This window comes from Chiroxiphia lanceolata, chromosome 10, assembly GCF_009829145.1.
Source record: "Chiroxiphia lanceolata isolate bChiLan1 chromosome 10, bChiLan1.pri, whole genome shotgun sequence".
In the NCBI taxonomy this organism is placed as follows: domain Eukaryota; kingdom Metazoa; phylum Chordata; class Aves; order Passeriformes; family Pipridae; genus Chiroxiphia; species Chiroxiphia lanceolata.
The window spans coordinates 4,623,418-4,911,775 of NC_045646.1; the positions used below are offsets into that span (position 1 = coordinate 4,623,418).

The window sequence follows — 288,358 nt, forward strand, 5'->3', positions numbered from 1 at the left end:
GGGCGTGGCCGCCCCGCCCCACCCCCCGTCCCACGTGCCGGAGGCGCTTCCCCGAGCCCCGCCCGCCCCCCTACGGAGCGCGCACGGGCTCAGGGCGCCGCCTCGCCTCAGCCGCCAGGGGGCGTCGTGCGCCGCCTCCTCCCCTTACCCACACCCCTCACGCCCCGCCGCCATCTTGGGCGGCTGAGGCGGCCCCCGCCCATGAGGGGATGACCGCGCAGTCCGCGGAGTGTTTTTTACACGCATTACAGGGGAAATGTGTGTCCCCAAAACCTCGTGAGGCCTGATTAACTGCCCACACAGCGCTCTGTTGTCCGCCTCTTGTGTCCCCTCTCAGAATAATCAGAAATCTTGGGCTGCTGAGGCGGCCGCAGCCCCCGAGGGGCTGACCGTGTGCACCGCGGGGTGTTACATGAATTACACGGGAAGTGTGTGTCTCCAGAGCCTCCCACACGACGCTCAGTTGTCGGCCTGGTTCTTATGTCACCTCTCAGAGTAATCAGAAATTAGTGTTTTGCAAGCCCAAGGGGCCTGAGACAGGCAAGATCCATAGCAAGGGCTTGTGCTTGTTAATAGACGTGATATGCCATTAATACTGGAATTGTTAGTACTGCACTACTGTGTCCAGCTGTGGGGTTCCCAACATAGGAAAGGCATGGATCTGTTGGAGCAGATCCCAGGGAGTGCCATGAAGGTGATATTCTTCTGCTAAGAAAGGCTGAGAGTTGCAGTTGCTCAGCCTGGAGAAGAAAAGGCTCCAGGGAGACCTTGTTGCAGTATTCTAGTATATAAAGGAGAGTTATAAGAAAGAAAGAGAGAGAGACTTTTTACCAGGGCCTGTAGTGACAGGACAAGGGGCAATGGTTTTAAACTAAAAGAGGGTAGGTTTAGAAAAACTGTCCCCAGAAAAACTTTGAACGCCCCATCATTGGAAGTGTTCAAAGCCAGTGTGGATGGGGTTTAGAGCAATCTGACCTAGTGAAAGCAGGAGTTTAGAGTAGCTGATCTTGAAAAGTGCTTTTAATCTAAACTATTGTAGTGCTTTGTGCCCCCTCCTCAGCAACAATGCCACTGGCACAGCCCTTGGGTCCCACACCCAGCCCTGCACTGCCTCAGGGGGGGTCTCTGGCCATGGAATCCTGAGAAAAACAAAGCCAAATGGCTGTTTTTACTAAAACTCTCCAAGTCAGATTCCACAATACTTTGAGCTATTTGACCAAACTCACCTGCAGAGTGTCCTGTGGAGCAGCTGGCAGATGGGCCCCAGCCCTGTGAGGTCCCATGCAGGTCACCGACAAACACCACAAAAACAGGAAAATGCAGAAATTCCATGGCAGCACTGTCAGCACTGGCCTCTGCTATCACCACCACAGGCTGCTGTGCTGTCCTACGTTTTCTGCCTCAAAATCCTGAATTTGTCATCTGTGTTCCAATGGGGCAGCTAGCCAAGTCACTTTTAACATCACATTTTTAAATGGTTCACCATGGGATATTTTATTTAATCTGTGTTAATCTGCATGACCTGTTTGCCTGTGGTCCCACCCTTGGTTATACAGATCCCACTCCAAATTGTACAGTGTGTACCTAAGAAGAAAGGTTTGGCTCTCATTTACATGGGGCCACTTTATGATGTCCCCGCAGTGGCTCTCTCTGTTACCACAGCTCTCCGTGGATGCTGCTTCACCCAGCCTGCTCTGGAGATGATATCCTTTATCCTGCCCATTTTACTGCTGTCTCAGTTGATAAGGAGAGTCTGGGGCATCCTGTTAAGTGTTTTCACATATACAGTGAGTGTTTGTTTACCTGCAAGTGTGTGACAAATTGCACGTGCTCTAGGGCATTTTTTCTTCTGATAAAATACATCGTGAGAGAACGACCAACTGCTCTGACCCAAACTGCAGCAGGCTGTGGCTCAGCACTACTGATAATTTTTTTTCTCAAGTATCAGTTGATAAATTTGGTTGATTTTCCACAATTAACAGATTCATTTTGTAGTAGTTGAGAGATCTTCTGGGATAAATCAAGTCCTTTTACTAAAGTACAGCTGTAGATGATACTTATTTTTCAGACACAAAACAAATATTCCAAGACGGCCATTATCTGAGATTCAATAAAAAACATTGGAAATCCATCCATCATTCATTGCCTGCAGGCATCTTTCCTTTGTCTGGATCAACATTTATTTTCTAATGTGTGTTTCTTGATAATACTATTGTGATTATCCCCCTTTTCTACACAACAACAGCAATTTGATTGAAAGCACATTTGAAAATAAAATACTGTGGCCTTTCACATTTAAAGGTATTTCCTTTCCAGTGTTGCCCAGCTGGATCACACACACCCCTTTTCTTTCTAGTAGGCTCAGGATGCTATGAAGCTTTGTTTCTCCTAACTGTGTCTTTATATATAAGAAGTGAAGAGGGATTAGAAAACTTTTAGAATGTTTTAAACTGAGTGAGTTATGTCTGTTCTCAGTTATGTTCTGGAGAAATGTCTGACACACATCCTTAAATCCCAGCCTCGAGAATATGCATTTCAGCCAGAGCTGGGCTAATCCCACCTTCTTTCCAGAAACATCCCACCTTGTTTCCAGCCAGCCTGCTGGAAGGCAGGAGGTGGTGTTTACACCCACATGAGCCATGGGTTCAGGTCACACGGTTAGAAATAACAGGTCACGAGCAAAGCAGTGTAAACAGCCCTGTTCCAACCTGAGCCAGCGTCTGCTTCAGCTGCTGGGCTGACTTTGCTGGGATCTCACCTGACTGTTGAGTTGAGTGTTCACAGCGGCTTCTGGGTGCAGCATCGAGCAGGAGGACATGAGAGGCTGGGAGTCGGTGACTCCCCCCTCCACAGGACAGTGCCGTGCTCAGCAGGCCCTCTGAGCTCCTCCAGTGTCTCTGTGGGGCAGGAGCCAGGTCACGGAGCCTCTGCAGTGACCTTGCCACAGGCACCCACCCTGCTCTGGGCACTGCTTTATTCCTGCCGTTCACTGTCAGCTCCCTCTGCTGTGCCTGTGTCCAAATTACCCAGGGAATTACCCTGGGACTGGGGATCAAAGACAAGCAGTGACAGTGCAGGGACACTGAGCTAGTGGGAACTACTGTAACTTCCCCACTGGGAAGAAGGGAAGCACAAAGTAACTCCAGCTGTTCCCTCCTCCTGGGTCTGCAGCAGTGCTCCTGCAGTGATATCCCACTCACGACCTGGGGGGCCCTGGTGCTTTCCACAGTCACAGAGCCGCTTCCCGCTCCTGAACTGAATACAAGGAGGCAAAACCGCAAGACACTACCCAAGTCTCAGGTCTACAGTTGTATCTACAGCCTGTAAAATTTAAGGACTGATGATCCACAGCCAGGATTTATTGCCCCTTTGCTGGGGAGGAGATCCTAACTTTTCAGCACAGCTACTTAGGCTGTGCCTCTGGGTAAAATTTGTCAGTATTGCTTGAGAATTGAGTGAAACACTTGAACACACTCAGCTACCTTAAATTAAATCTCATGCTTACACATTCTGCTGGTGTTCTGCCATGAAATTCCTCGGCTCCCATAGATTTCAGTGAAAGATAAGGACAGTGAACACCTCGGAAAATTCATCTTACCTCAAAGACTTGGTACCTGCGTGCATAGTACTTGGGTTAACTTCATCTTTATCAGCTGTTTGACTCTGGAGATGGAGGGTAGTGCTTTTCAGCGATGAAAAACAAGTTGAAGTGAGGCAGAAAAATCTGTGATAAATTAGTGTGGAGAGTGTTAATGGGGCCAAATGTCCTGAGTTTATTGAATTAGGGAAGTCAAACTAATTTTAAAATTAAGCCCAGAGAGTGGGAGACCAGATATCGTTGGCACAACAGGAAAGTCTTAATGGCTGTCATCTCAGCACATTAGGAAAACACTGTCAAAGCTCTTGCTGACAAGATGCTTTCTCAGGGATTATTAATTATATTGCATTATTAGCCAGGCATGGTATGAGAACATATTTTGCACGTTAACTAAAATGCAACAACCATTTAGCTAATAAGTCTTTTCAATTTTCTTAATGATTAGCGACTTAGTAAAACTGTAACAGTGAGAGGTAAAAAAATGGTTCAACAAGCTGTATCTCAAGAACAAGTTTTAACTGGAACTTGCATGTAGCAAGGACAGATAAAGTGTACAGTTCTAATTACTGGCCTGATGGGACAAGACATAAGTAAACATATCGACTCAAATGACCCCTTCCTGCGTTGTCATACGGTAAAAGTGCTCTTGTGATAGTTCAGCCCAGCTTGATCCTTCCACCACAGCCATAGGGAGGACAGAAGGTCAGCAGTGCCAAGATTTGCTCATCCTGTCCCAGGCTGGAAGGAGAAGACTCCCTTCCCGTCCACACAGCATCTGCTGCAAGGAAGCACAACCTGAAACTCTCTTTTCCTTAAGTGTTTCTGAACCCTCAGGCAGATCTTCTGGGAAGTTCAGGGATATAGCTATGGGTAATGTTAATGTTTCAGGGCTTTGTTAAACTAATTTATGTGCTGCAGTACAGTAATTGAATCAGGCCTTCTATTCTCATTCACCAGTGACATGAGAAAACAAGAACTGGCTGCTCAGTGTTGCTCAATAAATGGCCCTTCACTGCTGAGTTGCTGGCAGTCACTGGTGCCCTGCAGGCATTAGGACAAAGATTAGCAGAAGTTTAGCAAAATAGTTTTGGGCCACCTGTATGATGACTGGGAACCCAGCCTAGCTGGGTCCTCCCTCAGAGCCCTCTCCCCAAATGCTCCTTCTGACAGAGAGGCCCCAGCACCAAGTTTTAAGCTGCAGCAGCACCATGAAGCAGAGGTGCTTCACGGCAGGGTGAAGTGGGAGTGGGGACAGCTGGGGCCAGACACCAGCACACCTCCAGTGAGGGTTGATCCCAACACAGAGCCAGCTCACACCAGCTCCAGGTCTGCCTCCAACCCCAGTCTCACCTCTGTACCATCCATTTAAGGGGGTTTGGCTGAGGGCTTGCACAGCATTCACCACCCATGGAGCAGATGTGTCCTGCCAGGAAAATAGGTCCTGTCTGGCACTGGACACATGTCTGAGATGTACAGAAGGAAAAAACAACAGCACAGGCCAACACACACCATAGATGATGTTCACTGTCACTTTTATCTAACAGACATAGATAACATTACTGAAAGCAAGAACCCATCTCTTTTTTTTCCCCTTCTTTTACATTCAATCAGTTCTAATATTTAACTACCTGTAGTAAACACTGTGGAGAGTTTCTGAGCCTGCTGTGGCAGCTGGTCTCACCTGGGAGGACCTATTTGCAGCACACGGACAGAGGGTTCCACTCAGATCTGTGCCCCAGCTCTGCTGCTCTCTTCTTCACCCTAGCCTGGGCCCTGGTTCCCAGATCCCTGCATGCCCCATGTCAGACCTGGAATCCCCACTGCTGTAGCACATGACAGCACTGACCCAGTTCTTCTCTAGTTAAATCCCAGCAGTCACTCTGGGAGAGCCTTTGGTGCAATCTTACTGCTTCAGTGCACACACTGGGGCCAGACACTTCTCCCAGAGGACCTCATGGCTGCACTTCCAGTCACTTGGAAGGGACTAGAATCTGCTTTAGAGTCATAATACCAAGAAAGTAAAGTCTACAAAGGAAAAATGTTCAGGCACATAGAAAGGAGCATGAACATTCCCTAAAACCAAACCCACAGCAGCAGCATGATCCTCCTTGGCCCATCTGTTCTGTGTTTTCATTATGCTTGATCCTCTGTTACATTTTGGCCACTGCTTCACCATCAGTGTAGTGACCTCACAGCAACCCAGCAATGCTAGTGTTTCATCTCTAAATAAATAATGGGTTTCTATCCTGAGAAAGTTGCTAGAAAGTAACCTGGTATCACAACAAAGAACATGCAAATCTTAAAAGTCAAGCAAACAGAGAGGAGGCTTTTACAGTGGTTCCAAGATATGCCCCCAAAAAAGGAAGAAAAATCCATGGAGTTTGATTCTGTCACATAAAAATGTCTTACAAAGAAGCAAAAGGAGCACAAACAAGGCTATGGAAACAGCATGACCTCCTGCTTGCACTTCTTGGCTGCAGCACATCCAGCCAGCAAAATCCTAAGTGGTGCAAAGTGGGGGTCCCATCAGTGGGCACCTTCCAGTTAACCCTCCAGTACCCATTCCCTCTTTGGGTCATCATTAATTGTTACAGTATGGGCAGCCCAAGCCCTTGACTCAGGCTGGAGCCTGTGGGTCTGAGCATTATACAAAAGGAAGGGAAGGCAAGCTCAGAGGATGGGGAAGGAGGTGACCTGGCAGTAGTCACACCATGGGAGGGGTGGCAGCAGGACTTGTGTCTCCTCACCCTGGGGTCAGGAGCGCCCAGGCCCCTTGTGTGGTCAGTATTGTGCTTGTCTTGTGCTGCAGCAGGGAGAAGGGAGGGAGAAAAGGCTTCCTAGGAGGAAAGAGGGTGCTAAATAGTTTGGCTGAAACATAAGGAAAAAAATGCCCATCAGCCCAGCCACAGTTTCTAAGGTTCTCCTAAAAAATGTTGTGATTGGAAATCCTTACGAGATCAGACAGCATTTCCATAATGCACAGACAGCAAAGCAAGTGAGTTTCAGGTGGGATCCACCTTTTTCCTCTGCACAGGCACGAGTAAGGGGGAGTTCACCCGACCTGTTTTCCTTGGCACCCCATGCGATCAGTGCTGTGTGCTGGGGGCACAACTGCACTAGCAGTTGGCTTCTCAAGGCACCAAGTCACTCACGAGAAGGAAGCGGCAAGCATGGGACAAAAAGGTGAAAACGTGAGGCTGCAGCATCAGCCGACCCCTCTTTCCTTCACTCCAGCTGGGCCATGGCCCTGCTTGGCCATGTGGTAACATCACTGTCCTGCTGGGGTCTTACAGAAGGACATGGAGACACACAGATAACGTACTCCTCCCGTCCTTTCCCTGGCTCTTCCTGCAGTACAGTTGTACCAAGTGTCTCAGACCAAAATGCCAGGTTAGTACCTGGGAGGTGTGAACCACAGCAGCCAGAAGGAATGCAGTGGATGGGTCCTCCTGGTCTGCCAGCTGCAAGGTTTTTGTGAAATGAGACTTTTGCCCACAGTGCCTGAAGGAGGTCCATGCCCAGTCCCTCCTTTCTGGGTGGGTGGGATAGCTACGCCTCCTCAGTGGCTCGCAGGTCCTGCAGCTCAGTCATGGCTTTGGCCGAGAGCTTCTTGCGGCGGAACACAGCTGCGATCTCCTCAAAGGACTTCCCTTTTGTCTCTGGGACTTTGAAGTAGGCAAACAGAAAGAAGAGTAGGAGCAGGGCTGCGAAGATTGCAAACACGTACGGTCCACACAGATCCTGCAGTGGGGCAAGTGGGAACAGGGGATACCACCATGAGCACTGCGGGGATGGCTTCCCCTTCCTACCCTGGGGGACTGAGGTGCCCAGCAGGGCTTGGGGATGGAGATCTGGGAGGCACATCTCCATCCCGCTGGGTTGCTCTGGGAGCCAGCAGCGGGGTCACGTCAGCCATTTATTTGTATGGTTTGAGGGGTTTCTTACCGCTATGTACTGGAAGCACATTCCCACGATGAAGTTGCAGGCCCAGTTGCAGAAGCCGGCGACAGCGATGGCGGCAGGACGTGGGCCTTGGCTGAACAGCTCGGCCACAATAAACCAGGGGATGGGCCCAGGCCCGACTTCAAAGAAGATGACGAAGAGGAAGATCGCAACCATGCTGACATAGCTCATCCAGGCAAACTGGCTCTGCAAAAGGTTGGTGTTATAGTCCCAACACAACTCTCATTAATTATCACCAATTACTTTAATTAAGCTTCTTTTTCAGAAATTTCTTTCCATTCAGACAAGTGGGGACTGGACGTGAATAATTAAGGCTCTCAACTCTTGTGCCAGGTGCTGGCTGGGCGTGTGTTGCCAGTGTTGCTGCTTGCAGGAGTTCACAGCCATCAGCCCTGCTGTTCCTTTGAGCCTTCTCCGTGCCTGCAGCACGGCCAGGACAACAGAGAATGGTTCTGTCATTAATAACTAGGGTGTTCAGTAGAGGAGGTCACCCCTTATTTCGTTTTATAACCCAACAGGGGCTTGCTCCAGTGGTTTGGACTGACTTTGATGGCGTCTTCTCTTGTTTGCAAACAAGGGATTAAAAATGGAGAGAAATCCTTACCAGAAGCGCAAGTCCAACTGTCATGGCCACGGCACTTATTAACATGCCCATCAATCCAGCCAGGAACAGGGACCGCCTGCCCGCCTTCTCCACCAGAAAGACCTGTAGAAACACATGCAGCAGCTCAGTCTCCAGCACTGCTGCTCTCAGGATCAGGTCCATTAGCAATAACCAACCTGTTACCACTGCCACACTACGCTCCTGCTCTTTTAGCTCTTTTGATAGGGATTTATGTGCTGGTTTCCAAGTGTCAGAGGCTCTTAGGGAGTCACCTTGCCAAGGGCAAGGCAAAGCCACATACACTCAGAACTCATGAGTTTCCAAGCTCTCAGGACTTCTCACTTCTCCTACACATGTATTGCTGACTATGAACTTTTACTCTCTCTCTTTTTCTGTTTTTTTCCCCCAGGAAGAAAAAACTCACTAGCTCTGCATTAGTTTGAAATTGGCCTTCAAAATGTAGCATGATTCAGGTCACACCATTGCACCTTGCCTGTCCCAGGGCAGGGATAGTTTTGTAGCAGCAGGATTTTTCCTCCAATTGCTCTCAGACTCCTTTTGTTTCCCTGGCATCTACAAGTCTTAGTTTTCTCCTTCTCAGCTCCTCTTGGTGGACTCCAGTCATCTCACACAGCTTTTTTAAGTCTGTACCAGACACCTCACCCAGTGGGAAGGTGTAGGTACCTCCAGAGGACGGTGCAGATGGCCTGGCCTAACTGTGCATGAGCCTCTGAGGCTGCCCAGTCCTTCCCTTCTGCTCTGAAGGACACCTCTGGCTGGCAGCTCAACCTTTCCTGCCATTACAGCCGTGATTTATGCTTCTAGGAGACCATCTCCTTTACTGGAGGTGGTTCATCCTGCTGACTCGGGAAGTTGCAGAGAACGAGCCTCTGCGTTCCCTTCTCCCCCTGCCAAGGTCCACCCGCTGTCAGCACTTCTGCCTTTTGATCGGGGTCTGTCATTTATTGACAAAGGCAGGTAATTTTTAAGTTCTCACGGCCAAAAGAAGCAAAGAGCAAATGCCCCAGGCTGCGAGTACCAGAGCCTCAGAGTGGGGATGGAACTGCAGGAGACCCTCCGTGCTGGAGAAAGGCTTCTTCCAGCTGCAAACCTCCTAATTTCATTTCACAATAAAGATCACATTTTCTCCTCACTATGGGGCCTGTGATGGACTTCCTCTAAAGAAAGTTCACCCCAAGACCTCCTCTCTCATACATGCTGGAGTAAGAATGGTTTGTGTTGGAAGGGACCTTAAATACCATATTGTTCCAACACCCCTGCCATGGGCAGGGACACCTTCCACTGTTCCAGGTTGCTCCAAGCCTTGTCCAACCTGGTCTTGAACGCTTCATGGATGAGGCATCCACAGCTTCTCCAGGCAACCTGTTCCAGTGCCTCACCACCCTCACAGTCTATTTCTTTCTAATATCTAATCTAAACCTGCCCTCTGCCAGTTTAAAGTGATTCCCTCTTGTCTTAAATCTCTTGGAGCTGTATATTTCTCCCTTTCAGCCAGTCCTGCTTTGTTGGAGGTAAAAGTCCTTTTCTCCCTAAGTCTCTTGAGAGGTGTCAGGGAAATGGGCTTGGCATTTCCTGATCTTATATTAATGGCCACATTAAAAAACTAATTGCCTGCTGATAGGAACTGTGTTAATCCTCTCAGGAGAGAGACAAACGAAGAGAAAGTCTGTGGAAACAAACCCATCCCTTTATTGCTGCAGAGCACTGCCTAGGTAGGATGAGGATAGGTGCTGGATTACTGGATTACTGTGGAATAGCCTTTGGATATCACTCGTGCAGGTGCTATGTACATACACAGAACAGTTTGAAAGATAACAGGTAAAGGAGACTGTGAGCTGCTTGCTCCCCCATCACAGGCCCCAGCCCCTTTTGTTTTGGGGAAATTGCTGAGTTACCAGAGCTTCCCAGAGCACAGTGATGTATTTTCCACTCATAAGGCATTTTAGCAGTGCTGATGTCAGGCTCTGTGTCAAGGCTTAAATTTTCAAAAGAAACTTGCCCAGGGAATGATTTTTCCCTGTAAGGTGTTCAAGGTCAGCCCTGAAAACTGCAAATCCCAGCCTAAGCTCCAGGATAAAATCATGTTTCAAAGCCACATTGTAGCTTACGTGTCTTTGTAGTCTGTGTGGCAGAAGTATTTACTTACAGAGATAACAGTGAAGACTGTGTTCACCACTCCAACACCGATGGTTGCGTAAACTGGTTGGTCAACTCCAGCTCTCTCGAAAATGTTTGTAGAATAGTAAAAGATCTATCAAAATACATCAAGATGAAAGATTAGGCAACAGGGCTGGTGGAACTTTTTGTTCTCTTGAGAGAAAAGTTGCACTTGCTTGGCTGAGATGTGAAGTAATTTAATTATGATTAGTTTTTCAACTTTTAATAGCTTGTTATAGTAATTAAAGCTGAAAATTTCAAAGGAGCCGGAGGGAGTTAAAAATCCTGTTGAAATTCCCCTCCTGAGCTACTGCATTTGCACATTAAAACTGTTTTCTTCCATGTAGTCCATGTTTAATCTTGAAATCCAGCACTGAGCAATGAAGGAAAATATCTTAATATGACTGAGTTGTACATGAATTTTAAAATATTCTCACTGCATTGAAAGGACTCCCATTTCTTCCTTCTCTCCAAGAATAAGGTGATTCTTTCCTGGTAAAAGTTAAAGGCAGTAGGTAAATGGGTGCTGACCCTCAGCTGGGCTCCGTGACATCCTCATCCCAGTTCACCCCCACAAGGCTGGGCACCCCTGCATGCCACTCTGTCTTGGGATGCAGAAATGCTCCCAGAGTTTTGAAAGCTGGTGGAACAGAGGCCTCAAGTTTCACCAGACTTTCAAAAATATGATTTTTAGCAGATTTTGAAAAGGAGGCTCTATGCTTCTGGGTGCAGAATGGTGATTTCTGGTATCCCCAAGAGGTGATGCAAAAAACTGTTTAGTTACAAATAGCTAGAAAATAGTGATTCTGTGGTTTCTGGGGTGAGCACTTAGTCATTAAAGAGAGAAAACTGCTGATGAACTCACTTAGGTGGAGGGTCATGGGAGAGCTCAGCATGCCAGCTAGGTTTGTGCTGAACTCCCTCACACCCTTCTCCCCTCCTGCCCTCCCACAGCCAGCGTGGCAGTGAGATCCACCATCAGCACTGACAGTGGTGGCTGAGGAGCCCACTGCAGCCATGGGAAAGCCACCTTTCCCCCCTGCACGGCTCTGATGGAGCCAGACCTGCCTTTTCATGCTCAGCGTGGATTTCTTTAAAGACAGACATTTTGGGGAGACTCACCGCATTGATTCCTGAGAACTGCTGGGATATTTGCACCATCAGTGCCACGATGACAGCCTGCCTGTACTTGGAAGAGGTGAAAAGCTGTCTTATGGAGACTTTCTTTTCACTAGCAGCTTCTTGCTTTTCTTTTTCCATCTCTGCAATCTCTTTCATCGGGTCACAGTTTCCTCTAAGCCTTTTCAAATCTTATGAAAAAAAAAGAAAGATTGACATTTTATCTTCAGATAAGGCACAGAGTAAGGACAAGAATCTCTCTAGCTAGAACTCAGGGTAGGCCAACCACATGGACAGCCATGTCCTCTTGCTCTGAGGATTCCCATGGCACATCAAGGATCCAAAGTGTGTCTGCTTGGCCAGGGGCAGCAGCACATCAGTCCTGCAACAGCCCTCAGACACTATGCTCAAGCTTCATCTCTCAGCAGTGCTGCTTAGTCCCATGCAAACAGTTTTTGGTCCAGATCTGATTTGTACTTCAGCAGCTCAGAGGGTGGAATGGAGCAACCACACAGTTATATGTGAATCCTCAGCCTTTTTCCTTCTGTGTTTAATACTATGTACAGTATAAAAACAATTCTAGACAAGCCCAGAATGTGTCTTACTTCTTTTAGCTTCCTCCACCTTCCCCAGTTTGATGTAAAGGTATCGGGGGCTCTCGGGGCACAGCAGGAGCAGGAAGAACTGCAGCAGGGCAGCCACGCCAGACAGACCGAGGAGCAGGGGCCACATCTCATCATTGCCCAGGAGAAAGTCTAGTCCAAGGACCTGGAATAATTGAGGCATGTTTGAATGGATTGTTTTGCAGCCTAAGAAAAGAAAGTGATTTATCACTTTGGCATTTTGAAGTGACAACCTGGAAGTAAACTAGAAGCAAATACCAATTCTTTTTCTGGATGTATTTGTTCTTGGTACATTTATGTGCCCACCTGTTGCATAGCTGGAACTCCTACCATGGTATGGAAAAGCTGACTGGGACTTTGGGCTTCCTGCTTCTCTGATGTAGGAGAACCTGATTATTAGGGGTCTTGTGCTCAGGATCCAGCCTGATGCTGATTAGATGCTGAAAATAATTCCTCAGGGAAAGGAGAAATTGCAGAAGCATTTTTTATTTCTTGAGATGTCATCTTTGTTAAGACACCTCCGACTCAAGGCATGAGTTTAACCCCATTAGAGCAGATTGCTTCGTGCACTCCTTCAGTTCTGGGGTGGAATGGTGTGTGACACCCCAGCGTATCATTGGGGTCTCCCTAATCTCCAAACCACCCTCTCTGGACACGTGAGCTTTCCTTCTTACCTGGCTGATGAGGATCCCTGTGACAATGGCGAGCTGGTGCAGCGTCCCCAGCGCTCCCCGAAGGGCCGTGGGAGAGACCTCGCTGACGTACATGGGCACGAGTCCGGAGGAGAGCCCTGCATGGAACACACTCAGGTGTCACCTCCTCTAGACCACAGCTCAGAAACTAGCAGAAACCACTCCCCAAAGGGAAAAGAGGATGGAGCCTGTGTGCTGCAACCCACACCCCACCAAAGCCCTCGTGCCTGGCTGGGAACCACCTGCACCTTGGAAAGGTGCTGGGATATCCCTGCATAGGATATCCCAGAGCCCCAAACTGTGAAGCCTTTATACTTAAACACACACATAAGAGCACAGAGCAGAGATTGTCCACTGGGAGGAGGTATCACAGGGCAAAGAGCTTGCTTAAAACTTGCCTTAAAACCTCAGAGCAGAGTATTGTATTTGCATACCAGTAACAGGGGTAACGAGCCATTATTTCTAAGGTAATTCTACTGTAATTCCATATTATTTGCTGACTGTTGTATCCTCTCCTTGTACAGTGCCCCTGTGCTCTCTGCTAGACAGCACTGCTTCTAGAGAACCCGTTAACCAGCCTGGCTAATGATGTGCTGTTACAGCAGCCACCAGCAAGATCCAGCCTTGAGATAAAGAGGGGCTTGCTCCTTTCTAGCATATGTAAAACAAACCAGTTTCATGACAAAGCCAACCCAGATACTTCTGGGAAAGATCCTGGATCAAGAAGGACAGACAGAGGAAGAAGAAGAAACCTCCCACCTGTGAAACTCCTTCTGATTAAAAAAAGATTAAAAAATATAGGAAACCCTGAAGTGGAGCCTTGGAGCACCCGGCACCCTGCCTGACCCAGGCTGGACTCACCGCAGTACAGCCCCGTGACTGCTCTCCCGGCGATGATGAGGATGTGAGACGGCCCAAATTTCGCCAGCCCCATGAGGAGGTTCCCGGCGATGGAGAGGACGTTCACCACCAGCATGGCTTTCACCCTGCAAGGCAGCAGCACCACAGCTCCTTCTGGCACCTCACTCAGCCAGAGCAGCCGTTGAGACATGCAAGTGGAGCTATTAACTGACATAATCAGCACTACAGAGGGAAAAATGATTGTAAGCACTGCAGAATATAGTGCCCGGGTGCAATCAGAGTAGTTAAAATTATATTATAAATTACATTTTACATCCTGTGCAAACACTGTTCAGATGCCCTTCTCTCCCATTTGCCATGAAAAGAAAAGGGGGAATTCAGAAGTTAATCAAGGCTGCTCATCAGCTGCTGTCTGAAGTGCTAAAGTTGCAATAAAACACCTGATTTATAATTGAGGATTTTAATAAGCACGACCTCTATGATGGTTGGAACAGCATTTTGGAAGTTGGAAGGGTTTTTTTTTCCCCTTTTTTTCCTAAATTGGGGAAAATACTAGAAATTGTATTTCTACAGAGAGGGAACAGAAAGTCTCAGGCTGTGGCACAGAGTCACAGCGCACATGGAGTTCTCACCTGCCGAGCCGGTCGCCGATCCAGCCCACGGTGAAGGAGGAGACCATGCCACCGACGGCAAACACGGAGACAGAGAGGGACCAGTACATGGTGAGGATGTGTGAGGAGGTGGCCAGCTCCTCACTGGTGTCAGCCAGGGGTGCGAGTGTGCCCTTGGTACCAGCCTGGGGGTCTGTGCCATCCTCCCTGGAGGTGTTGGTGGCGTGTCCATCCAGGGGGATGATGCCCAGCACGCGCCCGTAGTGTGCCTCTATCACCTGGGACAGGTGAAGAGGGAGAACCCCATCAGCTCAAATCTATAACCACCCCAAGAGCTGTTTTGGGTTTTTTTTCTGCCCCAGGAAAATCTTTTCTTTGGAGGGTCTGCAGGAGTGAAATCATGGGGTCACCCCCAGCTCCCCAACACCCAGGGACCAGCGAGGAGGGGCCACATGGGCAGGCACAGAGCATCCCCTCCTCCCTGGGCTGAGGTGAGCGTGGTGTCAGCACCAGCAGAGAGCTGCAGTCCCCCGGCCTGGGCACAGGGACTGTGTTGCAGTGGGGATGGCTCCACGACTGCAGAGCCCTGCTCCTTTCCCTGGGGAAGTGACAGAGGGGGGGTCCTGGCCGTGTTCTCACCCCACTGACTTTGTGCTGTGGGAGAAAGCGCCTGGGAAAGGGACAGGGAAGGGACAGACGGGCCCTGAAGCCCTTGTCCCTTGGCTGTGCATGGCCTGGGGGGCTCAGCTTACCTTCTGGGGGGCATTAATGACACCCAGGCTGTAGCCGAACTGGAAGAAGCCCAACACTGCAGTGAAGACAGAGAGGACCAGCGTTCCCGTGAGGTGCTGGGGGAGGAAGCAGAGAACAGCCTCACCCTGTTGTCCTAACCCTGCCCAAATCTGGGGGGCTGCACCCCATCCCTGTCCCAGGGGACTCTGGTGCCCAGCTGGCCAGGACCATGGCATCCAGGGATGCTGCTGCAGAAGCACAGGTGGTTTGGCTTCAAAGGAGAAGGAAAGCCCCTGGAGACAGGCAAGATCAAGGCCCCCAGGGCAGAGTGCTGTTGCCCCACAATGAGCAGTCCAGCTCTCCCTGCTGCACTGCCCATCCTGGCCCTGGAGCTCACAGGAGCCAGAGCTCTGCCTGGTACAGCAGCACAGGCAGCAGCAGCGTGCCCTGTCCCATCCCCATCCTCATCCCCATCCCTGGAGCACAACAGCTGGGAAAAAAGTCACCAAAACTGTGGTTTTCAGCAGTGCTGTTTCAAGCATCGTTTCCTTCCATCACAGTTAAAGTTATCCAATGAGCCAACAGAGCTCTTAAAAATAAAAAACAACCCCTGACCCCTTTGCCCCTGTGCTCAGTACACAGAGATGAGAGAGCAATTAATTAAGGGAGGGGATTTTTTTTTTGGGTTGGTTTTGGTCTTGGCACAGAATTGCTCAGTGCTGGGCTCCTGCAGAAATCCCAGTGCAAAAATACCAGTGAGCCATGGTTACCTTCTCTGTCTGCATTTTGCTTTTCTCTTCCATCCTGCAGCTGTCCTCCCAGGAATGGTCCCTGTCCTGGGCTGTGGAGTGAGGTGAGGGCTTGGGCAGGGAAGGAGGGACAGCCGGGCTGGGAGGGAGGCAGGAAAAGTGGCTGATGCTCCGAGAGATGGGTCTATATGAGCTCTGGAGTTAATGAGAAACCCAAGCCTTCCATGTGTTACTTGGCCACTGCTCGGCTCAGGGCAGCCGCCACCAATCCCCGTGTCTGGGGACAGGCACGAAACAACAGGAGACCCACAAAGGCATAGAGTGGACCTGGGAAATTCAAATGATCCAGCTGCAGGGCTGGTTTGGGGCTGTCTCTCAGTTTAACAGCCGGGAATGTGACATGCCAGGGACTTGGGAACACGCTACAGCCTGTTTTGAGATGCTCAACACTTTCCTCGGCTTCTGTGCTGGTGTATGTGCCACATCACAAACCCCTTTCTGAATTAGGGAGAAGAAATCTCTCCAGCATGTGTTAGCAAAGCAGATAGAAAATGACTAAGTGTTTTATTTAGATAGCACTTAGCACCTGCCTTAAAATATATTTATGTGTGTGTATCACATACACAGCCAAACATATATAAACACAGATGTATAGAGGCCTCTCAGTGTATCCATACATAGACACCTGCACCCCCAGAGCCCCTCAGCACCCAGCTGTAGTGCCAGTACACACCTGTACGTGCAGCCTGAGTGGTCAGAGGAGACATCTGAATGTGCATGTGAACAACATAGTAAAATTACCCAGAATATTACCATAGCAGAGGTTTTCATTAAAAAACCCCGCAGCAGCCTGAACACTGAGCCTTTCAGCACCACCAGCTGATCCCTGCGCTGTCAAATATCGCTGGTTCTGTGAACTATGGCCCATGCTGCAAATACTCCCGCTGCTGCCAAATATCTTTGGCTTGGTTTTCATGAACTTTGCACATCTGCACAAGCTGGTCTGAGCTGGTCTCACTCTGGCTCAGGCTGTGCTGTCCTTGACATGGTCAGTGAGAGGAGCTGCAGGGCTGGGTAGATGGTGGCATCCGAAGGGATGTGCCAAAGTCTGAGTCAGACTGGAGGTGATTAATGCTGATTAAAACCATTACCTTCCAGACCAGCCCCTGATGGGTCCAGCAGCCAAGTTACAGCGACTCATTGGATGATGCTCTCAGCCATCCAGGCTTCACACAGGCACAAAATGTACTCTCTACAGAGGAAGAGCAAGAGATAAAAAAACAAAGATGAGTGTAAGACCACTAATCTTTGCACTGGGCTCCTCCAGTAAAGTAAAACTTTAACTGGAGGAGAAAAGTTCATTGCATTAAGCAGGTGTTGATTCCAGTCTCAGCACCTGCATTCCCCTCTTGGGCTGGCGTAGCTGTGAGGGGAAGGGCCCGAGGCTGAGCTTTTTAGTTTTCCCCAATATTTGTCCTTCCAGCTGAGATCTTTGCCCATGGTGTTTGTTTGCTCGCTGTGTGTGGATACTCAGGCATTTACAAGCACCATTTCTTTGCACTGCAGTTAAATGCCTCCACAATGGGGCTGTCAGGATTCGACAATTAACAGGCTTTTTAAGAAGCTTGAATCAGAAAACAAAAGAGAGCCCTGACCCAAGATCCCAAACGGAAACCCTTGGGCACTGTGAAATCTCTGGCCAGGACTGATGTTCCCCTCCAGGATCCCCATGTACCCGTCTGGGATCCCCATCCTATCCCAGGTGCCTGGCCAAGGGGGGGTGTTACTTCCCCCCTCTACTTTTCCCAGCCTACCAGAGTTAGAGGGGTGAAGGGGCATCCACATGCTGAAATGAGAGAGCAGGGTGGCCTTTCCATGTCTTCCTTGCTGCTGCTTCCACAGCTGAATCCTCCTGTAATTCCACTTCCCAGGGGGAGGGTGTGGAGCAGCGGGGGGTGGTGGGGGGTGGGATGGTGTGGGTGAGCATCAGTCATCTCCCCAGCAGTGGCCTGGCAACTTCCATGGGAACTTTGGATGCCAAAGGCTGGAAGCCCCGCAGCCACATGTATCCCTCGAGCAGATCTGCTGGCAAAAGGGATGAAGTTATCCTGAGATTCTCCCATCCCCTCTTACAGCACCCCCCAGGCTGGATGCTCTGAGCCGGTGCCACCTCTCCCTATGAGCTGATGCCAGCTGGGCTGTGCCACACTGTTCCACAGCCTAGCTCTGGGCAATTCAAGCACATATTTAGCTCTCAGTGGCACCAGGACTCCAGACCCTGTGTTTTTCTGAACAAGGGGCTGGATGTGGATGTGCCAATTAGCTCGAGGCTCATCCTGAGGCTCACAGGTGGAAAAGGGCTGTGTGTAAATCTGCCTCCCACAGTGGTCACTTCCCAAAGGGGCTGACTGATAGCTTGGGAAACAGAACAACAACATTCCTACAGGATAGAGCACCAGGCCAGGCTCCACCAGGATGAATGACCAGTCCAGCAAATCTCTTGCATGTCTGACAGTCGGCTGTGACCACACAAGGTCACAAGGTCACCTGTGACCACACAGGTTGAGCCCTGAGGGTGCAGAGAGCAGCACAGCACAGCTCAGAGCAACACCAACCTGTCCCACAGCTGGTGAGCCTGGCCAGGCACTGGTTCAGTGACTGGCAAACAACAGTGCCTGCATTATTGCTGATGGTTTACTTAAATAATAAAGTGTAAGAACTGTGTATGTTGGTTAGGCAGAATTGCCAGCTTATTGCCTACTCTGTGTTGTGTCCAGTGTAACTGGTGTTGCTGAGAATCTAATGCTCTGTGATAAAAGCAATGGGCTAAAGTTTATGGTTGGGCTTTGCTTTTGAGCAGCTGAACATGCTTGTCACCTCAGTGGAAGGAATTTAAAGACTGCAGGACAGTGAGGCTTTCTGTGTGGCTGGGGTAATTTGCACACCTATTTTACTGCCTCTGGGTCACTCAGAGGTAGCTTTGATGTTAAAAAAAAGTAAAAATATGCCATTAACTGAAACAAAACCAGAAAGAAGAAAAGGAAGATCGAGTCCATAAATTGCTGGCTCTCCAGGTAAGAGCAGACTGATGCAGCACATCAGCTGGCACAGAAAGATGAAGCTACACATCCATTTTTCCTCTCTTTAAGGACAGCATCCAGGGCAGGCACTGGTGCTGGGGCAACTCACAGGATGATGGCTTCAGGTTGATAATACACATTTAGGAGAGAGAATTTGGTGCATTTACAGCACCGCTGTAAAGATACTGGAGTGGTGGCCTTGTACCCTCCCAGCAAAATCAGGTGGCATTAAAACAGGGGAGGTTAATGGGCCCTCTCCCAACTCCCAGCTCTGGGTGGTGCAGCATCACCCAGAACAGAAAAACTGGGAAGCGAACCCAGCAAAGCTGTTCTGCAGCAGGTCATAACAGCCTGGGTGGGAAGTGGGAAGTGGCAGCTCTGCAGGGAACACAGGGCAGGACATGGATACTGCAGGGCAGTGGTGGTTGTGACAGGCATCCTACACCTGGAACCACATCCTTACTTGCTGAGAACATCTCTGCTGGATCTCCTCTGAGGAGCTGTGCCCTGGTGGGTGGCTTATCCTGGACACAGGCAGGGTATGGAATGGAGGTCCACCCCACACCTTCGGGAACAGGCAGGTTCAGTCACTGCCGGCCGACACGATGCTCACAACACTGTCCCCAGTTACGCAGCATCAAATCGTTGCCTGAGCAGAAAAGGACCTTACATGGGCTAAATGTGGAGACAAGGAACTGCAGCACAGCTACTTCAACCTTTTCCAGCAACCAGCCCAGCTCTGGGGCCAGGGTCACCTTGAGCATCCCCCTTCTGTCACAAAGATGTCACAAAATAAGCACTATCAACCTCCAAACCATCTCGCAACAAGAAAAAAATCCCATTTGATAATAATTGTGAAACAGGTTTGAAAACATGCAGTTCCCATGAGTAGCTGCTACAGCCTTACCTCTGAGCATCCTTCACCTGGGAGGGGTACCCAGCGCCTCCCTGGGGTGCTGGGGGTCACCAGGGGCCTCACACAGCCTCGTGTCAGCTCTCGAAGCTTTTATTCTATTTGCCAGGACTCATCCCTGAAGTTCATGCAACATTTCACAGCAACTTTGTAAATAACTGAATCTGCAAGAAGCTCAGGTGACTCCTGCATGCACAGGCTTTTTCCTCCTGCAGCACTGCCCAGCTGAACAAATAAATTTCCTTTCCCAGGTAAAAACTCCCAGAAACAGTTTCAAAAGGAGGCCCAGATGTTATTTCTTTAAACACTAAGTAGTTCCTGAGAGCACTGATCAACCACAAGTGTATTTTACTTAAAGCAAAAGACAATAAAATCAAAGCTAGGAATATCTGAAGGAGAAAGCAGGTCATTATAGTAATCATGGGTTGATTTTGTAGAAGAACCCAAGTTTTCAGGTGGTAGGGGTCTGTCAAAACATCCCTTGGCCACTGCTGAGTGCTGGGCAGCAGCAAAGGGCACACGTCCCATCTCCCTGCACTCATCCTGCTCCAGAATGCTGCTCTCCTGAGAGTCTCCAGGCAAAGAGCATAGTGACTGGGAAGCCTGAAAATCCCCTTTACCTCCATGTCCTCCAACACTCCAGGTTTTATTTAGCCAAACATAAAAGGCATGGTTTAATGGTGAAGTTTTTTGTGTTTTATTGTGGTTGGCACCAGAAAAACCTTTGCTCTGTGGTATCTCCATACACACACACACCGTACACAACACTGTGGTAATACTGGTTTCTCATGATTTTTTGTTTCAAATTATTCTAAGATTTTAAAAAATACATTCACAAACTACCTTATGTTTAAACACAATTACTTCCTTCTATTTCATCACTGTACCCAAAATCCTACATTAAAAAAATAATAATCCAAGGCTGTGTATTTGTCGCTTGAAGGGGGACCAAAAAAAACCCCAAAACTAGTTATCAGTTTGCAACATAATAAAAGCTCTGGGCTTTATTTGATTTATATTTTAACCACAATGAAAATATAAAGAGCTGGTGGCAATCAGTGTCTGTGATGGGACTTGCATGGGGTTTGAATACCAGTATTGTGGTCCTATGGACATCCCTACACTCTGCAGGCTGCACTGGCCCAGCCGGAGGGTGCCTGAAGAAGGCACCCACAAAGCACATCTCACCTATGCTCCTCTGGACTCCATATCCTGCTGCAAGTCCACTGCCAGCAATCCCTGCAATACCAAACCGTGACACCCTTCCCAACGGGATGCTTCAGGTGAGGGTGGCCCATCCCATCCCATCCCATCCCCGCCGCCCCACATCGCCTCTCACCCTTGATAAAGATTCAAGTTTGACCAAGTCCTGTTGATTTAATCATTTTTTAATAAAGCCATCGTTACTGAGTACACCAAGATTGCCAGTTAAGCTCTCTATATGTCGCTGGAGGTAACAGCGCTGTGATCGACAGCGGAACAGAAAAAAAACCCAAACGAAACCAAACCAAAAAACAAACCCCAACCGAAACGAGGTAGGTTAAAACCAGCAACACAGACCTTGTTATGCGACACCCCAACACCACAGGCGGCCATGCTTGCAGCTACTGAGAAAGAAAACCCCAGATACGCACCGAAAACGGAAATCAACTGAGCAGAGTTTATAAGGACACGATTCAACCTGAACTAAACACACACACACGGTTCGGCACAGATGTTGTCTTTCACTGTATGTTGGGTAATTCCTAGGGAGTGGAGGGGGTGGAAAACAAGTAGATTCAGACCCTTGGCCGAAGAAACCACACATATATATATTTTTTTAAGCTCTTTACAAGCCCAATCCAGCAATGTGGGGAGACAGGCAGCTTGTTTCGTGGTCCCCCTCCCTGTGCCGGCTGCTCCCGCACACCAGCGCCCGGCTCCGGGCTGAGGGGCACGAGCGCCCACAGCTTGCGCCGGCTTCGGCATCAGAATCCAGTGCCCATGGCATCCTGGGAGCCGTCTGTGGCCACAAATCCCACCTTGGGGGCGAGCATGGGGCTCCTCTGACCGCTCCGCTGTCTTCTCCTCCTCCGATTCCCCGTCCCGGCGCCCGCGGCCAAGCCCCGGGGCGGGAGGGCACCTCCGGAGCAACAAGAAATGGCACCTCTGTCCCTATCAAGACACACCATTATGTGAAGATCCATATAGAAATATGGATTGACAGACTTGACAAAAATGGTAGCTGATTTTTATTAGTCTAAGGCTAGTAGTTTAGCCATTTAAAATCCATTTCCCAAAAGAGGGGAAAAAAACCTATTACTTTTTCTCTTCTTTAAAAATCCGTTAAGCCGTTGCTGCCAAAAGCAACATGTAAATGTTGGTGAAGGCAAAAGATTTCTAAAATTACCCAGCTATATGGTTATGGCCTTCATCACAAAGATAAAAGGTACATTTATTGTGCTGTCTCTCACCAGATTTAATTGGTAACTTTACAACATACTATATATTTGATGCTAGCAGGCAGACAGAATTAAAAACAGACTTTTTGACACTGTTTTCTCTCCCCGTTCTTACAAAGTAGGGGACAAAGAAAAAGTAAAACTAAAAAACAAAATAAAACAAAATAAAGGAAAACTCATAACCCACTATAACACAGCGTAATCAGGAGACCTCGGGTGGTCCAAGCGTGAAAGTCCATCCCTGGCCGCAGTCCCTGCCCCGGGGCTGGCGGTGCCGGGGGAGTGTGGGGAGGGGGTTCCTCGGCGCCCTCCACACCTGCCTCTACAGTGTTAGTCCACGTGTTTAATGTCCTTTAAATTAGAAATAATGCCATGGCGGTGAGTGCCAAGTGCTCCTCTGTTACCAGTTCATCATGGAGTTTCTGTTGAGGGTCATGAAAAACACTTGGCTGCTTCCTCCGGATCTCACCGATGCAAAAAATACCTGTTTGGAAGGAAGAAGTTATTATTATTTTTATTACTATTATTATTATTAAAAATGTCTGTTGACTCAGTGAGTGAGGAAAGCAGGAGCTGCCCCTCACAATTGGTTTCCTCTGCCTAAACCTCCCTCCCTGCTCCTTTTCTCCAGCTGACAGCACAAATTTTACACAGACACATTGCCTGGTTCTGCAATGTCCATGGAATTGAGAGGCTGGAGCTAACCCATGCAGACTGGGATCAAACTGAACCACTTATTAGTAAATGCAGTAAATAAACCTCCCTCTCTATAACTACCAAAAAGAGCAAAGTTTAGAACACCTTAAAAATACCAGCTTTATCCCGTTTTACTGCCACTGCACCATTTATTATGAGAAATTAATAAAACTGGTCTGGATCTTGCTAAACGTTCACCATGTGGGTCAACACCTGCCTGGCTTTCTTTGGAAAAGTTAGTCCTGGTATTTCAGCTGTTCCTGAAAGTAAAGCTCAGGAAAATGACTTCAGTATGTTCAAAGCACAGAAACATATCAAGACTCTGTATGGAGAACATGAGTTTTGGTGCTTCTGGCAGGATCCACCAACATTTGATCCCAAGGGAAGTCTTAAAAAATAAGAAGTTATAATTTCCAAATACTGAAGGGGACAATCTGAAGCCTCTGTCCTTTTTAAAACTAAAAATTACTTAATCTTACCAGTTTAACCAGTTCTCCAGAAAGACAAACATCTGGTTTTAGTAGTTCAAACCCATCAGTGATCAGTTAGTTCCAGTATTTTAGAAAGACCAAGGTGGTTTTTTTCTAGCTTTTTTAGAATTAAATTACACTTTAATTAAAGTTAAATTCAGCTTCTTGAGCAGCTTGACATACCCATCTGCAAGGTTAGGATACGTTTTCCTGCAGAGTTCCAGTGTAACTCCATGCCACAGGCAGGGCAGTGCTCAAATAACGAGCAGCTGTTTGTGGTGTCAAACCTAATTTACTGCACATTGTTAAACTCTGCTCTGGGGACAGAGCAATTGGTTTCTTCACTGCTTTCGTGATCATGTTCATTATGAAAGATCTCCCGGCTGCATGGTCCTGATTTATCTCGGTGAAACCTTGTGAGATGAGGAAACACCACCAGCAGAAACAGACCTTGGCATTCAACCATCTCTTCCATGCAAATAGGCTTTTTTCTCCAGCAGTTTCTCCTCGTGCCCCCCCTTGCAACATGGCAAGGGTCATCTACATGACAGCCATGGAACTCTGGTGACCCTCCAGAACAGTATTTATCAGTGCTGTCCACAGAAAAACATGAGGCTCCATGGAGAAAATAACTTAAGATACATCAAAATGTTTCCGCATCAGAGTTCAAATCAGGGTCACTTGCACACTGCTACCATTTCTCAACTTTTAGAGTTTACTTGGCAGCATCAGTTTAATGTTCAGATGAAAGAACTGGGAGAAAGTCAAGCCAAGGGAATGCAGATCTCAGCCAGAGGAGAAAGAGATCTTCCAGGCCGAGGTCTCCATCCACTGGAGAAAATAAACCGGGAATAGGTTTATGGGCACTGCTTATTAAACAGGACCTTCAGATTAATTATTAACCTCAAGATAAACCAGACTTAAAGTCTAAAAGCACCCTGCGGCTTAAAGCACGGATACAAGCTTTGAAGTGGACTTACCTTATCATTTCTTTCACATAGAAACTTTAACCTTTGAGCTCGCTTGTGCATAAATACTCCATCCAAATGTCCTGTCTCCACTGACCGGATTTCAATAGCTTTCTCTCCCCAGCCCATTATTTGATTGGAATGAATGTAGGCTGTCAAAAGGAAGCGTTAGGCAGGTGTTACAACTTGTGTTGAGTTAAATATTACGCAGAATAAGCTCTCATCAGTTGTTACTCAAAGCCTATGTGGATCAATGGCAGAGCTCTGATGGCCAAGCAGGTGCCCACAGGGACAGCAGCCTTCTCAGAGCACTTTTCATCCAGAAATTGTTAAGCAATTTGAACAGAAGCAGCATCACTTCTTCAGATTTCAGGGAGCGAGGAGCTGGGCAGTGGTTTGCCTCCATTGGCTGTGGAGCTGAGCAACAGCAGAGCCAGAAGAGCAACCCAAGTGCTCCCAGCTCCACATCCAACCCCTCTTCCACTCAACACAGTATCCCACCAGTGCAATGGCTTGTATTATCTTATACTTATACTCAAGACAAACCAGAGCTCAAATCTTCAAGGAGTCCCTTGCTTTTATTATGGAGGACCAAACTGTAGAAATTAAGCAACTGCATCTCACAGCTGGTGGAGGGAAATCTCCTTTGATAAGCAAAAGCCCAAATGACTCCATCTCAGCATTCTCGACTCCTCATCTTACTTGTCACTTGTATTTTAAGCAGGAGAAGAGGAAGGGTTGACCTACCCACGGAAGTAGGCATTTCTCCCCACTGGAGCACCACATCTTTAGTTATCCGTCCGTAGGTGTTCACATAGACACCTTCATCCTCGTAGCACACGAGCATCTCCATCCCGTCTGTTTTAGGCAGGATGACAATGGCGTGAGGAGTAATATTGCCCTGAATCTGCAGGCAAAATAAACCCTGAAAGTCAGAATTACATTGAATGGAGAAAAGGGGAAGGGGGAAGGGAACAGAGCCTTGGGGAAAAAAAAAGCCCAAACCATCTTGAGAACAAAGCCCTCCCTCCATTCACCAAACAGTCACTGGCTTTCAGAGATAAGCTTGAAGGGGAATAAACTGTCATGTTTACCCTACCATCAGAGCTGTCTGACATGGCAAGGATAAACAGGTTTAGTAATTACAGACAGATCACAACATATACGCCCCCAAGACTGATGGCTGACACTTGGCTGGAACACAAATAAGTGACTGAGTCAATGAATCCATCTCCTGTTCAAATCAAGGTAAATAAACCCAGAATTTTACAGGCAGCCCTAGGGAGGAAATACTCCTATTTTTTAGCAATCAGTCTCTCAAGGGCAGCTGCAGTGACTTTCCACCCATGTCTGGCCTTCCATAGCTAAGACAACACAAAACCATCCCAAACTACCCTGGTATTTCTCCCTATGCTCTTGCCAGATCTCACAGAGGAGGATCTGATGCTTGGATCAGATTCAGCAGTTTCTGGAGTTCTTTAGTGACACAGTTTCTCCTACATCGGTTAATCCTGGGCCAACAGCACGGATACAGCTTCAATAAGCCCTACAAAACCCTAGAGAGAGTTCCATTATTGCTCCATGCAGTGTATAGATTCTCCTTTCTGTGGGACATGGCAACCTTAAACCTGACTGCTTGGGAACAAGGACAGAAATAGACTGTGTAAATAATGAACATGAAGTATGTGATAGCTTTGAGTCCTCTTTAAAAGTGGCTATCAATGAGGACAGCACTGGAGTATGTCACACCCATCACTGGTCACCATTTGTGAGGCACCAAGAGCCTCTCCAAACCTTGCTGGTGACCCACGTTACTCATGCAGCAGCGCTCCCTCGTGTACTCACGTGAGATGGTATATAGATATCATAGGAGTTCCCAGAATCCACATCAATCACATGGAAACCAGTGTGTGATCCAAAGATAACCTTGAGCCTCTGACCCTCTTCTACAGTGAGGTCCACGAGCAACGGCTTGTGCTGGAGATCTGCAAAAGACTTTTATAATCCCTTCCGTGAGTACCACAGAAAACACACCAACCCCCGCAGCAGCAGCCTGATGCGGTTCCCAAATCGTGTTTGTCTGACTGTGTCTCCTGCTAAATATGTGGTTAGTTTTATTCCTGCCCCTCTGTTCCTACGTCAGCTGCCTCAGAGGGTATTACCTGCTCACTCCAGCCATCCCAGCAGATAAGTGCTCACCCTTGCCAAGCACAGCTCCTTCCCACAGGAGCCTGAGGTCCGCACAAGGATTTGATCTCTAAAGGAAAGCGACTGCTCAATTTTATGTGAGTGTGTGTTCAGTCAGCAGAGATCTGTGACCACCCACTTCCCCCCTCTTGGCAGGGATCACCACTCTGGTTTGGGCTGCTGTAATGAGTCAGTTTAGCAAAGACCTGTTTTTCTCTGCTTGATCTAACCTGCTGGATGCAGGCTGGGACCAGCTCCCAGCCATGGATCGATCCAGGGCAGAGTATCTCTCCATGACTTAGGTGCTCGGCAGGAGGGTGAAACACCCCCAGAGAGAGCAAAGAGCTCCTGGCTCTCAGTGCAAGGACCACTTTGACTCCTGATAGGGAAAATCTGTGGGTGGTATTTCACTCTCTCTCAAAAGATCCCTGCCTACAAGGCAAGGAAAGGCTGTTCATCCCCCCAGTCTGCAGAAGCAGCACCAAGAGCACCAGCCAGCATCCTCAGAGCCCACAGAAGCTGGATCCCAGGCCATTTTGATGCTGCTGAGCTCTCCATGTCACTGAGCCCGTTTATTCTGGCTTTTGTTCAGAAAAAGCAAATGTGACCTAATACTGAATAAGCCCATTTGTGTTGGAAGGATGCAAAATGAGATTACTCAGCATGAACATGTCCACAAGGCATCGCCCCTTGTGACTTGTCTTTGCACAGAGTTTAGGATGAAAAGTGCTCTGAAGGACTAAGTACAAAATGCCTGTTGGCAGGTTGTAGAGGAGAAAGGTCTCACTGAGGAAACCAAGGAAAAGGGAGAAAAAAAAGAGAGAGAAAGAGTGGGTCATCCTCCCAAACTTTGTCTTGAAACAGAATCCACACTGCAGAAGGAGAGAGGACCTTGCAAAATAAAAATGGAAAATCATGCCAACCTATTTTTGTCCTGTATGTGAAAAATTAGTCAGAGGTTAAAAAAACAAAACAAAACAACTAAAAAAATCCACAAAAAACCCCCACCAAAAACACCCATCAAAATCTCCAACTCAATTTTACTCATATGCATTTGATCAGCTTTCTGCAAACCCCTCAAATAAAGCCTGCCAGCCTAAGCTAATATTAACACTTCATTGTTAGCTGTAATCAGAATATATCCAATCTCTTCAGCCAACATGGATCCCATCTCTCATGCCTGTCAGGCATTCTGAGGAGCTCAGCTACATAAGCAAGAAGCTTTGCTGCTCTGCAGTGTACAGAAATCTCATGTATTTACAATTACTGAGTGTATTCTGGTTAAAAGACAGACATACCTTAAATGCCATAAACTTGTGATATGGTTTTGGAGCCCAGGCATAGATCTCTACAGCGTTCTTTAAGGCAATCACCAAGAACTTGATCCTTTCATATTTCACTAAAATAAAAATAAAACCCATTTTAAAAACATTCACTTTCTTTCCAAAAAGACTGAACAACTCATCTCCAGGAATTGCTTCTCAGGCCATCTCTCTGTTGGTTCTCATTAAGTAAAGTGTCCACCTAACACAGACAGATGAATTCCAAATTTATCTGTGGCTATGGTCTACTCATACTTTTTAAGATAAAATTGTCAGGTCAGACCTAAAACTAGAGAATAAAAATGCATCTCTTCAGACATTTATTTCCAGAGAGGCCACTCACCGACTTTGTAGTGGATGCATCCTTCCAGGTCCCCGACTGTAATCCAGCCCTGCTTCTTCTCCACCTCAGGGTCATTGTGTAAAATCCTGTTTCTCAGCCAGGACAGGTAATACACACGCAGCTTGTTCTTCTTTCCTGTTGGCACAGGAAACATCCCTGTCAGAGCAGAGCCCATGTGCAGGGGGAGTCTTGAGGTTTCAGTGCTTATTTTCACTCACAAGATGATAAAATTCAAGTTAGTTTTGTGATGAAGTTGAAAATAATAATTCAGCTATTGTGTTAGGTTTTCCTTGGAAAGAAACACATGGAAAGCAAAGCCCAGACCTCTGTCTCCCAGACTGCAGGCGGACACTGGAAAAGCCAGGCTTTTGCTTCCCGTAGGTGGGAAACGTTCCTTTTCCTATAAATCAGTGTTCACGGTGAGATGGTGGGGCACAGCAGGATGCTGACCCCAGCTCTCTTACAGCTCAAGGTTCATCCAACCACTCAGCTACCTGGTTTCTTTCCTTTTCTCTCCTTCATACAACATTAATTCCACCCTGGAGCTGAGACATGAGCTCCTTGGCCTGCGACAGGCACCACTGCTTGCCAACGAGCCCAGAGCTGGGCTCTGCAGTGCTGAGGGGCTGCCAAAGTTCTGCACGTCTGCCTGCTCTTGGATGGCTGTGATCTGGCTGCAAACCTCCCTGTGGCTGCAGAGCCCCTGCTACAGGGACAGGACACAGCTCACATTGAGCCCGGTGGGACAGGATCCAAACCATAAACCAAGGGCTCTTTCTGCTCACGGGTTTCCACAAGTCCCCAGGACTCATTCTCAGCATCATCTTGGGGTTTGGTCCTCCCCCCATTCATCCTCCAGCTGTACTAAACCCCTTATTCCTACAGCTGCATCCCCAAAACCACAGGGGAGCTGCAGACCAAGGTAAATGACGGAGCAGCAGGTCTGGAGTTCTGTCTGAATGGAGGGAGCAGGAATTTGCAGGTGAATGCAGAGTGAGCCCAGGGGTGTTAACAATGTGAAAGTAAACAGAAGGATGATATCAAGCAATTTTCCTAACGAACATTTATCTTGTTGCCCTCCATGAGCTTTGTGGGACAGGTATCAGCAGGAGAAGGCTCTGCCATCCACGTGTTCCAATGGGGCTGCTCTGCAGGGAGATTGCCACGTGCTCTCCGAGGAGACTGGACTACAGAGTTTTTGCTTTATTTGCCAGAAATCACCCCATGAGCCTGACATGAGCACTCTGTAGCTCTTGGCAGAACACAGGGACAGTGACAAGCCCATGGCCCTCACGATGCTTGTGGCACCTCAAGCACAGCCCTGAGCTGGAGCCCTGAAGCTGTGGATATTTTTTCCCCCAGCTAGAGCCAAACAAACTAAAAGCAGAGCTCTCTGCCCTCTCAAGCTGTACCCTGTACCTCCCCTTCCCTGCTGAAGGAGAATGGAGTGCTGCAGGTAAAGTGGAGCCAGCAGGTGAAGGGAGCAAACTACTCTTGGAGGCAATTCTTCCAGATTTAACTCATTTGATTCCGGAATAAACCACCTCCAGCTCCCCTGGGAGCTTCCATCAGACACTGGTGGGCAGGTTTTGTCTGAGCTGGGACTGCTCAGGGCTGAGCAGGGGAGAGCAGGAGAGGAGCACCTGATATTGTCACGAGGACGTTGAGGCCCTCGAGCACATCCATCTGCTGGAATCGCCGTCTGTTGATGAGGTTGTAGACCTTCCCTTGCCCACTTCGGTCCAGCAGCATCAGGCCATTTTCTGTGCCCACCAGCAGATTCACACCTGAGGAGGAGAGGGCAGGCAATGGGCACCAGGAGCTGCAGCTGCTCCCAAGGACGGCACCCCGAGCTCGTCTCTGCTGCCCCACGAGTGTGACCGACCCAGCCAAGGCTGGGGTCTTCCCAAGGACAGGAAAGGGTTACAACACAGGGACTCAGGAACATGAGCCTTGCCTGGGACAGAGAAGGGCCAACCAGAGGCAGGGGCTCAGCTCTGTGATGGCACATTCCCATTTCCCCACCAGCCACAGGCTCCGGGGAGCTCTGCTGAGGGTACAGCATGCTCAGGGCTTACCCCACAAAGCAGCACAGAGTATCTCCGAGTTGAAGCGCTTCTTGTACTTCCGGATCTCCGGGGTGTCGCTGTGGGGACGGATGTTGGTGGGGTTGACGTTCACCACCGAGATCTTACGGGCTTCGTTCAGCTTGGCCTGCTCCTGCCTGAGCAGCTCGCTGGTGAACAGGGCTGGCAAGGAAACACAAGAGGACAGGGGGGTGTGATGGGTTAACTGTTCTGCCACCTCTTTTTTTTGGGATAGAAAGACAATACGGGTTTTATTTCCTGATGGGGGAGTCATCACTTTGTTACAAGATATCAGTTTGCCCAGGCAGATGGGAGTGGGGACTTCTGCTGCTTCCTGTTTTCTCTCAGACCCTTCTGGTGGCATTTAACTGGTGGGGGAAAAGTTGGATGGAAACTGGAGAAGGCAAGGATGCAGACACAAGCAATGTTTGGACAAGACTGAGTGAAATGTGAAACAGGTTCAGTGGGGTTATTCGGGCTCCCAACCTGGTTTCCACAAGACCCTTCTCTCTCAGACTGGCCTCATTGCCTCCTACCAGTAGCAGATGACTCCTCATCCTCATCTTCATCTTCATCAGTAGGTGAGGTCTGATACACTCTGGTGTCCACAAACGGGGTGAAAGAGGCTTTGGTGCTACTTCCCATACCGTACTGGAAAATAAACATCAAAGAGAGAGCTCAGAGCACAGAAATAACAGTAATTTTGTGTGTGAGTGTACATGTAAGACTTTCTAATTAGCAAACACAGTGTCTGCCCCTAAGGTGCCCTTTTCGAGCCCTCTATAAACATCTTCTCCTCCTCCCCATCTAACTAATCAGAGAAAACATTAAATTGGATTTCTGTGTGTCTGTGAGCAACAGAAAACAAGAGGAGCAGGGCCTGGCTCTGCTCTCTCCTCGCAGGCAGAAGCACAGCCATGACACTGGTTAGGGAGAAGCTGCAGGGCCAGAGGCAAAAGCCACCACAGGCAAAAACCAACCAAGAATCACAGAATTGTTTAGGTTGGAACAGACCTTTAAGATCATCAAGTCCAGCTGATAACTTGCCTGCATCAACACACCTGCCTTAAAACCCGCTCTGGGATGTCAGGCAGGTGAGTGTTTGCTTTTCCCACCGTGCAGCCAAGGGTGGTGGGACCCTGGGAAACCTTGGCACAGGGCAGCTGAGATGGTTTTAAACTGCCCAGCATTTCAGGTGGGACTGCAGAAAGAGCCATTTCTAAGCTAACAAATCTCAACCTGAAGGTATTGCAGGGAATGTCAGAGCCAATACTTTGCTGAGGGAATTTGGGGAGGAACAAACTGCAACATCACGTTGCTTTCTTTTTAAAACCACTGCTTTGTTAAGGCAGAAAACGAGGCTAAGACCTTCTTCCTAGCAAAAGGAAATCCTTGCCTTGGGAGTCGAAATGATGTGATTTCCCCCCTCTGTTGAGCAGCTTATCCTTCCTACTCCATTATTTACCAAGGACATGCTTTATGGATGAGCTCCATTTAGAGCTGTAACAGCAGCAAACCCCAAGTCACTCTGCAGCAGCACTACTGCTCACGTTTTTTTTCCCTGGGAAATTGCGCCTTCATTAAATAAATTTCCCTCAGCTTTCATGTCACCCAGTTACTGAGCACAGGCTGATGTGCCATGGGAACACCACTGCCCTGGCACATCCCTATCCCAGCTGGGCTGGGCCTGTGCCTGTCCTCCAGTGCGCCACAAAAAGATTTAGGGGCAAAACCCTATCAGGTGTAGGAGCACCCTCATGGCTTGTGACCTTCCCAAGTATTCTGGGGCTGGCATCCACACCAAAACCACGCTGCACATCCTGCTTCCCTCCCAACTCTACTCTCCTGACAGTCTGGCTGTTTCCATAGGAACAGGATGGATTTCCAAACAGTACACGGTAATCAAGACCCACGGAAGGAGTCGGCAGCCTGCGGCAGGGAAGGCTGCGGGCACAGATACCACATTTACATACGCAGTTCATCCACATTTGTGTGCGCATGTAGGACAGACTTGAGCTACTTCGTGCTTCTCTCAAATCCAAGAAATACACAATTTTTTTCCCTGTGCTGGATGTCTTTTCCAAAACCACTAACAATTCAAAGAGAAGAAAAATTCAGTATTTACAGGGATGCTTTCCAGCTGAGAGCCAAGTGCTTTCCGGCAAATGAATTATGAAGAAACCCCTCATCTCAATGCATTTTTCCTCATTTTCAGTCATTCTCCACAGAAGCTGACATTTTAATAACTTACAAGTCTGCTATTTAAATACTAAGACTTCATCTTCCTCCAGGTCCTGTTCCACTGCCTATAAACCTCCGTGGTGGCTTACAAAGAGCAGCAAGCTGCACGCTGAGGTTGTGCTCGCTCCCTTCTTTTTGCTCACAGCACCATGAGTCACCTGGAAGCCCATGAACTAAATCCCCAAGTTTCCACTCGCACCCACTCCTAGCTCAGTCAACCCTAAAAATGCAGTTTTAGAAATGGAAAAGATCTTTTTGGTCGCTACTTCTATAAATGAATAAATTTAAACCCAATCCCAGCCTGCATTTCAGCAGTCTCAGGATGACTGTGGAAGGTGTTACTTTCAGGATCAACTCTCTCATTGCTGCTTTTAATACCAACGAGGAAACAGAAAAAAATTCGAGGTCAAGTCAGGCACCATCTGTTCTTACGTTTCATCAATGCCCAATTCCAAGCAATTTTTATTTTTATACTGCTAGTAGAAGTACACCATGAGTACATAATTTCTATGAAAGAACATAGTATGGCAGAACTTTTGATGTGTAACCCACAAAATGAAATGAAAACATTACATACAATAGCTTTTTTAGCACCAAATGAGTTGATTTCTCATGGGAAAAGAGAATATTCTTGTGCCTCATTCCCACAGCTGGGGACAGTAAGCAGGGAACAACAATTCCCTTGGTTCATTGTCACATCTTGTACTTTCTAAGACTTTTTACACCTTATACAACATTAATGTTCAATCATGTCTCTGTACAACACCAGGGAAAAATACTTTGCCGTGACACGAAACACACGATTTTAAAGTTGTGCAGATTTTTTTCTAGTCTGAAGAACTATCCAGAATTTTGCTGGCTTTGGTTTTTGCTGACCTTTTGAGTCATGTTAATTATCAGAGATTGCAGAGGAGGAAGCTGGGCCCAATTGAAGTTAATGGCATCACTGGCTCTCATAATTTCCTTTTATATCCAAGAATAAAAAAAAAAAAATAAATGGGGCTTTCGCATCAGTTGGCAGCACTTAAACCATGATCACCAAAATTCCAGCAGGTGGGCTTGAGAGACCTACTGTACATTTCTACCATCAGCCACAGACCCAGATAGCAACAACCCATCCGACTCCCTCGTGTTTCCACTACACTCACCCACGTGGACCAGAAACGGAGAGAGAGAAGAGCCAAGAAAGCCAGGGAGGAAAGCAGGAAAGCCCCTTCGTGGGGCAGAGAGGTTAATACTTGTTTAATGCGATGCAAAGGAGAAAGAGGAGCCCCCCACCACCTACTTCAGGCACCGAGTCCATGTCCTGCGCATGCGTGGAGACTCGCCCCAGGGCCTCCGTCGGCGTGCCCGCCGGCGAGTGGCTTTGCTGCACCAGGTCAGGGAGATTGATGTGACCTGCAAAGCCATTGCTGGCTGCGTGGCCAGAACGCTTTTTTTCACCAGAGGTCTGCAGAGACACAAGGCATGAGGAAGAAACAGAAGGGAAGGGGAGGGGGGAGGGAAGAGAAAAAGAAGAGGAAAAAAAAAACCAAACAAAACTAAGTCGTTGGCTGTCCCCAAGTTCCCAGAGCAAGCGCAGGAGAAGGACCCTCTCTGTTCCATCCCCATGCAGTCTGGCAAGCAGCAAATCAACCCCCCCGCTCCAGGAGAAATAAAGACAGGATTAATCACAAAGTCAATACAGAGTAATTAGCCACGTTACAGCGAGAGAAGCCTGATCACGTTGTTTGGAGACAAGGAACGTAGGGCAGATTCTGCGCTTGCCACCATGGGCACAAACCCCATGGCCAGCTCTCCTCCCCACATGGCCACTGGCCATCAGTGACAGCAGAATCTGAGCCCTTGATCAGCACAGCTATAGCAGCGAGTAGCCTGACTGCAAATGCCAACACAGCCCCGTCCATGTTTCTGTAACCCAAACCAGCAGTGAACAGTGGCAGCAGTGGTGGAAGAGTGACAGAACTGGCAGCTCACTCTGCACACAAAGTTCCTTGGGTTTCCCTGGGGTTCCTCTTCTGCTCCATCCCCTCCCTGTGCAAGGCAGCTGCTGGGAATTTTCTGCCTTCCTTACTTATTTTGCCATTTTGATGAATGTCACCTACCTGGAGCACACCAATGAGATCGGTACAGGGATTTGCCCATTTGCTGGGATTGGCTCACCAAGCTTCTGGCCAGTCCTAACAACATTATCTTTTGATTGCTCATTACCAGCACCTTCAATCACACCTTGCAATCACAACAGGTAGTGAAAAGCCCTTTGCCCAAAGCCCACTGACCTCAGGGAGTCCATCCTCTGATGGCTTTGGTGGGGAGAAAACAGTGAACACCCAGCATAAGGCTTCAGTTTGGGTTTCTGATCATGCTCTCTCCTCAGAAAGGGGTTTTCCAGCTGCTTGTCTTGCCCATGGCTTTTAAACCCTTCTGCATCCCTGGTTTTCTCATACAGCCTTGCTGGCACAGCACCTGTTTTACTGCTGTGATACTGAACACAAGCTTATTTCAGGAATGGCTCCCTGTTAGAGGGATTTGTTCTCCTGCTCAGCCACATCACCCTCCCTGATACAAGGATGTGCAGAGCCGTGGGGATCCCTGCTCTGAACAGCTCCTCCCCAGAGAAGGATGAGGTGGGCTGTGCATTGCTGCTCACCTCCAAAACTGATGGAGAAAGGCAGCAAACGTGTTGTGATTTCTTTTGTTAAATCCTTCCTTTTTCCAAAGTTGCATTCACCTTTTTCCTTCATATGTGAATATTTTATATAAATGGACCTAAGAATTAAAATGCTCCTCAAGTCTAGTTTGCATTTGATCAAACATCCCTCCTTCACAATTGCTGACTCCAAATTCTGTTCCCTCCTTCTCCTCTCCCATCCACCTCCTTTACATGCCAGTAGGAGAGTGACTCCCCTGTTCACTAACCCCCTGAGCCTCCTGCCCTCTCACCAGGAGATCTGCTACCCATCTGTGTTTCCAGCAGCATCACCAGAACATTCCAGGAACTGGGGAACTGAGGAACACTGAGGGAGATCTTCCCCAGCCAACAAAGGTGCCTCCTCTGCCTCATTCCTGCAGTACCATCCATCAGGATTGATCCCACCACAGCTTCACCTCCACAATGCTGGCACTGAGGATGAGGCCTTGCATCCCTGTGGGATGCCCAGTGTCCCCACAGTCAGCTCTGAGCAGGACCAGCCCCTGCCAAAAGCCTCCAAATGCTCTACAGACACTGCAGGGCTCTAACAGTCACATGGTGGCAAAGGCTGGGAAGAAGAGGAGAAACTCTGGGCCAGTTCCAAGCGTGTAACTAAATGCTGTAAATGGAAGGCAACTTCTGCTGCCGGGAGCAATTGTGGGGTTACAGCAGAGCCGTTTGCAGGAGCCTCCTCCCCGCCGTGCCCTGGCACTGCTATTCACTGCTGTTTGTAGTTCTGAGAAACATCTGCACTTGTCACATTTGCTCCGAGAGTAAACTGCATTAACGAGAGCGCTAACGAGCACATTTGACTCCATCATTTTGTGTTCCGGACACACAGCACTGTTAGTTGTTGTGCTTACATGGGCAAAACCTCCTGAAGATGCTCCACGGAAATACTTGTTTTACAACTTACCTCCCTCACCATTAAAGTCCCTTCCCTTGAAATATTGCTAAACGTATCTGCGTGGGAAGTCTCTAGCCCGTGGGTTGTCACCATTCCCAGGTTGTACGGCTCATTGCTTCCAGGAATTCCTGTTGGTCTGAGGACAGAATGGAAAAGCATTAATGATAAATACTTCCTTTGCTAAAATAAATGAAAAAATCCTCTAATACAGTATTATTTCAGTAAAGGTAAGGCTCTGTATCTCTCAGGAAGAAAAATTAGAAAATGTATCCACTTAATCTATAGGGAAATGACTGATGTTGTCTGAAATACAGGACCAGGGTCAGGTTGATAAACTAGAGATACAGCATAGAGACCATAGAGGAGGACCTTTCTCCTCCCAAGGTGTCCCAAGAGGGGCAATGATGAACAGGTAACAAGGAGTGGCAGTCCTGCTCTACGTTACATCATTTTTTCTACTTAAGAAAGTTTAAGAAAATATAATTCACTCCCTTTATTCCCCAATTCAACCACTGAAAAGGGAACAGTGCATCACAACACCTGATGGCAAAAGACAGCAGGGGAGAGGATGGGGTTTGGAGAGGGTATGGGCAGAAGGACAAGTTGTGACTTGTAGCTCTCTGCAGTTTTCCAGGTGAAAATGTAGCCCTAACCCATGGTTTCATCTTGAGCTTATTTCTGTACTCCTATCTTAAAAGAGAGGCTGGAATCTATTCTCACACACTACCATTAGCTTTTCACCATTGCCAAAGGATGAGAAAAAGTAGTTATTCCAGTTATAAAATAAGAAAGCAGAGACAGAGGGGGTTATGTTAATTTAGAGACTGTAAATGCATGGCTGTGGTAGCCCCAAGGTCTCAGATTTCATCAGCTTTCACATCATCCTGAGAGAAATCCCTGGACATGGGCAAGATCTGGCTTGCACAGCTCAGAGAAGAGGAAGGTGAAGGGAGTCATCACAGTCTTCAGATGGAGAAATGATATCTGCAGAGGTGGATGGAGTAAACAGTCCCTCCTATCCATTGGGACACAAAGCGACGGATGGGATTATCCTACAGCAGGAGAGACCTGGATAGAACTGGAATGAAGAGCAGCTAAATGCTCAGGGAGGATGCCCAGGGAAGTTTAAAAACGGGTTATACAAAGATCACTAGGAAAGTGCAGGAGAACATGAGATGATCTCTCTCAGCCTCAGTTTCTAATGACAAACACTGAACACAGAAAAATAAAGCTTTGATAGAAAAATACCCAACTACATCGAGTCTGAACTTAAGGTCCCTTCTGTAAAATAAGGGTGTAACTCAGAGCATTTGCTTTCTTCCCCAGACACAGAACAGTGCAGCCCTGCCTGCAGATAGCCCTACATCTCAGACATTCCTGCATCTCCACCCTCCCATCTCTGGGGCACGCACGTTCATCGACAGGACATTTTGGGACAAGTGGCGTTTGGCTGGCAGCGGGCTGGGATCATCCATCTCACCGCCGTGCCTGTCATCCCACACATCTGGCTGCAAGGCATTCAGTGAGACATTTTATCCACTGAAAAGTGCTGTGTCAAACCCAAGGTGTTTGGAGAAGGATGTCAGCGTGGATTAACCACTCCTGATTAAACTCCTCATCCGAAAGCAGCTTGGGGCCCCTTCTCGCACGCATGACTGCCCATCCGACTGCTTCAGATTCAGAGCCATCCCTCCATCTCCTGACTTGCTCCAACAAATTCCAAGAGCTCTGATTTTAATTCTTCTGGTGGAAGGAAACTCCAACCCAGGAGCTTGGCACTCTGAATAACAAGGACCCCAAGGAGACATTGTCTTTTTACCACCTGGAGGGCTTCTGTGCCACTCCACTATGAGTCAGAGAATCAAAGAATTGCTTAGGTTGAAAAGACCTCTAAATTCATCAAGTCCAACATTATCCCAGCACCATCATGTCACTGCTAACCACGTCCCTAAAGCCAGGTATGCCTATATTGACTAATAATTCATTTATCAGGAAAAATGGAAACGAACTGATTAAAATGCAATTAATCCCCCGAAGATTCCCACAGCTCCTCTGCAAATTCAAGGGGCAGGAGTCAGATCCTGCTGCCAGGCAGAGACCTCCAGAAACCCTCCTGCGAAGTACCAGGAAGGAAGCCCAAGCATGATGACAGCTCGCTGTGCATGTTGAAGCTGTGCTGCCCTCCTCCCTCCCCTAGAGAGACTCAAAAGCACAAGTGGGACACAACAATAAAGTCAGCTGACCTTTTCACTTCAGTGTTTTAGCCCACCATGTTTTGCTGCCAGCACAGTGACTGAGCCAAGGACAGAAATCAAAGACAAAGGTTCAGGATTATTACAATCCTGGCGCTACCAGTTGGCACTGGGCAGGCCACCAAGTACTGCACTTTAGCATAGCTTGATTTGGGGGAAGACCAAGAGCAGGCAGAGCTTGAACAAGCCTGTGCCATGGGCAGGACCCATGGCGGGGATGAGGTCAGCTGCAACCACTCTGCCCGAAAACCTGCCTGGCTCATCAAAAGGAACAGGTCCATCAGCTTTGAGCCAAAGTTCACTGAATGCGCAGTGGAAATAGTTCTCTTTTTTTGTTACTTTTCCATTAAGTATCTCTAGTTTGGACCAGGAGAAAGACTCATCTGAATACATTATCCCTTGCAACCTTGTTCCCAGTGCCAGCCACCAAACATGGATGTGCTTTGGACATGTCCTATACCACAGCTACTGCTCCTCCAGGCCAAGACACACCAGAGTTTCACCTCCAGACCAAGACACACCACAGTTTCATGGTTTGCCCCCCTCAAAAGAAAGAAAGCCCTTCTCACATAAGCCGTGGGATGTCACTGACAGGCACCGTCCCATCATGTGTCTCGTTCTCCCCGTCCTCCTCCTCCTCCTCGCTGCTCTCGGACTCCTCGCTGGAGGAGGAATAGTCTGTCACCTTCTTCAGGGGGCGATTGGTTTCCTCGATGCGCAGCTCCCTCAACTCTTTGGCTAAGGCCGTCAGATCCTAAAGGGGATGGGGGCAAGGAAACAAGAAAGCGATGGCTGTTATATTCAGAGCGAGGAGAACGTCACATACATCTCTCCAAAAGCCAATGCTAACAGCACGAGCAACAAGAAATAGCTTTACAGAGTCGTTACAAACATGAGACAAACGTAAGACAATGTTTGTAGCATGTAGCATTTATTAAACAAAACAAAACTGATTTACGCTCACTGAAAAATCAATAGCCAACCTCTTCTTTTTCTCTTTGGAACGTGTATGTGCATATATATACGCACACTTATATGTATATACACGACAAAATTATATTTGTTGGAAAAGGTGAAGTTCAGTCACCATCATAGTAAACTGGAAAACAACGTCACTTCAAAGATTGGCTCGGAGAATTTCTCCAGCAGGGTTTTCTCTTCTTTCAAACTTCTCAGAGAGACCCCGTAATGGTATTTATTCTGTAATAAATGCATTTGGGAAGGAAGCAATGACAGCATCTCCCATGGAGTGGTGCAATCCCCACGTCAAGAGCTGCTTCCATGGTGAGTCTCCGCTGTCGGGCGGCTGCCGAGAGGCGGTGAGGAGCACGAGGAGAAGCGCCCAGCTCAGCCAGACTTTGGAGTCACAGCTCTGAGTCAGCCACACGATCAAAAAATAATAATAATAATAATAATAAAAAAAAAAAATCCCTCAGCGGGACCCATTAAGCACTTTAATGTGAAATGTGGCAGCCTACAAGCTAAGGGAAAAAGAAAACAAAAAAGAAAGCCTTGAAACAAGAAAAAAGATAGGAGCAGTCCCAAAGCCTAGTCATAATTTTTCAGTTTACCATGACTTTGATGAGGTCTCAGACCCGACAGTCATATAAAATAGACACTGCTATTTCAAAACAAGGAACATGGCAGGCACCGTGTAGAAAAGAGACTTTTTGTTATCTTACATGCTTTTATAGCAATGCAGGGGGAAGCAGTAGGGCAGAAAAGCATGAGAGCTCGAATTAGAATGGGTTAGAGAACTCTGCTGCACAAGACATGCACATGACGAACAAAGCATTGCAATTGTCAGTCTTACCATTTCTCCCTATATTAGTGACCGAGGTAGGCATCAGTGCATTCGGTCAGAGATAAAGGATCAGGGAGAAAGAAACTCATTGAAAAAGACTAAATTCCACAATAGTCTTACGGCCATACTCTCATTTACTGCATTTCCAGTTTACCGTTCCAGCAGGGCGACTACAGCAATATTAATTACGGTTGCAAAGAGAGCTCTTAAAATCTATCCTGTCGACACGTGAAGAAAACGATGGAAAACCTCTATGGCTGAGATGCAAACCCAGTTTGTTTTTTGATTGTGAAGTAGGAATGCTTTGCAAGCAATCTGTGCTTTGGTTCCTGATGACCCACACCTCCCGGCGGGCTCCCACCGGTGACAGCTGCACATTCTGCTCCCAGGTTTGCCCTGCCTGGCCTCTGATGTAGAGGATGGACTCCCATTGATATTGGAGAGCTCTGGATCAGACTAATAAGTACTACTATACCAAAAAAAGCCTAGCTTTTTTTTTTTTTAATGGTCAGTTCCTGTTTCACAGCAGGAACCTGTGATGGGTTTTATATGGGTTGTTCAATGAGGAGACGAAAAGGCTCTGGAGAGACCTTAGCGCATCTTCCAGTACCTAAAGGGACTCTCAGAGATTTGGAGAGGGACTTCTGACAAGAGCCTGGAGTAACAGGACAAGGGGGAATGGCTTCAAACTGCCAGAGAGTAGGTTTATACTAGATATTAGGAAGAAATTCTTCCTTGTGAGGGTGCTGAGGCTCTGGCACAGGGTGCCCAGAGAAGCTGTGGCTGCTCCATCCCTGGAAGTGTTCAAGGCCAGGTTGGACAGGGCTTGGAGCAACCTGGTCTACTGGAAGGTGTCCCTGCCCATGGCAGGGGGGTTGGAATGAGATGAGCTTTAAGGTCCCTTCCAACTCGAACTATTCCGTGATTCTATATCCCTCTCCAAATGCTCTCTGTACCTTTAAAGAAGGCTCTTTGTTGAGATTAAAGAGAGAATGTGGTATTTCAAGAGTTTATTTTCGATGCCAACATGTTTGGGATTGAAATACAGTCAAATCTGCAGTCAAGACAACTAATTATTTTAATTAGAGCTGTAGCAGCTTCTATGGTATGATTGTTTTTTTTCCTAAATAAGAATCAGTGACAACTTCAGCAGCTTAACAATGCTTTCCATTTAGAGTATCAAACATGCTCTTTATTGAGCACTTGCCTTTGAATTGGATTAGAGCCTCTCACTTTAAAAAGGGCTTTAGGGCTGTGTAAGAGCATCTCAAAATTACAGCTGGACTTCTGCAGTGCAGGACTAGGACTGAACTCTTCCCTATCAAAGCGATGGACTGTGAAAATTACCTCTTTTTTGCACCTTCCATTTCTAACGTGCCTCAGGGCACCCTATCAGCCTTCTTTGGTCATCGCTGGAAGATAGTCAAATGTTTTAAAAATCAGCTTAATTAGTTTTAATAACTAATTTGGAAGTTATAACAGCAATAATACTCCCAGACAATATAATCAGATAACTCTTATTTCCTAGTAAAAGCTTTGCCTCGGGATGGTTAATCCTTTGATGATATCGTTTTCTGCAAGTAATGAGCACTTTGTAGGATTAAACGGCTTCACCAAGTTGCTCTTGGACCAAAAACAATCTGACAACTAGAAAGAAAGTGCTCTGTAGTTCCATATGTGTTCCAAGTGTTATTACTGAGGGTGATATAATACATAAGTTAGTAGTGTCAGTGCTCTTTAATTACTTTTAATTACAAAGCCTTCTTTAGATTTAATATTTGCTGGAATCAAATCAACTTGGTTTCCGAAATCACATCGCTCGTTGAACTTGAATTTAGCACACATGCTGCCTCTATTTAGACACTTATTTATGTGCTTTTTTCTTAACAAAGCACCTCATTAAACAAAATGTATTGCTCATATTATACCCAAGAGAACAAGTTAACTAACCAGCACATATTCCTGCTTTCATATCTTCTATTTTTAGAGGAAAGAGGCTGCAGGAGAGGTTGCTGATACTGGTACTTTCCATTACAGCTCTGCAGTTACCAGTATCAGCAGTGTGTGCACAGTAATGCATGTGTGAGGCAAGTTAAATCAGGAATGCTGGATCTTTTCCCATGACTATTTAAACATTCACCATCGCCAGATACAGATTTATTTAAAATACTGTCATATGTGAAAAAGGTAATTCAGGACTTTCATTTTTTTGAGAGGACAGATGAGGACAAGCATTGCCCATCAACATCCAAGATGGGTCTGCTGACTCTGGCTTTGCAGTTGATGCTGGTCCATGAAAATTAATTATTCCACTGCTCTGTTTTCCTTTATTTTCCGAGTGCCTTCATTTGAATTAGGCTTAAAACACACTTCAAATAGCACTTGGTGGCCCCACTGAAATCAGTGGGTGGCCGGGGGCTGTGGCTGAGAGCAGAATGTGGTGAGGGGTGCCCGGACCATCTCCATGTGCACAGGAAACCTTCGCTCTCACTCCTTCTCTTTCCAACACGCCAAACAACAGCACCACCACATGTGGACCTTGGGGTGTCTCTGCCGTGGCCTCCATGCAAGTGGTGTTGCCAGCAGATTCTGGGCAGCCTATGGCTCAACAGAGCACACCAGCAGTGCCACTCCCCTCCCCACAGGCAGGTTCCCAACACAAGAATGTGACCTGTTTGCTCTCCCGTCTGACCCACGATTGCATCACCATCTTTACCAACATCAGCACCAAGAAAACCCGGCTCGGTATTAAGCACTAACTAGTCAACCTTACATAGGCATGACCCACTGAGAAAAGATATCACTAACCTCATCTATAGCTTTCTTATAGCTCTGTGGGTAAAGGAAGAATAATCAGCATCAGAGGAAACAGATCGGGACAGGAAAAAGCCAGAGGAAGGGCAAGCAGGTTAGAAATAAAATTAGAATTGTTAGCTCAACGCTGTGGAGTGTAGAGAAAAAAAACATCATCAACAAAACATTAATACACATTAAAATAGAGAAGCAGTGGAAATTCATTTCATTATTAGGCCGACTCTGCAGTTTTAAGATACAAATGTCAACAGCATTAAACCAGGAGGAAACACTTCGGATGAGATTTTGCTCAGAGTAATACAAAGGGAGTGTACGGAGACCACTACCAGGTTGGGTTTTAAGCTGTGAAGGCTGTCGGGGGGGCTGGTGGCCCAGCCTTCCCGAGCAGAGCATCCCTCCGCCGGGCTGCTGCGGGGGACATGCAGCACGGAACACAACAATGTGCCATCGGCAACCGCCGCGCCCAAGCTAGCGAAGCCCTTAAGCATCTGCTTCACCTGAAAACACAGGCTTAAGTGCTTTCCCCTAGACTTGGGCTCCTGGTAAAAACTCATGCGCTCTCTTAAGCATTCAGACCTCCCAGGGGCTCTCGCCGTACTGCTGCTTTCCAGTCTGTCTGCTGGAGAAGCACCAGTACCAGCCTCGTTTTTGGGGTCCCCGCGGTTATGCTACCGCACCGAAGGGAAACGTGGCCAAGCCGGCTGGCAGCATTCCCACGGGAAATAATTTGAGACTCACAGCGGGTCGGCTCGGTCGTGTCACGTCCCTGTTGTCTTCCTGCTTGACCTTGGGAGGCTCATGGGAGAGCACAGGGGACCCTTCAGGCTTGGCATTCCCTGGGTGAAAGGCAAGTGGAGAGAGCGGGAATTAAAATGCTGCCAAAAACCATCTCTGCATCCTGTCACCTGGGACAGGTGGGTGCAGGAGCTTCATCATCATTTCGCTTCTGTTGCCTTGTAAAACCCTCCTGCTCCTTTCTGCTCGACTGTCACTGCAATTCTCCATCAATAGAGCAAGAGAAGCCATAATCCAGCCCAGCCTCCACAGACAGCCCCCTTGTAGAGTCACTTTTGTACTAAAGAAATGAATTTACCTTGCAGAAGAGCAGTGTATGTGATAAATTAAAAGCTGTGAAGCATCTGACATTGCTAGGACATTATTTGTCACAGGATTCCTCATTAGTAAAAACAAAACCAAACCCAAAATGACAATTGGTGACAAACTCCTTTAATTGACTACCTAGAGGAGTGATGGTTTCAACAACAGACATGTCATCTTATGGCCAAGTCATAAAAAATTCAAAGCATGGAGGCAGCATTTGTTTTAATGCTCTTCAGCTCTGGGGACTGGAACCACAGGGCTGTGCCAGAATGCAGATGTATGGGGTGTATGTGCTTTGGCAACTCCACTGTGATTAAACAGGGGAATGGAATATCTTTAAGAGGGCTTTAGGATGAGAGGAAACAATCTGGCTAGGAATATAAATCCTGTGTCAGCATGGCTGCCTGGCAAGACCACTGGAGAGAAAGCTTCTTCCAGGCTAAGTCACTCCTCTGCTCCAATCTCAGGCTTTGCACAAAGATGAAGCTCTGAAGAAATTATTATATACCATTATATACCATGTCAGAAGAAGTGAGCTTGGGATGATGGAGCTAGGAAGCACACAGGTATTTTTTTCTGTTTACTCCAAAGCATAACCCCCATCTCCTTTTGTACAAGTTACTCAGCACTGCGATGCCAAGCCCAGGAGCAGCACACTCTGCCGTGGGCATCCCACATCAGCCTCCAGGCCAAAGGGAGTGCTGGCATCTCCATTTGCAAGGAGGCCAGCAGCTTACAGAAATGATGGATCCTTTGATTTTTTAAATTTTTTAAAAATCAAACATGAGGTCACAGGCCTCTTGCCCTTCCTGCATATCAGGAAGCTGCAGGGAGAGCGCCCGGTGCCAAGGGATGTTTCCAAGCTCACCTCTGACTCTGTTGCGCTCGCTGGAGCCAGCCTGGGAGCCAGGCTGGGATCCACCCTGGGAGCTGGGCTGGGAGCTGGGAGTGCTGGAACTGGAGGAGCTGCCACTGCTGGTCCTCTGCAGGGGGCTCTCCACAATGGTCTCTGTCCTCCTCAGGTCCGGGTTGCTGCAGGAGGACAAAACAGCAGGGCACCATCAGCTGGTGTCACACACACCCCCGGGGCTCCAGACCCTTCCCACACTTGACAGGGACAGCTGCAAAGGTGAGGAGATCCCTCCTCAGCTGGAGAAGACAGGGCTGAGGCTCATCAATTTTGGGTGCACTACAGCCACAACAAAAAAATTGCCTAGAGAAGCCTTCTACTCTTATTTTGTCAAATTTGGCAACAATTAAAAGATTCTTTACTCAGAACTCCCTTTCGCTCTGTAGATTTGCAATGCTAGAGTTACCCAATGAACCATTAATATTCATCATAAAAGCAGGAATTTGCAAAGTGCTGTTAGACAGAGAAAGATTTCAGTGAACAAAGATCTCCAGTTTGCAACAAGGATGCAGATAATTTGTACCACTTATTCACACTCCCCAATTTTCATGGCTTCGCTTCAAACTTGCATCAGATACCCACTTTTCTTCCTTGATTTCTCTCACCCTTGTGAACATACATAAATCTAGAATAAAAAAGTGCCCTTGATACACAAAGAGTGACTAATATCTCTCTGGGTATCGGATGCCTTTAGGAAATTAATTCTTACTTGGCATTGAAACGACATCAGAAGAGATGTTCACACAGAGTTATGCAATTTGGTTTTATACAATGTTTCTGTAAGTGATCTTATTTAAATTCCAGTTAAAAATGTACGGTAAATATCCCCTCATTTTTTACAACAGGGTGACAAATAAAAGAAAGAATATTTTTGTAATATTTATATTTATGCATGGGCAGAATCGAGAACCAATAGCAGAGGTGGTTAAAAAGGAAAACTGGAGAAATGTTACATTACTCTGAGAGAAATGAAGTATGAAATAATTCCACTGAATATTTAAGTTCAATGGACATAGTAGCAACCTAGTAATTTCCAGTTTTCATCAAACTGAAGGCCTCCAGCTCATCCTGTATGGCTGATGTGTCCTTAGCTAAATTAACTCGCGAAATGTATTTGAAAACTTTGGCAACCAATGTCTTTACCTGAACTGACCAGGTCTGGGATCATGAGGCTGCAGGAAACACTGGGCAACCTTGAACTTGAATCCCAGACTCCCATTATCATTTTACTTCCAATACCATCACTTACAAGGACTACACAGTCCAATATCCCTCTGCATTTTAAACCGTCCTTCAAGCAACAGCTAATTAAAAGAACTACGTTTTCAAGGATTCGAAATGTTTCAGCCTTCAAGCAAAGAAGAGCAACAAACCATGATATATTTTTTCTCTAATTAAAAAAAAAAAAAAGGAACAACAAAAAAATACTCTTCCTCCTACTGCTGGCCCTGCCAGCAACTCGAGGCTGCTGCCTGTGAGTTTGCTGATGCAGGGACGGGGCACTGAGCTGGAAAGGAAGGCGTATGCTCAAACTAGTGACAGCACACGCTATGAACATCCCAGCATTCACTCTTTGACCTCACCCTGAGAGGACACGGCAGGAAGAAGCAGCCAAGGAGCTCCATCACGCAAAGCTAATTGGAACTCCTATTTCCCCCGAGATCTGCCCGTCTGAGGCCTCGCTCTGCAAAAGCAGAGACAAGCTCTCGCATGACTAAGCCGTGTTTTTGCCGTCCAGCTCTGAGCAGAGCCTGTCAGCTTCCCTGCTCGTTTCAAACATGCCCGGGGATAGCTGTGACATGGCAGAGATCAGACTGCAGCAGTGGTGCAGCTCCTTCCTCGGGTGCTCTAGTCCTAGGAAGCCAAAAGGAATTTAATCCTTGATCTACATCTAAAGAATACCTCAGCAAGCTGTGTGTCTGTCCCCAAGCACATTCCTCAGTCTTTATCTGTGAAAAGCTGCTCTGATGCATAGGAAATGTATGGAATGTACCTCTGAGACCTCCCCACTGGCTTATATGGACCCCTTATATGCAAGAGGTGACACTGGGAGAACCAGAATCTAATTCCACTAAAGGGAGTGTCCAAATTCCCACTTGACCTCGCAGCAGCAGGTGCAGCATCCACCTCCAAACCCTGATGTGCAGGAATGTATCAGCCCAGGGAACAAAACCTCCAGGGATCCCAGTGCTCACAGCGTTTGGTGTCGGTACAAAACACTAACGGATGCAAAAATTCATCCATTAGAGGTGAGCAGCCCTGCAAATGTCGTGGTGTTCCAGTCAGCAAAAGCAGGGCTGGTGGGCAAGGCCAGGAGCAGTGTGGCAGTGGCAAACTGGGATCACTCCTGCCTGTCCCCTCCATGTCCATACCTTGCTCGAATGGGCTGGGAGCCCAGCCGGGGTCCCAGGGCGCTGCCATTGCCCGGGGAGTTCTTCCTTGCCAGAGCAGGGGATATGGAAGTGGTTCGTTGAGGCACCTGGAACAGAACAGAGACATCTGCCTTTCAGGGTCTGGCCCACCACCTGAGAGATCATGAGATCACCTTCCAGCACTGCCTTAAGGCTGATTTACAACTGATTTCCCACTGAGAGAAAGGTAATGTTTAGGGCAGTTATAAAACACAAAGCTCCTGGCTTTTAGAAGGAATCGGTGGAGTGTGAGACAGCAGGGAGCTGCAAAGGTGCTGTCAGGAATGCTCCTGGCACAGGAGTCCCCAGCAGCACACAGAGCAGCCCAGCTACCCCCAAACGGGGCACTTGTTCAAAAAGGAATGTATGCACAGACATACACACACACAGAGACAGAGATTTATAAAATGTAAATCTAACAAAACCCCGAAAACTAATTTTTAAGGTAAAATTCACCCTCAAGTGCATTTCAGAAGCCACGTCGGATTTTTTAGCACCTCTAGTTCAGACATGACACAAGTCAGCAGACAGAAGATGTTGACCAGTGGACAAACAAGAGGGTTGACAGTGGGAAGATCCAGACTGACCCACCTAATACTTGGATTAAACACTATGTCCTTTGTTGAGCTTCAGATGCTGCTGCCAAAGCCTTGCTGTTGGCAGGATGGCTCACCACAAACACCCAAAGCCAACTGCAGCCTACAGGTGCTATGACAGGTAACCCTGGAGCCCTGCCCCATCCTGTGGGAGCACAGGCACCTCTACATGGCCACAGGCATGGTGGTCTCATTCCCCAGCAGTGTCTGTGTGGAGAAGCACAATACTCACCATGCACCAGGTAACAGAGGCCAAGGGCTCGGTGGGATTAGCAAAAAAAGGATTAGACTTTTTTTTTTTTTTAAATAAACACACAGTTGTAATCAGGTAAGATAAAAAGATTTAGCGAGTGAGCATGCTTTATGCTCTGCAGCATAGCCAGCTGCAGCTTGTCTCATTACAAAGCACCCTCTGGGTAGGGTACTCTGCAATTTCACCTTCCTCTGAAGCATCCAGCCATAAGCACTGGCAGAAACAAGACCCTGGACCACAGAGACAGCCTCACGGGGCAGTCCTTTCCTTGCTTCCAAACACAGCAAACCCACTTTGGGTAGTTAAATGTGAAGTCAAGACTCCTCACTTGTATCACTAATGGCCCTAAATGTGATCTGGTGCGGACTCCTTCCAGAGCTCATGTTCCCTCAGCCCAGGGGGAGATACTCCATAGTGCTGGAGAACACCTTTTCTCCCAGCAGCAGGTGCCATGGTCTCACCATGTAGGGCATCACGGCAGTGAGATGTCCTTCCCAAAGAACTCATGGCGAAAGCCAACATTAAATTGGAAGGGTTTTTTTCTTAATTAGGTTAAAAGCAGGCAGCAGTCCTCCTGCACTCCAGAGGAGCCAAGCACACAAACAGCTCCAGGAGCTGTTGGCTTGCTGTTCCCCTCAGCTGAGCACTGCTGTCTCCTCTCACTTAGTGAGAGCAAAACCAGGAACATTATTAACACCCATGACACCACCATAGATCCCTTGCACAGGGAGACTTACCTGATAACTGGGATTTTGCTCTTAAAAAGGTAAGTCACTTACTTTGTTAATATATAGAAAAATTGCCTCTCAATCAGGGACAAATACTGCCTCACTGTCACTAATCAATTTATAATCATTTCTTCTCTGTAAAAATCCTCCCAGGCTGAGCACTGATTCACTGTAAGGTGAACTTTAATGGCCAAGTTATAATTCTTCCAAAATGAAGGTGTATAAACAACACGATCGAAACACTGGTCCAGAAGAATCCTAATTAAAGAGGTACTACCAGACACTGCCAAAATGTCAATGAATGTATAAAGCTGCTGGAGCCCTTACAAGTCTTCCATCAAATATTGATTGCAACTGGAGGCACAGTACTGGACTAAAAAGGACCCGTCTTATTGAGTATGACAAATTTTATGTTCCTATAATTCTATTTCAACAGAAGGTTGTTTTTTATCTGAGGGAAAGGGGAAATTAATTTGTTTTGGCCACTGTCCGGGCTCGAGAACTTTCTCTGCTGGAGGGCAGTGCTATTTTGCAGCGCTCTGTGTGCACCCAAGAGCAGCTCCCAGTAACTTGTGCAAAACCTGCTTCAGGAAATGCAGCCCCCGGGCAGGTCGGTACTGGAGAGCCACAGGGATGGGCTCAGTCCTGGCCAGTCTGCTTTGCTGGAGGGACTCAGCTCTGGGATTGCCTCTTTGATGTGCTGAAAGTGAGGAGCGACAGTGTTACCTTTGGTGGAATGTCTTCCTCCTGCCGTAACCAAGAACTTCGGTCAAACTTTTCAATGCGAGGGGGCAGAGGAGGGTTTTCAGAGGTGGGGTCCGAGTTCTGCCTTGGCATCTCAGTGCGGTGAGAGGTCACCGTCAGAGCCTCCTGAAACCCAGCCAGTCCCTTTGCAGGCTGTTCATGCAGTGACTGAGACCCAGACAAGGAGCTTCCTTGGGATTTCACAGTGACCAGATGTGGAATCTAAGCACCAAGTCAAAACAGAACTATCAGTCAAAATAGGAAAACCAAACTCAAAAAGAGAAAGGAATCAAAAAAAATTTTAAAAATTTGATTTAAAAAAAGATAATTTTGATTAGCACTTTGGATGCATTGAAAAGCCCCCTCGGTCTGAGATCAGCACTGCCTTGGTTTCAGGAACTTCTGACTTTAATTGCATCGACGCAAGATCTGTTAAAAATTACACTTGCACAGCTCAGCCTTTTAAAATTGGGGAATTTCATGCTCAGTCCTGCCCACTCTTGCATGTGCAGGGACATGGCTGGCACTGATAGCCCCCCTGCCATTCCGTGGGTGCCATCCTGGCACAGGGACACACTGCTCCCTCCTGCCAGCTCCCGCACACACTGTGCCCACCCCAGGCTCTGCCTACCCCAGGCTCTGCCTGCTGCTGGCAGAAATTCCAGCTCCTAAGCCTGCACCTCTACAGTTGTGCTAATGAGGTTTGTCATGGATTTTCCATGTTAAAAATGAAAAAAAAAAAAAGGAAACGATAGTAAATAATAATTGATTAAGAAAAAAAAATCATCAGGAATTCTCAGGCATAGATGGCTTAAAAAAATATCTTGAGGCATGAGTTTCTATAGGTCCCCTATCCCATGGATCAGCCCTATAGGATACGAGTGAAAGGAATACTGGTATCAGTTGTGGGAAACCTGAGAAAATCACAACTTTACAGTTTGTGAAATCAGAGGTTCTTCCCAGCTCCCTGTGAAGCTGCACTTCTTTGATACAGCGGGGCTGTAGCTTTTATTTGACATTTCTACATTCATGTCTCTGTCCGTGTCTCACAGGTACGTGTGTATGCACACACACATTGTCAAGGGGCTCTGGGCTTCAAGCAACATTGTCATTGCTATTTTACTGCCAAACAAAAGTTTTTGTAGCTGTTGATGATAAGGGTTGCTAAAAAGGTCACTGAAAAATACGTGGTGAAATCAGAGAGATGACAGTGACGTGGGGTTTTTCCCGCTTCCCAAGGCATACAGACCACGTATGTTGGGCAAAAGAGTTGTATGTTTAAGGGCTTTCCTGCATGTTTTTGTTTAAAGCTGGTATGGTACTGGAGGTGCACATAGCACACGTGGATGGCACTAAGTTGGCACGTTTTCCCATAAGAAGCCCAGCTAGACTTGGAGCAAAGGCTTTGTACTTCCCTCTGAAATCCCTGCTGGAGTCTGTGGGAGGCATTCCAGGGGCTAGACCAAAACCAGTACCAACACTCCTACAGCTTTTGGTGGCAGAGCACTTGCAGACCTCATGGCTGGGGGAAACTTTTAAAATAACGATGCCCCTCCTCCGTGACAGTCATAGTGATCTATGCCCTCTGCAGATGTGTTTGTGACTGATGTCAACTCAATGGAAAACCAAAACAAAACCTTGAATCAAAGCGGCAAACAAAGCAAAACCTCTTTCTGATGATCCTCAGCATCAAAGCGTCCTGGGTCATTTGTACCAGGTGCTGTGGTTTTTAGTCCTTTACACAAACCAGACCCAAAGAGGATCAGAGCAACTGCTGCACTGGACCAGAGCAGCAGTTCCTCTCGGTCCTCCTGCTTGTTTCTAGCAGTAACCAGTCCGTGATGCTTCAAAGGAAGGTATAAACCAGTGTGATGTTGCTAACACATGGAGGTGACAGGAGGAATATTCATGGATGTAGATGCTGCTCTTACTCATGAATACGCTTAAGGCTGAGGAACCAGGGAGCGAGACACTATTTCCCTTTAATCCGCTCTTTTTCTCGTTACCTTACCAGCACCCCCAGCATCCTGGCTCCGGGGAAGCACCGTTACCTGCGGGTCCACGGGTCGGAGCAGGGGTGGGGTCCGGGCTGGCTGCACACCACTGATGCTGAAGGACTCTGACCGAGGAGGCAGGTTGGGGTCAGAAATCCTGTTGGCCACCTTATGGGGCATGGCCGGTGAGCTCTGGCGATTGAGCCGGGAGCGCTCCTCCACCTGCAGGGGGATGGGGAGAGCGGGTCAACACCCCACAAAAGGCCATTTCCAATGGAAAATCAAGGCATCCATAAACACACACAGGAAGTTCTTCTCTCTTTAGGTGTATCACAACTAATGTTTGATCAAGGTAGTGATCGGTCAAAGGTTGGACTCGATGGTCTTGGAAGTCTTTTCCAACCTAAACGATTCTGTGATCATGGGATTCCAGTTACCCCGCAGACCGTGCAATAAATGCATTTAGAGGCACCAGAAGCACTATTTGTATTGATGCACTTAATTAATTTATGAACATGGAGTGAAAAAATAAAGAAGCTAAAAAGAAAAAATGAAGAAAAGGCAACATGCCTCAGAGAGGTGCCTCTAGAAGATGACTCCTGAGAAACTCTTGCTTCTTCTCAAATGTACCTTTAAGCAAGGAGACCCTTTTCCTTCACTATTATAAATACCATAATGAGTGGTTTTCTTTGATCTGAATAAAACAATAAACATGGCAGCCAGAAGATGGCTGGTTTTGATCTGGATTTAGTGAGTCTGGCACCTTGTCATGTACGGGAGGGGAAAAACCTCTATTACTGAGAGAAAATACAACTCAAAGCCCACTGCTTTCAGCTACCCTTGATGGGAACATGGTGGTTTCAGCTAACCCAGCCTTATGTGCTATCCTGCAGTTAGACTGTGCATTGATATTCAGGCAGCATATTCTATGCAGAATTTTTGATACCTCAAGATCTGCTGAATATTTTCATTTACGTATCATTAACGTGTTAAATACCCTTAGCATGTCTTGATTCCACCATGGACGATGCCACGCTGAAAGGCAATCTTTAAAACACGTTTGCTTGGAAGCAACCACAGCTCTTCTTTAAGTAAATAAATACTCATCAAACAAAAGAGCCACTATATGAATAAAAATGAATCTTTTTCAGAGACTGAGCAGGAGATAGAGTAAAATAGGTAAGAAATTTGCATTATGGACTCTTTTCAGCTCATGACGGACCACCTGGGCTTCTGCTGAGTCTTAAGAGGTCACCACAACTTCCCCAGGCACTGCCCACCGACCAGCAGAGGCAGAGCTCGGGTCAGCACTGCCCATGGAAGTGGACACAAGGATGGGAAGGAGAACTCCCTCTGAACAAGGGAACAGAAGCAAGTGCTGGGTCACAGGCTGGTCCAGTACATCTCCTTATCAGCCAGGCCTTGGCACGAACAACGACAGGCAGAGACGGTGCCACCGCGTCCTCCGGCTGTTTGCAGGCGCTCTCCGGCACGCTGCCAACCCATAATGTGCAGCTAATTATGGAGGATGTTAAGGCTTCTGTGGAGGAGAAGGCAGGAGAGTGATGAAACAGGGAAGTCTGGGTACTGGGAAGGAGAAAGGTGCTTGGTTTCCCACTGCTGGCATCTCCTTGCTTGCACCTTGTGGCACCAGCAATGCAGAGGATGCTCTTGGGACTCTCCAGCTGTACTTTGAGGGGCCCTACTGACTCCACTATTAGACAGAGAAGGGGAAAAAGCAGCAAAACTCTTCAGGAATTCATCATTGCTCCAGTTCAGGCCATTTATGATTGAATTCAAGACTCCCCTTGAACAGGAAACATCCTCAGCAGCGTCTGTGCAGTCCCAGGGGACGGTTGCTAATGTTTTAATACATCACTTCAAAGTGAGAGGAGGATAAAAGCCACGGGGATTGAAGGAGGAGCTGATGTGGGCGTTGGCTGCTGCAGAGAACAGAACAGCTCGTGATGCGCAGCCAAGCCCTGAGTTCCCAGGAAGCTCTGAGCTGAGGGAAAGCACTGCAGGGGCCAGACACCGTGTGGGAAATGCCTGGTTAAACCTGTCCCCTCCTTTCTGCATGGTTATGTATCACATATATCTGCCCAAACTGATCCTTCAGCTGACCAAGTTTCACCTGGCTACCTGCAACATCTTGCTTGGCAAATACTGGTCCATAACAGAAGAGTCAGTAACAAAGGGAGCTGGTACTTTCAGGACTAGTACTAAGAGTGCTAATGCCACATCCCTGGCTAGATCACCAGAGAGACCCAACATGCTCTCCAAAAAGGCCCAGCTAGTGCCTTGGCAAACAGGGCAGGTCTGGGACAGCACCCAAGCTACAGCCCAAGTTAACTTCCAGTGGACAACCCTCTACTTACTAGAAGATGAGTAGAAGAGGCAGCAGATGGGAATGTGCATCCATGTGTGTTGGCAGGACTATCTGATCAGACTGTTTCGTTCAGAATAAAGAGAAATTCTTGACTGTGCTTGGGGAAGCTCTAAGAGATGCAGCACAGCCTGGTTCCTCACCCAGAGCTCTGTTGTCACCAACGGGCCAGTCCCCAACAAGGCAATGCAGCAAGGTGGGTGGCCACAACCTCACCTTTATGCTTTACCCTTTGTCTGCAGGGTCTTGTAGTCACGATGTGAAGAGAAGTGAGGTGGGAAAATATGTGGACAAAGGAGAAATGTGAAAAGCAAAGAGGGGCACAGCATGAAGAGAGCTCAGCTGTGGTGATCATGCTCCTCAGAGAGAAGACTTCAGACCAGAAAGCATAAAAACAAGGATAGTACAGGATATAATGCAAAATCCTTAGGAAATATCCAAATAAGCTTTGCAAAGCCTCCAGAAATTGTAGGCTGAGCACCAGACTTGTCTTTTCATTGTTCCCAAAGGAAAACAAAGTCTCAATATTTCTGTTAAATTAGCATGCATGGGTTAGATATGGAAATTGCAAAACTATAGCAAGAACCACTGACTAAGTACCAGCACAAATGCATCTGTACAGCCAGAAAGGGTGGGCATTCACTACGTGCAGCAAAGTACCTAAATTGCTAAAAGTGGAACTATGCAGTAGATAAAACAAGGGATGGAGGTGAGAGAAGTCGTTCTGGGAAGTTGCCAAGGGTGCTGTGCCCAGGCAGTACATCAAACCACTCCCAAACCACTGCCTCAGCTGCTTCTTTGAGCATTTAATTAGAAACTGGATAGAGTGACACAGGTGAGGAACAACTGGCTTGGATAGCTAAATGGTAGAAGCTGAAGATGTTCCCCAACAACAGGAAACCTTAAATTCCCTATGATTTCAGCAAAGGGTAAGAGGCCATGTTCTGCTACTCTCATTCACACCGTGCAGTTCCCAAGGTCCTGCTTTCACTGATGGCAACAAAAAGACGCCTCCTCCGTGGAATAGAAGAAATGGGCCTTTGTGTCCAAAAGGGAGAACTAAATCCAGCACTTTTCTCCTTTATCCCAGATAAAGAATAACATTCCTTTTTATATATCTTTGCTAAAGTTTTGAAGACAGTGCCAGAGGTACTTTAGCAACATTCTAGAGGATTTACTCAAAACCAGAAAATGAAAGAGTTTACTCCCTTTTTCCTGCCTGCTACCTACTCTCACAGCACTTCTGCAGAGGATCAGGAGAGACCCAGTTCTGCACAAGGAGGCAGAGGCACCACCCAGGTAGAAAACTCTCCTGTCAGAGGCAGCTCAGCACATCTGGAATGTCTCATCTGCAAATCCCACTTATCAAACCTCTTTTTCCAGTGGAAGGGCTGGAGAATGATGCTGCAACTCCATGAAAATATATCATCTGGTGCTTTGCCACAAAAAGAGAATGAAGACTAAATGGGAAGGCAATGAAGGAGAAACCCAAGGGAGTATATAAAATATATAAAGAGGTGAAAAGAATTTTTGACATCCACATCTATCTCTGTGATGGTTTAGAAAGGCCAAGAACTGTTCGTATCATTGGCCATTGCTTAGCAATGGACAGCTGGATGAATTCCTTGAGCTTGCAGGTACTGTGGGTGCAGCTGAGGATTGTCAAGAGGAAAGATCAAGAGACAGCTACATGTTGGATGCACATCACATCTCTGCCAGGACTAGAGTGCCAGACATCTGGCAGCAGAGCAGAGGTCCTGCTTAGTAGGAAGAATAATCGAGTTATTAAAAGATCTTTCTGCCCAGGAGTAGGGTTACAAATTTAAACCAACTAAACACAAAGAACTTTAGAAAAATTAATAGCAAGAGCAGGCACCAGTCTTACTGGAGCCACCACAAAGACACTAAGGAGAAAGAGTTTGCACATGATCCTGAATCCGCACTGCAGACAATGCACGTCTTCATCTTTTCAAGACTATTCAGCCAGGCAATAATTAATATTCAAGATCTCACAACTGTTACAACAATTCTCTCTTTTTGCTCGAGAGAAAAAAAAAACACAGAAGAGCAATCCCAAGAGATACAGCCCTGAGCCTGGGAGAACAGCTGCCCAATCCCTGACTATGGGGAACTAGGGCTCAGCAAGGCACCCCACAACAACCACACCCCTGCATTCACCCCTGGCCCCCTGTGCCTGTACCAGGAAGGAGAATAAGAAGATGATCTTTAAAGTCCATTCCAACCCCTTAACATTCTATGATTCTGTGCCCACAAGCCCAATAGGGATCCATCTTCCTTCCTTGCATGCCCTTATGGAAAAACCTCCTTCCTCTGCTCCGCTTGCACAAACACAAATGCAGAGACACACGCACAAACTGGGAGTGTTTCCAGCACAGCTGATGGCATCTGCTAGATCTCAACCCTGTGGAGCACAAACTGCAGTGGGTACTTGGGACCAAACCCCACGCCCAGCCCTGTGAAAGCAGTTGGGTCCCACCACACCCCTTGCTCTCCCCTACCTCCTTGGCCCAGGCTGGCTTCTCGCTGGCATTTATCCCTTCTTTGTAATGGTAGAGGGGCTTCTTCTCTGCTGGTCTCTGGTCCTGCCGCTGCTGCTGCTGCTGCTGCTGCAGGGACACCAGGTAGTCCCGCTCCTGCTGGAGCTGCCTCTGCAGCCTCTCCGCCTGCCGCTGCTCCTCCAGCTGCTTGCGCTTGTACTCCTACCCAGGGGAAAACACAGTGACAAAGGTGCCCAGCCAGCCTGCAGACTGCACATTTATCTGTTTGGGTAAAAAATGGGGAATCTGAAAGGCTCTTTTCTGGAAAAGCTTATTGATTTGAAAGACTTTGGGGACTGAGCTGCAAAGCATCTCCGAGGAGAGACTGCTGGGAGGACAGAGCCAACAAATTCAGAGTTGTGACTCTAGCATCGATGCTTTGCAGCTGCTGAACTGCCCTGTCTGATGGGAATGGGGGGTGCTAGTGCTGCCTTGTCAGGGAAACCCTGTGAGATCCCTAAGAGCTGACATTCACTTAGGAGTTACCATTGACTTTGCCAGGATTTTTCTGGACAGGAAGAACAAAGGATCAATCCAGTGAGGTGTCAAACATCACCTGGTCAACATGGGGCTCTGAGTAACCTGCTCCAGTGGAAGGTGTACTTGCCCATGGCAGGGGCATTGGAATGAGATGGGTCTTTAAGGTCCCTTCCAACCCAAACCATTCCATGATTCTGTGGTCAGACAAAACCAAATCAAAAACAACTCCTCTGTAAGATCAATTCACTGATCCTGGGAAGGGCTGCACAGCAGAGCCAATTGTGTGGTCTTTCTGAATCTCTATGGCTCTATGAGGCTTAAGGAGTAAATCACTTTGAAAGGGCCTTTTTAGAAGACAAGGGTTTTTCTTTTTCCTAAATAAAATTAATATCAAGAGCAAAAAAGAATAATCCCTGCAGAGTAAAAGAAAATGCAGTAAGAGTAACAGCTACCAGCACTAAAAAGGATAACTCAAAACCAAATTAAATAAAAAAAAGAGGACATCTACAACACAAACAGCACACGAGTGAATGTACAGCATTTCTGCAAGGAAATTAAAACAAGAGCCTTCACTTGGAACGTGAAGACCAGCATGGCAGGGTGGGTTTGATGGGTGCAGGCACGCGACAGCTCGAACGCACCCCAACATGCTGCAAACAGCCTTCAAAACTACACAGCAGCAACCAGGGCTGCTCCTCTCATGGAGGCATCAGGGCTGCTCCTCTCATGGAGGCACCAGGGCTGCTCCTCCCATGGAGGCACCAGGGCTGCTCCTCCCATGGAGGCACCAGGGCTGCTCCTCCCATGGAGGCACACACATGCCAACGCTGTAGAAGGGATGCAACGAGAGCCGTGCACCGAAGCGGCGTCAGGGAATCAAGGCATGCTGGCAGCCACAGAGCGGGACAGGAGGCTCCAGGCAAGGTGGTGAGTGGTGTCTCCCATGTCTGGGCATGGCAGGAGGCACCTGGGGGACATGGGTGCAGGTGGGCACATGCGGACGCGACACGGGCAGGAAGCGGCAGCGTGGCCGGGGCCTCCCATTTACCAGAAGTAGCGCTTGCTCCTGCAACAACTGCTGCTGCAGGATCTCTAACTGTCTCTGCTCCTCCTCTAACTGTCGCCTGATGTACTCCTGGAGCCATGGGCAGCAAGGATCAAAGGAAAAAGAGAGAGAAGGTAAAAGAGACAGTATTTCCCAAGAGGTAAGAGAATGAGGTGGGCACCCGCATCCACCCCACCCGAGTGCCGGCACTGATCAATCAGCACAGGCACCCTCGGTCCCTGCCCAAAGAGCCCAGGGTGTCCACCACTCTACAAGGAGTGATAAAGAATGGAAACGACTGGGAAATGGCAAACACGTCCAAGGAATACCAAAAAATCTGCCCCCAGGAACAAGTGGGTGGGAAAAACCTGCATCAAGTGTCTCCACACCTGCGGGCCAGCAAGTGGATCCACACGGAAACAAATAACAGCAGTGAAAGCAACACACGCGGTGTTAACAATTAAGCAATTTGCTCTCAAGTAGTAAAAAATGAGTGTTTACAAGAAAATCCCTGATTAGAGGAAGAGGAAGCCACGCTGAAGGCGACTGGCCTGCTCCCACCAGGTTACCTGCTCGTGCTCTGCACGCCGCCGCTCCTCCTCCCGCCGCATCTGCTCCTCATAGTGCCGGCGCTGCTCCCGCTCCTGCTGCTTCCGCAGCTCCTTCTCCCGCCTCTGTTGCTGTGGGGGAGGAGGCATAGGTCAGCACCCCTACTCCTTTCCCTGGGAGCTCAAAGTCCTTTTTCGCATGATTTTTGGGGTGTCACCTCACCCACAGACCCAGAGTGCTCCCACTCACCCAAGGAGATGCCTTGCCAGCTGGCCAGTCCATTTGGGTGATAGAGGGGCTTCCTGATCCCACTCTCTTGATCCCACTCCATCCCCACGCACTCTGATGCCCGGCACTGGCTATGGAGAACCCAGACCATCCTCTGAGCCAGCACCAGAGGATAATTTCTTATTCCACCTGCAGACAAAGCCACGAGGGCAGTGCATGCTCCCCACCAGTCAGTTAATCAGGCCTCAGACACCTGGGAGCTGCATGAGCCCATCACTTATGGGGAACTCGCATCTCAGCCCCAGTGAGGATGAGGGAGGGAGCCAGGGGAGTTACTGCCTGTCGAGAGGGGAACACATCCCTCTTAATATTTGCTGAGATCTGAAACTAATAAAGACGGCCCAAAATCCCAGGGCTTTTCCTTTCTGAAACACAAAATGAGCAGCGTGGGGGCTTTCCTTGCCATCCTTAGGCCACCCTTGCCTGCTGACCCTCCTGGGTCGCATCCCTGCCTGCTCCACTCCTTAGCACCTTTGTTGACAGCAATCTGGGGAATTCTGTGGTAATGACAACTGACCCACTGCCTGCTGTGAATCATCCTGGAGGGCCCTGGGCGACACTTGCAGCCCCCACATCCCCTGCTTTTAACCCAGCCTAACTCCTGCAGCTACCCACACCACCTTAGGAGGGTTTTTTGGGATTCCCCAGGGAGCAGGGGCTCGCAGCAAACTGCTGCAATGCTCGGCACAGCAGCCCCTCACCGCAGCCTCACATCACATCAGCATCAGCAGAGGGCACTCAAATGCCAGTACTGGCTACTGGGGCTCTGCAACCTGCCATGACTCCCATCATCTCCTGCCACACGCTAGCGGGAGGCACCCACTGAAGCAGAAACCTGGCCCTTTTTCCTCCCTTTTTTCCCCTATTTTTCTTTTCCTGTCACTGACATGCAGAGGCTGAGCAGACTGCAGTGGGAATGCCGGCACTGGAGAAGCTGGCAATGCCACTAAATCAAGGGGAGGGCTGGACCAGCAGCTGAGGAGCTGGCTGAGCAATCCAGAGACCAAGATATATCCATTTGAAACTGCTGCTCTGCAGGAACCGGCACTGTGCAGATGGATTTGAGATCTTTATCTATCTAAAGATACTTATATAGATATGTCCTATACAGATATCCATCCCTACTATAAATATCTGTCGAGAGAGATATTATATATATTATGCAGATCTCCAGAATACCCCTCTAATACAGTAGATCTAATATATATATATATTTATAATTGATACCTAATAGATAGATCTGCTCTATTAGATACATATCCATTATCGATATTTTAATTCCATATATATTCTCTGTATTTTATTCTATATTCTATATTTCTGTGTCTCTCTCTCTCTAGAGACAGATATCTGTAGATATCTTTATAGATAGATGCCCATAAAGATAGATCTATGGATACTGTAACAAACATTTAAACACACCCCAGCATTTCAATCTCAGGAGGAGCCACTGCCTCCTCACCCACAGGTAACACCCACAGCCACCCCACGCAGGGACTCCAACAACTTCCTTGGGCTGCAGCTCAGCTTTAGTGCCACCTATAGCCATATTTATCAATTCTGTTCCACTCGCCTCGGGGAAGGAAAAATTGCATCCAACCTGAAATAACCTGCCAGTTCCAGACTCCGGCGTGTCCCACGCCAGGCACAGTCACTCGCGCTGCCCACGTAAGCAGGGGATCCATGTGTTACTCCGAGCGTACGCCCGTCCTCGCAAAGCGCAGGGCAAACGCAGGGATGGCTGTAGTTTTTGGAACTCTGTGCTAGGAATTCAGGAGGATACGCCACTGGGATACAGTCACTCGGCAGCAGTTACAGTGACACATGGGATTTCTTGGCTTCAGCAGCACTCCATGACCTCCTCAGGTGATGGTCACTGCTCCCATGACCTCTGCAGCACAGATCTTTAGACTAACAGGTTGAATAAATGTTACCCTGAGCTTCCACTGACAACTCTATCACACCGGTTTTGGGGTGAGTTTTAACGGTTTGGCTTTTTTAGTTGAACTATCACACAGCTGAATAAAGTACATAATGCTTGTGAAGGCTGGGCTTGGCTGGCAGGAGGCAAGGCCCTGAATGCCACAGCTATTTCTTACATAAAAATCACCCAAATAATCTTTATTCCCAATCTGGTAGGCAAGAAAATCCAAACCCTTCCAAAGAAGGAGGCAAAAGCTTTTTTCACAGGGAGGGAACAGCGCACCACAGCCCTTCCAGGGCACCATGTGCCCAGTGGCCCTAGCAAGCTTGACCCGTTTCTGGCCTCTCTCCTGTAAGGCAGCATCTAACTACCAGCTTCCTCCACACTTAAAAGCCTATTTAACTCCAGGAGCTGGGAATTGAGCCCCACAGGTAGAGTGTTCTTCCAAAGACAGGTTCCTCTGGATATTTAAAGGACCTCTGCACCTGCCACAGCCGGGCTCTTCGGGTCGAGGCTGCGAGCAGGATGCAATACACACATTAATCGAGGCCAGGAGCACAGCACTTCCCTCCAGCTCCACAGCAGATTTGTCAGGTCACATTATGAGCAAGTCATTTGTCACGGTCGCATTACCAGCACCTTCAGTTAAACACTGCAGCCCAGCAGAGCATGGCTGAATCGGCCACGGCGCAGCCGCTCCCAGCACGGCCCCCCTTTGGCAGCTGGCAAACATCTGGAGAGGACCTGGCACTGCAGTGGGAAAAGCCTCCAGCAAGGGATGATGAGGACCCTGTGCTAAGTAAGGACTGAGCTCAGGGAGATGCAGCTGAAGACAACTGCACATAGAAACGGAGAAAAAAAAGGGGGAGAAGATTCAAAGATCTCTCTTTCGTTGCCTCCTTTTCTCCCTGCTTTCTGCCCTCTCTCTCTGACTGCTAGTGCACACTTCCCACATTTCTCCAAGCCTGAAACTACTCTGTGTATTTACACTATCCAGATCCATTATTCATGCAAGGCAAGAGCACCAATTAATTAGGACTGCATTTATATAACTCTGCAGGTAAAGCTATATGTAGCCGCTTGTAAGCCAGAATGGGATCTTATTTGCGCTGTACTAGATATGACAGGTTTTAAATATTGATGAGAGAAGACACACGAAGGCAAAACCTCTGGTGGGAAGGCCCTTGGAGGCCTGGCATGAAACAAGGACTTCAAAGGAGCAAGCTCACTTTACTAGATCAGACACATTCAGGGCTACGAGCCATCGCAGAGCTGCCGCCACCCCACAAACCCAGTGAGCTCCGAGAGGCACCTACACTTGCAAGAAGAGGCTCCTGGAAACCTTGGCTGCTGCTCCCAAACATCAGCACGAGCCAGGAAAGAAGTGGAAGGGGAATTCCAAGTGACAAATGAAAACAAATATTCTAGGTGGTTGCGTTGCTGTGACAGGCTCATTTATCTGAGCCACCAGGGAAAGAGTGACTGTGGCTGGAATAGCATCTTTCCTGACACACCAAGCACTGGAGCATGGAGAGGTGTTTTCCACTGGTAGAGAAACTGGGTCAGAGCTTCCCACCACGGCAAATGGGGATCTGATAAGCTCTGAACCACTGCAGGAGCTTTTAGTCAGGATCATCATGAAAGAATGCTCTGTGCAGGAAAAAGCTCATGCTTCAGAAACTATGAGCTCTACATGTTTCTTAACCAAAGAAAAACCAGAGAGATGCAAGACTTAGAACATACCTGTGCTACAGGAGCTGCTGTAACACAGCTCTCCCTGGAAATGGGTACAGGAATGCTGCTGGGACCATTGCAGTGCCCCGTGTACCATCTTACTGAGAGGGGGCTGTCATCTGAATGACAATGTTCCTACAAGCTGTAGGACACCTGCATATGCAGAAAAAAATAACAACCACCATTTTTGGTAATCTAAATTTATCTATGATTAATTGCTTGATTTTTTTGGCATTGCTTCATAAGAGCTACCAATAGATGGTCTTCTGCTGATTAATATACAGGAACTTCAGCAATTTTTTATCCCTTGAACATCCAGCTCTCTAACTGCACTAAATGAAACCTCACATGCAAAGAGCAAGATGCTTAGATTTGCCTTGTACATTCCCTGTAAAGATCTGACCTTCGTTTTATATGTAGAAAGGAAAAAAAATCCACAACATGGCAGAAAAATGAGGTTATGTAAAGCCCTCCCTGACTCCATCTGCCCACTTCTGCCAAGGGGTCTGCACAGAGATTTGTCTTGCAGGATCCCTAAGGCTCCTGACCCCAAGATGTGTTATTCCTATAGCTCAGCTGGAGTTTCAGTGCTTAAACCAGTGCATCAAGGCTCATTCTGTGCCAGCAACAAATTGAGGGCTGATTAGGGACCTATATATATCTAATATAGGTATATACAGGGAAAAATTAAAATACATTCAAGCCTTATAACCCTTCTGCACTGCACAAGCATTTTCCTTAGTGCTATTTGATCTACTGATATTTAATTCTCTCATTGGAGGGTTAATTCTGCCGCACATTTTAAATTCATGAGACCAACTTCCTGCATGAGGGAACCCAAAACTTCAACTGACTTCCCATGAAGGTCCCAGTTCCAAAGCCAGCTTGGGCATTTTTTATTTCCACCGCAATTAAAGACAGCTGCACATCTAAATCTCTTTGGCTGTCTGGAAGAAGATTCAGCCTCAGAGAAGGAAGCTGGTCAGCTGTTGAAAAAGGAGGCCCAAGTGTCTGACAGATGCAAGGAGACACGTGAAGGATGGCAGCCGGTCTTGGGGGCAGCACCAAAAGACCACCGGAAGATTTCCTCACTTGACTTTTTAATATATGCATTTGATGTGAATGTTGGAACAACATTATGAGATGGTAGGTTTCCCCAAAATGGCCCTAAAATGGGAGGTACTTTGTGATAGGTTCAGAAATCCCAATTTAGGAAGATCTAGGTGACAGAAAAAATGGGATCCCTTCATTTTGAGCTCTACTGGGTGAGGAATGAGAAATGGTAGGAGCTCTACCACTGGCAGTATTTAAAGACAAGACAAGAAAAAACACAAAAAAACCCTCCTGAAGGTCTGTACTGACAGAGGAATGGACCAGCTATCCCACTAGCAGGCCTTTCTCCAGCTCTTCTGCTGTGCATCTCTAGTACAAATTAACTCCAGGCATTTCTGAGCTTAGTATCCTCCTAAGTCAGTCCTTCTGGAGCTGCACTTGGGCCCAAATGCCAACTCACTCCCTCAGCCTGGCAACCTCCAGAGTCTTATGACAAGTCACAGTTCTTTCTATAAACACAGTAACATGCTTGGCAGTACTGGACAGGCTGACTTAGGAGCCCCAAAAGCCACCAGCTCCAAGGGTTTATGTGTCCTGGTTGCTCTACTGGGTTTTAAAGGTCAACTTTATTTTGAAAAAACAGTAATCTGAGTCTTCCACTGGCCTCTCCTCCCAGAGATCTGCTGGTCCAGTGCTGCTGGCTGGAGGCACACCCCATCTTAGTCGGACCATAAAGCAGCATGGAAGAAATGCTGTTCCCATCAACCAAAATAAATCCGTGGCCAAGAGTCATCAATGAAAGTTAGTGCAAAGCTAGTGGAGGAAAAAGCAGAGAGGCCAAACTGCAGCAGCCTGACTGCTGCTGAAGCCTTTGGGTACTGTTTGGATGGGTACAAGTGCTGGAGCAGCACTGCTCTCTGGAGCAAAACTGCAGTGATGTGGTTGGAGTGAGTGTGGCACCTCAGGGCAGTGATATCACAGTCAGCACAGCTGTGACAGTTGCTGTTGGGTACCTCTGCCTGGCCATCAGATGCTTCCTGTCCCAAAATATCTGGGAAGAACAAACACCAAACTATATCCCTGCAGCAGCAATGAAACTTTGTTTGCTGATCCCTGCATCTACTTTTCTGGTTTTCCCACAGCAGCCCACAGCAGATACACAGCACCGTGCAGCTGGCAAAGCCACAGCTGGCCACGCTGGGGAGCAGCACCTCTGCCACAACCCACAGCATTTGCAACAGGAGGTCTACATCTCTTTCAAGGACTCCTGCTTTAAACCTCGCCAAAGCAACTCAGCTGTTTCTTGCTTGCCACGCAAACAGTGTCTAATAGAGAGCAGAGCTCACTTTGTGTCTGGAGATACACATGAAGCTAAACTTGGCCAGATGGACCTGAGAAGATGGGCACTCGAGAAGATGCTGGGGCTACCACAGCTGCCAGCTGGCCCCAGCATCTGCCCTAATCCTGGCTGAGCTCATGGGGCTGGTCACACCAGGGCGGACAGAGGATGCCCTTCAGCTACAGTCTGTCTTTCCCCACTTCTCTGACACGGCAGGAGCATGGAAACACCTCTTTGTCAGCTTTGCTCCAGAACATAACTCCCTTTCAAATTAGGTCTGAAAGGTGTAAGGTAGCTGTTAAGAGCCACTACAAACAAAGGCATTAGTTTTAAATCCTGGCTATGGTGGCATTAGCTTTTAATGACTTGGGGAAAGAACAGGGGGAACTGGCAAAGCTTGGGGGGCTGCACAGAGCCCAGCCCAGCAAGGCAGAGACTCCGTAGCTCAGGGCAGAGCTCACCAGCTTAGCAAGGGGATTAGTCCTCCATTCAAAACCTGCCTGGGAAGCAGCAGAGAGAGAACAATTTTCTTCTATGTGAAGAGAACATATTAATACAGCAGCAAGCATTGTGTTCATTACAGGATTGCAGCTAATCTGGTGTCTGCTTTTATTCTGCTGTTGTTCTGTTCCTGTACCGCTTGCAGCAAGAGGGCTGGGACAAAGGCAGAGCCAGGCTTCCTTAAACAGTCCTCAGATAAACATCCATTGGGGCAGGGGATTTCAGGGTGCATCTATGTGCAAACCTTGTCCTCTCTCAAAGCAGCTCACCAGCCTTGGGAAGGGAGCAAAGCCTGATCTACAAAGTATTGAACATGCTGTGCTCTGTGCTCTGACAGCAGGACAGACCTACATATTTACCAGACTGAAAAAATGCTTTGCCTGGGATTTGCCTGTGTTGATTTTTGCCCTGGAGGGGCTCAGGAGACCACCTCGAAGAGGGGCCATACCATCACCATCATCATCACCATCAGCTGCCTGAAATTCCTTCCTGTCTGTGCCCCTGGCCTGCAGGCATTACCCTGCACAGAGAGAGTCTGGCGACCACAGTAACAGATCTCTGATTCGTGCAAATTAAGGGGGCGGTTGCTCTAGTAGTGCATTTACTGCAAATCCTTTCTTCAGACATATTGGTGACCTCTTTGGAAAGCTAATTTAATGACCCTTAAAGTATGAACCTTTCAATCAGTCTCTTGGAATGAGTTCACTTCGAGGCAATGGGTGTCTTTGTGCAAAACCCCATCAAAACCCCAAGAGATGAGGAAAAGCCTGGGGTTTTTTTTGTGAACTTCTGCAATCCAAAAACCAAGAGCTAAAGCAAAAGCAAGTACTTCCTACAGAGACCATGGCCAGGCTGAGCAGCTCAGGGACACCCAAAGTCACACGGTCAAATCCTGCAGCTGGATTTTAAATGGGGTGGATAATTTTATGACCGATCGCATTTGTAGCTGGTATGTTAAGACAAGGGTAATGAAATCTTATCCTTCGGGGCACATATGGATCATTGCACAAGTCAGGCAGGCATCTGCCCCTCCCCTGCAAGAGAAATTGTAATTGGCAGGGACCACGAGGACTGAAGTTGAAATTAGGGATTAAATGGGACACAAACGGCATATGGATCTAGGGAAAGGGCAAATTCAGCTTTTCAGCCTCTTCTCAACTGTAACAGTCCACAGCAGCAAACAATGATAATGAACTTGACAGGTGCCTGGATCAGTATGCGTTTTGCCCATCTCGACTGAATACAACTGTCACACCAATAACGGGTTAACTCTGCTCAGTAGTTCCAGGGATCCCTTTAAGTTTGGCATTTCAATGGTTTATTTATATCAAACCAGTTCTATTACCTTCACAAGAGCTGGCAGTACTTACTGTAGTGAGGAGAGTGGCTGGAGGTGGGTATGCCACAAGGATGAGCAGGGGGGTTTGACCAGTGTAACAAAAAGGTTTGGCATTACTCACTAGGGAGACCAGGACATGACCTTCTTAAATCAGGCTGAGAACAGTCACTTGGGACCTGCTACCAGAAATCCCACTGTTCCACCCCGAGCCAGCCTTTGCCAGCCCATTGCTCGGCTCCGGCCAGTTACCTCCTCCAGCCTTCGCCTCTGCTCCTTCTGCTCCTCGATCCGCTTCTGCCGCTCGGCCAACAACTGCCGCTTGTGCTCCTCGTTCTCCCGCTGCTGCTGCTCCAGCTGCTGCCGCCGCAGCGCCTCCGAACGCTCCTTGTTGGCCAGCTGCAGCCGCAGGAAATCCCGCCTCAGAGTCGACTCCCCGGGCAGGTTCAGGATGGAGCTGCACAGGACAGAGGCATCAGAGAAGATCCCCTCCTCGCATCCTTAAACCTCTTGCCAAGGGAGGTGATTTTCCAATGTGGCCACTCTCTCCTCCATCCCAACAGCACCAAAAGACCCAACAGAGCGTGGGCAGCAGAAGATGGAGGGATGGGGGGACTGCAAGTGTCAGGGCAGGGTGGCAGACACGGTGCTCTGCCCATGGCCCACCAGTCATTTATTTGCTAAAAGTTTCCCTTACACGAAGTTCCTAACCAAAGCCTCTGGTGCTGCAGTGGCACAACACTATATTTAGCTGTGCACAAAGCACACTTAGCATGAATCACTGCCAGCTATTAAAATACATTATCTCAGTGAAATAATGGAATAACCTGATACTAATTACAACGGCTCTGAAAAATGTCACCAAAGAAAGTTCCAGCCCCACGGTGCTTGCAGTGGCACTGGGGGAGGTTTCATGGTGAAAAGTTACATGGAAATAGGGAGTTACACTTGGATGTAAGGAACCACATTTTAGTCTTCTTTAATTTCATCTCACGTTTTTCCATATCTCAATATCCACATTCCCATGACAGCACCCTGCTGTGATGCAGGTCCCACAGGCAATGGGGTACCCAGGTCGTCTTCCCCAGCTTTTGGCTAAGGTGACTTGGAGCATCAGTTCATACCCACGCACCACCCAGCAGTGAGAATATCCTCTGTTCTGCCAAGGAACAGGACTCAGCGTTCAAAGTGTCCTTTTTCCATTTCCAGTTCATATTAGCCCATAATTCAAGCTGATTTTATACAGAGCTAAAGGGACATAACGGCAGAAATGAAATGCTAATTCTTACCTGGGCTCTCCAGAGTCATTTTCCTCCTCCTCCTCCTCACTTCCACTGTACTCATACTCTGTCTCATCTAGGAACAGAACAGCTCATCAGCCCCTCAATGCAAAGATGGAGGTGTCCTTGAAATTAGAATTTATTCCCATATGACAGCGAGTGACCCCCTTCTTCAGGAGGGTTCTGCAGTGGGAGGTGCCCCACAAGCTATTGAAGCCACAGTCACTGGAGGGTGGGATTTAACCATGTCTCTGAAGGTACCAACTCCTCTTTCCCTAAACATATGCTCTTCCTATGCAAATCCATGTAATTTCCAAGCAATGAAGATATCCACATAAAAGCCCACTGCAATGTTGTGCTACACACTGCAATTTCTGTTGGGATATCATCTTTATCGGATGAAGGGAATTATAGTAAAAGAAAGGCCCACATTTATCCAATTACTCTCCATCTCTAGGGTCCAGCCTTCATTTGCCAGACTAAACACATTTAATACTTCACTGGGATCCCATTTTATTGTTTTGATTGTAGTGAAATCTATTACAAGGGGCTGGAAGGTACGCATGAAAAATTAATTCCGCTACCAATAAGAAGAGAAATAGCGACGTATTAATTTTCCGGATTCTACAAATGAGCTTTCAAATTAAAATTCAGTTCACAAGCTGTTGAATACTTTAACAAGTTTCTTCTGCTATCTGATCTTTCTTGCAGAGGACTTTGATAGGGCTTGGAGACTTCACTGAAAACATTCAGTTTAATAGGCTATTCCTAGTCAGCGGAACTGCTTTGGGGCAAGGGTCTTATCTCGATGTTCATTTGCACAACTCTGCCATCGCTGGTGCAGCGTGGATGTCACGTAGATCAACAGACTGGGCACGAAATACGTGAGCTGGGGAAAATTCAGCTTAGCAGCTTCACCCTCCCACACGCTGGGACGTATCTATGTAAACGTATATTTTATACACACACTTTAATGAATCAAAGCTTAGATGTTCCATGTGGAAATTACCACCTGGACAAAAAAAACAAAAGAAAACCACACACCATTTTTCATTAGGAAAAAAAGAATATTTAAAAACACTGATTAGCTCTAATGACAGTCACCTGTCTGCTTGGTATGAACACCCACTGGTTTGTTATGAGTATTTATTTTCATTTCAGTGACTGAGAGGAATCAAATCAAACACAGCAATCTGACCTCAAAACCGTAGCAAGTGTGGTCACACAAGGGATCACACCACTGAACTCAACCAGACTGCAAACAAACTCAGCCATCTGAATGAGGGAAACTGAGACCACGAGCAACCCAATCCTCTCTGCCTCCCTTCTTCTCCCACACCCTTTGCCCACAGGGATGTGCCTTGGGATTCTACAAAAGGGATCCACAAGCACATGGCAGAGGTCATGGATTGCCCAGATAGGGAGGTCTAAGCACACGGCAGGGGTCAAGGACTGCCCAAGGTGCTGCTTCTCCACTAACCCTCCTCTCTTCTGCACTCACCTTTCTCTCCTCGCTTCTTCTTAGTCCTGTCGATGTGGTCCTTGAGCTGGATGCGGACCTGCCTCTCGTTGGGCTGGTCTCGGATGAAGGGATGCTTCATCAGCTGCTCCGTGGTTGGTCTCTGGCTGTGGTTCTTCACTAGGCAGCTCTCAATGAAGGACTGAAACTTTTTAGACCTGGTCAAGGACAGGAAAGCAAGGTACAGAAAAAAATAGGTAAATATATCGATTCTCCTATTAGAAAATGAAAAACCTCTGGGTATTTGAGGTTTTTTTGGCTGCTACACAGTTCTTGCTCAGATGCAATCCTTCCAAAAGGATTCCCATGATCTCTCAAAGCTGCACCATCACACATACCCTTTATCACTTCATCCTCTCCTGCTCTTCCCATGCATGCTCCTATCTGTAAATTCCTGGTGCAATTAGGAGAAACCACTATTCTGCTGAGTCTGCAGAAAGCTGGGAACCATCAGTAAGACTGTGGAATCACCACAGCCAGATGTGACCAATGGCAACCAAGAAAAAAGCAAGAGAGTGTTCCTCTTCCCTTCCCTCTGACCTGTGAAACTGCAGGTAGAATTGAGAGACAACACATACAGATATAAACATAATTCCTTAATAGACTGTTTCTCATATTTTATGGCCCCAGGCCCCATGAGTGGGACAAGATAAGTTGATTTTCGTTTTAGATTTAACCTCCCAACACTAAATGGCCTGTTAAAGCTCTGGCAACCTCCGGGCAATGCTGCTGCCTGCAGCCCTCCTCTGCTCTCTCAGAAGTATCACTAACCCACCAGATCCAGGGGGCCACCATGCCCTGGACTCCCTGATCATGGATCCAAGTGAATAGGACGTTCCCTTTGGGCAGCATGGCTTCGGCAGAGGGGGGAATGTGGCTGTGAATGGCAGAGCTGTGGCCTCCTCACAGGCTGCCTGCCCATAAAGTTACATTCAATCTCAGCTGAAACAGTTTCAGCCAAATCGTTAATAAACAAATTTCTCTTAGACTCAAGTGTTGCACATCAAAAGTTTTCCTGGAACTAATTTCACCACATTATAAACCCAAGAGAACAGGAATTTACAAGAAAGGAAGATGCTGACAGGCTGCTATAGCCTATGTTGCTTTAGCAAATAAGAAAATGAATATAAATTAATGTCAGAAGCCAACGGATACTACAGAATTGCATTAGAAGTAAAACAATAAGCTTTCAGGGATTTTACTTTTAAGCTGTCGGGCTAAAATTGATTTATCTTTTAAGTGCTAATCCATACAAATTGAGATGCAAAAATAAAATACACTACTGGACCCAATTAAATCCTCCCTCCAGCTTTATTAACAAGCAAATCTTCCTTCCCCACCTTGCCTTGAGAAACCCAGTGTCTCGGTGTATCCAGAAGGGATAATCCATGCGATGCTCAAAAAAAAATCCGCTTCTAAAATATGATTCTCCCTTGTTGGTGTGAAGCTGGAGAGGCTCCAGTCCTGGATGTGTGGTCCAGAGCATGTGCAAATATGGTCAAGGTGAAGTAGCCAAGAAGTTATCCTGCAGTAAGTGATGGGTTTGCCCATCTCTCGAGGATGGGGGTCCCAGTGCCCAGCAATGGCCTAGTACACCTCTGCACCCTTGAGCTGGCTGAGCAGCCACGGACAGGGACCAGCTCAGGCCTCTGGATTTCCCAGAATCTTCCTCTCTAAAAAAAGTAAGCCTGCCCAGTCACATAGTTCAGCCCTCACTGGAGCTGGAGCAGAAGACAAGGGCTTTCTCCCTGGTTCTGATCCAGGAGAACACCATCACATGCCTCATCCCCAGGCCCAGGTCAGCTCACCTTCCTGAAACACTGATCCTCCAGCTCCTGAGGTTTCTAAAGCTTAAATCAATGTTTGCAAAGTCTTTGCAGCTGCTTGGATGAAAAGTGGTCTCATAGTGCAAATATCACCTCATTAACAAAGAGGTTTTGTGTCTCTTACAAGGCAGGTCTAGGGAAGGTTTATGGGAACAAAATCACTAAAGTTCGAGTTCATTTTGCCTGTGAAACATGGGAAGAAGAAAATAAAGCTTTGTTGCTGGCTCTTTTTAATTGGGAAAGAAAGTGATACACCAAAGACTTCAATTTCATAGGAGCAGCACTATTTAAAAAGCCAGTTCAAGTATTTAGTGAGCAACAAAATCATTCTCCTCTCTGCAATTTTCAAGTCGGGGCAGGCTCCCATGCCAGTATTCCCTCCCGGCTTTCCCTGACTTATCCTCAAAGGTGCTGGAGTGCCTTTACTATCTCTTTCAAGTAAGAAAAAAGATGGTTTGCCCACCTGCTGTACTTTAATTTATATGTTGCTGCACACAAAAGCAAGGACAAACTCAAGGTTCAAGTTGAACTTTTCTTCATTTTGCTTTCCTCTTGTGACCTGTGCTTGTGAAAACCAGCTCAGTGACTGCCAGGGACCCACCATGAAAGCCTGGTCAAGCATCTCCACTCTTCTTGGGATGGGCATGCAGAATTCCAGGACCCATCCTGGCAAGGCCCAAAACCTCCAGCTGAGAAATGAGCCAAGGACAGCAAATCTGCCCAGAGTCACATTAAAAATGCTGAAAAAATTTGCTTTGAAGGAATTGGTGGAGTTGGTGGAACTTTATTTGGATGCTTTGGAACTTCCCACTGCAATGAAAGTTTGGAAGATGGATTTGGTTTGAGCTGCCTGAGGTACATGCGTCCCAGCTCTGATGGAGACCAGGGATCCCTGCTTGCTCGTGGAGGGGTAGCAGAGGCCAGGTGAGCACCAGGCTTCCCCTTGAAGCTGGAGTTTCATTACACTATGACTTCCCAGGACATCCTTCTCTCAGAGCAGCCAGGATGCCAATCCCTGGCATGGCACAGCACTAGACTGACCAACTGACCCCGGGCAGACACCACAAGATGTGCAAACCTGAGGAAGCCGTCGGACGTCCACGGGGAAGGTGGTGCCAAGGAACATTCCACCTTGCACAAAGCACTCATGGTATGTCAGGGCAGGGAATAAAACACAACTTCCACCTTTAGGAGAAATGTCCTGCTCAAAACCTGCTTTCATCATCTCCCCTCTGCCTGGAGGCAGAGTGAACCTTTGCTGAATAAACAGCACTTCGGTATGAAAAATAAACTCTGAAGTCTCACAATCCATATCGTGCTGTAGCAGTGAGGATAATGAAAGAGCTGGTGATCTGGCAGAAAACAAACATCTCCGCAGTTTTCTCAGCTGAATAATGGTATCCTCAAAAGGTTGTGCAAGGAGAGCGAGAATCTTTGACACCCTCTGCAGAGCCAGCTGGGAATGGTCCCTCTCTTCCTGCTTTGGTACTGGAGCAGCTGATGCACAGGCTAACAAAATTAAGATGCCTCGTTCCAAAGCCTGAGTGAGTTTTTAGGGGTTGTTCCTAAAACCCCAACAACCATGCACTGGATGCAGAGGACTCCAAGACCCTCTCATTCCTGTCCCAGCAACTAAATACCTGCTGCTGTGGCGCCAAGTGTTTTCCATAGCTACAGCGTGCTCTTCTCCTTTTTCTGCGTGTGTGTGTCTTCAATAAGACAATAAGCAAAATTTCAAGGATTAAGATAAAACTTCCCTCTGGGAGCTCAGCCTATCTGGGAGCACAGGGCTGTCTCTCCAACCTCTGGCAAATCTTTCCTGACCAAACCACTGCTGAACCAGGGGCAGGCAAACAGCACGAACCAAAGACAAGTGTTTTTAAGGACTCCACTTCCATCAATACAGAACATACAGTAACAAAACAACATCTGCTGGGCTTCAGGAATATTTTTCCTGCGGGTTTTTATTGGCATGCCTTGCCTTTTTTTTTTTTTTTTCCAAAACAGTGACGTATCTTTTCCTGCAAAATTTTAAAATAAAGCCCAAACTAAGTACAAATCTCCGCATTCCTGGGCTTTCAAGATAAACTATCCTTTTTTGGCCTGGATACATGTTTCCACTCGAAAACGGAACCTGACTGGAAAGAAACAGGAGCCAAGCAAAGTGTCATCAGCCTTCAGGCTGCACAAACTGCCCTGGAAAAGCTGACACCGCCCTGTGAAATGGCAGTGTGAGAGTCTGGCTCTCTCTGCCTTCCAAGGACGCCCTCCATCCCATGGTGGATCCTTCAGCCCAAATTTCCTCTCCATAGGAGATCAAGACCCAAACCTGCACTCACTGGAGTGATGCTGGAGACCATCAACAACCCCTGAAGCTGCACAAATGTAAACACAAACACCCAGCCTGGGCTGCAGAAACAAGGTGCTCCAGAAACAATTTCACAGTCGCTGAAGATTGAGAAAGAGACTCACCACTTCTTTGATTTCAACCTCGGGGCTGGGTTGCGGGGGATGAGGAAGAGGGCTCTCATGGGATGCATGTCACACAGAGCTGCAATTTGCAAGAAGAGGCATTAAACACGGACATCCAACAGGGGAGACCTGAGTTTCCTCTGAGGCTACAAGACCTGCACGGCAGCTGAGAGCTGACATCCCCATCCAAGCAGTGTGTGTGTCCCCAGCAGTGCCAGGCTCAGTGGGAGGGAATGGCTGGGGACACCCGTGCTCCTGCAGTTCCTGGTCCTCAGCACCCACCCAGGTGCCAACAGCAACAGGCCTGGAGCACGGGGCAGCTGCACCATGTGCCACGATGCTCTGCTCTATTTACCTGCACTTACCAGCGTGCAAGGACAGCCCCAGGGTAATGCTGAGAGCCCTGGCAGGATGGCCTGTGCAGGTGCCCCAGGTGAACCCAGCGTGTCACTGCCGGTGTCACCGCAGAGGTTGGTAAAACAGCAGCTCTGAGGAGCAGTGTTTTACCTGCTTCCAGTCCTCCACCCCTTCTTCATCTGCACTTTATTTGAGGAAATTGAGTCCCAGAGTTCTCAAGTAAGTCACACAGGGCCACGTGCTCACTGCCTATCCTGTCTCCTAGGTCACGCTGCGCTGACAGCTTTGTCCCCGTGGATGCTGCGAGCTCCATCCCAGCGAGCCCAGGTTGCTTGGGAAAACCTTGGAATGGTGTTTCTTGCACAGAACCGAGCTCTGGCTGGTGCTCAGCAAACCCCAGCACATCACACCCCAGGGTCAATGAACACAGAGGGAATGACACTACTTACGTGGAGCACCTTCCGCCATCTCGATGGCTGTTATCCCCAGAGACCACAAGTCGCTCTGTAAAAGAAGGCAGAGGGACATTTGTGACATAAGGGAGCACTGTCCCAGCATCAGGCACCAGGTGAGGGGGAAGCAGGGCTCTTCCCAGCCCTGAGGGCTCAGCCCTGGGAGTCAGGTCCTCTGCAAGCCCCCAGACTCACATCTCAGACATTGCCTCATCCTCCTGCCATGTGCTGGAGCTTTAGAAGAGTCTCCCAATCCTGCTGTTTATGCCAAGATTTATTTCAAAACTTTCAAGGTATTTTTGGTGTGGGACACGGTCACCTTGCTGGCACCACTCCCAGCAGCCCACTCCCAGCACCACTGGCACCACTCCCAGAAGTGGTGGGGACACTGCCCAGGGACACATTGATGACCTGAAGGTCCCCTGGTGGGGGCATTTTAATGAGCCCTAACGAACAAACCCTCAGTTCCTGGATGAGCTGGTCACAAACTGCTCCCTGGATTCATGGTTGGGAGAAGCAGAAAACCTGGCTGCTGGCTCCCTGCTTAAGGCTGGGTGACACATATCCATGGATTTGATACAGCTCCACAGAAAGCAGGCTACCTGGAACTGACGCATGAAGTGTGCTGAGATACCTCAGGAGGCTCATGTATCATGGACTGCTCATTAAATGGAATCCTAAAAGCATCATTTTGCCAGTGGAAGGAGAAACGGGACACTTTTATTTACCCTGTTCCCAAGCCCTGCTCAGCCCACATGGTTGGTGGAGTCTCCTGAAGGATCAGAGCAGAGAGAATGCACCTATTTGGGAAGCTCTTGGATTTCATACCTGTACCACTTTTCCTTCTATCTTCTCCCTTGCAAACAGGGACACCTGTATCCCCAGCTCCCTGCCACAGAGAGCAGTGGTGAGCTCCCCTCCAGTGCTTCCTCCCCATCCCATCATCGCCGTGGCTGCACCTCTGGAAACGAGCCCCAAAAGATGGGTTGGGTCCCCTGGCAGTGGACGAGGCAGAGACAGGATATGCCCAGTGAGAGAAAACGAGCACTTTCCCTAATGACACCGCCACAACTTGTTTTTTTTGGCAGAAGGTGGCTAATTCATTATTCTGGACACCATATATAGGGTTGCTAAAGATTCACAACACAGCACCCGCTGGAATGGGAAATGGACTCTGACCAACTCATCTCAACGTGGAAGGGATGGACTCTGCCTTCCACCCTTCCTCCTGCAACTCCAGCTCTCACATCACGCTCTCCCTTCCCTCTGCTCTGTGCCACGTCCCTGCAGTCCCACTTCAGCTTTCTCCTCTCCAGTTCAAGAGCTGCCCTTTCCAAACTGCCTCAAGCCTTTAAACCTGCCATTTAGCAAGCAAATCCCAGAAAGGTTGTTTTTCCCAGCACAGAGTCCCAAAAGCTCAGCTAGAGCTAAAGAGAGCCTCTAGTAACCACAAGCACCTTTGCACATTCACCCTCCAGGAAAGACAACTTGGATTTTCAATTTGAAGGCACTTTTCCTCATTTTCAACTCAAGTTCTCCCTTAATAAATGCTGCCCTTGCTACACATTTTTGTACCTGCTTAAAAATTCTTTCTCAAATCTTATTTCCATCCCTTTCACAGTACAGTCTCATCCATTCTTTGTTTCTGGTCAGCTGGGATTTCTGCTGCATACTTAATTATCACAGTCTTTCCACATGATTCAGCACACATGACCCCTTCCCTCAGGGTTGCCACTGAACTCCTTCCAAATTCCTAATGTGTCTTTCCATATTGAGGTGCCCAGTATTATATGCAAGATGCCAAGTGATCTTAAAGCTGGAGCAATACAGAAAGGGATTATCACCTCTCTAAGTCTCCCAGAGAAAGCAGAAAACTCAGCGGGAAGCACACATTTTATAATGATCTCAAATTCAGGGGGTTTTTGTGTGGTTTTTATTTTTGAGGCTGAAAAGCTTTTCAGTCCATCCAGCAAAGATATGATGTGCTAATATATTTGCATTGCCTTGAATTGGGAAGAGAAGCAGACTTCTTTCTCCCCCTCCTTTTGATTCTAAGCTTATTGACAAGATATCTCTAAAGAAAAAAGGAGGACTAGCTGGGGAAAAAAATCAACAAATAACCTCAACAATGTGGGGTTTTTATTTGTTCTTTTTAAAAGTGGTTTATTTATGTGAAGAGGTATTTACTGCCTCCTTCCATAGATTACACAGGCATCTCTTTCTGGCTAAGAAAACAGTGAGATCAGAGGCTTTTTGTCCAACAGATTAAGCCTGTGAGGAGTCCTTTTTTCACCCTATAAATCTCATCTTTTGTATTCACTATTTTAAGCCGGTTGGCTAAACCAGAGAGCATCTGATTTGCATCCCTTTTAAAAGAAATAATTATAATTTACATCCTCTCCCCCTCAACTTCAAAGCAAGAGCATCAGGTGCAGGGATGTGATCCGGGGAAGGGACTAATGTCCAGTGGCTCCCACATCCCCAGGAGCTCTGAGAGCACCCTGCAGTGAGCGTGTCGGCAGCAATCAGCCTTCTGTTGCACACCCCCAGCCACAGGAAAATGGTCAATGCCAACTTCAGAGACGCTACGAGCATCTGATCCTGGGGGACAATGGAGGGATTCTGGTCCTGGAGCCTGTGCATCAGTCAACGGCATATTAAGTGCCCTAGTTATTCTGGCAAGAGGAAAATCCTCAGGGATTTCAGAGGGCAGAAAGCAGCCTATGAAGATATCACTCCTTTTTTTTAAAAAATAATAATAAAAAGCTGTGATGAACGAGAGCGTTGCACAGGCAGCTGGCGGTGGAGAAGTGGTGGGAGCAGCTAGAGCAGGGTGCAGCCCTGCCATGAAGCACTGCCATCAGCAGAGCTGAGGAAGTGCCTGTTGTAATTGGTTAATCAAAGAGTAATAAGTAATTGCAGATTAAGATATTTCTACGTGTCCTTATCATTAATGATTTCTGTAACCCTGAGTCTGAACTCAGCCTGGAAAGCTGCTCTCTGGAAAAACATCAGTTCAAAAGTTGACTGATGCACTTAAATAGCATCGCTTGGTTACTTTAAAATCAGTCATCTCTCAAAAATGTCTCTGAATGATTAGTAATTGCACCCCAATAGTCCCGTGATAGTGGACTGTGGCACTGTTACACTGGAGTGTTCTGTTGCTAGAAAGCAGCCCACACCAGGGGATCTGAGAGTCCTTTTTAAACACATCTTGTAAAGACCTTTCAGCACGTGCATGAACACAGGTCCAGTGAGCTTTACATACGTCTGAACTTTCCCCCCAAAGTTCATGTGTCAGTGACCTGCCCTCCTCTCTGGACATACTAAGTGGACCATAGGAGGTTTGGAGCTAGAAATTCAAGTTCTGGACACTTCAAAAAACCAAGGTACAAAAAGTCAAGGGATATTTCTACAGATGTGTGTCCAGAAATTTGTAGTAAGGCAGAAAAAGAATAAAACATATTAAGCTCTCCCTGCTTTAAACATCAGGCCTCACTGTTGTTTGAATGGGCAGGTGGGACTCCTAACACTCCTGCGGACCTGCTGCATGGCACAGGGTTCTGTGCCACATAATAACTCAGCAGTGATGTTGTGCTGCCACTGATCCAAAAATAAACTTCAAACAGACTAGAGAGACATGTAAAAAGTAGGTCAGCCCCCTAAATGTCTGATTGTGTGGCAGCCTTCAGATCTCCCTGCGAATATCAGCCTGCAGGCCAGAAGATATGATTTTGCCCTTTCTAAACCTGACCCGACTTCTCTCCAGAGTAAATAGAGCAAATACAGCATGTTTGACTGGAGTATTTAAAAACACACAGCACCAAAAAGCAGGGTAGCAGGTAGGAAGCCTCAGTCTGACACCTTTCTCAGCATGGGGAAAGACTTCCTCACAGTAAATTTGGATACGTGAACAGCACAACAAATATTCACGTTGGACCTGAACTGGCATCTCCAAATTCCCCAGCCAGAAAGCAGGAGGAGACAGCGCTGCCTGTCAGTGTACTTTTTCAAAGCTGCAAGGATATCCTAAATTCCTGAGCGAGAAGATGCTGCTTTAGGTACCTTGAAGTCGTAAGTGGCATCGGGATTTTCATCGCAGGCGATGACCTCGGGGGCCATCCAGTAAGGCGTTCCAATGAAGGTGTTTCTCCTGCCCACTGTCCTGTCCAGCTGAGCGCTGACACCAAAATCCACTGTGGATCAGAGACACAACGGGGCATTGTAAGGTCAGAGACAAACCTGAGCAACACTCTTCTGCTGAATGTAAAACATTGTGTTCATTCAGAACAACTCTGCACGGCCAGGAAAGGAAGATGTGGCCAGCGACATTCCTGTTTGATCTCTGCTGGGATCAACAGAGGTCAATCAAGGACAAACCTGATCATCTGATGTCCAGGTTTTCTATGAAACCCTGTGCCTTTTCCTCCTTGCCAGGAGGCAATAAAAAGAAATCACAGCTCCTCATACTAATGAGAAACAGGGTTAGCAACATGAATAAGCAACAGCCTTTGTTCTATGCTTGCTCATTTGAATTAAAGCCTGCCAAATATCGGTGGAAGCCTCATTTTTCTACCTAAATTCTTGCTGGAAATGGCAGAAATGCAAAAGACTTAAGGAACTAAGGGCCAAGGACACAGGCCCATAGGGAAATGTCAAGCAGAGAGCTGCAAAATGAAGCAAAAAATGATGAAATCAAACCAACGAGAGAACACTCTATGGTCCACTAAGTACACTTTGCACAACACAATGGTTGGAGATTTGCCCTAGAGAATTTCCCCTTGGAGGAGAATCTTCACCAGCATAAAGCCAAACGAGCTGGTGGTACCATCTGTTAAGCTGGGATTTTATTCTGCTGTAAAGGGAGAGGAAAGGCATGGGAAAACAAGGCTTGCACCACACAGTTCCCAGTGTAAGGGATCTTCCATCACCATCATAAATTAAAAAGTGCAGAACACGGTGCTGAACAACTAAGAATATGAGCCCATCATCTGTGCTGATCCACTGCCTTGCATATGATCTTCACATGAATGCCTGCTCTTCTCCAGGGTGGCTAACACTAAGTATTAAATTCAGAGTAGTTCTTGCAAATTAAGCTCTCTCCATCAGGTTAGTTTAGAAGAGGAGTCTGGATTATGTCACACTAAACTGAATGGATCATGATCCTGCAGGGCACTACTATGCAGCTGTAGCTGTAGGGGAACAGCCTTTGATAATGCTTGGTGATGCACACAGGGCAATTTTCAATCTGGGGCATGAAAAAATGGTCTTGGTTGCTTAACCTGTATCTGATGGCAGAGCTGTCTGAACAGTAACACCACTGCAAGTGCATCTTTGCACACAGAACTCGGCCATCAATCACCAGCAGTTTATGGCACAGCACTTGGTCCAACACCCAAGGTCATGTTAATTGAGGCCAACATGAGAAAAAACACAGAGCAGCTCTTGGTACCCATCCCCTTTCTTCAGGTCATGTACAAGTCAGCTTTGCTACTTCCCTCCAGCCAGCCCACTCGCAGTTTCCAAGAGCTCTTACCCACTCTTACCTAGTTTCACTTCTGCATTTTCTGTCAGCAATACATTCTGTCCCTTGATGTCTCGATGAATTACTTTGTGCTGGTGTAGATGACTCAAGCCCTGGAGAATTCAGAGAAAGGTTAGAGGAATCCAAGTTCAAAGCATGTTATTTTCTGACATTCCTCCTCAACCAATTATGCTCCAGAATCGAAAAGATCACAGTTGGAGTTAAGCACTCGAGAATGCTTTTGTTTATCATGTGCTCCAAACACTGTCCTGTGTCCCATGCTGGGAGGACATGCCCGGCGAGGACGACGGGCTCTACGTCCCTCAGAGGGTGCTCCGCACTACAGGGAACCACTGATCCTACAGGGATTAAACCCAACCTTTCAAGTTTCTGCAGGGACCCATATTAACCCAAATTCCTCCGTAGCTCTAGACATAATTTCCCCCATGTGCTCCCTTGCCTTAGGGAGCCATTTCTGCGGCATAAATAATAGAATGGGTTTGTCTCCTTTCTGTATTTCCATCATCCAGAAACTGAAGGAAACAATTCCCTTGTTATATCGGTCCAATAAACTGGATTTCAATACACTGAGACGCTTGTATTAAAAAAGCTACCATGCAAATACAAACGTTATAACTTGCACATATCCCTAATAGAGACATAGCTCAAATTAAAAGCCTGTCTCAAAGGCTAAAGGTAAACTAGCTTTGTTGTTCTGCTGGTTTATTAGCTCATTAATTTCCTTCTGCAACCTACATCTTTATTTCATTCATTTATTATTTCAGTTTCAAAGTAACATCCACCTATATTGCCAGCTTAGGAAAAATATGGATTACTTCAAAAACTAATTTTGCATTAGGCTTACATTTCACATTAAACATTCATATTTGAGGAAGAAAAGAATCTCTGCTATCACTACTGGTAGTTATTAGTCATTTTACGCTCATTACCTTGGGAAAACACTGTGGAATAGATTATATCTGTATGGGAGTCCTTTTTTAGCCATGTTATACTTGGTTAGAGGCACCTTCGTGCATTGCAGGTAAAGCGAAAATTCCACTGAATTGCAATAAATCCTCTAACAGCGTGAGATTGAGCCTTCTGTTAGAATTACAACTGTCCATCAATGTCTGAACCAAGACTGAACCACCTTCAGCAACATGAAGGTGGGAGCCTTCCATCACCCAAAACCCTAGGGAGGTCACCCACCAACAGCCCCAACGTGTGGCCAAAATCAAGGGATGACACTCGATGGTGGCCCCGGGACATGAATCAGTGGCTGGGTTCTGACTCACTGCCAGGGACTATTTCAAGAAGCGAGATCACGGAGCTCACACATTTAAAATAAGCCCATGTAACTGTGGCCTCCTGGCACTGAAAGCAGTGTCCATACAACAGCTGATTTGTTACAGTGCCAGCATCTTCTGCACACCATGTTGGTGTGGACAGTGGCATTCAGGATCAACAGAGAAGTGCTGTGTCACCTCTGGACACCCATGGCAGCCTAAGTGTCAGTCACATTTTTTCAGAGCAATCATTCTGCCTCATTTTCTTTCATAGAATCATGGAATTGTTTTGGTTGGAAAAGACCTTTAAGACCATCGAATTCAACTGTAACCCTGACACTGCCAAGCCCACCTCTAAACCATGTCCCTAAGTGCCACATCCACACGTTTTAAATCTCTCCAGGGATGGGGATCCATCACTTCCCTGGGCAGCTTGTTCCAATGCTTGACAACTCTTTCAATGAAGAAATTTTTGCTAAAACTTCCCTGGTGCTACTTGAGGCCATTTCCTTTCATCCTATCACGTGAGTGGCTCTGGTTTCTTACACACAAATATTTCTATTTTCTCTTGGACAGATGCTCCGTTCGCAGAGCAATAAGTTTTGATGTCAGGCAACCATTAAAATCCCATCATCTGAGTTCAGCTGTGCAAAATGCAGGCAAGACTTTGCTGAAGCTGCCATCTCCCAGTACATGAAACTCTGGCACGGTACATTTTAAGACATTTCATTCAAACATTTATACTGTGGGTATAAAAGCTGCAGCATCCTCATTAAAGCCAGAGACATGTGGATTTAATAAAACATAGGATGTTTTTTAATAATGAAGGTTCTTTTTTCCACAGACTTTATCAGTCCTCACCTGTTAACAAAAAATCTATTTCTAATGCAAATAAATCTTTGCCCTATTAATACCAAAAGGAAATTATATTTTTGTGGAAGGAAAAGGAGGGTTAAAATTCAGGGAACTAACAGAGCTAAAGGGCATTAAACAGGGCTTATTTATTATGCATCATACAAGCACATGAATCATTCATGCCTGCAGGCACCACACAGGCTCCAGCCCATGGCAGCACAGCATCCACGAAGCCTGTGGAGCCAAAGGCTTTCCGTGTCCCCCAAGCACCAAGTGCCACATTCCAACAACCCCCAGCATTCAGCTCCCTCCAGACACGTACCCGTAAAATCTCTCTGCAGATGTAGGCGATCCACTCCTCCTTCAAGGTGTTCCCCTTCGTGTTCTTGATGAGGTCGGTGACGGAGCCTGCGCCGCAGAACTCCATCACCAGCTGCCAAATGGAACAGAAATGCAATTAATGCAATGACACCAACAGCATCCCCGGGTCTGCCAGACCTCAGGGCAGGACCTCGATGCTGGCACCGCTGCTGTGGGGCCATGGTGGTGCTACGCAGAGCCATTGGGATATCACCTTGAACCTATCAGCTTACAATCCATCTGGGTTGTAAAAGCTAAACAATAAAAGGCTGGCAGGCTTGAAAGGCTTGTTACTCTCCAGAAGGTTGGGAGCAAGAAGCAGGACTGTCCAGTGCTGAAAACCAGTGGAGGAGGCTGGAATCTCAAACCCCACCGCTACACACCCTGCTTTATACTTCTGATCAATATGTGTCAACAATAACAAAACTCTTCCTCTTGCATGTAAGTTCTCTGAAAATGCAAAAGCACCAAGATAATAGTTTGAAACCTTCCTATAACCTTAGAAATCATGCGTACTTTTCAAATTATTTATTTTTTAACCAGAAGATCTTTGATTCTGATCATCTTTTTGAGCAGGAGACCTCCCTTGCAGGGACAGTTGCCATTGCAGCTTCAGGCCTCCCAGGAGAGAGCTGGTGTCCAACTGCTCAGGTTGGTTCAAACTAGACTGACCACCACCACCTGTACCACTTCCAAAGTGTTAGAATATAAAATACAGAAGCACAGTGATCTAACTCAGACCAAACTTAACCTTGTCATTGAGCAACTGTGAAATAACTGTGTTACAAAAATAGCACGGGATGTGAGTCTGTCTCCCAGGGACAGGAGGATCCCCAGGGCGTGCAGGAGCTGCCACTGTGCTCCAGAAAGTGAGCACGGCCTGTGTGTGCAACAAGCCTCCTCCAAGGCCTGTGCAACTGTTTCTCTCAGATGTAAAACCATGTTTTCCAATTAGATCTACATCCTACTGAAAGATAATCCCTTGCAAGTGGTGCCTTGCCAGATTCTTCTATGTGCATGTTTAAAGTTTCTTATCACATGAAGTTTAAATGGCATTTAACGTTCTCCAAGCAAGTGACATCACTTCATTAAAAGCACAAGCCAAGAGAAGAGAAACAGAAGAAGGGTTACTCCTAACCAAATTGCACAAATGCAGTGATTTAAGACTATCATAAATTATAATGATTATAAAATCCAGACACAGCACCGCCATAAACCGTCAGGTTAAATAAAATACTCGAGCAGATTATACCTTAGTTGGCTTTGACCATGCTCCTATCTTTAGTTTTAATGTTAAGTTTCTTTTCTTTTCCTGAACTGACAGCTGAAAAATGCTTGGTACATCCCTGTTCCATCAGGAAACTGGCTTCAAGAAATAGATGGATGACTGGCCAAAGTCTGCTCCGTGCAAAGGCAAGGAACACGCCTACAGCTCTTCCACCCCAGCAGGATCCAAGCCATCCAGATGGGTCACTGGGACACAGCCTAAGTCATGGGTTACTCATTGCTCACCGAATGGGGAATAGTGGAACAACTGGTTTCAAAGTCACTTTTCCTCTCTTTCTTCCCTTTGGGTGATTGACGTATGTTTCTGATTAAATGAACATTTGGGATACCACAGCAGCAAGTTCGGAAAGGAAAACTCTGGAGAGCTGAGCCAGCCACAAACACTTCCCAATCTGAAATGCTGCCCTTTCCAGTCCTCTTCCATGGAAATTCATCCACAGGCTCTCACCAGGGTTTGGAGCAGGAAGAAGAGGCAGGGCATGCTACGATGTGTATGGCAATCATAATACTTAAAAGAAGACAGAAGAAATCCCATTAAGAGTACACAGTGCACCCATTAATTTGGCAGACTATCTTTGTGGAGCTGGCAGTTTGCTCAGCCCTCTACCCTGCCCTTGATTTCAACAGAGCAAAGATTAACTTTGCAGCAGGAGGGGAATAATACGGTCATCTGAGGTATCCCAAATCTGTCACTGTGCAATCTCCTGGAGATTAAAGAAAAAAAACAGAGAGAAGGGGAAAGAGAAACTCCCAGAGGGGGTTGTTTCCAACAGTGCTTTTTAAGAGCTGCATATTCCCATAACATCTGTAGGAAAGTATTCAGCACTGGCAGATCTCTGTCAGCACCAGGAGGCTCCAGGTCCTGGGCAGGGGCCAGGGGGACTGAGCCACGCTCATGAGCACTGCCCAAAAGCTCTGCCACGAGTTCTACAAGAAGACGAGTTGCAGAAAGATGACAAGGCTGTCTGAGTATCCCTGCCCATGATGGAGAGCTGTGAACAACTCCCATTCCCAGAGGGTTTGGGTGGATTGGGAAGAAAGCTGGCTGCCGTGGTGCTCAGCCGCACTGGGATCCCCTCATGCTCTTATGGCTTCCTTTGCTCCTCAGGTGGAAGGATGCTACAGAATTCCCAACAACAGCTCATACAATGCAGCATCCAATAGGAGGAACCACAGATGATGGCTAAGGAGTCACACCAACAGGAGAGACCTGACCCACAGCACTGCGTGTCCTGCTGGGGGATGGTGCCCAAGAACGAAAAATGCACACTGGAGTAGGTACAGGAGGATGATCAGGTCTTCTCAGGGGACCTGAGGGCTTGTTCAGCCATCCAGAGGATGGATGGCTAAGGGATATGAATGTATACTGTCAACAGTATGAACAAATAAGCACCAGAAAGGGAGTCAGATACGGGGATAGCATCAATTTATCAACACTCTATGGGTATATTTAATCTGGAAACCAACACTCTTCCAGGAGAAAAAGAAAAGTGAACAGAAGTTCCAGCTGATTTTATGGCAGAGCTTAATATACTCAGGAAAGGCTTCAAATGGCACTTGGATACTAAGACACTTTCTTGCCAGTCCCACGTCTCTAGGTGAGTGCTTTGCCCTCACACACTTGCATCATTACTGGTCTTCTTAAGGGCTGAAGTCATGATGGAGTAAGACAATAAACTGGAAATGCAGATTGAACTTTTATTAACCATAATTAAAATTATCATCAAGATGGGCTAAAGGTAAGATCATCTTCCAAAATTTAATTTGCAAGGCCATTTATTGAGGAAGTATTTTTAAATACAGTTCATCTAGCATTTACATAGCTCTTCATATCAGAGTGACAGCAAACTTCATAAGCAAGGCAAATTCAGAAGCTGCAGCTGTGTTCTGCTGTCTCATGATTTTTTTGTTTAAAGAGACTTTGCAGCTTTCAAATCAGCCACCACTTTCCCCAGTTTGGGAATGGCCAGTAAGAGCCCTGTTCCCACCACTGCTATGTGTTACCTGGAAGGGCTCAAACCTGAGCACCTCCAGCACAGCAACCCCAATCCAGCTGATGGTGAACTGCTCCAGCTTGTCCAGAGGAACACCTCAAAATTAATCAAACCCTTTATTCCACAAACCAAATCCTTCTGTGTTCCTATTCCTCAGCCCAGGCACAATTGGACTTCTTTTAAGTTACAGAAAATAAGCAGCATCCAAATGCTCTCACACGTTTTCCTCAACAAATGACTTGCCTGCCTGCACTTCCCTGCACATTGAGGCCAGCCAAGCAATCCATGTCCCCTGGGGAGGCAGCAGGCAGCTGCTGCCATGAGCCCTGAGCAGGCTGAAAGCTTTGGGTTAGGGATGGCAGCAAAAGGAGCCAGGCTCGCAGTCTTGCAGTGTTTACAGCACTGACACTGCTTTGAAGAGGAGTAAGAATGAAATAGTGTTGGACTACTTTGCCAGACAGCAGCAGAAAGCTGCTCTGGTAACCCCGGGCTCTCGGTCAGGGGCCGGAGGAGCAGCTCCAATTCCCCCTCACTCCCCTGGGACTCCAGGGCTTGGAGGAGCTACAGAGACATACATACAGCTCAACCAAAAAATGACCCCTCTCAAATGTCTCATGATCTAATGCAAAGTATCAGCAGCTGCCCAAAAATATTCTTCAGTGTATATAAGTCGATTAAGAAGAACACTCCTCCCCGGAGCTGCACAGGTGCAACCCAGTGCTTTGACAGCTCGTGCTCCATTTTCAATATAGCCCTGTTGCCCCCATTTTTTGCTCTTCAGACTCTGTTCACACCACCCCGCTACGATTCAATGGGTCCCTACGACTCCACACAGTGAAAAAGCACATTTCAACTATGCAGTGACAGCCCTGAGCGCTGCACGGCTGCAGAGGTGCCACCCTGACTGAGGGGCTGTTCCTGAATCACCTTAATTCCTTTCTCCCCTCACATTGCCCCAGATTATCTGCTGCAGAGGACACCCTGGAGGCAACACCACTGTGCTGGCCACGAACAGGTATCTGGCAACCTGCCTATCAGCAATTTTCCCCCTCGGTGACAGATGCGGCTGCGGGCACAGGCAGGGTTGCCATGGCAGCCCATCCATCACAGCCAGCGCCGCTGGGACCGTGCCAGCGGGCCCTGCCCCGGGTGGGCTCTGCCCTGGGTGGGCTCTGCCCTGGGTGGGTTCTGCCCTGGGCTGCTGCCAGCCACTCTTCAGCCCCCACATCTGCACACCCCCCTCTGCCTGCTGCCCATGCCTGGCAGGGCTTCTCCAACCATGGTCTCAGTGCACCGTGGACGGCAAGGGCAGATGACAAGTGCGTGGCTGAGTGGCACCTCCATGCTCTTGTGCATGTGCACAGGGTGTTAATGGATGGGGATCAAGCAGAGCGCCTGCAGTTTTCAGCAGTCCTCAGGGCAGGGCAGAGGTCCTTCAGGATGGGGTCACCTCCCCAGTCCAGCTCACATTTCTTAATGAACGCCCCATCTCTCACCACTCAAAACAACCCCATCTCAAAATATCTCAGAACTGCACAGCCTGGTATCCCACAGCTTAGCTCTGAGATGAGCAAGGGGAATTTAATGAGTCTAACTCCAAGAAGCAGCAGTTAGCTGATTAACTGGGTCCTCACAATTTCCCCAGTTTCTGCAGCTTACCCTTGCTCTGTCCCCTTCCTCCAGAGGTGCCCCCAGGCAGGACCCCCTTGTCTCAGCTACAGATGGGCACAATCACCCTTGAAGGTCCACAGCACACCAGAAAGCAACGTTACCCAACATAGCAATAAACCTACCTCCTATTTTTTTACTTCTTTTAAAATGTTCCATAAAGGTTATCCCTATGAGTTTCACTTCCTTTTTTTCCCCCTAATGTATCAGATTTGGAATGCATCTGCTAAAATACCCTTCACGCAGCATTTTATTCCAGGAAAACTGGATTCTTTAGTAACCTCCTCTTTCAGGGCGAGTGGCTGCTGTGGAAAGGAGCAGCAGCACCGACAGACCTGCCCGGCAGAAGCGATGACAATACTTCATGTTGGAAGCCTGCCACGTTTCTGAGAGATCTTAATCTCCACTGAAAGAGTTCCCTATTTTTTATTTCCGTATCAGCCTCCTGGATGTCGATAAAAAGAATTACTTGGGCATTATCAGAAACCGTTTTATTTCAACAAAGGGCCAATGAAAAATAAACAAGCCTTTATCTGTGCAGCAGGACTGATAGAGTTCGAGGGAGTCCTAATTCAATCAGATCCCAAAACAACAGCTATTTAACACAGCAGCACCAGCACACCTCTCCTCCACAGCTGGGGAGCTTTCTCTGGAATACCTCCACAAGACCCAGCACTGGGTATAGACTTAAAAAGCCCCTCACACCTTGGTGCAGGAAAAGCAGCTTTTGCACAATTTTTTTTACTAACCCATTAGAGAAGCCACAAAACTAAGAGGAGAGGTTGGGGTCTGGAAGGGAATTTAGATTATCTAGTCTGCCTTTCCCAGGGGGCAAGAACAAGCAGCACAGCTGGCTGATGAACACCTTCTCCCCTTGCACGATTGGGTGATCCACAGGGAAAACCCCAGGTTCTCCTTCAGACTTGGGGCACCTGAGGGTGATACAGCACGTACAGCCTCCTCTGCTGTGTCATGATGATGGGGATCGATGAAAGCACCATAGAATCACAGAATCATAGAATATCCTGAGTTGGAAGGGACCCACAAGGACCATGAAGTCTAACTCCTGGCACTGCACAGGAAAACCCCAAGAATCCCACCATTTGCCAGAGAGTGTTGTCCAAACGTTCCTTGAACTCTGCCAGGCTTGGTGCTGTGACCACTTCCTGAGGAGCCTGTTCAGTGCCCAACCACCCTCTGGATGAAGAACCTTTTCCTAATATCCAACCTCAACCTCCCCTGATACAGCTTTGGGACGCTACTCTTAATGCCATACCTCTTGATCCAAGGAGTTCTCTACTGAGCTTTTCTTTTTGGAAGCTGGGGCTGTTCCACATAGGCAATTTAAAAAACATTATTTTATTAACACTTGTGTAAGCCAAGAGCCCTTTGTACTGAAGCTGGAGAAAACAATAAAACAATAAAAACAATAAAACAATAAAAAACAAACAAACCCTGTTCTCTGGTCAGAGCACACAAACCCCAGACCCAAGCAGTGTAAAGGCATTGAGCAGAGTCCAGCTCTGGGAGGGCTCCTCTCATTATTGAGGGCTTTGGCACACAGATGGTGGGTTTTTCCCCCCAGGCACTCCTGCAGTACAAGGGGAAATGTTATGGGCTGCTTTATTTTTTTTTCTTCTTTTTTTTTAAAATTATTATAAACCAGCTAAAGCCAAATGGAATTTCACAGGATGAAAAAGCATTTCTCAGCCTGACAGCTCTCTCCTTGCTGAATCCTAGGCCAGCCGCAAGGAACGTGTTCCCACCAAAAATAACCTGAACACCCAAGCAAGAAAAGTCCCCAGAGTCCAAGATCCTAAGTCTTCCCAATAATTCATTGTACCAGAAAGTCTTGGGGAACAAAATGGTACAGAAGTCCATCAATTCAATTTCTGTCCTGGAAGGAATGTCCTCTGAACCCCTACAGTTCCCACCAGATGCTCTGGCAAGTGGATGCAGGGGCAAACAGCTGAAGTCACTGAGTGTTTTGCTAAAATAAAGCCTGTATTGCAGAGAAACTACAGGAAAGAGCATCTCCATGGTCTCCCAGATGAACCATGGATATTTGCTACCCCTGAAAAATTATGCTTCAGCAACCTTACTCAGGCACAGAAAAGCTCTGGAAACCACCCATGGGTAACAGAGAACTGACTGGATTTACAAGACTGTGAGGAAATAAGTGCTATCTAGACCATAGGACAACATCCAGGTCATTGTATTTAGGATCACTCCAACACAGCTTTATCTTCAACACTGCCCCAAGGAAAGTAGGGTCCCAAACTGCTGCTCAGATGCCCATGGGCACTGCAGGCTGTTGCTCCAGAGACTCCGGCCAGCACAGCCAAGCTCAGAACACAGCACAATTAACTTTAATTAATTTTTCATTCCTGGGAAGCCCCGATCTGCAGTGCCACTGCCCTGCCCTGCGAGCACCAGCTGCCAGCAAGGGGTGGGCTCTGATGCTCAAGCTCTCTCTGGAGATAAGACAGCAGCAGATTTAAACTCTATCCTCCATGGTCTGGGAATGCCGAATTAATAACTGGGAAGCCACTGACAAGGGAAGCAGTGGGAGGAGGCAGTCAAGGATTTAGGGAGACACAAAGCAGCTTTTGCTGCCCTTCAGCAACATAAGGCACCTCCACTGAAATGGCTGAACAGCCACAGACCTCCCAGCCCTCCCCTCACCGTCCCCCTCCTCTTTATTCACCTGCACTGGCTCTGTGAAATATGAAGCACAAGAGGCAGCGCTGAGAGCTGGCAGGAATCACGTGTACCCAGCATTCCCCCCAACCTACGTCTTCCCAGCAACTCTCCCGGCTCCCTCCAACTGGTTTTTTTGATGCATTTATTTTCATAGGATGGAATAATTTTCAACTGAATGTTGTAACAAAGACAATGCTAATGACACCTCAGAATAAAAAGGGTTTTATCATCGCTCTGCAAAGGTTTTATGGCAAAATGGAGAAGCGTTTTGCAGTTCAGCAAGAGCCTTTTCAAAGCCACAGCTTCAAAAAAGATGGATGCAAAGTAAGGCTTTTTGTGCAAGACAGGTGCTGTTAAGTGGACAACAGGGAGTAAATAATTTCTGTCAAATGCAAGTTTTTTTAAAGAAAAGAATGCAACTTACCCAGAGCTGATCATCCATTCCTGGTGGGTTCTTTTTAATAAAAGCACCATAATAAGTAGCAATATTTCGGTGGTGAGAATACTTCTTCAGCATGTTAATTTCTTGTTTGATCTCTTCCTCTTCATCCTGGGATGAGGTGAAAAGAAAAGAAAAATAAAACCAGAGGCATTAAGAGACAGCATTACACAAGCTCTCAGTTCTCTTTGTACATGGGTGAACTTCCAAGCACCCCACTCCTGACCGATCTTTTTCAAGCTTCTTTGCACCATTTTTTTACAGTCACTTTTTGCAGCAGAGCCCTGAGAGCTGGACTGAAGACTAATAGATTGCTGCTTGAGCCAAAAGCTAAGGAGAAAACATGTGCTTTGCCACATTCCCTGTCACATTTTTGAACCCTGAATGGGACAGATCTTCAGGAGGTGTGGAAACCAGCTTATTTCCTAAGAGTTCAGATCAGGTCATCTCCTCCAGAGCAGGATCCCAAGAGGATCTCCAGAACAGGGCAGCAGTCCTCTCTCATGGGTCAGTGACCAACTATCCCTGTGTGCTGCTCCAAACTTTGCAGCAGGGAGAGCCCCAGGAAGTCCCAAACAGCTGGGTATGTAAAGGTATAAGAACCCACCAAGGGGCTGGGCAAGCAAAGTAAGGTCTGTCTGGGAATCAAATCCTCACTTGGAGATGTGCTCTCCATCCAGAGGTGCACCAGTGCCAGACTTTGACAACACAGCCAAATCCCATGTTTTCAGCAGTCTAGACATTCCTCCATCTTTTTAAACTAATTTCTTTACAATTCATATCATAATTAACACCAGTCTCATATTGCCCTGAGGCTCAACCATGCCTGCATTACCCCAGCGATGCTCCCAGACACACCAGAGCCCCAGGATGGTTTTGTAGAAACCACTGCATGGCAGAAGTGCTCCTGTGCTGTGCATCCCAGCCCTCCAGCTCATTGCTCCTGACCACCCTGGAAGCAGCACATGGCCTTCGGGGACACCAGGTGTTGCTGGTGGTGCGGTGGCACCACACAGGGAACAGGCAGGTGCTGCCTGTCCACAAACTCTGTCAGACTAACTGAGTCCTGGTGACAACCACCATTCCCGTGGGCTCTCTCAGCCCTTCTCCATCCTGTCTGCAGAACAGCAATAGCTGAAGCAGCTGAGCCAGAGGAGCCGCACCAATACCTGTTTGGATGTCCCACCTCTTTGCTCTCATGACCATCAAATGTGCCCTGGTTGTATTTTAAGTTGACCGAATTCCAGCCTGCTACAGTTCCACAGGCAGCAGTTAGAACCTTGATGTCAATGAGCTTTATTGTAAAGGACCAGAAGGGCTGTTCATTCTCTATTCTCCTTTATTCCTCTCATCTCCCTCACCTGCTTCATCCTGACCTCAGACTTCCAAATGGGCAAAGGCCAAGACACCCCGTGGAACAGCGCAGCTTCTCGAGGAGCCATGCCCCCTGACCAGGTGTCACATAACTCAGACAGAAACACATCTTTTTTCCCCACAGAAAGTGATTTAGTGGCTCCGCTCTTCTAAGAGGATTCAGGGAACAGCAGTGAGGATGAGGATAGGAGGAACAAATGCAAAACGTATCCAGGTGGAGCTTGTATAAACAACCTCCTGTTTTATTTTCAGTAAGAACACGGAGGGTATAAGCACCACAGAAGATGAGGAATGGGCCCAAACGTTACAAGGAAAACCTGGGGACTATTCTGGAAGACCTTTATCCCCTCTCTTCTTCAAGCAGTCAACACAACTTTGCTTGTTTTCATTTGTCCAGGAAACCAGGGGATAGAACACATAGTTTATCACGCCACAGAGGTGGGTTTTTTTAATTGAAGCCCCTTGCAACAACAACAACAAAACAGCAGCTGGATGCTCAACAGTGCTGGGAGCATGGAGCAGCACTCAGGGTAAAATTCCACTAACACTCTGAGCACTACTAGCTGGCTCTTCAGTCATCCCCCACCTCATGCCTGGTTCTCTAGGAAAAATGGAGACAAGCCACAGGAACATGTGGTCTAAGGTTTTATCTTGAGTCCCTCCTTAAGTTGAAGAACTCAAAATGGGGGGAAAAACCCCCTCTAGAGCATCAGAGATGGGGATGGCAACTGAGGGCACGTCTGCATCTGCATGGCCATGCTTGGTGTCTCCAGCCCAACCTCCTGCTCCAAGCAGGGCTACAGCCAGCAATCACCACCAACAAATCCAGCAAGGGAGGGAAGAAAATGGAATTATCATAGCCAGCTGCTGCACCTACTCCAACCCAAAAATGAACAAAACCCACAGGCCAGGCTTTGCTGCCACGCTTTGCCTCCATCAATCGATTCTGTTACATCCATCGCTGGAAGTAGGTCATGCAGCAAACAGCAGGACCAGCCCCCGGAAAATTAATCCAAACTCTTAATTCAGAGATAGTGGCTGCCCAAACCGATGAAGTGCTGTAATTTGAGGGCCTCTATGCTTGCAATCTTCCCTGAGAGATAATTAGCAAGAGCGAAAATGAGTTACACAAAGCATCACTGTCAGGAGCCTTTAGGGGTTTAGTGCAAGGCACGTGGTCAGGATGAGACACTGGCTGGGAGCTCACTGAACACACAATCATAGAATGGTTTGGGTTGGAAGGGACCTTAAAGGACAACTGGTTCCAATTCCCCTGCCACGGACAGGAACACCTTCCACTCCATCAGGTTGCTCAGAGCTCCATCCAACCTGGGCTTTACTCTCCCAAAGCTGCAGAAGGCCATAGTTGGGATGGCCACACCAGTTCTGTTCTCTGTTGACTTCTGAAAGACACACTGTCATCAGGGACATCCAGGAAAAACAGGTGGGATGGAAGGCCTGGATCAAATGAAGCAGCAGCAGCACTGAAACTGGTGTGTGTCAAGAGGAGGTGAAGAACTGAGTTTGGGTTTTCACCAGCAGCCTTTGCACTGAGCCTGGACCAGGTGCCAAACATGGCTGTAGGCACAGTGCAGGGACCAGCTTTAGAAATTACTCCAGAAGCAATTCTCCAGTGGCTGGAGAACATGGCTTTAGATCTGACTTCAGCACCAAAAGCTTTGAAGCACAATCAGTCCCTTACCACAGCACAGGTTTCCACTGTCTTCCCTGTGGTCACTGCCTGTCCTGCCCAAGCCTGGTCTTGCTCTGAACTAGTCTCCTCTGGCTAAAAGCAGCCTAAGGGGAATATAATTAAATATCCCAAAACCACATCCCATGCTAAAATCTCATTTTACTTTGACATTCAAGGTAAATAAATTTGAACCTTGGACATTCAGATGTGAAGCTCAGCTTTGAAAGGTAAAGTTTTAGGTCAGGGACACCAATTTAAAGATGTGGATGAAATTACTATTGGGCAGGATCAAGATTTCAGGTACTTTCCTCCAACATCTTTGCTTGGAAGTGATGATATTTTAAAACCACTGAATTAAGTGTGTATTCAAATTTAAGCCCATGTTTGGCCTCAAAGTAGTATTTTCATTTCTCAGCTTAAATTCATTCTAACATCAGACTTCATCCCATGGGAATCTTGCTGCTATTTATGCCATGGGTTTATGTTTGGTGGGTCTGCCTATTCCCCGAGAGCCTGCTTCCCACGGGAATGAGATAAATGGCACTTGTAGATACTGCAAGTAAACAGGAACAAATCTCACTCACATTTACAGACTCGTTTCCACACATCATTTCACCTGTTAGCACCAAAAATAACCTGGATGGAGGTCCCACAGATATTAATACCACACCATAACATCTAAGGTATTTCAAAACATACTCTCAAGGCCAGCTGCCTGCTTTCACAGCAAGTCATTTCTGTGTGTGCTGAGCTCCCAAAAGCTAATTCAAAATTAAAGTGGGTAGATTGTGATCCTAAATTTTGAAATGTGTTATTCCAGTACAAAAAAAAGAAAAGACAAAACACAACAAAACATATTCTTACTCCCAAGCCTGACACTGTTTCTGTAGGCAGGAACTTTGGGAGGTAGAGTACTCCACTCAGAAAAAAATTATTCAAGAAAAAGCATCCTCAGGTCACCTTCCTAAATTCCTTCCAACACCTGTTGAGGTTTTTAGGGATAATAGCAACTTCACTCTATTTTTCTTTTGTGGCCACTGGGAAGTGGTGAAACCATTCTTTCCCCTAAATTTAATAATTTGTAAATTCTTGGTTCTCTTAATCTGATGCAAGTTTCAAAAGAGCCACATTTATGAGATCAGGGTGGTACATTTTGTTTCTCTTTATCAGTAGGATGCACAGGACTTATTTAACTTGCCTAATGAAGTTATTCATAACAATACTTTTACATAGTTTTGGTGAACAAAAGGCTCTTTAGTGAAAAACATGGATGCAGAGAAACTGAAATGTGTTTATGAATACACGATCCTGTTGCTACTTTTGTCAAGGGCGTGTGTGATAGGAAGAGGGGGAATGGCTTCAAACTGACAAAGGACAGGGTTAGACTGGATATAAGGAAGAAATTCTTCCCTGTGAGGATGGTGGTGCACTGGTGTAGGTTGCCCAGAGAAGCTGTGGCTGCTCCATCCCTGGAAGTGTTCAAGGCCAGGTTGGATGGGGCTCTGAGCAACTTGGTCTTGTAAAAGCTGTCCCTGCCCATGGCAGGGGGTTGGAACTGTGTGGTCTTTAAGGTCCCTATGATTTTCTTCAGATTTTATTAAGGCATTTAAAAGAGCCACTGTTGGAATCGGATGTTGTTGTGTTTCAGCATAAAACTACCTAATCTCCAAAACTCTTGCAGACTTATTTTTCTCTCACATATTCATTAAAACCAAAACATCTTAGTGGCACATATCACATTAACACAAAGGGGATTTACTTCCCAGGAACACCAGTCTTCCACCAACCCCCACATGTTATCCCACCCCATCCCCTTGACCCCCATATATCTGTAATTTAAGGATGCAGAAGGTGAGGATACGTTACCCCGGTGACGTCCATAACCTTAATAGCAGCAAGCTGGCCTGTTTTAACATGACGACCCTGCAAAAGAAAAGGGAGAAGTTTGTTTGGTTTTGCTCAGTGACAATATTTTCCTTGCAGTGAACAATATCCTTAAACAATCTCCTTGTCTTGGTAGCATTTGTTTTTGTTTTTGTTTTTTTTTTAATTTTTTAAGAGCATCTTCACAGCAGCCATGATGGGAAAGCAATTCCCTCCCCTTCCTCCTGCCATTACAATTAATTAGTACAGGGCCTTCAATGCTGTATTTTCCTGGCAAACAAGTGCTGGAAATATCCTTTAATGCTCAGCCATGCAAAAAAAACCCAGCTTGGGGCCTCTCCTGAGCACAGAGCATGACTCGGCTGGAAATGGGCTGCTGGAGCCGTGATGATGGGAATGTGCTGGCACTGCCTTCGGTCCACTCGTGTCCCAGTCCCGGCTCTCACGGATCTGGGGACACACCAGGGAGTCCTGGCCTGCGGGGTACCATATGCACTCTGACCAATAATTAATTTATTTTGGGAAAGTCCTGGTTAACAGGCTAGGGAGGATTTTAAAAGCAGATTTGCTTCTAGGCTGTGGAAGTGATCCCATCCTCAGTGCTGGCACAAGTAGGGAATGTGCATCTAAAGGAGATGATTGAGAACTAGCACAAGAACCGAAGCCCCTGGACAAATACTAGATCCTTTTTTTTACTGAAAAATTAGCAAATCACCGCAATGAACTGCTTGTTGCACAGTGCTCGACTACGTTAATCCTAATGGAAAAACGCCTGGAAGCGATACAGAAAATATAAGAGCTCCAACTATTGATGAGGTCTTAAAACTAACACAACTGCTATCAGGCAAGGCAATTCCCAGGCTTTCCTCCTCTCCCAAGCAGTGGATCACACATCATCATATCAAAATTGCTCATATCAAATCACACACACAAACACCCTTTGAGGGCATGCGCTCTGATTCCAAAGTGGGAAATCTGATGTTTCTCCTTCAGTAAAGCCAGCAAATGCTGATCCTGGCAGAAGAGCTGGGAGGCAAAGGGAAACATCCCTATTTCCCAGTCAGTCCTTACAATGGGAGCTGCCCAAGGCCCCATCATGTGAGATACAGTATGGAGGACACAGAGGGAGTGGCAGCTTCTGACCTACAGCTCTGATAATTAACACTCCAAGGACACAACAAGGACCAGAGGCAGAGAGGGGTCAAACTATAGCACCACAGAAACAGGGAAAAACAGGAGCTTTTCCTAAATTGCAGGCTCCTCCTGCCCCCCCACCAGTGTGCATGTTGATGAGCTGCGGTTTGTACGCAGGTGTCCCAGCCCTCCTGCAGGCTGGAGATGGTCTTCCACACCATCTTGCCTCCAGCAAGAGCCCCAAACTACCAGACACGGGAACCTCTCCCCAGTCCCTCAGGTTTCCAGGCATGGTACTGGGAAGCAAACCCATGCGCCAGCTGCGGAGCAAGGTGGCATCATCCTCTCCAAATTTATGACTTCACCAGGAAGCCAATTCACCCACCAGGGCTCCTCGCTCATTTATTAACAAAATTTATACGTCCTGAGCAACCGCATGTTCTAACAACGCAAAAAGAGCTTTATTTAAAATATGTGCAACATAAAAAGTAATAAAATCAGGCACAGCTCAGCAGCACCGGGCTGTGGATGAAGCATCCCCTGGATGTAGCCTTCGGGAAGGAGGGGCACATGGCTAGACACCATCTATTTAGACAGCTCAACCTGCAGAAACAAATCTTCCTGTTCCTAAATTCATCCTTGTTTGCTTGGCCAGGAAGACCCTGTGTGTTCCGACACTTTAACTAAAGCCAACAGAGCACCAGCAGGGAAAACACTCGGACACAACCATGGCGTGACATACCTGCCATGAAGTGGAGGAGAGAGGGGGAAGCAAGCTGGGGCATTGCAACCCCATGTGTTTGGTAGTTATACCCACCCTCCCCTGATGCATCACCACCTCATCTTGTATTTTAGGGATTGACCAGCCTTGCTGTGGTGAAGTGTTGCTCCCTCCCTTGGCACTGGCCAAGGGGAAGCAGAGCCCTGCATGCCCACAGCATCCTTCTCCCAGGGATCTGCAACCACCTTGTGAGCCACCCAGACATTTACAGATGATAGTAAGGACTTACTATCAAGTAAGCATTTACCAAAACAAAATAAACCACTTGGAAACATATGTTAATGTGAGCCATGAGGGACATTTAGTCACGCAAAAATCAGGCGAAGTAGAACCAATAAGTATTTAGCCTGGGATCTTCTAACAAAGGTTTGCTTTTTCTATAGTTTGTTCATGACAATGGATTACACAGTTTCCTCCTGGCAGATGAAGCCATCCAAGGAAACCACATCTCCTCACCATTCAACTGTCCCTTTTAATTCAACATACCTATTTCTCAGTTTTCAGACTCCCAGTGAAACCACCATAGATAGTTTAGAGAAACCAGCTGATTTTCACCCTACTGCAGGTATTTGTGGATTCACAATACAGATACAGACAGGCTGGAGAAAGACACTGAGAACTGGAAGTGTGAGATGTAATACAGGAGTTAAATCAGCATCTGACCTGTACCCATTAAAAGACGCCACGGTAGCAATAAACCCTTCTGCCACCGTGAGCAACCAACCACCTCCTGCACCTTGGCCACACAGACATAAATGCCCATGCCCAAAGGCTGGAATCAAGACAAGGAGCATCTGTGCCCCTGCACCCTCTCCAACGTATCCAGCTGGATTGGGCAGTGGAGCCATTTCCGCCAAAACCAAGGCAAGATGAAATTGTTAATTAATGAGCTGCAACTGCTAAGTTGTCCACTGTGAATCTGCACTGCTGTGAGGAGGCTACAAATGGGGACTGGGGTAGGAAGGCAAGAAAAACGGAAAAAGAACCCTGTTGTGATGCTTTAACCTCACGCATTTTCTCTACTCATCAAAATTCGTTGGCTTTTTCCTTTAAATCATTGCCACAGCAGGGCCCTCCACTACAAAACCACACAAGGACTAAGCCCTACTCCTGGGATCACCTCTATTCCTTCAACACCAAAGATGTGGGTCAAGACAGGCAAGAAGTATTGAAGTTCAACAGAAAATCTCTACTTTCTTAAACTTCCACCTTTTTGGTGCCCCATGCTTGGGAGCTAACCCTGGGGATGCCGGAGAGGGTGCAAAGCCTTCAGGAGGAGGGGACCCTTCCCAAGTAAGGAAGTCACTTCTGAGCCTACAGATCACACCACCACCAATGTTTTTAGAGGAAACTGGAGCTACTAAAGCATTTTCACGCTCTCCAGATTTGCTGTCAAGGTTCACTTGGATATAAACCCACATTTCAGCCTCAAGATTATTCAAGCATGGCCTTGAAAGCTGCCACAATTTTTAATTAAACACCCATCTGAGCATAAATTCATGCTCCTAATTACTCTCAAAATGTTATATCAACTATCACTAACTTGATAATGTCAAGTATTACGACTAATTTCTGCAAATGAAGCAGGCACCACGAGTTTTTTTCTTCAAAGGTTGTGGTCCTCACACTCCATAAAGTGTAATGGACCAGCACACGATGGGAACATTGGTAAAAGCTTTTAAACATCAATTGATGCATTCAGGCATAATATTTACTAAATAAATAGACCCTGGCCTCAATATCAGCCTTTGTACACAACAACTGCATGTCCTGGCCCAAAATTCAAGTCCACCTTTTAAGGACAGAAAGAGGATGATTGATTGTTGCTTTTTAAAATTTTGCTTGCACAAGCATGGATTTCACCTTTAAGTAAAAACTGCAATTTCAGTACCCAGAAATGTATCCCATCATATTTACTTAACTTCTGCTGTCGGCTCTTATTCACTCAACAAAATAGATGACCCACCACCTGCTGCAGCCAGTGGGACACAACCAGAATTGTCACTCTCTTGAGAAAGGCAGAGCAACATCTCTTACACCTCCCAGCCTGGACACGCAGCATCCACTGCCCCATGCACACACAAACCCCATAGCAGGCATCTAATGGAGCAACTATGTTGTAGGTCTGATACTTTAAAGCAAAACATTCGTGATCCAGCCATTCTGCACTGCCCTTAGTCATTCTGCATGTAAATATTAGTGTGATTAAGGTGCTCTTGCAAGGCACTGTTGAAATTTTGACGTGAATGGTCTTGCTGGGACCAGACCACAACCCTGCTGAGGAATACTCTGTCTCATACAGAAATCTCAGTGAACTGAGACAAGGAACAAAAAGTGTCATAAAAATCCAAATATTACCACTTTGGCAGGAGAGAAGCCTTCCAACTAAGTTTCTTCCATTGCATTTTTGCTGCAGTTGAAATACTGAGCTGGTGCCAGCAACCCAACAACAACCTTTTTTACTGTAACTCCTGGCTCCAAACAGCACATCCTCAACACCACCACCTCCAACATAAGAATTCTTCCTACAACACAAATGGCACAGGACACCAGAGATTCTGCCAGGTTAGAAATCACCAGTTCAGTTTTCTATGTTGACATGTATTTTTTGGTAACTGCTAACTATGACAAACTCTTTGCCCAGCCCTACTTCTGCACACACACCATCAAGGTGTTCACTGGTGAGTCTCATCTCCTCCATGCTCCATTTCTGCATCCAAGTCCTTCTGCAGCAAAGCTCTCCTGGGATGGGCCAGAATTTCACACAGGTCCATGGTCCAGATCCTGCCAGTTCCTTGTTTTCCTGCAGTTTGAGACAATTCAGGGTCTCAATCCAAGATTTTTAGCATGAAGGCACTTTAGCAGTACTGCACTGAAAACTGCATCCAACTTTTCCTGAGAGAAGGAACTTTGCCTTCCAAAGGGAGCTGTGAATCTGAACTGCCATCTTGCAGTACACATTAGACCATTTTATAGCACCTGGTGTGATTTGTTCTCAGCTTTTATAGAGTATAGGCACATTTATGTACTTGGTTTCCCACTGAAAACAATCTTGAGGGTGCCAAAATTCCCTTTCCAACTAGTTTGAGGGGCTAAAATACTTACTGATAGAAAAACCAGGCTTATTCTACTGTGAAAATTCAGCAGTTTCCAAAATAAGCTGTTTTATAAATTATGTACTCGAGCTTTGCACTTGGTTTACACATTTCTTCAAACATATCTGAAATAAATCCACGTCTCCGAGAAGGTAATTAAAACATCGGATACTCTGCGGAGCAGCCCAGTATAAGAAAAAGTGAGTCATATAACAGGATGGGAAAAATGTTTGTTTTAACAAAGAGTAACATATCTGTTTGATTAAAACAAGAGCCAACACGGGCCAAACCTTATTGTTGCTGCCTGCACTTAACCCCAGTACTGGGAGTGAGATTTCAAGCCAGTGGGGACTCAGGACAGCTCTGCAGATGGGACCAGGCCTTCACCCTGGCTGGGGATTCATCCCCTTCTCTCTGCCTTACTGCAGCCAAACTCCTGCCCTCTGCAGCCAGGTGAGGTTCCAGAGTTGCTCCTCTGCTCTCCTGAGCTCTCCCGCAGAACCTTGGTTGCTCACTTGAACATGGCTCTTTACCTCTGGCCAATCTGCTGACAGCCCTTGGGCTGCTTCTGGAGAGCAGACTGCCTTCACTGAGCAGGACAAGCACAAATTTCACTCATAGCCAATCCTCCCCTTACATCTGTCACCTTTTCCAAAGTTTTAAAAAGTAAAATCGTGGAAAACTTTCAAAAAAATTCAAAGAGAAACTAAACAAAGTGGATTTTTTTTCTTTTTGGTTCTCAGCTGGGCATTTTAATACTTCCAGTTGGATCGAACAACCAGAGCTTCCCCTCAGAAAAGCCTAAATCCTCTCCCACCACAGACAGCTCTCTAATTGCCCAAGCTCATGCTCTGTGCTGACCAAACAAAGCTGACCTCAGGACTGAAGTGTTTCTGTATCAATCAAGGTCTGATCAGGGCCAGGCAGCTGGAGAGCTGCAATTCCATTACTGAAGCTCCACAATAGGTCTGACGTTAAAGTAAAGAAGGCAGGATTATTAGATTAACAAACCAAATTGTTAAATTAGCATATTATTCATCTCCAGAAATAACAGGCACTATAGCATATAGATGAGCAAGGCTTTAATCTCATATTCCCTAATATATAAAGGAAAAACATCCCTTCACCAGTGCTTGTACTGGTTCCATCCCCTATCCCTACTGTAGTTCTAAGGAGGTTGGAGACACCCACCTCCAGCTCAGGAAGGATGGAGGTTTCCCTCTTCTATGGATAAAACCACCAGTATAAGAGGTCCTAAACCAGCATCAGAGATCCCAAAACCTTCCAGAAGTTTCTGTACATGGTTCCTCTAGATGTGGCTTGCAACCCTTCTAATTCCCACCCAGAGAAATCCACTGCTCCACACTCACAGCACGGACTGTGACAGATTTTATCCACAAGTGTTTGAAGATGCAGGTTTTGAAGAACTTTTCATGGTCACAGCAAACCCTGCGGCAGAGCAGATTTCAAGATATTTCTGCATCTGGCAGGGCTTTCCCAGAGCCACACATTGCTCTGGGAAAGGGAGGTCAAAGCCTCACCAAGAGCTGGTCTATGCTAGAAGATGAGTGGGCCAAGCACCACAGCATGGAGCAGAGAGAGATGGAGATCATCAACAGACAACAAATGCATCAAAAGCGGGTTCAAGGAGCATCCTACAGGAACCTGAAGCACCAAAGGACTAAGGAGAGAGATTCCTGACAAAGAGTAATGTATGTGTATACATATGTAAAGAAGGACACGCAGTGCCTTAGGCAGTAGGATTCAGTGCACCAGTGGGATGGAGGAGGAATGGGATGCTGCCACTTATCAATGGACCCCCTGCAGGCCCTCTGTGAGCTTTGCTCCTTGTCCCAGCACCCCCAGGTCCAACCTGACAGTTCCCAGCATGGGGCAATCCCCAGGCTCTTTGCCACAAGGAACATCCCAGCCCCTGCAGCCCCGCAGACCCTGGGTGCTCCTTCCCCTCCCTCACAGCCTGCCCTCCCTTTGCCCCAGCTCCTTGGTTTCTCTGCAAGTGCACATTTTTGCAGCTAAAAGGAGGCAGCACAGCCTGTTCCCAACAACATTAGTTCATGACAGCCATGTTATTACCACCCTTTAACACCCCCACTGTGCTTCTGTTTCACGTCGCTGCCTATTCAACACTGCAGTGTTCATAACTAAAATTAAATCTGCGTTTAGGAGACCCATAAGGCACCCTTTCACACAGGCCACGTCTCTGGTAGCAGCACCAGGTTGTTCCTTCCAGTGGGAAGCACTGAGCCATGGAGGGAACAGCACTGCCCACATGCACACAGTCATGGACCACACAGTCCTCTCAAGGGAGACACCTGGCTCCCGAGGGTGGCCCGAGGAAGACCCAGGCCAGGATATCCCACTGGCTGACACCTCCAGAGCCTTGGTGCCTGACAGGTGGCAGGGGGCCACCACAAACTTGGCCAGGTCTGGACTGCAGCAGGGAGCTTCACATCTGCAGAATGCCACGTAGATCCAGATTTCTGCGTCCTTTTGCCGTATGCAACCCACAGCCAACCATTTCTGCATGGTCCCAGGGGTATCTCGGTTTTACCATGGCTAGAACCACATAGTTTTCAGCTTTCAAACCCAAACTCCAGGATGAGCCCATCAGCTTCAGGGCACCAACTCCCATCACAGGTGAAGGTGGCTCTGTGCAGATACAGGAATGGGCATTCCAGAGCATTCCCTGAAATGAGTGGGGATGCTCATGACCTCAGACCATATGCTTCGGATGCAAGTGAGTCCAGGGCTCAGGGGCACCAGAAAGGTCTCCACCATGCAACGTGCTTTGGCAGCTGCTGCTATTTCTTCTGTACTCACAGAAAAACCAAATCCCTTCAAAACAGATTGCTCTTAATGCGCTCCCTGCTGCAGGGCAGACAGGGCTTAATGCCTGCAAAAACGTGTGCTGCTGCCTCCCATGGCAATTCAACCCAGAACACCGAGGCACTCAGGTACCCCTCAGCCTCCTCAGGCTTTTGGTACCTTATTTATCCATGCCACACATTAAACAGCTGCATTTCAGCATGTGAAGTGCCACCTGCTCTCTAAGTCATGCCCCAAATCAGTAAGTGTCTTGCAAACTACAGTTGACTTAAAAAAAAATGACCCTTACAGAAAAAACACAACACAGGCTGATGGAAATGTAGTTTCTGGAAACACCTCTTCAGTGCCATCTACTTGACTCCGGATCTAGTTTCATAGTAGCAAGATCCAATTTTGGAGGTGGCATGTAAAGTGCAAGGTGATTTTTAAACCAACAAACACTGGCGAGAACCCCCTCCCGTGAACCTGAGTGCTCAACACCCTCTCCAGCAGCAGGGACGAACAGCACTGGTGGCAGGAGACAACCACGGGGGAGCCAGGTAACACAGAGGCATCTGTTTCCTAAAGCTGGTTGAGGATTTTTAATATTTTTTTTTTGTCCCTGTGTAAGGAAAACTGAGTATGAAGGAAAGCCCAACTATGTGTGGTGTTTTCCTGACCATTTAATCGAGGAAACTTAACTCTGTGGCTGTCAATGGTTTTCCATTTCATTTCACTGACTTGCAGAAAGGAGCCTGAACACAAACCCACTGGGTTCTTCTGTGCACCAACCCTAACACTCCAAATCTGGGAGAAATTTGGGCTGAACTTCTGAGGTCCTGTTGCTGAACTTGCACAGGACATACATCCAGTTACCTTGAACCACTTTCTAAGCAAGCCATCCTTATAATCCTTTCATTGCCTCCCCCTTTGAGCCTCTCCAGTCCTTCTCACGCTTGGATCAGTACAGATCTAATCACCTTGATTCCTGCCCACGTGGCAAGGCTGACTGGCACCTGAGCCAGTTCGTACATTCAGGCTTCATACATTCATCAATCCTGAGCACAACTCCAAGTCCCTGTCTCAGAGTGGTAGAAATAACAAGAGCAAGCTGATAAAGGTTTATGGGGCTTAGGAGAAAATGCCACAGCTGCCAGAAGCTCTCACATATATCTCGTGGGTGACTTAAGTCGTAGCGTTAGGAAAGTAAGTGTAAGAATGACATAAGTAACCCCAGATGTTGTGCCATGGAGGGCTGAGATGCTTCCCTAATCCCAGTGATTTTGTAACTCAGGATACTGCAGACCCTGTGTTACACGTTTCTATCTATGTCAGCTTAAATATCAATTTTAGACCTCACATACCCAAAGGCAGATGGGCATCACGCTCTCTTTCATCCAGAGCTGCCTCCAGGGTTTTTGTCCACCCTGAGCAGCCTTGACAACTTACTGTCCATCCTATCCTACTCCCCAGTCACTTACTGTCAGGAGTCAATAAACATTTTGCAGTGCCTGTGTTCTACTGATTTAGAAGACTCAGCCATGCCCAGAGCAATACTATGTGATATACATACTAATTTGGCTGCACAGGGATACATCAAAGCTTCCATGTTGTCTGATGCTTTAAGCAAGTCAGGTATTGAGTAGCAAAATTTTAGAACCACTTATTGGAAAAGGGAGCCTGAGAAATGACATGTAGTCCCGTTTATCCTTACATTTGCTTTACGTATGTCACACGTGCACTCGCTGCTTTGTCTGGGATAAAGATGGGATTCTTGACTCTGCTGCAGAACAGCCCCTCTGTGGCTCACCCTCTAAGCCAGCTTTGAGGGTTGGGATCAACAGCGTCAATCAGCAGATTAAACTCCACTGCTTTTATACTTTCTCCATTTCCAAGTCTCCTCTCTCAAGCAGGAATTTCCTACCCTTGCACTGGCGAGCCACAGCTTTTCTGTTAAGCAATAAGGCAGCCAGATCCTTGCCTTTCTCTGCCTTTCCTAAAAATGGACCCAATGGCACTACTGGGTTGCCCTTGCTCGGTAGAGGACCCTCCTCCTGGGACACCCAGAGCTCCTCAAGAGTCCTCATTTCTCTGCAAAATAGAGAAACTGGGGTGTGAGGGATCCTCCAGGAAAAGAAGGAGCCCTAAAAGACCCCACAAAAGACCCTCCCCCAGCCCCACATACAACCCCCATCCAGCCTCACAGCAGGCAGCACAGCCAAGAGGGGCTTTAGCCAGGGATTTGAAAGCAGGGAAGAGAGGAGGACTTGGGATTAGCAGGGGAAGGTTAAACCGGTACCAGGGATTGCATGGGAACAGTACAGCTCAGGAATGAGTGGGAGGAAGCCAGAAAGGACCGAGTGTCCCTGCCACCTTCGGCACTTGAGGACACAGGGGACGAGCCCAGCACTGGCACAGCACGTTGCTATTTGGTAATTGGGGGCTGCAACCACTGCCTGACGTGGTTATCAATGCAGGAGGGCTGCCCGGCCATTATGGGCCCTACTTACAGAGCAATACTGTGGATAGACACAAATCAATGCCGTGCAGTTTGAAGGAATGGACTGAAGGCTATGGATTTTACTCGCTGTTATTTGCAAAGTGAAACAAAGCAGACAAAAAAGCTCTCAAAGCAGCCCGAAAAGCTGCCTGCAGGCAGGGCGCCTGCCGGAACGTGGGCAGCTCACGGAGGCTGCCTGCAGCTTTGCAGGGAGAACACATATGGGCAGGGGGTGATGGCCTTTTATTCCACTGGATAAAGATCTTAGTGGAAATCTGAAAAGCTCGGCGTGAAACCTCATCCACAGCTAATCCACGCGGACTGTGCCATGCTGTAGGCACGTCAGGAAGGAACCAAGGCCAGGCACTGCATCAAATCACACCACAAACCTCCAATCTCAGCTGTACTAAGTGAAAGAAATTGGTAAGATACAGTTTTAGAAGCATCCCTCTGGACCAGCTGCTTCCTGCTCCTTCCTAAAAGGCAGCTCAGGCCACCCACAAGCCCCATACAGCCAGGACAACATGCCACCCTCCTGGGCCACCACAGACTTCAACACTTTCCCAGCAGGATCAGTGCTTGCTAAGCACTAAAAGTCACCAATATGTTACAGGCAGACTCATATTAAAAAGATCTTTCATATTCAAGGTCTTTCCCAGCACCAAGAGCTGGCTGTCAGACAAAACCCCAGTTTGGTTATGCTGCTTGGTATTCAGGGTCTGGTCACCTGTAACAGGGTGGGCAAAGGTGATACATGGAAGTCCCTGAAGGAGCAGGGAAAGACCTCCCTGCATTTTTCTGAGGGAAAATCCCCCAACCTACCAGTTTGCCTGTTCCTTCAAACTCCCACAGCCAGGTGTTCTCTTTACATTACAGCCTTGTTTAAGACAATGTTGATTTTAAAGTACACTGTGGAGTGTACCTTCATAGTCTCCAAGGAAGGAGGGAAAGCACAGCCAGTGATGTGTGGTGTGGGACAATTTCCCGGGATGTGGGGTCAAGGCTGAGCTGATCAGCTGGAAGATATTCCTGGATCCCCACCAAGTGCACTCGACCTTGGTGGAGACTGGGCTCTTTGCTGCTCAGAGTTATCCCCCAGTAAAAGGGGTAAAATAACACTGCAGCTACCCCCTAAAAATGATGCAATGGGTGATGCCATAGTGCAAAAAGCCTCCAAAGCCTTCCTTAAGAGCAGAGACATGTTTGAGAATATAAGGAGTTGTTCCTCACACAGCCATACTCTGCACTAGAGCCCTGATTTGCTCCTTCAAACAAGAGCACTCTATAAATTCCTAATTATTTTTTTTCTATAGCAGAGGGGTTTTGTCTTCCCAGGAGACTTACAAGAAAAAAAAAACAAAACCAAAAGCCAACACAATTTCTTTACATTTTTAATTCAAATGCTTCTATACAGCATTTCCACAAGACTGCTTAAAAAGTGCACCAGAAATTGTAATTAAAAGCTGATCTGCTTTAGGAGAATGACTCAGGCTTCTGCAGCTTCAGCCCTGGCCTCAGCCAGCTCTTCCAGTGCAGCACTGACTGTTTCCAATCGGCACAGAGTGAGCTGCCAGCGTTCATGAGAGATCAAGGGAAGGTTTGCTTAAATATGAAGGGTAAAAGATAAAAATCAGTTACTAACACCTAATGTCTGAGCAGCACAGGAGGCAAAACAAGCAGTCCCTGAGAGCAAACAACCAAACCCCTCTCTAATGCCCATAAAAATAGCATAAAGCCCATCAACAGATGTGTTTTTCTGAATAAATACCATCATAAATGTAACCTGTCCCTTTGCCTTCAGAGCAGAAAACTGAGTTGTCAGATGGCCTGGTATTTCTCATCCCTCCCTCCCACTGCTGTAGCTCAGCAGGACACACTGGCTGCAGAAATACCACCCTGGGATTTAGTTTCTGGTATTTCCACAGACATCACATTTCCCAGAGGGAGCTACAAGATGTGCCTGGTTCTTCTTTGCTATTGTTGTTTCAGTAATGATAGAATTGTTTAGGTTGGAAAAGACCTGTAAGATCAATGAGTCCAGTTGTAAAGCTAACACTGCCAAGGCCAGCACTAAACCATGTCCCTAAGTGCCACATCTACACATCTTTTAAATCCCTCCAGGAGTGGTGACTCAACCACTTCCCCGGGCAGCCCGTTCCAGTGCTTGACAACTCCTGACAACTTCTTTCTGTGAAGAAATTTTTCCTAATATCCAATCTAAACCTCCCCTGCTGCAACTTGGGGCCATTTCCTGTTGTCCTAGTGATGCAGGTGAAGGGCTGAGATGAGGTAGAGATGCTGTGTCCTGGTGTTCCTCACAGCGATGGCTTCCGCAAGTGAACCTCTGACAGGGACTCGCGGGCGGGCGAAGGCAGCTGGGAGACTCCAAGAGGGTAATGAAATGCCAGGGCTGCATTTGCTCCGACAAGAGCAGCGCTGTGAGAAGCAGAGGATGTTTACAGCAAAGGCACTGGCAGGTCGTGAACTTAAACCTCTGGAGGTGTCTCTACAAGGGGTCATTCTTCTCCCGTTGTCCTTGTACAACTTGAGTCCTCTCCAGAGATGAAAGACATTCCTTCCCTCATCTCACAAAAGCACATGCAGATCTCTTTGAAGGAAAAAAACTCCTCAGAGAGGCTTCTTTTGTATCACAAAGAGAAGTCTTGGTTGAATAGGAAGACACATTTTTAACATGAAAAGGGCAGCACAGGCAAATGGGTGGAAGGAGGTTTCTGCCACAAGTACTGCAGAGCTGCACCCAGAGTCAGAGCCAAGGGCTGTTCCAGCACCAGACTTAAGAGAGAGAACCCATGTTCAGGGTACAATAGAGAGGATCCCTGCTCCCCTGAAGTCCATTTCCCATTCAGTCAGTCATACAAAAATGGAAGATTAGACAGTGGATGACACAGACAACAAAACAAATGGGATAGACCATTTTTGTTCCCTCCAATGCCCAACTTGTCTCCATTCAGGTCAGCACCCTCAAGAGGCAAGACACCGGGAGCAAGACTTCTCAATCAAGCATTTCCTGATGGAAATCAGGATAACAGCAAACAGGAAGCATGGGGGATGCGGGGACCAGCCACCCAACCCAGCACTGGGTGTTCACACCTCCTCCTCAGACCAACAGTTCTCAGGTCAGCACAGATTAGATAAACACCACTGCAAAGTTTTGGGCCACTTTCTGCATGGGTGATGTGGCAGCTGTCTCACCTGCAGATGTTTATTGTACCACCATCACTGTCCCTAAACAAAACACTGTTTCAAAGTCTCCCCGAGGTCGATGTAAGTGCTCTTCAACACTTGGCTTTTGAACCTCCTCCCTCCCCTTCCCACTATTTGGGGATTTAAAAGTTGCCTAAACCAGTTCTCACAAATGAAACATGGCAGACAGAAATCTTTTAGCTGAGAAAAAGCACACCTAGGACAGACATTCGCCCCAATTCAGGCCCTCCTTTCCAGCACCCTGCTCCTGCCTTTCACTTGAACATTCTTGCTGACCCCAGCATAACTCCTCTAGATGTTGCCTCCAACCAAGCTCACTCCAGAGAGTATGCAATGCTGTTAAAAATCCGTCCTGGCTACTTAATTATAAGTGAATAATTGTGATTAATGCTCACAGCGGTGATGTGACCGTGGAGTGAAGTCACTGGCAATAGCAGCAGCACCAGCAATGGTACAGGAGATGACTGCAGAAGCCACAACTCATTCTTGCTGCCTACAAGCCATAAGCCTCCAGTGCTTTAAACAAAGAGGAAGATGAGTAATTTCAGACAAAAGAATGAGCCATCATCAAAACTTCTGACACACAAATATCTGAACTGGATTAGGTGCCTGTGCTACAAGTCTCTTTCTTTTTTCTTCTCTTCTTTTTTAAGCTTTTCACATTTTTTGTCCTTCCTCCAGGTTTCCAAATTCCTACCCACCTCTGAAAGAGATGAGCTGAAGTATTCCCTGAAGGCTGCTGTTCCCTGTACCCTCCTGATCAAGAAGAACCAGAGATTTCAATAAATCTAGTCCCTATTCACCCCACACACACCTCTATACATTTCTGTTGCAATATCTTTCCTTGTCTCCTCGGGATCTCAAAGCATTCATATGCTGGATCAGAAAGAAATGGGACTTGGCAAATAAAACCTATCCTGCAGATAAATGTAAATATAGAGGGGATAAACTTCCTTGGTGTAGATGTAGAGCCATCTGAGGAGATCAATCAGCACTAAGTTGACCTGAATGACAGCCAAGCCAGGCTGTCCCCCGATAGGGAGTTGGGTTTCATGGTTGTGGAGGATAATTGTTAAGAAAAGAGACTTCAGCAGCATTTGCAGACTGGGAAAAGCTCCTTACACCTGCTCAGGACATGCCATATGTAGTAGTCTCTTAACACGCTCTGAAATGATGGTCCTGTCCTTCCTGAAAGGGTTTATGCTGATGAAAAATAAATGAAAGTCATCCTTATAGTCCTGTCTTAAATGCTGATGGGCAAACAGTCTTTTAGAAGTGCTCAAAAACCTGCCCAAACTATCAGTAACACACAATGTTGTGATTTAGTGTGAATGTGTCCCAGTTCTGTGAAAAAATAACGCAGAAAGAAGAAGTGAAAAACACGTGATGTGACAACAGAAAAGCAGATCTTGGTCTCCCCTGAAATTCCTGGACAGCTTGAAATTCCTTTGAGGAAATTTCAAATAATTTTTCCTTCTGAAAGCTTAGTGAATCGGTCAAAAATATACCTGTCCATCCAAACACAAGTACCCTGTTTTCCTGAATGATTTTATGCAAATTAGATTATCCAGCCCTTGCTCTTCTGCTCTGCGCCAAGAGCCACTTGAAATGCAAACACTTACTTAGAAACATAAGGGAAAATCTTCTGACACACAGCAAACCTGATCCTGGGTGACAAGAGGTTGCCCATTTGGTAAATCACTATTATACAACTGCCTGGATAAAGTAGATTTCCAGGAGATGGGTTTCTCGTGTGCCACCAGGAAATGCTCCACCGTGCTGGGGCAAGTCCCAGGAGCGATGGGGTGGGAGGATGCCAACACCTCTCGCCCTGCAAATGCCGTTGTTCTGAGGAAGGAAAACAGAAGTGAAACAAAGCCTAGCAGAGCAGGTGGCAGGAAGAGCAGTCATTTCTCTCCTCCTCCTCCAAACCCATTATTTACAGTAAAGTAAAAACCCAAATGTCCCTAAAAATACAAGTTCAGGCTTCCTGTAGTATTGTCTGACAGCAGCTTGTCTCCAGCTTTCCAAGCCCTAAGAGCCCCTACTGCCTCCTCACTGCCTTCCTCCTCTCTCCCCTTATTTTCAGTCTTCCCATTTTCCTCCCTTTCTCACATCCTGCTTTCCCTGTTTCATTTTTCACCACAGTCCTGGTAAGGACAGCATGGTGTCCACCCAACACCAGGTATCCACCTGGTATCCATCCAAAAAGGAGGTTGGAGGACTGTGTCAAATCCACTCACTCCCTGGTTTTCTTGCAAGAGGAGTGTACGGACAGGACTGAGGAGAGGATTTCTCCTTCCCCCACCCATACTTCTCTGATTATGGCACCTGGACACAAAATAAATTAAAGCTAAAAGCACCTAAAAGCATGGAGAATAAAACAGGCTAATTCAGAAAAGCAACAGTACATCTACATTAGTTACTGAGAAATGAATAAATGGCAATTCCAAGGCTGCAAAATTACTCCATTCTGTAGAAGAATTTATACACTTTCAAGAAAGGGCAAAAAAGGTGGGCTGAGAACATTTTCCATTTATGCAATTACTTTTCTAGGACCTGGCTGTGCTGCCATACCAGCAATAAGCAAATCCCCCTCTTGCCATATAGGCAAATATAGATTCAGATGTCTCTGGTAACTCACTTTTCGCTGCAGTCCTAAGGTTGTCTTTTTGCACTCTTATGTTTTGTTTATTTAAAAAAAAAAGTTAAAAAAAGGTTAATTGCTGCCATGTCTTAGGTCAGATCATTATTCACACATGGGTATCTGCCATGCACGGTCTCAATTTCCACATATTTTCTACACCAACAAACCTGACACAGCATTTCACACTGAAGACTGATTTCCAGCAAGAATTCCCATCATTCCATGATTTTTGTAACATGTGGAGGAAGATCTCGTGCCACCTTTCAACCTACTAACTTGCTTTCTCAGACTGGTTACAGGACAAAGCTCCCGCTGTCGTGTCTCGGGCACACCTCTCCCGAAAGCTCTCACAGTGCTGCTTGGGGTAAGGCTCCCAACAGGATCCAGCATGGAGACACCTAGGAGGCTCAGGGTTGTCATGTCACCTCTTCTAAGGTGGTAATGAGGGCAGTGAGCCTTCCAGAGGCGATTCCATGCTATTCATTCCCACCGATGTCTGCGCCGTGGCATTCCCGGAGCAGCAGCTTTGTTTTCCAATAGGCTCAACCATCCCCCACCTGCCCCAAAACCAGTAAGACTTACCCCCACACTCAGGTACACAATTTTCAAGGCACAGCCTGGTTTTCTGGGTACAGATCACATTTGGGAATAGCTGTTGCTTACACAAAAACCCCTCAGTGCTCGCTTGCAAGCCCACTTCCCTCACACACGGTGCGACTACAGCACAAGTGCCTTCCACAGGTGCCAGACCACACTTTGATATGCTGACCATACACATTCCTTACCTTCCAAAGCAAAATCCTCACTGCTTGGCTTGGACTAAAAAGACACCATGCCTTCACCATTTTACCCCAGCCTCCTGAGGAACAAGCCAAACTGGAGATTCGGCTCACGTGGTTGCATGCATGCGTGTGCTTGTGAGCTTTAATGCTATTACCTAACTTCAAAGGCATCAAAGATAATTATTTTCTACCAACTTCATGGAAACAGGCAGCTGGGTGGCAAAGGATGCCGGACACAGCCTTTCACGAGGTTTATCTCCAACAGCTTTTAATCCTGTCGGCCCCTTTCTCCAGTCAATTATAGCAGCCTCTGTGCTGCCAGAAAAGTAATGGCAGTGAGAGACTATAGGTATAAGCAGACATAATAGAATCCTAATTTAATTAGGGAAGTACTCAATCAACCAAGAGACATAAATACAAAGAAAACCAGGTTTATTAGTTCTGGTGCTTGAAGAAATGCCCATTTCATTCCTGATTAGTGGGGGAGGGATAAAACAAATCAGTAATCTTAACAGCACAGTCCTGGTTTGCTCTTTCAGAAAAAGTTAATTACAAACCCAACCAAAACTACAGAGCTTCAAGAAACCTGGTGCTCACGATGGGCAAGTAACTGAGCTCATATGGGGGGAGACAGGTTCTGGCTTAGCTCTGGTTGCAAAATACAAACCACAGCTGGGCCAGCCTCATGGGAAAAAGTTTGTGACCCCAGTTCTCAAGTGAGATTTAGACTGGTCCTTCTCAGTGACTCCAACAACTCGCTTTGCCCAGTGTAAGAGGAAATTCAGGATCACTGGGGTAACAACATACACCAACAGGCTTTGAGGGGGAGAAGGGGAAGGCACCAACACCCCAGGGCAGCACTGAGCCCAACAGGGCTAGAAAGCTCCATCTTTTGCCATCCCATCCTCATTTGGGGTGGGCAGGTTCAGAGCCTGCTTAGTGAAACAGCAGGTGTATGTAACATTTGTGCTTTAATGCTTGAGAGCTTAACAATGCAAAGTGACTAACGAGGGGTTGGGGAACTATTTGGAGATTAACTAACTGATTTCACATTATGAAAGGGCAGGCTGTAATTTTAGGATTAGAAATCTGTATTTTGGATGTCAATACCCTGCACTGAGAAAAGGGCCAGAAGCAGTGGCACGATGACGTTCTAATCCACTCGTGAGGAACCAAGAAGGCAAGCAGAGAATGAGCCATCCATGCCAAGAAACTCCAAAAAATTATAACAAATCCACTGCAAACACCACGTTCTGTGTTCTCTTGTAACAAGAGGTGGGCCAGCACACATCTCCGTGCTGACTCCCACTGCCTTCACTGGGATTATCCAGCTACAGCCACAAGATGTGAGCACCTACCCAGTAATGTGGCAGGGCTCACCCCACCATCAGATGGTGCTGCCCACCGGCCAACCATCCCCATCTCTCCTGCAGCCTCCAGGGTACTGCTGACAGCACTGAGAAGTACTAAAAAAACCACAACTAGATGCCAGAAAGAGAAAAGAAACTATATACGGGAAGCCATGTGGTGAGACTGTCTGAGCATCCCATTCTGGCACCAATTTAGTGAGACCAAGACCACACAACCACACTGCTCTTCTTCCATCCCTGCCTTGGTTTAAACCAGTGGCATTTAAGCAGCCTCAAAGGACTGTGACCTTTCTGACATCCCAAGAAGTTCCAGTTTCACCGTGCCCTTTGGGTTTATTCATCCAGGATAAGGAAACACCCGTCACTACAACACGGCAAAGTCCTCAGCACCCTTCATGGGTGCATTTCCACCAGCTCAGCTCTCCAATAAAAACCAGTGGTTCCCCATTACTCCAGTAAAACTGCAGGGGAGCAGTGGGTCACTCTCAAGACTTACCATGCATATTATATATACACATATATTCATCTATGTACATATATATTTACTCTGAGGATGGTAAGGTACTGAAATGGGTTACCCAGAGAAGCTGTGGCTGCCCCATCCCTGGAAGTGTTCAAGGCAGGTTGGATGGAGCTCTGACCAACCTGGTCTAGGGAAAGGTGTCCCTGCCCACAGCAGGGGATTGGACTGAGATGATCTTTAAGGTCCCTTCCAACCTAAACCATCCTGTGATTCTATGATATACACACACATAAATACACATATATACAATATATGCAAAGTGGTGAATCAGCACTTCTCACCCTACCTGGTTTCCTATTATTGCTGTTGGCTCATCAGAATAACCCCCAGAGGAGTAAGGGATGAAGTTTGATAAAGCCATGACTATTTAAGCAGAAAAACAGTCCTCTTGCAGCCTGCAGTATCCAGGGCCCTGTCTGATGGTACATTAAACACAATATTTATCTTACCAGGCGCTCGGTGTTTTATGTTTTGAGATTTTTCAACTTCCAGTTAGAGGGAATTTTGGAGATGCAAAAAAGAAAAAAAAAAATCACTGTAAGGTGAACATAATTTACCAACACGTTTTTCATTTAATTTGGTTCATTTTTCCTCTTTCCTTCCCATTTTCATCCATTTTTTCCTCTTTGTCCAGTTTACATTACCTAAAATTTATAAAGTTTGAAACAAATAAAGCCAGACTGAAAATACACAGTCGGTCTTGAACGCTGCAGAGGTTAAAAATAGGCTTTAAACCAGCTAATGTCAGCATCAGCATGAAAAAAAAGGACACCCTGACAGCTCTAATTATTACATTCTCTTGTTTTGCACTTCTGAAGAGCAGCAATTAAATCTCTGCTTGGGCTTATAAGGAAAAAGTAAAGTGCTCTGCACCTGCAAAACGGATTCTGTTCCATCAGAGGATTTCAGCTCCCCAAAGCACATTATCCAGGGCAGCCTGCAGAACAGAACCCATCCTCCCCTTTCCAGCGACCGAGGATTTTGCTGCCGGTTCACAGGGAAGAATACTAATAATGGCAACCCCTCCTCTTCTGCCCCTGCTGGATGGATTTATTTAAGAAAAAGCTCACCATTTCTGGACAAAACCGTTGCAGACTATGTATGTGTGCAATGCCTGAAACTGCCATATGGTGATAAGAGTAGTTTTATTCATAATCATTTTTATTGCAGGAGCCTCCGGGGACTTGAACTAGGTCACTTTCCCATCAAGGCTCACTACAAGCCGTTAAATAAGTGGTGCACACAGAGCCCTTTAAGCATCCTGTATAAACGAGTCATTCTCTTCATTAAAAAAAGGAAAAGATAAGCCCCACAGTTTATGAAAACTATTTTCTGCTGCTCACAAATTCTTTGATGCTCAATAATCTGAGTTCAGTGTTCGTAGCTGTTGCCTCAGCAGCATGGAGGGTCTCTTGTTTATTCCAACTACCTGTCTTTGGGACATCTGCTGCTCTTAGAGAACTCGACTCTTGTTAAATCTGGCTGGGATGAGCCAGGAGGTTGGAAATCTCCCTGACTCAGAGACAGAGGGGACTCACTAATAGCCATGCCAGTTGCAGCAGCTTCATTTCTTTAGGACATTCAGCTAAAAAGCATATCATTGCTTTCATGCTCCATTCCAGGCTGGAACCGAGCAAGGATGGCTTAAAAAAAAACCTCCAAAAACTCAAAACAGAAATCACTCAAAAAATCCCAAGAAACTACATGACACCCAGGTCAAGCTTCTCCATGGAAAACAAACGTTTTAATTTGCAGAGAAGTGTATTTTTATTTTCCTAATGCAAACCAGTTTTGAGCAAGAGTGTCTGGGCAGCCCCTCTCAGTGACGAAGGGAGGACTTGGTATGCGCAGGAAGGGCAGGCACCAGCTGGGACGCCAGGAGAAGAAAGGCACAGTGTTTCCATAAAGCCAGTGGAAAAAAAAAATATAGCTGGGAACATTTTTCTGGCAGAAAACGTTCACTCATGGAAGTGAAGCACTGATAGCCAAGGAGAAAGCTGAGCTCGCTGAGCCAGCTCTCCCGCTCCCAGGGACACCTGCAAGTTGTCTTCTGCAGCAGCAGCTGGATGGGGACATAAATAAGGCTGCCTGGGCTCCATCCCCAAACCCAAGTGATCACTAATGCTTTCCAATTGATCCCAATGGATTTTGCATCAGCCATTGACCCAAGGATCTTGGATCTCCTCACAGAAGTAGACAAATCCCATCTATTCTGCATGAAGACGGACTGGCCTTTCCCACCCTAACTGAATTGCCACTCTGGGACCATGATTTAGATCCCACCTAACACGGTCAGCAGTCTGCTTAAAATATTTTCATAGGTTTCCCAGCCTGAGGAAAGGACTGAGCATGCCCCAAAGCTCAGGCAGCTTCTCCAGCTCAGCTGGCTGTTCTAATAAAAGACATTACCTCCTGGTTCAGCATGGCTACAGTGAACACTACTTCCAAACACTTTGCTGATTAAGTATACAAAAGGATTTAAATAAAAAAGCTACATATACTTCAGACATTTTTAATTTGCTCCTAATTCTATAGGTCTTGGAAACTTTTAATGCAACTTATCAGTCTGGGGAAAAAAAAAGAGTTATCCCTATTAAGCTCACTGTGCAATACATATCCCTCCTTGGCTCAGCTATCTATTTTTGTCCTTATAATGGAGCAAAACAACATGATAACGTCCTTGCAAGGTACTTCATCACAGTAATAATGTCACACAAGATAACTCAAGGGTGTGCTTCTGGTGTTTGTCTTTACCCTATAAGTCAGGAGTTTATCTGCTGGTTGCAAGGGCCAAGAATAAAAGAGCATATTTGAAGGTGTGCGTCATGCCCAGCCCTGCTCGCCGGACGCCTCGCATTCCTCCTGTCACACAAACTGCCCTGCAGTTGCTGCTGGGCTGCAGCATGTGGTGGGACAGGCAGCAAACACCTGTGGCTGACACATCCCCCCAGAGCTCCCACTGCTTGGCAGGACCTGGGACCACCCCAGAGCATCGACAGGTCTCAGAAAGCTGAAGAGCATCACTGAACTCATGAAGCAACAGAAGAGTTTAACTCATGAAACTCAGGAAGCACAGATGAAAGAAACCCAACCCCACAAATATAACACCCAGCAGCTCTGTCCTGTCCTTGCACCAGGGCTCTGGCTTTTCCCACTACTTTTCTCATCCAGAGGGCTGTGTGCCTCCCAGCGTGCCATGAGCACTAACAGCCCCAGTGCAAATAGTACTGTCACGATTTGTACCGTAGACTTTCTTAATACTACTAATAAAAATCTAATACTTAGCTTTTTCTGGGTGCAAAACACCTGCTTTATTTTTTAAGCCCAATCCTTATCCTGACAGATTTCCTCCAATAGTCATGTAATACATTTCACACCTCACGGATGCATCACAAAAGCCTTACTGACCCTGCACGGTATCACTTATCAATTCCAGGTACATCGCTCTTGTGTTGACACAGGGATGAAGTTAAAGTGAGTCCTGAAAGATGTTCTTTTTTTGGCAGGTCTTAGGAGCCAGCTCAGCACATTCCCATTTCCTGCTTCGTCTAAAAATAATAAACCCTCCGAAGCAAGCAGTTGGGATGATCTGTGCTGAGCGCAGGCATGCGGTGTGCCAGGTCAGCTCTGCTGCTCCCCCCTCCAGCCCTGCCTGGGAAACACCAGGGACTTGAACCAGGGACAGTGGCTGCCTAGAGCTGCCAGAAAAAGGTCACAGTGCTCGGCATGACATGGAGATCTTCACTTGGCTTCCCAGTGAGTGGCCACTGTTCAGAGGTGAAGGGAACATGCACCACGTCCCACGGTACTGATGGTGCAGAGACTGGATGTTTACCTGGCTGTCCGATTCACCCCCTCTCTGGGTTGGTGGTGGGGATGTCACCTGGTAACCCACCTCAGATGAGGGGGACAATCAGAAAGCAGCAGCTAAGACAAGATTTTCTCTGCTCAGCCAGTTCCTCACACTTGCTGCCTCCACAGACAAAACCAGTACTCTCATTTTTTTCTTTCCCAAACATTCAAGTATATAGGTTGGAAGTGACCTCCATCTGGTCCAAACCCCATGCAAGGCAGGGCCACCATGGACCATAACCACCAAGGTGCCGGAGCCAACTCAGGGGAGGCAGCGGGGCTGCAGTGTAGAGAAACTGGTGGACACTTATCAGCCACCACGGTGACCCTCCACCACCTCCAACAGGTTGGCAGCACACCCCAGTAAGTAGCTGTAAATTCAGACTTCCAGCAAATCCAAGAGCTATCAAAGTTTAATGCTCTATTACTGGCACTATGGTATCTGAATTCCAGGAGGCATTCTCTACGCTAGTAAACCTAATCTTCTACCTGCAACTTTTCAATTTGCTGTAGGTGCATCCTGCTCCTCTGAACAGCAAGTACGAGATTGCTCTCTCCTTCGGTGTGATATAAGAGCACCCATCCCACTTATAATCCCTGCTGCTCATCTATTTCTTGCAAATACACAACTGAACACACCCTGGGATTCTCCTATATCAGAGTGTGAGAACACAGTGGTTCACTAGAGTGATTTTTTCATTACAGTTGTTTGCTCCCTGATCCTACAGCCATTAGAGCAGATGCACAATACTCATAAGAAAAAATGGCCTTAATCTTACAGGAGATTCTTATTCGAACCTTGATCCTGGCATCGATGCCATTCATTCCCAAGATATTAAGAAGAAAATAGATATTAAGGGATTAAGAAGGACAAGGAAACACCACAGACAGGGCTTTACTCCTTGCACAGGGAATGGGCACCAGCAACACACAGGATACATCACCAGGCCCTTCTGTGACGGTCACTTGTCCATCAGAGAAATCACTCAATCATCTCTTCACATCGCTGCTGCCTTTTTGTTCTCAGAGCCCTCGTCTCTGGCTGTTCTCAAAGCAGGCAGGAAAAACAGAGCTGACTGGGTAAAACACTGTTTATTTAGGTGGCACAACTGAACCTTCACGCTACGTTGAGCTCAGCTGACCTGACACATCAAAGCCTCTGACTGCTTTCCAAGCACTGACACCAAGGACCCCGCCGCAGCAATGCTGACAGTACTTGCAGAAGCACCACGACATGCAACACCACTAACAAACCCAGGGTTACAGATGAGAAGGGAAAGAAAACCACAAAAAGTGATGCTTACCAAAGAGAAGGATGGTTTTGGCACAACAGGGGCACTACAAAGCTGTGATGGTCTTCCCTGAGGTCACCATCAGTTCTGCCTGGCCCAAAAAGCAATCAGTTTGCCAGGAAAAGCAGGCGAGCAGGGTATGTAACAGCCAAGGCTTTTGGGGTGACATGTTACCTGGCCATGGCTGAACTCACCCACAGGTTGGGGTCAGAGCATGGGACTCACTGGGGTTTGCTGCCCATTGAGAAAAAGGGATCACGAGTCCTGCTGCTCCTACAGCAAACCCATACCCACCATGTATGCTCTCTCCAGAAAATAACATGCCCTTGGACATTTGGGAGATGAAGGAGCAACAGAATTCAGTCATTCCTTCCAACAGAGGGAATGTGTTTTAAGCAAACAGCCAAGGAAGCAAAGAGGGGGATGAGGGGAGGGAAGCAAAGCAGTTGTCTCACAGAGTTTAGTCTTTAATTAAGAGGGTTGAGCAGAATGTTTCGAACACCACATGGGTATAATTTAGAGAGCAGTTTGTAAGATGAGTTTTCATCTTCAGCGTGGGCTTTCATGTATTAACAATAAATAGAATTTTCATATTATTTCCATGAACTCCAGCTTTCATAAAAATCCCAGCCTTTTTATAGTGGCACAGCCAAGGTTCATATCAAACCTTCTGTACAAAAGTCATTCTGTGAAGATCACAGATAAATCCCGGGTATTCGGTCAGAAAAACAGTGTCTTTTAAAGCCATTCTGACAAAGGACTCTAATTTTATTACTGTAAGGAGCCTGTCACAGAGGTATGGACACAGCAGGACCCAGCCTCATGACACATAATGCCACAAACTCTGGAGGGCTCAGGGAGATCTCTGACCCCACTTGTTCCACTTCATTTGAAACCAGCACAAAGTTTTTCTATCCATATTTTAAAAGGTGTTCCCCAGATCTCCTCCAGCCAAATTCCCCATGCTCCTGGTGCAGTCATCAATCACCGGCTCATCCTCTCCCATGCTCTCCCTGCGGGGCCGCAGCGAGGCTGAACAACGTGGTCCCTAATACAGTATTACATATTGTAATTAGTGCAACACCAGTAACCCAGATCAAGGTGTTTTATCACAGCATACCAACCTCTCCTTTACAGGATGCTTCCCTGAAGAGCACAAGATTGTTCCTGTAACGAAGCACATTCCCAAACAACAAACTGACATGCTTCCCAGGTTTTATAACCTGCTCCCATGGTGGGGCACATGCCATAAATTCATGGGAACAAGAGTAGCCTCTGTTCCCTCCCAAGTAGACTCGCTTGCTTAGACCTGATCCTTCCATTTGCACAGCCAAAAATGGGTCCACCACTGAGTCTTCTCCATGAGGGATGTCATCTCCCCCAGATGCTACGAGAATGCAGCACCAGTTCTCAGAGCTGTCAACAGCCCTGTGAAGGCTGTGAAGCTCCTCCTGAGTTGCAGGCACATCTGCAGGGACTAATGCCTGTGAGCTCTCCTGCAGCAGAGGACCCGGGTCCCCCATGACCCTACATATTACCCTAAGGACCCCTCCAGAGCTTCACAAGGCTGAAAAGCCTATTCAGCAATTCCATGGGGAGTCAGAAGGACTGGCTAAAAAATGTGGTTTTGGCATCAATTACCCAAGAAATGTGAGTGAAGTGAGTAATGTCCCCATTGGGCTGATGGTATCAATGAGCCAAGGGAGGCACAGAAAGGTCAACACCTCAGATCATACTGAAAAACATGTGGCACCGCAGAAACATTCAACTCTTCAGTCCTAGTCCTGTGCTTTGACCACATACATCTGCCCCTTTTCAAGCTGTAGCCCACTGGGCATTATCTGACTAATCCTGCAGCAACGAAACCCCAAAAGTTCCCTTTTCCACAAACAGAAGTTTCTCATCATCACAGTTCAATGACTTAAACAGCAAAAAAAGTCACAAGGAGTCACTGTTGAAAGTCCTTTCAGAAAGATGCCCAGTTAATTACCAAACTACCACAGAGTCTAAAGTCATCCCAAATGCATCAACATGGCAAGAGATGAGTCATCTCAGGAAATGCCAGGAGCTCCTCTGTCACCAGCCACAAGGCAAGGCCAGTTTTTGCTCCAGACAGGAAGAAAAACACTAGATAATCTGAAATGGACCACATCAGTCATTGGACGGGAGGTAGCAGAACATTAGGATGGCCTGCAAAATCTGCTCCTATCCCTGAAAAAGAAGTGGAGATGTTTTTCAATGTGCTGTTGTGCAGGAGAAGCGTCCTACTTCCTTCCTCATCACTGCTCCAGAGAGTGCATAAAGAATGCTCCTCCAAGAGTAAATTATTTAGGGAGTCATCACAGCAAGTTATTTCCGCTCATTTCTGAGGAACAATACAGCTCAACCTGGAATTTAAACCAGCAGCAGTGAAATGGTGCCCAGTTGACTCCATCTCCAGAAAACAAGCAGAGGATGGACAGAGAACACCATGAAACCACCACTAGTAGAGGAGGATGCAGCGTACACCTGACGCAGGTTAAACACAGACATGCAGTCACAGGAGCTGTGGCACTCCATAAAAAACTGCTCCATCTTCACATTCTGTGAAGGAATGAAGGAATACACTTTCCTCCTAGAAGACAGCTGGGTTTTCTACTTTCACATGAATTACTCTAATCTTGTTGTGACAGTGCAGAGCAACCAGAGGATGCTGCGAGTTAAACGTCATCATTTGTCTGTAAGTTTTAAGAGGGAACGGGGCTGCCAAATCAGACCACTGCAAAGCAGGAATGTGACAGCTGTAACTAGGGCAATTTCAGTCAGGGAAAGATCTAAATAAAGAAAGAATGGAAAAAAAAAAAGAAAAACCAGAGAAATTATACATTACAAGAGGGAAGGGAAGCAAGAAATGTAGGTACTACGTAAGACAAAAGTTGGCCATTTGCCTATTTAATGCCCTCCTCAAACCATTATCATGTTCCTCACCTACCTGATGCACAATTGTTTAAGAGCAGCCTGGAACAGACAGAAGAAAAGAAAGAAAACTGAGGTCCCAAGCTCAGCACCTGCTTGCCCAACTGCAGGCTTTTTAAAAGATGCAGAACTCCAGCTAAGACTCGGCCAAAGCCCCCAGCAGCGCTGATGGAAGCACACATATACCTTTCCAATGTTTACTGAGATGGTTTCAAGTCTCAAGCACATGAACCCTGCACAGAAAAAGTCTGTGCTGTGACGTGACAGCCAAGGCAGGCAACAACCTGATACCTTGACCCTGATTCGCTCTGAATTCTAGAGGAATCAAAGAGGTCCTGCAATTAAGGAAACATAGGAAAATTAGATCCACCTGAGCATTCTCCAAAACAAAGGCCAAGTGTCTCTGCTGCCACCAAACTCCCAATGGATTATAAAACATTAAGCCAGAGGAAAAAAAAAAATTTGAAAAATCTCAGAATTGTCAGTAAATTTAGATGTGCAGCCATTAAGAAAAGTTGCAATTCTTTTCAAGGAATATTTTCTCAATAAAGACTCTGAGAATTCAAACTAGATTCAGAGTCCATCTAACTCCTTTATTCTTCAGTCTTTCTCAGCATTAAATCCAGAATCCTGACTCAGGCAGTCACCAAGGCTGGCCCCCATCCACCAGAGGAAACAGCCCCATCACAGAGGACCCTCTTCTTCAAGGTACCCAGCTGAGTGTCCAAGAGGGACTCTCTGCTGCTTCCTAAGAAGAGTATTCAAGAGACTGCATTTCCTATAAATCCTTTCCGGTTTTATGTTCATCTCAGAGGCATCTACATTCAGGAGTTAAAGATGTAGAAAGATTCCATGTTCCGAATATTTTTTTCTTCTGAAAAAAAAAAGAAATCCAGCTTTAAAGTCAGAGAGCTCTTGGTGTACATGGATGGTCTGGAAGCAGAGCTGATGCCTGGTGGCCAATAAGCCAATGCTAAGGAGTGTATTTTTAAAACCTGCACTTCACCAGGTTTTGGCAACAATTATTTTTGCGTTTATGCTCAAGACCAGCTCACCACAATGGTCTTCATCAGGACCTCCATTGTCCTGATCGATCTATGATTTCTAGAGTCAAGATCTCTCATAACCAGCCACCAAATAAACACCATCATGCAGCAGAGCCTCCTCCCTGGGGATCGCTTGGGGAGCAGAGCTGATGCCTCCAGCTGCATATCCTGAATCCAGAGAGACTCCACATTTGCCTTCCAGTAGCATCCACACTGGCCTAATAAAGACATATATCAAAGACAATTCCTGTCTGACCTCCTCATCTGCTGCACACACCAATCCCAGTTGTAGGACAGGCAGTGCCCATCAGGGTTGAACAGGAACAGCAGCTGAACATGACCTTGAGCTGTCTCTGGGCGCTGGGGCTGCACCCACAGGCACATTCCCAATCACAGGCAGCAGCGAAGCCTCCAACCCGCATTCCTGCGCTTCCCCATGACCCAGTTCCACACTGCAGAACTAGATTATGACTCCCATTGATCCACTTGGTTTTCCGCTTCAATTTTGCTGGTGAAGCACTGAAAGAGGTCATCCCTCTCTGCCACTGCTGAGGCAGCTTCCTACCTACCAAAGAGCAGAGCTTATCTCCTTGGAGCTCCTTGCTAGTAACCAAGGGCCAGACAGCAAAAATATCTTGGAACTGTTAAAAAAAGAAAGTGTGAAAAACAAGATGTGTTCCTGGATACACAGAGCACCTTCCCAATCTGTACTCACAGGGCTTAAAAAAGGGCTGCCAGTACACACTACAGACAGTATTTTATATTATCTTTACAGTGTAGTCCACAGCATCCATCACCAAGATGCTGCTGATGTGCTGAAGGACAGACATTTATTGTCAGCAGGGGATACCCATCACAGCTGAAGTTTCTGTAATTACTGTTTCTTAAGAGAAAGTGGAAGATTTATTGTTCACATAATAGTCAATGAAGGTCTTTTCTGGTGTAGAATAGTGGTTTACTTACAGGCCTTCATCTGTGTGTCACATTGTATTATGCAAGATTAAATAATTTAATTTTTTCAAGCTGTGATTTTAGGTAATGTGTGGATTGTCCAGCAGTAATTATGAGGACAGAAGCTACTTGTAGTCTCTGCTGTGCCTCCCAAGGCAGCTGGTACAGGGGCACCAGTGGGGACTCTCTCTTCCTACCCAGATAGTTTCTGGCCGTATTTCTTTAAGTCATGAAACCACAGGTAGAGAAGATTTATATTCTGTCATTAGATAAGGGTCTTCAGTTGAGATCAAAGCAGTTAGCTATAATTGCAGAGAAAAGGTTGCAAAACAAATCCTAATTTATCAGTAGGGATTTTTCACCCCCTAAAGTACATAGCATCTACAGCAGGCAGCAGAGATAGGAAAGCAGGAAACAAAATCATCCATCATTAGAGAAGCTGCCCTCATTCACAGTTTTGCCATTAGCCACAAGAGAAACTCTAAACATGAGACAAAATCTCAGTGCTGTGTTTTATGACATGTCTCCCTTAAAAAATGTTTTTTAAATGAACACTGCATGCACAAATCTCACCACTGCAACATTTCTGCCTTCTCTCCATCTTCCTTCTCCCAGCTTTTTGATAAAGCCAAGACCAGATTGTTTAATTCCTGCAGAAACTTAAAGAGAAATCACAATTCCAGACAGCAGCAGAAAATGGCGAAGACCACGAGAGCCAATGACTCCAAACTGAAGATGGACAAAGACTAATGGGAAATAAAGAGCACCATTTATAAGTGAGAGAGATTAATCACCAGCAGGGATTGATGAACAGTGGAACCGCTGATGCTTGAAGGGTTGACACCAAAATTAAAAGTTTGATCTGAGTAAGCTGCCCAAGCTGCAGTTGTGCCACACTGAATGAATTAACAGGTGGAGTCCATCCTCTGCCATCTGGTAAGATAGGTCCAACCACCTTGAAATCTGGGATTTCTCACCGAAAGAGAGACTGGAAGCTGAGGACCATCCCCTCTCTGTTCTAATCCACACCACACTGTCCTGCTGCCCAGCACCAGGGAGGAGATGCAGCGTAATCCATCTCCTGCAGACAGATACCACCCCATCACTTCAACCCTTCACCAAGTTTCAAGACTAATTTAAGTGTTACACAAACTTTTGGGACCAGGCTGACTTTCCACTCATGGACATACTATGGGAGTTTGATCATCACTTAAGCAGTTCTTCAGTGCAGGAGAACAAAAGAATAAATAAAAAGAGAAAGCACATCCATCGTACACTCAACCACCAGAAACATGCAAGGCAAAAGGGAGGGAATAAAGGACAGTATTCTCTCACCTCAGCCTAGCATTAAAAAGACAAGATACATTCCCAACTATAAGCCTCTATGAATGAAAAACTGGCAGAGTCAATAAAATGTGAAGTAAACCTAACTCATTTTTACTATATGACCTACTTTCAGCAGGTTTTGATTCACATGAGCAGCTAGAGCTTCAAGGTGGTGATTCGGCAAGGTCTGTTCATTAAAGTCATTCTTTTCTTTATGGCTTTCAGCTTCAAGGGATAAGAAAACACATTTCTGTCAGAGGCATTCGCCAAAAAGGTCCCCTCGGCACAAACGCTGCAGCAGCCAGGGAAAAAAATGGATATGAATGTAAATGCTGCTTCAGAACTGAATGATGATGGGAATGAAGAAAAACCTAATTGCTGGAGGTGATGCCTTCTCCACTGCCCTCAAACACCTGATGGGTCCCACTTGGAGCCCTGCAGGGCAGGCAGGGATGCTCTGGGGGGGACCAGGGTGACAGTCCCCGCTCCCTGAGCATCCCCTTGTTGCAGCCATGACTCAGCCCCTGCCCTAGGAAGGAACAACAGCATCAGTGCCTGTTTGCTCTGACAGGCCAGAACGAGGCCCCAGGGTGCAGGACCAGGACCCCAGGAACACCACCCTGGCAGCAGCAAACCCCTTGGGGCTTCCCCACAGTGCTCTCTCCCACTCTCTCATACTTTGATAATTGATACAGCCCTGACAGCTTAAAAATCACTTCCCTTCCTCCCCCGTCCCTAGAGGAAAAAAAAAGGAATTTGAAATAATCTGCTGGCTCTGAGTTCTTCATCACATCCAACTAGTCCTGGAGCAGTAACTGGGACTGGATCTGAGATAAAATGCTGCAGAAAGTAATTTTCCATTTTGACTGGAGCACCCTCTCCCTCTGTGCCGCATTCTCTCTCCCTGGCGCTGAAGGAGGTGGTTTTCTTCTTTGTGGTACATCTATACCTATCTGTCCCTGGCCCCGTGTAGTCTCGTGGAAGAAATATATAATTTTATCTACTGCCCATGAGAGGGCCAGTAAAATAAAGGGGAGCACAATTAAACTGGATCAGGCTCATAGGCACCAAACACTCCCACAATACTCACCCAAGCATTTGATTCCAAAAGGGCTGTTCATATGCTTGGGCTGAGCATGTAAATAACCACATTAGGACTTAACATGGATGAGATTGAGCCAGTCATTGCTAAATAACCACAAAGGTGATCTCTCCTTACTGCCACACCAAGCAAGCTGGGTGCCTCATCTCTACACAGCCCAGATTTTGTAAACCTGTGGGGAGCTAAAGTTAACCAAAAGCAGTTGGTTGCTTTGTAAGCAGATACCTCACTCTGTTGAAAATAATATCTGTTTTTACATTTCCCAGGCTAATCCTGACATCAGGATAGCTATTCCAGAATAGCATCCCTATTACCTGCGCTTCCTGGGGCTGCCAGGGATCTCGGGGCCAGGAAGGATGGATGAACATAAGGATCTCTCCACTGCACTTTTCACTGGCTCTCAGTCCCAGTTTCAAGTACCTCCAACATTACACAAAATAGCAAGAAACAGTATTATGACAAAGGCTGTGAACACTGTACCAGGACAACAAGGCTCTGCAGGTGAGGCTGGAGTGAGCCACCCCTTGCCAAAGTCACCACAGCAGAGATCAGTTACAGACCCTTCAGAAGAATCTGCCAAAATAATAGTAATTAGAAAATAAATAGTTCATTTCTGCACTCCTCTTGGGCCACTGGCTGACACCTTTCCTCCAGCTGAAACTGGGGGCACCATCACCTCGGCAGGGGCTGCCACAAGCTGCTCCCACAAAGGGCACTCCACATTCCTCCAGGAGCAGCCACACTACACCTCGGGCCAGGGCACAAAGGCAGGAAACGGCATGTGGCTGAGAAAGTGGAGCCTTGGAAGACCTGTCATTAATGTCTCCGTGTGGAGTAAGGAGAGCTGACTGGAACAGCAGCAGCTCCCACTGCAGAGACACAGTAAAAACAAAGCAAAATCCCAGAATGGGAACCCAAGCTCAAAAATCCTGCATGTTCCCCAGGCAGGTATTATGTTATACACACATTTTACAGTGAAGGGGGGGGGGAGGAATTTTTTCTACAGGGAAACCATCATTTGAATATGTTGGCTCAGAAGTTTCCTTCCCTCATCACCAAAGCAAAGGATCTGTGAGAAAATGTCCTTCCTCCAAAAAGGGGGAAAATAATTTCTGGCTTGAGCCTAGAGAATGAAGCAATGAACCCTCTAAAGCTCAACTGAATATAATGCCATGAGAGCTTTTAGGCAGAGCTGAGCCTGACCTTAAGCGTGGCCTGGCTAACCCTTGCCTTCTCATGAGGGAGATTAAATAAAAAATCATGCCCTGTGCCTTGGTGTTCTGACAGACACAAAACCCCTCCTGGCATCAGCTCTGGCTTGCCATCAGTCAGTACATTTGAGACTTAACTTACTTCTGTTCACCTTGAAGCAAAACAAGCAGCTATACAAATGAGTATTTTCCATATTTTGAATGTAATTGGGGAATTATTAAAAAATAAGTTGCTCTCAGCCTCCTAGGAGACATGAAAAGGTCACGGAGCAGGCTGCAGAATATTTTCCCAGCCTTCCTCGGAAATATTTAAACTTACATGATTTCTCTATTTTAAGGCCTTCTCTGAGACTTTCCCCAAAAGTTCCAAAAATAATAAAATAAAATGAAAGCGCTCCACAAAAAGAGGACACATAAGGACACCAAGTGTGGGCAGGAAAATAGATTTCGGTACTTCTATGAACTCTGGCAGCAGAGACACGGGCAGATGGGAGCAGCAGCGAGGGAGCTCAGCTCAGCATATCATGTACCCAGCGGGAGGGTGCCCAGGAGTGCCACCCAGCAGCGGGCACCTCGCTCCAGCACCACAATTCCCATTCCTCGATCTCGCTGGAGCAGAGGGCAGGCTCCCTGCAGAGGCAGGGGCTGGGCTGGGCACTGCCCGCGGGCAGAGCCGCAGTGCCCGCGCCGCACGTGGGACACACCGGGCTGGAAACCAGAGCGAAGGAGGGACGAGGGGATGGGGAAAGCAGGGCAGCCCTCCGGCCTCGCTGCCTCCCTGGCTCCCGGGAAGCTGCCAAGCCTGTCAGCGGAGATGCTGCAGTATTGCGTTCGCTTGGCTCCGCACGCGTCGGGAGCAGAGCTGCCGGTGAGTCACAGCTCTGCACCACTCGGCCCTGCTCCCCTCCCCTTCCAACTGGCTTGAGTATTATATGTATTATTATTCCTCTCTCCTTTCTTTGTTTCCCCCCCCCCCTCCTTTTTTGACTCACTGGCTGTTTCACTGCTAGCCAAAATACCTCCTGCTCAAGGGAGGGAGCTGCGGAGAGCGAAAGATGATGGGGAGCCTGCCAGCCCCAGCCCCAGCCAGCCCCCACGGCCTTCTCCAGTGGAGAAGCATGTGGGTTGTGGACTTTTATTTTCCACTCATTCAATCACAGAAACTCCTTGAAGGAGATCTGCTGGTTCACATAAAGCTGCAATAACAAAGCAGGTTTTCGGTGTTTGATTCACGACGCTGACTTGGGCTCTAAAAGCTTCTAATTTTTCTGTGAGCTCCTGGCTAATGGGATATGTCTCCAATATTGCCAGTGGGTTCTTTTGTGCCTCAAGTAACCTCTGGCACAGCCTGAGGACATTCTTCTTCTCTCCTTTCACCTTAAAAAAAATAAAATAAAATCTACAATAATTAATATTGAACTGAGTTTATAAAGCCAGGAAGACTAAGTGCCCCCACTGTAGCACTCCTGCTGATACCTACAGGAATGTTGGATACACCAACGTGCCAGGGTTTGAAAGGGCAAAGGAGTGTAAAATCATCTATGTTCAGTGTTCACCTGTGATCCACCATGTCCCAAGTTATGGAAAGAGCCCATGGGTGGTACCAAATGTTAAGTGATTATTGAGAATGCACCATAAAAAGGACTATTTGAAGCTACTTGAGAAGAGGAGATGCCACGCCTCTTTGAGCAGCTAAGAGAAGCAGCCTAAGCAGGCACATACAAAGCCTTTAGGTCTTACTCCCAGCAGGAAGGCGGTATCTAAAGTCAGCTGGGTAGTTCAGTCTTGTCTCCCCATCTCAGCTGCTGGCAGAGGGGTTGATGAGTTACCTTCAGAAAAAGAGATCTGTGCCATTCCAACAGCTTATAGAGGCCACACAAAGATGCCACCAGCAGAGCAGAGTCAGGCCAGGCTCTGCAGAAAGAGGTTTGCTGCTCTGACTGGCAGCTATGGTTTCCATGATTAAGCTTTCATTCAGAAGACAAAGCTACCCATATGCAAAGTGAAGTAAATCAGTTTAAACAGTGAACCCTGTAGCACTACACAGTCACTCTCCTCTTTAGAAAAAACACTGCTCTTCACAGATGCCTTCTACTTGTTGAGATCTAAGGTGTGTCTGCATCCTCTGTAAGAGACCACAGCCGGTGCCAGGCCCTCGGAATGCACAGATTGTGTGTGACGCCACCAGGAACCATCCTGGGTCCAGGTAATCTGTGTCCACAGCTGCCCTCTCACTCAGCTCCCTTTTATCCATTCTTCAAAGTCTCCCCTGACGCTGCTAAACGTGATGTTGTTCCTGTGCCAAGCCAATCAAACACAATTCACTGCTATCAACTCTGCACTCGTGAAGGCTTTCTCCTCTGCTGCTGAAGACAGACCAGCATCTCTGTAGGACCTCAAGTCCTGCGGGGACCACAGCCAAATCTGCAGCTACCGAAAGAACTCCTTCCTTTGCACTCTTTTCATCAGCAAAGGCTCTTTAGGTGATGGAGGAACTGTAAAGCTCATTCCCTGCAGCAAACAGCCTTCTCTGCACTGAATGTTGAACTGAAGATGTGCTGAGACTCATCTATTTTTTTCTGCATCAGTTTTCCCTCAGTCCTGATCCCAAAGCCAGTTTCTCTTTCCTTGAGGACTCAAGGTCAGTGAGACCTTGGGAGAGGCAGAGGGTATCTGCCATAGGATGGTTTGTGTACACCATATGTACAGGGCACATATCTCAGGTGAAAGGAGTGATCTGGAAACTTCCATAACTGAGCTGTGCTTACCCACACATATCCCACAACCCTCATACCTCAACCTCTTTGCTAAATCCAGTGTTTCCTGCTTCAGTTGCACCTCTGCTTTTCACTCTGGATGAATCCTTTTCTTTCACAGCATCCTCTGCACTTCCATTCCTTTTGCTAAACTCAGTAGTATATCTTGTGGTAGCCTTTAATGGTGAGCATCAATAAAATAGATCAGCCTTCCAAGTCTTTTGTTTTCCAGTCAAATATATATCTGCTTTCTCCCTCTCAGTACCATTTTCCTCTAAGCACTGGCTCAACTGAGGGACTTCTGCATCACTGCTTCTGGGCTGACATCATTTAGATGGATGCTGTGGGGCCAGTCACCCCCAAGAGCTGCCTCACTCCTCCATCATTTGGAAGTGTTCATCTATTACAAACATTTCCCTTCACATTTTCCTTCACCACTCTAACAAAATATTAACACCCCTATCAGACACATTATATTTGCTACACATTTCTAGGTACCTCTGTTCCAAACAGTTTTATTAGAAGCCTTTGTACCCATTAAGGCCTGAAAGAATGAATGCCAGTGGCCTTTTGTAGGTTAATCCAGAAGAGATCAAAAGAGTGCAAGACATTCTGTCTATTCAAATTACTCATTTTACAGTATAATAGTATGAATATTAATATTGTCCATTGAAAAAGTGTGTTAATTAGGATGCTGGCAGTTTTCTGGACCACTGCCACCCAAAGTAATCACTCGAGGGTACGTGACTATTCAAGCTGAGGTCCCAAATCGCCGTTAATGACAGTGGCACACTCAGCTCAAGAGCCAAATAACCAAAATAATTAACAAGGGAACAACCTACAGAGGGTTAATGTTATTTATTTCTCCTCTACTAATTTCAGTTATTCCCCTCCCTAGTAAAACAGTATTTAACCAGACCACAAATAATTTGCATAGCACTCACGTGACAGCTGCTGGGAGGTTTTTCAGCAAACGGAACAAATGCCTCATTAATAACTAAGCACCAAGAAATGCTGAAAGAATTTTGTACCAGACCATCGAAAACCATAGCAGTTTATTCTTCTGATGCTTGCCTTGGATTAAACACTACGCTCCTTTGATAAGACTGGTTTGGACAGAGGAGAAAATGGAGAAGGCAAGGTCTGCATATGTACAAGAAGGACACAAACTTGGGAAGTTCATCATAGTTCAGACATGACTTTTTTATGCAGGTAAAGGTTCCACAAGCCCAGGGAAAGGCCTGATCTCTGGCACATTAATAACACACAGATGATCTTTAGCAGATATGATATTCCCCCCTTTCCAGTTTCCGTGTCTATTTTTATCCTGTAGCATGGGTATGCAACCTTCACTTTAGTCTGCTGATCTCAAGGCTAATCTTAATTTTCTGCCAGCAAAATGAAAGGTCAGCTACTGACCAGACACCAGGAAGGTCTCCCAGATGCCCGAGTATTTACAGACCTGACAATCCTGATGTCAGCAAGCATCTTACCACAGAGGAAGCAAGCAGATCTGCAACTCCGGGTACCACTGACCCCAAGACACCAACACTGTCCCCCAAAATGCTTGAGATTTACAAGCATTTTCCACTTTTTTCCACTAAGGAAATAAACCCTAAAATTTTGGAAATTTTTGCAAAAATAAGATTTTCACCGAGGGGTCTGATTTGAATGAAAAACCCATAGATTTTGTTTGGCTGAGCTGTTTTCTCCGAGGTGGAAGAAAAGCCCATTAGGTCACTTGGACCTTGCTCGTTCTGCTTCAGGGGAGGTATTTTCCTTTGGGATCGCTCTAAGTTGGAAACACGAATCCAGGTTTCCCACCTGTGAACCACTGCCATGGTTATAAAGGGCTAAAGTCCTTCTACTCCTCAAAGATGTTGTAGCCAAAACCTATTTTCACGAACTGGGGTTTCTCAGCATGGTGGGACGGACAAAATTTAGTGCCACACTCTTCAGCATCTCAAGATATGCTAATTTTGGCTCATACCCATCAGTCAAGAGATCCGGTTTCTCCTGCAGGACCTCCAGCAAAACCTCCCAGCCCCATTTATGAAAGTAGAGACTTGAAAACATCTGGCAAGGACATGAGTATTTCATTTTCAGAAGTTCTCAGTGCCCTGACCAGCAACATAAGTCAACAAAAGCCTGAGGTCCACCAGCATATCTGCAGGTCAGGTCCCTTTTTGCCTCGATGTAAACTAAGGCAAATTAAAGCAGACTCCTGCAAGCACAGACGACCAGGGCCTCTGGTTTTTGCATTCCCACCTGACCTATGGGGCTGCAGGGGAGACTTTGGATGTGCACGTACACACCCAGGCTTGGGGTGAGAGAGAGGTTCAAACACAAAGAATTTCTGGCTGCTAAAGACCATTAGTTGGAAGCAGCTGCAGAAACCTTTGATAATTCCCCAGGTTACTGAGCACTGTGCTGCTTAAATCTCTCCCTGGCCAGAGCTATTGCTTGTCACCCACCAAAAGCTAATCCTCTTTTTTCCGATTTTGTCTCTATCTTCTCTTTTCCCCCCCTCTCCATATGAGTGCAAAGAACCTTTAATCTTAATTTCAGATGTACTTTTCATGATGTTGCAGATGTGTTATCTGCCACTGACAGTATTTGCCACCTATTTCTCCTTAAAGGACACTGCTTGACCTTGTAACAGCTTCCATGCCTCCAGCTTTAGAGGCTGAGCCTTTCTATTTGAATGGATCACAAGTAATCACTTTTCTGTATCCATTATTAGCAGTGAACCAGCTACCCAGAGAGCTTCTGCTTTGTTGGGTTTTTTTCCCCCTCCGAATGCAGCATTTTTCCCAGGCAGAGACATATTATGGCAATTCAGACACTGACAACTGTGTAAATCACACCCAGGCAAAAGTTATTGATGACCTCATTCCAGTAAAGCATGAGATGATCAGGCTGCCCCATGGTATTTTGATCATCTGAGAACCCTGAAACTGAAAGTTGCAGGCTCCATTTTGCTTGGAAACCTAACAAAAGGCATTAAGTGTGACAAAAGGCACTTAGAACATCTCTTAAATTATCTCATTTCACACCAGCAGTAACAAATACTCGTTTTCCTCTATTAATACACTCTCCCTGCCCATAACTGTTCTCATTTTTCTAATTTTGAATTAAAATGCTTTCAAGTTATTGATCCCCTCTGCTAGAATCCTTTGCTTCTGTTTTTATTAGTTCTTGTACACGGCCTAATTTGAATGATATGAACAGTGCATCCAACACAACCACCTTTCTAGCAGACCTGTCTCCCAGGAGTCGACGTGATTAATCTCTCCCATGCAAGACAAGTCACGTTCCGCAGCCCCAACTCCTCCACACTGCTGGCATGCTTACATTGGTACTCTCACATCTTTTATTAAATTATGTAATTAGCTTGTTTCTTCTCAAGTGCCTTCCCAAACAGGTTGTAAACGGTCACCAACGAGAGAACAAGAAAACCCAACGCTCACAAGTGTATGCTGGAGCTTTCAAGAGCACTTGCTCTTGCCCATCACTGGATTTCTCCCCGTGCCGACTCATCTGTGAGCTCACACAGCCCAAGAGACATTCCCTAGTATCAGAACAGTGCTGAAGGCAGTAATTAGCAGAGGCTAAGGCACAGACTGCTGTAGCTATGCCAGGAGCTGCAACCCCTCCCATGGGATGTGGGGTGCCCTCGCAGCTGGCTGGGGCTTCTTGGACCCTTACTGGTGGGCACACCCCACTGCTAGGGGCTCAGCCAGCTGAGGGACAGGCCTCACATACTGCCCTGGCACCAGTCTCTTCCCTCACTGTATTTAAATCCAACTGGTGATATGCAGAGTCCTCCCTAAACACCACCCCAGGCACCTTATCACAGGTTTAGGGCTCTTTTTGAAAGAAAGACAGCAGATTTGGAGAAAGGCTCATGGATTAACCCAAAATTGTGCTCTCATTGTCAGCCCTTTGGCTAATCCACGTCACTTGCTACATGCCCTCAGTGGCTGCTGGCATCTGGCTGCTCTGCATGCAAGCACCATCTCCTGCAGCACAGCATGGGAAAGGCACCAATCTTCCTTGGCCATGCCAAGCTTCAGCCAATATAGGCAGATTAAAAAAAAACAAACAAACACCAAAACCCAAACCAAATCCCCAAGTTAGTCACAAGGGAGAAAAAGGCTGTAAGATGGAGGTGGTGCTGTAGTGCTTAACCTGGATAAACAAATGCGTAGTGCACAAACAAACTCTGCACAAAGCTAAATGCCAGTGATTCACAGAGCCCAAGTCAACCCAGGCCAAAGACCCACGAACAGCTTGAGAATAAAAGCTTCTCCCTGCCCCTGTGTCCTTCCTGAAGCAGAAAGCTGTAACCTGGCTCTCCCATGCCTGGACTGTCCAGCACTCCAGCACAGCAGCACATGTGCGAGTCCATTTGCTGTCAAAGGAGTCACATGGCAGCCAGCGTGAAGGAACAATCTGCCCCATCCACACTGGCTTTCAAAGGTTGGATAGTGATAGATCTCAAATCCAGCTGTTCCCGCGGGCAGCGTCACTTCTGGGGAATGGCCATGCTCTGGACCCACCAGCTGAATGACATCTCTGCAGTGCCCACCACTCCCCTAACCCACCAACTCTGTGTGGATGCTAAAGGCTGAGGACCCCAAACTACACCACAACTGCCATGGCTCTTCTATCCCAACAGATGCTGGGTTTTGCCAGTTAAAAAACCATCATACTGGAGGAGCTTTTAGTAGGTGTTTGAGGGCCCAGCTCACTGTTTGGCTGCTACAGGACTTCCAGCTGATGCCGAGTGTTTTCTGTGTGACCAGGAGGACTCACCCACTGGACGATGCCCTTCGGTACCACGGATCAAGACTTTTCTGCATTTTGGGCAGCTTCATGACTACAGCAAACAATGTTTTTGCAAAGTCCAAAAATGTAATTTGATGTTGCATTTCAGAAGCCTGTTCCTCTAACACAAGATTTCCATTTTCTTTGGCAAACCACCTCTCGTGTTAGCCCTATTGGCATTCAGATACACAATTCACAATTCATCTGGAACAGGCTATTTACAGAAATTCTGCTGAACTGGCTGTCTTTCCATTAGTTATGTAGAGAAGAAAAGGTTTGGCCTCGATCCTCGACCTGCTGAATTAAAGTGTGAAAGAGAAAATCTCTGAAGCCCAGGAACGCAAAGGCATTTCCACTGGTGCTGCCCACTGCGGCTACAGCCATAATTGCTCTAAAAAAACCAAGAGACTAATGGCAACTCCAGCGAAATTTGCAATTTTTCCTAAGCCCTGATAGCTGCTTACATGTGAATTTTTACCTCTGTAAAACATAAAGATGCAGAGAGTTCAGCAGCAGAGATTCCCATCCCATCCCATCCCAATCTTGGGGCGACGACCAGATGGAGGAACCACCCTGAAGTTCACACACCAACAGTTATTTCAAGGAAAGCACAATGACAACCTTTGAGGAATGAATCACACCTTTTAAATAATAAGGACATATCCACAAGTTAATTTTTTTTTTTTTTAGTACAGCTGGTTTACCGTACAATCCTGATCTCATTTGCTCTAGATACCATGCAGGCAAACACAAAATACGTTTCTCCACACTGACCCTGTTAATAAGCATTTCTCGAGAGAGCAGAAGAACTGTAAGGAGCTAACACCCATTTTTTATTTGTTTATTACAAGCTAGACTTATTGAAACAACATCCCACCCAGCACTAACTGGGAAAAAAAAAAATAATTACATCAAGCTAAGGCCACATCCCCTGAAAGGAGATGAGATGGGAGCGTGGTGCATCGCCCGTTCCCTGGTGAAGCATCACTTCCAGGACGAGAAGCATGTCACACTAATGGGTCTTGCCCAGGTAAGGTGATCCTGCCTCTCCATCATTAGAGCCCATGGAGAGCTAACAAAGACAGCACAGCTTCCAGACCAGTCTTGTGGGCAGCTTTGTAAAATTAACTGTGGGCACCTGATACCCAATTCTGTCCTTCACACAACTCTCTCCCCCTCCAGCGCTGCCATTTTTAAACACGCTGGGATGGATTACATCCCTGTCCCTTTCTGCCCCTGCACGTCCAGTTCATTTAAAGTATCATTTGCCATCATCAGGTTCAGTGGGTTAAAAAAAAAAAAAAAAAAAAGGATGTGCAGAAGGCTATTCCTTTTGAGAACTCACTGCCACGGATCACAAGCACCCCTGTAAATATCAGAAACCAGAGCAGAGCAGCACTCCTTCCACCCCAGGGTGCTCCTCCTATTCATGCTGCTGAGACCCTTGGTGAAACCCCCAACCACACAACTGAAGTAGCCCAACAACTCAGGAAGTTCCTACAGCTCCCAAGTCCAACCACCACACTAAAGCAGAGATTCACACCAAGAGAAAACCCACCAGCCCCAACCTAGCACTTAAATTGCTCATCCTCATGCTAACAAAGGCTCGGGTTCCCCCACATCCCTCTCCAGCTGATTGCAGTCCTGTCTGCAGCCCAGACTCCTTCCCAGCCACCTACGCAGGAGCCAAAGGAGATGGGCTGGGGGAAGAGCACAGCATGGTGGGGATGCGGGGATGGACTTGGGCTCCTAGCCACGCACTTCCATGTGCACATTCCAAAACAAGAATTTAGAGACCTAAAACACACACAAAAAATTTAAAAGACTTAAACAAAACAGAACAAAAAAAAATTTACACCAATCTGCCATTCTTATGCAAGGAGAGGAAAAAATCCCACAACATTTGGAAGCAGGCTGTGTTTGCTTGGCACTTTCCATCTTTAGGTAATTAGTGTAAAGGGCTTCCCAGGTAAACCTAAGAATAAGCTGCAGATTTCAAGAGAAACACAATTCTCTGCAGTGAGCCTTCAAAGCATAACCAGAAGTTACAGAGCTCCAACTGGCTCCCCGTAGGCATCGCTTGCCTTCAAGTCTTCAGGGTCAGCCACAAGTCAAACTCCATCAAAATTTGGAAAGACATAAAAAAATGACAAGCAAAAAACGTCTCTGAAGACAAACACTACAGCAGTAGAGAATGCCTCAAATCCACAGCCTGGACCAACATTTACAGGCTGCTGCTCCTCCCATCCCCTTCTCTAAATCTTCTAAAAAGCACCCTCCTAGCTGAGAGTGGCACCTTCAGAGCTGGGAGGAACAAAACACCTCTCAGCTCTAAAACCTACTTTTCAGTGCTTCTCTCGGTTCTTTTCCTCAGCTGACCTATCAGCAGCTGCTGTACTTGCTCCTCTGGGAATCAGCCTCACTCCCGGCCTTTTGTTTTCACAATGTTGGTGCAGGGGCACCAAACCCCATCTCCTCATAGATCGCTTTCTAATGCTGGTACCACCCAGCAGCTCCCAGTTCTGCCTCCCCAGACCACCCCAGCATTCCTCTGTTTCTGATTTCATGGGGAAAGGGGTGAGGACAGGGATGGGAAGGAAAGGAGAACAGAGGAGTCATTAAGCAAAGGTCACCAGAGAAGTCCACAGCAATGAGGACCTGGCCCCAGGCTTCCTGTACAGTGCACCAGAGCTCCAGTTCACTAGACTAACCTGTTACTCCTTAAATACTAGAGTTAACAAATACAAAAAACCAGCAGGTACCAGCTTCTACTCGGAGCAAGGAGCTCCTCACCTGCTGCCCTGCAGCCCAGGGTTATCATTAGAGTGACATATCCTAACAGCAAATGCTTTTTGTAACCCACCTGAGCCTTAGACCACCCTTACCGACTGGCCACAACCACACTCTTGTAACATAGTACTGGTAAGATACTGGTACTGGTAAGTACTGGTAAGCAGAGCAATGCAAGCTTCAGCAGGACAAGAAGCCCCTCCTGAGAGTGATGCTTTCACATGCAATAATCCCAATTCTAGAAGTTGCCTGTTTTCTAAACAGCTCCCCCACACTGCACTTCTACCTCTCAGTGTCCTCACACAAGACTTGAGAAAAAGATGGGTCTGAGTTCCCAGTCCAGTCATTCCTATGGGATAGGAGAAGGTGGTATTGGACATGGGGCTTGCTCATATCATCTGCAGAGCAGGTGCTTGCACAGAGCATCTTCTAATCCCCACAAGTCAAGGAGAGAGCTCTCCCTCCATCCCTATCCATGCCTGGCACGCACACGAACAGCACTACAGGACCCACCACCATGTTCCCCATGCTTTTCATTACCACTGACTTTATTTGGCATCTTCAAAGGCAGCTTTTTAACCCTAAGCCATTGCAGATATCTTTTGTGCAATGTTTACAGAATCAGAGCATCCAGCAATGCAGGGGAAACTGGACAAATGTCACTTCACAGACGCAATGGTCTGCTCCTGACCTCCCCCCTGCCCTTTCCCTTCACAAACTCTGCAGGCAGGGAAAGGGAACATAGATTAACAGGGAGGCAACACAGGAACATTTCTAATCACCTTTTATAACCTGCATTCTATAGGACTGAAATGCAAAAAGTACCTTTCCCTTATATTATTGAGAAAGCAGCGAAGCTAATGCGACATATTGGTGCGTAGGTGTGTGTGGGCTGGTTTCTTGGGGGGAGGGAGGGCTGAGGGCTCGCTCTGTGTTTCAGAGAAATGAAGCAGCACAAGATGTACCAGTTGCTCTGGTAACAAAGCTTTTGCCTTTTTTTTTTTCTTTTTGGGTAAGAGTGAAACATCATTTTAAGCGTTTTCCAGTTCAGACTTCCTTGCCTGCATGGCAAAAACAAGTTCTCATTTCAGAAACACACACACACACACACTCCATTTGAGTCAGCAAGGAAAGGACCTTCTCCTCTCAAGATATTATAGCATCGTAGGGAAGCTGATAAATTGAGGTCGCCCGTTTCCCTCCTGATAATGCTCGCAGGCGTTATCACACACCAGAATGCCAGCCCAGCCCCTTCCTGCAACCCAGTACGAGCTGATAAAAGCCCAGCATCTGTGAGCTGGTGCCTACAGAAGCAGGGGAGACACCAGCCCTGGTGAGGACCCTCACACAGCAGCACCACCACCCTCTCTGCTGGCACACGGAGCCACCCCAGCGGAAACAATGGCTTAATATTTAATACTGTGCTTGTAATACGGAAGGATTATAAAGCAGCTTGTCAGGGTTTTAAATCCATTCACACTCACACAGACCATGTGCGACCTTGGAGGTGCTGAGTGGCTGGTGCCCACACACATGGGTCTGCGTCTGGATGGGGGTGTGAGCGCTCCAGCCACCACCAAAACCATCCCAGCAGAAGGAAGAGCCCTGATGGGACAGGATAACTGCTCTGCTGCCCCAGTGGGTCAGAGGCAAGGTGCTTCCCTATCCAAGTCCCATGGAGCAAGCTCTTACTGCAGCACCAAACCCCAGAGAAAGCCAGAGAGCTTCCCAAACCCAAAGGGCCAACCCCTCATCTGCAGCAACCACCAGACCAGAGGAGGGATGGCTACACACATTCACACGTGGTTACACTAAGCCTGCCCTGCCATGCAGCAAAAGCAATCCCTGAAGACAAAGAAGGACCCAAAACCAAGGACTTGATGCTAGAACCACCAGTACAGCTCGATCACACCCAGCCTCACAGCAGGTGAACATCACGGTTCATTTTATAAATAAGGAGGTGGAAAAAGGGAAATGCTTGCAGTGCACCTTCAAATCAAAAGCTGGCTGTCTAGGGTTAGAGCTGCTTCTTTAGACTGCAAGATGATGGAGCTCCGAATTCCTTCAGCAGCCAGCAAAAGCGAGCACCAGGTGTCCTTGGTGTGCTCAAGACCAGCACACAGCAGGCAGCACCACAGGACAGGTGTTTGGACGAGGGTGGGCAGCAGCACAACCTGGTCTGCAGGCACTGCACATGGTGTGCACACATTCAGTCCGGTCTCTCAAGCCAGGCACAGCAGTCAGTCTGCAGCTATAAAAGCTGTGTATGTAAACTAAGATTAATTCTTTACAGCAACAATCCCCAGGAAATATTAATTGTGTGCAGCATGGTAGCTTCTTCCACACGGCTAAAAGCAACAGTGATTAATTATCGAACTATTGACCATCAGCCTTTCAGAAAGGGAGACAATAAACCAACTGATTATTAAAAACAATTACTGTCATTCTTGACTCAGCCTAATTATCTGAGCTGCTAATAATGACCCAGGAACCTGCAGAGTCTCTGTTCTCATCAGGGCTGATGCAAGGGCTCAGTGCTTGATTGGTAGCAGCCACACCTCAGACAGGCTAAATGTGGCACAGATCCCACTTTATATTCTCCTATCCCCCCTCAAAAAATGTAAAAGGAAAAAAAAAATCTTCTAAAAGCCTTTCTTTAGGATATTCACCTGCTACCCCACGAGCCTGCACTTTTGGAATGCCCAAAGATGCCAGGAGGAAGGATGCCACTGTGCAGGGAATGCACAAACAGAACCTAGGAGGGCAGGACACCTCTTCTGTCTTCTTCTCTGGCATGTGCAAACTCTGGGACAACATTATCAGTAACAGGCTTGTGCCTGGGACATTCTCAGGGGTTTGACTCAGGGACCATATTGTCCCAGCAGTCCTGCTCCTCCCAGCCCTCCAGCAACAGGTGACCTTGGATTTCAAATATTTTATTCACTTTCTCATACCCACACATCTCAACATCTCCATCTACTGGGTCAAACCTGGGTGTTTGCCTCCAGGTGGATCAGTCCTGGCTTCTGGCAAATGCCAGGTTGGTAGTAAATAAGTTAAGTCGTGACTAAAGACCTTGGGATGCATTTCTTTACATTTCTCCCCTATGTATTGTACCTCAGACAGACACACACAGTGCAACAAAGAGCAATTGCATAAACAGTGTCCTCTTCAAACAGCTGCCTAACTTGGGCTGGCAGGGGACAGGGACAGCCCATGGGCAGCTACCCTGCCTGGTGGCACCCCAAGCTGGCTCCTGGGATGACCCCATACTCTGCTCCATCCTGTGGTGATGGAGGAGCTCCCTGGAAGGCCACAGCTGAGAGTGGCAGCATGTGGATCCCACACACTCTAAATTAGAACACAGAATACTGCTGCATAATGGCTTAGTGATTATATGGCATTTACCAGATAATTAAACAATCAATAGTTATTGTGCAGTTACAGAGTTGCCCACATACTGTATCTTGTACCCTGTAAAATAAAACCTTGTTGAAGCTGTAAATGGAGAGCCACATCCCCAGGGCACAAGGCAAAGCAGGACTTGGCATTTATGACTGCTGTCCTCCTGGCACGGTTGGGAAGAAGCATGTGAGTACGTAATCTCAACATCATTTATTTCAATGTTGCAAAACTACACAAGATGAGAGGGGCAAAGGTTACCATCTGACCTATTTCCTGAATTTTTGTTTTCCTCTATTGCAAAGGCTTGCGTCAAAATCCTTCTTGGGTGATACCATACACAGGACAGCATGTGATAGTCCATGGCTGAGCCCATAAAAACATCAGATGAGTGCTCTGGTTTTCAACATATTCATTGCACAGTAAGTAGCCCACTGCATGTCTGCCCCAGCCTTGTAACCATCTGTTGGACAGGTATTTGAGTAACACAGTGTACTTTTGCTTTGAAGCTGTGTGTTTATTGGTGCTGGACAGCCCAGCAGTTGTGGCCCTGATTTATCCAGGCAATCTAGGCATACAGAGTATTTTAAGGAGTATTTCTCTGCTCTCATGCAAATTAGAGATAAGCAGTAATAATAATGTTCTGGAACATAAAAGCAGCATTTCCCTACACTTTGGATAATGCTTTGAAGGGTCTTAGTGAGTTTTGTGTCTACAGTTTTGCTTTCAGCCATCAGCCACCTGCTAAAAACCAGTGAGGCAAAAGCTCAATTCCCCAAGTCCAATTCATTGTATTCCTGTTAGTCATTTCTTTAAACACCTTAAATTAAAAAAAAAAATGAAAATCCAAGGACACACTAAAATTCACTACTGCAATAATGTCTGGCACAGAAGCTAGCAAGGTTTCAGTCCTTTATCAAAACCAGTTTACAATCTGTAACATTAGATGCAGGATTATTAGAAAATAAAGAAAAGCTTCCGATTCAATTAGAGAGATAAATCATCATTGGTGCAGTCCCTCATTAAAATAAAAATCAAGCTATTCACAAGAGATCATTAAGCAGCGAGCAAGGAATGTTATTTCTCTCTGCATTTTTCTGAAGTGAAGAGCTTGTGGTCAGGGTTAGAGAAGTGAGAGCAGAGCAGGTCGCCGCTGAGGGCTCCTGTGGCGCTGAGGTGTCACTGGGGTACGGCCAAAGCTGGGAAGGACCGAAGGGATGTTTTAACCTGCCATCCTGAGCAAAGACCGACCTTTACTTGAAAACACAGAGGTCAAACCAAATCAGTCACCTTTGCCTTGAGCACAAGGCTCAGAGAACAAGGCTTTGATTCACAAAAGCACTCTGAACCACCTGAGAGGAACCTTCAAACCATGACCCAGAAAGCAGGATCAAAGTGACTTCTGCAGTGGAGCTTCATCCCGGTGCCCACACTCCAGCAGCCCTCCTTTTGGGGGATCTTAACATGCACTGGGCTTGGCCAGCACATCTCATCTATGAGCAAGGAGAAGGCACTGGCAAGGGGCTCCCCAACCTCTCCAACACAGCAGATCTGGAAGCTGGTTCCATGAATCCCTGCTCTCTGAGGGCTCCTCTTACTGCAGTACTACCAGACACTTCTCAGCCTGCTCCCCACTGTCAGGCTGAAACACCATTCAGTCATCAGAACAAAGTAACTGTGCACTTTATCCCACAGGATCAATGGGAACCTTGCATCCTGTACCTGTCCCTCTAGGTCCTGTGCAGGCTAGCTAGCTATCACCAGGACACCTGTAGTCTCTAACACAAACATGGCCATGTGGCAGTGGCTGCTAAATCAGGTTTTCTGGGGAAACATCAGGGCTGCAGACCTGTTTCGGCAGTCTCACGGCACAAAACAAAGATGTTCTCCCCTGCCTAGAATAAACATCTCACTTCTGCCTCTTCCCAACAGGAGAGTTGCTTTTCTTGCCTCAAGAGAGGGATCAGCTGTGAGAAGAACAGGTGACGCTCACCAGGTGACCATTCCTGGCCACAGAGCTCGGGCTAGAAGCCAGCACCAGAACCTAAAAACAACCAGAGGCACATACAGCCTCTACGAGGACATCGATGGTGCTCCCGGGGTAACACCGCCACAGAGGGGAGGATCACCATCCCTGCAGGGACTTAAAAGACATGCAGATGTGGCACTTAGGGACATGGTTTAGTGGTGGACTTGGTAGTGCTGGGTTAATGGCTGGACTCGAGCTTAAAGATCGTTTCCAAACTAAACGATTCGGTGAACCCCAGCCCTGCCTCAGAGGGGTTTGAAATGGCAGTGGAACAATCTAATTACGGAGGACATGGCTCCTAGGTATGGATCACTTCTAAGGGCTGATTTAGAACGGAGCCAGAAGGTCTGTGTGTCTTGAAAGTTGATCCATTTGTTTTGCTGCAAGGGATAAATACAGCGGTGGTATCTGGAGAAAAAGAATCACAGAGATCTTATTTCCGCACTGGGTTTTAGGGTGGGACACCATAAACATTTATGTATGTTTTATATCAAAGTCTCCTTTTGTTTACAGAGTGTGTGCTACTCCAAGACTTCAGTTTAAGTCAGCCTTAGCCTGAGCTCATACCTCAATACTTACTAATTTGGTTTGGACAGAAACGTTTTCCCCTCCGCCCCCATCACCATCCCGTCTGGCACCGGCACCACGTGAATCACACCGGGGACAATCCGGTTACTCCAACAAGTTAAAAACAGCTCAGAGGATTTTCCCCATGTACAGCAGGGGAAAAAGGAACACAGAAGCGTTCACCTCCCAGAAAGCCTGCACATGGACACTTCTGGGTGGTTTTTTCCCCCCTCTGAGGTAACACACAGACACACTGAAAGAATCAAACACAGCAAGAGGAAACTCGATCAGCTGAGCCGCGCGACCAGCAGCGCCAGCACCAGCTTATTTCCCTTTTCTGCTCTCCACAAAAACATGACGCTTTCAAAAGGCCGTTACAGGCGCATAGTTTCCACTGATTGTTAGAAATATGCACCACTCAAAATTAGGTCACCTTCTACCATTATTTCAGCAGCTGAGAAGAAAAACAGTTCAGAAGAGAGCTCCGGTGGTGGGGAACACATGGTGAGAAAACAATGAATGCCAGAAGGGAAGGCTCCCTGGAATATAACCTTGATAAGAACAGCTTTGGGGTGGGGTAGTTTTTCCTTTGTTTTTGTATTTTTTAAAAACACTTAGTTCAAAATTTCATATATTTAAACCTCCAGAAGTTCCAGTTCATCTCTGGTTCACTTCAATCCCTTGATCCTTCTACCGATGGATTAGCCTACAGCTGCAGGAGGAGGATGGGGGAACCGCAGCTCTTTAAAACCTTTCTCTTCTCTTCAGCAGGGGCAGCTCACTGCCTTTTAGAGCATGACAAGCAAGAGCTGTGTCTCCAAAGCCACAGAGTAAGAGCACATGGCTATATTCCTTTCTACAGTCAAAGGATAATACGTGCATGATGGGTAAACAGGATCTCTGTGTACCCACACACACATAAGTACATGTGTATACAGCACTCATGCCCACACATAGAGAAGTTTTTTGGAGAATGAGGCCCAGGGGAACTATTGACTCCCAGCAGAATCAAAATATTTAGCAAATTCCTCATACAACCATGCCAGAAAACATCTCCCCACCACATATTAAGTGCAGATAAACCCAGACTTCGAAATAATTCAATCCCTTTCCAACCGCACAAGAATCATCCAGAAGAAGACTCCACCAAGATGACAAATTCTGGAAATCCTCCAAGCTAAGATGTGCTTGAGACAGGTGATATAATTTAGCAGAGGGTGGACATTTTCAATATCATTGTAAAGAAGTTCATGGGTGTAAAATCCTGCTCTCCACAGCCCTTCACTATTGCTGCATCCCGATGTTTACAGAAATTTAAAGCAATCCTACTGCCTTTAACAGGTGCTTTAACAAAAACATTTTAATAGTGTTTTTAATCCTGCAGCAGGTTTCTGCCAGTGGAAAGGACAGCAGCCAGCCCATGTGCAAGCAGAGCACTAGACTGTAGCAAACTCATTTGGCAGCCTATTGCAGCCGTAAACTCAGCGCTTAGGAGAGATCGAGATTTAGCTATTAAAGCACAGACTTTTCACTCCCTCCTCATCATCTAATCAATAAAAAACGACTGGGGGGAGAGGGGGGAAAAAAAAAAAAAGCTATTTATATTTTCGTGGCAGTATCAGAACTAATATGAATTGCTTATTATAAGAGCTGTGTGCTACACGGTACTTGCACACAAAAGGCCAGAGATCAGAAATGCTGCTCTTCAGGCCTGAAAAAGTTGAAAACCTAACCAAGGTGATGTGTTGGGATGCTCTATGTTCAACACAAAGCCAAGGCAAACTGGATCACTTCAGGAGGAGCCCTTACCTTATAGACCTGCCCGTAGGTACCATTGCCAACAAGCTCCACCAATTCAAAGATTCCTGCAGGATCCTAGGAGAAATGAAAAGAATATAATTAATAAGCAATACTTACAGATCTCTGAAAAAATAAACATTCTATGAAGATCAGCATCTCACTGACAAATGTTTTGAGCAGTTTAAGGTTTTCAGGCAGACCTGGGATCAGAATTACAGTGGCAATGAGCAGAAGTATGGTACCATCCCAGTGACAACCCTGCCAAGGCCCAAGCTCTGCCCAGCACTGCCCATCTCCAGCACCTGGGCAGGGAGATGCCAGGCAGGTGAGTGATCATCAGTCCATTATAATGTCATCTGCTCAATGCATGAACACTCAGTTTATGCTTTAAATTCAACTGCAAGTGTTTGCTATTAAAACTTAGGTTTTCTTATGCATCCATTGGCTTTGGAATAAAACAAGCTCATTGGCAGGATGTCATTTCTGGGGCTCAAAACAGGGTTTTTCAGGTCTATTCCTGATGTCAGTAGAATTAGTGTTACTTGGTCTAAAGGTCATTTTTTGCTTGGTGCCTCCTGGTTGTTGACATCCTGGTTTGTCAACCGAGATGAGCAAACCTAGGGCAGTGCTATACGAGGACACAATGACTTGGAGGGTGGCAACGAAGCACCAAACTCTGTCCCCAGATCCCCCTCCACCAGGCGTGTGCCCAACCAGGGGAAGGACAGTCACGTGCGCCCGCTGGCACAGTTAAAAGATGATATGAGCAGTGAGGTACGAGGGAGGGTGGGGAAAGAATACACCAGCGCTGCTATTTTCTCCTCTCGGTGGGTTTTCCCCTTCCAGAGGCTTTATTTATACTCTCCCGCTCCTCCTCCTTTTCCTGTACTCATCACTCCAATTTTGGGTAGTGCAATCCCCCTGGAAGCCGGCGGATGCGGAGGCATCCTGGCATCCCGAGGGCCTGTGCACCCCTGTGCCCACCCAGCTGCCACAGGGGTGACCCTGGCTCCTGTACCACCCCCATCCTCATCCTCCCTGCTGGGTTTGGAGTCACTTGAGCTATCAGACAACTTGGCATCCCAGTGAGAAAAGGGATGCCAGCTGCAATCCCAGAGGCTGCAGACAGGTCAACTGCCAGCTGTAACAGGCAAAAGAGATCAGCCAGCAGCACTCCTTGGGAGAGAGGAGATGGACACCCACCACCCCGTTATGGACACAGAGGTTTCATTCATTATAAAGCTGCATCAGCTCAAGATGCTTCTGGGTCCAAAAGTCAAACACTGGGTCTTTGTGAGCAGCTGAGCAGCAAGGTTTAACCCAGTAATAATGCCCCAAGTAAATTAATCCAAATCTTGACGTGACTGGCGCAGCTTTTCACCCATCCCAGAACACGCACTGCCGTGGGTCTGCTGGGGTTCGGCACCTCTCTGCAACAGCGTCACAGCCACCCCTCTGATCATTCAGAAATGCCACATCCCCCTTCTGCCTGTTTCTGCATCATATGCAAGCAGCTTCCTCAAGCTGCCTGGAAAACCCTGGGGTGCTCCAAGGGGGGAAGCCTGACTCAGCCTTCAGTGGGACCATCCACAGCAAAGGGCACAGAAACTGTGCTGGAGGAGGCTCAGAGACCACTGAGGACACACCTGCCCTGGTGCACACACACCTTCAGCTGGACACTTGGGCCGGACACAGGTGAAGCTGCAGCACAACAGGTTTCTCTACCATGCAGCAACTCAGCCAGGTGTGGACTGCCTGTGACTTTGCTGCCTTGGTATCAGGCAGGGAAAAGCCATGAATGGATGGGAAAGGGAACCGGGACCAGGTTTCCACACTGGGTGAGGAGGCGGAGGAGGGGGAAACATGGCAGCAGCTGCTGTTTATTTTTTGAGTTTCTTTCCTAAGGGTTGTTCTCTGCAGTGCTGAAACAACTCAGAAAGAGGCTTTTCCAGTGCTACAAGTATATCTATTTTTGCATATTCACTAGGAGATTAAGGCAGAAGAAAGCTGTGCCTAGGGCACATGCTCAGGAGGTTTGGAGAAACATCTAGGGAGGCAGCTGGCCATTTCTGATAAAAGGAACTCCTTGCACTGTGTTTTCCAACTTCATTCCACAAATCCTGAAACTGAAGAGCACCCCCTCCCACCATCCCATGTCACTTCTCACTCCTCTAATGTGTGTAAATGTCAGAGGTTGTGTGGCTCCAACACATTTCTCTGAGTCCCTCCATCACCTGGTTGCAGATCTGACAGCCCCACACCTGCCTCTGCAGCCAGGGGAGCTTTGTGCCAGCCAGAGGCAGCTGTGTACACCAGGAGGGCTTTCCCCCATTGCTCCCATCACCCACTCCTTCCACTACAGCTCCAACCCATCAAGCAGTTTCTCTGCCGCACCATCCCCTCTCCACCCCGTTTCCTCTTCACATTTTCTCCAGAAGCATCGCCAAGGTAACTGGGCATCTCGAAGCACAGCAATGAGTGACACTTCTCCCCTGACTGCTGGCACAGGCAGCTCCACCTCAGCACAGCCCTGACAACACTCTGGGAGCACCAGCAATGTCAGGGAGCAGAGGGGGCTGATCTCTCCTCCCAGCCACACTGCTGTCCTCAGCCTGGCTTCTTCCCGTGCAGCAGGCATGGGACAAGCTTCTCCTCAAGAGCCACAGTTTGAACCCAGGAACAATGTGCTGTTAATGGCCTTTCCAGAAAATACACAGCAAAGGATGGGGCAGGGCAGGGGAAAAAATCCTGCTTCTCACTGGCCTCCCCTGGATGGGTTCCTACACAGAACAGAGCTTTGCATCTTAACAGTTGCTTTGGAATAGGGTGTCTCTGGTACCCAGGGCACATCCTGCACATGCCACAAAGCCCCAGCTGAGATGCTTCAGGAGGGTACCAGTGAGCAGGGACAGCATCTCAGGCAGGCTGGAGTGGGCAGCAAGGGAATAAAATACAGAGGCATGTTAGCCAGGGGAATAAGAAATCCACCCTGCAGAGCCCAGACTGGGACCAATCCAGGCCAAGCAGGGAGTAATCTCAGACCAAATATAGCCTGTGCTGCAGATCAGGGCTCACAGCAGTGCTGGGCTGCACTTGGCTGGGGGTGGCTGCAAAGCTCATCACACACAGGTGCCTCCAGCCTGGCTCCTACCACCTTCTGCTGATGCTTTCTCCCCGATCCAGGAGGGACACATGGGTGGTGTGGCTGCTGCAGACTCTTCTTCCCACACCCCACAATGCCTTCACAAGCAACTACTGTGTTTTTTATAACTGAAAACATCTGCACTAAATAACAAGTACACAAATAAAAGGAAAAGAAAATGAGGTGAGTTTTGCTTACTTTAGGCAAAGAAGATGCACTGTTTAAAATGGGGGGAGAGAACCAGCATTTAAGACAAATGCACAAATAATTTTCAGCTCTAGATTAGCTTCACACAGAAAAGGATTTGTGTGGTTGTAGTAGCAGCAGGACCTAAGGTAGGGTCCCTCCCTCTTCGCTGCTACTGCTTAACAAAGGAGGGGAGCAGAAGGGCAGGGGCAAGGGAAGAGGCACTCACACACTGCAGTAAGACAGGGATCATTTCAGACCACATTAGCTACAAGCACCAGAAATTAAAACACTGTCCCAAGTCTGTAGAGGCCAGCAGCACCCATTACCCCCACACCAGCTCCAGGAGGGGTGGACAGGGCAGGGGCAGCCCCACAAACCCAGGCAGGTGCCTGCAGAGCTGCAGGGACACTGGTGGACACTTGCACATCACCCACTACCAGCTATTCCTGTTTCAGACCTGCACTGATGCACAGCTCAATCAATTCCTGCTAAGGAAAGAATGGGCTTATTTCTAGTTTAAGCTTTCTGGGGTGGTGCTGGCTCACCACCCCACTCCCAGAAGAGCCCAGCTGTAGCTTTCTCCATAGGAAGGTGCTACTGGTCCCAACGTGACGGCTCACACACAAAGCCTCATTGAGGAGGATGAGTTACTTGGAATTTGTGCCAGAAGACACAGGAGCAAACTCAGGCTCTCCATAAAGTAGGCTCTCCATAAAGCAATGAAACACTGAATAGGATCTTTCAGCTGCTCATGGGATGGGAAATGTTAGTAGCACCTGTGGCAAGGGCTGTGCAGACCCAGTGGTCCTTCAGGCAGGGACAGGCTGGAAGCTGAGCTCTCCTGTGCCAGGATCTGACCCTGCTTCCACAGCTGCAGCCACAACAGGCTCAAATTCAAGTGGGAAATCGTTATGTTCCTCACTCAGCTTTCAGGAAAATCAGTATTACTAAAGTCTCAGTGGCTAAAACCAGTCTGAGGCACAGAAAAACGCAGGAGCATCTCCCTTTCCAGCAATTATCATGAGGGGTGGAAAAAAAGTCCACTATATTTCAATGAACAGTATATTTAAAACTGGTACATTATCAGAAAAGAGACTTCTGTATGTGGATGATAAAGCAGGATATATTCAAATTTCAGCAACAAAACAGGCATCCCTTTTGAAAGACTTATCGGCGTGGAGCATGCAGCAGGCTCACAGCAGGAGCACATTCCTGGTTAAAACCACTCCGCTCTGCCCAATCCAGACCATGCAGAACTAAAGCTGAAAGATGTCCTTGCCTACACCATGATGTCTCGACAAGTCCAAGGCACAAAAGAGCAATACTTTTGTTTGAGGAGACTATTCAGAGAGCAGTATCCATACCCAGGGATAGGTCAGTTAGGGCTGCAGGCGTGTATCAGTGCTGGCTGTGGTGACCACCAGGTTATCAGAACACAAGTTAAATATGGCCATGCAGGTGTCCATAAACACAAGAGGCATTTATACACAGTCTGTACACCAAACTTGATTGTTTTCCTTGAAGGAGCCTCATTTTTCTCCCTTCTAGCCCACACAAAAGAGATGTAACAGGAAAGGTTAAATGAGGAGACAGTGGAGAGACGCTCGGGAGAGGGGAACCAAGGGGCACACCAATTAAACCACGACTGCCGTGGATGCACAGGAGGGGAAACGGGAGATTGGAGTCTCTGTAATCATTGTGCACTTAGTCCCCCAATTCTAGCAGCTAATGACAACTTCCAGCCAAAAATCATGGAGCTACCCAGTCATTAAGCAAATGTTATAACCCCAGAGAAGGAAACGCGCTGTGTAGCTGGAGGCAGAGCTCAGTTACGGGTCAGTAACAGAGGAGTGTCCCCAGGCACTTGTCAGCTAAAGCAACTCCATGGCACTAGGAGAGTTTTTTTAATCTCCATAGAGAACAAAGTCTGTGCAACTAATGCTCCCAAACATCAGGATTTTATGAGCCTTTGCCTTACAGCTCCATAATAAAACAGCCTCAACGGGAGATCCCATTAAACTGATCAGGCACCCAACAAGAACCAAAGCAGGCTTCCAAAGCTGTTTACTCACCACTCCAAACAGGAGGCCCAATGAGCTCTGTCTGTGTGCAAGTGCCTCTGCCTAGAGAAGTCCTGACAGTCACAAGAAGAGATTTTGGCACTGGGAAGCACCAAACAGTTTGCTCTTTTAAATTAATGGCAAGGCCATGGCACACAGACAGCCCAGGAGAGCTGCAATCCCACCCAGTATCACACAGCTTGGCATGACAGCACCCTCAACCCAAGTGGTTGTGTTAAGTCGTCAGCTGCCTGGAGAAGAGTCTTCCAACCCCAGCAAGCTCCAACCAGGAGAGGAAGATCATTAATTCAGAGTGTGAGGAAGACTTAGAGAGGAATGCAGCAGAGACAGAAAAGCCCTTCAGCAGTACAGTCTGATATGTAAAACTGTCATCAGGGCAACGTATTTCTCATTATGCAAAACGTCACTACAAGGAACATGTATAAGGATAAAGCCTTTAGTTCCCATACTATACACCTGCTCAGATTTTAATTCCCCAAGGCCAAATGCCCAAGCTGGCTCTTTGAAGCCATCCTTCACATTAGCCAAGTCAGAAGCTCTGTAGACAGCCCTGCACCTCTCAAGCATTGGGACCTGAGTAACCTCAAGCTCTACAGAGTCAACTGCTATTCCTTCTGAAGGCACATCAAGTCACTTATTTTGCCATACTTTCCACCCTGGTTTCTAGAGCAGGAATTGAGGCACTTTATGATTTGACAAAGCAAGGTCCAGATCACCTTGGGGAAGTTACCCCAAATGACATGCAGCTCAGAGAAAAACAGAGGGGTTTGAAGAGTACTTGAAGACACAGCTGCTTTTTAGTAATCAGCTGGCTGCCTCCATCTCCGAGGCACTTCTAATTAACAGTTATGTGAGTAATATGAAGATGGACTGCACAAGCCAGAAGAGGATTGCTAATACAGCTGCAAACAACAGCAAACAAAGCAGGAAGGCAGAGTCCAAGGCAAAAAATACTGATGGAGTTACTTGGAACTTCCCCAAAAAGAGGCTGCAGGCATTACCTTTCTGAGCTTCAATCACCCAGACATAGCCCTAAGTTCGTTCATTACTTAAAGCAATACCAAAAATCTAACAGGCTGCACAGGTATTTTTGAGGTAGATTTGAGATATAGGTCAAGCAATAAAGCAGATCCATGGACTAGTGGATGCTATTCAGCCCTCACGGGGATTGCTTAATCTTCTCCTCCTAGCTTTGGTACCTTCCCCTCCTTCACCCACCCATGCAGAGACTCACAAGACAAGCTATCATCAATGCCATCTACCACTGCACCTCCTGCCTACTCAAGCAATACAAGCTGCTCTACTTAGAAGAGTAATAATGAACTCCCCGAGGGCCTTGTTTTCATTTTGAAGAAGCAGTTTGTCCTCCCTCACCCCTAAACACCCAGCTCCGTAACTTAAACGAAGATGTTAGTCAAGGAACAGCATTACTACACAGTGTAAGAAAAACTGTTGTTAAGGCAAAGCTGTTAACAGAAGAAAAATTCCCCCCCTTGACAGCTGAGAGAAGCCTGTTTATAAATCTATTTGAACCTCTCCTCTTCAGCATCTCACCAGGAGCTGTTCCTCTAGGCCCTACCAAGAGCCACTTTTGTGGTCTGTCTACCTCCCCTTTCTAAACCATAAATCCACTTTTGCAAGTTTCCAACAGTCCTCTCCCCAGCTTCTCACTGCAGTAAAGCTCCAGTCACCACATGTGAGTCTCTTTCCAGAATATTAAGACCTGCCAATAGTTGGCAGCAGCAAAATTAAATAAGAACTAATCACCACACTGGGCTTTTCAGTCAATAAAGCTGGATTATTTCTTCAACTAGTACCTGTTCAATTTAGGATATAAGTGCGGATTTGTAGCCCCCAGCCAGCAAAGGAATAGCCAACACCAGTGCTGAGAGAAGAAAAGTAAAAAATCCCCCATGCATATATGCAGTCCAGTCCCACTTGGTCCTGTTGAGGCAAAGCCATTAAAGCTACATTAAATTGACTATTCCAGATTTCCTGCTCACAGACTCACACTTGCACATACAAAATTAGAGTTCTTCTGACCTAGTTTCTCCTTCCTAGTATGTCAAAAGAAAAAGCAGCCATCCTGTACCCTCTCCACAAATATGAAATATGGGAGCTCCAGGCCAGTAACATACAGACCTGGAAATAAGGCTTTTTTCAAACCAAAATGATGCATTTGTACCACTGCAGAAGGTGGGTTCCACAGCCCAAGGTGCAGTAGCAATACCAGCAGAGGACAACAGTGACAGCTAACCTTCCCCCAGCACTGCACACCAGAGCAGCCCAGTCCAAAGAAAAGCTATCCACAAGCTACACACATTCACCAAAGCAAGAAGGGTCCAAGCCTACTCCCCATTCCTTCAGAAGCATTGCTAGCAACACGGTGACTCCAGCTCATCCTGATGTCATTCAAGGAAGGGACAATGAGTCTTGACTTAAAGCTAATGAAGATCAACATCTGGCCTCCATGAGTCTCACCACAGTAAGAAAATGCTGAGATATTCAATAACCCTTAAGACAACACAATTGTACATATCCTTCATTGGAAGTTATTCTCCCTCCAAATCAGACAACCCTCTCATTTTTAAAGCTCTACAGCACATTTCATAGATCCCCAGGACAGATTCCACGAATTGTTTGCAGTTGTATGACAAGCCCTCCTTCCAGTCCACACAAGACTGTTCATCTAGAAGAGTCAGAAGTCAATCAGTCCACAAGCATCAGCAAAAGCACTACTGCCAAGTGAATCCCGAGGTTTTCAATGCCATGTTAGATTAATGCAGCCTCAGCACAATCAGCCACTTCAACATATGCCTAATTCAAGCACACAGCTTCAACGGGACAATATATAAAAGGCTTGGCTAAGCTCAGTGTCTCTAAAAAGCTACAGTGCCAATTATAAATCATATCTATAGTCCCCAGAAGATCTAAAGTCACTACCAGCATTGTACCATGCTTCTTTGGATGCAGACATCAATTAGAGCACAGCAGCTGGACGCTCTCCTCATTGGAAGTCACTTATCTTCCATTTCAGACCAATAAGATATTACTCCTAAATGTTTAGATCTCATTCCCCCGAGAAATAAAGAGTTTCAACCTTGGCCAGCAAATGCTTGTGTCAAGATGAAATTGTTACCCTACTACTAAATGCTGTCAAGGTTTATGGGGTCTCGGAGGAGTTGGTCTATTTACTTACGAAGGCAGCTGTTTCGGGAACCACGGCCTCTTAACATCCCACTCCTAGAGACACCCTGTGTAAAGCAGGGCTGCTGCCAGGCTCACACCAAAAGCAGAGGGAACCCTCTCACACACAGGCAAACATTCAGCCTCCAACAGCAGATCACTGTCGTGGCTTTGTCTGTGGATGTCTGCAGGGGTGACAGCTCAGAAGCCACGCTGCACCTTTCCGACTCACTGCAGACTGGACACCCCGACTTCTGCAGCCCTCACAGGAGGCTGCTGGGGTCAGTTATCTGGGATTGCCTTTGTCAAGAAATGACAGCCTTGCTCCCTCCTTGCCGTGAGGGTTGTGGCCAGAGGGATGCCTTTAAAATGGGAGAACATCTCACTCCCAGATGCATTTTGGAGCAAAAAAAAAAAAAAGAAAAGCAATCTTAAAACTCTTTACTTTTTAAAACTAGGGTAGTTTTGTACCTCTATGTCTGTTTTTAAATTATAGTTGCTGAGCTGACCAGAAGGGTTATCAGGGATTAAAGCATTGTGTAATTGTGACACAACAACCCAAAGACTACAGCCTTCAACAGCAGGGATCTGTGCAACAGCCAACACACAGGCCGGGCATGTAGGCAGGCATTCCAAGGAGCCTCAGGGAAACTCAAAGCCAAGTGAGAGATGAGAAGGCATCTGGGCCAGAGCAGGTGACCATTCCTGTTCACCCAGTAGCACATGAGCATCACAGCCAAAGCCATTGCACTTGGGAGGGCTTGGTCTCGTGGAGCTGCTGGAAACCCTGCACACCACCTGAACAGAGGAGTTACAGGTGGGCCTTGAGAGAGACAACTCCGGTGGAAAGCCTTCCCCATCAGAAATCCCTACATCCCAGTTTTAAGCAGCTGCCATTACTTTTTAATATTTTCTTGTCCCTGTATAGGTGTCTGGAGAAACAACACCTCCCTACTGGATTCAGTCAAGTTTCTCACATCAGCCCAATTTTCACAGATCATCTGGAGATGGAGTTTTCTCCTGGTTTGGTGCTTTTTGAAGAGTTAACCCACAGCTTGTCATCAGCTCCTCATGCTTGGCTCTACAAGGCTCTTGGTTAGCAGGAGAGGATCAGATAACTGTCCAGCAGCAACAGTTTCAAGAAAGGACAATGGGGAGACCAAATCACTTCAAATTGTTGAGCAGAACTCTGCAAGAGAGGCTGTAAAAAAACCAAAATCCACAACTATACCAACAATCTGCCAAAACCATGTACTATAAACTCATTTTTACTTTGAATTGTCTTGACAAAGCTGCAAAATTATTTAAAAGAATATCGAAAACATGTTAATTTGCACATTTCTTATCTAGAAATACCTTTCTCACCCAACGGTTAACAAGCTGTGGGGAAGGGGAGGGAAGGCTTCTCACCTTTTTTCCTACATTTCACAGACTGCCTCCAGTAATGCCAGACCCAGCCGGGAGTCTGAATGTTTGGTCTTGACAGACACTCAAACTGGGTAGAAAACAAGGTCCCACAGCAAAAAGCAAGCTCCTGCCTGATGCATGCCAAAAAAACAGCCTGGAAGTCAGGGACAATCCACAGTTGCTGAAATGATTTGCAAGAATTTTTTGCCAGGGCGTAAAGTATTTCCCATAGCAAGACTTCTGTATTTCTTGGTGGCTTCTTACACTGTGAAACAATCCCATAAATTCAAGGAGATGCTTTTTATTTCAAATCCCAACGTCCAAAATTACTAAACACGGAGGGCGGGGACAAGAATTATTTTAGTTCTTTTGATATATGCATTATATAATTTTGATATAAGCATTTTGGATAAGACAAAGCAGAGGGACCTTTCTCACACAGACATCCCAGGAAGATGTGCTGGTCTTGCTTTGCAAGTCATCACGATGTCCCGTAAATCCAACCACCACCTTTTGCTTTCTGGAATCAGCTGTGTTCCCTGTCAAATTACAGCCCCATGACACCTTCCTGCCTTGGGAGTTCTCTGCTAACTCTGGTCCCTGGAGCCAGCCATGACATTATCTGACTCTTTGCAGAGCTCCAGGGTTTTTTATTAGCCCACACGAGCAGGCTGGAAACGTTAACACAACATGCGCACAGCAGCTAAGCAAGCCCTGCAGGACCACGGGGACCAGCACGCTGAAGACCAGTACAAAACAGGAAAATAAAGCAGGCAGGAAAGTCTGCTGGACTTTGGATTGTCAACTGAGAAATCCCATCCACAGCAGCAGTCCAAGCCCTCCTGCAGGCACAGGGTACCCCAAGAGCCCAGCATCCACCATCCACCCATCTCACCCCTGCCCACAATCCTTCCCCATACTCAGGAATGGGGTCAGCTCTTCAGATCCACCTTATCCAGCCCAAGGGAGACCCTGCACATCCCCACACGGGATTTGGCGTGCAGTCATAAACTGTGAGATTAATCAAGTGGGTGTAGGGATGTGAGAAGGGGATGGGAAACATTCATAACTGCTTCTAAATTAATTGCCGTTATTGTTATTTGATTTGCTAAACTCTCCAGGGCTAGATTTTATTTTAGAAAACTATGAACATATCAGATTAATCAACTTAAAATAAATGGGCTTGATTTATTTATTTCTGCTGTATCTACTCTTCTTTAAGCTTGGCAAGTCACTGCATTCTTTCCATCCTGTGAAAAGAAAAAGAGCAGGGGCTTTGCTTTATTATTATTTTAAAGCAACCTCTATGAAGCTTAGCAGTTCCATGAGTTTAAATCATGGCAGAGGTATGTTGTGAAGGAGGACAAGTGCAAGGCTGGAGCTGGTTTCCATATGTTGCAGATGCTGGTTTTGCACTGGGAGCCCACCAGCAGTCACATCACACAGATTTATTCCCCAATACTTCACACATCCAGAGAGTTGAAAAAGACACCCTACCAGATTTCAGCAGGGGCCATCCCAGTGGCAACACCCTGTCCAGCCACACTTCTTGCAGAAAGTCCTGCCAGAGAGGGAGAAGGTTAATCTCCTCTAGCCAGATTGCACTGTTCCTGAATCCTCTGGAAGTTGGGTCAGCATCCTCCCCCCCTCCTAATCCCCTGCCCTCAGCTTTAGCAATGCAGCAATGCCTCTGCCAGCAAACTAAAAAGAAAAGCCCTCACATATATTATTCTGAAGAATATTAATCTCGTGTTCCACAGAATATTAAGTGGATTACATCTGCAGCCTCCAAGGAGAAAAACGTTGATTTCCATGTATCTTGTGCTATTATTCACCCCTATTAGTTTTTCTACCAGCCTAACGTTAGTCATGACAATTTCCTGTTAATCAGTGCAGAGCTCAACTGGCTCAACAGACCAAGCAAGGAGAGCAAGTGTGACCTCTCTGTGGGCACAAGGAACATCAGACCACTGTGGCACTGTTGATTCACAAGACAACATTCAAGGTGAAAAACAACGTCAGCTTCTTTTTTTTTTTATGACTTCCTGGTGTGATTGCCCCTGAACATTAACATCTCTTTGTAAAGGTAACAGAATAGCACAGATCCTTCAAAAGAAAATTGCTGACATCACTTGAAACTTGTCCTTAATTGAGATATAGCAAACATGAAGAGATGGACATTTCTGGCCTGGAAAAAATGGCGAGGAGGGGACTCAACAAAAACTTGAGGTTCCTGTTCTCATACCCATGGGCACTGCAGCCACCACCAGTACCTTCCCTAAACACCCCCTCCAGCTCAGGAAACCCAGCCCTTCACTGGGTAACCATTCAAACCATTGCAAAGTGCCACCAGCTGACTTTACTAGAGTTTTACACTTTCTTTGCAGAGGTGTTAATGACTCTAAAAAAGCACAAGACTCAAATAAGCAGCTTTAATACCATTTAAATGCTTATGATTAGGAGAAACTGAGAGAGCCTGCAAGGGCCAGACTCTCAGAGGGCGGCACATCCATTGAAGCTGCTGCTCATGTGAGAGGAGTGTAAATTACTCAGCATGGAGTAAGCAAGATCAAAGCCACTCCAAAAGGATTCAACCCACTGACAGCCATGCAAACTCAGCCCAAGCTTTTCTGAATATTTCACAAGCAGGCTGATGAGTTTAAAAGGCCAAAAGGGGTGTTTTGATGATGCTGCACAAAGCAAGGAAGGAAACAAAATCTCAGGACATATGTTTCTCTCTAGACACGTTACACGACCAAGAACTCAGCTCCAGCTTGATACATGGAGATATTCATACTTTCTGTTGACATCCTGCTGGTCTGTGCAGGGAAGAGGCACACAGCTTTTCTGCTGTAATTCCCAGGCTCCCTCCCCTTTTTTATAGGTCTTACAGTAATTTCAATTCTACACAATAAACATCAGAACTGATAAGAAAATCCTTATCAGATGAAGTAACTTACAGCTTCCCACATGGGCGAGACAGAGAGCTAATGGCTAGAAAAACAGATAAGGGTGCTCACAACCAGGAATCAAATCCACATATTCCAGCAACAATACACCGTCTCAGAAAGTAAAATAAACAGTAAAACGAACTCTGCTAGGCCACCCTAAATCCTCAGAGAGCATCACCTCACCCCAGCTAGCAGACCCAGCTGGCCCATCACCACCTCTGCTGGTCAGAAGGAGGGCAGCTGCTGCCGTTTTATTATAAGCCAACTGCAGTGTGTGCCCAGCTGAGCTCCAGTCCACCTCACAGCCCCAGGCTACATCAAGGAAGATAAATTACTGCAAAACCAAGAGTCTTCTGCAATTCTTCTCTCCTCTGAAGACCCGATGTATTGAAAAGGAATAATTCACTACGCAGGGACCCCATTTCAACTGTCAGTTTCCCCAGACTCAAAGCGCTCTAAAGTCAGGATGGACTTTTTGTTTGGGGTAACACCGACTACCACCATACTGCAATCCCTTCAGCATCTATCCCGAGGCCCAAACAAACTCCAGTGCTCCATCTCATCCCTGCCAGAGATCCAGACTGTTCAGTAACATTCAAACTCATGGCAAGCTGCTGGCAGCACAGTTGCACCTTGGGTTCCCCATATCACTTCGTCTAAACCAGAGACGCAGGATGTGATCCTCACCACTGAGTCTTTCCGAGAGCTCTAATCTAATGGGTATTATCTCTCCATCTGCTTCATCTCCTGAAAATTGACGCCTGCAAGTTATTTCCCTTCCCTCATGTCCCAAACATCACTGTATTGGCAAGTATACAAGAAAAGCATTTATCCAGAGGAATTTGCTCATCAAGCCTTGCAGACGCTAAAACCACAGGTTATCTAATCTTAGGAGAGCATAGTTCAATGGCTACAGCACAGGATGAGAGGCCAAAGGGTTTGACTTCTACTCTCAGCTCTGCCAGAGCTGCGTGGCTTGTGAGGGAGTCTAGGGAAGATGCTTGACCCCTCCTCACCTTGATTTCCCCTGCTATGAGACTCTCCTAGAGCTCCTTTCCTCACAGGGGATCTTATCTACAAAGTCCTCATTAGCATGTGAAAAGAGTTACCAATCTCCGGATGTGTATGTAAAGCCAAGTCTGAAGGAGTGGAGAAGCAGCACTGGCCAGGGAGCCTGGAGACACATCCTCTTCAGTGCTCAACAGACTGAGCACACTGCACTCTCTACATCTGTGCTCAGAGGAACATTTGAATCCTTTCCCTCTACTGGGAAGGCAAACCCCAGCAATTTCCTTTTTCTTGAGAAAACTCAGAGGAAAGATTAAATTCCATGTCTCTATAAGTCAAGGAAATCATGTGAGATTCTTCCCATGAAGTACTGAGAGAACCCCACCACCTCTAGTCAGTCACCTGCAGAACTACCCCACAGGCTACCCTGCCACAGAACAGGATAACCCTCCCAGGCATAACCCTTGCTCTGGATGCCAATGAGTGGCAGAACCAGACTGATCAGAAGAAAAACTAGAAGTCTGCTCTCACTGTTGAGCAAAATCTGGATGAGGAGGTGAGGAAATCCAGACCCAGCACAGATGTCCCACAGGTATGACCAGAGCCTCACTCCTAGGGTCTTGCTTACAGCTCAACTCCTGCTGGGGTACAGAAAGGGCTTTTTTGGTATTAAACAGAAACTTCTAGATGAAAACCAACTGATTATCAACAAGTAAGCTAATATTTCAGTTCTGTTGCGGAGGATGTAGAATTACCCCACTGGGCCTGTTCCCATCTTTCCCAGTTGCCTCAGTTAACCTTGAAGGCAGATCACATCAACCACACCAGTGCCAGCAACCAGCTGGGACTGCTCCAGTTCAGCAAGACCTTTGCCCCTAAGATACATCCACAAACTTCCTGCTTCCTCCCAAGTGGCAAAAGACAGTGCAGTGTCCACCCTGGTCAAGCCACATGGAACAGAAAGGTCTCAGACCAGCAGCTGGCTCAAGAACTTGAAGAAAAAATAAAAAAGGCTCACTCTTTTTAAGCAAAAAATGTCCTATTGTTCCATAACTAATAGAAAGCAGAAGAGGTTTTTATGGACTTACTGAGAAATGAGGGTGAGCATTAGAAAGCACATTTTGGTATTTCATGATCACAAGGTGAGCTGCTTGCATAATACTGACAAAGAACATGAATGCTGATATCACAAGGCAGTTATGAAACTTGGGTTTTAAATGCTGAATAACAATAACACAGCAATTAAGTCTCATAAGTGATTTTTTTTTTCCTTCCTTTTTTCTCCTTAACTGCTAAGGCTGGTTTCCCAAAGATTGGTAGATGCTGCAACCTCCAACTGTGGTATGACTGTCCTCTCTGAGGAGGTGCACACGTGATGGATGCCCTCTGCTCCCACCTTCTCACAGCGCCAGGGATCCATCCCACCCCACAGCCTCACCACCAGTCACATCCCTTTTTCAGACCTAGCCCAGGGGAGGCTTCAAGCTCACAGCAAGAGACAGGCTGTGACCCTGTGAGGAGCAGAATGAGGGAATAAACCCAAATAACTGCATTCTGTGAGTTAACTGCTGAACCTCCAATGAGCTCCTCAGTCTTCCTCCCTGATGGTTTTTGACACAAGCACGTGCTCTTGTGAATTGCTCCAGTGTGACCAGGGCACACCACCTCCCCTACAAGAAGCATAATATAGAGCAGCAAAATGCCATGAAAATCAAGGGCAAATGAACACAGAAGACAGTCCCTCCCCCTAACACCACTTCTATTTTTAGGCAGCCATATTAGCTTGGAGCAGTTTTACTCGTTTCTGATAATGAGCAGAGCTTTTGCATCTTCTCTCGAGGACGCTTCCTCCATGCAGGCACTTAGCTTTACACCACAGCACGGAAGAGGTCACGTCAGCTGGCGAAAGCAAACCCACATTTTACTGTGAAAGGGCCTTGGGAAAGCAACTTCAGCTTTGAACTTACGCCCCTTCTCCCCTGTCAACCACACTGCTCCCTTTTTTAAGCGGTGCAGCCCGTCCACCTGCCTTTCAGTCACATGATACAGCCTTTGCCTATTCAAACCTGTAATGCTTTCACTCCACCCGACCCAGGTGGGATCCAGCTGCTCAATGAAAACCAACAGCTCTGGTTTGCTTTATCAAAGAGCAAAATCCCTCCTTAGTGTGGGTCCCCTCTGGTGCTGAAGGTGACAAGGATGGCCACAGGCATGACAAGAGCTACCAAGAGCTGCCATAGTGGCAGGACCACTGGGCTAAAGTGGGAACTTGCTAAAGAATAGGATGATAATCATCAAATGAGCAAGACAAAATGAAGATGTGTACAAGATCTGTGTCCCACTGCACTGGCAGGTTCTTTTCAGGAAGTGATGTTCCTCTGACCCTCAGAGAGCTATTCCTAACTACACACCAATTTTCTGCAATGCAACCACTTGTACATTCAATGTCCTTTAGTTGCTTCAGACTGCCTTGACAGGAACATCTGTCCTTCAGGTCCATCCCTTCTCATCTCTTCAAACCTCAACCTTCCTCCACAGCCCTTCACCACTACCCTGCTGTCTCGTTGTGCCCACACTGGTGCTGCATAAGGCAGTAGGATCTGTCAGTCCTGTCTGGACTGCCAACAGGCAAAGTCCAGAGGGCAAGAGACACCTTGGTACAGGTGGCAGAGATGAGGGGCAGTGGAGGTAGGCAGCTTCTCCCCCAGAAAATGAAAGTGTGGCAGCCCGGGGGTCTCTGGCTGTTGTGGTGCATCACTTGGGGGAAGAGGGAAGGCAAGACCTCACATATTTATCACCTTTTTTTTTTTTCTGAATTTTCAATAAACTACTTGAAGTTATTTGCCTTTGGGATAATGAACTTTCAGGAAGGCCTTTTTCCATGCTTCTCTACAATTACGAGATCTAGGGAAAAATACTCTTCTCTCAAGTTAATTACTTGTGTCAGCACTTCAGAGGATTGCATGACCACAGACATAATCATCAGGCTTTTGACAAGTGAGAAAGCCTTCCCCATGAGCAAGGTGCCCCTCTGCAACGTGAAAGGGTACCAAGCCACAGGCTGAGCCCAGGAGTCAGTCACTTCTTGGTGAGCTCCCACCCCTGGTCACAGGCACCTTCACACTAGCTCTCACTTTCTTCTGTGGATTGTGAAATCTCATTTATAGAGGAAAAGTACTAGTTCAATAAGAGGAAGCATTTAAGACAGGTAGTAGATGATTAACAAGTGAGTCCTCAAGTGAATTGCTGCAGGAGCACCACTGGTTCCTTAAGGCCATAAAAAACTTCTCGTCCTGCACCCACTTGGCAGACGTCAGAGGAGCTCATGAAGGGACAGTATCTGGCAAACCCCTGCTGCAGGGGCTGACACAGCCACAGACTACAGCTCTTCACCTCCCCTCCCCATGCCCCAGACTTTTAACTTTAAGTGTCCAGCCCAGGGCTCCTTATCATGGGTATCCCAGGAGGGGATTCCCACAGAGGATCCTGTTCCTACCTTCCTGCTCTGCCAGCAGCCAGGCTGCCCTAAAGACCTCCCTCCTCATGCTGAGCCTTTGCAGAGGTGGCCATGGTTTTCCAGGCCCACTGCACAGCTGAGCACCCACCCACCTCCCTCCCACCAGCAGGCACTTGCCCTCCAGCCAGCTCAGCCATCTGGCAGGAAGGAGAGTTATCAGGGTCCCCACCCTTGGGCAACATCACATCAAGGCAGCAGGCTGGGGAGGAGAGGTACAGAGTGCTGTGTGGCTCTTTTAAACCAAGGCCAAAGAAGAAGTAGCATTTTTGCTCAGAGCCTTTGCCTTTTCGTGCTGGAGTCCCACAGAGCCAAGTAAAGGTGCTTCAGTGCTCTTAAGTATCAGCTGCTTTTAGGCAATAATACCCTGAACATCCTTCTTCACCCTGGCTTTTATAGCACACCGTTAAGAAGTTACAGGGATTTGGCACTTTCTCCTTACCAGGTCATCACTAACAAGTGACTCATATTATATTGCAAGAGTGAGTCATCTTGGCAGAGGTCACAATCCTAAGTGACAACTACTCTTCAATTATTTCCTTCAAGTTGAATTAAAGGTATATTGTTATGCTAATTTTACATCTGTTCCATTCCATCTTTCCTTCCACTGTCTCCAGAGCAACCTGGGATTTCAGCTCATGGTCCAAACCACCTCTGGAAGAGCTCTTTCACCAGGGTGGAGTTACAGGTTGTCACAAAACATGGATATGCCAATGGGAGGTGATCTGGATGGGCTTCCAGTTATGGCATTTAATAGCTAAAGAAGCACGAGCTCCCCATCCATCACTTCTCCTACTGCTGCTCCACAGGGACAATGAGCTGCTGTCCCTGCCATCTTCCTGCCCTGTTCATGCTTTATTGTAGCAATTGCTCAAGGATCCGGGGCTTGCCCAGAGCTCAAACACAACCACCTTCAGGCTGACACATCACATCGTTGCCTCCACGAGGCAGGGGCAAAGCTCAACAAGCAAAATCACTTTGAACTATGCCCAGCATCACATGAATGTTGAAGAAATTATCACAAGCCATGAACAGGGCTGGTATAAAGAGGGGCATTTTCCATTTGCTAGCCAAGCAGTCCCACATTTCAACAGGACTTCAGCTTCTCCTCTCCACTCCCCTTCTCTCACCCCACACACAACACCAAGCTCATCACACCCATTACAGCTCCCCAGTCATTGAACCAGAACAGACAGCATCCTTGCCAGGGCAGGGCACAGTCACTGCAGGACACTTGGCTCAGGGAACACGGTTTTGCCCATTAGAAAACACAGTCATTACCAGGCTGGTCACCAGTGGAGCACTCTGTTTACATTTACAGCAGTCAAACACAGTCACACTGGCTGCGATGATCACTTTGGAGAGCATTTGTAAACTGCTCTCACTACTGGAATCCCATTTAGCTATTACAGCCTCTTCAGCCACACTAACACACCGATCCCCACAGAATAGCAATGGGAAGAGCAGAGTCATCACACTATTTACTGAAGCTAATCAATACCTAAAGGCTGAAGATTTATTGCACTGAAGACAGCCTGTCTGCATGGCCAGAAAACACATTTAAAGTCCTTTTCATTTTGTTGCTTTGGCCTCTGGTTTTTCTCTAAGAACAGCTTCCTGGCACACCCATCTTTCTTCCCTCCCAAAATGGTGACATCTGCAGGCACACTAGAGAAGCCCCCTCACCCCAAACACCTACTCTGAGTTTTCAGTGGGAGGGTAAAACACAAACCCCACAAGTTTAAGGCCATTACACCTTCCCTTCCAGCCACATTTCATGTGCAGTAACAGGTCTATGGCTATTTTGGCATCTCCCATCAAAGTGAGTAGCTTGGAGAATTCTGGCCTGCATTTTGAAGAAGGTCTACGTGCCAGCGACAGGGACACGGGCTGTGCCAGTCATAGCTACACCACGCTGTCCTACTGCACTCAAGAGGGAACAGTTAGGTCCATGCTTATTTTTGTATACATTTATATATATAAATATTTTTTAGATATAAATAAATAGAAGAACTTTGTAAGTGCCCCACAAAGCCCACAGCAATATCTGACTTGCTGTGTTTTGGGGGTGACCACCCACAGTGCTGAGATACCCCATGAGTGTCATGACTAATGAGCCACAACTGGGGAGATTCACTGAGCTGCACCATCAATGCTCATTCTCTGTTTTCATCTTGGCTCATGTTTTGGGGAGCAGAAGCAGTTAGGCAACAGCCATCAGGTTTAGTGTTCCTGGAGCACCAACATGAATTAGAACAATGAACAGCTACCAGGTAAACACTTTTCTTTTTGTCGTTATATCAGTTATATGGCCCTCAGTGTAAAAGAATCAAAGAATGGTTTGGGTTGGAAGGGGCCTTAGAGTTCATCCCCTACCACAGGCAGGGATGCCACCCATCAGACCAGGTTGCTCAAAACCTTATCCAGGCTGGCCCTGAGCACTTCCAGGGATGGGTCATCCACCATTTCTCTAGGCAATCTGTTCCAGTGCCTCACCACCCTCTTAACACATCTAAGAAAGATGGTAGTGAGGGAGGAGATCTGCACCTTCACTTCTGCCAGTTTATCTCAAAATCACACTAAGCTTTTATGCTTGTGTATGAAAGAGAAAGGAAGAGGCAAATATATTCTGATTTAAAGAGAGATTTCTATTGTTGCCTGGACATCAAACAGCAACCAATTAGTCCTGCGAGGATCTGACCCACAAATTATGAAAATAAATGCCTCTGAAGCTTTGATCTCTTGTATTTCTATAGCATGCTACAGAGGTTATTAGACACATTTATTAGATTCAAGCTGTGCGATCTTTTCCTCAGCAAATGCTCTACCACCTCCAATGCATCCTACAGTCACCATCCAGCAGATTAAGGGCATGGTCCCAAACAGTCACTTCTGTCATGCACTGAACACATGACTCAGCTGGCAGCAGGCTTTTTCCTGCTGAGTTTCAAAATTAGGAGAAAAGGGAATTTTTAAAAGGAAGTGCGGGGAAACTGTCAGCCACCTAAATTTTTTTTTTGTTAGTTTATAAAGGAATATGTATCTGAGGCAAAAATCCCTGGCTTCTAAAGAGTGTTGCTTTCAGAACCACGAACTGTTCTAAAAGCACCACTAAAAGCAACGCTTTTTGCACCCCAATGGAGGGACCGAGCAAAAGCTATAACAAAAGGTTCTGAGCACTGTGAAGCTGAAAACCACACGTGCACACACGTGAAGAGAAACACCCACCCTCGCTGCAGCAGCAGCAATGAAAACCGAGAGGATGTTCCACTCGCATTGCTAAGGCTTTACTCAGAAGAGCAACTCACTGCTCACAGCAGCTGCACAAACCCAGCAGCGCCTGCGCTCGCCAGAGGCTATGGCTGTTTTCAGCCTGAGTGCACCCGTGGGAAGGATGGGACTGTGTCACCCGCTCAGGCCTCACTCGCTGACAGGAGGGTGGTGTTTGCACAAAGCTGTTAATATCTGACAGGGTTCCTGTGGTAGAGCAGAGTTGGTTCCCTGCAGCAGCAGAGCAAAGTGCTCACCTTTTGCTGCTCGGGGTAACTCAGCACCTGAGCACAGGGCAGTAAACGCTGCTTGCTCACCTCGGATGGAAGGAGGAGGTGCTGCTATCCAATCTGGATACTCTTGTGCTGCCCATCTGATTACCATCATCCATCATTTACTACCAACACCCAACCTTGAACTTCTGCCAAGCGCAGCAGCAAATTAACATGGAAAAGCAACATTCTCGATCAAACGGAAAGGTTTTCTGATTTGCCATTACAAAATAAAATCAGGCGTGCAGAGAGTTATAACTGAGTGCCAACTCAACTTCTTATCAGTGTTTTCCAACCTTGGTGGCTTTTCCTCTCCTTTCACTAATGACCCATTGCGGGAGCTCCCCAGGGCTGGGGCCCTACGTGCTGAGCATCCTCATCCCACTGCAGGAAGGGGATGTTCGGCCCCTTGCAGGGCTGATCTAGAAACAACCATGGAGGAGGAGTGCAGAGAGAGGGGGAGTATCCATTTCTCAAGGACCATGCTCCTTAGACAATCCTCCTTTAGAAATCATAAACGATTTATATGGAAAACATCAAATCTCAACTTACACGAATAATTTTCCTGAGCCCAGAGCAGACAGCCCATCAGAGTCAATGTGCACTCACAGTTCAAGGTGAAACAACAGGACATGAGGCGTGGACTGGGGAGAAGGAAATTAAACCCATTGGCGTTGTAAGTGGGAAATACCACCTCTCACTTCATGGAGTTATCAATGACTTAGACTGGTGGTTTTCAACCTGCAGCCTGTTTTAATGGCTGCGTGAAAAGTAACAAAGAAGGCACCTGAGTATCAGCAAATGGAAACCTCATCTGATGGAAGCTGTACACTTCCTACAGGTGAGCAGAGCAGCCAGGGCTAAAATGGACACCAGGAGGGAGAACAAGTCAGCCAAAGCCTCAGGAGAGGCTCAGGAGAGAATGTGGGTCTGCATTTCACTCCATAATGCTCCAGGTCTCTTCTGCAGCTGGCAGCAAAGGCAAACAACATGCATGGTCCTCAGGTACCCCAGGGTGAGCGGCTGCCTTCAGCTGGTAGGTCCTGAACCCTCAACACCATCCTCCCCACTCCAAGACACAACAGTTTTTACCAATGCTGTTTCTCCACACCACGCACCCTTTTGCCTGGTGGTAGCTTTTCACTGGGGGAAGCATGGGAAATCTAGCAGGATTCTCCCCCCTTTACGTCTGAGGCATGAAGAAATGAGACAGGGATCAATACTCTGTCCTTGGTCTGCAGGTCAGAGGCAGAGAACTCCCACTGGTGTCTATAATTACCCTCGCAAAGTGTAAGGGTGCATTAGGAGTCAGGCAAAGGTTTGCAGGAGCAGCTCAGAGCCCAAGCCCAAGAGGTGCTAGCAGCTTTTGTCTGACATGGCCCCACGTGAATGATGCCTTCCAAGGACACCTCTTCCACAGCTGAGTGATTCATTTCTGGAGATTTACATACAGATCAAATGCAAACCACTTCCCCCCTCACCCCACACAAACTGTACCACTACATCTGTGCGCCTGGCAGATAAAAACTACCTTCACATAGCAAGGACAAAAACATCCTCTAACTCCTCCTTCTTGCATGGATTAAAAATCAAACCCTTTATTTTAAATATGCACACCAATCAAATGCTCTTTGTTGTTTCAAACCTTGACTCAACAAAGTGCTTGCGCTCAAACTTCAGCCTGCTCAAGCATATGCTTTGCTATAAATTCACTCCAAAATATTAATTTTTATGGCTACCCAGTAGTGAGAACAGGGAGACTCTCCATCCCTTTAAAAACACCATACACTTTTGCATTGTGGAAGAATGCGTGGTCTAGTGAAATGTGTCCCTGTCCACGGCAGGAGAGTTGGAACTAGATGAGCTCTAAGGTCCCTTTGAACCCAAACCATTTCATGATTCTGTGGTTCAGAGACCAGTGTTCTACTGCCAAGATGTTATGGTTAAAAACCTAAAAGGCTCAAAAACACACGAAATATGTGGACACTGTCATGGTCCATAACTTACACATGCACTGAATGACACTGGAATAGGACAGATGAAGTCCCTCATGGAAGACTCCTGAAAGTGTTTATCCCCAGCAATTGTGACCATATATATTTATTTGCTGAAGATCTGTCCCAAATTTTGCATGGTAGCATATCATGAAAAACATAGCACAGATAGGCTTTTCATGTCTTTTTTAATCTCCAGAAGCCATCCCTAGTCAAATTTGTTCCTCTTTCTATTTAGGAAGAAGGTGACCTTTACAAAAGCTGCCCAAATTCTGTTGAGCTTCAGAGCTTTTTTTAAAAGGTGCTGAAAGAAGAAAACTAACATAATGCTGCCAGGATAATGCTCCTGAGTGGTGGCTTGCAGTGCTTATCCCCCATTAAAACTTTTCCTAAATCTTTAATGATGCTGAAATATGCCATAAACTGACAAAGTTCTGGAAACAGGACAATGCCAGCATGTTTGAGTTTTGTGGGTTTTTAAACATGCCAGCTTTTATCTACACTTGACAGTGACCAACTAATGCAAACAAACGGCCACAAACTTCACTTCTATACAAAGCAAAGCTAAAGGAAGAGTAGTGACATTTTTGGGTTTCATCTAATTCTTCCCAGCAACAGCTAATACCCACTGGCTCCTTAATTCTGTGCTGTCTCCTCTCCAAGACTGAGCATTAAAGGCCAGGCTTTTCCAAAACAGCTAATGATTTTAGGATCCAGTTTCCAGAAAGTGCACAATCAGCACTTCACCAGAGTAAATAACAAAAGCTCGGGTTTTGTTAATGAGTTCAAAACAAAATCAACATTCAGGTACATGAAGAAAACAATTACTTCTTCCCCAAAAAGGATCTTCTTAAAAAAATTCCCAGCCCTGTAGGAAACCCTCAGCCAAGCCGTACATCCCAGGTGAGCTTGGTGACCTATGCCCAAGATGAGCCCCTCATCTAGAAGACAAGGAGCAACTATGAGCAGAAGGGTTGTCGGCCCTAGGCCAGCGCCAACCTAGGGGTTATCAGCTCTCTGAGAAAAGTTTTCCTTCCTGAGAGCTCTTATAACCTCCCACACACCTTGCAAAGCACCCCAGATGAATTCAGCTGTGGCAGCTACTGCAGAGGAGCCCAGTGCCACCACTGGCACATCAGCCAGAGGCCCGGCCCTGCAGATGGATGCAGCAGAGGAAAAGCTATTGACCTGAATATTTGAGAAGGATCAAGGCCACTGCCTTCAGCAAGAGATGACAGGCTCTTGCATTTGCTAAGACAAAAAAAAAAAAAAAAGACGGGGGAAAAAAGCCAAACCCAGCCCCATCTTTCTGCTCTCTCCTATTGGGATCAGCTGTGGATTTAGCACCAGAGAGCACGGCACACTGCATCCCTCCTCACACTCATTCCCATTTTATGGTAAAAATCTGCTTCTCAAACGTGCCTGTCAACAGCCTGTGCGAACACCCATGTTAATCATTATTCTGCTAATAACACTGCCAGGTCACCTGGCTATTAAACATGCTGAGTGGACTAGCAAAAATATCTCCTTGCCCATACAAAAGAACATTATAATGTAGTTTATCTTATCCCCTTGTCAGTATAATATGCAGCACTACCTGTTAAATGGCCTCATCACTTTAAATTACAGTTTTCTGCAACATTAACAATACTCATTACCAGCACCACCACCAGAACATCTCTGTTTCAAGAATCCTTCTGATGTCGAGGGCTTTACACTGCCCTTTCCTGGCACGCTCAGCCCTCTGCACCCACACAGGGACACCTGGGTACCACGGCAGTGAGCACAGTGCACAGTGATGGATAGGAACATGTCACGAAGGAGGCAGGAGCCGGCCTGAACTGAGCTTACTCGATGCATCAGGCCGTGCATTTTAATCAGAATTCAGCGCTTTGTTCCTGGCCCAGCCACCAGCACGTCAAACAGATGCACTGCTGTGGTGGAGCCCAACTGCGTGGCCAAAATAAACTCCAGTGTGGCAAAAACAGGAGGTCCTGCTACCTCCTATGTCACCTTTCAGCCCAGCCCTACAAATCCCACCCCCTAAGCCAGTGGGGAAAGATAAGCTGAAATGAATGATGGTGTGCAAGGTTCTGCTCGTGCCATGCTCAGCCTTCAACAGCATATTGCTGTCCTGCAAATCCACTTCCCTCTCTTGGGACGGGGGTAGGGAAGCCAAAGCAAAGGACAGGGTAAACTGGTAGTCAAAGGTCCACCTTTCTTGCACACATTTGCTTATTGCTTATAAACCCCAGCCTCTTGGAACATTTCAGTGACTCAAACTTGGAGATAAGTGGCCTGAACGTTTCCTTTCCCCCCTGCTGGGAACAAATCATCCCCTTCACCAGATTTCTGAGTCACTACCTGCTCCCAGCTTTTCACATTGCCCTCCCTCACCCCTTCAAACATGCAGACAGCACAAGAGCAACATCTCCTCTACCCAGACTCACCTACAAACCCGCAGCAATGTGACACTTCTTTTCTAATAAATAAAATTTTGCAAGGCTTGGGGAATTACTCCTCCCTGCCATGTTTTGTGCTCAGGCAGCAAATTTACTATTGATTTCTGATTCAGACCCCATGGAATGATTCATGCTTTGTGCCCTATCTGCTGAATTTATGACCTTTAACAATTATTCTAAGTGCTAGAAGAGCTTAGTTTAGAAGAAGATCTATTCCTTGGCAAATTAAGCTCCTATTCTTGTCTCGCTTGCAAACCACCCCATCCCTCATCATTTACAGGAAAGTGTCAGAGCAGGTCTCTCCCCCCCGAGAGGGGCAGAGGTCCAAGTGGCAGGAGCCCTGTGCTGCCAGACTGGCCACTTCTGGGCAGGGGGACGAGGCTGGACAGGGGGACATGGTTTTGCACTCCCACCCTGCTGTTGGTCCTCTCGTTTCAGGTCCCCTTATTACCCTGAAATGCCAGCACAGCTCTGCTGACAGACCAGGCACTGCCGGTGGGTCTCCGGGGGAGGTAGGGAATATACATTTCCTCCCAAAGTGAAAACAAAACCCTGATTGTATCTGGTGTGCATTGTTATTAAAAAGCCACAAACACAGGGAAAAAAAAACCCCTAAGCATGTGTGCATACAGTTTTTAAAAGAAATTTTACCCTAGTTCAAATGCACTTCCCAACACAGATGTTAAAAAAAGAATATTAAAATAAAAAAAACATTTTCAGAGGGCGGGGAAGAAACGATACCCCTCCCCCACAAACGATACTGCTCTCCTGGATTAACTCCACTGGATTCAGCAACCTTTCTCCCAAGACACCTTCCACCTACGAGGGTAAGTGAGCTCCAGGTCTGTTTTTAAGCTGGATGGGTCCCCCAGTCCAATCTCATCTACAGTGTGTATCGCTGAGCAATCATTTACACTATTAATCATCTAGAAACTCACCAGGAAGAAAGTAGGGCAAGTGAATAAAGATAGATTTCTCTTTTTTTTTCTTGCACTGAAGCAAATAATATTTCTAAAAATACACTTGTGCAAGTCTTCAGCGGATTCTGCTTAATTTTATTTATTTGTCTATGCCAGCAGGCTGCGAGAAGCAGCCTCGCTGTTGCCTCCCGCATAAACGCTGCTTCCCTCAATGACTCCCCATGCTCGTTCCTTCCCAACGAGCTGTTCTTACGGCCAAAAGGATGGAGAAAGGGGGAAAAGGAAGAAAGTTACAGGAAAAACGGACCGGGGGGACATCAGGCCACAGCCCACGCCGAGGCTGATACGTCTGACGAGTCTGACATTTCAAGGGTACACGCTGGGCTTCTTTTTCCAGGGGGGCGAGGAGGAGGCAGCACGCAGGGACACAGCGGGAGAGGGATGGAGACAGGCTGCGGGGCCGGGAGAGCGGGGGGAGTGCGGGCTCTGGGGCGCAGCCCCGCACCCCGGAGATGTCCGACCCCACCATTCCCGTGGGGGGCTCCGGGAGGGGGGACCGGCCCCGCGCCACCCGGTCCCCCGGCGCGGGGACCCGCCCGGGCGCGTCCCCGCAGCGCGGCGCGGGCGCACACACAGACACGCACACACCTGCCGTGCCCGCAGCCCTGCACGGCGCCTACATACACACACATGTGTACACACACACGTGCACACGCACACACGTGCGGGCACACACACATGTGTAGGTGCACACGCACACGCGGCGGCGGGCACGCACATGCACGCGCACACGGTTACCCACCCGCATTCACATACGTGCGGGCGCGCATCACACACACGGAGCCCCACCGCCCCCCCCCACCGGGGCACGGATGGAGGGATGGAGGGATGGAGGGATGGATGGCGGCGGTGCCTCTCCCGCATCCCCTCCCCGCGAGCCCCGGCCCTGCGCCTCACCCGCAGCGCCGAGAGGTCGATCTCGTCCAGGCTCCGCGCCGGGGAGTCGCTCGCCATGTTTCCGCCGCCGGCCAGGCGGCCCCGCCGCCACCGAGCGGGCAGTGGCGGCCGCCGCGGCGCTGGCGCTATTTAACGCCTCTCCTCATGCGGGGCGCCGGGGAAGGAGAAGCCGCCGCCGCCGCCGCCGCCGCCCCTGCCCCTTCCGCCCGCAGTGGGGCTCGAGCTACGGGCGGCCAGGCAGGCAGGGCTCGCCGCGGGCTGCGCCGGGATGGCGGCGGCGGCGGCGCATCGCCGCGCCCGCCCCGCACCGCGCCCGCACGGCCCCGGCCCTGTCTGTCACCGCGGGGGCGGCACCGCCCCGCCCGCAGGGGGCGGTGCCGCGCGGGGGCGGGCTGAGCCCCCCCGAGGGACGGGCGGGGGCTGCGCCGGGACCGCCGCGCTGCGCAGGGAAGGGGCCGCGATGGAGCCTCGGGGGGCTGCGGGACCCTCGGTGGTGCGCCCGCGATGCCCCACAAACGGGGTTGTTCGGTACCCAGACACCCCCGACTGGGAGCGGGCGGGAAGGATCCAGGCTGGACCTGGGCAGAAGGGTCCAGGGATCCAGGCTGGAGCTAGGCAGAAAGGTTCAGGGATCCAGGCTGGACCTGGGTCCCCCCACCCCAGGAGACCAGTGGTGCCTGACAGCTTTGGTGGGAAAAGCTGCCCCATTTTGGACGCTGAACCCAGATTCTGCCAGGCAGGAGTGTGGGAAACACCAGGGCCTCTCCAGCAGCCGCCTGCCTGCCCTGTGCTCCTCGGGATGCTCAGCCCCCGTGCTGCCCCTTCTGCAGATGGATCCACATATCACACCTGGATTTGGCAGCCTCTTGCTGACCTGTTCCTTCCGCACTCAGGAGCCACCCCAAGCCCCACCGACTCCCGTTCTTGTCCTGAGCAGGAATAACAGATTGATGCTGTGTTTGGAATTGGCCAAACCCCTTCCAAAGCCAGCAATAGCTAGGTAGAGTCAGCTTTTAGTTTTCCTTATTTCCCTTTTTCGGATGTGGTTCCTGCCAAACCAGGTGCCGTATATAAATATATATGTATAAAAAATCTGTTGCCTTTGAGAGAACCGTATGGAAGCTGTACTTACAACATCAACTTGTGTCAGGAGCTTACAATATGCAGATCTGGGAAGCGGAAACCCTACACATGAGTCAATTGGCAGGCAGATGGGATTTTCTTACACTTTCTGATTGGAGATGTGCTTTAAAAGTAATAATAAATGGTTTTACAAACAGTTGTGCAGTTGGGGGGGGTGGGGTGCTGCTGCTGGTGCCGGAGGTGCAGCCTCTCTGGGCAGGACTGGGGGACAGTCAGACCAAAGGACAGAAGGAGATGATGAAATGTCCCCAGGAGCAGCAGGATCGGTGCCATCGGTGCCTCCGCCCTAGGCAGCAGGGGGCCGGCATCCCTGGCTTATCAGCATTATTTGTCCTGATGGCAGGAGGGGGTGACAGGAACTGGGGATGGCAGCACCGGTGTTTCAGCTTGCAGGGCTGTGAGGGTGCAGCAGAATGTGATTTTTTTTGGTAATGAACTGCCCAAGTGGCAGGCAGCGGAAGCCGCGCAGGGCTGCACATCACCTGCAGCGACAGCAGCCTGCCTGGATTTATCCCCTTTTCCCAAGCTACAAATCATCACTGCTCGATATCATGCACAGTCATTAGCCCTCACTTGTATATAAAGAGGCAAATTTCATCAAAATGCTGAATTCAATAAAATAAACACCCAGGGCTCTCTAAGCACCCTCCTGAATCTTTCGTGGTGGTTTTTTTTTTAAACCAGATGTTGTCTGTGTCTGTTCCAGCCTAGGGATTGCAATGCTGCGCTTGTAGTTGGGAAGCTGGAAGCAAAACTGCCTGGAAACTAGTAACAAACCAATGCGAGACTTCCTCCTGCTGTCATTGTTCTCTGGGAGAGAAGGGAGGAACAAACAGGATGAGAGAGGACACTGGTTTGCTCTAATGTGCTTTCCATCTGAGAACACACAGGATTATTTGTGAAAAACATTAGGATTAATACATATATATATAAAAATATACATATCTATATATATTTCTGGTCCTACAGACTGACAGATTGCCCTGATCCTCAGCATGAAAGCAAAGTCCCAAGCTAAGCTGTTATTTTATTATGACCTACCCACTGCCTGTCAAGATGGAGAAAATGTAGAGGACCCTCCTGTTACCACTGACACAAGAATTGCATAAAGCGATAGAGGGAAGTGACAGGAAAATCCCAGAGAGGGCTGCTGTTTCCAGGCTGTCTGGGGAAAGGAGCAGCCTTGGTGGGGAGATGTGTGCCTGCTGACCTCTGGAGATACCAGGACTGCTGCACAGTCTGTACTGGTGCCCAGCCAGGCTCCAGGAAAACCTAGAACTGGGTAGTTCTTTTTTGCAGGAAACCTTTTCCATAAAAAGTTAAGTTTCCAATATGTTACTCTTTTATTTATTTACTTACTGGTATATCTGTGTCTCTCTGTACACTGTTTTTCTGCCAGGAGCATCTAAACAAAACCTTTCAGTTACAGTCACCGTGACTCAAAACAGAGTAGTCAGTCGAACTGGCTCAAAATATTTTGCTGTGAGTCAGTTCAGCAGGAAATTGTGTTTCCACCTGACAGGTCCCCCTGGTCATGGTGGCTGGACCCCGCTGTGTCACACCGTGGCCCCTCTTCCCACACGGTGCCCTGTGTTCCAGAGGGTGCTGGCACAGCTATAGGTGGGATGCAGCATGGGAAGGTCACCGACAAGCCAAACAAAGGTGTTGAGTTGCTACATCCCATCCTTCATTAAACAAGAGCCATGAAGAAAAGCAGTCCCTCCCAGCTCATCCCCCCCCATGTCCCTCATCAGCTCCATACCCGACATTTCTACTGCCACAGAAACTGGGATTTTTGTTCGGTGAAAAATCTTTTTTTTTCCCCGTTTTGTCTCCATTTGGGAAGTGGGGAAATGTGAAAATAGCATATTTCCTACAGGCCTTGGTCAGCCCAGTGAGCAATGAGCACCTTAATGACCCAAAGCTCTGCTGTCAGCAGTGGAGGGCCAATGTCAGTGACCCTGAGATCACCATTTTTGATTTACTCATTGAAGGGCATCAGCTCATATATAAACTACCTGGGTCACTTGACCTCTGCATGAAACTAAATTTAATTAACTAACAGTTAATTATATCGTGAGGGGATGTGTGTGGAATGAGAAAATCTAAGTGACACATAAGCCCTTGTCCGATTAGCAACAGCTTCAGGTGCTTTGGGCTTTGGATCATTATCCAAAATATGATCAAGAAAAGGAAAGAAGCAAACAGGGAAACACATTTGGGCCCTGACACATGATTTATTGCACCAGCACATGTGGATGACTTGCTCACAATAATTCTGTGACCACTTGCCCCACATTTTCTGGTTCCCTAAGTCCAGGCAGGTTTACCCCAGTGTTGGGCCATGTAAGACAATACTTGAAGGACTTTGCACAAACTGAACTGAGGATTCTAAAAAATTAATACTCTATAAAATGCATAATAATTGGGGTTTAGGCTAACATGATAACATGCAGCTGTATTAAAAGGCACTCAGAAATGACTGGCTACATATGCCCTAACCTGTATCTATTGATCTTCTCAAATGCACTTTAACTGATTCATTATCACTTACTGATTGCTCGTTCTCCTGCTGATATGGGTTCCTCTCCAGTGAGAGAAGTGTTTTTCTATTGCATCCTTGGAGCTGAGCAGGACTACATGAGGGAACCCTGCTGCCAGGATTCTTCCTGTAGCTCTATAAAAAAAAAAAATCCCCTGTAAACAGTTCATTGCTCCCTCACTTAAGCATTGTTCAAGTACAAACTCCTGTAATCACTGTGATGGGGGAATAAATGGAAAATCAGCAAGGGCTCTTTGGAAAACCCTTCCTCCACAGATTTATACCCAGGGAACACCAGGGTGCACTTAAATAGCAAAGTCCCAGGGCACCACAGAGAAAGAGATGGTGGATGGTTCACTTCCAGTAGCTTCACTTGCGCACAGCATCTCTCCAAGCTGCTGTTCTTCCCCAAAATATTTGACACCAAAGTCCAGCAAAAGGTTTCCCTTATGCCTCTTCCACTGCTCTTGCATTTGCCTTCTCTTGAGTGCTGTCACCAAGAGCCAAGGCCACCAAGGAGACACCAGCCTAGAAGCAACATCCAGCCAGGTGCTGATAGCATCAGGAGTGTTTGCTGTGCCTTCGCCTGGTTTACGTAGCTCAGACTCACCCCTTGACTTCCCTAAGCTAAGAGAGGCTTCTCTGGGGTAGCAAGTGCCTGCACCCTTTGAAACACCGCTGTATTATTTACCAGAATGTTAAAATTTAAATGTAAAGTTGCAATTTTTAGGTAAAGCAGAGCTGTAACTAATAATGCACGTGCCTCCCCAGCAGATGCAGCAGGCACTGATGTTGATCTCCCATCAGCCTGGCTGTAGCACTGGAGGTCTAACATGTCCTTTTGGCAATACATTTCCATGTCGCTTTTTGGGAACACGCCACACTAGTGATGCAGGGCTTGGTTTTGTCAATTAACCTCTTTTCTTTTGTGCCGCCTATGCAAAGACAAAAAAAAAACATTAAAGGGTAACCCTGCTCTTCAGGAGGGTGTCAAGTCTGTTACAGTCATTTAAAATGTGCCAATTGTGACTGGTTAAAAACCAATCAAAATCCCATTTTTGCACTGCTTGCAGAAAACCTAACGCGGCCTTGCTCCCAGCAAACCACGTCCCCAAAGTCCTGCTGAGGAATACTAATTTCTCCCTTCTTTGCTGAGATCTGAGGGATAATATCAGTATGTGTAAGGTCCAGAACGTGTGAGCTGCCGGAATAGGGACGTTGCCCAGGGCCCAACCCGATGCAGCAGGAAAGTCCTCAGGGAGCCCCTGCCCATAAATACTGGATTTACAGCCCCATCCATGGGGCAGAGCAGCTGCTCTGTTTGTCAAATGCCTTTTATCAAAATTATTTATCATCCCAATATGTTTTTTATGTGGATCAGTCTGGAGCTGAGCTACCCTAAGCCAACCAGTATTTGTATTCCCTCTTTCTCTTTTCTTTCCTGGCTTGCCTTGCATCCCAAAGGCAGCCCCAGGCCTGGGAAACACCTGACCTGAAGCCACCCCCCATCTGGCGTGAAGCATAGATCAGCAGAACAAGAGAAACTGGCTCTATCTTTTGTCAAATGCAAATTGCTGAGAGTTAATTAAGACACATTTCAGGAACAGTGAGGTGGGTTTTTTTAAAATTATAATCTATCCTGAGGTGTGGGCAGGGTTCGACATCTCTCCTCGGGAAAGGGCTTACAAAACTGGAACTGAGCACTGCAGTTGGCAAAGGTCCTGACAACAAAGGTCCCACAGAGCTGCAGTGGCAGCCAAGCACACAGGGTGCTCAGAGACGAGTGAGGTTGGAGGCTATCCAGGTCCAAAACCTCCTTGGCATATATATTTTTCCAGATTTTCATTTATTTTTGATGACCAATGTTGTCACCATGGCTTGTGAGTTGTGTTGTTCTGCAAAGAAGGTGGGGCCACAAAGGCACGATGCTTCTGCCTTGTTGGAAGCATGTTGAAGACTTGTCATTTCCCCCTGCGAAAGGCAAAAGTCTTTTATACACACACACACAAAACAGAAAGAATAAAAGAAAGGTTAAACCACAGAGTAGACTTTACGAGTCTGATATTTCAGGCTTCTCACTCATCATCAATGCCCAAAGCAGAAGTGAATCAGAAAACAACTGGAGGTAGTTAAAGCAACTTAAAGTAATCGTCTGAGTAGTGCTTAAAGTGTGAGTGAGTAGGAAGACGGGGTTTGAGCCAACTGCTGTTGCCTTTCTGGGGAGGCTTCGCTCAGAGGTGTTTACTTCCTCATGCCTTCGTGGAGATGTGGCAGTCTATGAAAGCACTCCTCCTGGAATTAGATGAAAATGGTTTTAAAAAAAAAAAAGAGGAAGGGGGTGTTCTAGGTCCTGTCATAACAAGGAAAAGCTTAAAAAAGCTCACCCAAATGTTTGCCAAAGGTAAGATACGCTGCTTGCTTAGGAAACGTATGGAGAATATCGAGGCATGGGCTTTCTGACTTGCTGAAAGAGAAAATCATCACCAGAGCACCCAAAAATATCGCTTCACCATCTCAAAAAGGAGCCAGAGCCACTTGAGTCTGGATTTATGCATGGAAAGTCTTCTGCAGCAGTGATGTGGATGGAGGCTGGCTTCAGGCCCAGGAGGTTGTGTAGAGTTTACATACTCAGATTTATACATCCTTACCCATGGGAGGCAAACCCATTAGGAAGAGACAAGGGTTCTCCTAGCTGTGCAGCATCCCACTGGTCAGCTGAGCCCTGGGAATGAAGGGACATCCAGGATGGGAAAAGCACAGACAACACTTGGTTCAGCACGAGGATATAGAGACCGAAAGCAAATGGATATATTAAAACTAGCTGATGATCTTAGTGTTAACATGTGATTTCTGAGAAACTACCAAAACACCCGGCAGGAAACTGAGTGGTTTTGAAAATATCTGTTGAAGGCGTTCTGCATGTTCAGTGGAGTGACTCCATCTTCAGTTGAGAGAGCAGAAAAGAGTGGGCTGATCCTTGGAGCAGGGGGAAACCCTGCCCACATCTGAGCCTGCAGTTTGGGCTCTCACCAGTAGGTTACTACAAGGGAACTAAATAGGGCACTCAGGAGAACCTTGGGAAGAAACTTAACATCAACCCCAAACAACAAAGACATGACCGAGACCCAGTTCCCCTGTGTACCAGCGCTGAGTGGGAGGGATGAACTGGAAAATTTCCTTTGAAATTCTGTCCCCTACAGGCTCAAAGCAGGCAGAGTATTAGAGAGACTTTTAAAAGTGTCGTTATATATTTAATTAATTCAGAAATTTGTGGTTCTGAGTTTATGGCTCCTGGCACAGGCAGTACTGCAGCCTGCACTGAGCTGGCTGAGAGCTTTGACCTCCCCAAGGGTTGCAACATCAGACCCTTGAAAGCATGTGATGATGAGTGGAAAGAGACACACCACAGACAACAGCAATTGGAGAGTGACTTTTTGGCCATCACTGCTGACACTGTCAAAGCAGTGCTCCAGCCATGCCCAGTGCAGGGCTCTGGGGAACTGAGACATCAGCTCTACAAATATCAAACACTGTGTCTGTCCATGCACCGAACTGTTCGTGGTCCTTATCTAACCCAACCTCTGCCGTGGAGCCAGCTGGAAGACCTGGGGCAGTGGCAAAGGCAAGGGATGCCAAGAGGGCTGTTAAAATAAGCCAGTGGCTCAGTCAACTTCCAAGTCCTACTTGAGCAAAGCAAACTGCACTGTTGTGTCCTGTTGTCCTCTTCCACCATGTGCTTGGAAAGAGGGGTTAAAGCCACTCCATACCACACTCATTTCATCAAAGTGCACAGAGGGAAGGTGCCAACAGCCCCATGAGAAAACTCTCTGCAAAATTTCTCTGAATTATTTAGTCGTTAAAGGATTTCAGTGCTTTACATAACATCTCAAGAAGCAAGTTAGCCATAGCCTAACAGAAAATCCACCATCCTCCATACAAGCAGGTGGTGGGTTTAGCCCTTTGTGAGCTCTCAGAAGCACCAAATGACAAGTACAGCAAAGTCTGAGTTTTGCATTTGCAGTAGCTGACACAGGCTGTTCACTGAAAGAGAATTAGCCTTTTTCTCTGCAAAACGGAGCATTAAGAGCTAGTCCAGCTGCTAGTAAATGGCAATTAGGCTGCTAAAATCCCAGGTTGCTTTTGAAAAATAGGAGTTGATCTCCTTAAATATGCAGGCCCTCTTTCAGTCTGTTATTTTTTTTTTTCCTCTCTTTTCTGTCTCTAACTTGAGCTACTCTAAGAGCTGAGGTGCAGCTTGCCTGAGATTACCCATTAAAATAATGAAAAAACCTGTAAGGCAACTGTGAGACAACAATTTCTTCCAGGCATGCAAAACAACCATGTTTGCCCTTACCAGAACTGCCTGTGTTTTGTTTCAGGTCCTGGCTTTGCAGATTAAGCAACTGGGGAACATAACAAGCACATCAGCCTAATACCGAGTTCAGATTAAGCACAGCAAAACCACCAAGGCAGCAGCCGTTTAGTCAGAAAGAAAGAAGCATACAGGGTCAAAGGGACATTACCTCACATGGCACTGGGAAATGTCCCTTCAGCTTTATCACAAGATGCTGGGCACCTGCTAAACACACCCCAGGTGGGGAGATGTACCACACCAGAAACAAACACAAAAAAGTCTGTGTATGAGTAAATCCCCTGCTGAATTCTCTTTGCAGAGGTTAGTATGAACATAAGTTATGCTGAACAAAAGGAGGGTGCACAAGCCTGCTCTGAAAGGATGGGTGTTCTAAATGGCATGTGTGGGTGTTTCTGTGGAGACATGTTGCTTGATTTTTGTCCCAGCTCTCACAATATTCGGCACTTTTGAAGATCCTGGAACCACACGTCCACATGTGACTTTCAGTCCTTATTTAAAAATAAATAAACAACTGAAAGTTGTAGCCTTAGGAAAGTAATAGAATATGATCCTTGAGAGGGTTAAAGAAATTAAGGGTAAGTTCAGGTGACCTGAGGATGAAGGTGATGGGATTGGTGAGGTCCCAGGTCGAAGAGATCATCCATCCTGTGTGAGGAGGGCTTTCCGGCACCTCAGCTCCATTCCAGCCTCGCTGTAGCCTTGCCAGAAGTAAAATATTGGAAATGTGGGTGACAGCTTAGATTACACATCGTTAGAAACAGCCAGGATAATCTGCCTCCAGCTCCCTAAAAGGAAATCTTTAGCTAACAAATATGCTCCAGCCTTTTGAGCTGGCAGATAACGATGGAACAGTGGATAAAACATAGCTGGATACCAGGGAAGGGGTGGACGTGGTGCTGCATGGGGGTGGTGATTCACCAGGCCAGGGTGAGCACTGCAGGCCAAAAGAGCTGCTCCTGGAGTGGCTTGGCCAGGAAGGGGAAGAGGAAGGTGGGGGTTAGGCTTTGTTGGGTGTTGCAATGTGCCACGCTGCAGCCCTGGAACCGTGGCCATGCCAGCTCCCTGCTCTCAGGGACTGTCAGCACAGCTTAATGGGCTTCATGCTCCTCACCAGGGGGTTTATCGTGTCCATGCGTCACCTCCGTGTTCCTCCCATGACACCACAGCACATGGGTTACTAGACAGATCCAAGAGTGGGTCAAAGAAAAGCGTCAGTTTACTTACGTTTATTGAAAAACTCTGCCCATCTCAAGGGCAAGCAGCATCTCCATGTTTCCAGTCGGCTCTGTCCTATATATAAAGCTGTGAGATTTCCAGGGCAGGAAAATGCTGGAGTGTTAGGTCCCTTGGCATCACAGGATGCTGGGAAGGTGCCCCACGGTGCTGCAGAGCAAATGCATCACAGTGCTGCTGCCACTGCCATCACCACCAGTAACACAGGATACTGGTCTGGGTCTGTTGTGAAGACAGGAACATTGTGGACATGGACAACTTGATTTTGTTCCTGCTGAGAAAGCCTCTGTTTGGAACAGTGTGTCTCAGCTCATGGAGGCTTATCCTGCTGAGACATTGAATAAATTCTGCATTAAATCTTTCTAGTATGGTAAAAATAATAATAATGAAATGGCAAGACACAGAAAGCCTACACACAGTGGGAACCAAATTTGGAATGATTTAGGTGGTTCAGGCTTTTTTTTAGGGCAATAAGCAGCTAGTGCAGCTCACCACATGCTCACACAACCCAAGAGCTTGAAGTCAGCATGGAGGTTTGAATGAATGATTCATTATTCCACACACGCTCCGGCTCCTCTGCCACTCCAGCCTGTACCCAGCTGGATCTCAGGAGAAATTCCTAGAGTGTGTAATTGTGTATAATGTGATCATCCTGCAGCAGGAAATAGGTTTGTAAGCATTCTTAGCCAGTACAATCGATGTCATACAGATATGGTCTGCAAGGAAACAAAGTGGAGATACATATTGCAGCGAGTCATTGGAGAGCCAGTGCAGCCTTCTGGGAAGGACATTTTAGGCAGGGAGATGTGTTTAAGCTCAAACAGTCACGGTACACATAGTATTTCATTTTAAAATGTGTCAGTGTGACCGTGCTCAGAGGGAAGGAGGAGACATTGACCTGCCATGCCCCAGCAGCAAGGCCAGATGTGGGGGACACCCCTTTGAGGGAGGAAGGACCACCCTCTCACAGGACCCCACAACTGAGGAGGGTGCCCAGGGGTTACGTGCTGTGACTGCAGCTTCCTGCAGCACAGCTGTGGCTGTAGGGTCCTGCAGGCACAGCGGGACCCAGCACAGTGGGATCAGGGCTCGCAGGCACCCAGCAAAGTGGGCACCCCCTTTCTGGGGTTGCGCAGGCTGAGCCCACAGCACCCTCTAGAGGAACGCGGACACCCAGCCCTCGATTTCAGGGAGGATTTGGATCCACGGGAAAGCATCTTCCCAGCAATGCTTTCTCACGTGGATTTAACATATTGCTGTGCACCAGCTTATCTTGGAGACACATCACTCGTGACCCCTGTGTGTCTCTGATGAGTGGCATCAGGCCTCCAGCTTGTCCCTCCAGCTGGAGGGGGTGGAGATGGGCACTGCTGCAGGCAAGGGCTGTGATGGAGAGGGTGAGGTGGATCAGAGGCTCCCCACCAAACCAGGAAGAAGCACCCAGGGAAAAGTCCTCTGAGCTCCTGCCTTGCAGGGCTCCAGGTCCCCACTGTGTCCCCAGCTGCCGCCAACATTGTCAGGATGCCAGGTTTAACACAAACTGGAAGTGGAGCTCCAGCAGGTGTGGAGATGGACATTTCACTCATAACATCTGGTCCCCAGAAGGCTGTAGACTGCAGCTCAGTTTAACCTAGGATCCCTCAGCCATGGGCACTGCATCCCTACACACACCTTGACAGAGCAGTTGTGTCAAGTCAAGAAGAGTTTGGTGGATTGTTACCTAAGAGTGATCTATCAGTAAAATCTCACTGTAGTGTGATCCCTATAGGGATCCTACAAGGAAAAACAACTTAAATTCCTATGCTTGATTAAATGCCCTGGGTACATCTGCATTACTCTTTCCAGTCAGGATGTGCTGGCCAACACACAGTCCTAAAAGATATGTGGGGTTCAGCTGGTACTCACTGTGTAGGAGATGTGAGACACCCAGGGACAAACATCTTTCGACTGCTGTGCTTGTGGCTACAGCTGTATTTACTTCTGGAGTTTCCCAGTTCCACGTCTCATGCTGGCCAAATGGGGCTTTTCTGTATAAAGAAAACCATTAACTCTGCCTCAAATTAATTCTGTATACAATACCTAGTTCATATTTCTGCAGTTACAGTGCTTTGTATTTTATTTCATAAACCACGTATCAATTTCTAGGAGAAGCATGTCTGAAATGTGAAATCCTAAAATGTAAAAAAAAACCCAACACCAAAAGTCTCAAACCCATGTTTCAAGTCGAAATTAAAAAATGCTGGGCAAGCAGCCGGAGTCCTCTCCTGAAGGATCCATTTTCCTTGGATGTACAACACGCAGGTTCCAGCCTGCGAGTCTGCTGGGCTTGGCTGAGGTCCCTTAATGTGCATTTGGCTGGTAAAGAATGAAATAAGGAAGGCAACCCAGGGAAGAGAATAGAAATACTTTTCTTCCTGTTTTGTGAGATAAACTGGAGGAATCAGATAAGTGCCTAAGCCAGGACACCAGGAGCAGGATGGAGCTACAAGATGGGATAGAGGGGTGGAGCACCTCACCCATGAGAAAGAGTTGAGAGAATTGGAATTGTTCAGCCTGGAGAGAGGGTGGCTTTAGGGTGACCTAATTGCAGCCTTCCAGTACCTGAAAGGAGCCTGAGGAAAGATGGAGAGAGACTATTTATAAGAGTATGTAGCGACAGGACAAGCAGGGATGGCTTCACACTGACAGAGAGCAGGTTTAGATTAGATATCAGGAAAAAAATCCTTTACTGTGAGGTGATGAGGTCCAGGCACAGGGTGCCCAGAGAAGCTGTGGCTGCCCCATCCCTGGAAGTGCTCAAGACCATGTTGGATGGGGCTTGGAGCAACCTGGGCTAGTGGAAGGTGTCCTGGCCCCTGACAGGGGGTGGAACGAGACCTTTAAGTTCCCTTCCAACCCAAACCAATCTGTGATTCTAAGATTGGTGTCTCGCTGGGTGACAGCCCAGCCTGACTGTCCCCTCTCTCCCAGGTGGTCCCAGCTCTCCCACCCCAGGAAGGACCTGGAGTGAGAGAGCAGCTGTCTGTCTGGAGACACTGGAATATCCATGTGACACACTTGCTTTTAAGCTGTGCCTTTATCAGGAATGTAAGGGAGTGCACACTGGCCTGGCCAGAACAAGAGAGGCTGCAGACCACGGTGGTGGGATTGCACCTGCCTGGACAGTGTGATGCTCCCAGGCGTGCAACCACCACACAGCTTGGCCCTGGTGGATCCTCCAGCTGGACAGGTGGGTCCAGCTCTTACCTGAACTTCCCTTGTGCCCACACCACCTTCAGCATCCCTCAGCTTCCCGATGGGTGACCTCCAGCTCACCTGCCCTGGCAGGACTCCAGTGAAACGCCCAACCCTTGGCCCAGGGCAGGTTTTTCCTAGTCAGGATATTCCATAAGGACAGGCCATCCACAGGGCACTGCAGAGCTCCTGAATAGCATGCAGGCAGCACTCTCCTTCCACTGGGCACCAGAATCTCCAGGTTAATAGTCACCTGTGAAGCCACTTCAGCACTATCTCCCTGTTCTCCTTCCCTTTGTCCTCAAATGGGAACTCATGGGATGTTTAATTACCAAGATCAGGCTGAATATGGAGAGATTCCTCATCACTGAATCTGGGGATAAACAGCGTCCTTTGCAGAATAATTTCTTTTTTAACAACTCCCCTCCCCCTTTCTCCAAATTAATTTCCATCCCAGCCACGAGCCTCCGTAGAAAATCTTGCCATAATCATTTTGAGCTAAATATTCTGACTAATCAATCAAAGCAGTGGAACCAATTTTGAAGCTGTCACTTTTAATTTTTCCAATAAAAGAAAAATCGAGCATTTCACTCACAGTGCTGTTGTGATTCAAGCTCTTCAAACCTTCGCTCCACTGCATCAGCGCTTTGGAGAAGTACTTGAAAATGTGAAGAACTGGCACAATTGCAGAGAAATGAAAATAAATTGATTTTTAGCAGTGAGAAGAAACCTGTTTCTTCATGTACCTTTAGACCTGGCTCACAAAACCTTTTCTTTCTTTCTTCCCTGCTTTCCTCCTCTACACAAAAATAACTACAGCCTATTAGTGATTTCACACACACAAAGGGCTGGCACTCATTAAAAAGTCGACGTGTTATTGAGAGCTTGGTGCATAAATGCTAATGAAGGGCCAGAAAGTAGATGTGCTGGGTGCTGGGGTGGAGGAGAGGATTCCTCCTGCCTCCAACACTGGATGCCTGCATCACTGATGCAGGAGCTGACCTGTGGGATGAGGCAGGAACGGCCTAGGTGCAAAAGTGGCTAGAGAAATCCATCCTGGAAAGGACAGGTTGTTAAATGCACTGGCAAGAGCACTTTGTGCTCGGGGTATCCGTGGGCTGCGTTCCTGCTCAGCGAGGAGCCATCAAATTAGAGGCTTTGCAAGTTGTTCAGCAAGCGAGCACTCTGGCTGTGGGAAAGTCAAGGGGAGTTTTGCCATCGCGTTCCTGCCTCCCTGCAGTCAGTGCCAGCCACAGCCATAAGCTGGTGTTCACTTCTGCCTTTATGGATGGATGGGGATGAAGTCACGCCCTGTGAAAGCACTGTGTCCCTGTGTGTAGGAGAGGGAAGACAGCAAAAACAGCAACAGTGCCCTCAAGCTGGGCCCCTACTTGGATCCAAAACAGAGCACTGCACCAGCTACTAAAAATGAACTCTATCGCAGCCCAAACCAGGACAATCACATAGAAGAGGGAAAGGAGCCTTCCTACAAAGTGATACCTGAACTCTCTAGATTCAGGACCACTTCCAGTTTCACATTAATTTTACACCAAGATAAGCTCACACTGTGATCCCACAGCTCTCCTGCACTGCTCACACAGAAACCAAGCTGGCAAGACAGAGCCAGCAACACCACCAGCCTCTGTTGTGGCCGCCCTGTGTGAGCCCATTGCCCACCCTGGTGCCAGCCAGCACCCCTGCCCCCAGCACCCCTGCCCCCAGCACCACTGCCCCCAGCACCACTGCACCCAGCACCACTGCACCGAGCACCCCTGCACCCAGCACCCCTGCACCCAGCACCCCTGCACCCAGCAGTGCCTGTCAGATCCCACATCGCTCCCGCTAATCACTATCTCCACTTCAAGAGAGGTGAGCAGGATGCAGAAGGCACAAAATCAGCGGGGAGATGCCAGAGTGGCAGCCCAAGCCGATGGTGTCACTCAGCCTGATGCCTCCTACTGACCCCCTGCCTGACCCTCTGGCTCTGTTGTCTTGGTTTATTGTGTTTATTGCGGGCACAGATTGGGTTTGGAAGTTCTGAAGATGCGGAGAGCCCTCTGGCATCTGAGGAAGGAGATGAAACCTAAGAAACGGAGAAGTTAATATGTTTTCAGTTCACAAGAGAGCTTGGAAATGCCACTGATGCTTTATTAATCTCTTCTGCCCCTGGAGGACAACAGGCAGCTGCTTCTTCCTCTGTCTCTGCTGAATTTCCTTCACTGGAAGTTAAAAGAGACAGTGGCAAGTTAATTCTATTTTGGAGACAGCATTTTTGTCTGTGCCTTTCATAATGCTCTTGGATTATTAAAACTCCTCTAAAACAGGATTTTTTAATCTATTTAAGAAGTCCAATTTTCTTTTTATGCTGCTTCACCCCGGCAATTTCTCTCTCCCAAGAAAACCCAAAATACTCAAGTCTAGCTGTTTTTATTGCAATTCTAGGCCTTTTCCCATCACATCTCAGCTGCTGGGGCAGCACTGCCAATGTACAGCAAAGGCAGAACTCAGCCCAAAGCAGTTTGACGCTACAGCCCCCAAAACAGGCAGAAACAACACCAAAGCCAAACGTTCCAACATGATGCTCAGTTGTATTTTCAGTCCATTAATACACATTCATTTACCAGATACAAATGGAGTGGAAAGGAAAGCGATCATTAGCAGGAACAAGGATACAAAACTCAATTCCAGCAGCCTTCACAGAAGGGATATTCAGTGTCACAGCGGCACTGTCGGAAGGGAGGGACGCACGGAGACCTGCGCTCACACCCCAAGTGGAAGCTCTCCTTGTGTGGATTAGTGTAGCTAGAGAGACATGATTTAAAAAACCCCCGAACAACAACATTCCAAAACTGACTTTGACACTTTTTGTCATTTCCCTAGTGTCAGGACTAGGGAAAGATGGAATTATTAAAGAGGAGATTTTATGGAAAGACACTGGAAGGTTAAAAATAGAATAATCACAAATACTGGAAAATACAACAAGAAAGCAGGCAGGGAAAGGAAAATAGGAAAAAAAAGTGACACCCCAAGAGGATCATTGCATTCAGTGGTCGATGTGCAGTTGGTGGGGCTGTTCCACTTTGTTACACTTAGATTTACAGGCTGGCCTTGATTCACTGCCATGACATTATGCTCCCAGTTTAAACTGGGATTCTGCAAAGCTCCTGGTTTCAGCAGGATCTCAGCGGCGCAGAGGAGACTGCTTGTTTGAAACCATCTGCAGTACAAGTGCCACAAACTGTGACAGTGTGTTCATATCTCGTGGGGCACCCAAGAGATGCCAATCTCTGCCCATATCCTGGTCTGGAGACCACTGGCTTTCTTCTCCTTGGCCACCACAGCATCCTACCATGAAAGGCTCTGCTGCTGGTGGAGAGGTGTCAGCTTAGACCAGCATGGATTTGGGTCTCTACATTCTGCAGGAGAGGGAAATGGCACTATCCTACAGGACTATTCAGACTTACATATCAGTGTCTCCACAAATGCAGCTCTGTGCCCAGACAAACCTCCTGACTGTCCTTGCTACAAGTGCACAAGACTCATTACGCTGAAATAACAACAGCAAACCACATCTGGGCTTGATTGTACAGGGATGTTCCCTTGGAAGGAATACAGATACTGTAAATTATTCATGGCAGGGTCCCAGGTAGGCAACACCTGCACCGAGGTCCTCCCAGGGACAGCACCAGGACTGCAAAATCATGCTGTGAAACCTGATCAAAAGAAAGGAAAAGGGGAGCATTGGGGGTTTAATCCAGCAAAGTTCACACCAAGTCAGGGGACAAACTGAGACCGATAAACCAAAAACTGAGCCCAGCACCTTGCAACTGCCATGGAGCACTGGAGTGGTTCTCCTACAAATTATTTTTTAGTACAGTTCTTGCATACGATGACATTTTATCCCTCATTTTTTAAACCATGCATTAACTTCACAGTGAAACATTTATCCAGTCCAACATCTACACAACAAAACATGTATTTTAAAATATCAGACCATTAAAAAAATAAGGAAAGGAGTGTGAGTTCTCAAAGTGGCACATGTTAAAGAATAAATTAAAGGGAAAAGAAGTGTTCTACTCGGGCTGAACTACAAAATAAAGTCTGAGCCTGGGAGAAGTTCTTATTTCCTATAGTTCTTGTTAGAAGAACTTGTTACAAGAAACAGTTGATGTTTCTGGGGTTGCCAGTGCTGGAATCCACAGCACTTGTTACAGCACTGGGTATCTGTGGGCGACCCTCTCTGGTTTGAAGGTGTTGAGCCCACGCTGGTATGATGGACTAAAGTAGTGATTGTTCAGGTGCAGAAATCAACTCTCTCAAGGTGTTCAACCTCAGAGGCTTCTTAATATAAGAAACAAACCTGTAGCTGACAGGACCCACGGAGCCAGCTCCGGACAGCACAGCCCATGGTGTGAACAAGTGGGGCCTCCACCGGGAATGGCTCCAGCCCCATCGTCTGTTTGGGGCGAGCAGTGCTGCATCCATGGGGGATTTGGTGGCCCCACGAGCCCCTAGGGATGTTGGGCTCTCTGCTCCATGCTGAGGCTGCTGTGCACACCCTGCTTGCATTTGAACGTTACTAAATTCCCAGTATCAGAAATTTAGCACCAACACAGGGAAGGGATGCTCAGCATGGCGCCTCTGTTCCTAAAAACCGAAGCCTCCTCCCAGACAGAGAGTCAATGTCAGGCTCTCTGCTACCTCAGTAATGAAAGACCTTCTTAATTAGCACCTTTCCATGTAGAATCAGTCAATTAAATCTCCCTCCATGGCTCTGCTGTGTCACTGGGGACCAGCAGCCATCACATGGTGGGCTGAGTGTTGCAGAACCTGGGTGGTTTTTCCCAACAGCAGCCTGGAAGAGGGGGGAACTTAACACCCCTGGAGTTAGGAAGCCCCAGTAATTAGCTACCTACCACTTTAAAAGACAATGTAAGGATTATTTAACAATTACAAAAACCTTTGCTAATATGAGGACGGGTACAATAAGAGCACTTGGAAGATGACAGGAGTCTTACACTTCAAGGTTCAGTGTACGGGTGGCAGGGTTGAATGCTTCCTTCTCTACTCTGAACACAGATGTGTATGACTGACAGGCTGTAATTGTTTGAAGTCAGCAGCTTTGTTCAAACTAAAACACCTAAAAACATCAGGAGAGAAAAGCTCCGAACCTGATGTGAAATAAGAAGACAACTTTGATCTTTCTTGATCGCAAAAGGTCAGGGCACATATTGCTCTGGCTCTCCAGGGGGTGAACCCAGGTCAGTATTTTTAAGAGAAAAAAAATCAAGGGAACGTACTTCTGTGCTACAGCATGCCAGGTAAAAGCATCAACCCCCTAGACTCCAGTTCATCACATAAAATGCCTGCACATGCACTTCTAACAGGTGAACCAGACCACAGATGCACCAACGAAAAAGGAGTATAACAGGCAACTGCATCTACAAAACACAAGCATAAAACAGTGGAAACTGAAGGAAGGGGCTGAGACTGGGCTGCCCTGGAAGAACATCTGGGGTTGTTCCTTACTCGGGTGATGCAGCAGGTACAGAATTAGCTGGTGCCTCTTTACAGGTCTGAATGCAGGAGGGAATCAGCTAAAATGTGATGCCAGCTGTTTTGGGGATAGGTAGGTGACTGTTGGGATTCTTTTCCAGTTAAAAGCAGGTGAAACTGTTGGAAGAGCCAGAAAAGGAAAAAATAAACTTGCCTGTGAACTAAAACATGGCTTCACCTGGCCTTTTGTCTAAGGAGTGTTGGGCACAGGTATAATCCAGCTAAGGAAGGGATCCCTGGATGCAGGGGCAGCAGAGGAGCTCAGCCTCACAATCCTCCAGATCCAAGTCTCCTCAGGCATTTCTCATGTTCTCTCAGTGTTTGACACAGCACTGCTGACTGCCAGGAACACCTCTAGTTGGAGCTGGACATGAAATCAGGAGACACGGCTCATTGCAGGATGGGAATAGAGATAAGGGCCAGGATGGTGCCCACCATACGAGGTCCTAACCCAGGAACAGTAGTGTTTTTCCCAGGGATGCTGTATTGAACAGCTGTTGTGCTGCACAGGGAGATGCAAAAGAGCTTTGGAAACCATTTTGTAGAAATGGAAAACAGGACTGGGCATGAGGAGTTTTACCTCTGCTTAGGAAGACACGTCCTGCGTGACTGAGCTCAAGATTGTGGCTGGTCTAATAACAAAGCAGAGCAGGGACAAGGCTTTGCCAACTGCTCCCCTTCCCCCTTGCATTCACCCCATCTACAAAACCACGTCAGCTCAGTTTGAGCATGGTGTCAGCTTAATGGCCTTTCTCTTCTTTTAAATAGGGAGGAAAGGGATGGAAATGAAAATCTACCATAAACTGCCAGAAAAATGCATGAACGGAGGGCCCCGAGTGCAGAGCTTGGTTTGTCTCACGCCAGCTTTTGAGTTTCTGTCCCATTACACACGGTGCCTTGCTTTCCTGTGGCTCCAGAGACCTCAGGATTGAGCTGGAACCTTGATCCTCTCCTCAGGAAAACCATCACGCACAGTGGGACCAAACTGACGTGCTGTGTGTCTGCAAAGGCCAGCAAATTCCACTGATTTCCAGCGCCTCTGGCTCCGTTGAGACTGCCCTTTGCCAAGCCTGAGGGCTGCTGATTGCTCCAGCTGCAATAGGAAAAGGGTTTTTTTCTCCCAAAGGGAAGAAGAGACCGAAATTCTGATTCTGATACAAGATTGTTAGTCCGTTTCCACTTAAGAAGGGAAACACCTACACTTGGAAAGCTGTAGGACAGCCCAAGGCAGCAGCAAGGGGCACTTCCCAACAGCACCAGGGCTGCACAACATGCTCCGACAGTGTGTGAAAGGGGTGAGATGGGGGGACTCCAGTGAGCCACGGTGCAGACACCCAAAAGCCTTAAAAGCACACACAGCCCACGACTCCTGCGCATCCACAGCACGATCACAGTACATTTGCAACCACAGGATACAGCTGGCAGTGGTAACAACATCGATTGGGATTGAGTTCCTGTCCTAGGAAGTGGCCTGTGTCCTTTAGATGCCCAGAACGTGCCTGAAGAAGTAACTCCTTCAGAGGTTAAACTTCTCATTTGCCATCATCTCCAAGTCTTTCTGCTCCTCTCCTTTTCTAGTGTCGATTTGCTTCATGTTCCTCCACCAAAATCCCTAAGAAAGGCACGTTAGCTTGGTGGAGATGTTTTTCGCAATAAAAAGCTTCCCGAAATCCCATACTGTTCATCAGCTCTCCTGAGAACAAGACTTTAAAAGGAAAAGCAGTCTGCATCTTCTTAAGTCCAAACCTCCATGGGTACCATGGACTCCTTTGTTCCAACGGAGGGAAGCAAGTACTCTTCCTCCAGAAAACGAAAGGGGAATTGTACTAAAAACCCACGAATCTTTTTTAATTCTTCTGCTGCTTTTGCAGGATCATCATTTGCTAATTTGGGCTTGCTGATGAAATCACGCAGTTGGGTTAAATTATTCACCTGGTCACTGGGAAGGCATCGAAACACCTGATCAAAACAGAAAGGAAGAATGGCCTGTTAGTGTGGGGGAAACGCTGCAATGCAGAGTTCCTGAGAAACACCAAAACATCCAGTACAAATTCCCCAGAATGGGAGTGATTTAACAGCCCAAAGAACGGGGAGGGAAGAGGTGTGTGCCTATCCACGATACCACTAGAGCAAGCAGAGGGGAAGCTCCAAGACTTTTTCTGATCATTGCAAAAGCTCATTAAAAGACAGAAGTAAAATTTGCTCCTGCCCCAGTTACATTGTGGCTGACTACAAGTAATAAGTACTGATACAAACAGAAGGACAAATCAGATCTCCTGCCTTCATGGTGCCACCACATTCTGAGGATGCACAAACTCCAGTTTCTTGTTCACAGCTCTTGCATCCAAATTTACTCGTTCCCTCAAAGCGTCTCTGAAGGTCCAACCTCAGGAGCTGGACCTGCTTTCCCTTGCCCTCTCTGTGCTGCTTTTCCCATTGGCATCTGCTGCCTCCATGTGGGATGGAGAGAGGGGAGAGGCACCACGTTCTTCACCTTATCAAAGATGGTGGCATTGCGAGCTGCTGTGGAAATCCACACCTCCTTGAAGAACTTGTCACATACAGGATCCTGGTGTTCCGGATTGAGATCGGAGCCGCCAAGGACAACCCTGAGAAGACAAGGGGATGGATGCTCAGAGAGGCTGAAGCATTGGGCACTCCCCCTCTTGAGAAATGCCAGGAGATTAGAAGTTTCCTTGGGACCTGCCAAACCCTCCCAGCACCCTCCCACTCCCATCCCCTGTGACAGTCTGCCAACTGAAATGCTGCTCCATTTTCTCCTTTTTTTTTCTGCGCAGTAACTGTCCAGATGGGAAATAGGATGAGGGGAAAAAAAAGAAAAAGAAAAAGGTCTTAGAGAAAAAATGGCAGTGTTGTGGGCCAGATGGCTGCTCCCAGCGAAGAAACTTCCATTAGAAAGTGACATTGCCACCCAAGATTGAGAGACTGTGAAAACGGGATGTGGAGGGGAAATACCACTTGTTTATGAGCTCTGCTAGAGAAATCCTGGAGAAAAACGATCTGTGATGCCAAGGTGCCAAGCTGAGGACAGGAGCAGCGTGAGGAAGGCCAGTGAAAGAGCACCAAAACTGGACTAAATCCAGGCCAGGCAGTGCTAAAATTGTTGGTTTGAAAGGCTGGGGGCACGTGTCACCCTGAGCAAGCCCTGCCTGCATCCCCACTCCCTGCAGCATTGGGCCAGCCCCACGCGTCCCACCTGAAGCAGCGCAGCCGCAGGGACTGGGCAAACTTCCCAGCGCTGTATTCCTCCCCGTCCATCACGGAGGGGACGGTCTCCGTGTCCTGCACGATGATGGCCATCTCGCTGTCCCGCTTCCCCAGCATGCTGCGGTCGTTGATGTTGGCAGAGCCTGGGCAGGGGGAAGAGGGAGCACAGGCAATGCCCCACTGCTGCACGAGAGCTCCCACACACCCTCCATCACCACCCGCCACCCCCAGGCCCTCCACAACCCTCAGCTCCATGGGGACCATCCATCACTAGGGAAAATCCCAACCAGAGGGCTTCCTTCTGGAAACACAAACCCTGAGTGACGGGATTTGGTGGAGAGGGAAAAAAACCCCAAACCACTAATTTTTGCAGGATTCAACAGCTCCAGGCTGGGCAGAAGGTTAAATCACAGCCATGCCCAGGCCAACATTTTCAAAAGTTTACTCTCTCTGTAACTTCCCAGATGCTTCTGCTGAAGGAGCCACAGCTTTAAATGTCTTAACTGCATTTGGTTTGGATGCCAAGTTACCTGAGACAGGATGGGCTCTGTGGGTAAATCACAGAATCCCAGAATGGTTTGAGTTGGAAGGTACCTTAAGACCATCTCATTCCAACCCCCCTTCCATGGGCAGGGACACCTTCCACTACACCAGGTTGCTGTGGAAGGCTGTGCCTTTCAAGGGGGTTCTGCTCAAGACCAGCTAAGCCTTTGTCCCCCAAAGAGGTTTCTCTGTCCCACACAGCCAGTAGAAGGCAGGGGGTGGGGGAAAAGATCTCCAGACAGAGTCGTAAGAGACCCTCGTGGCAGCAGTTAGCCATTAAGCCTTCCCAGGGACTGGATTAACTCCAGGGGAGCTAACACCTCCAGAGGAAAAACAAGCTAAGCCCCTCTCCTTCTTTTCACCTCCTGCACAGTAGCCCCAAGAACATCTAATTTCTGTGCACTCTCTTATGTGAAAAAGGGATGACACTGGCGCCCTATCCCCTCACCACCCAGATGGATGCAAATGCTGTGTAAAAATCCATCCTCGGGCTTATAGGTATAAAAAATAGAAATTCAGAGCTGTCCCAGGCCCCCAGACCATCCCAGTTGGAACAACACTTCTCCTGTTTTAGTATCAAACCACCTCTGAGCTGTTGTGCACACTGGAGATGGGATCCGGCCCCTGAGAGGGTGCCAGAGCAGCAAACCTCACCACAGGTCATCTGAGACCACAGGCTGGATCACTGCTTTGAAGTGGGGGAGTATTTTGAGTCTTGCAAAATCTGGTATTAAATTATTTGTTGGCAAAGTTTTCGTTGCTGATATAACAGCTCAAAAAGGGCTTCTTTAAAGAAACAGGCTGAAATTCTGCTTTTCTGCTGCAGTGTGGAACTCTGAGCCTGAACACTCTTGTCTTTGCTTCATGTTCTCATAATAAATATGGTAAGAGAAATGGATGAAATAATATCTATTACTCCTTATAGCATATTGCCCCATTCTTAGGAAATAGAGCTGATACATGACACATGTTGTCCAAACCTTCCAAATTTTACGGCACATTCTGTTCTTTCAGGAACAGATGACAAGTCTCACAAATCTTCCTGCTCGAGCAGAGTTTGATACAAGACAGATGGACAATATTCCCTGCACTGGGATTCTCTTCACGGTTACACACAGATTTAAAACCATTTTAGAAAAACAAATTAAATGACAGCCCTCCGAATCCCTTCCTCCCTCGTGATGAATTTATGAGGTTGGGTTTTGGGTTTGTTTTTTTTTAACAGAAAAATATTTCTCAGCAAAGAAACGACAACACAGAAAAGCCCATGGAACCACAGCCTGCACTGTGCATGGGGATGGGAAGGGATTGATCCAGGTACAACCCAGTGGTCCAAATCCTTCCTGCAAGCTCCTGCTCACCGATTATAACCGTGTTGTCATCAGCAATGAGCAGTTTGCTGTGCACATAGATGAGCTCCGTGACTAGTTTTCCTTCCAGCTCTGCATATGTTCGAAGTCCACAGAATGATATGTAGTTTATCCACTTATCTCCAACTGAAAATTAAAAGACAACAAAACCAATGGGATGAGGGAGGTGGAAGAGAAAAGGAAAAGACCCTCTTTACATAAAGACCCACATAAATAACAGTTCGCTTTTCACTTAAAAAAAAAACAACAAACAAACAGATAATGGAAATAAGTTTCTTTAAAAATAGACTTCAAAAGCTGCCTGTGGGCTCTCAGTGCTGCTCTGATCTGCTGCCTGCTCAGAGACTTCCACTTCAGCGAGAATGACCCCAATCTCCCTGGCACAGCACACAAGGGTCTGAACATCTTAAAATAACTGGACTCTGCGACTGTTTTTCTGCAGATCCTGCAGAAAGGAGGCCGGAAGCAGGTGTTTTGTCCATGCACAGTATGGAAAATGTGTCCTACTTGTGTGCAGGTCAGATTTACACCAAGACCTAGAACGAATGAGGCATTATGCACGCTCCTAGAGTTTGTGATACGTGGGTTTTCATGGTACTCTGATTCCCAGCAGAGCAAATTCCAGCAGGCATCCTCGTGGCAAGGAAGCAACTCAGCGTCCTGCTTAGGCAGGTTTTTCTCTAAATGTTTCACAACTGCCAGAAGCAAACCCTGGGTGGGATTCACAGGGGATGCTGAGGGCTCATCGCTCCCAGAAGCGTGACCCCTCTCAGGACATTTTCCAAACAACACAATCCCGAGCAGCTGCAACTGTGCCGTGCTCCTCCCTGGGGTGCTCCCCTCCTCCGGATCGGGGCTCCATCCAGGCATGAAGTCTGACAAGTGGCCATGGCTCACATGACCCAACAGACCTCGCCATGGGATGATGGTTCGGAAGGAGGTGGATCACAGCCCCGTGAGTCCAGAGCATGTGCTGTATTACGTGTTACAGCAGTAACAAGACTAAACAACACAGAGGAGAGGAATAAAGCTCTTACCACCCTCTGCCTTCAGCTGAGCCAGGATTGAGTTTTCTCCTCGGCACATGGTCCTGGAAAGAAGGTAGGTAGCCATCAGCACCACTGCGACTCGAGGCAGCAGCATATGCTGGAGCAGAACCAGGCAAGGTAAATCACAAACACATATGCCTCTCAAATACCCCGTGCAAGCAGGAGAAACAGGGTGCTTCCAGAGCACATATTTTTCCCAAATAACTGTTGATACATCAAGGACTGCTCATTTTCTAATGGAGCTCGTACCAACCCAGCATAGAAGCTGGGGAGCATTTTTGCAATGATGGTAAACGTGTGACAAACAGAGCTGCTACCCTGTGTGCCACTGGATGTGCCTCTGTGTTCAGAATGTGAAATCATGTTAAGAAAAAACATCAACACGTGCAGAATGCTGGGTCAGGGAGTTTGTGGGATAATGGTTGGGCTGGAAAAGCCACAGCTGGCATCTCACTGAGAAACAACCAACCCATGGGCAATTTCTCAAGACTAATGGTTGTCCTTGCAGAAAAAAGCTTAGGCAGAAGGGTCTGGTTAGGGGGACATTTCCCCATTCTGGTTAGGGGGACGTTTCCCTGTTCTGGTTAGGGGGACATGCTGCTTCCTTCCTGCCCCACTCATCCTTCTGGAGGTGCTGCAGGACACCTGCAGACCAGGGAGAATTCACTCTGGGGGGAGCAGCAGTCTCCATAGGCTGACTGTGCCCTGGCCATACCATAACACAGCAGCTTTCCAGTAAAAACATTTTGCCTTGGGCCATTTTGCTTTCCTCTACAGCCTGTTCCCAGCACAAGGGCTACCTGGCACTGCTGCTTTTCAATCCTTGCCATGAGACCAGATGGGTTGCAAGTGCCCCCCCAAACATCCATCCCAGAGCAGGGGAGTCGCAGTGGGGAAGATGCCACTTCCTTCATGGGGCCAGTGGGCAGAGCCAGGCCAAGTATTGGCCAAAAAGACAGATTTGGAGACAAATCCTGGTCAGCAAGTCCTGGCTGGATCAGCTAAATCATAGAATGATTTAGGTTGGAAGGGACCTTAAAGGTCATCTTGTTCCAACTCCCCTGCCATAGGTTGCCCAAAGACCCATCCAACTTGGACACGCTGATGGCAGGTGGGGTCTTGAGGACCCCCCACAGCAGGGGGAGGTGTCCAGGGAGGTCTCCAACAGCCCTGCAGTACCTGTAGTTGAAGTGCATGATGGCCTGCAGTGCGTTCCCCCCACCAGTCGAAATGTCTCCTTCAAACCCAGGCAGCAGCGGGATCACCACGTACACTCGGAAACGCTTGTTTTCCCTGAAACGATAGTTTGGGGGAGTAACAGCCTGGAAATGTTACAGCTTCATACAAGGTGAAATCCCCTTGGTTTCACTTCCCCATGGTGACCGACTTGGTTTCCACCCAAGGCTACCAGATAAGTTTTAAGGGAGCAAAGTGTCAAGTGGATTTCCAGTTTCAGGTCTTCATCACCCACCATCAGTACTTCCATAAGTGCTCCTTCAGGAGGAGAAGGAATAATTTACTCTCAGCAGACAACAAAAGAAGCTAAAGGAAAAGAACCACATTTTCATGGATGTTCAAGGGAAGGCTAAGTATTTTACAGATTGTGTCTGCCACTACAGAAGTTTGTTTGAGAACCTCAGTAGCCCAGTCTTGCTGACACTGGTGCAGACTGGACCACACAACTGCCTGGCACGGCACAGTGAAGGTCACAGAGCCATCAGGCAGAAATCCACAATCTAACCTGACATTCCACTGCCTCCTGGTTTTCAGAAATTAAGAAACATCACATACAAAAGGTGGAAAAAACTCAAGGCACAAGCGAAACATTGATCATTCGTGGAAGGCAAGTATGTCACTGATACATCAAATGCCACAAAAATTCAGTTCCAGAGTTCCCCAGACTTATCCGTATCCTAATCGTGATCCCATTTGGAATAAAAGCTACAACCACGGCACTGCTTGGGGCTTTTCTCAAAGCCGACCCCTGGGTTTTCTCCACTGACCAAAGCCAGATGCATCTGCTCTGCCAGCACTTCCTGTCCTACACCCAGAAGGAGGAGGAGGAGGATGATGCTCCATGGAAAGGTGCTGCCACTAGATGGCAAACACAGTTTAAGCAGCACAAAATTGCTTTGGGAGCAGCAGGCTGAGGATAAGCCAGTCCGAAGTGTTTGTTAGAAGTATTTCTTCCCAGAGCAAGCCGTGCCTGTGAATTTAAGGGTGTGGCAAATGTGAAGCACTGGGGTCCCATCTGAGCTGTGAGGGAGAGAGTGAGGACCCGAGTCTCTTTAATTTCAACCAATGCTTTCTGCTATCTGTGCTGTGCACTGCGGACTGGCTTTAGTTTGCCAGCAGAGCTCAGAAACAGTTAGTGAGGACTTACCCATACAAAAGAGACTATGAAACCAAGTCTGTTTATATCATGAAAGAGATCTACAAACAAAAGCATTCCCCGAAAAGCAACTTGTTTGTCTAAGGTCAGTGTTTATGAAACTGGTTAGAGAGCCACCCATGAAAAAAAGAGGAAACCAAGAAAAGAACATTATTAATAACATCAGTAAAAAATATTTAGTCTAGAAGAGTGAGAAGTATACAGGCTTCACTAGAGACTTTAATTTACAGTTAAACATCTGTGTGTCACCTACGCTGTTTTCCTGGGGCAGTTTGGAACATGAGCATTATGATACAAACCATTTAGGTCTGAATTTACTTCTAATCTTAGGCAATGCCAAGCACTCTGGAGCGTGAAGAATTTGAACTTATATTCAGTGAGGAATCACCAACATTAAGCTGGCATAAAATTCGAGTACTGGCATAAAATTGGAGTAATACAGAAGTGAGCACCACATCTGGAAATGGGTCACTGAAGAATCTGTGTTAGACTTTTTAGTATCCGGACAGAATGACACCCATTACATAAACTTTATATAACAGGAAAATCTTAACAGATTACTCAGAGAATTTGCTGCTACCTCAGCAGCATTGCTAATAGCAGGCAACTGATGCAAAGTTCCCCAAAGGCAGGAAAGGTAATCCAGAGTGGCTTCCCAGGGGAATGCTGATCAGCACAGAGATCATCGAATCCTAGAATGGTTTGGGTGGAAGGGACCTTAAAGCTCATCTAGTCTCAACTCCCCTGCCATGGGCAGGGACACATTCTCTGGGCAACCTGTGCCAGCACCTCACCACTCTCACAGTATAGAATTTCTTCCCAATATCCAATCTAACCCTGCCCTTTTTCACTTAAAGCCATTTCCCCTTGTCCTATCACACATGCCCTTGTCTGAAGTCCCTCTCCAGCTCTCCTGCAGCTCCTTTAGGCACTGGAAGGTGCTCTAAGATGCCATGTCCAGCTGCCTGAGAGCCTTGAGGTTGCAATGCAAACACCAGCAACACCATTTTCAGCAGCACTGGCACCACTCCTCATTTACCCTGGGTGAGAAAATCCATCCCATATTTTCATCCTTAGCTAATTTCAATTAATTTGGGCTATGAATTGCAGCTCACACGGATCACAGGAAACTCCACCCTTGTTGTTAATGGCACAGCAGATAACACCCGGGCCCTCCCAGTTAGAATAGTGCTCCTCTTTCCATAGTGCCTCCAAACAAAGCCTGGCTCGTAGGAGCTTCAGAGACCTTGCAGATACCTCCCACGCCCCAGTGGCTGACTCTATCAGGTTGGGTGCCTTTACCCAAGTAAGGAATTTCCATGCTCAAGTGCCAAAAAAGCAAAATTTCTGTGACCCTGGAGAGAGCACATCTGGGAAAACAGCCCCTTCAAAGCTCTGGACAACTACAATATGGAAAAAATAATTCGTGCAAGAAGTATCTTCCTTTGTGCATGGTGAAAAAGCACAAGAGAGATGAAAGGAAGAAATTTAGGAAGTTTTCTGTATATCAGCCCAGCAAGATCAGGGTACAGTTTTAGACCACAAAATATAAAAGAGAGACTCTAGGGGAGCAACCTTAAGCATGGCTGCCTAGGATCAAAGTGAAGACAAGCTACTACTTGTGGCATTAATGTTATCACAGGTTCAGGTGTGCTGAAGCAAAAAGAGTGCCTAAAATGTGGTTGGATTTGATCCATTCAGGAACAAATGATGGTCCCCTTGCAATGGCTGGAGGTTGTGAACACCCTCTAGCATGTACTAGAAAGAGTTATTCAAACAATAGCTGAACCCTGCAGTCAAATCCTCAAAATGTCTTTGCTTCTCCCATTTGAAGCCAATCCTCTCTATAGATGATTTAAATAAACCACAAATCCCAGTTCACCGTTCCCACTCATTCACTTGCCTGACCACCCAGTTGAAGGCAGGTTGGCTGTGAAGCAAAGGTGTCACTGAACCAGAGCTTAAAGGACTTGACTTTAAACAAGTTCCATAGTTAAAAATACATTTGCATCAGGCTAAGTCCAGAAAACCACTTTCTGGCTGCAAAGAAACCACTAAGGAGTTTCACCGCTGTGAACGCAAGCAGATGTTCGACTGCATCAGTTCTGCACTGGCACAGCTATTGTACAGCTGTGTCCATTAAGGTGTTATTTTGCACCACACTATGGAAATGCATCTGGAAGACTTCCACTGCCTTGTTAAGAACAGGTTACCTGTGAGCTTTAAGAATCCTCTGAGCAATCGCATCGCCGATCTTGTTCCAGACAACTTTGTCATCAGCACAGCTAATAAAAAACTGGTTCTGCAGGAAAAGCAAGCAAAGCTACTGTCAGATGCTGCCAGCAACCAACCAAAAATACTTGCAAGCTTTGTTTCAGACCAAGAGCAACTAAAGATAGCTGGGTTTGTGTGCCATTGGAGTGGAGGCTTTTTTTAATTATGATTAAATGATATGTGTGTCTGTGCTTGTTTAAGGAATGAATTGGTCCTTATTAATCACACTCCTTAGAAAGTTCATGTAAAGAGCAACCTAAAAAGAGGCTAAAAAAAAAAAATAAAAGAAGAGAATAAGCATCTCCATTCAGCCAGCACTGAGTGTCACTCTGACACAAGAGATTCCTGCAGCTGAAGGCTGAATGGATGAAGAGCAGCCCTGTGAGTAGGAGGTTTGGGCATGCACAGGGGACACTGCAAAGCCACAGAGGAGACAGGAAGACTATTGCACAGGCCATGAAAGCTGCTGGCAATTTTGTAAATAGCCTTATAAAGGAGAGGTCTATTTTTTCCACCTCCTGGTCAGAAGGCTGTCAGGGTAAAACCCATCAATTTGGGCTGAAGACCACTGAAGTTGATGGAGCTCTCTAAATTCATAAAAAATTAAGACCAAACCTCAAGAAGTAGAATGACCCTCCTGATGGAGGCAAGCCATGCCCAGAGGATCAGGACCCTCCTGCTTTCCTCCACTGCCACTCACTTCTATGTAGATGTAGTGCTTGCTGTTCTCTATCACGCTGATGTAGGCTTTGTGGATGGACTCCTCGTGGTATTTGATGCCAGCTGACCAGTCAGCAGCAGAGCGGATCACCTGGAGAGCAAGAGAATAACACCTTCAGCTCAGCCTACCCAGAACAGCAACACAGCACAGGAGCTGAATTACTCGAGAGGCAATGCTCTGCCCTGGTAGTGTTCACTAAATTTCACTAAATAAGGTAATACATGCAACATTCGTGCTGCATTTGTAATCAGGAGAAAGAACATTCAAAAATTGTATTAATGCTTAATCTTTTGATTAAAGACATCAGTGCCCTGTTCTGTTGCTGTGTTCCTGCTCTCTCCCACCTGAGCACGTCCAGATGCAACAGAAGCAGCACAATGAAATTTTGTTCTTGCTTAAGGGCTTATGATAAACTGCTTTTAAAACAACCTGAATTTCCAAGCTTTAGGTGTGCACATCCCATCAGTGACCTCCTGCCCAGCACTTCAAAGCTGGCCTCCAGCTGGGTCAGTGTGTTTTTCCCACAAACAGCCTGTACACAATTGTACACTCAGTCTGATAACACAGGCCGTGTATCTTTGTCCTCAGCACTCCAGATCATTTGTTTCTTCTGCCAAATTCTTGCACAAGCCAACCCATTTGTGATTATATGACTTTTAAAATTTACAGTTCAGCTGCCCACATTCATTTATTAGTTTTTACTGGAAATCCACTTTTAAAGTGGATCCTGCAAAATGCCCTGGGCATGTTCTACCCCTCCCTCCTGCAGTTTTTGTGCAAGAGAGCCAAACCAATATGAGAAACAACCTTTGTTCGTGCTCTATGCCAGGCTGAGCAAGCCCCACAGTGACCAGCATTCTGTTCCCCCCAGCAAGACATGCTGTGGCACCTCCTCCTCCTGAACTTTGAGTCAAGAGGAAGCCACACTATGCCCCAAGTGATGTCTTCCTAGATGGAAATGTAGTTTTTAATTAAGTGTTGGCAGAGTATGTGCTTGGGGGAAACAATTACTCATGATTAGCCTCTGTCTTTAAACATTGTCAAGACAAAACCATAGAAACAATAGCCTTAAAAATATCTCAATACAGCCATTATACCAGCACTTGGGGCCAGTCCCAGACAGGACAAGATCCAAGCGCTGAGGATCTGTGAAATGTGTGTGTTAGAACACGCAAAATCCTGATCTCTTGGGATCAACCACATGGGGGGATCAACCACTTCTTTCCTTGGAAATCCCTCCCATGGATTTCTTCTAATTCTCTGTGTCCAGCTCCATGTTACTCCCTCTGTTCCCCCAACATCCCTGATACCCTGTCCCTGAGCTCTGCTGGCCGTGGCATGGCTGATGACTCTCAAGGGCTAATTAATTACCAGTAAGAATCAGCAGGTAAGGATTTGGCCCTTTGGTCCAGGTGCTGCTTTCCTGAACCAAATCAATCCTCTTGTCTCCGGAGCACCTCTGGAAGTGGCACTGATGGGCACTGCTGTTAAGGAGCACACGACTCCTGAGCTAACTCCTTCACCTGGACAGAAGGAGTTTTCTCCCAGAGGTCACTGAAAAACAGACCCTGCAACTCTCCTATTTGACTGCTCTCTTGGCCAACAGGAGGGAGCACTCCTTTCCAGCACCATGGCTTCCCAGCACATCATCCACCTGCCCTTCCCTGCCTTCCTCTTCACTCCTCCCCACCCCAGGCTGCCTGCTGTTACAGAGCCATCATCCCTCTGCCTCATCCCAAAACAATGTCATGGCTCATTCCAAAAAGCTGGCACAGCATCACTCAAAAAGCTTATGTCAGGTGCAACCTCAAATCCATGCGTGGAGGGAAGAAGAGGTGTCAGAAGGTGCTGGCTGGGACAGCAGAATGGGTGTAAAGTGTTCCAGCTTGGACTTCAAAGCTATTTTTAATAATTTTAAAAGGTCTGCAGCCATAGGGCAGGTGAGGAGGTGGCAGGACAAGACCACCAACAGTAGCATTGCATGGGTGCAGCATGCATCCCAAGAACCAAAGCTGTGGCACTCACAGACACATACACACACCTGGAAAGTTTCTTAAACAGGTCTTCCCATACCACTGATGTTCCATCTCACACTTTTGGGCATCTCCCCTTCCCTGTCAAAGTATTTAAAGTGAGCTAGTTCAAACCCAACCTATCTCCTAGGGAGAAAAGGCCTCACACTGCCCAGCAGAGCACCTCCCATCCAGAGCTGGCGTCTTTATGCTCCTGCCTCTCCCCTCCCCTCCCCTCCCTTAAGCCTCTCAATAGCTTGTCATCCCTTTAACTTCTCTAACTGATACAGGGATAATAAATGCGATGTTTGCTGAGGGCTAGTGCTTAAACCCCAAACAATCTGAGCTCTCACACAGACTTCAAAGAGGTAAGGGCGTTAGCTGCTGCCAGAGCATTAAATTTTCATTGCATTTCCATCAGGAACGGGATGATGTTGCCTCACCACGTCACATCTTTTGCAACGCTGGCTTTGGCAGATAACTGCAAACTCTGGAGTGGAAATAGAGAGATGGAAAAAAACCTGGCACTGCCTCTGGCAAATGGCTATTTGACTCCTGCAAGAATCAATGTACTCTTGCAAAAAGCACATTGCTGTTGCTAGCAAAGCCCAGAAGTTCAAATGAAAAAAGATGAGAGACCATTTCTGACTCCTTTTCTTCCTTCCCAGACTGTACCTCCACAGCCTTTCCCACGCACACTGCATTCATCCTCCCTGCCTAGGGGAAAGCCCTTGTCAGTGCTGCTCCTGCTATCCCCACCCTCCAAATATCCTGCTCCTCTCCTCTGACAAAGGAGAGCAAAACCAGATGGTACAACGAGGTTGGAATCTGTTGCTGACAGGTCAGTGGTTCAGGCTTGCAGCAACGTTGCAGTCCCCATGGATCTTTTGTGTTCTCCCTTCCTCTGATCTGCCCACAATTGAAGACAGATTTGCAAACAAGGCTCAGAAACAAGAAACACAGCAGCCAGGCTTTCCTCAATCACCCCACAGCCAAGGACAGTCCTGGGATGATGGATTTTACCTTAGGGCAGTAACTTCTGCCTATAAAGTCCCTATACAGCATCAAAATGAAGATAATATGAGTTTGGTTGTTGGCCAGTCACAGGATATAATATCAGAATAGGAACAATATTGCTCTAGTTTTTCTGGATTAAAAAGCTGGTGAAAGATTTTAGGATATCTGCTTATTTCTGCACTGGACTGTACCAGTGAAAGGAGATGTGAGCACCTACAACCCTCAGCTGTGAAACTAATAAAGGACAGGCAAGAGGTTGATATTCCCATGACCAGAGGAAAGAAGCCACACAAGGGTGCCTTGATGCACACCCTGAAAGCTCCAGAGGAAGGCAACTGGGAAGGGGAGTTCAGATCCAGGCTGCAGGTGTCCTGTCTCCCCACCTACTGCATCAACCAAATCTGAAACCTCCATCTGGAGGAGAGCCTGAGTCACTCATGGTCCCACAGCGCAACTTCAGGGATGTTCATCTGGGGACTGATGGAAACCAGGCCAGTGTGGGCATTATGGAGCAGACAGTCAAAATTTCATGCAAATCCCTGCCTCTGAGCTCGAGGAGGTCACCCAGAAACCATAACCCAGCTGCAAGCAGCCTGGGGACCTACAGCCAGGCAGGGCAGATAAGCCCCCCTCACTGCTTCCATGGGGCTTGGTGCTCCAAGTGCTCTTCCCCACCAGTTTTCCCTCATACCAGGAAGGCTGGTACATAGCAGGACAACATGTTTTCACCCTAATATCATCTAGTTTTATTTATCTGGCTACATGCAGGGCTGGGCTACTCTGACAGATCTCTAAAAGCTGCAATTTGACATAAATTAGCAATGAGCAAGGTAGCTTCAAATGAATAATTTACAAGACAAACCTGCTCCTTTTTTGCTGTTTATGGCATCACTGAGAACAGCCCCTCATTTCCTGGATGTATCAGTTATTTGCAATGCCCCAGAAATGTGCTGGCCAGGCTAGTTTTCCAACAGCTCCCCCATCACTCAGCACCAGCAGCTGGGGCATTCCACAGTCATCATTTGAGCTTCATCCTCCTCTCCCATGGGCTGATGCCCTGAGCCAGCAGCTCTGCAGTATGGACTGAAGGGAAGTTGAATCTATGTTGTTCTCAGTCTAATTTCTCCTTTGAGAACTGCTTCCAGTTCTGTAATCAGCAGAGCTTAACTTTTTGCTACAGCAAATCCCATGATTTAAAAGTTGCAGCTTATCTTGTGGTTAGAATGTGCTCAGGGGACACAAGCCCCATCACTTCCATGAGAACAAAATTTCCCAAGAAGCTGGTGTCACAAACACAGCCAGGGAGGCATTTACAGCCACAAGGAAGCACACTGATTCCTGAACGAGGCTATTTCCCAACAAGCTGCAAGCATTGCTTTGGAGGCTGATGTAAAACACCCCAGACTCCTGAAACAAGATCCCTGTGCTGGCCATGCAGGGAGGAGCAGACAATGCCCTGGCAACCCACAAACCCAGAAAAAAGCATCTTATTTCACTAAACTTTCCCAAATGTTGCTGTTTTCTGGGCAGACCACTCCTTACAAAGAGCAAAAGCATGCATTTTTCCTGGTTTTGGTCTAACTACTCTTACTTCATACATCTTTTATCCACACAATGGTTTTGCTGCTTCAGCATAACTATTTTGACTTTGTACTCTTCAACAAGTTCGTAGCAGGAGTATTTAATACATGCACCCAATAGAGGTAACTGGGTTTTAAATAGAGGTATCTTGGCAATTCTGACTGTGAGGATGATTGTCACAAATGAGACTGTGGGCTGACTGTGTGGAACTGCACAGGATCCACAGGGTTGCCTGGCTGCCTAATAAAATGCAGATGAAGTTCAAGGCAGAAAACAACAGCCCCAAGACTCCACTTAATGCTGGGCTCTTGCTGACCACTGCCCATCTCAGTGAGGCCTCAGGGTCTGGTATACTGCTCTAAGATCTGAGATAAACACTCAGTGACTCAGTAACCTCAACCCATCAGGCCTTCCCAAATCATAAAAAACAAATGTTAGGTGCTAGATGAAGAGCAGCAGAAAACAAACCAGAAAACTACACAGCTATATGAAGTCATGGTGTTTCCACAACTTGAGTACTGCATACAGCTTAGTCCTCTTATCTCAAAGGTGGAGGTATAAATTAATGCTTCTCTACTGAAGGAGTTGCATTATTTTATTGTAATTGAGGATCTGAGCACCTAATCTGTGAGTTAAATGAAATAAGAGTTTTGCATTTTATAATTCAAGTTTTGCAGAGGGTCTGTCAGGAATCAACACTTCCTTCTAGGATGATGCAGAACAAGCTCTCACAAGAGTATATGAGCAGGAGACTATCAACACCCACCTGGACTGTGGCAGGAACAGCATCAGGCACCTGATACTTCAACTCATTAGCAGTTTGCTGAGATTTTGGCAACAGGAATGGGTAGGACAGGGATCGATATTTGGGCTTCATAATCTGAGCAGGGGAAAAAACAGATAAAAAAATCCTTGAAGAGATTGCAACTTATCACAATAACATAAAGAAATAAAATGCATGCCTACAGAGGGTATGTGGATGATGCAGGGCTGTGTTTATCTCCATGCCCCCAACAGTGATGCCCACATCCCACCTTGGTGAAGTTCCAGCGCTGGATGAAATGCCGGGCGACGTCACGAGCAGCTTTGCCGTGCACCACGGAGGAGATGTCGTGCCAGGGCATCCTTGGGGTGGTGTATCTGTCAATGAAGTCTACAGGAAAGGAAAGCACATTTCAACTTCTTCAGACAAAGGGCAGGAATGTGGAAAATCACAGTATCCCCTTCCTCTAACTAAAGTTTCTGGGACACAGCACCGAGAGCCAGGCAGGTGACTTATGCAGTCACCTGCATCCACGGGCATGGACCATAACTTCATAACTGGCCCTAGAACCTCTCAAAGTGAGTTTTGCTGCTTCTTCCTGGCAGCCAAACCAAACCAGCCTCATTACCTCTGGCTTAGAAGCACAAAAAATATGGTTTGAGATTGAAAAGATATGAAAGGGAGTTTGGGGGAATGCCAAGTAAAAAGACTTCCAGGGTGCAAAGGCACTTACCAGCAAAAGGCTTGTCGAGTTGAACCCAGTCTTTAAAGACAAAGTTGCAATAGTCTTTTCCATGCCAGAACCTGGTTTCCCCAAGCAGTTCACCAACACCTGTCTTCAGGCTGCGGATGGATCCTTTATCTGTCCCAGGCAAACAAAAAAACAAAGACATGTTCCAAAGTCACGGCTGACCCTCACACACAGTTGGTGAGAGACTCACCACCGCAGAACAGCACTGGTGGGACCTGCCAGTCCCAGGCAGCTGAAGCTGATTTCTCCCTAGTCTTCCTGTTGCTTTCAATGGATGCATATTAATATTTTTCTTCCCTATTTTAATATTTGTTATACAACCAGAACAGGTTATATATATGAGTGTCTGTTACAGAAACAAAAAGCAGATGCTGAATTCTTTATACACTGGACAAAAAAATCACCCTATAATCATTTGTCTTTCTCCAGTCTTATGACACCTAGATATTCCCATCTGGCAGAATCCACATCATTCATATAATCTACTAAATATATTTTAAAATACTAATGAACTAATTCCACCTTCTCTGCTAGAGGATTTATTACTTTGCCTCTCTAGCAGGGTGTATCTCCTCTAACAGAACTAGTCTTTATTAACTAGAATGAGATGTCCATGTTCCCTCATTAAGTATTGTGGGTTTTCTCTGTTTTATTTTGCTTTTTTCCAAATAAAAATGTCATCTTTTGATACAAATTTACATGTCGAACAAATGGATCCCAGGTTCCAAAATTCACCATGATTAAAAATGGTCTAAAATTTTGTAAGCAGGGATACTCCCTCCTAACAGGATCCCTTTTACAAAGGACATATTTTTATGCAGTAAACTCTTTTTCCTCACTCTTTTAAAACCCAAAAATGTTGGCCTAGACCATAAAAAGTTAGCTGGTATTATCTCCTGACCCTGAGAGCAGCCTTCACCTACAGTACCAAATACCAGTGCAGTAATTTTATAACAACATGCCAGGAGCACATTAACCTGACCACATCACCAGGCAACCATAAAACAAACAAACCATAGAACCCCTTAGCACAAAAAAAAAACCTTTCAACACTCAACAAAATATACACTGGCAGCAGCACAAGACTGGGTTACACAAAGCAAGCCCTGCCAGCGCTGCTGTGACCCCACTGAGCCGAGCTGAGCCAAGCCATGCCAAAAATGCCATGCAGCAGGTATGCACCACAGCTGCCCTGGGGAGCTTGAGCTTCTAGTGAGAGTCCAGGTGGAGCTGGGGAATTGCTGACTCAACATGCTCGAGTGGGACTGGGTGGGATACACCATCCGGCCAACACACACTCCATGTGCCGAGCTCCGATGACTGTACAGAGACTCATGAGTGAGCACGAGTGACCACAGGGGAGACTGCACATCACTGCCATGAAGCAATGGAAAGCCCTGGTTACCTGCCACTGCTTTGTAACCAATATATCATAATTGGCAATAAATGCCAGAGAGGAAGGCATTTGAAGGAGGAAGATATTGAAGAACTGCTCCTCAATCTGTACCAGAACTCAGGTGTCTCGGTGAAGTACCACATTTGGAACAGGGCCTTCCAACACCCATCCGGAGATGGGACCAGCTCAGTGCTCACAACCATCCAACTCCCATCTCAACTGAGTGTGCTTTCCTTGATTTTAGTTAGGGGCAAAAGAAGGAACCCAAGTCTTTGTCGGAGCATAGGTCTGACAGCAGCCACTCTGCTGTTTCCTCTCTCTGTTTGCATGTCTTCCTGCATCAGGCTTACTTTTAGAATATCCAATGCAGAAGTTCCCAGTTCCAGTAACAAGCCCTTTCCTCTGCAGAATGAGAGCTGCTGAAATCATCATATATCAGAGCTATTTCCTCAACCATTCCCTGCTGCTATTACTGCAAATTTTTTGTTTGTTTATTTGGTTGGGTTTTTGTTTGGATTTGGGTTTGTTGTTGTTTTGGTTTGGGTTTTTTGATTATTACTTATTTATGCTGCAGTACTTGTAGTTTCTGGAGAAGGCTCTTCTGCTAGGATGCCTGCAGAGGAGGGATAAGGATGCTGGGAGAACAACAAGCAGCAAAGGCTGATCCTGGCACCCAACCTAACTCTCACCATAGTTATAATGCAAAACTAAACAGCAGCTAAAGCCTGAAGGGATCTGCCTTCCTCCACTTACCCTCCCGAGGCTCAGCGAGCCCCTGTTTGGATTCACTGTGGTGATGGAACATTTTCAGGTGGGGCCTTAGACTCTGGATTATATTCGGTTGACTTCTAGTGGGGCTAGGGATACCTGCAGAAAGTCAAGATGCTCTATTCACAGCAAAAACACAAGTCCACTTCTGCTACCCTGGTGCCTGCTCCTGTCGGAGGACACCTGGCAAGGCAGGAGCTCAAATGAGACATCACTTTGCTGGAGCTACAAGTGACCAACAAGCAAAAGACCAAATTCAAGACTCAGCTGGTTTTAAACCAAACAGATGTAATGAAGTACAAAGCCATGGCTGTGTCCTGAGCTGGCTGCAGCCAACACTCCAGCAAGCCTTCCTCCAGCCAGAGGCAGGAGTAAGATCTGCAGGGAGGGATGGGAGTTCCAGTAAATTCCCACTGTGAGCAACATACAGCTTCAGGAGCTGAGGACTTTTTCAGGAAGGACTCCATGCTGGAACAAATGTCAAGCTGATCTTTGTAATTTTAGCACTGAAGTTATTTTTAATTGGAGAATTAAAAGCTGCATTTCAGTATTCAACTGTTGAATAGTCTCTCCTCTCAAGTAAGTAGGTAAATTGGGAATATTACCATTTAAATGAACTGATTTAAACCTAGGTTAACACTAGCCTATGTGAGGGGGGATAACCCCACTGAGAAACTGTTTAGCTTGCAATAATAAATGCAAGCTGAAAAATTAAAGATTCAATTTTCTCTTGCAGAAACAAACACTTTCCAACAATATAAACATTAAGAATCATGTATCATGTCATCTGATGGCTCATGACAATTGCTAAATAAAAAATCCACATAAAACTTTTCCCATGTATTTTGCAGTGACACAAATTTCTATACGCAGCCAATATTCTGATGGTTTAGAAACTCATCAACTTTCCTTCCTTAAGAAAAACACATTACCCTAGAAATCATGTGAATGTGCACATACACCCACCCACCCACCTCCACACACGCTTTATATACATTGTTTAGTTGAACATCATCACTTACTTGAGTCACTGTCGATGCTGCTGACGCTGTCAGCATGGTGCATGCCATGTTTGTGGAGATGCTTGTAAATACTGAACCTTGAAAACTTTCTGGATTTTCCTACTCCTTTCATTTTTGACGTGTCTGGGGCATCATCAGTGTTTCTCTCGAACAAGTGGCTTTCTGGGGACAGAGTTTGAGGCTGCAGTGGGACATGTTCAGACAACTCCGCTGCAGACTTAAGAGACAGAAGACATGGCTGTAGGTGATGCTCAGACAGGTTGACCTTTAACTACAGATTCTCGTGCTTATCAACGCTCAGAAACAACCATGAGACAAATTTTGCTCTGTGACAGACACACCTTGGTGGCAGGCTTTTTGGGGAGAACCTGTACTGAGGAGGCACTCAACAGGAAAACCTGGTAATACTAGCAGCATTTGATTCCATAAATTTACTCTGAATTATTACTCCCCTTCAAATTCTCTTCAACCTAAACCTCTCAAATTTTTAGAGATAGGTTGCATACAGACCTTGCATACAGACCCAGCTTAGCAGAAAGCTCAGCAAACAAGGCAGCTGCTGAAGGTGCGAGTATTGAGAATTTATAGTACTCTGTGAGTGCTTAATGTGCATTTCTAGCTAAGTTTTATTAAGAAAAGAAATGCTGCCCAGAGAGGTTGTAGATACCCCATATTCCTGGAAGTGTTCAAAGCCAGGGTGGATGGGGCTTCAAGCAACGTGGTTTAGTGGAAGGTGTCCCTGCCCCATGGGAGGGGGTTGACTCTACGTGATCTTTAAGGTCCCTTCCAACCAAAAACATTCTAAGATTCTGTGATTCTAAGAACACAGACTTCAAATTGTGAATGCTGCTCCAAGCTGCAGCAGGGAATCCAGCTGTCTATCTCCGTGCCCTAACAAGGGCTGGTCAGCATCCAGCCTTGGAGAGTCATTCAGTGCTCAGATACTCCCCTCCTTCTGACCACTATTTGTCTCTGAACCTCCCGAATCCAACCCCGTGCTCAGAAGGGGACACTGCCTGTTCAGCCCCAGTGCACACCTGCACAACCTCTCTGGGCACAGGTGCTGACCGTGGCCACTTACTGCCAGGTTGGCCGTTGACACCGACTTCACGGCCGTCATTCGCTTCACGCTGCCCACATCGGTCAGACGGTGCTCATCGTCGTCCCATCGGCCGTATGCCAGGTCGATGCCGCCCACAAACGCCACCGACTGGTCCACGATGACCAGCTTCTCGTGGTGGGCCCAGAGGTACACGGAGGAGGACACGTGGTCTGGGTGTCTCATCACCTGCAGAGAAAACCAGCACTCCAGCTCAGCATCACTGACACATTTAAATCCCTCCCGGCAGAGAGCTGTCCAGCCTTTTTTTTTCGGCTGCTCGGGGTAACGGGGGAACACTGGAGTTGTTAGTGGGTGCATTCACACAGACTGTTTGATTACTGAAGCTACTCAATTCCCCACTGGCTGGGTCTGCCATACTGGCAGGCAGGTGCTTCCCCACAACACAGGTCTTCCTGAGCAGCAAGGGTTACTGATGTTGGGATAGGTCACACCTACGACAACAGTTTCATAAGAGGACCATAGTCAAGGAAACTTTCAACAAACCACGCTTTCAGTAGAGCTGTAATAGCTGAGCTTTCAAACACAGAGCCTGCTCTAAAAGAAAACAACATATTGGTGATCTGAGTCACTTCTTTGGTTGTTGCCACCACACAAGTGAAATGAGAAGTTGGCTGGGGTTTTTTTCCCCATTTAAAATCGGCAAGTTGTTTGCCATTTTTTTATGAGATTCTTTCTGACATGTGTTTATGGCACAGAAATTCCTATATCTGAGCATACAGCATATAGTTTTATTTTTTTATGTTAGAGCCACTGGACCAGCTTCCTGGAAAAAAAGCTATAGGATTTCCACCTGGTTGCTCCCAAAACCTAGAATGTATCTTATATATAGCTAGAGTGTATCTTCCAGTTAGACCTTCTGGTCTTGCTGGAAAGATGATGGTAAACAGATCCTTCCCTTCACTGTGACAACTGATCAAGTGACAATAAATCAGTTTTTCCAGCATAATATATACCTTATTGCTCTTTAAGATGTATATGTCTCTAATTTTAAGAGATTGGATCTAGCCTTATCCACTGGTTTGACTGCCACAGCTCATTTTCTGCTTGGTGCCAAAACAGCAGCGTAACAGCACAGGACAGTGCAATGCTGTTCATCTGTGATGGAAACATTAACATATCCAGTGTTGACTCTCATCATTCATGTTTGAAGAGAAATGCTGAAATGAGGCAACATTCTCAAAGTGTAATTTTCCATCTGATGTAACCCCATTAACTTGTCACATGAAATATGTTTCTTGTGAATTAGACAAATAGTTGCTTTGGCAAATATAAACTAAGCAATTTTATGTTCCACTAAAATCTATAGAAATTAAGTTGTAGTCACTACACGCGCATGTCTTCTCAAGACTATTCCCACTGTAATGGTGGGAAACACCCTTCCAGTTCACACCCAAATACACAGGGTCAGCACTAGCCATCAGGAACAAGTAAATGCAAACATCCTCCTTACAGCACTGTGCACTTACCTTGATGTTTGGATGGAGGTGCATGAGCGTCCGCTTGCTGTATTCACTGTTGATCCCTAGGGCAAGCTCCACCTCTTTGTACAGCATAACAAAAATTCTCACTCCTTGTTGCTGTCAGAAATAAAAAGGAATACATGCTACATAGGGACATCAATGGATACAGTTCATTTCCAAAGCGAGGAAAAGCTGAGAGGCAGCAAGGATGATGGAAATGCAGACTGATGTTACCTGCTCTTGACTATGCCCTTTCAGACCCACCATGGTGACCCCACAGCCTGGAAGGACCTGCACTGCTCGGGAAAGCTCTTCAGCTCCCTGAGGAGGGCTCGGTTTGTGTGTGAAGAGCTGAGCTATGACAAAGTTCACCAACAGGTCATTCCTACAGTAGCTACTTTTACACATCCTTTGAGGTGATTTTGCAAACATGATTCACTCCCTGTATAATCATGCTGTACACCTGAAGTTCAGTGTTCTGCTGCCTCGTGTTGCCCTGAGGTTTGCTCACAGTTAACTGTCTCTGCAGGATGACAAGACCCATGTGGTCATATGGACATCCCTCACCTAAAGGGGATGCTGCCAACTCAAAACCAGCAAAGAAGTTCTTTCTGCTGGTAGAGGTAAACAAGCTCCTGGAATACAATGAGCAGCGCTAAAAAGATGGTGCTTTTTGTGACCAGCATGGTATCTGTGGGAGGGTTTCTAAGAACACTGTTAAAACACCTTCAAAGGTGCCAAGTACACCCCAAATCTTGGAAAATACTGGTCACACATTGAGACACCTTCACTTGCCACAAATCAGCATGGATTAAAAATCTGTACTGGAGTTTGACCAAAGTTTTGACCCAAACATAAACTTGGGACCTAAACATTCCACAGCCTTCTAAGTTCCTATTACCATAAAGCAGCTACTGAGAGCTTAGGCAGTCCCTAAACTGTGGATGACATTCTGCTACCCACTGCACCCAGGGAAGTCCCAGTCAGCACTGAGCACACAGAAAGGACAGCCTTACACCTCAACACCTGCTTGCTGACTGCCCTGTCGAGTCAAGGAAATATCACACGTGACAGAGCAAGCATTTCCAGGAACTGACCTTAAAACACTCCTCACTCTTACAAGGTATTAATGTCCATAGGAAAACGCATGACAAAGGCAAATTCTTCCATTGAGTGAGCATATTCTGTGGCCAGGTTTCATTTGCCAGAAAATAAGACTACTTCCAAGTCAACAACAGTCAGACACAAAGAACTCTTATTTTTGCAGGTATGTGGAGGGGTGACGACTGTGATGACAAATAGTTTGCAAAGGGAAGGAGTCAAAGACTATTTCAGCATGTCACAGAATTATAGAATGGTTTGGGTTGGAAGGGAACTTAAAGACTATCTTGTTCCCACTGCCTAGATCAAGTTGTTTAAGTCCCATTCAGCCTGGCCTTTAACACTTCCAGGGATGGGGCACCCACAACTTCTCTGGACAACCTGTTCCAGGGCTTCATCACCCTCACAGTGAAGAATTTCTTAATAATACCTAATCTAAACCTGCTCTCTTTTAGTTTAAAGTCATTCAAAGTTAAAGTCCATGTCCATATGGACTCCTGCCCTTCTACTACAGCAAGAGTTCAAGAGATTTCCCAGCCATGCTTTACCTTCTGACTCACTGATCACATGGGACAAACTCTTTTGAGCACCGGTGTTATTATCAGTCAAGTTACAGCCCACACTCATAAACACACCACAAAGTTCTCAGCCTTTCCTTTACTTCTAAATTACATATATCACATGGAGAGCACGAGACAGCAACAGGTCTTTGGCCCCACCAGGAACTGGGCAGTCATAATGCAAGGTTGAAGTGACCCAAACTTGGGGCAATCAGAGGATCACAGAATCATAGAATGACCTGGGTTGGAAAGGACCTTAAAGAACGCTTAGTTCCAATCCCCTGCCATGTACAGGGACACTTTCCACTAGACGAGGTTGCTCCAAGCCCTGTCCAACCTAGCCTTGAACACTTCCAAGGATTGGACAGTTTCTTTGGGTAACCTGTGCTCACACTCCTTCAGTCTGAAGCCACTGAAGTTTGAAGGATCTACCCTTCTGCCTCCAAGCTCTTCCAAACCCAAATGGGGGTGCAAATCAAAACACGTAGTTTTCCGAGGCCATCTGATATGAGGCTTGGCCAACTTTAACTCTCGTCTCTACCAAACTAAACAGTGCAAACACTGCAGTCCCAGTATGACCCTGTAACTGGGTGGGTGCACAGGGCTCTGCACAGGGTGAGGGTTGCAGCTGGAGCTCACTTACTGCCTTCCTCTTGAGGATGCAGTCCAGCCGCCAGCGATTTCCTTCCACAACCGGTCGTTTCATGAAGATTTCTGGGCTCAGCCTAAGAAGATAAATGAGTGGAAAAAACATAGCATATGTAGCTTGCAAACAAAGCACTGGCCTAAATAATCAACTTGGGAAGCAAAGAAATCAAAGTTTAAATAAAGTGGATGTGAAGGCTCATGTCCCAGAGTGATGCATTCTCCAATTCTCTTTGTTCTTTAATAATAGAGCATTACAGAAGGCAGGGGACGTGTCCAGCACATTCATCTTAGTATTTAACAACCCACAAGACCAAGTTTAACAGTGATGTGTAAACAGGGAAATTTGGACTCTATCTATGAAAGAAGGATGCAACAAAAGAAAACCCCAAGGTAGATTTGAAAGAAATGTGCAGATATAAAAAATAAATAAGAGTGGGATTTCAGTTTGCCTGGTACTTGGGCTATCTGAGCAGCACAGATTTGTACTGAATTTTCCTTGCTGCCTAAAGACAAAGCAAAGGATCTCTCAACAGGACATTTTATTGATTGATAGCTTTAAGGATTACAAGAAATAATCAAGCAATCTCATCTAACTCCTGCAGAGCAAGGTGACAGAATTTCATTCCTTTACTTTTGTATCAAGCATGGGAACTTCTGCTTAAACAAAGCATATTGCTACATCCTAAAAACATGCTTCTGACAACAGCACTTTTATCTTATACTCTAAGTTTCAGATAAGTTTTGGAATTCCGTGGTACATTAACAATGGTCTGAATAAAACACTAAGTAAAAGACAATGGGTCTGAAATCAGATGCTTTTGAATTGCCACTTGATGTTGCATGTGGGGATCCAGGAGCATTGGGTTTAATTGTGGTCATGGCAGGAAAAAGATTTATCCCAGTAAATGCTAACATCATATGTAGATTTCTTATAATAATTTCCGCCTAAGAACTAATTCTCCCAGTTCCTAGAGGCAGTGGATAAGTGGCAAGAAGTTCATTTTACAGATGGAGAAAGATAAGCACAGAGATATGCCCAAGGTGAAGGGGACATCTGAGTCATGTCTTGGGATCCTCCCATCCCCATGGTCCAGGCTGGCTCAGGCAGATTAACCTCCACAAAGGCAAGACATGGGCAGTCACAACCAGTACTCAGCCAGGAAACTCTGCCAGAGGCTGTGAGAACACCCTGTCCTGCCTCAAACAGGAACCAGAGCACTGCCTAAACACATTGAATCACTGGTTAAGTAGTGGGCAGAACCAGGTCCTTTGGCAGCCACACAGCTCAGAAAGGGCAACAAAACTCCCCTCACCCATTATCTTAATCATTTAAGAGCAGACCAAAATCACAGCCCCACAGGATGCTCTCATTGTTGGCATGAGGCTTCCCAAGACAGCGAGGAGCTGAAAGGAGGATCCCATGGCAAGAGCACTGCTGGAGGTGTTTGAGCATCCCTGTTCCCTCGTACACTGAAAGCCACGTGCGCCCCTCGGGTCTGCAGCGATTTACCCTCCCGACGAGCACCTCACATGGCAACATATGCAATTCAGGTGGTGCCTCCACGCAATTTGAGGCATTTCCATGGAAGGAGACAACCAAGCTGTTGATGTGAAGCATGCGCTTTTGCTGCCAACCCTCCTGAAAAGGCCTTTGAATGCAACACAAGGAGAGGTTTGGGTGTGCTGCCAAACCATCTGGCCACACGGCTCGCTGCCATACTGTAGGGCCCCCGAACAGTGCTGCATTGTCGGCAACGCCCCGAGACAGACAGCTGGTCAACACCCAAGTATGCGAGTACGAACCACCAATCTGTGATGAAAATCTCCTCCTTAGCAGCTTCCATGGCATTGGCGACGTCCTCAAAGTACCACTTCGCATTTACATACCTGCAAAGGGAAACACAGCGTGAAGGTTTACGTTTCCTCCCCTTCGTTAATCAAAGTACACGGTTGAAGAGAGATGAGGTTCTGTGTCGGTGCTGTTTACATTCTCTTCTCAAAAGCAAACACAAGTATCAAGAATCAGGACAACACGCAGGGAGAATTCAGTGCTGCTGTTAGTAGCTTGGTGAAACAGCACAAATAAGAGGTTATTAAGTGCCACTTGGCACTTCTGCCAACCACACAGAATATTTCTGGATTTTGCTCGAGGTTCAAGACAGGTTTGTCACTCAGGAAAGGATGGTGGGGTGGTGTTTTCTCTGATTTACAGAAACTACTCGGTCAGTGGTTGCTGCAAGGCAGAAGCTGCAGTAAAAGCACCATAAGGATTTGCTTCCAGCTAGAATCCAGCTTTTGAGGTGCTTCTGGGCATGCCTTAGTGCAATCAGGTTGCACTGCAGACAGAAGGATTACTCACAGGACTGCTGCGTGCACAATGCCCAGTCACCCTCTGACTATACCCAAATTTGCATTTGTTGATTCTCTTTTATTCCCTTTATCCTTATAATGACAAATACCAAACCTGTTCAAATTCCAGTGAAACTTTAACGTTACAAAATGCTCTTAGCTGTGACGTGAACAGAAGCAAAGCGATCCTGTCACCAGCCCTGCTATTTCCTTCCTGGTGGAGAAAACCTAATTTTTTTGCAACTTCTCTAGTTACTATCAGTCTCCAGAGCTACCAAAGGCTGCCAGCTCTGCCCATCAGAGCTGGGGTGATGCCAGCAGGTGACAGCACCCACAGCACTGAGCCTCCCACAGCCTCGCCGCGCTCCTCACCACTTGGCCAGCGTGTTCTCCTGCACAGCTGCGTACGAGCCGAAGCGATGCTCCGTGAGGAAGTCCTTGCCGTGCTTCCGAACGAACTCGTCTATGCCCTGCCTCCACCACTGGGCATGTCTGTAGCTGTTGCACTTCAAAATCAGCGACCTGTAAAACAGAGGAGGCGCAGGGCAGGATGCTGGAGCCACTCGTGCTTAATTGGGCTGCTCCTCGCCGTCTATCCGTGTTGGTAAATGCATCTGCATCAGTCATGCTTTATTTAAGCAAAAAGTATGGGCTTTGCTTTGCTGTTTTGCTTGCAAAAGAATACACAGCACTGAGCTGTTCCGAGTGACTAACAGTAAGGCACTGCCAAGCATAAAATACCCAGATTTAAATTAATAGCATCAGCTTTGGAGCTGGAGCCAGCTAATGTTGTATTTTTTAAGAGATGAATTTACACTGTGCGCTAACATAAAAATATTTAATATCTCTTTATCCCAACTGGCATGGCTTTTGGGTAATACCTCATTGGGATGCAGAAGAAAACATCCCTGCTTGCAGCATAAAAGGAACAGAGCACCTAGAAAATTACCTAAGCAGTTGCTGCCAAACGAGGCTGCAAAACTTAACGTGCACCATGCCCTCAGGCCCCAGCAATAACCACAGGGATGGACAAACAGCAGCTGAGGCTCCAAACACCTCATTAAGATATTGGAAATGATCAGCATTACAGGCCAAATCCCCACAGGTCTGAGCACACCAGCAGCAGCAGCCCAGCCCCAGCCCTGCGGGAAGCGGAGCTGCACCATCAGCCCAGCGCCTTGTTAATCCCTCCTGCAGAGGAACATCGATTCCTCCTCAAGAAAGCAAAAGCAGACTAAGAGGAGCTAAACAAAGCCTGTTTTCTTACCTAGAGAGATTGTCAATCTGCAACCCATATTTAGTTTCTGTTTCCTTCTGGCCTATCTTGATGTTGAACTCCTTATCGACCAGCAGGACAAAGGAAATGGCCCCCGAGTCGGGCTTCATGTACAGCAGGAACGAGTCCTTCACCACCAGCCACCTGTACGGGCACAGCAACCACGTCACCTGGAGTTCACGGCCGTGCCAGTTGTCAAAACATAAGTCATAAAAAAAGCTAATAATAAAAGGGGAAAGTGCTTCCATCAAAACAAGGCCAAATCATTTATCAAGGAAAGGAAAACATTCCCTAAATAAACATACTCCTAACTAAATGGTAAAATTTCTTCTCAGGGGCTAGACCAGGGATGATTTTCTTGAGCAGAAAAGTGTCTATTTTATGAACTTGTGTAATGAGTTTGAATTCAGTGTAAGACTTTTAGAGTTATTTACACAACTCCCTTTTACAGAGTCTTTGAAAATACAGGTTTGCTTGTTTAACAAAACCCATAAGAAACTCCCTGTTTATAAACCTCCCAGCACCAGGCAAGGTGCAACAAGGATGTTTCCATCCCAGATTTTAATTCAGTTTGCATACTGTACGGGAGTTATTTGACATTTCTAACATTAATTCTGATGCTAGGATCACTTTCACTCCTATCAAAATATATGAACGAGGCATTTTGGAAAGCTTTCATTGCCAAGCAACAGGCACCCTGTTAGAAACACAAGAGGAGAGATGACCGGCAGGTTTTACATAAATACTGTAGCCTGAAGGCAACTCTGGAAAAAACACATTTTTTACTGTGAATGGCATTTCTAATTTTTTCTCCCCCTGTGGCGTAGCTGGGGTAACCAGCCCCCTCTGTCCCACACAGGTCTCCATCACCAGCGCTTCGCCTCATTCTTCTGCACACTCAGAAATACACAAAGCAACACAAAACACTGCAAAAATCTGTTCGTTCTTGTATCTTTAGTAACAGCCTCAAGCCCATCTACTTCCAGATCCCATAATTTTTTCTTTCTTTCAGGGCTCTGAAAGTTACCCGGCATCACTTCTCATTTGGTGGTAAAATACCTGCCCTCCCTATCTGACCCATAGTTCCACTCTTAAACACCCCACAGAGTACATTTCCAAGCACTCCCCTTTCTGTTTTTCCCCAGGCAGCTCTACAAGCCCAAGAAATCCTACCCGTGCCCTTTCACAGCATCACCCTATTGTCCGCCTCCATGTCCTAAAATCCTTCATTTAAATAACCCTTTCTGGGAAATATTACTGTTAGTTGCTTCATTATTGATGCATAAGATGTCAGTCCCCATGGGCCATGATGGGAATTTGGTGTCCCTCTTGTGATACTGTGTACACAATCCCACTCAAACACTTTTCCCACCCCATTTTTAGGCTCTAAAGGAAAATGAAGATCCATTGGAGATGGATGTGCTACTGTCCCCCCTAAAGCCTGAGCTCTGCATAACACAGAGATGAGTTAACTAAGGAGTATCAAGAGGAAAAGGCTTTTTTTCCTCCATAAAAGAGAAAAAGAATTGGTGACAATTTAGCAATTCGACCTGAAGGAAAGTCACATCTTTATCTCCTTATGCACTCACTATAGAGATCTGTAAAATTACATTAAGAAATCTTGGAAAGACTATGAAGAAATAGGACCGTTTCTTCACAAGAATGCAGAGAGGTTTTGTTGGAAAAGAGAATTACTGAAGATAAAACTAATGACAGTCTATGGGTGATGCTAAAATCCAAAGGTAGGTAATGCTTGGGGAAGCTCTATTGACCAAGAAACTGTTGCTGTAAGGCAGGTATGGGCTATCCGGATTTTCAAAAGGGAAGACTTGCAGGGGAAGGTCATGCTCCAGGAAATGTTCCCTGTATTTTTTGGGTAGTTGGTAACACACATACTCCCCCCCAGCATATGTCTCCCTGTGTCGTGGCCCCAGGCAATACCAAGACCTAACACAGAAGGTAAAGGGATGGGGACAATAAGTTTTGTCTGTCTGCAGCAGGAAGGGACATGGGAACAGCACGGCTTGTAAAAACTCCCATGAAAACACTGGGATTTAACTACCTGCAGTAATAAGGAAGAGGGAACATATTTAATGCCAAGGTTAATTGCACCGAACAGCTCCTTACTGCTGCAGGTCACGTCTGATTTAATGCTGCTCTGCACTGGTCCAGAGAGTGTTTCAATTCATTGATTTTCATTTTGTACACTGAGGAAGGAAAGCTCAGAAAACAAAGCTGGAATATGCCCAGGGCAGTGTCACCAGCCACATCCCCTTCAGAAGGCATGGAGCCACCGGTGCTCCCACAGCAGGGAAAGCTGGGAACAGACTGGGGGGTTATTGCCATTTCTGCCAGCTTGAGGCTGTAAGAAACCCCACTTTTCCTCCGGAGTAACATGACCCTTCTGTGAACTCCAAAGCAGAAGAAAAAACCCACCACACAGGAGTGTGAGGGGGGGAACACCCTACAGACCCTTTCAGCCTGAAAATCTGTGGTTTTTATAAAAAAGTGAGAATCTCCCTCAGGGATTTTGTTGCAGAAAAAGACAAATGAGCATTTCTGTGTGCCCGAGGAGCACGTGGCAGCCCCACCTTCACCACCCCAGCAGTACCTCTTGGACCAGCGGTAGCACATCCTCCCCTGGCCGCAGCAGTTCAGGCCAGGAATGCGGTGGCCCCCGGAGCGTTTCATGATGAATCCTTCTCTGTGAGGACAGAAACAGGGTCAGGGTGGGTGACACGGTTCACCTGGAGCTGCAGGGGGGTTTTTGGGTGGAGGGTGCTTGCTGAACTCCCCCCCGCCTCTGTGCCCAGGGATGGCTTCTGCCACCTCCAGCCGCGCCCAAGCAGCCTCTGTGCTATGACCTGAAAGCTGGACAAAGGGCAAAAATAATACCCCCCAGAAGGAAATAAAGGAGATTTTAGAAATGCAGGGCGCTGGTTTATGGCACAGGAAGCAGAAAAACAAGGGGCTCAACAGGCTGCAGAGAGGGAAGGGGAGAAACCCTGTAAGCCAACCCATGTCTCGCAAAGCAGCCTGCTCTCAAAACTATTTCCCCAAATCGTACCATTTCTGTCTGAACAGTAATAAATTTTTCTATCTGGATGACAAAATATTCTCCAGTCAGTTACTGGTGAGAAAGGAAAGCTATTAATGTGAACAGTATTTATTTATAAAGCCATGCTCTTAGTGAATCATAACTCACAAAGACACAGCTCACAACTCACATGCCCTTTGGTCCCAGGTCGTGGATGAATGACAGCTGGCTTACTCCAACAAACTCCATCTGGGAAAGAGAAAGAGATTCCCCCATCCTTCAAACTTTGAAATCCACAAAATACTTTGCTTCATTGAAGTCACTTGTCATAAAGACAGAACCTACAAGATCCTGAGCAGAAGTTACCCACCACTGCCTAAGCATCTTCAAGAAGACCAAGAAAAGTAGTGGTTGGGTTTTCAGTTTGTCTATTTTGGATGTGCTTTGGAGAATACACTTCAGGCAACCACGACAATCAAGCTCAAATGTATTATAGGGACCTACTCGTATCCTCCCTTCCGGATCACTGGCTGAACTCAGGACTCAAGTCTGACACTGTTTTGGGGGTCTATGTGATATTGGCTGGTTGCCTGAATCCTCTCCTCCCTCCAGTGACCATCACAGAAAGACTGGAAAGAGAATGAGGACATGTCCCCAGGTCTGGGAGCACCCTATTCCCTTTGATTCTCCTACCCTATGGACACACACCACATGGGGGTTCAGCCCCTCAGCCCATAAGCATCCTCCAAAACAGTTGCTCCCACTCAGTGTTGCACACACACCACTGCCCATCTGGCTCCAGGAGCCAAAAATCCACAGGAAAGCCACATTAGGTCAGGAGGAAAGCAAGATCAAATCCCAAAGACAAGCAACCTGCCTCCTCGTGGTTCTCCTGCTTCAGCAGGAATGGTAGAGGAACATAACAGCGAGCAAAGCCGGTGAGAAAGCACAGCATGATTACATTCACCTCTAAAAATAGGACACTGGGCCATTTCGACTGAGCAGGCTTTTCTTGGCACAGCAGGACATTCCTGGCAGTCTGCTGGTTATTAGCCCTGGGCCCCATTAGCAGGAACAAACACCTGCCCCGGGTGTCCTGTGCAGGAAAGGGCTTGGGCAGGAGCAGCCTTGCGTGGCAGAAGCTTGTCTGCACCCAGGAACTTTTAATTTATTATCACATAAAGTTGTCCAAGTGCAGAGTGGTGCTCAGGGTAGGGTGAGGGCAGGTGTCACTGTCCCTTTAGCCAGGCAATAAAGCCAGAGGGAACCCTCTAACCACAGTAGGACAGAAGATCCTTCCATCTCCTCATGCTCTGCTGCTCCTGGGACCTTCCCAAACTTCTCATATCAATAAGGTCGTGGAGAAGAACAAAAGACACTATCACTTTCCTCTGAGTATCTCAAGGACATAAAGTAACATCTATTCTGTAGAGGCAAATTTAATGCCCTGATTTTGGGGTCATTTCAGTCTGTTTTCAGAAAATGGTTAGAACAAGTTATTCCATGCTTTTACTAACCATCTTGCTATCTCTGCTCTATCTACATGTTCTGGAAAAGTACCAGGTCTGACCTATGAACGTTTCAGCTGTTTCTGCAGTGACGCTCAGACCAGGGTGGGAAGCACCTGAAAACCCAGTGTACTCTACAAGGTCTTATCAGAGGTCCCAAGTGAAGTCTCAGGCCACTTCTTTGCCTGGATCCCATCTTAACTTCTTCAGAAAATGGCTGGCATTCCCCACCAGGCAAATCAGAAACCCAGACATCTCTCACAGTGGGCACATGCACAAAAAAAGCAAATGAATGTCAAAACCCTTTGAAAACGCTGGCTGGGACCAGAAAACTGGCAGCAATTTGAGGAGCACTGCATGCAGAGAAATAAAAGAAGCAAAAAGGAAAACCAGGAGGAAAAATTACTTGCAGAAACAGAACTACCACCACATAAAAAAGAAAGAGAGATTGTCTGGCAGCGCAGCAACCTCCTCTGCAGCCAAGGAGTCTTTGGAACAGCAATGATGGTTACAGGAGCCCATCCAACACGTTGATCAAGCGCTGGTTTGTAAAATAAACCCTTCAATAAATTCCTCCAGTTAGAAGGAAAATTCCTCAGTGCAGTGCGAAATATCTGATCGAATGATTTATTGTTATTATTATTGCTGCATTAGCTATTTTTACTGTTACAGAGCCTTTCATCCGAGGTGCTCGTCATTCACAGAGGGACTGAGAGAGGCAGGCAGAGCAGCCCAGGCACTTTCATCTCCGTCACACTGGAATTCCTGTGCTGCCCAGCTGCCTCCCTGGGGAGCTGGAATCCCACTCTGGTTTCAGAGCGATCCGCAGCAGAATGTTTTAAGTATGAGATAAAGGCCCAGAGAACGCAGCTTCAATGACATTGTTGTAGCAATAAAAAGTAAAATAAGAAAAGCAGACGGGAGTGATCAGCTGCAGAAGGACAGGCTATGGAAGGCGGAGAACCAGCTGCAAGGTGCACGAGACACAGGTTCAAACCATCCCATTCTGCCAGCAATGCTGAGCATCCACCATTTATGTGAGTAGAAATTTCATAGAGCATCTGCATTTCAGAAAGAATTCAGCAGCTCCACACTGTGTTTTCATTTCGACTCTTGTTCTTAATCTAGTGGGTTAAAAAAGTGGTTTGATTAGCACTGATGGCCAACAATAAAATGGAATTACACGCTCTTCAGAATAGTATTGTTCAGCAAAATTTCTTACACAAAAAAAATTGCTCATACAAAACCCAAATTTAAGAAGAAAACTGGAATGTGCTGTATTTCAAGGGTTTTTTTACAAACCAGCGCTTGATCACTGTATTTCAAATGTGCTGTATTTCAATTATTGTATATAACTAAAAATAACTAAATATATAATAAATAACTAAAAGCCTAAATAACTAATAATAACTATTTATTTAGAAGTAAATAACTAAAAATACTAGAAGGTTGGGTAGGGACCTTTGCAGAGGTCTGCAGATCCAAGTGCAGTATCAGAGGTAAACCAGTAGCCACTCACATATCTGAGCTGATCTTACATTGTACTGTTTTCACTTCAAATGAGGTTTTTACTCTCACTTACTAAAGCTCATGCAAAACATTACACACACACTCCAGTTCAATCAAATCTTATTTTTCATTTTGCTTAGGCATCTTGCAAGTATGGGAGCTCACACAAAAAATGCAAAGGCCCAATTGATAAAATTTTTATGTGGAACTCAATCAAGGCCTAACATTTTGGGGCTATATTCCTCCAATTTCCATTTTCCAGAAAAAGAGTGTGGACAATTAACAGACTGAGATTTCCACAACATTCATTTTAATGGTGATTGTCTTGAAGCACTTCAGCCCAGAGGTACTATAAAAATGTTTTGGAAAGGACGAGAAGGCATGAGATTTAGTCATAAATCATATAACAAAAAGAAAATAAAAATATAAAAAAAAAGTTGGGGGATGTACAAGCTCTACAATGCCATGTGGTCACTGTGGACCTGATCCTCAATCCACTGGGGATTCCAGGTCTGCAAAACCGCTACAAGCTTCAACTTGCAGGTTTGACTGTCCCAGTGCATGGCACATCCTCCAGACAGTGTATAAAGCTATTTGTTCTCACTGGGAAATAACAAATTAACCACAAATGCAAATTAAAAGAAGTAAAAAAGTGAATTCATTAAATTGTGCAGCTCAGATGTAAAAAACATATCCTTGTAGATAAAACTGAGTCAAGCAAGCCCTTCACACGGACTAAGGGCTACAATCCCTTAGGGTAGGACACAGTTTGCCTTTGCAACTCCATGTCTCACTTTACAAAGAGTTCAGAATTTTAAAAAAAAAACACCTCAGCGCATCGATTTGCTGAAAGGAACACACAGGAGTCAAAATGTGCTCCAAGATTAAGACAGTTACAGCATTTGTCAGCATCCAGGCAAAAGACTTCTCAACCACAGGAAGAGCAAAGCCCTCACTTTGTTCTCAGGAGGACAAATACAGTTCTGGGAAAAGTGCCAGAAATCTTCACTTTAGTCTCTATAGAGTAAGAGAATGGTGGGGGTTGTTTTGGTGGTTTTTTTTTTTTTTAAAGGAAGCACTTTTCTCCCTGTGCTTTCTTCCAGCATCGCCTGCAGGACCCACGCTGCCACCGTGAGCAGCAGAGTCCTCACTGAATGCTTCACTGCAGCCAAATCCAGTGGGAGCCAACAATAAACTGAGAATTTATGTGCAAAGTGACATCTGGGGCCGGGGGCCGGGGACAGAAGGGCGATTCAGCACAGGAGAGTAGCACGCCACAGCTGCCTGGGCAAGGCAGGACCGCTCGTCTCCTCACCCGGCCCCCACTGCAGCCTGGCCAAAGGATCACCCACATTCTCACAGGAGCAGAAACGCTCCGAAGTATTTGAAAAAAGCAACGCCTGCCTAAAAGTGACAAGATGGATCCACACTGTAAAATAACTCTCCCCCGCTCTGCATATGCTGCTGATCAAAATTGCCAAGTTATCCCAACCTTGCTTTAAGAACAAAAGATGACTCTTTTCCACATGCAGACTAATACAGCTCTTGACTGCATTGGAATCAAGTTCCACTGCCTGTCCCCAAAAGAAGCACTCTAAGGAATACAGTTGCCTCAAACTAGTCTGAAGGTTTCTGGCCAACCCCAATGAGCACTTTGGCCCATACAACAAGCAGTGCTTAACACACTGAGCTCTGCAACAGAGTACAAACAGTTTTTGGGCATTACATCCATCTATGAGCTGCCCAACATCTCTACACAACTGATATCCTGCAAAAGAGAAGAATATCTACCAAACAACAACAACAAAAGTGGAAGGGAAGAACTGGCTGCTACAGAAACCCTAAGTTCAGTCTATATTTCTGGCTTGTTTGAAAACCAAGTGCTCCCAGTTATCACCTTTGGCTCAAAAATGTCACTAAGCTCGGCAGCTACTCAGAGTGTGCATCAGGTTTTGCTGATAATACAAAAGATGGAATAATACAGTCATTATGCAGCCAAAAAAGGGGAAATAAATTACCATCCCTGGGAGATGTTACAGCTGCAACTGACAGGTGAGGAACACTGAAGAAACATTCGAGGATGGATTTCAAAAGAAATATTTTTACTTAAAATAGGCCTGAAGCTGGATTTGACATCTCTCCTCATTTCAAAAAGAGGGTTGACTTAGGGAAATAAGCCAACTACCATGTCCCTTTGGAACTGCCAAAATACCTGGGGAGGTGAAGGGGTATCACAAAAACAAACTCAGCATCACTGATGTCCAGTGAAAGTGCAGAGAATAGAAACCTGATACAAAACTGCACCCAGGACCACACACAAAGCCCAAACTGAAGGAGCAATTACAAATGTGGTTTGGATTCCAATTGTTTAAGTACTTAAAACTTTAACTTATCATCTTAAACACTGCAGAATTAAACAGAAATCATTATACATGTACAACCAGCTGCCTGGACTGGACTTCCTTGAGGAGATTATCCCTGTGTTATACCAGCAACATCCAAGACTGAGTCATTCACTCTCCTCCTTTGTTTTTCATCATATTACATCATGTTGGAGAAATCAGCTAAGCCAAAATGCTCAGAAAACAGCTGTAAAATGTTTCATCCATAAGCTGCATGTCTTCTTCCAATGAATTCAGCATTTGTAAAGTGAATATTCTTGAGGTAAGCAAACTAATTTCTACTTACTGTTCCATGGTAGTTCTTGTACATTGGCATTTTCAGGATATTTGACAAGTAGTCCTCCAGCTGTTTCTACAATTAAAATATTGACACTTTAGATAAGATGTGGAGGGTTTTCTTGAAAATTCCTGCAATCCAACTGTCCAGCATTAGGAAGCAACCAAGAAATCAGACACACTTTTCAGTGTGAGTGGATAAATAAATACATTATTATGTTGTCACGGGATATTAGGGCTCAGTACCATAAACAGTTTGGTCACAGATTGTTTACTGTTCACATATCTGTGTTTATTCTTTCCACCAGCAAACCTGTTCCTTGGCAGTGCCACTTTGGAGGTCAACTTTCTTGACTGAGCCCAAGTTTCAGAACAATTGTAAATGCAAAATCAGTCCCCACTGTTTCTGACCCACGTGAATTAGCTTTGTGAGAAAACACTGTCTGAGAGGCAACTGAGAGAGCCTGTTTAACCAAAACATCAGGTTCATGAGGTGAGGAGCATCACAATGATGCTGCCCTGTCCCAAAAGGCACGGAGAGGGCAGTGATTGGGCCTGTCCTCCCCAGCCAGGAGGGGAGAAGAGAAGAAACCATTATGGGAGGATTAATCTCTTCCTATCCTCATGGTAAATGGGCAAAGAAGAAATCAGACTGTCACAGCATAGGAAACTGGACAGAGTCCTACAGGACACAATACAAACCAAAAAGAAACAAATGCCATCAGGACCTTTATCCTTCTCAGCACTGACATCACAGCACTGAGCTCCCCAGCTGGGCAGCAAGGGTGTACAACCCCCTGGCGAGAGTGGTGGGATTCCCACAAGGAAACCAAGGTGAATTCAGAAAAAAGGATCTAGAACACATTTTTCTTCCTCTTTTAAACCAGCATCTCTCTCCTGAAACTTCCCGCGCACCAGTGGAGCCGTGCACAGCAGGGAGGGTTATCTGCACGTCACAACCACGAGACACAATCTTTTGGGATGTGAAGCTCCAGTGGCAGAAAGCCCAGGGAAGGAGGGAGCGCAGAAAGAGAATGATAAGCACAGGCTGAACAAACATGGGTTTTTACAGACTTTTTTTTTTTTTCCCTTGCAAACAGCAAAGCTGCAGTGAGGAGGTAGGAAGACATCCACCCTCTCCACGGAAGGGCCCATCTGTTAACATCTGATGAAGTTACACAGAACACGTGTGCCTCAGCTAAAATTACCCATGACAGCACAGAGAGCCCGACTGTCAGCTCCTCTTTCAGAGGGGGACAGGACTGAAATCTCTCAGATTTTGATGGCCTCGGGGCTGCCTCCATCACGCAACTTGACTCTGCAAACTGCCTCTCCTATCTTTAAATCAGAGTAGGTGGGAGGAGGGGAACCACCACTGCCAGCATCCCGGTTTTCCTCAACTGCAGAGGAAAACTCTGCCCATATGAACCCTGAGAGAAGCATCCTCATCACTGCACAGGGGAGAACGTGGCATTAAAGCCGGGCTTGGCAAAGCGTAAGTTTGTCAAACAAAATACTTTAGCGGTAATAAACAAAGGGTTTGATAGTGTGTGGCTTTGCAAGTAACCTGCCTGGCACCTCTGCACCTCAGAAGCCCTCCCAAAGCACCCTCCTGGCCCCCAGGCTGAGCTGGGCACTCACCCTCCTGCTGGAGAAGTGCTCCTCCCGCACCGTGCTCTCCGCGGTGTGCGGCAGACTCGGCATCTGCCTCGGTTCTCCCCTTTTGATGGATTGTCTTCTCACCGTGTGACTGGAAGGAAAAACAAACCCCAGCATCAAGTCTCAGTGCTGCAAGTGTGTGTGTGTGTGTGTGACTCGATATGTAACCCCCCCATCTGCAATGCTTTTATTTTTCCTACCCAAACTCTTAAAAATTGAGATGGGTGGGCAGGACGGCAAAAAACAAAAAAAAAGCCAGTGTGGATTCATTTAAGAAGCCAGTGTGCTCCAACTGGCTCACAAAAACACAGCACAGAAATATCAATTTCATTTTTTGAGGGCCACCTTTTTTTTTGCCCTCAAGTAGAGAGCCTACACCCTATTTTTAGGGCATTAAGTTCCTCCAGCACTTAACCACTCATAATTTCACCTTTATTATCATATTCCAATGTTTCTCCACATCAGGAGGCTCTTGCTGACCTAGAGCACTTCTCTTCCTAGTTATTTTCTCTTTTCCTTTATGTTCCTAGCCACCCTGAGCACCAAGATCAGCATGGGCAGGGCTGACCACCCATGTCAGGGACCCCCATATCTTCAACATCCAGCCCACGCTGTCAGAAAGCCACAGCACACCAGCAATTGCCACTAGCTTTAGCATAACCAATCCCCAAGTTCAAGGCAAATTCAGCTCAAAAGCTGGTGATCCCGGAGACAACGTTTTCTGTGTCAGCAGAGACATGTTTCCATCACTCAGATTATAGCTACTAAACATATAGATTAAATATTTTCATTACAGTTACTAAGTATTTATAAAGACTGAATTCTTCTGCCCTCTCAGCAAAGCAAATGGGACCAGCGAAATCGAACAGATACGTTACTAAAAGATCCCATCCTCCCAAAGCCCACCATGTCCTCAGGGATCCACACTCACCTCCTGGTAGGAATAGGGATGCGCACGAAGGCTTTGTATCTCAGCAGCTCCCTGTGAAACTCCTGGAAGTGCTTGAACTTCCTTTTCACCTGCCAGGTGAACTCTCCATGGCTCAGCTCGATGGTGTAAACATTGGGGCTTGGTACCTGCAGAGAACATCACTACAAGGGATGAAGCTCTGAAACAAGAAATTTTCCTGCAGCTGTTCATCTGAAGAGCCTTTATTAAATTTTACTTAAGGATCATTCTGTCTCGTGATTTCTTGTTCTGCTTTATTAGACTTTATACAGACAGGTAACCTTCTCTCAAGTGTTTCCTGAGGAACAGGCATTCCTCCTTCCTCAGCCCCTGAACAAGCACGCGCAAAATCAACCCACGAGCAGCACTGTAACACAGTTCTAATGAAAGGAAACGAAATTTCTGGAGGTTCTGACCTTCTTAGTGGAAGTGAAGCGTTCAACTTCCAACACACGCACTCGGACAGGACATCCCGTGAGGTACGTCTGCGTGCCCGGCTCCTTGAACCCATGGGTGTGATAGATGGCAGAGAAAGGAATGCACACTGCAAGGACCACAAACCCTGTTAGCTCAACAGCCTTGTAATGATCCACGAGGGCGTGAAAGCCAGCAGACAGCTGCAATGCTTTAACAGAGGAGCATTTACACAGCAGCATTAATTCCACTAAAATATGACAGGTTTTATTTAAGAGAGCTCGAAGACAAGCTTCACAGAAGGGGCTTGACTTGAAAAGCTCAAGTTTTAAGAGCCTCCTGGTTCTAAACTGGGGTCAGTGGCTGGGCTTGGGGAAAACCCCTGAGGTGTACCCCATCTGTCAACAGATTATTAAATCCAGGCATGACATAGGGTGAGAAGGTGCGGGTGTCAACTCACCGGTGCCTTTCGGGTCATTTAGCACCTCTGAGTCGACCTCCTCCCCCTCCACGTGGAGCTCCCTGGTGTCCAGGCTCTCGATGATGTTGCTCATGTCTGCAGCGATCTTCTTCAGCGTCGATGTGGCTGCATGGCTTTGGGCTCTCAGTGACATCTCCGGGGCCCACGCTCTGGAGCCGCGGGGTGCTGGGGAGAGAAAGGGGCAGGGCTGTCATCACCCCCTCTGCAACACAGAGCAGGGCTCAGGGAAACCACTGGCAGCACAAGGCCCCCTCATCCCTTCAGCCCCTCACCCACATTCATCCCAACTACCCTCATCCTATGCACCTGATGCAAACAGCCAGCCCTGCAGCCACAGGAAACCACTGCCCAGAGCAGTGAAAAAATACAGGCAGCTTCAGGCTGCAAGAGAAAATTTCCCTCCATGCCAGTGACCACAGGACTCGTAAACTCTAGTTGTATTTTTAAAAGCAAAATAAATAATATTTCATTTTCCAGCTAAAAACACCTGCAGGAGGTTGATTGTTGCTTAGGATTACCTTCATGGATTGATTACAAAAGGAAAGCAAGGAAGCTTCTGCATCAGCTTGCCTGATCATTTTAACAAGCTCTGCAATAATGACCATACACCAGAAAAAGCACAAACTATATCAATTCCCAGCCAAATCCCAGACTTAATTCACAGGGCTCTGTGTTTCCCAGGTCAGGCTGCATGGAGGAACAGCTCACTCCGAAAATCAGTAGGTGTTTTTGTTACACGTTCTTCCTTTGATTGAACTAGTGATACAAACTCCAGGCATTATTAAGATTTCCTCTATTTCTCTGCACCTTAAACAATTGCCTGTGGCATCTGCATGTCTTGTGCTCTCCCACGGCTCCCTCCTCTCAGCAGGCTCAGATGTCACAGCTGTAAATGTTCCTCTCTGGGAAGCAGACCGGGGTTGGAGGCATCCTGATGCCCACAGAAGGCCTGGGAGTAACAAGGTGGACACTCCAGCTCGTCCTTGTGTCACCCCTCCAACAGCACAGGTGGGTCCAGGACCAGCCCACAGCCCCTTAGTGATGGGGACATGGGCAGGGGGAAGGCTGCTGCCTGCTTGGGGTGCTCAGGCGGTGGCACTTGGAGGTGTTTAGGCACTGATGACTAGAGCACTTCCCACCTTTACTCCCACCCAGCCATGCCAGGAGCCTGAGTCAGGACAAAAATGGGGAAGGAAGAAGAAAAAAAATAAGGAAACAAAAATAAATCGATATGTGACGCATGTCCACTTGGACTGGCACAAGCCTTTGGCACCTGTGTGTATTTGCAAACCCTCCTCTTCCTCCTCCTTTTCCAGGCTCTGCAACTCACTGTGGGGCTGAGGAACTGGCTGCTCGTCCCTGCATGCAGCCAAGCTCCAGCTCTTGGGCATCTCCATGATAAATAAGTCCCTTCAATCTTTGCCCTGTTCTGCAATAAATGTCACAGCTCCACAGCTTCACTAAAAAAATACAGACAGGACAAACTGGCAACATTTTACAGCAGTCAATACAAGGATGCCCATTTATACTGGTGGAAGCTCTCACACTGTGTTAAAGAATGATTTTTAAAAGAAGTGTGACATTTCTGATGTCAAATTCTGCAAAGAACACTGTGCCATTATTGTTGAGTGAGCTCCATAGCAAGAGCTGGGTATGCCGTAACTTGGAAATAATTTAACATTTTAATAAATCATGTGTTTAGCTGCTTTGAAGGACATTCTTTATTATTGTTTCATCTTGAAACAAGTACATTATTTTATTACTACAGAAGGCTGATATCACGTAAGCCCAAAAACACGTTAAAAGCAGCTGCCTTCAGAAAAAAAAAAATCCATTTGCACGCAGACTTGAATAAAGAAAAAAAAATGGGTCAATCTCTTCTCTTATTCCAAAGTAAATGCAGAACCAACAGCTTCATCTTGGGAGCAAGGGCTCTGAGGGCCTTGGTGGCTCTGTCACCTTCCACCAGTGGCAGGGAATGCCACCACAGCACAGAGGCTTTAGGACCAGACTGAGGGATTGTTGGGCCTCCAGGTCACTTCAAGAGGTGCACCTGAATAATTCAAACATAAACCCACACACGTACACTCCTGGGTAGCTCCTTCCCCCCTGATACACTGAACCATGGGACAGTGTCCTGGGTTTGGCTGGGACAGAGTTAGTTTTCTTCTCATTAGCTGGTACAGTGCTGTGTTTTGGGTTTAGGATGAGAACAAGGTTGATAACACACTGATGTTTTAGTTGTTGCTGAGTCCTCCTTCCCCTAAGCCATGACTTCCCAGTTTCCCATGCTCTGCCAGTGGTGAGGTGCACAAGAAGCTGCAGGTCAGAAAGGCCAGGACAGCTGACCTGAACTGTCCAAAGGGATATTCCACTCCACAGAACATCATGCCCAGTATATAAACTGGGTTGGCTGGAAAGGGCTGATTGCTATTGAGGAACAGGCTGGGCATCTGTCAGCAGGTGGTGAGCAATTATTGGATTGTGCATCTCTTGTTTCCCTCGGGTGTTATTCCTTTCTCTCTCTCTTTCATTACAATTATTATTATTATTATTAAGAGTAGTAGCATAATATTTTATTTTGTTTGTAGCTGCTGTTACCCACTTCCCTACCCAGCCCACACAGCTTCCCCACAGCAGGAACCTGGCACTCACACTGCCCCACACCTCCCTCACTGCCATTCCATGGAAAGCCAGTTCTCCCTGTCGGAAGCTTTACACTTTTCCTATTCTAACAACACACTGCAGGGGAATTGAATTATTCAGAGAGCATAAGGTACATTTTCATTTTCCTCTAGCATTGAAGTCATTCCACCTGATATAGACTGGCTTTGGATGCTTGATTTTCTCCCTAGAAAGCAGGCATACACAAATATCATTCCCAAGGGAGGCCACAGAGGTTATATCTCCCAAGTAACACTGGGGGTGGCAGAGGGGAGCCCAGACCCCCACTCTGCACTGACAGATACAATAAAATCCTATTTCCCACTCAGCATTTCAGGCAAAGAGGTTTTTTTGACCATTTCTAGATGGAAATAAAGCAGCATCTTGCTTTGTATTTCTTCTGTCTGTATTCATGTTTAGAAACAAAACACAGTTTGTTTTTTTTCTTAGTCGAAGAAGCTTTTGCTTCATGGAAACTTAATGCCCTTTCCAAAAGAAGTTTTCCACAGTCCAAGAGAACACAAGCCCAAACACACTCTGTACATGCCATGCCAGCAACTACACTTGAAGGAAAGAAGCAGACAAATACCACATCAGGAGGGCTGGAGGAAGAGCACACAGAGAGGAGCCAACAGGGAGAGGATGCACATCCTCCCTCCTCCTCCTCCTCCCCTCCCTGCCGTGCCAGGTACAGCTGGGCTCCTCGTCACATTAATTGACGCAGCCAGTTAATGGATAAACAATTAACCAGTGTATGCAGTGATTATTTGCCAGGGACCACAGCAGGGCTGCATAACTCAGAATTTTTTTTTTTTTTTTTTGAAGCTGAAGCTGTTTTCACAGCTGGCACAGGCAAGTCCTGGGATAATGCAGGGTCCAAACTCAGATGGACCTGAGTCAGTCCCAGCAGCAAGATTTCCCCCCTAGAGATTAGAGCAAGATTTTGGGGTTGAGAGGGGAAAGCGTGACATGTCCAGCAGCCCCATGAACTTGGGCAGAGGCCAAGTTCCCCATCACAATCAGCTGCTGCAGAGCCAGAGGGCACAGGACAAACCCAGCCCTGGGCAGGGAGGACAACACTGGGGTCAGCTGGAAAGACAGGACATAACACATCCCTCTGAAAGCTTCTGCAAATTGCTTTATACGACTCTGCTCTGTAAGAGCAATTTAACCTCTTGACCAGAGTTTCCATGTGGACACTGCCTGCATTCCCACAGGCAAGCTGAGGAATGCTCCCGGGTTAATCTGCAACAGGCTGGGTGCAAATAGGCACCACATACGGATATCCAGGATTTAACCACAAACCAGATAGGCTACATCAAGAAGGCCCTGTCTTTCCAGTGCCACTCACTGCTCACACTAGTGATGGACCAGAGAACGTAATTACAAACCTGCTAATACTGTCAGCTTTGGAGGCTGCAATTACGTGCAGGTCAGAGAAAACTCAAGCAGCAGGAGAGTGGAAATAATAAGATAAATTCATGAGAAACAAGTGCTGCATTTTAGTATTCGTCTGTTGCCATTCGGGATAGAAAATAAGCAGCGTTTGTTTAAGGAAAAATAAACCCCAAACAACCAAAACCAAAGAGAAAGACCAGGGTTTGACTGAATCAAGAACCGTCAATCCGAACAAAGGCAAAACCTGTGCCAAGATGCACAAACAGGGATACTCCCTGCATGCCAAAAAGGAAGATACAGTGCAGAAGACAGAAGAGTCAGATCTAAAGCATTTGACCTGTGAGAACAGTGTCAGTACTGAGAGCCGGAAGAGAAACGTGACACAGTCTGCAGCCTACAGAAGGCTGCTGTGAGCAAGGGTGGACGAGGGAGAAGTGCTCTGAATTAGAATCACAGAATTACTGGGTTTGGGTTGGAAAGGACCTTAAAGACCATCCAGTTCCATGGGCAGGGACACCTTCCACTAGACCAGGTTGCTCCAAGCCCTGTTCAACCTGGCCTTGGACACTTCCAGGGAACAGCTTCTCTGGGCAACCTGTGCCAGGGCCTCATCACTTTCACAGGGAAGAATTTCTTCCTAACATCTAATTTAAATCTGCTCTCTTTCTGATTAATTTCTGGCTTAAAGCAGAGACTAGGGAGAAAGCTCTGTCTACTGGCAAAGGCACGGGATTGCCCGAGGAGGGGTTTGCAGACTCCCAGGTCTGGAGGAGGCAGGGGCAGGGGAGAGGGAACAGTTGCACCAGCTCCCTTTCGAGACCCTCAGATACCACAAATCCAAACCTGCTGGCCTGGGCAGCCAGGAGCTGGCACAGCAACCTTCATTTGAACAGAGGGAAGGTGCTGCTCCAGCTTTATCCAGCTTGAAATCTGCCTGGGCAAGAAGGAAAAACCAACTGATAAAGTCAGCAGTAAAGGAAAACTTCGGAAAGAATTAACAGACAAGGAAGAAGGGAGATGGTAAGAAACTGAAAGAGGCAAAAAAACCCCCACAAGCACTACTGACACTGCCTTTGTTCAGCCTAGTTCTCAGATTAATTATTTCTTCTTTCAAGCACCACTTAAGCTCTCTGCCTCCCGTCGCCAGGCTGTCCCACAGCACAGGAGCCCCAAGCCTCTGAACTACTAAAATATATACACTGGAATTAGTGACTGCACCAAGAATCAGCCAAGACAGTGACTATTAAAGTAAAAATTAACTACATTATTCCCTGAGCCCTTGTGAATACATTGCAAACCTGTAGCTCAATCCTGCAACTTTGCAAGCTTGGTATCTACTTCTGCTATTTGCCATTTTGGTTATGCTTTAACCCCAAGTTATTACTTCAGGGATCATGTGGACAATCTCAGCTAAATAAAATGCTTTTCTACTTGTTGCACAGGACAACAAAAGCACAGCTTTAAAGGCATGGAAACTGGAAGGCAGAAAATGCACATTTTAGTAAATATTCACAAACAGTTCTGTGTTTTGAAGTTATTCACATCCTGATGTGAAAATGTATGCAGCTGGTAATAGCACAGATTACCTAAAATTTGGTCAGCCTAAGTTTATTCTGCTTCGTGGCAGATCTGCAACAAGCTCAGACAAGCCCTGTTCCTTAATGAGGCTCTGGTGCTGATGAGCACCACGAAGAGCTATGAAACCCAGAAAGCCTTCATTTGAAAAACAGGGGAGGAGGGAAGAGAAAGTACATCCAGGAAAAACAGACATTTCCTGCTGATGCCTCACAGGGTTTGATGCTCAACATCAACTCCCATCCTTATGGTGAGAAACACTTTAATCCCTGAAAATTACCCTCATTCCAGTTCTCATGACATCTCTCTCAGTACAGTGACCTTTTGGCAAGGGCTGTGACAAGTGACCTCTGTTCCCACAGTTGGTTTTGTCCCGCAGGCAGCAGTGCTGGTGGTGGGACACACGCAAACCTCCTGGGCTGCATGGACAGAATCAGACAGGCTCAGCCTAAAACTGGGCAATGAGATGATGTTACTAAAAAGAAAAAAACCCAACAGTCAAAACAAAGCCCAAAGAATAGAGCCATGAATTCTCTCTCTCCTTCTGCTGCTGCCAGGAGCCTGGGTGCCATACAGGCACCAGCAGCCCCAATGAGATGCCAAGGAAATCCCATGCATGATGCCCTCAACAGCCATTTGCTCTGTCTAGTGGTGATGAACATTTTCCATGTAAATATTTCCTAATTTATCCCCTTTGAAACCTAAAATTAGCTTTGGACCACTCCTACATGGAGAAATACCCTCAGCTGACAAGGTGGGGTGTTATCTGCATCCCCCAGGAGAAACTGGGGTTGTCAGTACCTCAGATTTATACCCTGGTACATCTTCCTTCTACAGCCCTGGGCGGGAGTCAGCCCTACCCAAACCCAGAGATGTCCCAGGCTCAGGTCCCAGTCAGCACCTTCAAAGGGGGTCCTGCTTTTTCAGACCTAGAAACCCAGTATCCATGACAAAGCAAGAGAAACATGCACTGATTTTATTTTTCCCCCACTACTTAATCAAAATCTCAGGGCTTCTATGTTACATTTCCTAAGTATGAAATTAAAGACAGAGGGGTTGAAAAATGCTCAGCAATGCCTTAACCTTGTTCTTCAGTTCAGTACATGGAAACTATTCAGCCAGAGGAGCAAGCAGCCAGCACGGCACACGCAGACGCCTCCTGAAAATCTGCCCTTCTGGATGCTCACACTGCAAGGACAGTGCAAGAGGATTAGGGTTTGTTTTTTAAAACACACAAAACAACCCTTGAAAAAGAACCAAAGCATTGCTCCCACCCTGGAGCTGGGGAACTGAAATACAAATCCAAATCAACAATAAACACTATGTTCAAACATCATCCTGACCTAATTTTCTTATCTTTACCCCAATCCTGATAAAAACCCAAAATATTTCAAAACACTGTTTCCAAAACAATCATTCCCACAAAGTGCCTACATTTAATAGTAATACCTCTAAAAGCAGAAACCAATTAGTGCTTCCTGCAGCACAGTTCCCTGGTTCTGCATTATTGATTTCCACAGTCCCTGCCATGTGAGGCTCACTGCCAAGCCACCAGCCTGCCCAGAGGAAAAGCAAAGTCATGGGAATCCACATGGCCTGTTTGCAACCGGGGTTGACATGCTTCAAGGCTGGAATTTCCTGGAAATAACAGGTTAATCGTTGGAAGTCCCTGCTGCATTATTCATACTGAGCAGAGCCCCTTATCCCTCTGTACAGGTCTCTGCAGCATTCATCCCACAGTGCTCTTGCTAGAGAAAAGGGAACAGAAAAACCAGGCAGGTCAAGGGAAATGATGAGAAAAGGCACCAGTCAGTGCTGTGGTGACCAAGCCATGGCTGCATCAGTAAACCCCCCTGTGTTGCGTTTTTCCCCACACCCAGGCCCAGCCCAAGCGTCAGGGGCCTCCCAAGGACTCATTTTATTTGCTTTACCAAACAGCAAAGGGAAAACATAAACATCCTTGGGTGAGCAGTGGCTGCTGATCTCATGCTGATGCACTGGTTGCTCTGGCTCCTGCTCCCCCAGCACAGGGCTCCTGCTTCCCCTGCCCAGCAGCACCCCAGGAGTACAGTCCCCACTCCCTGGGGTGCCACGGGAAGTGCAGCCTCCCCAGGAAGCCGATCATTAGCTATTTATTGGTAATTAATGCTGGCCCTTTACATACTAATTCGTCACCATGTTTTGGATTCCTCAGGCGAGGACGAGAGGTTTTAAGCACAGTGCTTGCATCTCGGGCTGTGCGTCCTCCAGGGATCACCATGAGCCCTGCACTGCCTGATGTGGTCATGGCACACACCCTGCACCCCTAAACTCAGGAGTACTGTGCATAACACCTTTGAAGCCAGAACAGGGATGCTCAGAGCCTCTGGCACCCGGTTACCTACTCCAGAGACCCACTAGCACTGTAGTTACAGGCAGGCAAAGGGAATCAGGTGACAGTACCTTGGGTATCAGCTCCACCTCAGCATCCCCAAACCATGTAATGGAGATGTGACAGGAGTGGCCAAGGGAGTCCTGGGCTGAGACAAAAGAGGGGCTGGGAAAAGTATCTGCTGCAGAGCACAAACAGCAACAAGGCCAAAGGATGCAGCACTTCAGAGTGCTGACAGTCATGCAGAGCTTGGCAAGAGGCAGAGACTACAAAAGCTTTATATAAAATCCTAAAAGCGAGTAGCTTGCCAGAGTGATAGTGTAATGCACAGAACTGTTGGAGTGGCCATCTATCTTCACAATCATCAGGGATGACAAGGAGCACTGCAGCGCTCCTGGGATGGTGCACATTGCTGCCGCTCTTATATACAGCTGGACACGTCATATAAATATAGGACATATTTTCACGACCTAAACATATAGATGCCTACAGGGCTGATGTCCTGTACATCACTCAAAGCTATTCTGGTATCTCCCAGTGCCACGTCTTCTCCAGCAACCGGCACCTGCCAAGCCACATTTCCGCAAGGAATTCTGGTGGCTCAGAGACAAGAGGGCACGCTGGAAGGCAGCCCAACACCTCCATCCCACAGCAGGGTTACGTGGCAGCTGATAAATGCAAACATAGAGCTTCACATAACTCCTTCCAGCCAAGCTAATCCCAGGGAAAGCACTGCAGCCTGTGCTCGGAAGGGACTCAGCGACTGGAACAGGATCTCAGCCATTGCTCCCCAGCCCCGCACGGGCACTCACTCCTGGCATCAGCTCTAGATGATGACAGAGTGCAGGTATGTGTCAGGATGTCACCATCCCTGCCCCTGCTGCAACCTGCTGCTTACTGAACAGATCTCATTAAGGTGGAACGTGACTCTCTCTCTGCTCCTGCTTTTTCCATGTGAAAGCACATGGGGGCTTTTGTGACCTTTCTGTCACTTGCTCAAAGAAGTAAAAAATTCTGTGGGTATCACAGCAAACAAGGAGATTGGCAGATTGAGACCATGTATTTTTACTATAGTTATTGCTTCAATAAAATGCCATTTTCTGTTGTCCTTGATTACTTTTGGGGTTTTTTTTTGGTCTAAACAGAACTCTTTCAAAAAAAAAGTTGACATGAACACAAGGCCATGATGGAGCATGAAGGCAACCCTTCTAGTTAGTACTACTAAGTAGTACACTACTGGTGTAGCCCCCACACAGTGCAGGACTCGAGTGGTTCCCGTGCGAGCAGCAGCCAAGTCCAACTCCCTCCCGCGACTGCAGGGTCCAAGGCACAGGCTCATTTCCCAGGGCACCATTGCTTCAAGGATGCAAGGTGACTACCACCACGGTCTTACTGATAGGCTTTTGTCCCTCTCAGAGGCAGCCCCAAGCACAGGGTGCAGGGCTGGGACCCATATGCAGCACTGGCGTCTGCTGCATATTTACAGTGCTGGGTCCACGCCAGTGTCTGTGTGGTGCCATCCCACACTGACCCTTCCTGGCAGTGGGAATCGACCCTAGCTTCATGGCTGAACATTAACCACTGCCAAGCTGTTTGCTCACTGTGCACACAGAATGCCAGGGGTGTACTTTGGTAAACGCAAACCACTGGAGATGAACTTGGGTTCATGGCGTGAGAGGAGCTTGCAGCACCTCGGGGACACCGTGTACCTCTGGCCGTCCCAGCAAGGGTATGTCCCAGCTCCTCTCAGCTCCTCAGCCAGCACCCCACTGCCTCCCCATCCTCAAATGGGACCCTGCACCACCCTGAGAGCACTGTCACACACTGTCCCTACCCAGGGACAAGCTGGAACCACTGGTGCAAAGCCCCACAACACAATGCAGCCACTCTCATCACCCCAAAACACACTCAGTACTCTTGCCTGCAAACCTGGATTCAGCACCTTTCCAAACTGAAGCTCCCTATGGATTTTTATTTTTTTTTAGCAATGCTTTTTAAAGGCATTTGATGCGTTCTGGCTAATAAACTGCACAAGAATCTGATCTCTCCATCCTCCTTTGACTCTCATTCTCCAGTCTACCCCCAAAGCTGCAGCACTCAGGGGCTGCAGCTCCCACCATCGAGCTGGGACACCCAGCACCACATGCCTGTTGTACAATCAGGCACCGTGCCCAAAGAGCCAGCAGCAACACGTGACAGAGGTAACAGGCAGGTGCCTGCCTGATCCTGATCCACATTTCCAACAGCAGCTGCTTTTCCTCACCCACAGCCAGCCCAAGCACCAACATGGGCAAACATCAGCCCTCGGCCTCCCTTTCACGCCCAGAAATCTCCTACCAGCTCATGAACAACTTCATCTGTGGATCTAGGATAACATTAAGACCTCTCAAGAACTGCATTTTCCTTCTCCCTGGCCAGCTAAAACAAATATTTGAGAACTTCTAATTTACAAGAAGAAAACAGTTGGCTTGGGGAAGTCTCAGAGGTAACTGTAAGAGAAGCTGTGAGCAGAGCTCAGAGGGCAAAGGCAATGTTGTCCCTGAAACTTCAGAGGGCAAACCAACCTCTCCCAAGGAGACCCTCCATGGGCTCCCTGTATGACTCTCCACGGAATCACAACAGAACTCAGGCCACAGAGTACTGGAGTTACTGAAAAGCTAATTTTTCTATACCTTGAAGTGTTTGATCCATTATCAAAATTAAGTATTAGCAAATTATTACATAAGTTGGGTTATGACTTCTCATATAACTCTGGAATGATGGCCGAGGTTTCAGACCAGTACCTGTCAAACTGAGCTCAAATCCAGACAAATTCAACGAAAAATTGCTCATTATGAGGAAGAAACTTGCAGAAACAGACCAGATCCTTCTGTTTCTTTCCTAAATACAAGTCAATACCTGCAAATTTATGCAAAATAGCTCATTTACACACATTGACAATACTGACAGCTTGTTTAGAGCAAAATAGATGCCTCAGAAAAAAAAATTGTAACCCTTTCCCCAGAGGGGAAAAACAATGCCTCAACCAAGCCGGCACAGAAGGCCACTGAGGGTAGGCAGGGAAAGGTGATGCTCATCTCTGAGCTCAAATCAAACCTCATCTGCCTCCTCATCCCCCTCCTTTACCCTCACCCAGAGCTCCAGCCCTTTACAAGCAATGCGGGTGCCTGGACAAGGCAGAGACACCCTGCAGCTCTTTCTCCTTTTGTGAAAACTCCCCTACAGTACTTTTCCCACACATTCCTAGTGGAAATCAGAGCATCAAGATTAAGACTTTCAAGCTGAACCTTCCAGACCTCAGCATACAACGAGCCAAAAATTAAAGACGATTTTTCCCTCAACTGCCATGACCTTCTGGAGCAGTGCTGCTCAGAAAGGTGTCCACAGAGTGTTTGTCATGTGTACAAAAAAAGCTGTTTGGCAGAAAGAAAATGCAATAGAGGGGAAAAAAACCCCAAACAAACAAACAGGCTCAGAGAGCAGTTCCCACCTCGCCAGTTCTTTCTCCCAGTAAACAAAATGGCTCAGTTGCCATAACTGCTGCCAGAACTCAGCAGGATCAGGTCTAATCACAGAGATTTCAAAGCCACTGTGAGTCATCTACTATTCTTTTTTGGTAAGATTTAGTGATGGGTGGGACAATCAGAGAAAAAAAAGTCAATTTGCAGGAAACTTCACTCATGGAAAAATATACTTCAGAACATCTCATGGGGACTACATAAATAGCAAAGAGGAAAGGAGAAACTAAAGCACTTCTTTCTGAAAAGACTATGATGCACTGCCTTGCTCTCCAAATTGTTTCAGCAGCCCTTGAGCTGTGACAGAGAGAGGACAGCTGAGCTTCCTGGGAGACCTCAGCACCCACGAGTGCTTCTCACTGCACCCAAGAGAACCCCAAGCAAGGCAGATTTGTGTTCTCCATGTGAAGCAACTGTATCATGTAATGGCATCTTACTTGCAAATGAAAGGGAAAATGCAATCACAAAACCTACAACTGTTTCACCTCTTGTGTGCAACATTCAAAGTTGGTTGGAGTGAGAACACTTATTTTTTTAAATAATAAAAAAAAAAAACAACAGAGAGGTTGTCTTTAGTCAGGTAGTGGGTTACAAGGTCCTGCCATGGCACCAAGACCCCAGGTTACTGAAAATGTTGGAAAATATGCAACTAATTACTCTTGCAGGTTTGTTTTTCCCCTGGGGATTCCTGGAGGCTGAAAGGAGGACTCAGCCCAGCTGATGGTGAGAGAAGCCTGTGCTGTGAGGTGCATCTGACCTGAGAGCAATGCAGCTGTGTTCACGAGAGGGTGTGTTCTGGGTGGGGCAAACACAGATGGGGGAAGAAGAAGAAATTACTATTTCTGATTGAAAAAAATCTTCCCAGAAGTCCAGCTGGTAAAATGGGAGAAGTTTCTAGGAAGTGGCTCAGAGGTGAGTCAGTGCCGGTGGCACGGAAGAGCCCCGGGACACACCACTGGCAGGACCCTGATGGGAGAAGAGTCGAGAAGCAAGATCTTGCACAGCAAGACAACCAGAAACTGCAAGTGGTTGTGAATCAACCACTTGCACAAGCTGGGACAGAGGCTGTCAGAGCACTGCTCTGTGGGACATTGTCTGCCTGGCACTGCCTTTTGTCTCTGCACACTGGAACGCTCGTCCCAGAGAAGAGTGGTCCCTCTGTGCTCAGACCACCTTCTCTGGCCCTGGGGACAGAGCTGTAAACAGCCCCCAGAGCTACTGGGATCCTGCTGCTGGCCCTGGGAGAGCCAGGGAAGCATCAGGTGTTTATTGGTAGATTTATCTTATTTCACCCAGAGAAAGAGCCCTGTACATAGGAAAACTCACTGCACCAGCAGAAATAAAAATCTGAGACAGGAATAAGGCCCACTCACAGTCTGACCTGAAAAATGCAATTGAGGAAATACAATTTAATTCTTCTTTCACCAACAGAGGTGTAAGCCAGGAAAATAAATCTCAACTACATGACTAAATTTGCTGCTATCAGTTTAGCATGCACAGGACTCCACACCCAGAGTGAAAATCTCCTTCTGTTGAGTATATCTGCAATAGCAACGAGGTTTTTCATCCTCAGCCCTGCAACTCCCTTCTCAGAGGCTTTCCACGGGTGGTCAGTGCAGGGCTGCTCTTTCTCTTCTGCAAAATATCCACCCCATCGCTATTCACACTGCCTCTTATTACAGCCTTTCTTCCTAAAGAGTCAGTTCCTTAAGGCAGAAGATCATTTCTTATTTTATATATGCCTCCTCTGCCAGAAAAAAGGGGATAGAGGAGGAAGGGGCAATGTCATTACACTGAGGTAACTAATGCAAACTGGCTACTTTGCTGTTAAATCCTACTGGAGGTGTAGCACCATTTTATTTGCTGGAGCTCAACATGCACCCCGTCCCCAGGGAGCAAAGGGGAAAGTTTAAGGAAAACAGTCGCAGAAACACAACCAACCAAGGAGTACAAAGGTACGAACACCACACGTGGCCAGCGCCGGCTTCGGTGCGGACTCAGCACAGGTGGGCAGACACGTGCCAAGGCAACACTGCCGGGTTCATTCCCAGCCAGCCCCACTCTCACACATATTTTCTTGGCATCCAACCGAGCACAGTAGCCTGATAAGATTATCTCAAGGTGATTACCCCAATATTAGAAACCTGCATCCCATTTTGGCAATGACCCCTCAGCACACACTGTGCTGTCACCCTGCCTGCCAAGTTGACACACCACCACACCCACTGCCAGAGCGGTGGCAGGTCCTCTGGCAGTTGCTCCATTGCCCTCCCTGATCCCTTTTCAGCGAGACTTCCCTGACCTGTGCCTATTTAGACTCGCACAAGCCGCAACTTGTTTTTAAATTATAAGTTCTTATTCTCTGAGGCAAAACTCGTCTCCCTGCTGGGGTGAGTGGCTTCCTCTCTGCCGGGGGGATGCTTGGCACCATCCCAGCTCCTTTTGGGGCCCCAGCTCTCCAGCGTGGGAGCAGCAGCCACCAGACGGCTTCTCCCCCTCTCCCCACACCAGCAGATGGGTGCCGGGGGCCGGGCGCTGTCTGACAGACACGAGCCCCGCTCCCACTTTGTTATGTAAACCCCCAGGTTTCAGTGTTTATCTGCTTCAAGGATCCAGAAAGCACTAAATGCCATCGCAGCGTGTGGGCACGAGGAGCGAGGGATGTGCGAAGCGCTCAGGGCAGTGGCGATGGCACGCGATGCCGACCCCAGCGATGCCTCCCACTATTATTGCGTGGAAACAGAGAAAACTTGGAATTCCAAGGACAAAAATATATATAACATAAATTTCATGATCTGCAAATACACATTTTACTCCTGCTTGTGTCCCCCCCCCGGCACAGGAGCCAGGGTAATGGTGCGTGTCCCCTGCACAAGCTCCATGACAGCCTCATGCCACCCTGAACACCCTGTGCCAAACAGGTGAGGGAGCAACATGGCAAATATTTTGTAAAGAAAACCAGGCAAACAGAGCTCTTTTTCCACCAGTCCCTCCACCACCCACTACTTTCCAGGGTGTCTGCATGTGTCGAGCTGGTATGTACATCTAGCAGGTGAGGATGAGTCCATGAAACCCAGTGGCACAGGAGGGCACCTGGCTAAATAACTGTTAAAAACTTATTTATATATATAAACAAACAAACAAATTAAATGGGTAATATATATGTAACTGCATTCAGCCTCCCTGCTAGGGAGTTTCCAGGGTACAAGGCATGTGAGAGCAAGCTAAAAACACATCATCAATTAATTGTCAGCCAGACAATGGGAGGAAAAGGCAGGAAGGGTTCGCTCTCACCCTTGTCCTTCCTCACCCTCAGACAAGACCAAGTGCCTTATTTACATAAGACGCTCCAGCAACTCAACACCAAGAAGAAAATCAAATTGCCTTCCTTAGCTGTTATAGACCAATTTAGGGGCACTGGACAATGCTCGTTCTCACTCAAGCTTTATTATTATTATTTTTAAAATCACTTGCTGCAAAATAGCTGTGAAATTAAGGAACCACCTGTTTGCAGCAAAGGCATCAGAAAGGAGCTGCTCCTCACGGAGTGCAATGGCTTCTGCAGTACTCCAGCAATTTCAAAGATTGAGTTTCCTCCTCTGGTGTGTTCATTGGGCAGAGAGGATACAAGATTTAAAACTAGAAACCTGTATGAACATAAATAACTGATATCTTCCTTAGTATATCATTTCAAGGGAATAACACTTGTGGTAACACCACCAGTTAAGTACACTCCCCTGACATTTCTTTCCCTGAAGGTTTGACAACTTGCTTTAAATCTATTTCCAGAGAAGGAATAACTGTAAAAACCCAAGTTCAACTGGCTGAACTTGTGCTCGGATGCATGGTTTATCTTGTAAGAGATTTCTCAAATCACTGCTGAAGATCAGACCCACTCCTGTAAAACATGGGATCTTTCCTTCACTGCAGACACACCTGAAGTCTAAAGAGCACTTCACAAAATTACAGGTATAACAATGACACGAGCCTTTACACTTTGTTACTTCTAAGAGTAATAAAATTTCTAGGTGAGGCACGAGCTTTCAGCCCGCTTTATGAAAGAATGATTTCACCAGCAAAGATCACCTACCTAGCCCTTATAATTTCATTTATACGCATCTAAAACAGCATCTTCAGCAGTTTAAAGCAGCAGCAATTCTGATACCAGGAAACTCTTCCTAAGCTGTGAGAGCTCAGGAGACACCTGCCAGCAAGAGCATTTTTTGTGTCAGGAGTTCAAGCCTCTCAAAATAAAAAGAGCATCACAGCCTGCAGGAGAAGTCACTTTATTAAAGTCTTTTCCAGTAAGACTAGAGCTTCAACACTAATTTTCAATAATCCTGAAAAGGATAATGTTATATATTGGAGCAAAACTAAATGTGCAAATGAGTATTTAAGTGAGAACCTTCAATCTTATCTATTTAGGAAAGCTAAATCTTGACAAAAACAAATGAAATAGATATACCTCTCATAAACTTTCATTTAATCAGCTGAAGCACAGTCTACAGGAATCTCTGTAAATTTTAACAGGTCTTTGCAGAGGGATCTGGGTTTTTCCCCCAGACCTCAACCCTCTCCCTGAGGGAGCTCTGACCAAGACTGGGACTGAGGACATGGGCTTAGCCCCCACCCAATGCTCCAAGATGGGCAATTGAGACACTGTGGGAGGTCACCTGTGTGCTGCACTCTCAGCCCTGGGGGAGACCAGACACACTTTCCCACTGTAAAAAAACAGATTTGACAGATTTGGTGGTATCTTGCAGCAGAAGGATGGAAGGAAAAGCCCGTTTCAGCCGCAGGCAAGTGCAGGGTAGGGCAGTTGCACAAGTGTGGCTGGTGGCTACCACCCCATTCCAGTGCCCTGTGCCCATCTCTGAGCAGGGATCAGGGATCCCAGCATCCCTGGGGAGTGCTCAGCATCACACAGTAACACCAACCCTGAAGGAAGGGGCTTTCTGCATATTCACAGAAAACACAGTGCAGACTGATGACAAGCTGTGAAGGAAGGGTAGGCCAGGGATTAAACTTGCAACTTCCCAACTTCTGGCAAAGCTGGGCAGAATTTGCCCACGAGACCCAAGCCACAGAGCTAACACTCATGAGAAGAGGTGGTTGGAAATTAAGTTCCCGGGTTACCTGCAAGCCTTTCGCATGAGCTCACACTACCAAATGCCAGAGAAGGCACAGGAGGGAAAACACAAATTCTTGAGTTAATTTAAAGGCACTCAAGAGTTCCCACCCCTCGAGCTGCAAACACAGGCAGCTTGAAACACAATGCTGCAGGAAAACAGAGAGCTTTTGTCCCAACAGCCATGGACGCACCGGCCTGACCATGACATCCATTACTTACAGTGTCAAACCAGCAGAGCTTCATCCACCCAGTTCAACTGTCACTGCCTGTCCCCAAACAGCCACGTAACGCTGCTGGCTGGAGAGGCATCGTGCAGATTTACTTAAAGGAGGGATGTGGGGATCACGCAGACCTGGGCACACAATGTGCATTGTCCCGCTGTGTGCGGGGGAAACACTTTCCAAAGCCAAAGGAGCTGCACCAGCTTGAACCACAGTCCAGGTCGGACACGAGGCACTTCGGGCTTGAAGATTTCCAAAGAGCATCATGCCAAATAAACAGTAACAGCAACAGGCTTTCACTGCGAGAAACCCAGTCGGCAGCTCGGCAGAGCGGGTTGTGTCAGTGTGTTGGGAAACTCTCAAGGTTTTCCCCTGTCCAAAAACTGCGGGCTTAGAAAGGACGTGGCAGGGACACGACTTCACCGGCACTGGAAACACACCAGCCTGTCTGAAGTTCACCCCAAAAGGGAAGCTGCCCTCGCTGAGTTCCCCAACTCAGACCCCCACGCTGACCCCAGGGCAGGACTCACATCCCACCCAAACCCACCCATCTCGCGGCACGGAAAACGAGCAAAAAAGAGTTACGTCCGACAGGCTGACAAACACCTCCCAGCGGCAAAGTTGGCCGCAGCAAAGAGCCCGAGCAGGGAATTAACTTGAAAACAGGCGCCCCGAGCCGAAGCAGCCGCGCTCCCCCCGGGCCGGGCGCCCACCCCGCGAACCGCCCGCACCGACCTGCGGCCCCCGCGGCCGCGGGTGCCCCATGGTGCCCTCAGAGCCAGCCGGATCCCGTCCCTCTCCCGGGGCAGCGGCGGCCGGAGAAGCCGCTCGGAGGAGCCGGAGGAGCCTCCCCGCAGCCGGCACCGCCCGCTCGGTCCCGCCGGTCCCGCCCCGCCGCCCGGCCCCGCCCTTGGGCACCGCGCCCCGCCCGCGGGGAGAGCCCGGGACGCGGCGGAGCACAGGGATGGGAACTCTGCCCCTTCCCAGCCTGGGCGTGCTCGGCCGGGGAAAAATCGTAACGATCGAGAGAGGGGAAACTCGTTTTTTTTATTCCAACTTCGCGCAGGGACTCTGAGGTTCCTCCACGCTCCAGGTGCCGCTTCCACAGGGAGCGCAGTTCTGCCCTTCGTGCTGTCCTCGCAGTGACTCCAGCAGGGAGAGGACAGTTCCCCGTCGCCACCGAGGAAATACGTTTGGCCAGGGAGACCAAACGTATTAATTAAAAAGTCTGTGCAAATTAACAATTTTTAATTGCACATGCAATGCTATTTTTAGCGTAAGACAATCCAATAATTACAGTCCCGTACTGTTTGCATCCGATCTGTCCTCCTCTGCATATGCTGCATTTTCCATGTTACTTCCCATACATCCTTTCTAATATGCAAAGAAGCAGATTTCTCAGCGAGAGAATATTTTTGTGCTTACAGAAACATTGAACTGACAAGCGAAGAATCAAACCCCCTGGTATGTTACGGCTATAACCCAGCCATGTGTGCTGGTGAAACGCCCAAGACCTGTCTGCAGCACTGCAGCTCCCACCACCACAGGGATATCTTGGTGATTTCTTCCAGGGGAAAAAACCTCGGTGTTCCCACTTCCATCTCTACAGCAAGACATCAATATGGTTATTTTTCTTCCTTAAAGGATTTTAATTTTTATTTCTTTAAATCATGAGGGATTGAACAATGGTCCTCAAATCTACATGAGATAAATAACCCAACTTTGGTTACTGCTGATGCAGAGACAGCCTCTAACCCCTGCTCTTGCAGTGCAATATTGAAGCATCTCCATGTTCTCCACCAGAACAGTACCTGACTTGTTTATGGGCACACTTGCAGCACGTTGGCTTAGCTTGTATATAGTGGGTTTACTATGACTTGTCTTACCAACAACTTAATAAAAACAGTGTGAATGATGTGCTTCACATTTAAAATCAAATTTGGAAATCTAAGGTGGGTTCCCGATAGCATTGCAACACAGCTTCCTTCAGCTCACGTTGCTGTGCTCAAACACTGTCACACTCAGCACTTAGGGAGAGCTGTGAGTCAAGGTGGCTCAGCAGTGCCAGCTGCATTGAGCAAGAAAAGACAGCACAGGCATTTGTAACACTCAATGTCAGGAGAGAACAAAGCATCAGAGAAAATCAGGGTGGAACTCTGCAGCAAAGAATAGGGGTGATGGGAAATACAGAAAGTCACCCTATATCACTGCCATTTCCACCCCAGAGAGCAGGCAGAGCCATGCTCAAGAAGGGCACGTTACCCTACACTGCAGAGAGGTTTTGTGCTAAACATATGGAATAGAAATCAGAGGAGAGATGGCACAGGGAGCAGTGTCCTTCAGGGCACCCACCTGCCCAGGATGCCCCATCTCTGCCATCCTCTCCAGACATGCCTCTGCTCACCCCACAGCTTCCTCGGGCAGTAGGCCAGCAGGTTTTGCAGGGGACCTCTGCCATCTCACATCTCTGAACACCTCTCCACATGTGTTGGCGCACACAGAGACATCTCAGACACAGAGAAAAACAACTCTGCAGACAAACCCCTATCCTCCCATCCAGAGCTCATTTCAATGCTCATCACCTATGCGACTGGCTGATTTCTGGCAAAGCTTTCCAAATCCATAAACCTTAGCTCACTTAATGCGTATTTAATCTCTCTGCTGCTAGGTTCATGTTGGCAGCCACTGTGAGCAGGGCTAGATCAGCAGCAGAAGAGAGCAGACACTGTTGATGAGCATTTTGGCCTCTACACAGCACAATCCCCCTCTCCCCTGCACCACAACAGATCAGGTTCTCCACCCACAGTTATCATCTCTTCCAGCAGAAACACCACTGTGTCCATGTCCATTAGTGATTTTCTACATTTCCCATAACGTTCCCTGTCCCTGAGGCATTCATAAAGTGGATACTTGGCACATACCTTCAAAAATATCTTGTACTCTGAAGAAGCAGAGAATTGTCTCTTGTGGGTTTCTTTGGTTCCCTGTTCCCACCTGTTTTTCGATCTTCAGGAACTTCCACACATCCCCCAGAGGACACTTAGGGTTGTCACAGAGGGTGTGAAGTTTTCTTATTTAATGTGAGCTGCTGGTGCAAAGAGTGCACTGAGTGACAGTCACACAGGGGTCGAGGTCACTGCAATCTGTAAAACAAAGGGGCTAATATTAGGAATCTTTTTTTAATTACTATTTAGTTTTACTTAATTCATATTTTTTCTTTTGGAGTACTAAGAGCCTATGCTGCTGCACACCAAACCCAATCTGCCAACTGAAAGATAATACAGGAAAAGAAAAAGGGATTTTTTTTTTTTTTAAATAAGGACATTGTCCTCAATCTTGGTCACCACTTGGCGTCACAAACAGGGAGAAAGGGGAGGAGCAGAGGGACAGTGGCTGCTGGACACTAGAGAAACACTCTCTCAGCAGATGGGAGAGAGCATGTAGGAGCACAAAGAAGACATCAAGTTCTCCAAGCCTCTCAAAACTTTTTCTCACACCCAGAAAAGCATTCTCCCCTTCCCTTAGGGCAAAGGGCAGTTTTGTCCAAGGGTTGGAGCACAAGAGGGCCCTCAGCAAAGACACAGCATTGCTGACACGTTGAACACAGGTGTCATCTAAAAACAGGGGTTTACCCGTAGAGGTTTTTCTCACCAGTTTGCTTTTCCTTTGTTAAATGAGCCCAGCTCCTCCAGTACAAACCCTGGCCCTGTGTTATTCACAGTGTTACAAACAACAGGCTATTCCCCAGCCTGGTGCTGCTGAACTGGTGACACCGTTCACAGCAACTGACACATCCCTGGTCAGGTGAAATATCAAAGATGTCAAAACCAAAAAAAAAAAAAAAAATCAAATGCTTGAGTGGAGCACTTTTCTGCCTGTCTTTCATATGTGCAGACATTAAAAGGACCTTTTTCTTCCTTGTATTTCCCCTTTAGCCACACAGATGGTCCCTGGCCCCAAGCGTGGGTTGTGTTGGTGCCTCTGCAAAGCCATGGGTTCCAGAGGGCAACTACAGGGATAACTGGGGAGTAGTTCTTTCCTCAGCTGGGTCCCATTTGGGAAGGAGCCTGCAGAGCCCCAGAGGAGGGAGGAATCAGCTTCATCGCCCACAGTGAGATGAGGGCTGGCTTTGGCACCATGTAAAGCCTAACTCCAGCATGGGACACCACTGTGCCTCCTGCTCCTGCACCATGTCCTCAACCTCTGCTGACGCCATCCTGACTGTAGAGCAAAGGGTTGTCTGCCCCATAGCACAGTGACTCTGCAGCTCTTTAGGACAACAGGACTGTTATACCCTGGATAGCAGAGTGTCACCTCACCAGGGACTGGAAATGTGTTTTGCTGTAGCCATTTCAGAGCAGTGCAACGAGAAAGGGAGTTGAAGATGCTCCCACGAGGGGCACAAGGGAGGGGGCAGAACAGTGCTCAGCTCTGACTGCCAGTGCCACCACAACACCCACAGCTGGCGATGGAACCACGTGGATGGATACACCAGGCAACCCAGGAAAACCCTGCAGGTCCACGCTGGGGCAGCCACGGGTGACACTGCCAAGGATGGAGCAGCCCAGAGATGACCTAACACGGGCCAGCTGGCATTAAGCCACATATGTGCAAAAAAAAAAAAGTGATTTTTATTGTTTTGTCCCATGAGACCTGCATTCCAAATGGAAATGAGGGGGGATGCTTTGCAGAAACCACATTGTCAAGTACCTTTTTTATTCCTCCCGCCTTCAAGGACCACAATTGTCCTCCTAACTTTGAAGGAACGGTCAGTTCCTTCCTTGATGAAAGGCACTTCAACATGACGCCTGACTTGGACATGGGGCCTCCTAGGAGTTGTAGTCAGATCTTTTCCCACCCAAATCGCTTTTTCTGGCACAGCTCCACAGCACTGTCATGACCCCCATGGCACAGCAGCAACCTCCCCTCTGCATGGCCAGGGGACAAGCAGGACCCCTGGACTTTAGTTGCTACATGATAACCCAGGGGCTGCTCAGGATCCAGACCTTATCAGATCTGGCCAGAATATTTCAGTTTTCTTTCACACCCTTCCCCTCTCACAGAATTCCCATGGAAACAAAAACAAAGCTCTTGCTGTTTGGGTTTGGTTGGGCTTTTTTAACTTCTCTCGAGGGGGTGTGGATGAAATTGGTAAATGAAAAGCTAAAAAAAAATAACATTAGTGGGTGCGGAATAATACATGAGATACCACTTCTAGCTCGATTTTCCCTGCAGCAGTGCATCTCCCATCTATGTCACCCCTTCAGAGCCTCAGGGGACAGAAATGGACCTCAGAGCTAAAATAATAAAGTATTTCTTGCATCACAAACTTCCTTTTGGGCAGGAAATGCCCAAATCCAAGCTGTCCCACCCTTTTCCTCATTGGTGCATCGTTCTGCAGATACCTGGATGCCACCGTGTGGCAGCTGCCCTATGCAGCAGTGAAGGGACAAGGAGAGGGACAGGGAATGGCAAGGCTTTAAGGAGGAAAAAAAAGGGAAAAGATAAAATAAAAAGGTGGGGGGTTTTGCAGCAATTCACAAAATTTAAAGGAATGCCAAGCACGTCAGTGCATGAAGCACAGGATCTGGAGGAAGGAGAGAGTGCAAACCATCTCCTTATGGTGTTAAGCTAAGACACACACAGTCTTTCTATTTAAAGCCCTGCAGTAACATGAATGCCAGGTTTGAGGGAGCTCAACAAGTCCATCTGAAAACAATTTACATGGTCCTCTCCACCACAGGGTCTGGGCAACTAAGAGCTTTTAATGCCTTGCTATTCCCACACAGCAGGACACAACCCACCTTTTCTTGTTGGAAAACTGCAGCCCAGATCTGGAAAGGTGTTTAGTTAACCAGTGGGCTAGAGACCAGTGGGACCACCCTGGGGTCCAAAGCAGCTTTGGGATGGGGACACTGGCTGTAGGGTGCTCAGTGCTACTGCCCCCCCCCTTTTCCTCAAGCTGGGAAATGGTGCTGGGTGGAACTCTGATGATGAGGGTTGTCCTACCAACACTGGATACCCAGGCATGTCCTGCAAACCAAGCTATCTGGGCAAGGCCAAACCATCCTTCCTCCTCTACCAGCACCCCCAAACTGTCTTGTAGCAGGAGGGTGCAAGAAGAAAGCAAGACACAACCCAGGGTCACAGTCTCGGGTGTGTCTCAGCTTTCCCTCATCTACCTCCAGGGTATGCTTCATTCTTCCGTTGTCAACGTTTGGGAATGCCTTATTTCCCCATCAAGTACCTCTGGGGTATGCCTCAGTTTCCCCTCATCTACCTCAACAGCACTGTTTCTCATTTGTTCCACGGTGCAGTTCATTAAACGGTGAATTACACGTTTTATCATTTGTCCATAACAGGTTGTTGAGTTGCTGCGTTATTATTAGCAACGGGAAAGGAACTAAGTAAATTATTCCTAAAGTATGTAATAAGCGCTTGAGTAAGAGTTAAGTAACGAGCGCTTCTTTAGCGAGGAATCCAAACGAGACACACTCCACCCATTTTGTTAACAGACAAAAGCTTATATAAGCTGGATGTTACATAAAATCCTAAAATAGGGAGACGGAGCACTCCCCCATCTTTGGGTGATAGCATGACTGCAGCCCACGGATACCTGAGCTGACACTGAACTAGCTCCGAGGTAACAGGCCTGGAGCTGGCAGGAGGCAGCAGCACAGACAAGAGGTGTCCTGGGTGTGTTGAGACCAGCCCTGAGAAGAGCTCAGGCTGCGAGTCTGGATTTGTCCTCACGCTCCTCCGGAAACAGCCTGTACAGTAACACACTCCAAGCAGCTTTATCATGGCTGTGATGATCAAAGAACGAGTCTCCATGTGGCAGGTCAGGCTGAACACCATCCAATCCCAGGGTGTCATCCCAAGGGAATTATAACCGGTGCTTAGGAAGGAGTACACAAGCAAGGCATGGTTATGGGGAGACTTCTCTGTGACTCTCCCAGTCTCCAGGGATTTGCGAGCAAAGGACTTTCAGGACAGAAGTTCTGTCTCTGTAGTTTCACAGCTCCTGGCAGCTGATTGTTCCAATAAACTGACTGGTCAGTTTTCAAGTTCTCGTGAGCTTTCAACTTCCACAATATCACACAAAAAAACCCACCACAATTTACCATAATTTATCTACAGAGGAAAGGGAATCCATGTCTTGCAACATCAACTACTAGAGCTAAAAAAAGCAGGCTGGTGGGGGTAGAGCCTCTTCATCAGGTCTTTTGTGCCTGGAAGCCTGTCTGTCTGTAGATAAATTGTCTGTCTCCATAAACAGAGACTTTTTCTTCCTAGACAACTTGCATCCCATCTTAAAATGCACAATTCCAACACTCAGACAGTAGATTCAGCTGACAGCAATGGTTGCTTCCTAGACACAAGGTTAAAAAAAACCCCACACACCTCAGAGAAGAGGATCTGCAATTCTCGTCACAACCAGGACACCAAATCCTCCTTCAAATGCAGGTATCAGATGCAGTTGTATGAGAAGTCAGGGATACTTCTCTGGCTGGGGGGAGAAAAGGGGGAAGAAAGATCTTTAGACACAGGATTGTTGGTCAGGCAGAGCAAAACGTGTCAGGAGTTACTCTGTGGACTACAAGGGAGCTATTCATTGCTGTAATCAGTTTGCTCTGCGGTACTTGCAGAAACATGCCAAGGCTTTCTGTGATTCTGCCCAACTGACTTAGTGTTTGTGATTTTTCTAACCTTTGCTCTAAATTAATGGGAGCCATGCAGAGAGAATTTTGATGCAAGTCCCTCGCTTCTACTGCATCCTCCCTGCCTGCATCCCACAGGCTTCCCGGGGCTTTGTTTTAAGGGAGAGACAGACAGAAGGCAGGCAGGAGGAGAAAATGATGAAATGAAATGCAAGCTGTCTGGCCCACACAATTAAAAAAAAAAAAAAGTCAGAATAGCCTGGCTTTGGTTTCTGTCATGTAATTTTTCTTACTTCAGAATTAAATCCAGATGACATAGATAAGACATGGGTGACCCCTAGTGCCCTTTCCAGCTGCAGCTTCCACTGTTATTCCCTGTATTGATATCAGAGGACAAGCAGAGGGAAGAAGCAGCACCTTTCAGATTTGTTCTTCATTCACAAAGCCTCACTCTCTCTCCCCTTTCGGAAACAGGATCTCATTTCCTTTCCCTACTCAAACTCTATCCCTGAGAGGCATTCACTGCAGGATCCCTTTGTCACTGTTGTCTGGGAACAAAATTAAACACATTTACTTGTGTAAGAACTCATTATATTCCACTGACTCTTTATCATAGTACATTTATATTTATTATGCTTACGGAAAAGAAAGAAGAGCCTATTTTGCCAACTCCAGGCTCATCAATAGCTAAGAACAGCCATTCAAACTCCTCAGAAGAGACCTTTGTCTTGTATAAAATGTATTTTGCAGCACCAAGGCGTTGAAAGGAGCAAGTCTTTCCTGTGACAGCCATCAGCATGCACCACTTTTTTTGTCTTCTAGCAGTGTCAAAACTCTCTGTTCCTGTGACTCAGCCTGCACCAGACATACCCTGCTTGCTGTGCTGGGGAATGCTCATCAGGGGCTTTTCCTGGTGCTGTTGTGGGGGAACAGCACCTCTTTCACAAAAATCTTGAGACACCTCCTCGCAGATTACTTTGGGATGCAGGATTTTCCTTGAGGAAATAAATGATCTCAGCACAAGCCTGAAAGATTTTTAGCTTCCTGTAATGGGGGGGCTTTGGGCATCTCTCCTCTTGCACAGGTTTCCTGCCCTGCTGGGGTCAGGTGCCCACCAGCACCCCTTGTGTGTGGTACCACCCCAGTGCAGGGTTCTGGGGGACAGGGCTGTGCTTCTCATCAGTTGACATCTCAGAATTTCATATATTTAATAGGATCTTGCCAGGCAAAGAAGCCACCTGCTGACAGTCTCCACGGTGACACTTCTATTCTCAAGAGAGCAGCCAACACCCCTGTGCAGCCTCACACCCTGCCACAAACTTGTCTGATGCCTCTTCAGCTCTATATTTCTTCTCTGCCCATTGCAGAGAGGTCTTAGCACTGGCAGCCAGCACTCCTGCACCCCTCCTGCTGCATCACACAGCTGCACCACAGCTCCTCTGCAGAGCCCTGGCCCCCAGAGCTGGCACCCTCGCTGCTTGAGCCCTGCTTGGCACTTCCAAAACCAAAAGTAACTCCCAGCTCAGCACTGGGGAGCCCCTCCTGGAGCTATGGTTAAACACCCAAGCTCTGCATAGGGCATGATGTGTGGCTTTCACCCCACACACAGCCCAAGCTCACTCCATCACCCTCACTCCCTGGCAGATATTCTCAGTGCCACCCCAGCTCGTGGCACCATCACCACCCAGCTGGCACCTCCTTCCCCTTTTGCCACCTGCCAGCCCATTTTTTCATCAGAAACAACTTCCAGGTCTTGACCAGGACTTCCTCCCCAGCATCTTTTCCCTTTCATACAGACACCAAGCTCACTGGTTCCCAGAGTTCCTTCCCCTAAAGCCTCCAGGCTTCCTACAGCCCTCTTCAACCCCCCAAGCAAACAAGCATCATCTTACCACCCATCTCCCCAAATTAGTCTTTTGCTGGCATTTGTGACTCAGCCCAGCTGAGGATGGATCAGCCACAGATGAGGCTGGTTGAGGCCTCTGTAGCAAGAGTTTTACTCACTGCAGGGCTGGGTGGGCACACTGCAGCTAAAGCAAATGCATTTTTTCCAGTTTTAGTACAAGTTCTTTATCTGTTCTGGATATAGAATCATGGAATCGTTTGGGTTCCACTAGACCAGGTTGCTCCAAGCTCTGTCCAACCTGGCCTTGGACATTTCCAGGAATGGGGCAGCCACAGCTTCTCTGGGCAACCTGTGCCAGGGTCTCACCACCCTCACAGGGAACAATTTCTTCCTCACATCCAATCTGAACCCACCCTCTGTCAATTTGAAGCCATTTTCCCCCTTGTCCTGTCACTCCAAGCCCTTGTCCCAAGTCCCTCTCCAGTTCTCTTGGAGCCCCTGTAGGCACTGGAATGGGCTCTAAGGTATCCCTAAAGCCTTCTCTTCTCCAGGCTGAACACCTCCAGCTCTCCCAGCCTTCTCTTCTCCAGGCTGAACACCTCCAGCTCTCCCAGCCTGTCTCCAGCCCCTGATTATCAAGGACATAATACTGCTCTATTTATGTATCTATTCTCTGAATAATTTTTCCCTGGTCTTACATCTCTAGTTTCACATGTTCACTTCTTCAAATGAAAAGCAACAGTTTCCGAATTGAAGTTCCTCCTAATGTTTTATTTTTGAAGTAGGTTTCAAGGAGGGTAGGAAGCGGGCCAGTTATTGCATAATTTTGGTTTTATCTGGTATAAATCTCAGTTGCTTTGCTTGTATATTGTTGGGATATCCTGTTCTTCCCAGCATGACACCAACTCTGCATTGCTCTCGTGTCTCTGGATCCAGCGTCGCTCCAACCTTCCCACTTTATTTCTTTTTCCCCTCTGTTTTAGTTAAGGATATGCAAAAATCTTATCCTCAGAGCCACTGTTTGCTTTGTTCACAATGTTCCATGTTCTTCCTCCTGAGTTTATTTACCTTGTTTGCTGCAGGAAACACCATTTTTTTCTTTATTGCTGTTCTGACTGTATATGATCCCCATATAGAGGAGACACTACAAAATCTCTCTCTGTAGCACACATATCTTTCTATAGGTGCATTTTTCTATTGTTGTTTTTGCTTGTTGCTGGCTCTGTGTATTCCAATTATGTTCTGCATCTAAAAGAACTTTGTCATGCTTACGTGTGCCTATAACCACTGAGAATATTAGTTTTTAATATTTTTATTTAAACTCTGACTTCATTCACTCTATTAAAATGCTCAAAATTAGCTCATCACTTTGATTTTTGATTATGACATGAATCAGCTTTTTTGCATGCTTTTGCAATATGCCACTTTTCAGGTTCCTCAGATCCTTGTCCATACTGTTGGAAAGTTACTCTTGTGAAGTGAAAATGCTTTCTTGAATGTCAATGTCACCTGAATGTCAGAATCTGAACCAGGCAATGCTGGATTTGACACAAATCTAGCCACTGAATCAGTCCATCAGGTGAAGTAGAATCATCATCATTAATAATACTTTCAATAAAGACTGGAGGTTTTTTTCCTTCCAAAGGCTACACTTTTTCAAGGAAACTATAAATCCATGGTTTGCCTGACACTGCAGGTCAGACCAGATGATCAGAATAGGCTGTTCTGGTATTCATACTGAAAAACTTACAAATATCTAGACAAACTGCAACTTGTGGAGAGATGGTCAGACAAGATAAAGAAGATGCGGCTTCTGATCTTAAATGCTCTGAATTCACTTCAGTCCTGCTTAGACACCTGCTTCTTCCCCAGAAATCAGTAAGGCAGTTGCTTTTACTTGTTTTACTTCTTATCTGAGCTATCTTATAACTTTTAAAACCTTCCTGTTAAAAATTTAGCTAGAAAACTGGCCTAATGCATCTTATACCACTTCACTTGATCCTCCTGCTGATGGAGAGCCAGTGTTTTATCATGATTATTGGTGCATTAGTGTCTCCCCAGCTCCTGACTCCTGTAAATCAGAAGATGACTCCTTTGGAGGAGTTTGGAGAGCTGGAGGCAGCTCTCAGACCTTGCTTCTTCACACGCTCAGCAGTAAGTGCTTCTGCTGATGTCCCTGTGCCGGGGCCATGGAGTTGAGCAGCCAGGATGGTTGGAGGAAAGAGGATTTTTGTGTTGTGGCCTATTGGATGGATCTCAACAGGAAAAAATGGGGTTGTATGAGTAATGAAAGTTTTGAGACACCATGAACTGGAAAAACCCCCCAGACACTCTGTGGCACTGCCCAAAACAGGAAGCAGAACACAGGCTGGGGCAGATCCTACCCCCCCCAACACAAGGCACATGAGAAAGGTTTTATTTTTCCTTCAGAAAATCCATCAGGAAGCATAAAGTTAGTCTCAAAAATGTAATTTTACTCTTTAATCAGCACATATGCAAAAAGGCTCTGTGCTACCTTCCCAGAGTATAGACCAAACTAAAAGCTGCCATCAGTCCCAGTTCCCCAGATCAATCCCAGTTTGCTCAATCCCTCCACTAAAACCAGTAGCCTAATTTTCTATTCCTCTTTTTTTCCCCCAACTTCCAGTCATTTTGCACAGTTCAAGTAAAACATGTGAAACCAGGCTTTGCCATAGGGTAAAAACTGAAAAAGGAAGGACAAGTGAAAAATAAAATCCACAAAACAATTAAAGAAAGACCAAACCTGAAGTACAAAACCCCAGCAGAGTCCAGCCAATTGTTTCTGTTTATACTCACCAGCACAGGAGCTGCACAGCCCTCAGAAGAGCACGGCTGGGGGTATATTCCCACCTTCTTTTAATTCTATCCATAAATCTGGGAAGAGCAGAATATTACAAATCTCAGCATGCTCAGCAGATAAAAATATCCAAGTGTACAGCATGGGATGAGTCGCTTTCACATGGAAGTTGTGAAGGCAGTAACTGGACACAAGTGTTTATCCGAGCTGGGATCAGCGTGTGGAGCAGGACGATGTTTACCAGCGTGTGCACAACGCCCATTTGCCCATCTGAGACATCAGGTACTCCTGAAACAGAGGAAAATGTTAAAGAAAAAAGCACTGAAAATTTTTGCGTTTCACCCCGTTTTTACAATGCCTTAGGTGGCCACTGGTGTTCCACTATTAGAGTTCTGAAAATGATTAACAAAAACAAAAAGAACGCTAACTGACAGAGCAGCCAGCAGCACACAGCCTCAGAAGTGCCAGTCTTTATTAAACCTTCAAATGAGAGTGGCCCTGAAGTGCCAAATTCCTGTTTTACCCTCTGTCACACTTACTGAGGGAGCGTAAACCTGACCCAGAACCGGTTCTTCAGCAATTTAATTGTAAGTATCACGTTCAGCAGCTGGTAACACACACCCAGAGATGGGCCACTTAGGTTTTACTTTATTTTTTTCACTGTCTTTAGCTTTTAACTTTCTGCCAGTCCATAATGGATACCTGGTTACTCAATTATCTCGGCAAAGTCAGAGGAAAGTCGTTGCTGGGAGTTTTCTGCCTCTCCCACATGTAGCTGGATGACATGAATGAGAAGAGTTTGGTTGGCATCTGCTCCACAGCTCTTGGTTTCCAGCTGAGGACACCGGAGGTTTCTGTGCTCATAAAAGGGCTGGCATTTATTTGGGGTCCCAGCACCTTTCCTGGCATCTCTCCAGACAGGTCCTTATGCAAATGACCAGCATTTACTTGGAATTTGCATTAATGCGTAACTGAAAAGCTGCTTCAGAGGACACCTGTTTCCAAATCTTTGGGTTCTCCCCATAACCAAACATCTCCAGGATGGTTTTCGGGAGTGGAGGCTGTAGCTGGGTGTGATTCAGAGCTGCACCTCAGTGTTTAGTATTGACTTAATTAACCAAGGACTGCCTTGAGCAAACTGCCCATCCCAGCTCCAAACACCCTTATCTCCTTGGCAGGACGTTCCTCCTGCATTTAAAGTAAAACTTTGCTTTGGAGTCAGGAGTGGAGTTAAGCTGACAAGGCAGAGGATGACTTCACATAACTTTCTCCTGCTGTTTGTGAAATTCCCAAAATTAAACCTCAAGACAACAAGTACCCCACCAATCCAGCCCTGGCAAATTCCTGCTCCAACCAGCTGGCACTCACCTGGATCTGAAATGAAGTCCCCAGGAATGATGTGACAGGCTGTCCGTGGGACCCAGCCAGCAGCGTGAAATCCCAGCACTGTGCCGTGAATGCAGCAGTTCTGGAGCCCTTCAGAGAGGACCTCTGAGGCAGCACCTCTGCTCTGGGAGGCAGATACCCCAAAAGTGGGTGAAGTGAAGAGATAAATGGGTGAAGTTACACCAGCAGCAGCACAGGATCGCCCGGCACGGCTCCAGCTCTGAGTCGCTTCCTCCTTCCGTCACTTTAGAGTTACACGGAAGGGCCCAATAGCCAGCAGCTCATGGCCTTTTTTTTCCTTCTTTTTGAATAAGTAGTTCAATATTTAAGGTAGGAAGAAGTGACTTCTTAGAGCAGTGGGAAAAAAATTTTTGCATCTAACCTTATTACGTGGAAAGGTAAAATCTGCAGTTTTCAGAAAACCAGGCTAAACCAGGGCTCTGGCCAGCCACTCTTCATTGTTTTTAACTGATCTGTGCTATGAGGGTATCCACATTGCTTTAAAGGTGGGTGAATAGAGGCAGGGAAGTCAGAGGCTGCATAGTGAAGGCAGAGGAGAAGGTGCTCCAGGATTGCAAGTGCTGGCTCAGAACACCACACAGTGTGCTCGTCCGGTATGAAACCACTGGGCTATTTCAAATTTGTTAAAATATCTTGACGGGTGGTTCTGCTTTTCTTCTGCTGCCTCTGGTGCCTGTCTGGTCCCAGGGGAGCCATGTGCTCATGCACACAGCATCATGCTCCCACAGGGACACAGCTGGGCCCAGGAGGCTTTCTAAGAACTAACTGGGGAGGGAGCAAACTCCTTCCCCACAGTCACCAAGCACTATAGTTGTGGCATATTCAGGTGTCCAAATACTGGCATATTTAGGTGTCCAAATCCAAAGTTTTGTGCACACAGGTGGCAAGTGGGGATATTTCTTATAAACTCTTCAGAAGTACTTCAGTCAAGGTTTTTGCAAGGTCATCTCATTTTTACTCCGAATCACTTTTCCATCTTCTAGTTCCTGACACTGCCGCTTTTGTCAGACTGAACCCACAGAGCAAAGCTCTCCTGAAGCTCCATTAAGGATGAAAAGGGATGCAGAGGTTTCCTGGGAGAGATCCAAGTGAAAAAACCACCAGCATAGTGGAGAAAAAAAAACATGCAAGGGTTAGGTTTATTGTATTTAGGCTATTATTTACATTAGTGATAGCAGTTGTTTGAAGGTCAGTATTTATTTCAACAAACTACTGCTATCAGTGAGCAGCTGAGTCATCCTGCCTTGTGCACAGGGGCAAAAGTGTGCTACTTGTGAAACACCAGCCTGACTTTTTCCCGTTTCCACTCCAAGTCCCACTGCATTTTTAAAGCACTGAACACATGATGCTGCTCATTACCCAACTCCTTTGGCTTGCTGGAAATCCAGCCTAAGCTCTCTGCACTGCAAACACCAGCCTCACACCTTTAAGCTGCCGATGACATACTCAGCTGATTGCTGGGAGGCTCCTCGTGACTCCAGACAAAGTCATGAGTTTTCAGTGGTTTGAGAGGCAGACTTTAGGAGGATGTTGTAAAAGGAACACCTTTGCATTCTGATTGCAAAAACCAAGGATCCCTTCAGGAGATTACAGCTCCCCCCCAAACAGATTTGCAGCACCACCAAGACACTTTAGTGACCGAGACAGCCCTCACTCAGCGATAGTCTGGGCAAAAGCTGGTTTTAATTAGAAGCACCAAGACTCGTTAAGTGACCAAGTATGGTATTGAGTCACGTCACATGAAACAGCACAGAGATTGCTTAGGGCCATTGAGTTCAGTCCTTCCTTTAAAAATCTTTCCTAAGACTGTTCCCCTGGGAGGAGGAAGCCAGCGGGGCATTTGGCATCACCATTCAAGCAGGAGCCACAAACGTGTCTGATCAGAGGCTACAGAGGAGGATTTCGTGGACTCTTAAGAGCAGACAGGCTGAAATATTACTTCGGTGGAGACACAGGGCTGGGAAGGGCATTTCTAACATTCTCACGCAGTCCCTAAAACACTTAATTTAACACCAGCCAGCCCTTTAAACACCCTTGGGATGCTGTAATTATGTGAAAGTTGAAGCAGTGCCTTCAGGCACTGACCTTAGATGCTCTCCCCCTGACTCTGCACAGAGCTGTGACCGGACCTGTGCTGAGACAGATGCGGAGTGGCAGCAGCAGGACCTGCCTGTCCCCCAGAGTGCTCCCCTCCTGCCCAGACACCCGTGCTAGACAGTTTGCTCCAGGAAAGCTTGTCCCTTCCACAGTTAGAGCGGGAGGAAGCCTTTTGAAAGAGGCAACAGACCCAGCGAGCCTGGGTTCCTGGTTGGGGGGAGGGATAAGATGCCTTCTGGGAATTGTAGTCCCAGGAAACACGAATTCGCAGCCTTCCTCAAAAGGTGAGCCAGGAAAGCTGGTAGCCTGCGACTGTTTCCATAGCTCCAGTGCAAGGGAAAATGTGTTGAAATTGAGGGAAATATTTACAGGCAACTCTGCTTGGAAATCAACAAGCTCCAGTAGGAAAACCTGAACGTGTTTAGGAGAGTCAGACACCAAGGAAGAAACTCTTTCTGTCTTTATGAGAATTGGAAAGGAGTGGTATTTCTTGGCATTTGCAGTCCAAGGGAAACTATCCTTGAGGTTCCCTAGGAGGTTTGAAGGCTCCTTGAGGAGAGAGTGTTGGCTGGCCAGAGAGCCAGGCACAGCTAAGCCCTCATGGCTTAATGGGCATGAAAATACTGTGCCAGAGTTGAAGAAATGGAGACGGAGGGTTTGGACGCCAATGTCCACCAGCCTGGCAGAGGAGAAGAGCTCCTCTGCCCACTGCCTTTGCCTGGGGATGAGGTATTGGGGCAAGACAGGCTGCAGAGCAGAAAACAGAAACTACAGATATGGCTGAAAGAACCGGTTGGTACAAATGAAGAATTACTGACAGAAAGTGTGCAGCAGTTGTTTGTGGTTTCCATAAGTCACCGCAGTGTTTTTACACTGAAAGAGGCAGAGGAAATGTTTCTAAGGACTGTGAAGAACTGAACCCAGCACAGGCACCAGGCTGGTAAATCAGAGAGTGGACGATACATTTGCCCACAGCTTCAAATGCTATTATTGAGAAAGTAATTTATATTCTTATTCTGGAAAAGACTATTATGTCCTTGTTTGTGAGAAGAAATGCTATCCTCTGGCTGTGCAAAATTCAGTACAGCAAGTTCTGTGGAAAGTCTGATTGCATTATCTGAAAGTCCTGGAGCCCACTGGGAGAATCACCACCTTCCATCACCCTGCTCAAACCCACCTGCACAGCCACCAGCCACGCACAGCCTCACCCTGGGGGCCAGGCCTGGCTTTGGCTCTGTGTTACATAGGTCCCAGCAGCCGAAGCCCTTGCTGGAAAATCATATTTATGTACAAGCAACTCAGCTGTCAAAGTCTTGGTTTCATTGCTGACATTGCCTCGCATGTGGCTGGTGCAGCACGTCCTCTGCAGCCTCTCAGTGCTGGGTTGGAGGGCTTGGAAGAGAAACTGCCAGTTCTTATCCCGCTCTGCTGGTTTGGGGAACTGCACTCACCAACTGAACACTAAATAATTGGAAATAATAACCAGTGAAGACATTTATGAGCTGAGTGGGGCCCTAGGACAATAAGGGATGGTTGATGGCAGTTCATTCATTACCATCTGCACATACTGGCAGTAAAGCTGACACCAGCAGTCAGAACCACAGCCTTACAAAGACTTCTTAACATTATTTTCCACTTTCACAAATTTAATTAGCTCTTTTCCCCCTCAAGCAGCAAAATACAAAAGTATTTTTTTTCCAGGTAATATAGCAATTTTCTAGTTAAAGAAGTGGACAGAACATAAAGCAGAAAAAAAGCTAAATTAAAACTGTTATTCCCATTTTCTACATGGACCTTTTGGCAGTAGCTTCTTCTCTGAAAAGAACAGTCTTTATGTTCAGTGCCATAAGTCATGGGCTTCCAAAGCAGAATGCTGAATGATGGATTCTCAAAAGATGGAATTTAATCTGATTTCCCACATCTTTCTCTGGATCTACTAGGCTGGCGTAAGTTTAGATGGCAACAGTCATATTTTCTGTTTCTTGAATAAGCTGTGGTGATCTCTGGTTCTCCTTCCCCACAACTGGCAGTTCCACAGGGCTCTTGCAGTTTTAGGAGGGGAACATTTTGTGTTGTAGGGGAGCACTGAACAGAACTGTAGAGAAAGGATCAGAGTAAGATAACACCTCATAGCCCAACAGCACCCCCAGATTGAACCATCCCTTTTCTTTCTCCAGAAATTGGAGCACCCCGGTCCAGCTGCTGGTGAAATGATGACTTTGAGATGGTTGTAGCCAACCTCAGGGTGTTCCCAGATAACAAACCATGCTGAGGCACAGATATTAGTGTGCTGCTGGAGCTCCCTGTTTCAAGGTCTGGGTTGGCCCATCAGATCATGTTGGTGTGTGTTGATCCCTGCAGGAATATAATCTTTGTGCTGCTAATGCAGCCCCAGAGTCTGTTTTCCGGAACAACCTGGTAACCGAGCTATTCTTTTTGTTAATCATACTGTCCAAATAGAACCTTATGGACCTGAGTTTCTGCTGCTAGTAAGAGAAAGTTAATCATACCAGCATACAAATGGCAAGATTGAGTATTGTACCAGCAGCTCAGCCTGTCTTTCCCAGAAAGAAAATGATTCACATATCCCATGACACATTCCCACCACGTAGTTTTCCTGGGATCCTGAATTTCCCAACACTGTGATGTCTGACCCCAATTTGTGGTGAATAAAGTGACATTAACTGACCAGTTATTCAGTATATCACCTTGGGGGTAGCATTAATACCTTTCCCATTCAGTGGTGTAATCTTTTATGTGTAAAATGCACCTGAGGCCATATTTCTGAGCCTTAGTAAATCCTTACTAGGATTTGAGAAAACCAGCGTTTGAGGAGAGGGTGCCTCCTGCACTGAGCTGCTGGTGGAAAGAGGCTGATGGTGAATCACCCTCTGATCCTCGAGCTTGAATTGCCTCCTCTCCAAACCAGCTCTTCACTGCCATGTCCAGAAGGTGCTGAGCAAGAGTTGTCATCCAACAGAGATGCTCCTCAGGTGAGCTGGTGGCTCTGTGCAGCTCTGCTGCAGGGGGTCTTGTGAAGACAGATAGGGCTGTTAAGGCTGCCCTCCTTACTTCTTCATCCTACAGCTTGGACTGAGGCTTGTCTTTCACAGCAACACCTCATCTGGGTTTAATGCCTCCAAGAGATAATGGTTCCATCATCTTTGTTCAGAAACCACTCTCCCTAATTACCATTTCATAGAATGCTAGAATGTTTTGGGTTGGGAGGGACCTCAAAGATAATCTAGTCCCAATCTTTCACCCAGGATAGTAATCTTTCACAGATGAATATTTCTATTTCAGCTTTGCCTGTGGGAATTTGTTACGACTTTCCCAGCAATACAGCAAAGCATTTCTGCTATCAGATGTCTTTTTCACATGCAGGGGCCTGGAAACCCTACTCATACCTGCTATCCTGATCCAGCTGCATTTGGGAATGAGTAGTTCCTGTATTGCATGCAGAGTTCATTGCATGGAATTCAAGGCAAGGGGGAATGTTTAAACTGAAAGCATGGCAATGTCCCATTGGATCCCTGGATGCAAGATAGGACAAGGGGGAACAGTTTTAAACTGAAAGAGAAGAGATATAGATTAGATGTTAGGAAGAGATTCTTTACTGTGAGGGTGATGAGGCCCTGGCACAGGTTGCCCAGAGAAGCTGTGGTTGCTCCATCCGTGGAAGCGTCCAAGGCCAGGTTGGACAGGGCTTGGAGCAAGCTGGGATAGTGGAAGGTGTCCCTGCTCATGGCAGGAGTGGTTGGAAATAGATGATCTTTAAGATCCCTTCCAACCCAAACCACTGCATGGTAATCAGAGCAAGCAGGACCAAGCAGTGGGACACCCACCAGCAGCTCACCCCATGCTGCATCACCTCCATCCCAGGGATATCCCAGGTTTGCATTCCAGCAGCGCAAGGATGGAGAACACATGGGCACGTTTGCCTTACATGATAAAAGAATAACCAAAAGGCTCCAGCTCTGTCTTTTTTTGATGCAAAGGCAGCCAGAGAACTGCCCTCTCCCACGAGCCTGGTGCTCAGCCTATGAGATAATACAGACTGGCCTTTTCTTTGCAGCTGTATTGTTTTAGTGCTTGGAAAATAGCAGCAGGCTGAGCAATGAGTCATCTGTCACTAGATGGGGTTAAAGTAATTTCCGTTTTCTGTTGCCATGGGGAAATCAACGTCCTAAGATTTGTCCTTTCTCCCACTCAAACACGTGGGAGTAAAAAGCCTGAAACCCAGCAGTACTAAACATTTTTTAATTTTTTCTTTTTTTTTTTTTTTTTTTTGTCCCCTTATAAACAAACTTCCCTCCGTGGCCTTGCAGCTGTCAGTCTGTTCCCGGAATCATCCGGTTAACAATGTCATTCCCCTTGGATTGCAAAAAATCCAGAAGCAGAGTTTAAGTAAATATTTGACATTCATATAGGAGTTGCTTCATGTTATTACTTGTAAGAGTCTCTTTTGCTTGTAAAGTTTTACATGTACATTTGAGAGGGTTATAAACTTGCTATTATACAAATAAAACTGAAGCTTCAAAGGAAAAGTAAATTAAAGTAGCAGCTCCCCCAGCCGTATAGTGTCAGGATATAGTGTCTAACAGAAACAGGAAAGAGGAAATTGCAGTAAATACCATTTAAAAGCCTCACTAATGTATAGCTTATATGAGTAGCAGCACAGCAACATCTAGTGTTGATCAGGAATATAGCTGGAAGTTATCACATGCTTCGTTAACGGCATTTTGATGGAATCAGGCATTTCCTGGACCACCACACCACAACCACAGCCTCAGCTCCTTCTCCCCGTGTTCCATAACGTGTCAGTCCTTCATGCTCCGTGTCACTGCTTGTGTTAGCATTGCAGAAGTGCAGTCATCTGGGAATGCTCCCAGCCTGCCTGGATCCTGTGGAGAATTACTGGGGTTCTATTTAAGCATCAGGTCAATAGATCTACGGATTTAAATGCAATTCAGTGGCCAAAACTTATAGCATCTGAACTGAAAGTAAGGAAATGATATTTTCCTGAGAGCTGATCCCATTACCAGCTGTATCACAAACCCCAGGACCAGTTAAACACTGCTGTCAAACTGGCTCAAAGTTATTCTTTGCCCTAGAAATCAGCATGTAAGTGTAAGGTTGCCACACTAAGTGGTATGTCAGAGTAGGTCCTCTTTTCAGGCTCCTGTATTTCTACAAAAATGCAGAGATTACTGTATTATGCACAGTAATATAGACCATCTTTGGAAAAATTGATTGGGTGCATATTTAATCTCTCACCATATCCCATGTAGACAATTCTTTTTGTTTGAGGCTCACAGTTAAGTTCTTGCTACTTAGCTCCTCTCTAGGTATGAATTAACATTATGGATTAAGATTCATTTAGTTTTGATTACTTAAATTTAACTAAACTAATCAAGTTTAGCTTAACATTAGTTCTTTTAGTCTAGGTTTAAGTATTTTTAATGGCTTTTTTAAACTTCCACGCTTTGGGGTTTTTTTTTCATATAAGCAAATCCTTATATCAGGGCTCACTGCGGACTATTTAGATAAAATAATTTGTCTCCTTAGATTACAGCTCCTATTACATGGGGTTTGCTTCATCTTCAGTAAAATAATGTCCTTTGGGTTTTCTCAAACAAAACAAAATTAATGACTGGCTGCTTTCCAAGTCCAGCTGTCTTGCAATACCCCGTGAACAGATTTTTTGCCACATTTAAGTTTATTACATGATCTAATTAGCATGACTGTGTAGGTGCGTGGAATGCACTGGGGGAGAGGAAAAATACAAGTGTACAAAATGCTTTTATATAATTTGCTATGGGAACGTGCTTATTATAGAGACCTGGATCACTCTCTGGATTCTTTTCAGTAGGATTTTGAGAGTGAGCAGAGAGGCAAGGAAAAAGAAAGGGCATTCAAGTCTATCACAGAAAAAAAAGGGCCAAGAGTGGAAAAGTCTGACTACCATCTGATTTTTGTGGCTTAGAAATACAATCACAAATTTAAAAGGTATTAATTCTATACTCACATTTGCTGCTTTTGTCTCCAGACAAAACAATTCAGTAAAATTCAATACCTGACTGGAAATGAGGACTGCAAGCTTGTCAGCTACGCTGCGAGGCTCATTCAACATCAGAATGAAATACAGCTTCTAATTAATAGCAAGAAAATACAGATTGTTAACCACTCTGGCCACGAGAAAGGCATCAGGGTGTCTATTGGCAACACACAGCCAGACAAGGGATCAGAGCTCTGCCTAATGTTATTAAGACATTCACACCACCCTAACCAAGTCAAATGGAGGCTCAGTAACATGAAGCGACCAGGCTCTCTTTCTTCCTCCTGCATGCATGAAATGACATTTTAAAGTGACGTGTGATCTTCCAGAGCTGTAAAGGGGTCAGGCACCAGGCGCATCTGGCACACTGATCCTCTCATTCAGGAGCATGAAGTCATCCTCCAAGCTGCATTCCTGAGTGAAGAATGTGTAATTTTCCACGTGTCACTTTACTGACTTGCACATTGAACGGAGATTGATATTAATTCCGTTGAAGATCAGGCTTATTTAAGAAAATTGCAAGCTTTGCTAATTGTGTTTTAATTAAACTAGAAATAAAATAGTGTTTGGTAAAGAGAGCTGATGTTTTTTGAATAAACACTCTCCACACAGCCCACTGTGCTGTGCCATAAATCAGCTCAGTGCTGGATCCCACCCGACAGGGTAAATTGGGTATTAGAGAGTCTTCAGAGGTGTGAGTTTAATGGTAAAATTATTGCTTGTTAAATTTGCCACTCTGCTTTCCCTGCCATGTAGAGGTGATGTTGTCATCACAGCATCCCGAGGAGCCACCACCCTTCAAGCTGACTTATCCTGAAGAACAACTGTCTCCTTAGAGTCTTCTTTAGGAGAATCAGGATGTGCCCTGGGGTGGTACCCAGTGCCAGCCTGGCTGGTGGCAGCATCCAGCTGGGGGAGGATGGGTCTGAAATCAGTTTGATGATTATCAGCAGTGTAATCTGGGATTGCAGATAATAAAGTACACAATTGCTTTGGCTCTTGTAACCAAAATATTTGCTGTGGTAGGTAGGAGAAACAGGGCTCCAGTGATGGGGGGTGCTCAGCCCTAATCTCTGTAAAATCAAAGGCCTGTCCCTCATCGTACCCAGGAACAGATCCTTGGAATGACTTCCCACCTCCCAGTGACTCCCAAAGCTCTCAGAGCCCTTATCTTTCATGTTTGGGGCAAGCAAACACACCAACAGCATGAAGTGTATGATTGACTTGATTTCAAACTACCAGCTAGAGCCTATTCCCTCTAAATCCCTTGTTACACACCTGTTACACCAACAGTAACTGCCCCTGGGGAGAAGGTCCTGCACGGGATGACATGTCCGTGTCCTGCAGAGGCTTGATTCACACTGGCTGGGATGAGCAGGTCAGGGTTGGAAACAACCACCCCAGCTGCTGTCAGCAAGCCCTGGCTCTCTCTGCGCCGGGAAGAGGCCTGTCCTCTTGGGAAGGAGTAATTCAGAATCACAGGATGGGCTTTCTGTAGCTGAAAGGGAAAGGCAGTGAGTTTGGAAAAAAAAAATCATATTCCTAGGGGTGAAGAAGTCTTATTTACCACAGTGTAATACCTTCTGTTTCTGTAGGAACATCTGAAGATAAACAGAATAGTGGTTGTGGTGCCAGGTAAACAGCTCTCCATGCCATGGCTACAGTCTCTAAGGAGCTGCTGTTTATTATGAGCCATTTCTGCCTCGGCTTTAGTGACAAACCCTCCTTGCAAATCCAGCAGGGAGAGGCTCACAATGAAGGGAAGAGCTTGTATGGAGTTGCCAGAGGGATACTTATTACCTTTGGGATTATAAGATTTTTTTTTTCCTGGAATTTTTGCCTCCCTCCCCTGTTTTTTTCTTATAAGCCCTGGTCCTTTGGATGGAGCTTTTGTCTCGCTGGTCTCATTTGGAATGGAGCTTTGTTAAGCAAAACAGAAGTGTTATCAAAGGAAAGATGTCAGTGATCCTACAGAGACATGAAAAAGTCAACTATATCTGAATTGTTTATTTCCTAGTTTGTGTGAACTATCTTTAAACAGATAAATGCTTAGAATAACATGAAAGTAAAGTGAGAGGCTCCCTGGAGGTTCTTAATAATATTTAAATTTGCAGTAAATATCGGTGTATTGATTATTATCATAGCCTTCTGATTTTTAATTTCCCTTCACAGAGAAGCCTCAAATTTTCTCTTTCTGAACCTAATTTAGATTGTTAAGAGTGTAAATTAAGTGTATAAATGTCAGTTAGGGTCCCCAGGGTTGTGTTGGTGTAATTGTGATAATTTTTTAGCACTTTTCTTTGGTTTATGTCCTGAGTTTTTAGCATTTGCAAAGGGATGTTTTAAGTCATGCAATTAGGCAGGTACAACAAGCTTTACACAGTAAAGGATCAGGTAGGCACATGGTGTGAAATCTTCATCCTCCTCACTGAGAGCACAATACATGCCTGCTGCTTCCTCATAGAAACTGTTTGCCCAACATAAAAGTTAGTGAGGTTTTTTTGGGATGAGGTCCCATAGCTGCAAGGTTTTGGAGGTGCTGGTGGCCCTGTGGCAGCAGGTGAAACAGTGAGGAAGCAGAGTCAAAGCAGGAGTTGGAGGAAGGGTGCATTTCCCCCCCTTCACCCTAATGGTTGGACAAAGGTATCTCCAGGGGAAGAGTAGCTACCCTTGTTTTTCCAGTGGAAGTGGTATTTTTCTTGTGATTGAGATGCAATGACTTAGCCATGGGGTTTTATATCCATGTACTCCCACCACATAGCTGGCAAACCCTGACACAGTTGGTTTTTTCCTTTTAATCCAAAAGGAGAAAGAAACATTTTTTCACAGCACTGTAATTTCTGTTGTCCTTATAGCAAGGAGTTGACTGCAGCACTTTATGGCTTCCCTACCCTTCCATCAACCTTGGGATGTTTACTTTTCTTTAAACGTAGCTGTTTGCAGCACGCTAAAGAGAACTGAAGATCTTTTAACGCTGCTATTTGTTTACTGAAGACATCAAAGCCTTTTTCCATGAGCCCTCTTTGAGTCAGTACAGTCTGCAAACAGCCATGCAACACCAAGGTGTGTTTTGTGCCTCACAAAATAAAACCACAGTGCACTGAAGATACAGGTATTTTTCTTATCTGGGGGTTCTAAATTTAGCTCTGCTTCCTCCTTCATTCCTCAGCTTCTCAAACTGTTTGTTCCTAACCCAGAGCCCTGCAGTTCCAGCAGACCTTCCTGCTGCCTTCCAGTTGGGTGGAGGAACACAACTGCCAACGTGGACAGTGGCTGGGAGAGCAGCTAATCTAAAACAAATATTTTGTAACATCACCTATGAACAGATGCATTTCCCTGTTTCACTTTGATGGCCGCAATGCTAACGGGAAGCAGCACTGAATTTTTTGTGTTAGGTCCTGTCAGCTTTCAGTTCAGACCCAGCTGTGGGTGCTGGGAAACAGTGGAGGAAATGACAGATGTTGGCAGCAAATTAAATAAACATATCTGCCGAAAATAATGTCATAAGAAATACCAGGGTGTCCTTTTTAGGGATTTCCTAGATACGTTGAGGCTATTTTAAGGCAAATTGAACTCCCACTCCTTGCAGTGTAAACAGGATTATTCCTTCTCTGGAACATATGGCAGCCTAAACGTCATTATTTGTGCATCACTGGTATTTCCAGTCATACTTCAAGTATTGTCTTGCCCCAAATCTGCATTTTACCACTCAGAGCCCAGTGTCAGTCTTCAGGGAGTGTTGAACATTGACAGCACATCACAGGAGGTGTCTCCATGGAGGACAACCTAAAGCCTGTCCAAGGAGAAGGCTCTCTTGGATCAGTGCCAACAGATCAGCTCCCTCAGGTTGGCTGTGGTATGGACAACAGGGAAGAAGAGGGGCAATGAAGGAGGAGGATGGGACAAGGACTGACCGGTGTGGGGTTTTATTGCACAGTGAAGCAACTCACCCCATGATGCGTTGGCTGAAGATTACAGAGCAGGCAAACATCCAAGGCTTTCCAGGAATCGGGAACAGTGATGTGCAAGGTCAGTGTAGGTAAGGCAGATCTGCGTGAGCAAAGTACAGGCCATGAGAAATGCTGACTGCAGTGGTTGGGAAGGGCTGGTGTGCTGAGGGCATTTTCAGCAACATTCAACTTACTTTCATTCACAACATTCATACAACTTGCTGTCGTTCACCCTGTCACAGCAGAGGAAGACAAGCTGCACGACCTGATGCTCATGGCAGCTCTGGGGACCTGGTGCAAGGAGGAGACCCACGAGGGAGGGGCTGGGTGGCAGAGGATGTGCTGTTCAGCAGTTTTTAACCCTGAAAACACCAAAAGGAGGTGCAAGAGGCAAGCAGAACAAACCTTTCTCCTTCCACCAGCTTTAAACCAGGTGAGCAGCGCTGGTACAACCGAGTGCAGCCAAAGAGGCTGCAGGTGTATGTGGGACAACAGTTTTGGCCACTTCCCTTGGCTTTGGGTGCTGTGGAGCTCAGGTATAGCATATGGCTTAGCCAGGCAGGGCTCAGCCTCCAAGAGATGGGGGAAACAGGAGTAAATGTTCCCCAATCCCGGGGTCCCCAGGGAGCTGGGAAACAGGGACAAGGCCCCCTCAGGGACATAACCAGGCTGCTCCTCCAGTCTCAGCACTCAGGTGTCTCCTGCAGAGCACTTCCAGAGTCTCGCCTTAAGAAATAAAAACAAAATGGCAGATCCTTAAAATAAAAACACAAAGAGTTTTAAGCATATCCAACTTTGGGATAGAGCATAAAATTTCTTGCCAGAAAATTTAAAACAAACTGGAAACTGATCATCTACTCATTTAAACGATGTGCCTGGAGCTAAACCAGCAAGGCTGAATAATCTCTGCACTGCTTTCATCCTCCTTCAACTTTTCCTTTGTTCCATCAGCCACATGTGTGTTAAGTGTAAATTGAAGGGCTCTTCCCTGGAAAAGCAGATTGTGAAAAGGGCTTGGCCGTCATCTTATAATTTGGCTTCAGTGTTACAATTACTCTTACTAGCACTCTTGTTTTCTTGTATTATTTATCCTGGCCAGAACCCTCTAGGATCCCCTGAAGGCTTTTTTTTTTTTTTTTTTCTGGTGGATTTAGCCAACATCCACTCAGGAATCCAGATGTTTCTGCTTTTATCCACGGGAATTTAATGGTATGGATATGCCAAGATCATAACTTGAGGCTCAGCCTCAGGACAAGTATTTTTCAAATTCCCTAAATAAAAAATGGAAAGTGCCACAAAAAAACTGGGTCTTACTGCATTTTAGCATGCCAGAATGGAAATCAAACCACAGGACACTGTTGCTTAAGGTTGTGTTGATACAGTGTGCTACATTGCACCAGAAATTTACAGCCCAGATTGTGCTATTTTCTGTTCTCAGACACAGATTTTGCCTTTAGCACAAGTTCAGCTCTTCTTTCCATTCACCACCCTGAAGCCAGGAGCACAGATACATGTGGGTCCAAGATGCTTACACTGGGAAAAAAGATTCCAGCCTGCAAGGCAGAATTAGTGCTGGCGTATTCAAATGAATGAACATGTGCCTGTGTGTGTCACAGATAACGCCCCCCAGGCAAAACTGGTTCCTAAATAAGGGCAGGGATGAAACATACCTTGCCCTGATCGGGACCTGACTGAATAACACAAGGTCTGCTGTGCCTTTGGCAGCACTTGGGAAGGATAACCAACCCCAAACTCATTCCTTGTCCAGAGTGATAAAAGCAGCATGAAGCAGACATTAAAATAACCTTAAACTTCTGCACTGCCTGGAGTTTTCTTCAGGCACTCCCATTTGTGGCATCTTGAATTTCTTCCCTGCTCCACATTTGTCAGCATGAGAATCCCAGTGAAAGCTGGTGTGCTGTGGTGGTCAGTGCCAGTGTGGTGGTGTGCATGGTGTCCTGTTGGGGATGGCCATGTCTCTACAAGTGCCCTGCAGTACTTCAGTGTCAGGACACTCAGGAGCATGGAATAGCAAATGAAGGAGATGCACAGAACACTTTTCAGTGGCCTTTTGGCAACCAACACTAAACATCATCTGTGAGCATGCTGTGCACAGTAAGGATGTGATATTGTGCCTGACTCCACAAAAGGTGAATTTTAGCCTTTCCTCCAGGACACTCCCAGCTGGCCTTGAGTGCATTCCAGCAGGGCCATGGTCCTGACTTTACTCTGCACAATCCAATCCCTTTTGAAGCCCCTTTCTGTGTACTGGACAGGGGAGGAGCACGGAACAATTATTCCAGCCTGGTAGAGAAGAGGCCATTTTGCTCCCCGGGAGGCTCTAGCACAGCAGCCAGTTATTGCCTGCTCTAATAGCATTAGTTCTTTACCTGCAGAGATTTTGGATCAAAGGAAATTTAAATTACTCCTAAAAGCTCTTCTAAGGCTTCCCCCAGCATGGAAAAGCCTCTCAGCTGGCACAAAGGATGGAGCTGGCTCAATAGCAAAGCCCTCTGGGGCAGGGATGTGCCGAGACAAGGAGGAGGCACAAGAGCCAGGGCAGCTGAGCACCCAGCAAAGCTTTTCACCCACCTACCTCAGAGCTGAGCTCAGCCAGGCCAAAATCCTGCTGAGGGCAAGGGTAGGTGGTGCCACCAGGCAGGGTGACAAGTCTAGGAGTCTGTGTGGTGTCACATGCAGGTGGCAGCAAGGGAGCAGCGGACTTAACCTGGACAATGCAATCAAAGAGAAAAGTGCTTCTCTTGTTGACATTGTGGGTCAAATGTGCTGTACAGGGCTCACCAAGGGTGAGCATTAGATGTCCCACCAGCACAGTCATTCTGCCACTTCCTATCACATTCTCTGTGTTATAGTGAGGAATTTTTTAAGCATTCAACTACACAGTTTAAATTTTAAAGGCCACTCATTGTACTTAAATACTATATGACAAACTGTATAAGTATACCTGTTCCAATTTATTCTTCTAGTATTCTTATTAAAATATGGTTTCAATGATTTTGTCTTTCCTGTAAAAAAAAATAAAAATCTGCATTTCTCTTTAATAAGTTCATGACATTCAAGCTACTAATTTCCCTTACCATCACATCCTTTTTTGGACACAGAATAAAGGAGATTAAATATATAAAAAAAGAGGGGTTTATCCAAGTTGGAAATGAAGAAATACAAAAATATTGAGCCCTTCAGTTTTAAAGGCCTTTTTTTTTTTTTTTTTAAATAAATAATCACTCAGCAGGTCATAAAAGTGATAAAATGCTTTTGTCTCCATTTCGGGGGGAGGCCAGTTTTGCCTTCAACATCCTGAGCATCACAGGTACCTCAGTGCAATTTTCTGCTGCCATTGCATCTTTGCTCCTTGGCCCACCCTGCTACTGCTTGCTGGCTGGGATCACTGGGACCAGCTGCCTGGTTGCAGTTCTGTTCCCCTTCCCCTGTGCTGACTTCCCAAACCTCTGCAAAGACCCACTGCGGTATGAGTGATACCCCTTCACCTTGAAAATACTGGACCTGTGCTTGGGTCTTGGCTGTATTCTGTGCAGATTTGGGTTTTGTGATGACTTTTGCGAATCTGCTGCAATTTGGACATTTAAACACGAGCATCAGTCACAGTTGTAAAGGTGGGTTGCCAGGAGGGTGGCTGGGCAAGGACAGGCAGGTCTTGAATGCACTCCCACGGGGATCAGTAGTGCTGCTGAAGCCATGTGGTTCATTACATTAGATCACTTTATGAACCAGTAATTTGGCCAGTGCTGTTTTACCTGAAGGGACATACCTTTTCCATGTGAAGCCTGGGCCTCTGAATTTCAAGGCTGAGCAAAATTTTATGGAAATTATACAGTTTGCTTTTGACATTACAGAAAGCAGAACCTGAAGATTTACCTTTCTGCTCTTCCTTGTGGCTTGAATGCTGCTCTGCCACTAACACACAGAGCTGTCAAAACCTGTACAGACCTAGATACAAGATAGACATGGAACTGATCTCAACATAGACCTCAACAGCAAGAGAAGTGTGAAAAATAACCACCATTCAGCATGTCTTATCTCTGCTCCAGGTAGAGCCCTAGGCAGGAGCACCTTGACAGTGCAGCAGGATGAGAGGTGAGGGCAGGAGGAAAAATGGGCCTTTAGGTGACCCAAAGCAGAGCCAGAGCCCATCACCATGCTCCCAAGCAGCTCCTGCATGAGGCATAGCATCAGTTTCCAGCTCCAACATTCCTCCAGCCCCTACACCTAGTTCAGACATTCACAAATTTTGCTGTGCTGAGGGAAATCTCACCTTCTGTGCATGCTGTCCCTTGGAGTTTTTCTTTCCTTTAACCTTTATTTGGAGCCAGTCTTGAATCGCAGAAAAAAACCGGTGTTTCCATGACAACAGCCCAGTAGTGGGCTCCTCTGGGACACCTGAAGAATCAAAACACTGCCAGTGCTTCCTCCTGCTCCAGCATCACACCCCAGGGTACCACAGCCACATTCTATCCTCTCTCCCTCCTCTCGTGCCACAAAGGGCTGCCAGCTGCCTTGGGCAGAGCTCTGCCTGCAGAGGCAGCACTGGCATTTACTGACTGATAACTTACACTGCACAAGGGGTGGACAGGCAGGTGTTGGACCATGGAACCATCTTATCGAGGGAGAAAGGCCAGAAGGGTCTTCAGTCTAAAGGACTGGGCAGCTCTTGCATTTCACAATCCCCTAATCTTATTAATAAGATTCATAATTTTCATGCCCTCCTTGGTATTTTACAGGACATATCAAGTGATACTTCGTTACTCACAGTCCCTGTGCTCCCAACACACAACATTTCTCCTGCCCACGTTCAGCAAAGCTCTGCAACCGCTGAACCCGATGGCCCTGTTCCAGCAGAGCATCCCTGGGATCTCACCAAGACCCAAATCATCCCCAGCTGCACCCTCTCCCTAAGCAGGGCAGGGTACCAGTCCTCTGCAGAATCAGGCCCTGCTTCCCCCGGGTGGCACAGCCAATACCTCACCCAGAGACCGACTCCAGCCAAGTGCCCCATTGATCCACTACTCCTGAGGCAGTCCCAAACCCCCATCCCTTCCCTGCAGAACTCTGTCTGCCCTCAAACCAAGATTTATGAGGGTTATCCATGGATGTGGCTGCAAGAAGAGTCCAAAAGCTTTTGTTGCAATGCCACAAGCAGCGCAAAACCAGCAAAATTCTCTTGGCATACCTGATCCTCACTGAAGGGATGCGAGCAGGACCCTCAAGCCCAGACGGCAAGCTCTGAAGCAGGACCCAAGGAGGCAGCGTGGATGTGTGCCAGCCTGACAATGGGGTTTTGTTTAACAAGCACAGATTTAAGTGTGGAAATCAAATATGAAACAGTCGTGGCCAGCATTGTCTGCATTCTTGGAGTGGCACTGAACTAGCAGAAAGAAAAGAACCGAGACGCTGGCCCAGACATGCTCCAGCTGTCTGCGACTACCTCTTCCCTCCTCCACTGAATGTAACTATTCAGCTTGTTTTCATTTCATTACTAGATGTTATTTTTGCAACCTGGGAAAAGAATAGAAAAATGGTGGTGGTGGGGGGGAACATCCTTCAAATGCTTTTGGGTTTATTTTTAAGAACTAGATCATTTCTTTCCTATCAGCGATAAGTACAGACTTTTAAAAGTGCACAGGGCCCACGGTATTATTAGTTAAGAATTTGTTTCTCAAATAAGGTCCTTTATCTCAGAGGCAGCAGCACTTGCATTGCTGTGGTTATTCATGTAAGTCTCACTCATTTAGTACTGAGCAACATGCAATTAAATAGCCATAGAAACACCCCCAGGCTGAGCAACAGCTGCCTACAGGTAACCTTCAGCTTCATGCACTCACTTGCCAAATGTTTCAGCTCTAGCCCTGAAAATGTGCATGTGGGAGCAGGGCAGGCTCTTTCCTCCATCACCGTGGGCACAGCACGAATCAAGATTTTAATGAGTTGGTTTAAAGGCTGATGCTGCAGATCCCTGTAACAGGAGTGCTGCTCAACCCACCGCAGGGCCAGCGCTTCCCTGCTTTCCTGTCCCTCCTCTGCCTTCCTCCCAAAAAGACAGCTTATCCATTTTTAATGTTAAAGAGAATTCACATCCAAGATCTGATAATAATTTATTTTCCTGCTCTTTGCACCAGTTTTGCTTGTGGGGGACACACCAACACACACTGCCCATGCCCCAGCTGGGGACAGTCCACCCTATGAAACAGTCAATCACCAAGCAAAGGGCCAGGGTTATAAAGTTTCCCAGTGGCCCTAATGGGAATTCTCAGTTTGTGCTGGACTTCTCTGGAAAAATGTTTCCTCTCTTTGGATGCTGACGCAATCCAGCACAGCACTGGTGCATCAAGGGAGAAGTGGAATTCAGGGTGTTTCTTACCATTTATCTTCCTCTTTCAGGACGTATACCAACCCAGGTGCTCTTTTCATCTCAGCTTTTGCACACTCCCACAGTATTCCTGGCAGGAGAAGATCAGGCATGTTTTAGTGTGAGAGTCGTCTCTACAAAAATTGCTTTGTAACATCCAAAGCAGGTCTGTAATTCCAAACCTGGATATTATAAGCTCCAGCAAAGATTTTTGAAGTGCACCTCCAATAACTGCTGTACATGCACCTTGCTGCTTCCTGACAAATGGCATTGCTCTAAGGATTTACATGGGGAAGTTTAAACCTTATTTTTACCCTATTCCAGACAGTTCAGCAAGGGGACAGTTTTTCATTTTTTGTTTAATGAAAATTATTTCTCATGCTAGAATCTAATTTCTGCTCATTAAGGGTAAAAATGATGATTTAAAGCAAGGAGTTTCTCCTAATCTATGAACTGTAAACATCTGCTCAACGCCAAGCCTAGGAGCAACTCCATTTACCTTAATATGTGTGCTTATCTATAAGCAGGTGCTTAAGTGGTTTGTTGGCAAAAGCTGGAGTGCTTGTGTCTTTCCAGGTGACCCTATTTAATAATTACCAGTGTTAAACAGCTCAATAACTATAAACATAAGGAAAAACCACCCAACACTGAGTCAGCTCTAGACAGATCTTTTCCAAATATGATTTCTGCATTAATCAGGAGGGTCAAACTGTTCCATGCTCAAGGGCTGACCCCAAAGCCACGGGAATCAGTGGAAGGGTGTTGACCAGTTACACCGGTTTGGGGATGGGATCCCCTGTGAGCAGAAACACCTTTTTGTCTTGGCACTGTGACTAATAGGGACAACAAAGGCTCTGCACTGACATTAAGAAAATTTGTTTTATGTCCTGACATCCTGTTAACCTCCAGCTCAGTTAGAGGAAGCTGTTAATTTAATGGGTGCGTCAGAAAGATACAGCATTGCTGAGAAACGAAGGAAACCTCCCAGACTAATGTCAGTATTAACACCTGCACAGGGCAGCACTGACTGCAGGGATCTCTGAACAGAGCATAAATTTGAAGAATCTGCCCTTGACAAGGAGAAAACTTTCAAATCAAAGTGGTCATGACTGATACAGACTCTAGAGACAGGCTTTGGTATCTGCCTCCTTCATGTCTTCCACAGCGAAGCCTCCCTGGATCCTACAGTTTCTTCCAGTTGAATTTGATGCAAAAAGGGATGGATTAAGCCTCTCCCATGACTTGGAGGTAAGAGGCTGCTCACAGGGTCTTTATCTTACCCTGATATGAAGGGCTCTAATCACTCAAATCCAGAGAAGTCTATTTTGCTATTGCCTTGATTTCACTGCAGTTAAACTTGACTATAGGTGGCATCCATTTTCCTGAGTATCAGACTTATATTGTACATATATGCAAGGGTAGAGGTGGAAGGCAACGGTAAGACACTCAGCTAAAATGAGATGTTTGACCTAAAAATAAAGATATAAAGGTCCTGACTGCATAAAACACTTCAGAACATACCTAGCAGCAGACACGCAGTTGATGCTGTTGAGCTCAGCCTGACACAAGTGCTGTAAGTAGTCTGATGATAATCAGGATTCATTACAAGTCAGATGGAATCTGGAATACAACTGTGCTGTAAACCCATGGTTTTAATCTGGGAATGCCAGTACATCACCTGAACAATGAAGCTACAGTCTTTCCATTGCCTGCTGAGACACAGGCTTGTATTTATACAGCAGAAAACACCCTAATTCACAGCAGCAAAGTAGAAAGATTTGGGTTGTTGCATTACTCTTAGGAATAAAACCTTTATCTCTGTGTTGGGCCTATATCTGTGTGTCAGGCTTGCACTTGCACTCATTTAGAGTCCCAGCTCACTGACCCACATTTGATGCTTCTACAGATTTGAGCACTGACCTTCCAGGCATGAGATCATGGACTTGTATCCCTGACTCCTGCAGCCCACAGCATTGCTCCAAACATCATTCCTGATTGTTGGTCACTCCTGACTGACTCATTTTCATTCTGTCTCCCACACAACCATCTGTCCTTTCCCCAACTCTATCCCTCCACTCTTCAACATGTGGCTCAGGGTCAGCATCATCGTACAGTCCTTTATCCCACTGCTTACATTTTCCATCCACTGGCTCCTAACAAGAAATGGAAACGAAAGTTCCTTGCAGCTTCAGCCAACCTCACCTCCTAAGGTCTCTTTGCCCAAAGGGACAATAACTAAGGTTCAAGCCAAGATACTATCTCATCCAGACGGGGGAAGTCTGGAAGCCCTGATAGCTAATGGCCTACGTAAGCCTGTGTTACAATTTCACTTTCCATAATTCAACTGCAGTTTCTAAACTGTGTGGAAATGCTATATGGTATTTATAGAAACATTAATGTTACTTAGATTTTGGAAACAGTAACGCTGCTTTCAGTGGTCTTGGTTAACCACAGTCTTGAGCTATCGCCTTCACTGGATAAATCTTAGAGATGCTGAGAGACATTTCTACCAAAATAGAAAGGTAGAATTTGTGAAGCATTTCAGAAAGCAAAAATCACTCCTGAGCGTGGGTCCTCCTCTCTGGCCGCAGTTGGTGCAGGTGTCCATCTGCACACAGAGCAGACGGCAGAGTTAAAGCCTAAACCTATAATCATTAGTCAGGCAAAATTACAGCAGGTGATGGTGTGCACAGCTGAGCCCAGGGCTTTATGGCAGGTAATCAGCACACTCCTGCCCCATAACCTCTGCAGTCTCTTGGGTTTCGAGTCAGCAGTTCTGCTCCTGTGGGCAGCAAGCATACAGAAACTGTTTTCTCTGCAAGTGTTATAACTTCTATTTCAGTTCAGCACTCTTCCTTATTGAACTGTCATTGCCCACAAATGAGTTTTCTGAATACTTAATACCAACAGGGCTCTAATGAAGATGCCATGCAAGACTGCTACAACAGCTCCAGGTGACATTACTAGTCTGCCACTCTTTTCCAGCTCTCCTCAGAAGGACAAATCAGGATCTCAATAGGGCTACAGCACTGAGACACAGGTAATTTCTTTTTTAAAAAATAACTTCAGCACTAAATGTGTCATTGTAGACAATACGATACTGTTTATTATGTCAGGAGAAATCAGCAGCAGCATTCCAGCTTTCCACAGGTGTCTCTGGGTGGTGTTTGCTTTAGACTGTTTTTGTGGACACCTCACTACTTCTGTCACCTGTGGAGCTCCACTGCTGGCAGCAAGCAGGAAAGTAAAACTGAAGTGTTGGCAACTCTTGTTCTGGTCAGAGCATGAGAGATGGATCAGACTTCTGAAATATCCCAGCTGCTGTGTGGCTGTAAATGGCAGAGCAGGAAGGGTGATAAGTGTGAAAGTTTGGGAAGGGAAGGGCTGGATCCAATTGCCATGACACATGTCCAATGCAGAACACTGACCTGAGACTATTTGCTCCTCATGCAGATGGAGGCATATAATTCTGATAACACATGATGTAAATAAGCAGAGCCAAATAATCCTTACACATGAAAAGCACTAAGGAAGCTGTGGTCACCAAACATGCAGCACTTGGATATTTTACTGAAGGCTTGGAAACGTGGGCTCAACAAACCAGCAGTTAAGGGACATATTTTCAAGCATGTGAGGTGCAATTGTGTTTCTTTGTGTACAGGGAGGTTATACGAGTTCACATTCCCCAGGCCAGGCTAAGAGCAGGTCTGGTTGTGCGGGGGGGACGTGGGGTGTTCCACCACCACCCCATGCTGCCCATCCGGCCGCGGCACCGGCTGCCGAGCACACCCTGGTACTTCCATCCAGCTTCAAGCTTTTACATTTGACTCACCTCAGAAGACATCACATCAGATGTTAATCCTACTGTGCAGGTACTAATAACAGAGAAAAAACACCACTGAGGCCTCTGTCAACATTTTCCTCCTCGGGACACCTGATTTATTATTGACAAAGTGCTTCCTGCTTTGTGCTAACATCCGACTGCAAATGCCCATCAGAACTAGGGAGCAGTTCATCTCCTCATCTCTTACCTTCAGGGCAGTTTAGGTTAAAGTCAAACCACATAAAAGGAGACAGTGTCTGGCTGATTTTACAGCTCTACAAAAATTGCCTTTCTATCATATTGGATGGAAATTTTTATAACTGGCTCTGATAATTAATTGGAAACTAATCCAAGAACAGATAAGTGTGCATGCTACAAACTGTATATGGAAGAAAGACTACAGAAGGAATTCAAGAAAGAAATTTTGCTGGCAAAGATCAAAGAAAAGTAAAGGTATTAGTTAATGGCCATATTTTCTTACAACAAGAAGCCCTTCTTTTGAAGGCAACAGCTGATGAATAAGAATCTGATGAAGCCAATTCTTATAAAGTTCCTTTTGAACAAGGTACATGTACACTCTCAGAAAGAAAATAATTTCAAAACACTGACATTATTATGCACATCTAAAAACTTAGTTACAGAAACTTCTCTATTGTGTGAATAGCCTTTGAGGAGAAAAACACACACCTACTTCACAAACAATCCAATTGCAAAGCTGGTTTAACAATTTCTTTTTCCTGTAAGTTACCATTTATGAGATGTCGCTCAATCCCACTGAAATCTACTTTGCCTTCAGCTGAGCTAATGGTTGGCCCACTTGTGGAAGCTCAGCCCCAGCAGAAAACCAAGATGCCAATATAGCTGAATACTAGAGAACCTGGCTGAAATTCACCTCCCAGGGTGAATTCCCATCCACACCAGTACTTGCCAAGTTACTGGAGTCTCTAAACACAGCAGAAGTTATTTACTTCATAGAAGGCCCAAAGCCCCAGATTTTGAGCTTGGCAACAGGCAGAAGCAAGAACAAAAGGGGGAGAAAGCAGGTAACAGAACAGAAAAGTTTCAAATCCTGGCTCTGTCCACAGCTTTAAGACCTGGACTGAGGCTTTAGGGTGGCGCTGACTGAAAACAGAGCTCAGCATCACCCTGAGTGGGTGCTTACAGCTGCCCTTGGGGAGGGTCATGCAGATCTTACTTCTTCTTTTAACTCCTAATTACCAGGGGAGAGATGATGCTGAGGTTTGCAGCAGGCTGGAGGCTAAAGCCAAGAAACTGGGAAGTAAGGATCATACCCTCAGTTTTTTGAAGGGGTAGGGTATCAGCAGCACTTGAATTATGTTTATTGAGTAGAGAGAAAAGGCTGTTTTGGGACATTGGTACCTCTGTCCTTATTGGAAACCTCCCCTCAGCCTCAGTAATGAGTATGCCCAGCACAAGCATGGTGCAAGGTGAGAAGTTTCCACCTCAAACTGTGGCATTGCTCTTATCACAAGATGCCTGGTGGCAAGCAGGAACACAAACTGGAAGCAAAATTAGCTCTTATGTGGGATGACTATCTCAAGGTCCAGCTCAGAGGGCTTAAATAGATTCTTACAGGATTGCTTCCAAAAAGGAGACACGCAAATTTTTCCACAATACCAACATCAGCTATTGCCTTGATGTTGGTCTCCCTTGTCTGGGTTGGGTTTTGCCCTGTGGAACTCAAAAATATATCTGTT

General features: G+C 46.8%; 4 protein-coding genes across 14 annotated transcripts; 1 reads left to right on the forward strand and 3 right to left on the reverse strand.

The window, feature by feature from the left end:
• Positions 1-5,116: 5,116 nt before the first annotated feature.
• SLC2A2 (solute carrier family 2 member 2) lies at positions 5,117-15,910 on the reverse strand. Its single transcript, XM_032697644.1, has 11 exons — positions 15,752-15,910; positions 15,002-15,097; positions 14,271-14,527; positions 13,639-13,763; positions 12,760-12,875; positions 12,068-12,230; positions 11,466-11,653; positions 10,333-10,437; positions 8,166-8,267; positions 7,544-7,747; positions 5,117-7,339 (listed from the first exon to the last, which is right to left on the reverse strand). The coding sequence occupies exons 1-11, from the start codon at positions 15,782-15,784 to the stop codon at positions 7,148-7,150; spliced, it is 1,581 nt and encodes a 526-aa protein (XP_032553535.1). The 5' UTR covers positions 15,785-15,910; the 3' UTR covers positions 5,117-7,147.
• A 5,185-nt stretch (positions 15,911-21,095) lies between these two features.
• Positions 21,096-174,236, reverse strand: TNIK (TRAF2 and NCK interacting kinase). Of its 10 annotated transcripts, none has more exons than XM_032697633.1 (34): positions 173,996-174,236; positions 146,652-146,717; positions 95,833-95,889; positions 90,885-91,010; positions 82,771-82,881; positions 80,330-80,420; positions 78,849-78,979; positions 74,781-74,835; positions 73,975-74,053; positions 69,659-69,834; positions 68,167-68,233; positions 67,130-67,334; positions 58,723-58,833; positions 58,157-58,243; positions 56,590-56,790; positions 51,742-51,906; positions 49,673-49,912; positions 47,331-47,437; positions 44,917-45,080; positions 43,686-43,783; positions 42,942-42,965; positions 40,143-40,151; positions 38,899-39,083; positions 36,087-36,213; positions 33,764-33,928; positions 30,774-30,888; positions 30,229-30,399; positions 29,794-29,937; positions 28,151-28,285; positions 27,784-27,884; positions 26,144-26,293; positions 25,046-25,205; positions 24,311-24,450; positions 21,096-22,648 (listed from the first exon to the last, which is right to left on the reverse strand). In XM_032697633.1, the coding sequence occupies exons 1-34, from the start codon at positions 174,050-174,052 to the stop codon at positions 22,565-22,567; spliced, it is 4,104 nt and encodes a 1,367-aa protein (XP_032553524.1). In that variant the 5' UTR covers positions 174,053-174,236; the 3' UTR covers positions 21,096-22,564. The 10 variants fall into 10 exon arrangements, with proteins under 10 accessions (XP_032553524.1, XP_032553525.1, XP_032553530.1 ...); XM_032697634.1 differs by lacking the exon at positions 40,143-40,151 and adding an exon at positions 41,977-41,979; XM_032697639.1 differs by lacking the exon at positions 58,157-58,243.
• A 14,850-nt stretch (positions 174,237-189,086) lies between these two features.
• On the reverse strand, positions 189,087-251,501 carry PLD1 (phospholipase D1). Of its 2 annotated transcripts, XM_032697690.1 has the most exons (27): positions 251,331-251,434; positions 233,697-233,882; positions 233,239-233,366; positions 232,805-232,950; positions 231,856-231,964; positions 230,225-230,290; positions 224,710-224,768; positions 224,094-224,186; positions 221,474-221,626; positions 220,579-220,728; positions 219,661-219,744; positions 217,853-217,934; positions 215,555-215,665; positions 214,047-214,253; positions 212,966-213,182; positions 211,929-212,042; positions 209,762-209,890; positions 209,300-209,418; positions 209,032-209,145; positions 203,635-203,745; positions 202,874-202,962; positions 199,448-199,561; positions 198,257-198,309; positions 197,211-197,345; positions 195,296-195,449; positions 194,573-194,687; positions 189,087-194,037 (listed from the first exon to the last, which is right to left on the reverse strand). In XM_032697690.1, exons 2-27 carry the CDS (start codon positions 233,848-233,850, stop codon positions 193,813-193,815), a joined length of 3,231 nt encoding a protein of 1,076 aa, XP_032553581.1. In that variant the 5' UTR covers positions 233,851-233,882; positions 251,331-251,434; the 3' UTR covers positions 189,087-193,812. The 2 variants fall into 2 exon arrangements, with proteins under 2 accessions (XP_032553581.1, XP_032553582.1); XM_032697691.1 differs by lacking the exon at positions 211,929-212,042 and having other exon boundaries at positions 189,093-194,037; positions 251,331-251,501.
• Positions 251,502-274,343: 22,842 nt separating this feature from the next.
• On the forward strand, positions 274,344-279,930 carry TMEM212 (transmembrane protein 212; the record flags this gene model as incomplete). The annotated part of the gene is made up of 2 exons (XM_032697993.1): positions 274,344-274,421; positions 279,730-279,930. Coding segments are annotated over 2 exons (279 nt in total), but the record flags the coding sequence as incomplete, so codon positions are not given.
• Between the last annotated feature and the right edge of the window lie 8,428 nt (positions 279,931-288,358).

Coding starts and splice junctions, on each gene's coding strand:
- TNIK (XM_032697633.1), bottom strand. CDS start 174,052: ATGGCGAGCGACTCCCCGGCGCGGAGCCTGGACGAGATCGACCTCTCG. Junction 51,907..56,589: donor AGCCAGCCTGGGCCAAGGAG/GTAGGGGAGAGC, acceptor ATCCCCCTGCAG/GTGGAGGAGCGCTCCCGGCT. Junction 30,889..33,763: donor ACATGGACTCGGTGCCTGAA/GTAGGTGGTGGG, acceptor TTTATTTTCCAG/TACGGTATGGGAAGTAGCAC.
- SLC2A2 (XM_032697644.1), bottom strand. CDS start 15,784: ATGGAAGAGAAAAGCAAAATGCAGACAGAGAAG. Junction 15,098..15,751: donor GCAAAATGCAGACAGAGAAG/GTAACCATGGCT, acceptor TTCCTCCCCCAG/CACCTCACGGGAACGCTGGT. Junction 10,438..11,465: donor AGTTCTCAGGAATCAATGCG/GTGAGTCTCCCC, acceptor GTATTTTGATAG/ATCTTTTACTATTCTACAAA.
- PLD1 (XM_032697690.1), bottom strand. CDS start 233,850: ATGTCACTGAGAGCCCAAAGCCATGCAGCCACATCGACGCTGAAGAAG. Junction 224,769..230,224: donor ACAAGAACTACCATGGAACA/GTAAGTAGAAAT, acceptor TCTCTTTCCCAG/ATGGAGTTTGTTGGAGTAAG. Junction 209,146..209,299: donor AGCGCTGGAACTTCACCAAG/GTGGGATGTGGG, acceptor TCCCCTGCTCAG/ATTATGAAGCCCAAATATCG.